We start from the raw sequence: 263,499 nt of genomic DNA, 5'->3' as shown, positions 1-263,499 counted from the left end.
AACAACTAGCAATTAAACTCGCCTTGGAGGACTGGAAGCACTGGTTGGAGGGCACAGCTCAACCTTCATTGTCTGGACGGCCCATAAAAACCTAGCATATCCGAAATCACCTAAGAGACGCAACACCCGGCAAACAAGGTGGGCCCTGTTTTTAACCTGTTTCCACTTTTCTATTACTTACAGACTGTGGTCTCACAACATCAAGCCCATCGCCCTCACCCGAGAGTTCTTTGCCTCAAAGGACAAGGCGGACCACGCACCTATTATCCCAGCTGCCTGCACCGTGGGCGTTATTTCCTGGGAGATCGAGAAAGCCACCCGGGAGGCTCGGAGGACGAAGCCAGATGCAGGAGATGGACCAGCCCACCGGCTGTTTGTACCCCAGTCTGTCTGATCTCAGATTCTGCACTGGGCACAAACAACCTCCACTTCAAGGACAGAAACTTAAATCTGTTCCAGTGAAACTTTTTCTCATATCACTTGTCACCCTGGAATGCACTGAACCATTAAGTTTTTGCAGCGCTACTTCTGGTGGCCCTCTCTGACCCGGGATGCCCAGGAGTGCGCCCGAAATAAGCCTTCGAATCAGCCGCCTGCAGGACAACTCCATTCTTTACCCACTCCCTCCAGACAATGGTCCCACATTGCTTTGGACTTTGTGATTGGGTTACCCCCTCCAGCAGGTAACACTGTAATACTTACCATAATAGACTGGTTTTCTGCTCACTTTGTGGCTCTGCCTAAACTCACTTGGCCACTTCCCATGGCTCTGGAGACCGCACGGCTGCTCATTAACCACGTCTTTCGCCTGCACAGAATTCTGGAGGACATAATGTCAGACCGTGGGCCTTAATTCACATCCTGCATATGGAAGGAGTTCTGCACCTCTTTAGGGTCCAAGGTTAGTCTATCCTCAGGTTATCATCCTAAGAGCGACGGCCAATCGGAACGAGCTAACCAGGAGTTGGAGGCCGCTCTGCGATGTGTCACCTCCTCCAACCAAGCCATCTGGAGCAAGGAACTGCCATGTATAGAATATGCCCACAACAGCCTAACTCCCTCTGCCATCGGTCGGTCCCCTTTTAAGGCCTCCCTGGGGTTTCAGCCACCTCCATTTCCCTCCGTCGAAGGAGAGCACTCGATTCCATCGGTCCAGGCCCATCTGCGTAGGTGCCATTGGGTGTGTAGGGCCACCCAGGCAGCCTTGTTACGCACCAAGGAGCACAACAAATGCATCACGGATTGCCACCAGACTCCAACCCCTGAATACTCTGTAGGACAGAAGGTATGGCTCTCCACACGTTTTGTTCCCGTCATGGCGGAGTCCAAGAAGCTCACCCTTAACTTCATCGGCCCGGTAGAGATCTCGGCCCTGGTCAACCCAGTCTCAAGGCTCAAATTACCACGCAATATGAGGATACACAATGTGTCCCAAATTAAACGTTTCCGGTCTAGCCCTCTGTGCCCTCCTTCCAAGGACTCCACCTCGGGCCTCATGGATGGTCTGCCCACCTACTCCATCACTCGTATTATTGATTCCAAGCAGGGGGGGCACAGCTGCCAATATCTAGTGGACTGGGAAGGCTACGGCCTGGAGGAACGGTCCCGTGAGCGGCCATCCTGGATAAATGCATGCTGTGGGATTTCCACTGTCAACACCCTGGTAAGCCTGGTGGGTCACATGGAGGCTCCCGTTGAGGGGGTGGGGGCCATACTGTCATGGGCCCCATGTCTCTCTGGCTGACCCTGCGCGATGTGACATGTTTTTTTGTGTGTGTGTGTGTGTGTGCGCTCTCTCTCTCCTCTCTGCAGGGCGGTTCCCATGCACCTGTCTTCAATCTTCACAATTGCCACTGGTCTTCAGTAATCTGGAGCTCCCTTTGAGATGGTGGCTCTGTACTACTCGTCGCTGGATTGTTGAGTAATCCGCATCAGTCACTCATCGTTAGAAATCTGAACCCGTGCATTGTTTCTTAACCTGTTTCTAATAGAACCTTCTGTGTATATAGATTTTACCTGGACCTGTCCTTGTAATCCTGAGAGTCCTGTGAGTGAGGAGAGCCGTGAGCGTGAGTGGCTGCAAAGGAGAGCAGAATCCCAAGAAGAGAGAAGTGTTTGTGGAACCCTTCCTTTTCCCCACGGACCCTGGAGCCCCACCTGTATGTTGTATATATTATCACTTGGTGTTGTCACTGTAAATAAAATCACTGTCCTTTCCGCAAAGGATCCCTGGTCTGCACCTGAGTCTGTTTAAGAACTCTGACATTGTAAAAACCCCAATTCTTTTATCATCGGACTGAAGGAAGAACAACACTCGGTGTTTTAATGCTCAATCAACAATCTATTTAATCAATACAATTCTCTTATAGTCTCTTCAATGTCATAAATTAATAAAATAAAAAAAATAATAAAATGAAGTAAAACGTTAATTTCATATGTCTTGATACTTTGTTCTATGAATTGGTGATGCTTAAGGTTTTGGAACTAGTTGCAAGTGTGCAAAGTGGAAAGCTCCCACAGTCATTCTTCATTCTGTATGACTAATGTATTCCTGACTGAAATTCAGTTTTAAGATTTAAGACACTCTCTTGCTGGGCTGCTGTCTTGCTGCTTTTTATGATCACATCAACATGGTGTGGACTAACTCAGATCCTGATGCAGATGTTGATGCCCAGGAATCTGAAGCAGCTGACTCTCTCCACCTCTGCTCCTTCGATGTGGATGTAGGTGTGGCCAGCTCTCTCCAGTTTCCTGTAATTCATGATGAGCTCCTTGGTTTTGCTGATGTTAAGCAGCAGGTTGTTGTTGCGGCACCATGATGTCAGGACTCTCACCTCTGCCCTGTATGCTGTCTCATCTTCATCAGATATGCAGCCGATGGTGGTGTCATCTGCAAATTTGATGATGTTGTTGGAGTTGTGTGTTGCTGTACAGTCGTTGGTGAACAGGGTGTACAGCAGGGGGCTGAGCACACATCCCTGGGGGGCACCTGTGCTGAGTGTGAGTGTGGATGAGGTGATATCTATCTGTCAGGAAGTCCAGGATCCAGCTGTACAGGGAGGAGCTGATGTTCAGGTCACAGACAATGCAATATGCTTTCAGGGTTCAAGCTCCAGGCACATTTTTAGCACACAATGTGTATTTATAACAGTTTAAAGTCAATGATGACGTCAATAAAGGGAATTAATCCTGAAAAGGGTGCTTTACGAAATTTAAAAAATTCCCTATCTAATTTTTCTTTTGCTTTTCATTACGAGTCTTGCCTGACACTTTAAGTTGACTTTCATTTTCTTGCTGAATGGAGAGGTCAGATTGTGTGTTTCCTACTTCCTGCCTACCCTGCCAAAAGGTCTGCAAAGCTTGTGGAATTTGTAGGCGTTTGACCAGGCATAACTACTCATGTGACAGGATATCCATCTGTCTGATTAAAAAGGGAAGGCACTGAGTCTCTGTACCACTGTTGCTCCATGTCACACACCTTTGCATACACCAGACCCCTTTGCTCATGACGGGAAATCTCTGCTACAGCCTCGTCCAACAGTAACTGCAAACTACGCAAGGATAATGTTGCCCTGTTTAAATTTTGCTGTGGTCTTCTGTGTCCTTCAAGTCCTCTGCATCACCGCTGATATAGGTATGTAACACAGAAACATTTTTGTTGGTTAATACACTTGTGGCTTCATTTGAAAAACATATGCCATGTGAATGTGTTGCTGAGTTTTCTTTTTGCTCTGCTCCAGACACAAGTAGCTTCCTGATCTTCAATGAAGATCACAACAAGTGCGTAAAGGTGGAGAGTGCCACCTCTATAACAGTGGCTGCTTGTAATCCTCATGCCAAAGATCAACAGTTCCGATGGGTCTCTGAGTCTCGTCTCCTCAGTTTGTCTCTCAAGCTGTGTTTGGGTACTACAGCGATAAAGGACTGGGTGAAGGTGCAGCTCATGGAATGTGATGAGAGCAATGACCTCCAGCATTGGCAGTGTAAGAATGATACCCTCTTTGGCCTAAAAGACCAGGACCTGCACTTAAACTGGGGCAATCACAATGAGAAAAGTGTCATGATCTACAAAGGTTCAGGGATCTGGAGTCGCTGGAGGATATATGGCACTCAGGGGGACCTCTGTTCAAAGGGATATCAAGGTAGGAATGATGGGTACAAGAGCCTACAAAGATAGCTAAACTTGAGTGTCCCTGAACAGTGCATGCTTTAAAGTTGTTGTTTTTAGGAATTTACAAAGTACAATAAAATTGTTCTTACTTCCATTAAAATTATAAATGCAAAATATTATAATCTGTACAAAGTAAATTAGGTTATAAAAGTGCTATGGCTACTGATTAAATTGCATTCTAAACATGTTAAAGTATGTGAAAGGGTTTGTTTTTTTTTTATCTGATCTGAGTACAAAACTTGCTGGTTACAGCATACCTGATGAGAAACTTTCAGTGATCACAGTCAGGTATTGTGTAGTCTGCTGAGACTGCATAATTGTCAGTGCAGCACAAATAATAAGCAGTGCTCATGAAGGCACTCTCTGTGCACAACACTGACAGCAAGTCTCAACTGTATAACTAGAATCCATCGTGGATAGGTTAAAAACCCACCCGTTTTTAAAGCTTGGTAACTCAAACAACCAAAAGCTGTATTAAGTTTTTACATCCACCATCACATTCAGGTCAACCTAAAACTTTAGACTAATTTATCACACCTTATAAGCTATTTGCAAAGTACAAGTATGTGTTTGCACACTTTACTGTACTTCTGGTTTGGAGTGATTTGCAGTGATTCTTACTTACCATTTGCAACTTTTGCAGCACTTCCCAACATTCTGGAGCATTTTGGGAAAAACCCCTTTTCATCATGGGAACATGTCCATTACAAGCACAAGTCCATTTTCTAAATTTAAATGACTGACCTTAACCAGGGCAAGAAACCGAGCAGTACTCCTTCTCGCCTGGCATCAGTAAATAAACTTGAGGGTAAATTGGGTGAAATCAACTGAATGAAGATCGAAAAAGCTTAAGAAAAGAACTCTAAGAAGTTGGGAGGCAAACTGTCCTAATTGTCAATCACATCCTGGTGAAATGACTGCATGTCTCCATTATTTGTGTCTCCGCAGAGATATTCACACTAGGAGGAAATGCTTTTGGAGCCGCTTGTCAGTTCCCTTTTAAGTTCCACGAGAAGTGGTACGCCGAATGCACTAAAGACGGTCGTACGGATGGACAGCTGTGGTGTGCCACAGAGAGAGATTATGATAAACTGGGGAAATGGGGATTTTGTCCAACCAGAGGTAAGGAATGAAAAATCTCTTTAACCTAAAAGATGGTTACAGATGATCCAGTCCACTTTACATCTATAATATGAAGACAGGAAGCCCTCCATGGTTACTTTTATCAAATCATGCACAAAAAATAGATTTTTTTATGAAGAATTCAGTGCTGCAGGCCTGTTTTCTGACCCTTTCTCACCTCTTCCTCTCATGGACTGTCAACACGGCACTGTCCTCTGTTTCCTCTTTTCACAGGCACAAGTTTTCTCTGGCACTGCTCTTAAACTGAGGCAGGAAAGCAACAGCAAAATAAATGGCTCTCACTTTACCAGACTGTTTTATAAAGTCAGAGTTCAGTCCCATCTAATGCTGTAGAGGATGTCTCTTAAATTACATACTTTATACAATTGCTTTCTTTACGTTTTGAAATTCTTATTGATACTTTCTGATCCTGTATTTCAGCTATTCCCAAAGTCAAGACTGCTGTGGCCCACTTAAAAGCCACAGACTCCCATGGGGCCCACCCAATCCTTAATCTTTCTTCTAATCAAAATACAAGAAAAATCAATGAATTTCCTTGAAAATGTTACTCAAAAAGCATAAACAACACAGGCTGTTGGCTAAAATTTGCTAATGCTACCCAGTCATTCTTAAGACCCACCTGCAACACAAAACCTTATTAATAATATATTACAAACTCACCACCTCTTATTACCTGTTTTTACTTTTTATATAAATAAATACATTTATATACATATGTAATTGCATATACTTGTAATTTCAAACTGAATTTCTCTTATTACTGCAGCACCACCTGCAGTACCTTCACTGCCCACCAGGGGCCCCCCAGCTCACACTTGAGGAATCAGTGTTATATATCAACATGTCATCAAAACAGACTTGTTTTAAATTGTGATAGCACCCAGTCTTCAGTCCATATTCAAACCATTCAGGGTAATAAAAGAAACTGAATCCCTCACTGTGTACTGAAGTCAGGGAGCGTTCAATGAATTTAACTTCCTGATGTAAGTAATTTCCAGCTGTGTAATAATTGATAGCGCTTTGTGTCTTTGCCATAATCTAGCATCCTCCAACTGGGTCACTGACCCAGTCACAGGGGTTCAGTATCAATTAAACGCTCAGTCAGTGTTGACTTGGTATCAGGCCAGGAAGAGCTGCCAGCAGCAGGGAGCTGACCTCCTCAGCATCGTAGAGCTGCATGAGCAGTCATACATTTCAGGTACATAATCAACCTTGTATCATCTGTGTTATATTGCTGATGATACATTAATTTCAAATGCATATTTTGACACAGGGTTAGCAAATGATTTGGGCTCATCTCTGTGGATTGGGCTGAACAGCTTGGATTTTGACAGTGGATGGCAGTGGAGCAACGGAAACCCTTTCAGATATTTAAACTGGGCCCCAGGTTAGTATGTCTTGGTATATGTCATGGAATTATTTGAGTTTTTTAAATACCTGGAGTACTTCAAAAGTACACCCTTTTATATTTAGCATTAACTAACCTGTGCTTCCCACAGGTCATCCATCATCAAACCCTGGGTTAAACTGTGCAACCCTAAATGCTGCGAAGGCCTCAAAGTGGGAGAGCAGCGTGTGCAGCAAGAAACTTGGTTACATTTGTCGTAAAGGAAATGCTACCAGTCTGCCCCCACCATCGAGTAAATCTCCATTTATTATGAGTCCGTATCTTTACAAAACAAACCTACAAAGAGTATGTTCTTAGCCCTTCTGGTCTCTATCCACAGCCAAACAGCCTGGCTATTGCCCCAATCACTGGGTTCACTATGCAGGAAACTGCTACTACCTGGTGAGGACTGCAGAGATGTGGAGTAATGCTTTAGCTGCATGCCGCAAAGAAGGAGGAGATCTGGCCAGCATACATAACATAGAGGAGCAGAGCTTCATTATTTCTCAGTCTGGATACAGTAAGTGTGCAAGAAGATAACAACAAATAACAATATCCTGCTAAAGTACTGAAATATCAGATAGTAAGTACTCTATCGTGACATAGAATAGGCCTACCTATTACATACCTACCTATAAATTAAAAGAAATACCTTTACATTTTGAGAAAATATGAAACCTTATTTTAAGCCTTGAGCTAATTTGCTTAGCATAGCATTAGCTAGGTTGTATCGTATGAGCTTTGTAACAAACTATACCTGGCAGCACTTCCAAAACAGACTAAAAAAATAAATTTGTGATGTTCATTAAACAATTCTATTACAAAAACAGCCTGACTGAGTAAGGAGACATATATGACCACTTTCCATCTCTCAATAATTCAAACCTCAGTGCCGACAGATGTGCTCTGGATTGGCTTGAATGACCAAAAGAACCAGATGCTCTTTGAATGGTCCGATCACTCACATGTCACCTTCACCCAGTGGCAGAGTGATGAGCCCTCTCATCTCAACAGCTTCCAAGAGGACTGTGTCCTGATTCAAGGAAAGGTAGCACAAATTCTTGCTAAATGACAATCAATTTTGTTATAAAGCTACTACTCTAAGACCCCTCTGTATTTCTTATACAGGATGGTAAGTGGGCAGATCACATGTGTGAGAAGTTGCATGGATATATGTGCAAGAAGAAGGCCTCAGCTAAACCAATTGGAGGCAGTCTAGCGGAAGTCAACGAAGGATGCAAGCTTGTGAGTTATGTCATTTCCTTTAAATGCAGATGTAAATTAACAGAAAGCCTTTATTCATCAGTTTTTCTCCTTTTTTAGGGATCAATCCGGTTTGGTTCATACTGTTATAACATCGGAGCTGAGAAAAAAACCTTTGAAGAGGCAAAGCAGGCATGCTCAGGGGCTGGTGCGAACCTGGTGGATGTGTCTGATAGGTATATTTCATGTTTAAATGTTTTTGTAATAGTTCAAATACCAAATACCAGTTTTTAAAATATTACAATGAATGACACTGAAAAACTTCTGTTTTTAACACTTTTTTATTACATCAATTTCAATTATTTTGCTTTGTAGTATTATGAACTATTTTGCAGTACTCATTTTTGGAGTATGCGTAGTATTATTGCGTGACTGCTGATGAGCAAATCTTTGCATCACAATAGAATTCTCGTAAACTCTATCTAAAGACCAAAGAAAGACTGTACCAGAACTGTGCTATCAATTGTACCTGAATGACTTGACAGAAAATAACTCTGAGTGGGAAAGATATATTTTTTGTCTGAGAAGCTGACCCTTTTCCTGAAACCTTCATTACTCACTGTGTGTTTTTGTTTTTTTTTTAAATTGGTTAGTTATTTCATTTCTCTTGGTGAGCTGGTGAGATACTTTGACACAGTGTACTGTCCACTTTTGTACAATGTCTGAGTTCACTTCCAGTTAGCAACCAGTGCGTTGTTTTGCTTGGCCTCCATTCATTCATAATACTGCGATTTGTGGCACGTGTTCAAGCCACTGAATTATGCAAGAAACGTCTCCTGGATGCACTGGCACACATCTTTACTGATGTATCCTGGGGTCATCAGGTGTTTCAGGTCTCACAGCATCATACACCCTCGCCCAGGCAACCCAGCCGGGGGTGATCAGGCCCCGACATACATAGCAGTAGCTACCCACGGATCCGCCCTCTCAATCCACAGCCACCTTGTGGCTTAATCTGCCACTTCACTCACAGCCTAGATGGTGGAAGTCTGCCTGCATGATGTTTGCCCAGGTGACCTTGCACTGCAAGGTGTTCTCTCACCTTGTCCATGCTCCCTGCCACCTGAGTCCTACAGCCCTGCTTACTCGCTCCTCCTCCTCACCTGCTTGGACTTCCCCTGGAGTAGCTGGTATCGCTCCATTCCCTGTGCCCTGCTGGGCCTTTGGGAAGTGCCCCAAGCCTGTTCCCCCTTTTGCTAAAACCCCCAACAGTGTCTTCTGCCTTAGGTGTGATTCTGCCACCTCAACTGCCTTCTCGGCCTTCTACTTTCTTCCTGTCGTTACCTCGATACCTGCTGATCCCACCTTGCAGTCTTTGGCATCTCTATACTGTAGGGCTTCTCTTCTGTGTGCCACCTTGAACTCTGTGAGACCAAGGGTAACTGCAAGATGTTGCCTGCCCCATACAAGGCAGCACTGGTGAGGTTGTGGGGAAGACCCAGCCACTTACAAAGAAAGCCACTGATCTTCCTTTCAAGGGATTCCCCAGTAGTTATTGGAACTGTATAGACAAGTACAGTCCACAGGATTCGGGGCAGGATGGAATGCTGGTAGTTCCAGGCTTTAAATCTTCCAGGAAGGCCAGACTTATCCACCTTAGTGAGCCAGGCTCCCAGGTCCTCATTTGCCTTCTGGATGGCAGCAGTCTTTCAGGCTGGAGTAAATGAGTTGCCCCAAGCTCTTGACTGGTTGTTCCATTATGGATGGGATTATGTTTCCTGAGATTGAGAACTTGTCCGTCACCTTCCCCTTCTTTAGTACCATAGATCTTGACTTAGAAGGTTTCAAACTCATCCTTGCCCATGAGATGAGTCTCTCAAGTCCTCGTAAGATCCACCTGCACCCTGGGACTGATGACATCGTGATGGTGAGGTCATCCATATAGGCTCTAATAGGGGGCCCTTTACACTCCACCTCAGCAGCCTTTACTACCATGTTCATTGCAAGGGCAAACAGCATAACTGAGATGGTACAGCCTATTATTATTCCTTTCCCGAGGCGATGTCAGTCTGAACTGGCCCAGAAGTGACCCTGAGCCTGAAATTGTCATAATAGTCTAAGATCAGGTCCGTGATCCTGCTGGGGACATGGTGGAGGTGTAGAGCATGCTCAACCAGTTTGTGTGGGATAGACCTGTAGGCATTGGTCAGGTCCACCACAAGACATCTAGGTCGCCTCTGTTCTCGTGGGCTTCTCTTATAAGGTGTGTAACTACAACAGTGAGGAAGCCAGGAACTCCTGGGTTCCCCATCTTCTGAACTGATGGAGAAACTCGGTCAGTCTCCGGGAGACAATGCTAAAAAACACCTTCCCCTCCATGCTCAATAGCGAGATGCTCTGAAACTGGTTGATGTTTTTCGAGTCCTCCTCTTTGGTAATCCAGACTCGCTCTGCATACCTCCACTGGTCAGCAACTCTCCCTCTCCACCATATCACCTTTGAGGTCTTCCACAGGTGACAAAGTAGCTCTGGCCAGGATGAAAAAGAAAGCACTGGACAAGGGTAGCTTTATTTGATCTCTGATCACTTGATCACGATAGCCTACTTTTTACATAACAATCCTTTAATATTAGAGCCTTTATCAGACTAGTCTGGACAGTACTGAACCATGACAGGAAAATTTGTATGTCTATTTTGAACTTCACAACTATTCCACACTTAATTTTAATGTAGAAATGTCACACATATGCCAAACTTTCTGTTTGTGTATGTTTTCATGCAGATATGAGAATGCATTTCTAGTCAGTTTGGTGGGCTTGAGACCTGAGAAGTACTTCTGGACAGGTTTATCCAACACAGAAGACAGAAACACTTTCAAATGGACGACTGAAAGAGCGGTCACATTCACTCATTTCAATGTGGGAATGCCAGGTACACATTAGTTAGACTCTTTAACCTATCACATTCAGTTTTGGCATCACCGTCCTGCTGGAGTGTGTTTAAACACATCAAGCTGATGATTTGAGGAGAAGTTGTCAAATTTGAAAGAAGTCATCCTTCTTCATTATTCCATCCACTTTTTGTAATGTAGCAGTTCCACTCTCAGCAAAACAGTCCCAGAAAATTATGCTACCACCGCCGTGCTTGGCAGTTGATGCAGTGTTCTTAACTTACTCCTCACCTTTACTCCTTCTATTTCATCTGAGTGGTGGACAGCTTCAAATTTCAGTTGAGCTTGAAGGATTTTTCATCATCATCATCATCATCACCTTTATTTATAAAGCACTTTAAAACAACCACAGGTGACACAAAGTGCTGTACATTGGGACTATAAAATAAAATTACATGATGTATAAATAAAAAACAAGTAAAAGAAAAGTAAAATAATTAATTAAATAGCTAACTCAATTAAAAGAGAAACTAAGTCTCACTGGGGTTAAAAGCCAAAGAATAAATGTGGGTTTTAAGATGTGATTTAAAAGTGGACAGTGAAGGGGCCTCTCTAACGTGCAAGAGCAAATTATTCTATAATTTAGGAGCCACGATAGAAAAGGCCCTGTCCCCTCTGAGCTTCCTCTTGGATCTCGGTACCTCCAGGAGCAGCTGGTCAGCTGACCTGAGAGACCGACAGGGTGTGTGGTGATGAAGAAGCTCGGAGAGGTAAGGTGGGGGAAGACTGTGAAGGCATTTAAAAACAAACATGAGAATTTTAAAATAAACTCTAAAAGACACAGGAAGCCAGTGCAGGGAGGCTAGCACAGGGGTTATATGCTCTCTTTTACGAGTTCCTGTTAGGAGTCGTGCAGCCGCATTTTGAACCAGCTGCAGACGTTTGAGCAACGACTGACTGAACCCCGCATAAAGTGAGTTACAGTAGTCCAGGCGGGGAGAAATAAAAGCATGGGTCACTGTTTTAAGGTGCTGCCTTGAAAGAAAAGATTTTACTCTTGCCAGTCACCTTAAATTATAAAAACTGGACTTCACCACTGCTCTGACTTGGTTGTCCAATTTAAAATCACTGGTTTTTGAAACTGGTTTCACTATGGACAGTCAAGCTGGGATTACAGCAGTTTCCAGTTCATGTCAAGCTTCAGCCTTGGTTGTTCCTAGCTTGTTCCTGAACTAACTAAATTTCCTCTCATCTGAGGGAGAAAGTTAGGGTCTCCTTCCAGATCTTGGCAATGTGGTGACACAGCTGAACAACTAGTAATTAAACTGAATAATTTAAACTGATAATCTCGGAATCTGCAGTTGTTTAGAGACAGACCTTCCCAATCTACAGTTCTCCTTCTTCAGTTCACTTGGTCTTTGCCATTGTTCTGAGCATGCTGTCATGATCATCATTGTCGTGTCAATCATGATCACTAATGAGAAGTTAAACGGCTCTTCTTATACTCAACACAGTTTCTTTCATGTATTTGATTGAATCTAATCCTTATGCCTTTTACCTTACTCTAATAAAAGACAGAAAACAAGGATGTGTTGCTATGACAACTGGAGTTTTTGCTGGACTATGGGATGTTGTCAGCTGCGGTAACAAGGAGAAGTATATTTGCAAGAAACGTGCTGAGGGTGTGCAGACGACAACAGCTCCACCCACCACTCTGGCTGCGACCTGTGCGTCTCAGTGGACCCCACTCAGCAAAGGGAACAAATGTTTAAAAGTAGGAGCACAAACTTAAGAACAATAACAAATTTGCGTCATTTCAGTAATAAAACACTGGCTTACTTTGCTTTTTTTCTCCTTAATAAAGGTGTACAAGAAGAATCAAGAGGAAAAGAAGACTTGGTCTGAAGCACGGGACTTCTGCAGGGCCATTGGCGGGGACCTCATAAGCTTACACAGTCATCAGGAATGGAGACAGCTCAAGTATGTTTACTTGCACTAGCTAACAGCTTGCATATCTCAGAATTCATACTGGGTAAATCAACAATTCAGATGAACAATGTTTGTGTTTTTTACTTTCATGCAGTGTCTACTACAGTGAAAAATTTTGGATAGGCCTCAGCTTACAGGGAACCAATGGAGGTTTTGTCTGGAGTGATGGATCACCGGTACGTAGAAATTCAGAACAATCAGGAAAAGCTTTAATTATTACTGCTCTCATTTCCTGTCTAATTATGTATCTTTCTAAAAACTTTGACCTAGTTTGACTTTGAGAACTGGGGCTATGGAGAACCAAATAACCACAATGACAACGAGCACTGTACAGAGATGGATTCTAACATGAGAATGAGGTGGAATGATCGACACTGTGATGCCTACAATAGCTGGATTTGCCAGTTACGCAAAGGTGAGACAGGCTGATCTTATCTTGGAATTTCAGCTCACACAGAGCCATATTTCCAAACATTTGGCGTTAAATTAAAGCTTGGTAATATTTGTGGGTCTCGTTTATTTATTGTCAGGTGTGACTCCCAACCCCGAGCCTGTGATATCTGTACAAGGTAAGTTTAATTATTGTTCCAGAGAAAAGTCTAGTTGATTCAACAGATCTTTTTATTTCACTGAGAAATACAGTGTAGGTCAGTTGAGTCACTATTTCTGTCTAGATTCAACGATGCCCTCTGCTATTACATTGATTGGTCTGAAATGTAAATGTATACCTCATTAATTTATTTATGGTTCTTGGAGGCTAAACCCTAAGGATTCTCTAATATTTCTGCCTGTTTTCTTTTCATAACTCATCTTAAAGAATCACAAAGCTGCTGGTATGACTGAACTTCCAATGACTGTTTTTGTTCTTTTTGCAGAATACAACACCACAGATGATGGATGGCTTCTATACAACGACAGCCAGTATTACGTGAACATGAACAAACAGAGTATGGAAGCAGCCAGAGCCTACTGCAAAAAAAACTTTGGTGAACTTGTGGTCATCACAGGAGAGAGCGAGAGAAAGTTCCTTTGGAAACAGGCAAGAAATATAGAATTTATTTCCAAACCTGATAACTCAAATCAGCACCTTTGTGCATTTTCTTTAAATTCTAAAATCCACAGAGTCTCTTTTTCCTTTTCCTCCTGATATAAAGTCTCATTTTATGTTTCAACAGATTTCTAGAGGAACAGAAGGACAGTACTACATCGGCCTGATAGTGAATTTAGATAAATCGTTTAGGTAAATCAAAATGCATTATTTACCAAAAACACACTAGCTGTTTACAAACAACCTTTATCAAATGTTTAGGATTCTTGATCACTTGTTAATTCTGTACTTTTCATTTTAAGCTGGCTTGATGGCACCCCTGTAACTTACACCGCATGGGAACACAATGAGCCCAACTTTGCCAACAATGATGAAAACTGTGTGACTATGTACAACGGCATGGGTGAGTCTAATACAGAGAAAATCCATATTGTAATTTATGGTAAATGTTAGCTGAAAATTTAACCCCTAAATCCCTTGAAATGATTTGAAATTTAATTCAATTCATCATTTTCTGTAAATTCTTCACATGTAGGGTACTGGAATGATATTAACTGTGGTATTGAGCTTCCTTCGATATGTAAGAGAAGCAACAGTTTTATCAATACAACAATGGCCCCGACCACAGCTCCCAAAGGAGGATGTGCTCCAGAGTGGCTAGCTTTCCAAGGAAAGGTAAATATATATGTACTACACAGATTATTCCAGGTGAATGTCTTTAATTAAACAAATAAATAAATGAATGAATAAATAAAAACTATAGCAAAATATCCTGGCCAAGTTGATGTCTTCCCATTTGTTATTTTAGTATAAACGCCCTGATTACATTTTATTTACACAGTGCTACAAATTTGTTGTGGGGATTAACAAAAACTGGCACAATGCCAGGACACACTGCATAAACCAGGGAGGAAATCTGCTTTCTATAACCAGTGAGAAAGAGCAAGGTGAGTGACAGGAGTGTTGCAAAGTGCAGTTCATGTTTAAACATATCGGTTGATTTTCATCTGTCACTAAATTACATTGCAATAATTCCTTTCTAGCTTTCCTAACAACACAGATGCTGAACTACAAGGAAGATTTTTGGATTGGTATGAATGATGTCAACTGGGACATGCGCTTTGTGTGGACAGATGGGAAAAGCATTTCATACACCAACTGGGCCTTAGGAGAGCCATCATCAGCACCTCCAGGAAGATATTTTCATGAGGTTATTCACTGATTTTTTCTTAGAATTCTTTCTGCCTGTCCAGACAGCTAATATTAAATAAACAGTTTAGTTTAACAGTATGGTACATGTATGTAACCCAGATGGTCCCAGTCACCTTAGCACAGGATTAGGAAGAAGTCTAATATGATATTCAAAAGATCACTTTTAATCGCTGAAATGGTAGTATTTCTTTGTTATCCCATGCTTCCAAGTCAAGGTTTAATCTAAACAACATATACAATATTTAAAATCTTTGTTTCATAATCAGTAATATCGAAAGAAAAACACAACTGCAGCTATGTTTCCAGTTATCGAGTTCAGGAGCCTATCCCAGCAGTCACAGGGTCAGAGGTGGTGCACACAGTGGCCTTTGCTGGGTGAACAGACACAGAGAGGTGGACAACCGTGCTCACAGCCAATTTAGAGTCATCAGTTAACCTAACCTGCCTGTTTTTACTCCACCAGCCATTCTGCCTCCATCACACAGTGATTACACAGATTATGTATGCATGCCCCAGTGGTAATATTTATGTAAAACAATAAGGCAAATATTTACTTACTCAAACTGTGTGTAAAAAGGAATGTCAGCATACTGTCATCATAATACAACCAATGGAAACAAACCTTTTTTTTCTGCTTGACAGTCCTATGACTGTGTGATCATGATAGGCACCAGTGCCAGAAAAACTGGATTCTGGAAGGTGGATGACTGTCAGTCAGAATATGGCTTCATCTGTAAAAGAAAAATTGGTGAGTAATAAACTAATGAGGCCACACTATCAGTAAAGCATGCTGTTAAATTTAAAGGCGCTCTGTATTATCCTCATTTTTTCTTATATATACTGTTTATACAAATGTATTATGCAGCTTATCTCTATGAGTCACAAGATCAAGCTTCAGACAACTTTTTTAACTCTTGGATCTGTGTGATGTCAGTGACTAACCCTAATATGGTCATGTTGCCTATGGCCACAATAGCCCTATGCCAAGCAGTTCAAGCCTGTTGTTTGTAACAGTCAGCCAATCAGAACAATCGGTTTACAGTTAGCTTAACAATACCCAGCATAATCAAAAATGATTTAGAAATTAAAATTATTTAAAAGTGTGAATTGTCATGAATTGTTGAATGATGGTAAGGCAAGGCAAGTTTATTTATATAGCACAATTCAACAACAAAGTGATTCAAAGTGCTTTACAGAGACATTAAAAACAAAAACAAATAAAAAGCATGATTTAAATTTGATTAAAACAAGCAAGCAAACAAACAAACAAACAAACAAAACAGTATATAAAATCAAATATCAAAACAGTAGATAAAATCAGAACAGTAGATAAAATCAGTAGTTAAAAAGTAGGTTTTGAAATTTAAACTTAAGTGTGGATTTGGTGCTTTATTCAAATGCAGCTGAGAATAGGTGAGTCTTTAACCTGGATTTAAATAAACTGAGTGTTTCAGCTGATCTGAGGCTGGTAGTTGAGAGGACGCTGAATCATGATGTTGAAACAGGCATTACAACAGAAATGTGTCCATTACACTGCAGAGCAGTACAGCGGCATGAAAAACAAAAGAAAAACACATAGACAATGGCCAGGAGCAAAACAGGAAGCACAACCAGAAGCAAAAGCAGGTGATCTGACAAAAGAAAACGGGGTCAAAACAGGACTCTGTATACACAGGGGGCTACTGAGGATGAAAAACAGGTGGAAGAAGGTCAATGCACAGGAGCAAGTAATCAAACAAAAGTGAAAACAATGAGAGAAACAGGAGGGATGAAAAAGCAAAGTGGAAAATAATTACATTTTGTGTAATCGCACTTGAGTTACAGAGCCCTTACGTAGACATTTCTTGTGACTATGATTACCAGCTTATGTGTGTCATTTACTCAGATTCACAAATTGCTGTCAAACCCACCACTGTGTCACCAAAGACCTTCTACAAGCTCGGCAATGACTCCTACAAAGTGGTGACCCAGAAAATGCGCTGGGATGAGGCCAGGAGGCAGTGCCAAGCAGATGATGCAGAGCTGGCTAGCATCCTGAGCCCCGTAGCACACGCATATGCCACTTTGCAGATTCTCAAGCTCAACGAGCCTTTGTGGATTGGTCTCAACAGCAATGTGGTAGGGGTCTACCTGTTACAGCTTATTGCTGGTTCAAGCAGGATTTCAAGTTGAGATTGTGACCTTGTTTCTAGCTCTGTGTCAGTTTTCATCAATTTCATTCTTTCACAGACTGGTTTTCACTTCAAGTGGGTGGATAACTGGGCTCTGTCTTACACCAAATGGGGCAAAAATGAACCTAAACATAACTACGCCTGTGTGTATGTAGACGTGGACAAAACATGGAAGACTGCACCATGTACCAATACCTATTATTCCCTTTGCAAAAGGTCACCAGGTGAGACATTCTCTCTTTTACACTTTGTACACACACACTCTGCATAATTAGCAGGCAGCTCATAAGACTGGCATAAAACCTGCTCCTTCTTTTTCAGTTGTAGCTCCCACTGCTCCCCCGCAGCTTCCTGGAGACTGTCCACAATCAACAAGCAGGAGAACATGGATACCTTTCAGAGGCCATTGTTATTCCTTCTTCAGCTCAGTGACCGACGACTGGCCCCGCGCCTCACTTCATTGTATACAAATGGGTAAGTTACGAAAAATTCAACGTACACAGAGAATTATGTCCATGTTTATGACCTTTAACATTTAACTGTTGTACCATGTTTATCAGGTGCTTCTCTAGTGAGTATTCAGGACCCTATTGAGAGTAAATTCATAGAAGAGATTGTGGAGATTCTCCAGGACAGTGCCAAAACTTTTTGGATTGGAATGTATAAAACCCATGAAGGTGAGGTTAAATTCAATCTAACACATACATGTATAAACACACCGACACATTGGATATGTGTTGATAAATTAACATGTCTCTCTGCTTCAGACAAGTGGAAGTGGATCGATAACAGCCCTTTGGACTATACCAACTGGAAATCAGGAATGGTACAGTCAGAGTCGTGTGTGTACATCAGTTCTGACACTGGTCTGTGGAGTACGACATACTGCAGAAAGTCATTTTCTTACATCTGCAAAACACCAAAAGGTAACTTAAATAAGATTTTTTTTAAATAAATATTCAATTTAGCCTTGTATGTATTTACTGATTTATTTACTGATTTATCATTTTAGTTATTAAACCTACAGAAAAGCCTCCATTTGTTGGTAAGTTGATAAAAATATATAACATATATTTTTTAAGTTTTCAAATCTGAGTAATTTCATTGCTCCAACTCTATGTTTTTGCCTCCTCAGCCCACGTCATCCAGGAAACTACACACGGGTCCGCTGGCATCATTGTGGCTATAGTATTAATTGTAATCGCCATAGTTGGACTTGGTGCCTTCCTCCTGTTCCGTAAAAGGATACCTAGGATACCTGCCCCCAACCTGAGAGAATCCACCTTTGACAACAAGTTATACTTCAACAATCCAAACCGAGCAGCGGTGGACACCAAAGGGCTGGTCGCGAACATCGAGCAGAATGAGCAAGCATAGAAAGGCAGGAGAGGATTGGCAATCAACCCCATGAAAATTAGATTTCTGTTTTCATTTTCTGTTTATATTTTGGATCACTTCTCTGGAAACTGGAACTGTTTGGTGTTTTGTTTTTTTTGGTTTGTTTGTTTTGGGTGGGGGTTTGAGGAAACTGTACGATTTGTATGAAAAATAGTGATTACAAATTATTGCTTTTGTTTTTGTTTTTCATGATAATGTAAAATGTGAAATGTGTACAAATGTTTTTGTTTTGTTTTACTTTTATAATCAAAATAGAGAATGATGAGAATGACAAAAAGTGAATTTTAGTGCTATTTGACAAATCTTTTTATGGCATTTAAATCAAAGCCTGATTAAAAAAATATGAAACATGAAAAAAAAATTCAATTTTTTTTGCTTTTAAGTGAATGAATTGAAGCATAGTATTTATTTACAGCTGTGATATACATGAAGACTGATTCAACTAAGTTATGGCAAACATCAACAGTTGAATCCAATAGCGCTGCAGGTAACATGCTTAGTTTTCACTGTGATGTTTATGTAACCATGTGTAGAAAGGAAAGAAAGAGAGGTCCTTCTCCATCAGGTGGAGAGCAGCTAATCACCCGATGGCAGGGAGGTGATAAGTAAAGGAGGACAAAAAAACCCATTTTATTTATAAAACCACACCAGGGTGTTCAGGACAACAAAAACCTAAAAGCGCACAAAGCAAACTAGCAGTCCACAGTATATTAAGCCTACAGTCACCATGGTTTTAAACTAAGTGCTCAATAAACCACTGGAACAAAAAGCATTTCATCAGTTGTGCCTCAATATGAATCACCTGTTGCTGGGTCCAACTGCATGGCCATTCCTGGCAAAGACTCAATGCTGGATTTTTTCTGGCACTATAGATGCTCACACTGACAGGATTAAGAGCATGAATTTAAGCTGTTATGGATTTTTGCTGGCCCTGCGACAGACTGGCGACCTGTCCAGGGTGTACCCCGCCTCTCGCCCTATGACAGCTGGGATAGGCTCCAGCGCCCCCCGCGACCCTGAAAAGGATAAGCGGAAGCGAATGGATGGATGGATGGATGGATGGATTTTTGCTTGTAGGGATGTGATATGTATTGATAGAAAAAGAAAATATATGATGTAGAGAGACAGAAAAAATACAGAAAGAGAGAGAAACACGGCAAAGCAGTCTATTTATGCATAAACCTTTTTTCCTAAGGGAGCTTTTTAAGTATTACTCCATCAGGCTTCAGCCATTCAGTCACCCCTGCTAGAGGCCAGCCCCCCACCATCACCTTATTGTTGAAAATGAGGCAGCACTCTCCATGGTAACTACAGTCCTCCCAGGCTGTCGCAGCTAATCCTCAGGAGCTTACTCACTTCTCATAAGAGGGTTTTACCGGCAGCACCAATGCCCAAAAATTCTCCCCAAACAAGCACTGGATCTTTGGTGTGCCCTACCAGGAAAACCTTCACCCTAGGAGGAAAACAGACCTCATCACAGCAGCTGATTGGAGCAGAGTGAAGAACGGCATAGGCCTGGTTCATCGGGTAAGCTTTTTCATCTGTTCTCTCTCAGTTGTTATTGTAGCTTACAGGAATTTTTAAACAATAAACTATGTCCTCTTGTTGCTGGGTCGAATCGACCTGCAGGGTTTCCAGTGTAGGAGGATGCTGGGAAGCTTGGCATGTTTTGCAGTGCATGGTTGATCCTTGATGACTCAGAGATCATGCATGATATGAAAACCTTAGATATGAGCGTCGCTGGTGCTTTAACATGGAGTGCTTATGATCATCACACCACATGCACTCACTCACATCACCTTCTCCCTTTCTCTTTTACAACTGAAGCTGCTAAATTAGGAAAACGATTCAATCCATGGACTGCTTTAAAAACTGAGATATAAATCAAAAAGGTAACAGTGTCCGCCTCTGTGCCGCGTACCCACCACTTAAGAGGAGATATCTCAGATGTGGCTCTGTTTGAGCTATTTCTTTACATTTCTAACAGCTTCTCCCCAGTCCCTATTTTTCCTCAGTACTAATTATGTTGTCTACAGTCTCCCCCTCATGCCCCCTTCTCCCTGCCCCTGTGCTCTCTTTCACTTGCCTGCACTAATCCTTTTGTTATGGACTGAGGGGCCCAGGCTTTTACTGACCATTCGGCACTGTAAGGACTGGTTCACCTCCAAACCGTCCTGTTCACCGTCAGATCAGTTGTGCCTATTATTAGCACCTCCCTTGTCTAGAAAACATCACTGCCTTTCTTAGTAGCCTTCTGCCGTCATTCACCTTGATACTGTTTTCTCTCTCTCAGTTTCCTTGTTTTCCGTGTATCACTTCCTTTTCATCTCAAACCCCTAGCCAGTCCTGGGAGTGTGAGGGAGTTTGACGACCTTGGTAGGAACATGCACTTCATGAGCAGTACTCTGTGTTTGCTGCTGCTACTGCTGTATCTTTGTCCTCTTGGGAGAATGCTGGAAGTGAAAGGGCAGGAGCAGGGGTACCTGCAGGAGGCTCTCAGGGCCTTGAATTTGCCCGTGGGGCCGGACAACAAGGCTCAACTCCAGAAGAACAGAACCAGTGTACTGATCACCACACTTCTCCGGGCAGTGCGCTGCACAGAGCGGACGGGCAGCTGTCAGGACATGTGTGAGAAGGTAATGCTTACACCTGTCTTAAAATGTTTTATCACTAAAATGTCACTAAATGCTAAACTGAGCAAGGGCGATAATGTTTTTCCTGAGCACACGGCAGGAAAAATGTTTGTTATGGCTGGAATGTGAGTGGATGTGGAGGCTTAAGTCCTTGACCTGCACAGAGCATTCATGGCTTTAAACATCCCTCAGTTTGACATAATAAACTTTACTGAGTGGATTTAGAGGTACTACACATGCATGTGCAGCTGGGCTGACAGTGTGATTATCAGAATCAGAATCAGAAAGACTTTATTTATCCCCAAGGGGCAATTAAGATACAACAGAGCAGCATGACGTAGAAGATAAGGATGTCTGCGTCAAACTTTTAAATTAAGATTTAGTAATTAAGAGAGTAGCTTTTTGTCTCTCTTCAATGAATATCCAGCTCTTTCCCAGAAGAAACAATGCTTCACTCACTCTCTCAACCTTTTGCAACCTGCATGTGGGGTTAATTGGTCTCAACCGCTTCTTTTCCAAGAACAGAACAGAACATTGTGTGCAGAGAAAAAGTAGTGCTGTTATCAACACAACATCTTTCAAAAGTCAGCATGACCTAGATTTTTTTCAACTTCCTTTAAATAAAAAGTATTTAAAAAAACTTTTAATTATTTTCTTTTTATAATTATTATTTTTAATCGGTCATGTCCTTGTTACAGTGCCTGACACCAGACATAGCCCTGTCCGTGCTGAAGGATGATGGGAAGGATGTCCTCACTGAGGAGGACTACCAGCAGATCTCAACTGTCCTGCTGTACTATATAATTAATTTGCAAGACCTGTGTGTGTCAAATGCTGCCCCCCCTCCTTCTTCCTTTTCCTCCTCATCTGGGAACTTTCAGTTCTATCTTCTGGCCCTCACTAACTTACATCCAGCTGAAGACAGCAGCTTCCTTTCATCCAATGAAACAGAAAGTATCCTGCAGGTCATCAACCAGCACTATGAGCCATCCAGCCAACATATACCCTCAAGTTCCCAAGTGAGAGAGCATTTTCTGACAGATATATCCTTTTTTACCATGTGTACACCTGCATATAAATAATTCAGTTTTTCCATACCACAGTGCATCGATGCAGCTCATCTCTTGGAAGATGCTGATGTTAAGGGAAATCCAGGTGCTGGTACATCTGCCGTTCCCAGAGTGGCCGCAGCCATCATTAGCCATATTCTCCAAGGCCATTGTTTCAGAAAGAGAAACCTGCCACCCCCCGCTTTCTTTATAGACTATATCTTTCATTCTCTTAACTGCACAAGTAACCTGCAGATTATGGGTGAGTTCAAAAGAGCATGTTTGTATATCCTCCTTCCAGACCACAGCCACACACCATTACCTATAGAAACATCATATGCAAAGCAACATTAGCTTTATACAACACATGCTCTCTTTTTAGCTCCATTTTCAGTCTGAGAAAAGGACACCTTAGATTTTAAATATGGTTTTGTTCACCAGCTGGTTTACCCACTATGTGAATATAACCACTGCCTGATTGTAAGGCACAGGTGGGACAATTCCAGCACTTTCTACTAGCAACAGCCAGTGGATCCATTGTTCATATTGAAGACTCTATATAAAATATGGTCATAGCCACGATTACCTTACCCATTGGTACATGAAGTTCCACTGTGAAGCCATTACAGCTTTAAAGCCACGAATCACGATACGGGGTTGGCTCTGACTTAGACACTGGGAAATATTGCACCCCCCTAAGGGAGTGACGAGTCAGTCACAGAGGATGCCTGTCCTAAAATGCATCCTTCTTCTTTTTTACTCTAAAGGAGACCATCACATACATCATACTATTTTAAATAAGTCATCAGGAAAGTGTTCACTAAGTTGATAGAGTAAGCACCATACTACTTTTCAACCAGATGAGTCGCCCCCTGCTGGCTATTAGAAAGAATGCAGGAAGCTGTGTCCATCATTCTTATACAGTTAATGATCATTACAAGATTACTGAACAATAATAGAGGCTTTAGCTGTTCTTTGTTTTTTGTAAGTCCTCTTAACAGACATGATCCAAGAGGGAACTGATTATCTTGAGACTAGATGCTCAAATACTGCATCAAAGGCAGTACTATAAAACTATACTTACACATATGAAAATTGTTAAAATTATTTCATGACAGTAAAAAATGCAGGTTAATTTGAGGTTCAGTCACACCAAGAAATGACTGATGTACTGGATTTCAAAACAGTTTGTCCCCATCTTTTTATTTGTGTTTTACTAAACCATGAATAAACAAATGCTGGTTTAAAGCACTGACCCCTGATATATTGTGTTGCTTGTATCTGTTTAGACCTGGAGGAGTTGCTTCGTCAGCTGGGAGTAGGACGGGAAGGAGGGATGCACTCTCGCAACAGGAAGAGACGAGGCATCAGAGTAGGTTCAAAGAAGGTGGCTAGGCATTTGCAAGACAGCTGCAACCCCGAAATTGAGGGAATAAACAGTGACTGGGCACAGGTATGGTGAGATAAATATTTGATTGGGTTATGACAAACAAAAAGTACTGAAAATCATAAAACACTGAATGAAAAACTTCACTCAGGCACAGTGAGACTTGATTTGAAATACCTCCTACTCACCTCCAAATTTGCCTTTTCTTTTTATTCCAATCAGGTATGTTTTTCAGCCAATCAGCTGGTGGATATTTTTGCTCTGGATCCTCATTTGCCAATTTCCAAGGAACACTTCAGACAAATTTGCCCAGCCATCATTCAGCAGTTGCTAGGCAATGCCTGTGAGCCTGAAGAGCAACAAACAAGAGGATCTCTGCCCACAGCTCTTGAGAGTAAGACGGTTTACCTGATTGTTTCTCTTCACAAACCAACGTCATAATAAATACAATATGCTATAGTTTCAGCTAATTAAAACACACCAATAGTAGCAAGTCTTACCAGCAATGAACAGGACATTGACTAAGTTAGAAATAGCATAAATAGCAGTGTACGGATGAGCCGAGGTTAAGGCGGGTTGCAAAGTGGTTTGCAGAAGTAGAATCAGCTGAACTTGCCTCTGAGGCCAGACATAATAAATCACTTGTTCTTTACTACATTTTTGGTTTGGTGTTTTATGCAAAGCTGTCTCCTTCCTGCAGAGTATGGCTACAGCACAGCTGCTGTCTTTCTCATCACGGTGGGCTCCATGTTTGGTATCTGTCTGATCTTCTTCAACTCCTGCCAAGAAACCTACTCACTAATCCTGCAGCTGTTTGTTGGTCTGGCAGTGGGAACCCTCTCAGGAGACGCTCTCTTGCACCTCATACCACAGGTACAAGGTCACAGCACCGTCCACTATAACCCACCCCACACATAGCTTGAGTGTGGAGTAAATTGTTTCCTCTCTGCCTACATTGCAGATCCTTGGCCTCCATCACAGCACACACAATCATGGTGATGAGGACTATGATGAAGAAAAACAGTATTTGTGGAAGATCTTGGGAGTGATTGCTGGGATTTACAGCTTTTTCCTCATTGAAAAACTATTCTCCTTTTTAGTCCCTTCTCATAGTCATGTAAGGCTTTTGTTTTGTAGCCTTTATCAATTTAATGACAAAAAAAGATGAATCTGAGAAAGTTACTGAGAAGCAGTGCATCACAGGCTGATCTTAAACATTTAAGGGTCTTGCAAAAGCAGAAACACATTTCTATGACTGTGCATGTTGAGCAACTGATCTCATGAATTTCTTTTGTGTGCAGGGTCATGGCGGTGACCTTTCCTTGAACTGCAATGGTCACTCACAGAGAGGCAAGTCTATCTCCACAATACAGCTGGTGAGTCCAGTCACGAGTCACACTGAACAGTTTTTTGCTTTTTTTTAAAAAAAAAAGACTGTTCTTGGCAGGTAAATTTTCATTCATGTCACCATCCATGTTATTTATTTAGTGATAAAACACACAGCTGTGACTATAGTAAGGCAATTCTGCTCATGTCAACACATTGATGAAATGTGTACGCTAACACTGTAACACAGGAGACCTATTTAAGTGAAAATAATTTCATTCACCCCAGTCATGCTTCACTCCCCCATTACGCCTCCAAAAAAGCAGCAAATGTTGTGCTAGAGAATGGTATTCACCACACAAGTTGAGGGGCGGTACAAAGATTTGGCACAATCCTGATCCCATCTTTCATCACACTTTATTTAGTATTAATTCCCCAAAATTCTTGATCAAAAATTGACTGAAATTCACCAAAATTTCCACACTGCTCTTATATAACAAAATGATTAGTGGTGTAGGAGGGAGTAAAGAAACAGAACATGTAGGATGCTGGAGAATGAGAAGTATTAAATCATTCAGCAATCACTTCATGCTGTTGAATTGTGCAAAGACAGTTTAATACCTCAGGACCTGATCCTTTTAAATACACAAACAGGTCTCAGAGAGCAGATCCCTCACATGGAAAGCCTAACTAATATGGATTTAAAAACCATTTACCTAGATTTGTAATTTGTCATTATATAATGGTTTATTCCCTGAAAAGATACCAGTTGAAAGGATGTGCCAATATGTAAACCTGGAGATAAACATCTCCTCATAAACTATAGGCCCATCTCTCTACTTCCAGAGTACTATAAGATACAGTATGGATTTAGACCCAAAAGAACCACAACACACACTTTAATTGGCTTCATAGATACAGTAACAACTGCTATTGAAAACAAAGAATATGTTGTGGAAGTATTTTTAGTTAAAAAAATTGATACAGTTGATCACAACCTTTAACTTAACAAACTATGCATATATTGGGTTAGAGGTTTGGCATTATCTTTGATAGGAACAGTTATCTTGAAAAGTGGAATCAGTTTACCAGGCAAATGCTAAAAAATCAAAACTGAAATCTGTTGTGTGGGGTTCCCCAAGATTCTGTCTCGGGGCCACTGGTTTTCATATTGTACATTAATGATTTGCAAGACATTGAAAGTAATATTGTTTGCAAATGGCAAACTTATTGTGTTGTGGAAATAACTTGGAACAACTTCTGAATAACTTCTTGATATTAACGCTAAAGGCAGCATAACTACTACTAAAGTTAAAGTCTGTCACTGTAGACCTTTTTCCTGTTTTGGATGGTAAGTCTCTTGTATCTTCTTTAATTTGACAACTATTCTACAATTCTCTCTTGAATCAAAGGCTAAAAATGTTCAAGAATCTCTGGTGTTAACAGGTATGTCTATCTTGCAGGGACCCGTGGATGACTTGGAGTGTACAGAAATGTCTCCTGAGCATGCAAACACAAGGCGTCCTTCACATCCTAGTAAGCTAAACTTCTTTTTTCTTGTTTTTTAAATGAGCTGCGCCATCACATGCAGATGAATGAGTTGTGCTTTGTAATTAGTTGCCTGGTACGACAGAGGAATTGTTACAGTTTGAGGATGAGTTTGTTGACACAGGCCCTCTTTGTGTTCCCAGGACAAGGGGTTTCTCTGCTGGCTGTGATGGTAATTGTGGGAGACAGTCTTCATAACTTTGCTGATGGCCTGGTTATCGGGGCAGCTTTCTCCTCTTCATCTGAGACTGGAATGGCGACCACTGTGGCCATCCTGTGTCACGAGATTCCACATGAGATGGGTGAGAGGTCACTGTGTTCCATTTGGATGACTTTGTTATCTTTTGGAAAATATTCTCCTTGACTGGCTGACTTATCTTAGCTTTTTGTCTCCAAGGGGACTTTGCAGTGCTGCTCAGCTCTGGACTCTCAGTGAAGACTGCTGTGCTAATGAACTTTCTCAGCGCTCTGACGGCCTTCATGGGGCTCTACATCGGACTCTTTGTTTCTTCAGAGACAGAAGTGCAGCAGTGGATCTTTTCTGTCACTGCGGGGATTTTTCTCTATTTGTCATTGGTGGAAATGGTAAGCCAGGTTTTGTGAAGGACATGGCTTGTGATATTCTTTATTAGCCATTCCATGTTGAGGTCAGAACCTACGGTGTAATCCATTTGTCTCTATCATAAAACTTTATTGTAAAGAAAAGTAAAGAAAAAATCCCAAATGTGAATGACCCAAACAGATACACTGGGTGACATAATTTACTTTCAGTGATCCCCTGTCCTGGTGCAGTAATAAATAGTGTCCCAATGTATCAATAGTCCCACTTGAAAATAGTCCCCCTTAAATGCACTTTTGAACTCCAGTTTGAGTAACACTCTAGAATATACTAAACTGATCCAATGATCTCAAGTAGAAACTTTGGAGGCTGGCTCTAAAAATCCAGCTAGGACAGTGATAAAAAAAATGCAGTTCCTTCAAGATGATGGCTCTGAATTCCCGTAGACCATCCATCCCACAGACTCCCAAACATTTAACTTCAATTAATAGATAACAGTGTTGTTGTTTTTGTACAAAAAACTCTGTCACGTCTGTGTTGCTCTTTATAAATATGAATTTTGATTTAATAATGTGAATAAGATTGTTTGTGTTACAGTTTTAGTGAGTGATAGTCTTTTCCTTATTTGCTATTAGCATTAGCATGTGTGCTGAGGCTAAAACTGTAGCATTGCACCCCTATCGCTTATGGTTTCAGTCTTGCTAGTGTTAGCTAATAACTTCAATCTAATCTAAATATAGTCCAAAAACAGTCAAAATACTAAACAAATGGGTGATATTACTTTGGTTAAATTCTTAATTTATATTAAGCCTGTGAATGGTCCAAAGTACCTCGTTTTATACCAGTCATACTATTTTAGCCTTAATGTTTCAGTAGGCTAACAAGTGTATTCACATACTATTTATAGTGGGCCTGTTGTAATCATCCAGCTCCTAAAGTATTAGTGCATTTTAACCAGCAGGAGTCTTTAAAGGGTCATGAAATGTGTTCTAATACCACTACTAAATTCAAAGTTCAAATATTGTTTTAGCAGAAACTAAACCAAAGGAAAACTGGCCAAACAGCTGAGAATTACAGCTGTAGCAGGTCATGAAAAATTACACATAAAATTATACCAAGCTCCAAGAGACCATCGGGAACGAAAAATTGAGCTCTCCCCCCTTTTTTAGGGGTGTGTGTATCAACCTGTTTTCATGCTATGTGTCTCTCAGTATTGATTGTCATCAATTTGCAGGCATTTGTACGTGACCAAATGCCTGCAAAAATAGCGACACTCCCATCAACCAGAGCTGTGCACTTTGTATTATTTTACTAACACACTAATTTGTGTGATTAACAAAGGTTTTACCTGTTAAACTAGTAGTAAGCTGACCTCAGCATCAAGAAGCTCAAAGTCCAGCTGTGCTTCAGAACAGCGTCGTGGAGTGCTTAGCGTGCTTGTAAATTCTGGTTTAACATTTAAACCTTAAGTAGTACAGTTAGAAAGTACTGAACGATGGGAAAATGCATCGCTGACTGTTATTTTCACGAGGTTATGTGGAAGTACAAAAACTAGAGAAAAATGCCAGCCCTACCCTGTATTTCTGCCAAACTGCTGAAGGTTTTGCTCTTACTCTTATTTTCTCTCTTCCATCAGCTTCCAGAGATGAATCGAGTAAAGACCGACAGACCGTGCCTCATGTTTTTCCTCCAGAACCTCGGTCTCCTGTTGGGTTGGGCCTGCCTTTTGTTGCTTGCGCTCTTTGAACATGAACTCAAATTTTAAATGCAGTATGCATCTTCCTCACAGGGTTGAGCCAAAACAAACGCCGAGTCGTACTAGAGTTTTAAAATTCCATTAACTGGTTTGTTATCATCTCTTAGCATGTGCAACCAGTAGATTTGAATAATTATTGCTGATGATGTTGTAGTCTCAACAATGGATCAGATATATGTACTGTGGTACGAAGCCTGTCTTTTTTTTATACTTGATGATTTATTTTTGTATGTTAGGTACAGTGTGTGTGCCTGTATATGGACTGTAAATGTCTAGTTTTATTGCCTTTTTGGTAGCAGCATCTGTTGTTCATGTTGCCTCAGACAATCAAACTTAATGATCAAGAATATATTATAAAGCTCCCTTTTTATTAACTTTTTTATTTATTTTTGTCCATTGCCTTTAAACTGATGGAAATTTTAATTGGATAATTAATAGATTAATTTGGGTGTTGTTGATATAATGATGCAGATGATTTGAGGGACATTTTACTTGATGAGCTTGTAATAGCCACATCCCACTTCCAAATCATATGGGAAAACACAGATGGTTTTAAATTTGTACACTTAATTCCAATTAAAAGTAGCACTAAAGTTTTTCAGTATTGCTCTTCAACAATATTGTCACGTTGAAAGATAATCCCTTTGAGTCTCCATTCAATGTATTTCTAATTAATTCCTTTATTTATTTTTTTGCATGATATAAACGAAATTATAAAGAGTTGTGCTTTTCAGGAATTCCGCATAATTTCCTGTGTGTTTGGGCAACTGCTAAATATACACAAACTAATTGGCTTGATGAGAAACTAATATTAGGAACAAAGAAAAGGATTTAAGCCTCTTTGTCAGGCACAAGCTGGTATCATTTACAGTTATTTTTGAAGCCCTATTTTGAAAAACGTTGCTCCTCTTCTGCTTCTCATCTCAGAGGCATTGTTCTTTGTTTTTTGAGGCCTCTCTGTGATCCAATATGAGGGCACTTCCACCCACCTGAGCTACTTGTTCTCTTCATCCACCAACCTGGATGACTAACGCTCATCGCTGTGCAAGACAGAAACTCCGCAGCGATCCGACCCACACAGAGCACACGCTCTTTACCGGTCAGAGTGGGCTCGCAGAAGGAGGTGGAGGAAGATGGGAATGTGATGAATACATAAGCACAATGAAATAAATGAAACATGGCAAATCAACTTATTTGTACATAAAATTGGATTTGTGATACTGAAAGAGCGAGTGGGCTTAAAAATGGATTTTTTCTTTCCTTTAATCAGCTTGCTGTGATTAAATTCTGGTGCTCTCAGCATCAACATATTTCTGTAAAATTTGAGCAAACAGCTGTCGAGCATTTACTTTATTCGTGCGAGGGATTAGTTTCTCGTATGCTGATTATGTTAATTTGCCATTCTGGGCTTATTATCTAACTGCAAAGTCAATTCCATAAACAGTGTCATGAGATTATTTGGCTATCATGGCAGAAAGAGCTGACACTATTTACTGTGACTTCCCGAGAAATGTTCAGACAATAGGAGGAAGCCCATTGAATTTTCTCTTATTCTAGCAATTTTGCTGTTATTTTAAAAATCTCAGCCTCTTCAGCACTTCCAGGAAAGCTCCAGGCCTACTCGTTTGTGTGTAAATCTGCTCTTTTGCACCACAGAGGCATTTTTTTTGGCATGCTCATGTTTTCAAGGTAACTGTTGCCAGGATGGAGGAAGGAAGTGCTTTTATCTGGGCCATGCTGGTTTGAACACTGAGTATTCTCACTTGCTCAGCAGAGACCTCTCAGAAGAAGAGTTCAGCTGCGGGGGGTCATCAGGGCAGGAGAACACACAAACAATGGGAAAAAGCTACTAGAGAGACAGAGAACAGGAAACATAAAAATATTTTTCCCTTTGATTGAAATGGATCTGATTGAAAACAATTCTTCGCACCTGTTATTGTTGTGACACAAAAACACGCCAGCATATAGTTGCCACACAGTGAGGGAAATACTTTAGTTTTTATACATATTAGCACCTTAAAAACTGGCTTTAACTCACATATACTCATTCCACCAATCTTTTTTCTTTTTTGTTAGGTACAAATTTGTTTTTACAAATTTTGCTTAAAAAAACAACCCTCAAAATATCACAACAGGGCAGTTTAATGCCTTATGTTGTTAAATACACAAAGACAAAAGAAACATAATAATAACCAGACAAACCTGCACTGTTACCACTGTTTAGATGTACATTTTTCACTTAATGTTTTTTTTGGAAATCATTGCTAAAATGAACCTTTACCTCAAAAATAAGATACTAATGAACTGATAATTGGTCCAAATACTGTTGAACATCACCTCCTGTGGACCTCATTGTGTCCTGATATAACAGTATACATAACTGGTCTAAAATATGAATCTGTAGTTTTCAGCAAGATAATTTTTTTGTTTCAGAAAGTCTTGGTACACGTGAGACACTCAGAGTGCATCCACCACCATGGCCATCTCCTTTTTTTGCATCAGTGTTTATAGAAATTGCTCCCACATAACTTCCCCTTTAAAATGCAAATGCACATGACACCACTAGAGGGCAATAATGAATAACAACTTCAGAGCTCTCTGAAGTCTTTTGAGAATAGCATTCTTCAGCAGCAGCATGGTTTTACTGGAGACACTATACCATGAGTGCGAGATTGCAAAGTTCATACCGAAGGATATTATGTAGATGCAGTTCCTTTCTTTCACTTTACCTGGTACAAACTACCTTGTTTTACTAAATGACTCATTTATACAGGTGAAATGATAAGAAAAGTTAGCTTTCTACAATTCAACAAACAATAAAAAGTAGAAATTATGAATTAATCTTTACATCTGTCACTAAAAATATCCTGACGTTGCATCTGTTATAATGCAAGGTTTTTGGGGGTTGGATTTATCGGCTACACATCCATGATGCAAATCTCCCCTTTCACTGCATCTTAAAAGTGTTCCACTGAACTGAGATTTGGTGACCATGCAGGACAATAGAGTGCAGAGAACTAATAATCAAGTTCAATAAACCAGTTTTAGATGATCTGAGATTTGTGACATGGCACATCATTTTGACTCATCAGTAAGGCAATTATTTCTATTCTTCTGTTGTCCAGTTTTGCTGAGGCCATGTGAATTGTGGCATGTTCTTAGCCGGTGTGTTCTTTTGTTGCTTCACCCCATTTCCTTCAAGGTTCTTCAGAGATGTCATTCAGAGATCCTCCTCTGCATACCTTGCTTGATTGATTTAATGTCGCCTTACTATCAGCTCACAGCAGTCTGGCCATTCTCCTGTGACCTCTGACATCAACAAGGCCTTTTCACCCAGAGAACTCCAGCTCACTGGATATTTTCACTTTGTTAGATCACTATTTGTAATCCCTAGAGGTGGTTGTGTGGGAATATCCCAGTAAATCAGCATTTCTGAAATACTCAGACCAGCCTGTCTAGCACCAACAACCATACCACATTCAAAGTAACGTAAGTCTGAAAGGTGTACCTTTCAAAGTGTCCAGTGTGTGTTGTTAGTGTAAGTCAGTATTACCTTACTTACTAGGATTCTATTAATTTTCCTCTTTTTTGTGGTCATTTGATAAATAAAAGTTCATTTCAAGCCTGAAAACAGACGAAAGATACATTTAATACAAACCTGGTGATTTTCCTTTGGTATGCATGAAATTTTGTAATCTGAAAGTTTGTTGCTTTCTTTTCTCAAAATAAACTTAGCCCAAAAAGTATGGAATTCTTTGTTTGGTCAGTTATTTCCTTATTGTAACAATGCTTCTTGGTAATAAATCTCATAGTGTTTGAAAGCCTGTTTATTTCCCCTTAAATGATGCCGCATTTGTAAGGAGAATTCATTTGTGGGTTGCGCCCATGAAAAACTTGCCAAATCTTCTCTACAAATGCCAAAAACCTTCTTGTGTGATTGCTATCTGCTATATCTTATTCTGAGCTTCTTGTACCCCATGTGCTGCCAATCATGACTGACTGGTGTCTGATTAGCAGCACCTTTGAGGATGGACCCTGCTACAGTGGTCGATTGGTGTCTGCTCCAAGCATGCCACGGTTGACTAATGTGGATAGGGCCTGTGCCACAGGGCAACTTCAAGCTGGTGTTCTGCAAAACCAAGTTGCAGCATTTTTTTTGAATGCGCTCAGTACCATCTCCAAATAGAAGAGCATATTCCACATAAGAGGGGATTTGTGAGACAGGCCACTACATGGGTGTCCCAAGAAGACAACACCACCCTGTCAGGATTTAGGAACTGTAAATAGTCTTCTACAGCTTTGAAATCAAAGTTTCCAGTACAATATGGCTGACGGCTCTCTACCCAGAAAATCTGGAACATACCATAAAATGGAATCCCATATCTCCACAGTCTGGGACTGAACTCTATCCTCCAAGATGACACTCACCCCCACAGAGCAGGATTTATCAGAGACTATCACCAAAATTTGGGAATGGAGAGGAAGGAACGGCCTGCCTGCAGTCCTGACCTCAACCCCACTGAAGAATCAGACGCCATCCCATACCGGTGTGCGACCAAGCCGATGACCAGCATGAGGAGGAGGTGCCAAGCTGTTGTGGCTGTGTATGGTTCTTTCACATTGCACTGTCCCTGTTTGTTAACTGGATGAACTGTTAAATGGCCAATATGTCTCGTTCCTTCAGACTTTAATCATCCAATCCAATAAACAACACCAAACAAGACTCAATATTAGAATAAGCTTCTTTTTTTTTCATGGTGCAACCTCCATACTCAACCCAGCTGCTCAACCCACAAATGCATTTTTCTTACAAATGTGGCATCGTGGAAGGGGAAATAAACAGGCTTTCCAACAGTATAAGATTTATTGCCAGGAAGCATTGTTACAACAAAGAAATAATCGACCAAACAAAGATTTTCTTACTGCCAAGTGCCAAGTTTATTTTAGAAACAATATATTCGCATTTTAGACTACTGGCTGAACAAGTATGTCATCAAATATGAAACTGAGAGGTATTTTTTAATTTAATTAATTAATTTATTGTATTTACAATGACATATTTATAAAAAAGAGCTCATTCAATAATGAAATAGTCAACAGGTGCAGCACCTTTTTTTTTTTTTTCATCCGCCAGCTATGCTGCCTGTACTTAACTGCCAATACGAATTATTCAGCTGTCAGCTTTTGGCTCACTGCTCCAATTTTCAGGTTTCCTGCACCAAATGATAACATGATGATATATATATGTTTTTAGGATATCCCAGTTTAACTGGATAACTCCATTTCTTTATTACATGAGAAGCAAATATGGAAAAAAAAATTTCAGAGAAGTATATTTAACATTTTCTTGGTGCAGGGGTATGTCCAGTATCCATCTGGATACTGAGTTAAGCATGTGGCAGCTTTGACTGCCTCCTATAAATGAGAGTCAGCTGGACTATGCTGTGTTGTTGGAGCCTCTTAATGTAATTATTTGACAAACAGGCCTGTTGTAGCAACAATTGTCCAACTAGTTTATTATTAGCATTAATTAGCATGTGTGTGCATTTAAACCAAACCAGTCAGTCTATGAACTGCTAATCAAGATTCTAAGTAACTAGTACTCCACCCTCTTGTCCACATATGACATCATTTTTGCTGCATCCATTTTTTTATATACAGCCTATGTGGTGGCACCATACTCCTTTCACCCAGTGCTATTAGCATAGAAAGAAAAAATGAATACAGCTTTTTGGTCAGAAAAAATGAAGCCAACGCAAAGTGCCTTAAACCTGCATTCTATGTGAAGGCCACCAGATGGCGATAGTTGTGGTTGCAAAAAGACATTCAGTCCTTTAGTATAAGTCTGTGGGAAAACGGCTCTTGACCTGTGAAACACTTTCCTCATGAGTTTATGGTCTCAGTCACTCATTTTGGATCATATTGAATTGAAAAAAAAAAAAAGTAAAATCTTGGTTGTACTTCAAAATGGAAGACTGTGGTATGAAGCCACAGGCTCACTGGCTAACGACTACTTAATCTCAGCTTGGTAGCCCATGAGCCCTCTGTTTCAGTCACATTTGCCTCTCCTCATTACATCTGGTGCTATGCTTATTATTTAGATAAAGGGAACTAGCTCTAAAAAAGTAATTTAATCTAACTACAGCTGCAACAATCAAGTAATGCACATAATAACGAATCAGTCTTTGTGATCCAATTTTTTTACTCTTCTTTGAATTAACCTCATTTTTATTTTCTTTGTTTTGTTTTTTTATCACTGTTAAAATTTCTGTTAAAACTTCGCACTCTCACAGTATTAGACCCTCACTATGCACCTGTGGCACTTTTACTTTAACAATGTGGTTTATTTCTTTTAGACTGTACTATTTTTACTCTTTATCGTGCTGCTGCAATACAATAATTTAAATTGAATAAATTAATATCTTTAATAATCATAATCTTTAATAAATTAAGGATGATTGAAGTATCTATCATGTATATGATTCTGAAGTGAGCCATTAGAAATGAATAATTTTTACTTTAAATACTTGTACTGAGACATTAATCATATTTTACTATATGTATTTGGGCTGCATGTATGGGTTTTTTTGTTTGTTTTTGTATTCATTTCTGATAAAATAGTCTTATTTCCTCTGTTTTCCCTCTCTTTGTCCTCCCCACCACCACCACCACCACCACCCTGTGGCACCTCTACTTTGGTGCCAATACCTGTGAGCGGCCACATCAGGTTTATATTACAATAAAAACATCATTTTGTTGATTTAAACACCTCCCAGTAGCTATGACCTGATTTCTCTCACTTGTTCAGTTCTGATCATCAAAGTTACTCTGAATTGACGCTTTTCAGTCGTGTTCATGCCGACTTTGTGTTTGGATGCCTCCGTTTGGATGCTGCTATTCATTTCCATCCCTTTGCGCTGTGAGGAGGCAGAGAGGTGTTGGCGTTGGTTGAGGGCTCACGGAGCAGGAGAGCTCTCTCAGCTAGTGTAGGAAGGAGCGAACTGATGAGGGGGCTTTGTGATGCTGAAGGCTATAATATCCGACGACTCACATCATCACTATCATCTTGAACTCGCGAAAAACTACAGCCATTTTTCGCACAAGCTCCTCCTTTAACTCGACTCAAACTTGAAGAGCAGCATTAAACTCTTCAACACTACTGTGTAAAAATGCGCTTTTGTCTCGGGCAGAGTTGGAGCATCTGTACAACCCGAGAGGTTTTACCGAATATCCGCGTTTCTCAAATGGTGTGATGGTCGTCAACATTAGCCCAACCAACAGAGCAGGAACACCTCCGGACAAACACATGGACGCTCTGGAACATCCCATGTTACAAGTGAGTTAATTCATTTTAATTAAAGCTGACAGTTCCTGTTAAACTGCCACTTTAAACCTTGGCACTGCACGCTGAGAGACGTCAAACAGCTCACCTCCGCTCAACCTGTCCGCTTCCTTTGCGCGTGCTGGTGAGCGCAGGTGGCCTCATTAAAGTTTTGATTGAGGTTCGTAAGTCGCGAGGGCGAATCTTTATTTTTTATTAACTTGTTTTTTGTTTGTTTAGTTTTTTTTTTTTTTAACTTATTTGTGGGTCAGGTTTGATATTTGGATATTCACTTTCAAGGACTGAAAATAGTTTGACATGTCTTATTAGTTTAATATCACGACGTTTTGAAGTAAGCTAGCCTGGATGCTCGTCAAATTAACTCGTACTTCAATTGTAAAGCCAGTGGTAGTAATTACATATTCACGAGTGTAATGCAAAAAGTACTCTGTTCGAAGTACTACTGTAAAAGCGAAAGTAACTAAGTACTAGGTGCTTTAGCATGTATGGGTGTTTTGGCTGTTTTAGTGGCAGGTAAGCGGCATTTAAGTTTAAAGCTAGTGTAAAGTCTCAAAGAAAAACATAGTACCTTCAGTATCAACAACATTCTAATGTCTAAAACGTCTTATAAAGGCTTTTGTCTATTCCTGCAGGTAAAATAATGAAAACTGGATAATGTATTGTATTGCTCTGTGGAGTACAGTGCATTTATTCAACACCTATAGTGATATTTCTGTTTGGTCCTAGGGTATTTGTCCGAGGGTATCGACTGAGGGGGACAAAAAAAGGCAGATTTGAAATTATTTTCTTGCATTTCGTGCATTACTTTTCCAGGATGTCACTTTTGAAAAATAAGCCGTCTACCTCTGTGATTACCTTCATCTCCTGAAACATGTCATAACATTACACCTTAAGTGAAAACACTCAATCTGTAATAAGTAAGAAACAGTGGAAATTAGTGCTTGGCTGATACTGGCTATAATACTGGCTAAATGCCATTGGTTTGAAGTCTTATTGCAGAATATTAGGACCTTATATTTGAGTTAGTCTTTTTGGTATAAAAAATTATTTTATGTTGGAAATGACTCACCAACTCCACTCAACTAGGCAGTGAAATTCATCAGTGAAGACGGAGGCTGTAATGTTGGAAGCAGAACTGGTCACTCAGATAACTTTAAATTGCTCTATTTGCTTTCATAATCACTGATAATCTTTGTCAGACACAACCTTTTTGAGATACCACCCTGTACTTGGAGAGGCAAATGCTTTATCTGACATTTCATAGAGAAAACATATTGATAATGAAATTGATCTAACCACAGTTGTTGCATTTGTTGCTAAACATTAATGACTTATTATGAGTCTCATATTATTTTCTGCTGAATGCATTTTTGCACATGAACTTAAATCTGTTACAGGGAAAATGTATTAGTTTGCATGCTCTTGTGTATATTGTTTTAAGATTTAAGATTTTAAGATTCCTCATAAACAGTTTTGTCCTGTCTTTTTTTTGGCTCTGAAGTCTCAAAGCAAAGGAGCTCGGAGAAAAGGTCGTTTTAAAGGCTCAGATGGAAGCACCTCGTCCGACACCACAACCAACAGCCTTGTTCGCCAGGTAAGGGTGGTGATTTGAATTTTTGTTGATCTCGCCTATCGGTGTCTTATTTTTGTCATCTCTAAACTATCTGTTGGTGCCTAAAGCCCTAGACCAAAATAGGTACAACAAAGATGTATCTGACCACGATAAAAGAGTACCATGAAGTATAATTCAAGTTTCTGGCTGCAGTTACTTCCCGTTGGAATCTAACACTTGTGTGTTTGTATAAATGCCTGACAGTAAATGCAAACTGGTGTAAGAGCTCAGGCTCAGTCATCATCATCCATCAGCAATAAGATGTGCATTGCGATGAAAGCCCTCTGTAAACACTGCTGGGTACAGTATGTTAAATGGAAGCCTCTCATCTGACATGCATCTTCTGTGCACTGAGTGCAGAGCGACACTGTGGCCTGTTATAAAGCAGACCCTGTGAGGTACACACTCAGCGAGTCTGGTCTTTGTTGAGCAGACCTGCAAAGGGACAGAATGGGCTGAGTTAAGGATGAACACTCCTGCTTAAATGTTTCTGCCTTTTTTGGAGGAGGCACAGATCGCCTCGTCTTTGGCACGGCAGCAGCAGAGCGACGGGAAGCTGGAGGAGGTCAGATCAAAATTGCACCTCCTAGGCTGCTGTCTACTTCATCTCACAGCCACAGAGAAGTTCTCAATGAGGCGCTGCAGCTCAACCGAAGCTGCTCAGGGAGAAATTCCCTGATTTTTTTTTTTCCCACCACCCTTGGGAGCTAATGTCCATTCCCACAGTCTTCTCCCCAAATGAGGAGTTCCCCTTCAGTCAGAGTCATCAGTTGGCTGTGCTGCGAATGACTGTCAGTCTGCATCATCATGTTAGGGAAATGAGAGGGCATTTGAGTGAGAGACAGAAAAGAGATGGTGCGGAGCAAAGGAATGATGTTTTTTGGGAGTCAGAGAGTCTCTTTCATGCAGAGCAAAAATATCTTCTTTGAGATATTTGCTGCAAGAGGCCCCCAGAAATAGCAGACCTTCCAGTAACTTCACCTCTGTTTAGATAACAGTGTAAATACTGTTATTCAGTTATGTTTTCATGACAGCATTTTGTTCTGACCTTATTTCTCTTTGCCTCATGCTCAGTCATACTTACAGATATATGAGAGTGTACTCTCTAAGTAGCTAAACTCACACCACCACTCACACTCATGATCTCAGTGCCTTTTAATCAGCCTGTCATTTGATGTTGTCTTCACTGTTATTATTTAAACATACACAACTGGATTTAGGATTTGGAAACCATCTCTCGGCGGGGAACATAACAACCCAGTGCCCGTCTGAGGTGCTGAACCATCCTATATTTAAAATAAAATTACTCTGTCCTTTACTGAATAAGCCTCAGACATGATTTGCCCGCACATTTTAGAGCACAGAACTAAGAGTATGAAGATCTCCCTTAACTGGTTTACAGGATAATTTAGTTGTCAGTTCTATTAAAAAAACATAGCATATTGAATCATTTTTATTATATCAGGTTTTTGAGGTGGAACTTGTAGAGTAACCGTTGCTGTAATGAATGTATAAAAGCATGTAAGGGTGTCAAATAAGTGACTGTCTCCTCAATAAATTACATGATCTCTTGTATATTTTCTGCCTCTCACCCTCCTGTTTAACCTGTTGTTTTTGTGCTTCATAATCCCTTTATACACGTGGGCGTCTTAAGAACATCTCACCAGGGTCACGGTGTGATCAAGCCAACGCAGCTCGGAGCATCAATACAGTCTCGCAGTAACTCCATGCAAACAACTCCTAAATGACAGAATTACTCATGCTCTTACAGATAGAGAGGGCAGAGGGCAGACGGGGAGTAGTTTGAGTAGAGAAAGGATGAGAGACATTCTCTGCGGTCGTGGTCTGATGCTTGGGAGGGGGAAGTGTGGAGGAGGCTAGGATGGATTGAGGCTCAGGCAAGACCAGACCGCTCAGCCGTGGGAGTAGCGAGGTCGGTGTTTGTGGAGCTCAGCTCTCCATTGAGAAGGAAGAAGGGCAGAACTGTCATAGATTTGTTAGCAAACTTTACCACCATCAGGTAGACGGTTTATTTTTATTCATGTGAAGGTGGGCTGCTGTGTAAGCAAACGTGTGTCACTAAGTGCAGATTGTGGTGTTTGCTTTGTCCCATCTTTTTCTGCACATGTCGAGGGGTCAAAACTTCGAATAAATAGTGTTGAGATCAGGATCATACAGTGTGCTCGGTATTGCGCTTGGGCGCCCTGCATAGAGTTCCTTTAACTGCCCAGACATTTACGTCAACCCGAGGTAGAAAAACAGATGGTTCAGCATCAAGTTGATGAAAGCTGATACATGTTTGTCCACCTCAGAGTTATTTTAGGGATCAGCTCCTTATTTTTAGAAAATATATGTGGTGAGACTCAAAGAAGAAAGATGTAACTGAATGGAAATAGTAGCTGGTAAACTTAGATTAGCAAAAGTATAAATAACAACGCAACGTGTAAAATCTGTAAAAAAAAAATTTTTACAGAAAGGTCGTGTGTATGACTATTTTTTTCTCTCTGAGAAGTTGTCAGACAACTAGCCAAGACTTCACCGGCACTGGAGTCTGGGAGTTTTACATGGATGAATATGAATCCAGGGACTTCTGGGCTTATGTGCTAAGCTGACTGATTGTGTGTTTGTGAATGACTAAGCAGGTATAATAAACAGCCAGCTTTGACATCATGAATTTGCGAGCCTCTTGACAATAGAGAATTGAATGTAGTCATTTCTAAACTTACAACTGGCGTAAGTGTCCACTGTGAGTGATCGTCCATTTGTAAACTGGCACTGTGTTTAGAGTGTCTGCTTTTGCTTAATGTATCCTGGGAAATCAGCCAGTCCTCAGTGACCCTGAATAATAATAAACTTTCTTTATATAGCACTTCTCTAAAAACAGAGTTAACAAAGTACTTTAGAGAGGGTGAGAAACAAAATGCAGAACAAACAACAGGATTAAATACTAGCAGAGGGATGGCTTAAAAGTGAGTCTATAAAAGCTTGGCCCAGTTAGTGAATAAAACAAAAAGACACAGACCTTGCGAGGATACTTCTCGCAGGTTATTTCAGGTTTTAAAAAACATCACTCTTTTTCAAACAAGCCAGGAAAACTGTCAAAGGAGTTTCAACTCAGGGTGTCAGTCTGCCCTTTGCCTCTTGGGTAAAGATATTAAATATTAAATGATATTTAATGATTATAGATATAGGTTTCTTTGAATTCCTTTGAATTTATTGACTGAGTTGACCGGAGTGTAATCAGATGACAAATCTGCCTTACGTCATGCTGATGGGCACATCGTTTTCGGGAATACAGTCATAAATGTAGAACTTGTCATGGTCCTGGGTCATGCGACCCAGTGTTTTGAGTTTTAGTTTATTTGGATGTTTATTGTTTGTTTAGGTTCATTAAGTTATTCCAGCTCATTTGTAATTATATTACCCTTGTGTTTAGTCTCTCTTGCCCTTCATGTGTGTTATGTCTGCGTGTCTTATGTTGTCAAGTTCTTGTAGTTATTTCTGCCATCTTCCCCTGTACTCAGTCTCCCTGGTTCTGCGTCTACGTTTCATGTCTATGCAGTTATGTTAAGTTCATGCCATGTTTCATTTCCATGTCTATGTCTGCGTGTTTCCTGTTTTATTTTGGAAGAGTCTGGTGTTCTTTGTTCATTGTAGTTAGTGTTACTCTCCCCTGTATTGTCATTATGTTCCATTCTAGTCAGCTGTGTTCTCATGTGTCTCCACTCCCCCTGATCGCCTCATGTGTGTATTTAGTCCTCAGTCTTGCTGTGTTCAGTGTCGCGTCGTCTGTGTTCCTACCCTCCATGTTCTCGCAGCCAGTCTGTACAATCGTCACCATGGTTTTCTGAGTCTCCTTAGTTTATCAGTATCTGTTTCCCAGTGTAGTTTAGGTTCAGTTTAGTCACGCTGTTTCTGCTTTGTTGTGAGACCTGTCATCAGCCACAATAAAGGCTCGCTTTCAGTTTAAGTTTGCTCCAGTCTGCTCACTTGTGTTCGCACCTGGGTCCACCACACACACCACCGCACGGTCTGTCCCCTCAGATCGTGACAGAACTTTTAAGGCAATGAGGTCTGAACTGCCAACCCACCTGTGTCCATCATAATGAAGAACAAACCTGCAAGTGCAACACACAAAGCTTTCTTGCCGCTGTCTGAGCTACATAATTTTTATAGGCTGAGACCACAAATTTACACCAAGGTAGCACAGAAATTTACATTGAATTAATTTTCCTTTCAGTATGGTAAATCACTGAAGGTCGAATACTTACCCATATGGAAAAGAAATAGTAAAAACTTATAAAAGACTTGCATAAGATGTCTCCTACTTCATATAGTGAATCATATAAGGCTTATATGATTTACTCATGAAAGTGGCCACTTTCTCATTACTTTCATATATTGTTTTAGTAAGTATCCAAAACATACAAGTTTCATTTATATAATTTTTCAAGGGATCTTATATCTGTTTTCACTCTTGTATGCTTTTCATACAAGTTTCACACAAGACAGATACAAACTTTATAAGATTTATATATATCTTTTCCATATGGGTACCCTGCCATCTATCTAGCAGTACAACACAAGGACTATTAAAAAATGTTTTAATTGTTGATAAAGTTCATAGGATATTTACACTTTAATCTACACTGTGACATCACCCACTGGTTTGCAAGGACCCATTTTGAAGTGTGTTCACCATCGTCATTGTGGCGATATCGTATTCTCCTTGGCTATCAGTTGATCAAACTCAAGCTGCTAGCTCATGAGTATATCCTGGATTTCGCTCCATTTTTAAAATGTACAAAATAGACTTAATTTTTATTCAGCCTGGCCCAAAACAAGTGACTGATCACATAAACTAGTCAGCAAAGAGTTAAGAGGTCAAATCTCAGAGCCATTTTCCCATATGCTTATAGGAGAGGAAATGTTTTTACAGAGCTGTTGCCCCCTGTTGGCCTTTAAAGAGAATGCAGGTATAAGGCGCTTCTCTGCTGGCTTGTTAAGTCCTCTCTGTTTGGCTAATTTATGTTTTACTACTGTTTAAAAGCACTGCTGCCATGTTGGATTGTGAAGTTGGGGATGGTGGGGCTAATACTGACTGGGTAAATCTGACATGAGCAGCTGAAAATTTCAACTCTGGATTTCTGACTTCCTGCTTCAAATGTGAGTGCGGTAGAAAAATGGTTACTGGATATTTACTCTTGGCTCCACTCTTGTTAGTTGCCAATTAAAATAAGATATTCAGTCTTTATGTCATTTGTTTGCAATAGAAATTCAATATTGAGAAAGCAGACAGTTAAAAATTGAAGAATAGATTCAATATAAGGAGCACCTGCTCAGGGGAGGATAATTTGCATGCACCGGGTGAGGTGCTGAAATAATATACAGTGAAAAATGGGATTCAGTATTCAGTAGTTGAGACTGTGATTTGCATAACTCACAAAGCATTATGTCATAATTAACCTACTGCAGCTTCCCACACTTGTTATGTTTATGTAAATGGTTGCACCAAGCTTCCCACTTCCCCTCTGTGTTGTCCGCCTCCTTCTGGCTCTTTCACCTCTCCATGATGTCTCCCACTCCCGTAACTTTCCACAGTATATTGGTACAGTTTGACCTGCTCTGTCTGTAGAGATGGATTTGCAGATGAAGGTCTGTCTGAATGCATGCGGTGAACACATAAAAACCCATTCACTCAGTGATTGCAACCATTTTCCTTCTCATCGTTCCCTTTATTATTATTTCAGTCAGTGGAGAAAAGGAATGACGCAAAGAGCTCGTTATGGTTCTGATACTTATCAAATCTGACAGCCCGTCTGTTTTCATGCCATGGATATGTTACATATGCACTTTGGTGGTATGGAGTGACTGCCATTGGAAATCTCAAAGGTCAATTGTGGCATTAACCCTGCAGACCTTTTCTGAACTTTAAGCAACAAATGTCAAGATTTTTCCAGTAGTAAATATTTCTGGAGAACAGTATGTAATGTCTGGCTTCAGACTGCAGTAATGATGGCCAGAGTAAAATACTGTACTTGAGTGAAAATCTGGAAACAAAAAAGGCAACCGTAAAGTACTACTGCTGCTCAGTCGGCTGTCGCAGCAGTGCCAGACTGCCATCTAGTGGACAAACACTGTTATTGGGGTTATTTAACTTTGAGTGGAAGTACATGGATAGCCAAATATGGTTGCAAAACCTGTAAGTGATGTAACAGTATGATTTTTATCTAATAATACTGACGTTGAAGCCACAAATGTGGAATTTATTGTTCAGTTTTTGTTTTTCAGTAATTTTCAAGCAAAGAAAAAAAGAGAAAGGTACACACTGTTATCAATACATTAGAGCATGCTCTGCTTTCACAGTTGAGCTGAATCCTCCATGTATCCTCCGTACTCCTCAGTCCTGCTGTGGTGCAATGAAGGATAAATTAATTTGGCAGTGAGTTGATCCATTAACCACCTAGTGGCCAAGGTCACAGCCCAGTTATTACGAGTGATCCTCATCCTCAACTCAAATAATATCTATCTAAATAGCAGGTACTGTATTAGATGAATCACGGATGAGAGAGAGAAAGATAAAAAGTTTTGCTGATCATGCAAATTCAAAGACTGTCATCATGTTTCAACGACTGGAGACTGCAGGCCATGACTGAAATTCATGAGAGTGCACATTTTTATACATTTGCATTAGCCTGTAAGTGTTTACTATTTTCATTATCTATCTTTCGGCCAGATTAAAGCTGTAATTGGCTGATCTTTGAAAAATAAAAGGCCTATAATTGAAGGTAGCATCTTTTAGGTGTGTTTTTCAGATGAATTAAAAAAAACAAAACAATAGTCATATCATTATCACAAAAAACCCATCCTTACAGTTGTGACGTAAAACACAAGTGTCCATTCTCTTTTTTTGTGCTTTAATCATAAGATGGATTCATTTAATTAGCTCCTTCTTATGCCTTGAAAGCTTGCTCTTACTGCCCCTATGATTGATTGAGACTGTCTTCTGCGTAGTGATGCAGATCCGGGGGGAAGAATAGACACATCTCTCACTGTTACATTACTTTCATGATCACAGTGAGTTCCTAGTACCTCACAGTGTGTGCATGTTAACTCATGTAAAAGCAGAAACTGGTGCAGCTTCTTGTGTAAAGTACCTCAGGTAGGACTGCGAAGATGCATCCAGAGAGGCTGTAATGAACCCAAATTAAACTGGGAGTACTTCAATGTGGAGACCTGTTTCCCTGCAGTATTATCCATGACATCAGCAGCTGAGTGATGATTACCATCGAAGGGTGACAGCCTCTGACAGGTCAACTGATAGACATGATTCCCCTCTCACTGTAAGGTGCACAGCTCTGTGTTTATAATTGTGCCTTTCCATCACCGCAGACACATGTCAGCCTGTGAAATATTGGCAGTAAACTAAAAAGGCTTCAACGATGATAAAAGATCACAGCAGGTTTATGTTGGGCTGCGTGCTTGTCAGACTTGAGGAGATGAATAGATACGTGTATATTATCACTGATGAGCACAAAGTTTCACAACAGGCCACACAGCATCAGTCCAAGGTTCAGTGTTATTGTGTAGAGAAATACTGTTTCTAATAATGTTTTAATATAACACCAATAGACATAGATTATGGCACAAATACACAAAGGTCCTCAAGGTGCTTTATATTGTAGGGTAAAATCCCCACCTCAGATAACACCCTGTGAGCAAGCACTTTGTGACTGTGGGAAAGAAAAACTCACTTTTAACAGGAAGCAAACCTCGGGCAGAGCTAGGCTCAGAGAGGGCCAGACATCGGCTCTGTCTAGTTGGGGTTTGAGGGGAAAGAGAAAATAAGAAAGAGAGGATATTCATGAAAACAGATTACAAAACAGTTTAGAAAAAGCTCCTGTTGAATGAATGCTCACTGATTATATTATAATGTGTTTTGTTTGTTCACACTGCACAAAATTGGCTGAATTAAAAAACAGAGTGAGGCAAGCTAATTAAAGTCTTACTAAGCATGCAGATCTGAGAGTACTGACATTTTCATTTAATTCTCCATGCTTGTGAGCGTATTACAGAAGACGTTGAAGCGATTATTTCATCTAAAAACTACCTCACATTAACTTTCCTGCACTTTCTTTAGGATCAGAAACTCTCCCTCAAATATCCCAAAAATAAAAACTTGTTATGTTGACTTGCATTTGCTTTTTTACATTTCTCATCAATAAAATTTCAGCAAAAAAAAATTGACCTGGCTCTCATTTTAGCCCTGAAATGGCTGCAAAATACCCCATCTGTCTTTAAGTAAATCTTTTAAAACCTCAGTTAAAGCCAGTATGTTGGAGAATAAAATATGATACTTGACCTAATGCTTGATATTTTATTTTCGTAAGTAGTAGGTGCCTGGAAAATCACTTGTGATTCATGGAGACAGAAAACTGGGTTTGTTTTTATCTTGACGCAGCACTTTCTGACAGCAGAAATCATGTTGTTATTCTACTGATAAACTGCAGTCTGTCCCACCTCAGCCTGAGAGTGAGTGATGATGTCTTCAACATCAGAATCAGCTCTGCACAATATAAGAGTGGAGCAAACTAAAAAAGTTGAAGGTAGGTGACAATGGGGGAGGGATGCTTAAGCTCAGGTTATACATGTGTCTTTTGACACAATGCTCAGTGCTGTCTTTTATTATTAGCATGAAAGAAAGGCTCAGTTGTTTTAGAGTCTGTTTGGCTCCTCACTTTTTAATAATCTGCTGATGCAAAAGCAAAGGCTTCCCGTTTAAAATAAAATGAAATTATGTATTTTGGTTGAAATTAGTGTTGTTTTTATTGGCTTTATTAGCTCTGTTGTAAATCTGTATTTTCAGGGAATCTTTGCTGTCAGTGCTCATAAAACTATATTTGCCACACCATTTTCAAAATACATTACTTTGATGATTTAACTGAAATCACTGCTGGAAAGGTTCAGGGTTAAAATCTACGTATCCAGCTGGCTTTGTTGCAAGTAGAGATCCAAAAGCACATCCACAGTCAAGCTGTATAACTGAATATTACCCGTGACCCACCCTTCTCTACCACACTTGTCCTGTGACATGAAGCGAGTATGTGCATTTTTGGCTGACACAGCATTTGCAATGGAGTAGTGAGGCCGGATGTCCTTCTGGACTCAATCACCTGAACACAGTGGGAAAGGATAATAGTGGAGAGGAGGTGTGAGATGAGACGGGAGGGGAAAGAAACAAACACGCCAGCTCTGCGGTCACACAAAGCACTCCAGCATGACTGAACTGTGCGAGTGACTTCCCCCTGCACCACAGGCAACGTTGTGCTGTTCCTCCGCTCGCAGCACGAGACACACACTGTTTCTGTTACATTAAAAGCACAGTGCAGTCTCGTCAGCAACCAGTAGCTGCCTCAGTGCCTGTCCTCACACAGAGAAAGTAAGAAGGGTAATCCAGTGCAAATGAGGACTGAGTCATGGCACAAGAAGAAATAAAGAAAAGGAGTGGAGCATAAAAAGTCAAGATAGCCAGAGTGTGTGTGTCAAGCTTTTAAAAGCCGACTGAACCCTGGATGAATGAAGGAGGGGCAGGGAATATAGAGGATGTGTCGTCCATTAGGAAGCAAGGGACAGCGGTCAGTAAAGGACACTCAGAACTCCACCTCCTCCCTGTGCCGAGAAGGAACTTGCGCGTGGTAATGAGTGGGTCTAAATCCACTAGCAGCTGAACCAGTGTGCCAGCCTGCAACTGTACGTCTCTGCCACAGCACAGCAGCGCTGCAGAGGATTTGGCAGCACAGAGGATCTGCCAGAGCGTGCACAGATTTTGGGGTGGGGTAAACTCAGATGGACACTCTGCTGCAACAGTCTGGAGATGGGTAGAAGAGGAGGAAGAAGAGCAAGGAGTATTTGAATCTGACTTTTTGAATCTCCAGAGTTTCTGAGTAAGGGGGCAGATAAGGTGCACACGTGGGGAGGGGTGGACAGAAGTAGGGGGCAGGTGTGGATACGACAGCCCTCTGCTCACTCTTTCATCAAGGATCCCTGCTGTCCTCGTTATCTGCTCTGCACCTTTTGGTGGTCCACAACCCTGTGGGCCAAGTCTGCAGGCATGGACCGAGGCTGAGTAGATGCTGCTGCCTGACAGGGAGTCTGTGAGACGGCCGTCAGTTCCTCCACTCCCTGGTCCCCTTCATGCCGTGCTGTGGTCTGGGCCATCGCCGGAGAGCAGAGCTTCCATATGTGAGTTTGTGGCTTTGATGCTGATTTATCACACAGGATAGACTGTATGTGATAGTGAGAGAATAAGAGGTGATCAAGCCTACAGTTGCCAGCATATGTTCAAAGACTAATTGTTTCAGGATGAATAATTCAGAGGTTATTTGGCAGGTGTTTCCATGCATGCACAACTTTACTGAAAATGTCAGCGCTGCTTGAAAGCACCAGTCTGAAGAGTCAGTGGATGCCTGCCAGCTTTTTCCCTCGATGTTGATCGCTGTTCACTGCTGCTGTAGATCTCTATCAAGAAACAATCCTGAGTGCTGCAGGATTTAACTGAAATATTTCAGTTGCCTGAACTGACCTGACAGTTTTCTGCAGAGCTCTGTTTTCACTCTGCATGCTGCCAGACATGATAAATGTTTTATTCCATATTTATTCCAGGGTTTGGAGAGAGAGCTGTGAGGTAGTAATGTTTTTGAATGCTGTGGGTTCACACTGCAGGCACATGCTCTGTTGACAGTTTGACTTTATTGGGTTTTGCTTGTTTATTTCTTGCGTCTTTTATGTGCTAGTGTCTGCAATAAGAAGCTCATTACAACGAGTCTACTGTGGCTGTTTAGCTTAATGAAATGCAGTGAGAGGAAAATGTGGGTGTTTTTCTTCTAATAGCTATGACTCCGAGATGGAAAATTTGATGACACATGCATTTATTTCTCTACTGTCCTGTGCATTCTTAATTCTGTCAGTCAGCCTCAGTGGGTTTTTGTGCACTCCTTTATGTACAGCACAAAGAAAGGGAATATTTTCTGCTTTTTGCAGCCTCCACTGTTCGTCAATAGAGCAATGTAAAAATTAATCATGTTTTCCCTCTTCCACAATTCCCCAGTACTGCAGAAAAAGACAAGCATTGTATTTTGCCACTAGATGGCCACATTTCACTTTTGAGTCTTCCACTCAAACACATACTGTACATGCAGATCTATTTTTTAGGCACAGAGAGAAAATGCCTCACCGCCATTAAAGCCCAAAGATAAACTTTTCATGAGGTAGACTTTTTTATATAATTATCTAAAATGAGTTATGAAGTCATCCACAGATCTGAGATGGTAGCTTGTTCGCCTCTGGGACAAAATGTCCTGAGCACAAAAAACGTCAGAATGACGAAAACTGTGACATCTAAGCACATAAAAGTCTTAACGGCAGTGTGAAGTCATCCTTGATTTTTTTACAAGAGTAAATATTCAATCTTCAGACAACAACAGTCAACTATACCCATGTTTTAATCAAAAATGGCATTTTTGAAGATTTGCTTCTTTGTGTCATGTGAAAGTAAACTTCACATGTGTGTTTCCAAATGTTGGGCAGGCAAGGTTTACACTTTTTAGACAATGAGTAATGCATTTATTGGGGAAAAAAAAATTATACACAATTACATAATTGTTTGTTTTATCCCAATTTAGCATGAAAGTAAACCTTAAGTTTCATGTGAATATGAGCTGCCAGAGCAGCTGTAAGATTGTGGCGGTGAAATATATAATAACAGCCTGTACACTAAATGTTACAGACTAAACTTAAACTGAGACAACAAAAACATGTTTCAGTAGAATATTTAAAAATATTTTTTAAATCAACTATACATTTTTGCCTAATTTAAAATGTCCAAAAGAAAAGAGAAACCAGTATCAGTTTTTTCCTTAACTGAGATCTAGTGATGCTCTAAAGGAACTCTTCATGATCACATAAATAAATTAGTATCACCCAGTTGTTCCAAAAAAGAACTCATGGGTTCATAATTCATTATGTGATACTTTGAGCAGCAAGTAATACACAGGTTGTGTCCGCTAAATTCAGCCAGAAGCAGCCTGCTCTCATTCAGAGAGCCCTTTGAAAAGGGTCCAAGACATTTGGTCCCATTATGACATTGTCTGTCTTGAAATGCTTCTGAACTGGAACAACAACGTTATCCCAGATATTATAGAGAAGGAAAAAATGCCAGTGTGATCCTGTGCACATTGCTCTAGTTTGGTTACGCAGTCTGGTTTTGTGTGACATGCGCTGCAGTAGGCTGGATCAACATTTACTGTACAACTGAGTAAGCTTTAATTTAACTGATGAGTGGATTAGTGTAGGACCAGCTGTGGAAACGCCACACCGGAGCATCTAAGCCCCATGTGTGAGGTGTTTGCATGAAAACAAACCATTCGCTGTGGTGGAGTATCACTGGCAGCATGTGTTTGTGTTTAATGACTGTGCACAAAGTAAGCATGGGGAAATTAATATAATGAGTAGAGTTTTTGGCAGAGGGCAGTGCAGCGCTGAACTTTAGTGGACCCTAGCTGCCGTGACACGCCACTCTTTCTATGACACTCCTCTCACATGTTTCCAATATGGAGCACCAAACCGCCGTTTTACGTCTGAAATGGGGCGGAACACAATTCTGCTCTCGATGGAATGTGGAGCACGGAGACCTGGCCGGATGGGACTCCGTCTGACAGAGCGAATAGCCAGCCTCAGACACTCCTCACGGAAACTCAGTTAATTGAAGACAGCAGGGCCTGCTCCATTCCACCTTTTGTTTTCTAGGCCTTCTTGCTTGCATGATGCAGCACCAGTAGCTAGTGACATCCGAGGAAACCAACCTGAGCTCTGTTCTTGCAGTATAAATGCTGATAAACTCTTTAAAGGTACATGTGAAACAATGTAGCACAGTTTCTTTTCTATAGTCAATGTATCGTGAGGCGCATCCAGGTGTGTTTCGGGATTTGGTGGGAATATTAATGCATTATTCAACTGCCGAAAAAAGTTATCAATGAATTTGCTGTATCTTAGTTTGTATCTACTCCCTCCCCAGCCATCAGGATAACAAAGAGAAAACAGATCACTTTTCATGTAGAGAAAAAAACAAAACTGCCTACTGTATCTGGACAGATAATCTGACAGTATAACAGATTACATAAAAGATGGGCGTAGCCTTTGTGAAGTTCCATTATGAAGCCAATTTCACTATGACCGCCTCTGTGTTTTGACGCCAGATGCGACAACCAAGTGCTTGATCTGAAACTGCATACTCACTGGCTAATGATTTGTGATTAACAAGTTATTAGCCGGTTAGCATGTCTTGAATTATCCTTCTTTGTGAAATCTTAAAATTACCATAATTTACAAAAAGGACTTTGTGTTCTATTTGACAAGACTCAAAACTAGCGACTGAGCACATAAGGTCATCAGAAAAGTCTTTGCTGAGGTAACGGAGAGAGGAAGAGAGGAAGCCGTCAAGTCGCCCCCTGGTATACTTTATAAAGAATGCAGGTTTAAGACATTTGTGCGTTTTTCGACCTGGATGCAACGTCCATCTGCAAGACCATTTGATGGATTATGTGAATGTATAAGGAGGCAAGGTATGCTAGCAGAGGGTGATACATTGCATTAAAAAAAATCCAGGTGTCATGCTGTGTAAGTAGATACAACTCACAACTAAACTGTTTAAACGTGCCTTTGTCTGATGATATAGTAAGAAGTGACCACATGTCAGATGACATAGAGGCTGTTTTGTGCCTGGACACAAAATATACACAGTGGACACTGACCTAATTGTTATTGACAGCTCTCTGAGGCTATGCAGCAGTGCTGTGAGCTACCTGCTAACTTTAGCATTGTACCAAGTTAACAGAAACACTGCTAATATGGTGTGTTTTTTGATGCTTAATGACTTAAATGGCCATATTAATACCATCATGTTATTATTTGATTTTGGCACAAAGCATAAAAGGCTGACGTGGTTGTCATGTGATAAATTATACTGTCATAAGACAGATGTTTGGACGTAAATAACAAAATGGTGATGAAAATTCATCCTGCTGGGACATGTCTGCCGTTCATAAAATAATCCTTGAGAGATTTAAAAGAAAACAGAAACATGGACCTCATGGTGGGAAAAGAGGAAACATCAGGGATCATAAATTTCAGGAGTAGCCATGCTTTTAACATTTTGTCCTGGCGTATTCAGGGAGATGTAGCAATGTAGCAGGTAAGTAAAAACTTTGAGCTGTTAGGTGGACTAAAGAAACCAGACAGAGAATGAGAAAATACTGGAATATTCTTAGACAAAGATAATTTTTTTCCCAGAAACAATTGAGTTTGTGTGTTCTTGTGGTGAGTGAGCTGAGCTCCCATGACAAAAGGGTGACCTGGAATTCCCAGTTTTCCAGGCATCGGGATGGACGCCCAGATAACAGTGCCGAGCCAGCGCAGACTAAACTGGAGCAGGGTTTCCTTGGCAGCAGTTATGCGTTTTTTCACTTATCCGGAGAATATGGAAATGTCCGGGAACTGAGCCGCTAATTGGCCACAGAGGCTCTGAAGAATGCCTTGGATTTAGGTGGATTTTTTTTACTGTGTTTACGTCACAGCTGGACTGGAAAGTGTGAATCTATACAGTATCTGTGGAAGCCTATGAAGAGTATAGCTTCAGCCCGGAAACACTGATGTCAGTGACACGGTGCACATTGACCCCGTTCAAGTTACGGCTGGCAGTCTGAGTTTTAAAACTCTCAGTGGTCTGGAAATAGTGAGGTCATGGGTAAGGAGATGCTTCTCCCACCCTACAAAATGTACTGTACTTATTCTTCATCAATCTTCCTAATATGTCTACAATAAATCATCACTGTCACAACCTGGCTCAAAAGTATGTGACGAGAGGGAGGCCAACTAGGGTCTTAAATGACGCCAAATGTGTAATTAGAGAAATTAAGAAACAATACAATAGGGTGTATCTGTCAGCAGGTCAGTACCTTCGCAGTGTCAGTGATGAATGAGTGTGATAATAAAAGATCAAAGAATAAACAAGAAACTGTCAGTCAGCCAACCAGGTTAAGGTCTGCTTTATATTCTCCTGAGCTCAGCCCATTCAGGTGTGTTGCATCAGGAAACTAGAGCTGCATTTAAACAAACAATAAAACATAGTAAAATGTTTTTTTAAATGCACCACCTACAGCAGCTCATTCACTGTGTGTAGGGCGTCGATCAACTAGGGTGTAGCAAAATGCTGCACACTGTTTTCAGGTTTGATTCCTCTGTTCAGCTCCACGGATCAGTTTCCTGGAAGAACTGAGAGACAGAACCAACAAGGAAAGGACAACAAAGCATGCATCCAGCATGAGGCCATCAAACTGCAAGCTGGGCTTGTTTGTCTGCTTGCCTTATTCAAGTAACTGTGATATTTTAAGAACTTGAGACAAATACTGCATGACTATAAGATCTGTGGTTCTGGCTTGTAAAAAGGCCACATAAAAAAGCTGTGGGGAAAATCCTGAGGAAAGCATGAAGACCTGTACCAAATTTCTTGCCGATACCTCCAGTAAGAGCCTGGCAATCAGTGCGTATAAAACTTAACCTCATTATGATAAAGTGTCGAAATTATACTGGGAAAGTTTTGAAAAATGGTTTCTGAGAGTCTCAGAAACACAACTTCTTTGCCTGTTTGCTGCTTTCTAACCAACTGAGATGAATGCATATGAAATAATTTGGTGTTTATTGCCAAACTTAAAAGGGACTTGTAAGTGTGAGGACTTTGCAGGCACTACAATATATTTAAGTGCATAGTGTGTTACCAGTGGTGTTCTTGGTGAGTGTAGTCCCAGTTGACTTTAGATAATCAACAAGCTCCTCTGTCTATAATTCAGTCCTCGACGTCCTCTGACAGCTCTTTGGTCTCGCTAATGGTGGTGAAGAAGTTGAAATGGAAGAAACTTATTCTGTGGACAGGTGGGCCTTAGACACTTAACGAGTTGAGGTCAGGAGTCTGTAACTGATTGGCTGTCAATAGGTGGGAGCCAAATTTCTGGCTAGGCTGTAAGGGATCAAATCCTTATTTCAATCAATGCCAAGAAAAATGACTTTTACTCCTTATGTAATGTGTTTTTCTGGATATTCTTTCTTTCTGCATTAAAATAAAACTACCATAAAAATGAGTGACTGTTCATTTCTTTGGAAGTGAGCAATTTTACAAATTCAGCAGGGGATCAGATATATTTCCCCCACTGCCTTCACTTAATATCTTATCTTTACTTTTCAGTTTGCTTCTAACATACCTTGTGATGACTGTACTTTATGTAATTTTCTTCTACTAACAGCCCACAGATATTATGAAATCATGCACATCGTGCTGACATAAGAGCGCTAGCAGAGTCGTTTGCTCAGCTCACACCCATTAAATTGGCACCTCTGATAGAAAGGGCACCCAGGCCAAACTGAGCATCACTTAAAACAGGAGCAGATGTTCTTTGAGGCCAATTAACAGCAGAGAGATGCAGACAACCTTGTGCACCAGAGGAGGGCTGCTGGCCCATATGGATACTAGAGACAGTTAATTAGAGTGGCAGATGTTAAAAATGGACCAGGAGCCGAGTAAAGCAAGAGTTTTCACTATATGTTTGTAATTTTGTGGTTGGCATTGATTATTTTAATGAGCTGGTCTCACCGGTAGCCAAGATTTTCCACACTAAAGTAATAAGATAGTAGAAGTACAAATTTAAAAAGATGGCCTCAGATATTACGTGAAGTGTTCGTGTATAGAGCTGCTGTGATTAGTCAACTAATTTCTCTGTCAATCAAAGGAAGGTTAACCAACGTCTTTGTTTGCCAAACATCCTTCAACTACAACCTCTCACAGGTAACAGGTTTTTGGGGTTTTTTTAGCCAGAAATGATCGTGGCAGAGAAATCAAGTAAAAAAAAAATAAATAAAAGCTTCCATCAAGCTATAACTGAAGAAAGAGCACATCTCAGATAAATTTTGAAGACTATTAAGAAAAGACTCACAGAACACCCTTTCCTTATAAAAGCTTCAAGCTGTTTTGGCACCTTTTTAAATTCCTTTTCAAACACTAGTTGTTCTGCTTGTTTATGTGCGGTCTGTAGACTTTTCTGCCACTGCTGATCCAGAGATCCGCCGCTGCTCTGTGGCTCAATTTCACCCAAATGCAGCCACTCAAATCAGCATTTACAGCCTCAGAACTCTCCACTGATCTTTTATGAGTAGTCCGGATCAACTTGAACAAACAGACTGCGAGAAGTGTGGAGAGGAGATGTTGGAGAGATTTTGCAGAGGAAGCTACAAAAGTCAGCATAGCATTTAGAGGCTTGATCAGAGAGCAGTGGAGCCACTTACTTAAGAGATTAAATGGAGAGTCACCGAGCATTTTCTTACTGTCTGTCATGCTATTTATCTCTTAGCAAAGTGGTACCATGACAACAGGTGCCAGCTGGGTGAGAAGATGTACTCCAGAGATTGAGGGAGAGATGGAGGATGCTAGAGAGCAAGGAAGGAGACTGGCTCTAGGTAGGTGGCAAAGAGCAGGGATGAAACAAATAAAACAAAGGACGATAATAAAAGGAGAGGTACCTACAGCAGATGAAGATGAGGTCAGTCACTTTAAGTTTTGCTCCGGTGCTCCTGCTTATTTACTGCCTGATATCTGTACATGCCAGTGACCTGCCAGTCAGGGCTCTCCTCCAAAGACTCAGTATGTTCATCCTAATACTTCTATAAGCTCACCCTGGGGAGCTGGCCACAAAGATCTGATTGGGCGCGTGCTGTGGCTCAGCAGGGCGGGGTTAAACCTGCTGGGATGTTTCATATTCATACTCGGCTCGAATACATAATCAGTCCATCAGGTCACTGTGTGCTGTGAGGAGGAAAACACTTTTGAGTTTTGCTGGATATTTCTGGACTTTTCTAGTTTTGTAACGTAGCCTGAAAAAAAAAAAACTTGAAAACTCTGCGCGTGGCGTGCTCTGATCCCCTGACAGATGCTGGATTCAGTCAGAGCAAGCGTTTCGGGCTCGCGGGTTTGCAGGGCACATGATGACCAATGGCTGAGCGCGACGTGCCCCCGGCCATCACCCCTGATCCCGCACAGACCTCCCCACGCAACAGGCTGCAGGGCTAAAATCTGCTGAGGAGGGGGCTCCTCTCGCCACGTTACTGGCCTTCCTCTCGTTGCCATGATCAAACAAACCAAGAATAAAAATGTCTCGTGGGTAAGTGAGGTGTGCTCCTGTAGAGTGAGTACGCTCCTCTTCTCTTGAAGTGCTCTGTCATGTGTGTTTTTACTATGTATTCTGTGGCATTTGCAAAACAGCTGAAAGCAATGTAACATTTTGCATCACTATTGATATGATTTCATGGTTTAACAGATTATACAGAGGCTATTACAGTGTGTTTTCATTGATTTTTTTTATGCTGCTGTACTCAGTGGCTATTCCAAAGTGAGGCTTAGAGATTTAGGTATTATATAACTACAAGCTACTACATACCCACTTTATGAAATCTGGTTATCAGTCTGCCAACTCTGCCTCTGCCAGGAAGTACGCCAGATGTTGATGGGTCGAATTTCTAGTTGATGGCAGTTCAAGTTAAACTCTCCATGAATAGTGCATTCTTCTTGTTTTTGTTTTTTATATATATATCTATATAAACAGCAGATAAACTGGCACCTTTTGTTAAGATGTCATAGTTTGTTTGTTTTTTCTAATGTGTGTGAGTTTGATATCTGATTCTTTGCCAGTGCAGACGGATCAGGGCAGATTAGAATGAGAGTGGCTTTGCGAGGATGAAATCAGCTACTTGGGAAAACACGGGTGGGGCAGGGAGGAGAGAGATGGGGATGGAGGTATGTTTACTATCAAATCTACTTTCTTTCTGTCTGTGGACATTTTTCTCTTTCTCATTCTGCAGACATACGACCTGCCAGAAACTCACACAGCCTCCTTTTACACTTTTTATGATCCCTCTTGCTGCTGAAGTTCTTGTAAGTCAGGTGCAAGTGACACCCTAATAGTGCAAGGAGCCCAGGGCTTATTTCTCCTTCTTATACACCATATGTTGAGCTGTCCTAAAGAAGCGTTCATGTTTTACTCTGTGAATGTTTTGCATTTCTGTCCAGTATATCGTACATGTGCACATGTGCATGATTCGAGATGTGCTTATGTGTTTTCCTCCGGAGGGAAACGCTGCTCTACTTTCCCTCAACCTACCCATATGGCAAATATGTCATGCTGCTGCTTTCTACAGCCCAGCTCTCTGTCCTCACTCTGACTGAGCCTGACTTTTTCTACACAAACAAAGCTGGAAAGTTGATTACTTTAAAACACTTTAAAGTCTGCTGAACTAGTAAAGAGGCTAGTAAGGAGAAAAGACATGCACTTAAGCATTGTCTTTGTTTAGTTTGTGTTTTTATGGCTGATGATATCAAAGGGATAGTTCACCCTAAAATCCAGTTTACATACTTTTTCACTTGGCAGTAGTGCTGTTAGCTGTTTCTATCTACATGATTTTAGTATAAATCGTCCAGTTTTGAAAATATCTGCTCTTAAATTGGTTACCTCTCTTACATAGAATTGAATTGCAATGTTTTTAAAAAAAATCAAGACACAGTTAGTTTTTTAAAAAAAAACGACAACAAAAAAACATGGCCAGTAGGAACTATTTTTGTTCTACAGAGCTTCCCACCATCCATATCTGTAATAAGAGGCTCATGTTGGTGGAAGTTTGACAGGCTATAAACATTAATTGTGTCCTACCTCAGGTGAGCTAGCTGTGGGTTTGTGTGTGTGTGTGTGTGTGTGTGTGTGTGTGTGTGTGTGTGTGTGTGTGTGTGTGTGTGTGTGTGTGTGTGTGTAGACAACAGAAAAAATATGTGATTTCTGTATTTCTGTATTGGGCTTGTAGTTAGCAAAGAAAAACTTATGCAAATGAAAAGTGCTTTATGTTTTGACAATTAATTAATTCACCACATTTCATGGAAGTCGGACTACAAGAATTTAAGAGTTCCTGCATTTAAGTGCATAGTTTAATCTGATAGTGGTACAAAAGATGACGTCAAAACCAGACAATCATAGAAATATTAAATGGAGTTTCACCCATTTGTTTTCATGTTAGGTTACATTTTTATGCAATGCCGACATCAGAAAAAATATCAGCAATCCGAGATCATGACAAGAAATTGAAGATAAGATGTTTTCTGTGTAGAAGGAAAAATGTTTAAAGTTACAACATTAATTAAGACTATTACAAACACACCAAAGTATAAGGTCTGCCTCCTTTGTGTTATTAGCTAAGTTGTCACAGAAACAGCAGTATATTACTGTGATCCAAGTCAGGGCTGTTGGCTTTTTTTCATTATAGTGGAAATTGTAATATGAGTAAACATAAACTGGTTAAAAAATGATTTACAGCCCAAATCTAGCCACCAGCTGTTGCCCAAGTGCTGGATCAACAGACAGAACGATGGCCCTGCAGCCAGAAGGACAACAGCTTTGCCACATGAACTAAAAGCTGGCTTTGCCTTTTTTCCCTCTCCACACTCATAATTCAACTGACAATATAGCAAAACTGCTTACACATACATCAATTTGGTATTAATTTTATTCAAAAACTCTTGACCTCCCTGATGCAGCACCTCTGCAGTGCACTGATCCCAAGTATCTCCTTGTCTATCCAATAAGCCTAATGACTTTGAGGGCCACATTCATAATCACAGGGGTGGGCAGTGTCAGGCGGATTAGGACTCCAGATGGTGCTGTTACTGCCTGACTGTCTGTCTGGCAACGAATGTACAGCTGCAGGAGGTCACATGTTTTTACTACAGCGGTCAGCTCTGCCTCTGCAGCCGAGACGCGCAGCATCACAGACTCCTCAGTGGCACTAAGGCTGACTGTCACCTCTAACAGCTGATACAGTGTTTCTGGGGTTTTAAGGTATGCTTATGTGTGCAGTGGGTGTGTTTTCAGTCGGCCTTTTATAGCACTGCAAAGTTTAGTGGACCATGCAACAGATGTCATGCTATCAAATTAAAGCTTAATGCCCGGTCTGGGAAAGAAAAACACTTCAGAGCTAACCATGACACCGCAGAGGTTAAACACTCCACTGTGTGTGTCCGTCCACTCATGCCAGGGTCACTGTGTGGGTGTGATCTGCCTTAGAGAAACTCTCCAGCTAGCTTCACTCCACATGAGGCATAACACTTGCTGTTGGAAGAGCTCTCAAGTATACTCATCTCATTTCCTCTCCTAGATATCACCTCAGCAGTGACACCGGTTGCATTTAAGAGCAACTCCCCAGGAAGCACAGCAGTCACTGTTATCCCTTTTGACTGAAGCAGAGAGGTTGGCTTTTTTTTATGCCAGGCGTCAGCTGCTTGCACCCCTGGGTCATGGTACTCTGAACAAAAACCAGGGGATTTGCATAATTCATTACAGTCGCTGTGGAGCGGAGAGGCGACACAGGTGTCCCGGGCATTGTGGGAGAACGAGCATGTCTAAGAAGCCAAAGGTAAAAAGGAAAAAAAAAGAAAAATTACACACAACCTGTTCTTGTTTCTGTGTAATCAGCAGCTTACTTACTCTTCAGAGCTTGTACTATTAGTTGTAGCACTGGATTGTTTTTCTCAATGCTTTTTTTAATTGCTAGTGTTTTTTCTGTTTGTAGTGTCTGCTGCTTCCAGGTTTGTTTGTGATGACGTCGACAGTCTGCCGTACTGTATATCCTGTCTGTGAGGGCTGTTTTCATGGGCCTATGCTGCTGGAATTGCATGCAATATACATTAAGTGAAGCTTAGTTTTTAATCATGGGTTGTTGTGGGACTGTGTCTTGTATAAAGCCACTGATGCGCAGAAGGCTTTGCTGCAGGTGAAAGGCAAGCTGCAGGGTCATCTTTCTCTTCACATGTGAAGATAACTCCAGCTGGTCTGGTGAAAGAGTCAAACAGCTAAATACTTTGTGGCAGACTCTTTCTTTTATAGTGCAGGATCATTTACCCTGTGTTATTTTATATATATGACAGTGTCGCTAAAGCTTTTGTCTTGTGAGTCCTCGTAATTTCTTGTCTGCTTGTAGCAGATTTTGTTTGTTTTGCTTGCTTTAGTTCATGAATTTTTAGAAGCAGTAAAGGAAGTTGTGTTCTGCTATTAGATTATATGAATTTTTTTATATCATTGTAAAATGACTAAAAAGTGAATGTCTTTGTGAATCTTTAAAGTTTAAACTAAACTAGATGAAAATGCTAAGAGCATTTTTTTTACATTTATTGGAATTTTTCTGTCAGGTGAGAAATGATGAGACAAGGCAGCACAAATGAATATTGCAAAGGTCATGCACTTAAACGTTCACGAGTGGGAAATCACTCGTAAAACCTTTGCCCCAGATCATGTGTCGTGTGCTGTAAAACATCAGATAGTAATGTAGTAAAATAAACAATTTTTATTAACAAGAAAACAACAAAAAATAAAAAATCTGCACACACATAATATATTCTTAAATGTTTAGATTGTAGTTTAGTCCACAATCTACCACAAAGTTAGGTAAATTTGCAATGCTATATGATAAATTAACAAAAATATTATAAAATAGACCAGTACAGATTTTATTTTAGCAATTTGGATTGCAAGAAACAAAACATAGAGGGAGTAGGATAATGACTCCTGTAGGCTGGAGGATTCCTCTTTCCACATTGACTTCAAGCGACCAGATCTTCACAGTTTCTAACCATGTTTCATGTCAGTCATTTCTTCTGCTCTAAATCCTGGATTGTTTGAATGGCCAAAGCAGATTTAAATCTCCTTACTGAGAGAAGCAATCATTACAAAGTGAGTCAGGGGATCAAGTGGACATAAGCAATAACCCCCTGTGGGTGTTATTGTGTGGAAGGTGGATTGTCATCCCTCCAGAATAAGGATGCACTCTAGATAGAGAAAGACTGAATGGTGCGAGGGACGATTGCCGTACAGCAAGACGCAGGTCTGCACAAAAGTGGATGAGTTGTATACGTGTGCTGTGACAGGAAACTAAACTCATCGTGGTGTGTTCAGAGGCATGGGTCTGAAAAGGGACCAATAACAAACCCAAATACAGTTTTTATAATCACAACCACTCAACACTTCCCCCCAGCTCTGTGGAGCTTTTTAGTCCCTTTGTGCTCTTTTTTTTTTAATTCACTCTCGCTGCTTTCATAGTGTGAGATTATTCCCAGTTGTTCTTCTCAGGGGGGAAAAAAGGAACAAACAACTAATGGCAGACAGTGTTAGTGATTAGATATTTTCCAGCCAACTAATATACTAGTTGTATGAAATATACTAGTTGTAAAAAGGTCAACTAGTCTAAAGGATAGAAAACACTTAACATTCAAACTTTAAACATTGGCCAAACAAATATTTTGTTTGTATGAAATCATTAAAACATCCCTCGTTAATCAAATTAAGTTTCAAATGTTGCTGAAATGTGCAGCACATGACGACAGGTGTAACATTGCAAAGATTAGTTTGCAGAATTTAGCTAATCTTAGCAGTGCTGGCAGCAGTAGCCCTGGTTTCTTCCAGGCTAATTTCCACACCACGGTGCAGAATGTGGTTACACCTGGCTTCATTTGTTTGGTTATTCCAGTTTATTCAGTCAGAGCCCACATGGCGCAGCTGTCTGCCAGGGCTGCAGCGCCGATTAGTGGCAGGTGGCACTGTAACATCTTTTGAACTGGTAATTGTCATTGTAGATGAATAAAAGAAGAATATTGCTGTTAGTGTTTTTGGTGCCAAATAGCAAGGGCAGGAATGTTTAAACGTCTAATCGCACACATTCCTCTTAGTGACTAGCTGATGTGCTCAGTGGAGTCTTTCTCTCAGGAGCTGGTAGACAAAAACTGAACTACAAAACAAAGCTGTCTTATTAAAAACATGGCACAGAAAAAAAACAAATGAATGATTCTTTTGCTCCTTATCTGGTAAATATATATTTAACGACAGCTCCATGTCAGGACTGTTTCAATTATCTCTCTACGGCCAAAAGTTTAATGTAAGTCAAGAAATCAATATAAGTCAGTGTCTTAAGTGAGCTTGTATGTGAACTGAATTACCAGCTGTCAGGCCATACATTTAACTGATTAAAAATGACTGGGCCCAGGCTCTGTGCCAGAACCGTTTGGAGTGATGAAAGTGTTTCTCTGTCTTTGTCCATCTTGTGCCATCAGTGGATCATACAACTACTGCATTTGATACTTATGAAAATGTGTTTGCACACACAGTGTGAGTGCATCAGCCTCTTCTTGTGTGTTCCTGACCTACACGTGACTCTATTGGTCAGAGCAGTACCGATTTGATGGCTGAAGAGTTTTTCCTATGAGTCCATGTGGAACAGCCGATGCGTTGATGTGTTCAGCGAGCGTGAAGTGAGTCAGTTTAGCACCACACACCGCACTGCACCCGCCAGAAGTTGTACATTGTTGTTGAGTACAGTAATAAATGCCAGCGCTTCGGACTTCATCAAGTGTTTGCTTCCCTTAGCTGTTCACAAACTCTGAGCTCATGATCTTCATTCCCTTTGGGGTGCTTGACAAGCTTCCTTTGTCTCCACGGACTAAACACATCTTGGGACGGGTAAGATGGAGTCAACTTTTCAGTAAAGGCGTTGCGATTTCTTTGCTTTCTTTCTTTGGAAATTTCCCGTTCTGTTTTATGATTATTTTATTTTAAGAACAGATGAGAAGTGTAAGTGGTGTGGGCGCAGGTTCAATGCTATTCTTAGGTTTGGTACACATGCTAGCGGGATGCCCTTTGGTGATGTGGGGGAAGCAGCAGTCGAACTGTCGAGATGCTCCGAGAGGCAACAGGAAGCAGAACAGCTGTGGCTTCTGTCTCTCTTTCTCATCCGTCTCTTTTTCTTTCTCCATTATTTTTCTCTGTGTATCTCTCTCTCGTTTCCCCTCCTCTTCGTTCTCTCACCATCTGTAATTAGAGATGGTCCCTGGGCTCAAGTGGCCCTGCATGTACTGTAGCTAGGTAACCTCAGTCAGATGTTGGCTGCAGGCCCTGTGGGTTTTATTAGATGCGAATCACAGTCACGGGATGGATTCTCCAGCTTGATCTGGAAATTTTTCATGAGGATGCTATTCCACCTTTAATCCTTTATACTCATTTTGTTCTGGTATAAACTAAGTTTTGTTATTAAACCGATTCAGTACTTTATATTTTCTCAAAAACCTGTCTTTCAGTTTAATAAAAATAAGCCAAAACCTTCAAATCTGTGCTTTATTACAATAGATTTGTAAATGTCTTCATCCATGTTATTTATAAATGTAAAGCTATAGCAAGCAGAAATTATCTATGCCAGTTTACGCCCAAAGATAACAAAAAAGCATTTTTATTAAGATGTCATAGCTTGTTTACAGAAACCAAACTGACAATACTGTAATTTCTTGATAAGGATTCATTTGTAGGTATTCTATGAAACATTAGGAGGTTACCACTTGCATGTATTAAATTAAAGAAATGAACCAAAAAAAGGATATGTCTTAATTAGTGAATTTTAGGAGTACTGGGGGGTAGACAGCAACTAGTTGTTCCCTCTTTTTAAGATTATGTGTTTAAACTAAGACGACAGGTTGTCTGTAGTTTGCTTGAAAGACACCAACTTGTCTGGAAACACTTGCAAACTGCTCTCAGAGCGGTAGATAAATTGTGAAAAGTGTGACACAAAGAAGAAGCAAAGGTTTGCCTTCAAAGTCAAAGTTTCAGATTTTGAAATGTGTTGTCTGCAATGATGAAGCACAAGTTTTACTAGCCCTAGGATACTATTGTAACGAGTGTTTGCAGACAAGTCAAGTTTATTTCTGTAGCACATTAAAGAACAACAGCTTTGACCAAAGAGCTGCACATCTAATATAATCAAATAACATAAAAACTAGGACAAAATGACGGTTTACGAAAAGAATCATAAAATGAGAAAGTCAAAGTATTCACATCTCATTCTGATTGGAGTTTTCAAACAGTCTAAAGCGTCTAATGTTGCAGAGGTCCTGATGAAGAAACAGGTTGTTCCAGAGTTTTGGAGCAGCACAGATATCTTCTGTGCTTTAAACTAGATTTAAAGATCATTTGCTCAGCAGACCTCAATGATCTAGGGGGGAATGTGCAAACTTAAAAGATCAGAGGTGTAAAATTGTGCCGACCTCTGGAATGCATTCAAGGTATTAAATAAACTCAATTCAAGAACTGATTGGCAGCCAGTGTAGGGATGCCATAATAGGTGATATGTAGTCTTGCTTGCATATGCCAGTTAAGAAGTGTGCCGCAGCATTTAGGACCAGCTCTGGTTGGCTAAGCAGCTGAACCTGAATAACAACTATTACAGTAGTAAAGTTAAGGCCTAAGTTGACCCGATTCTGGCTCCAGCTTTATATTTATTATACAGACAAAGGACTGATATCAAGCTTTTCATCTAACTTGGGACAAAAAAAATTATGAACACATTGATTTTATTTCTGTGTAACATATAAGCTAAAAAACAATAAATGTAAAACTTAAAGTAAATAAACACATTTTTATTATGTGAAAATATCTAATCAAAGATTTGGCAAAATAGTGAGTTTTTTACTTATAGGTACATTGCTGTAGCTCCACACGAGTACTGAATTTGGATCCAAAACCTTTAAAATTAAAGCATTTGACTACATGTGAATTTATGCAATAACCGCTGATTGTCTCAAGACGTTGCAGGATCATCTACAGTAAATATGTTCTTGTGAAAGTAGGGTAAGAAAATCAAATTAAATTAATTGGTAGATTTGTACGGGGATTTTTTTGTACAGGGATTTTTTTTTTTTTAGACAAAAAGATTCATTTAGCAGTTCTTGAAAGCCTCTTGGAGAGTTTCATTTATATAATAGCATTCTTGGCAGGGCAGTCGCCTTTAGGAGGGGCCTGTCTGACATTTCCTCAGTGATCTAATTGTAGTGTATTTTAGCCCATTAGTGGTCTATTTAAGTTTGCTAAACATCATTTGTATGCCTTGTTATGATCGCACTTTTGACAGAAAACAAAACACTGTTCATGTTGTTAGTGATTGTCTCCATCTCTGGCGATACGCCTCGGTCAAAATCAATCAATTATCGTCAGTATCTGCTATTGCTTTGTCTCTTGTTTATGATGTCTTCAGTGTTATGATGTTGTATTGATATAAGGCGGATTAACTCATGAACCTGAGTGCTTCATCACTCGCAAGTGCGTGCGGCAGTGCTGAGAGGTTGTGTTTTGGGCTATTTACTTTGAGAGTGGTAGCGAGTGTGAAGTCACACTAGCATGAAAACTGTCCACTCCTGGTTTGGTGGTCCGGTGCCTCGAGAGACTATCCTGTTACTGAGTGTACACAGGTGTGATCCGTTCGCTTAACCCGATACATCGAACTGCTCTCATCTGACTTGCTTGAATTGCAAAACTGAACCTTCGTCTCTTCTCTTCCTCTGAAGATGCTTGGAGCAGAGGGAGGCTGATCTAAAAATAGTGAGATGTAAAGACCACGCTTAGTAATGAATTATGCATAATCACTAAGCTGCAGTAAATTTTCTAATAGCGTCCTAGAAATCTTTTCAAGTGGTTACATCCCATCATCTTCAATGTAGTTCTTAAATCACAAAGTCTGTTAGCACCCAAACGATACTGTAGATATGATAGATGAGGGACAAGCTAAAGAAGCAGGGTCACTTTAGGGTTTGAGGAGTATTACAGGTTGACAGGTGTGGAGATTTTGGAGTGATGTTATATAGCACTCTCACCAACATGATGAATACTCAAAATAACATTTTTGATAATGGCAATCGCCATTTTTAGAAACTTGAAGAAGAGGCACTAAGCCTCCACTGGTGAACAAATGGTGTCCCAGTATGTAAAATGGTTTCTCCTCTTCATTACCAATCTGGATATATAGTATAATTGGCCTTCTACCATATTTAAAGCTTGGAACGCTTTTAATGTCTTGGTTTCAGGTAGTAGAGCTTGTTGTCCATTAATCAAAAGGTTGATGGTTCAATCTCCATCACCTTCACGTGCTAAAGAGTCCTGGCAACTATTTCCATCTTTGTGTGCTGAAATGGAAGCACCAAACTGACGTCTTATATATTTTGCAGTCAGTCAAGTGCACAATTTTGCTTAATTAGGCTTTTATGAAGCATAGCCTTTTTTATTTTTTAAAAAGGCTTTAATCTGAAGCTTGAAAGCAAAAGCACCTCGCCAAATTAAATAATTAGACACATAACCCCCATTGAAACCACTTTTTGTTTGTACATTTCTGCAACAGTGTCAGTCTAAATATCCAGCTGGGCACATTGGAAGGAAATTCCCATGAGATGCTGAATGTTAAAGGAAACGTGTTCAAATTAAATATTCTTCATTAACCTCCAGACTCAATGTTAAATCACCACCTCTGCAAAAGAGCAGCACAAGGTCAAATAAAACAGATGGTTTTGCATATTAATATACGTGACAGATCGGTCATAGATTTCTTGTGTACTCTGCTAGTTAAGTGCCTTAAACTCAAAATGTTAAAGCAGGCAGCTTCATCAAATCAGGTCAGCCTCCACAAGGTGACTCTTTTTTTAACTATGAAAGGAAACAGCTGTTGGTATTGTCTTTTTTTTTTTTTCAAAAGTAATGAAATTGGGATGTTATATTGAGTCCTCTCCCATGGTCCAATTACTGTATGCTGGTTTTGTAAGCTATCCTTTTTGGCCTTTATGTACTTGTCAGTGTGAGGGCCTGCTGACGTCATTGTGTGCATGTATACTGATCAATAAGCCAAAGGCAATGCCCGCACTCATTTCTGTGGCAGAAGCAGAAGACATTGATCTGTCAAACCCCAAGCTGATAATCATAGTGATGCCTGCTGGCAGTGAAGAATGCTATTATGTTGTGCTATATTTACTTTATAGCAAAATAAAGCAACTAATCTGAACTGTAACTTTATTAATTTGACATCGATTACACATTTAAATAAACTTCACTGGCCTAAGCATAAAATCTTGGCAGGGTTGGCTGGAGCCTCATTGCTCGATAAACATGCTGTCATTTTTATGCATTACTTTAATTTAGTAGGATCTTAAAAATCTCTTTTTATTTTGAGTTTGTAGAATATGCCCTGATTATTGTGAATTTTTGGCAGTGTGTAGCAGATTTTACACGCAGAAGTCACTTTCGTTACACGGGATCACACTTTCTGATCAAATGTCATCACACTCAGCATGTTAAGGTTTTTGCCTCTAGCATTTAGCTTAATTAGTCTGCCTTTCACCTTCTCACCTTGACCTCATGTTGCCATCACAGGGTTTGGGTTAGATCTGAAAATATTAATGTGCAAAGGTTTGAGATACTCTAGATTCATATCTGTCATGCTGTACCACCAGGAAGGCTTCTGCTCTGCTCCTAATTCATCATGCATGACAGTAACTCCAAACATACAGCCACACAGAAACATTAGGGAAGAACAGGAAGTCCTGCAACTGTGTAAAATGTGGGCCAAAAGCCTTTAAGATCTTACAGATTGTACACAAGTGAAGCAAAAAGAACTGGTGCTACTTTGAAGGCAAAAAAGGATCAGAGATCAAAGAAAATATCGAAACCGAGCATCAAAATTTGAGCTCATGCTGCCAGTTGAATGAAGCCTGTCTGTACATAGAGACGTCATCCTGTCCTTGATTAGGACATGTTGTTCACACTGAATGAAGGACTAGGAGCTTAAAAACAAGGTGACTGGACTGGACTAACAGAGAGTGCACATTTCCACACAATCAGAAAAAAACCCCCATAGAATAAATGTTTTATTTTACATATAACCTTTTTTCCCTGAAGGATACATTTTAATGTAACCCCCCTCTAATCAGAAACATTTAAATTTGTAACTAGTTTTCCATGAAACTGTAACAATTAGTTATTTTTGAATTGTGTTACTCTAATTTTGGAAAATATTTGAAAAACACTGGTTAAGAGTATTCGAAAACGTACTTTGTAACATACTTTTATTACCTAAAGGACAAAAATCTTTTTTCTTTGTCAAGTGGCCAGAAAAACGTAAAAACATCTGTTCAGTAAGGCGACACAGAGTCATTGCAAAAACAGTATAAAAACCAATCATACTTATATGCTTAGTAACCCTCCCATGATACACATACTGATTCATGAAGAATGACACAAATGAAAGAGTCAAGACACAATTTTTAAATGATTTCATATTACACAACAGTGGAGTTCAGCTCCAAATAAAAGAACCAGAGCGTAAAACCACTGTTGCAGTGACATGAGGATGACTATACCACGGTGTGTCACGTGCCGAGCAAACGCCCTGAATGATAATCCTCAGAAAGGGGTTAACTCTGATCAAACACAATATACACAATATAATCTAGGATTTAGGCTGGGCTGCCCAAAAAAACATTTTCTCCCCACCAGAAAGGAAAAAAAATACAAATCTGGGTTTACCAGAATGTCATATGAAGCTCAGAGCTTGTATAATCATCCAGGTTGGACATTAAATGGCACAACTGCTTACTCACTTCTCATCTGTGCTTTTCAGTTTGTATTTTTCCACTGACTGTGCTGCATTCCCCTGTTGTTGCTCCCCATTTTATAACCAGAAAATTAAGATTAGTTAAAGGTTTATTTTGCAAACTTATGACTAAGCATTTAAGTCACGTGTTGACTCATGTTTTACCACTATTAGATTACTGAACATCTCAGCCTGTGTGCGATCTGACGTAACAGCAATGTGATGAAAAAGCACACATCACAGCTTCGTCACTGGCTCTGATCATAAAGAGATGGATCTGAGTTTCTTTAGAGTAACCGCTGCAGTTTTAAATGCCAGTTTACATGGCTATAATGTCAGACATGTAAGAGTTGGGATTTTTTATTATTTTTTTTGCCTTACTTTTGTGTCATTAAAAGACCAAACGGAAAAATTTCAATGGCTTTTTTCCCACTGATGATGAAAGCAAATATAGCATTCTGTCGATGTCGCGAAGGTAATCACTTCCTGACGTTTTCTAAGCAACATGTGTTTAGACTAGAGTTCAAGTCCTTTAAGCCTTTGTCTCTACCAAGTGTAACCTCTTGAAGGCGAAGTGGAACACATGTAAACTTCCCAGATCACACGCTCACACAGAGACATAAAAAGCTTCTGCAGCTGCTTTTGGTGCTTTCTGGAATTTTCAGGCCGGCCCTTTCAGTCGGAGATCTTACTTCCTAACTAGCTGTATGTGTGTGTGTGTGTGTGCGTTTGAGACAGAGAGTGTGTGTGTGGGAGGGGAGAGGGGCACGGGGGCTTGTTTTTGGGGCTGGAGGACGGCCGCAGTGCTCCAAAGGAGTGCTCTCGCAGCGTGGGAACGACGCTTGTCTTTTCTCTGCCTCTCAGGGACTAAAGTAGGCCAAAGAAGGGCTGAGAGGAGCCAACTTTCTCCTCCAGATCCAACTTTCGCTGCTCGGGCTACAGAAGCAAAGCTCTGGAGCCGAGACTAGGGGATTTGTAGGAGTGAAGCAGTCAGGCTGGTAGGAGTTCCTGTACTCCGTGAGAAGATGGGCAGCAGCTGAGGAGATTTTCTCCCAGCCCGGCTGAACAGCAATAGGAGTCAACTGGGCAGAAATGTATCACTCTGGCAGTGAGGAGTCAGATCTGGTAAGTTTGTATAAACATGCTTTCTGCCGTGTCCTTTTCTGAGCCTAGCTCCTCTTTACTTTAGACAAAGAGGGAGGTTCTTGTTGGAGAATGGAAGATATCAATGTGATATTTAAAGGGGTATCATCACACATAACTGATATTTTACTCCACTGGTGTTTCAACAGAAAGCTAGTGAGGCTCTTTCTAAAGTTGCACATGCTAACTCTCATGCTGCATGCTCTTTTAAGACAAAGAGACTCATGTGAGCAACCAGTATGAATTTGTGAGCACCGCTGCACGACCACTGCTAGCCTGTAGTGAGGAAATGAGATGGTGTTTAACAAATGGGGAGAGGGAAAGAAAGTCAACAGCCAGGAAGAGGTAGGTTTTTATATACAGAGACCGGTAGAGAGCACATAGCTAGGCTCAGTCTAAAAGTTTTGTTTCAAAAAGAGTCTCTTAAAGAATTTAAGCACCGTGAGTATAAATGAGTGAATGTCATGTCCAAGAGACTTTCTAGTTAGTATCTCAAATATTTACTGTTCTGGTTGTGTGTGCTTCGTGTCTTCGTACGGGTGAATGAAATGATTACAAAAACCTTTAAAGTCTGCCTTTTGGCAGTGATTGTCATAAATAAAATACCAGTTTGATAACACGCATCCTAACAAGCATGGTTTAGACCCCAGGAGCTTCATTTCAGATACTGGTGAAGAAGCCAAACACCTCAACAGTACAAAATTTATCAGGTTGAATTTAAAGACACTGAAAATATTTCCATTTGATGAAACGCTTCAAGTATAAAAAAATTAGATGTAAAGTTTGAAAATTACACACAACAGTAAACATCATTCTGTTTTAAAGAAGTTGGAACAAAATCATATAGATTACATTTTGCATGAATGATGCAGAAAACCAAAGGGATTTTTAGAGACTTTTTTTTTAGTGTACCAAACCAGGCTAATTAAAGCAAATAAATCATAGCTGCAACATTTAAATCACCTTCTTCATACTGAGCTGTTAAATCAGATCTAGTCTGATAAACACAGGACCTGTGGAGGTCACTGGCACTAGGACATCTAGTAGGGGCTCCTTTGGGGACTACATGGCTCTGGCTTGTTCTAGCACATTTGTGGATGCTCACTCAGCTTGGGATCTCAAGGGTTTTGACTGGACTGTCATCATGTTGAGTTTTTGTCATCTTCCTTGAGCAGTTTTTGTGCTGTGGTGTGCTGGAGGGAAAATGCTCCCATCCACATGGATTCCAGGACTAACACTTTCCCAGCAGCAACGTTAAGCAACGCTCTGCTGGGAAAGTGTGTGTTTATTATTCATTCTTACTCTGTGCATATGTTCGTTGGGTGCATGTTCTGACTTTGTGGATGATTTGTAGCTATATGATAAACTACCTGATTAACAAGTTGGTTGTCTTCACACACCCACAGAGAAGCATTTGCTTGATTACACAAGGTGCGTGTTCACAGGTTGTGGTGTGAACCTAGCCCTTTTGACTGACTGAACCCACTCTCTACGACTGCCTCCACTCGACTGGGCTTGTCAAGCAGCACTTTCTCTATCTTTTCCAAGTGTGTAAGTGTTAGTGTGTAAATTTCTGTGTGCCACTGAGAGCTGTGGATATGTGAGTTTACAGGCCTGATTATGAAGAGCTGCTTGGAAAATAATAGAAGGTCAGAACATGAATTTGAAGCAAAGGACAAAGTGCAATACTGTGTTTATCATATACAGGTAAATATTGTAGAATAACGATCAGCCAGTTGTTCCACTGCACACCAACTAAAGGTAAATTGCACCATTTATAAAGTTGAATGCATATTCAGGGGTTATTTTTAATAAATTTGAGCTTTTCACTAATCCTGTGTGTATGTAGGGTTGGGGGCTCTGTATATATAGCAGGCTATAGTAGGGAGGTTTGAAGGGAGGTGTTTTGTTTTCTTTAACACAGAAGTGGTTGGGAAATCCCAATTTGTTCCCAACAGGTCAGTTTTTCGGAAATTGGTCCAGAGTATATCATTTGTCGGTAAAATAAATGAGGCTGAAATATTATACTTGTGCATGGTCCCAGTTGTAGTATGGTTTGTTTTACACCACTGAAGATGGTTAGCAGCTCGCGCTGCTCTCTGAGCCAGATCACATCAATCACGCGTCTGCTTTGTACACCAGGAAACTGTCAGAATATTGATGATGCAAGTACAAAATAGCAGCACAGAGCAGCCCTCGGTCCTTTTTACCGTATCCCCTTTATCAGATTTTTCATACAGTGATGCTGTTTCTTCACAAAGGAACCAGAGTGTGAAGGGGGAGGAATAAACTAGATCTTGCTGTGAGGGGATTCACTGCTAATGAGACCAATATCTCTCAAAGGACATTTGCTGCTGGTTGTAGGTAAAAATTTGCTGGAGGAAAGGGATTAGCACATAATCTGCAGTTGTAGGGGACCCGTTACTCTGCATTTGTCTTGCTGTAGTGTTATAGAAACCGTGCAGCAGAATTGGAGCAAACATCCCAACAGTACATGTTCATTTGTAAGTCATGTAGTCATAACAGCTGAGCACAGAACAGTGCCTAATAAGGATAAATGAGTATGGGTTTATGGGGAGCTGTTGGCCTGTTATCAGACAGAAATGTCAAGTCGTTATATTTCACTTCCATCTCGAGTCTGACACTGTCTACTCTGACTCGGTGGGTATCTGGTTTTCTACAGCTAGTCTCTAGAGACCCCTGAAACTAACATCAGCCTTGCCAGGTAGTCCTTTAGGTAAATGTAAATTCTCTGTAAGTTGTACTGAAATTTGTTTGAAGTCAACAGAATCTACTCTGACTTTGATTTATTTGTAGTGTGTGATTGTTTTATTTGTGTGACTGATTATAACTACAACAGCTCTTTCATTTCACTGAGAACTTTTACCCAGTTTCTATAAATTGTATTAAAAATGCTGACGTACAGAGTTTGCTGGGTTTGGCCAGCAAGTAAAAACCTGCCAAAACAAGCTAACACTGGCTGTTTAAAATGTCTGTTTTATGTTGTGTAGCTTGAACTGTTTGATGACGGTGTTAATCTCACCCATGGTGCTGATTGGCTCGTCCTTCTTTTGGTGCTTATTGGACCAGTGGGTTGTTTTTTTTTGGGGGGGGGGTATTTTTAAATCCAAAAATATTTGTTTAATATCTCAATGAGGACAAAGCAGTCAACTTGGTGGAGTGTAGATTAAAGAAGTCTGTAGCAAAGAAAGACAACTGCTCTGACTTGCATAATAAAGTTTAAATTACAGGTTTTAGCTGTCAGTTGTTTGATGGAGACTGAATTATTAGATTTAATAAAATATCCGTACATGGTTCTCAGGGGAGTTTTTAACTTTTCATTTAGCAACAATGTGTGAGGTTGTTATGCAGAAAAAATATTGTTACACATTAGTCATTACTTTTTTTTTTACCAGTTAACAATATAAACCTGAGGCTACACTCCCACACACCAACACAATGAGCTTCCTTTTAGTGTTTACGTATGTATACAAACCCGACTACGCAAAGCAAAGTCAAAAAGCGACTTCAAAGCGATCTTTAAAGTGATTCTACTTTAGAAAGATGAACAGGTAGAAAAGTCTTTAAGCCTGACTGCTCATCTTTGTTACCTGTTGAAGTTCATGCTCTGGCTGCTGGCCTTAGGTCAGCATGCATCTCAGCTTCCTGGGTTCTTGGCGAGCTTTATGTTAGCATGATGTGTTTGCAGAGGCTTGCAAAGAGCCATAATTGTGTTAGCAGTATAATGCAATAAAAATGCAAGTCATCTCCAGATCTCCTGTAGATCGCACTACCATTTTCCTCCTCTGCCACATGAAATGTAATCAGCTGATTGCAGCGCGAGTGAATGTTTGATTTTTTTTTTTCTTTCTATCTGCCCAGCATGCAGATACCTAAAGAAACCTTTTAAAACAAGTCACGGCATAGTTGTAACTGCAATATAGTTACTTAATTTAGTGCAGTAACACATTATCCATGTTCTTTCTATCTAACATTCACACTCCGATGAATGCATCAGAGACCAACTCAGGATTCAGTATCTTATTGAAGGATGCTTGGAGCAGCCAGGGATCGAACGACCAAACTTCCGATTAGTAGATGACCTTGTGTACCCACTGAGCTACGGCCGCCCCAACCTGTTATGTTGTTCTTCTTCTTATCTTGTTTTCAAGTAACCAATCATTAAAAATAATCAGGGATCATTGCCAGTGTACTCATTCATGCCGATTCCTCCCTGCTTTAGTTAGTTATCTTATTCAGTAGTGATGTCTGATATTAGTTACAGTTGAATAGTTCAAAAGTTTCCCTTTTATATGTTTTCCTTTCATTATTCTAAAGTTTGTCAATGTTTTGGTCTTACTTTATGTGACCGGTGATCAAAGGCCAGTAAATAAATGCATGTTTGAAATGCATACCTCCTCTCAAAGCGACCTGCCACGAGGCTTCTTACCAAGTTTCTAACTAGCCTTTAATCATGGTGCACTCTGGGATCCTGTCATGTAATCGACAGCCAGTGGGTCCATCACCTCGATGGGATGGTGCACTTATCTAATGCACTGGCACATGGAATGCTGGGTAAACACTTTCTCAGAGGCCTGTCAGTGTCACCTTGACGTCCATGCAGCCAATCCCTCTTTTGCCACGCCAGAGAGATCATTAGTCCTCCCCCATTTCTGTCTCTCTCCTTATTTCTTTCATGCACACTTTCGTTTTCTGTTACAAATGTAGCAGGAGTCTGTTTTTGTTTAACTTTCCTGCTCACTTTGTATTCATTCCTGTGTTCTGTGTTAAATATTAGTAACCATTCCTTGTAGCGGTCACACATCGCTCACACTTGGCTGTCATGTCTGCTCCCATTGTCTTCGTTTGATGAAGGAGACGCTGTTTGTGGAACGATGATTTAATTGACTTTGTGTAGTGGCTTTGAGTGAAGTGGCAGTGATGGACAGATGGCTGGGAAAAGAAGCTTTGGTTCCAGCCAAGAATGAGTCATGCCAAGCTCGAAACTGCAAGCACACTCGCTCAGCCCATTGTCAGCCCACTGTAGTCAACTACAGTCTGTCTGCCTGAGCTGTAGATGGCTTGGCATGAGCAGTAATCTTCCTTCTTCAGCAGGATATGAGTTACAGTACGGTATACTGACCACAGTATCTCAGTTTTACAGTGATTGTATGCTGCATCTTAGAATTTATGTTGTGGTTACTTGTTCGTAAAGTTAGCAGACTGCACAATAAACTGCTGATTTTTGATTCCTTCTTTAAATAACTTTTATCTTGGCTTTGCTTTTTAGGATCAGCAGTGTGCTTTCTCTTAATTCCTAAGGAACCATACATGTCTACAGTATTTTATAAGTTAGCTGTGGGCCACCTAGTTCCCACTGTTTCTACTATATATGATGTAAAGTTTACCAGGTTTGGGCCTTTGAAAATCATCAGCTACTCTCAGTGGGCAGTGCCCCCTTGCCCTCCACCTTTTAAGTGTTTATTACTCATTTCTGATTGGATATATTTGCAACTATATCTTACACAATTGCCACATTATCCCATCAGCAAAATATGCAATTAGTGCTAGGTTTCAAAAAAAGCCTGAATAAATGAGCCTGGGTAGATGTACCTTTAGCTGCAACAAGCATTTCATCACAAAATGCTGTCGGTCTCACCCAGCTGATATTTAAACTGGCATAATGAGTTGTCTCACGGTCGTTATCTCACTAATCTGCATATATAAAATTAAATTGCCATCAGTGGAAGTACTAAAAGATAGAAATAACTCATATGGCAAGAAACAAACACATTAATAATCCAGAACTGTGACAAAGTGGTTGTAAAGTGGGAAGAAGGGCCCAAAATAAACAAAACAAATACCAGCACAATGCTTTGCCAGCTGTTGATGAGTCACTGAAGGCACATGACAATTCTCTTCATCCTTCAGCAGCAGAGTCAAGGAAACCCAAGCCGCTGAAAATCTCGAGAGAGAGAGAGAGAGAGAGAGAGATGAGAAGCAGAGTAAGAGGTCAGGATGGAATCAGAATGAATGGGAAAAGGTGAAATGAAGTGCAAACAGGAAAAAGGAATGTGAGAGGATATTTAGGAAACCACAAGGACAAGGGACATGAGTGCAGACATGAGTGAGAGTGCAGCGCTGAGCTTGAGTTAGGTCACAGAGAAAGAATCAAGAGTAAAACTGACTAAAAAAAGGACAGTGAGAGCACTTTATAGCCTGCTTAAATAGACTCTGTGTTCTGCATGACTAAAGCTCTCTTTTTTCCATAGTGGACATGTACTGTATAGAGTAGTAGCAGCAGACTCTAAAAATGAAAATAGAAACTCCTGGATCATGAAGAGATTCCCTGGTGTAATGGCTTCACCCACCGTAAGTGATTCTGTCAGATATAAGAGGCAGCAACAACTGACTCAGCTTCCTCTTTCACTGTGGATATTTCCACTGTGATTTGTATGTTCTAATGTAATGATCTCCATCCTGTCGCTCCATGTAGAGGTCAGTGGCAGTCTTGCAGCAAATACCTCGGTCTAAATAAATCAATAAGGGTGATGTAGATATTTAAGGACCTCTCAATTCCCCACCTCCATTTTTACCATCCCTGTGTGCTGCTTTTAAACAGCCACCCCTAAAACAAAACCTGTTCTCTGTCCTGTATTCAGTGATATTAAGAGTCTAAAGCCATCTAAGCAGCTCTAAATCTCTGTATTAAATTTTGTGGCACAAGTTGACCAAAAGCTGATGATTTCATTTCAGTAAGCATTTTGAATTTCAGTCTCATTTTGGCACTTGATATGATGTCAGGACCTAACTGGATACATCTTGTGGGAAACACAGATCTCGGTAGCAATTTTTGAAAACCATTCTAGTCTGTGTTGTGACATCTCGCAGCATAAATGAAAATACTTGACCTCTTAGGGATACTCTGAGCACAGTACTAGCATTTAAATTCCTCAAGCAATGCTATTTAGTACTCAAGTGTCTCGTATCATATTTGGTGACAAATGTGATGTGATATGTGGCTTTTTGCAGAGCATCAAACTGCTGCGCTCGCTCAGATGTTTGTTAGCGGTACACCAAATTTTCTGCTGGGTGAGCCCAGATAGAAAGAGAGTACTTCTCCTTATGGATCAGAGCGACACCATACTGCTGTTAGATTATTATTAGTGTCCTGTGTGTGGCGACACAGGGCTGTCAGTATCAGAGGTCAGGCATGTCGGGCAGCCGGAGGCTTGTTCTGTCGCTGGAAGTTTCCATCAGAGCGCAGCCTTCACAACTCCACCAGCCTCCTCCCCGGGCTCCACAGCTCCACGTTCAGAGCATCTGTGCCCTGCCCTTAGAGCTCTGCGGGCCAGTGTCAAGCCACCAGAACAAAACATATGTGACCCTCGCATGATTTCATAGTGCTGTGGACTAGTCTACTGAACTGCTGCATTTGAGGATATGTCATGTTACGAAGGTTCTCATGACACCTTTTCTTTTAACTCTGACTATGCACTGGCTTTTGTTTTGTCCACTCTTTCTGTTCATTTGGTTTTAAACTATAATTAGCCTGGTTAGGATCATTGGCCTTAACAATGTAAAATTGCATTATTCATCATTCAGGGTTTTCCTTTGTGTACAGAGTGTCATGAAGTGCCTGTATTGGAAAGACCTTAAGTAAATGGATTCCTGTCATTTGTTGCTTTTGATAAACACCAATGATTAGCATGCCATCCAGAGATCTACAGTTAGTGCTCCTCAGGGAGTCACTTCACTGGCCAGTTTAAATCGCTCGTCCCACAATTTGACCCCTGACTCAAATGAGCACAGCCCCCTGACAGGTCACACTGACACACATCATGTGTCAGCAGAGCAAAAAAAATCATTCTGAATAATCCTTCTGCAGGGTTTAACTTCTGCTAGTCCTATATGAGGATGGGAAATTTTTAATTAACGTTGTAATTATTCTCATCTGTCCTTTGTGGCTTTGCAATGCTCTGCTCACATGTAATGAATCAGCACTGATCTGACAGGAGAGGATTTAGAGCAGCTTTCACCTCACAATCCCTGCTGCTGAGAGCAGAGTGAAGAAGACATAATTAAAAAAGATACAGTATATTAAACTTACTTCAGTATAATGCATACAGTGCAATGCTAATTATTCTTATTTTTTTTTCTATAAAAGGTGGGCATTTGCAACGCAGTTTATAGTCCACAGATATTGATCTTTAGAAAGTGTGTACAAAAACACCTCAGACAAGAAGTTATATAGAGAAAACACGCTGCACTTGGGTTTCATTAATGTTGAAAACACTGGGTTTTTTTACTCTTTTTTTTTTGTTTTATTTTTTAGACTCACAGGAAATATGAAAATCGACATGTTCAACATGATTATCTACAAGCCTGCTCTTTAATTCCTCTAATTCCTTAAATAAAAAGCCAAGTGGTTCAAAGGCAAAGCTTCTTTTAGGGACTCCCTGAGCAGCTGACCTTGAAGTAACAATGATGCAGAAAATACCCGCAATTAAAAAGCTGATAACAACAAATTTCTAACATTTTTGCTTTGAAATGAAAATGATGAATTGACTGCCAGAGTAGTTTATTTTCTGTCAGTTGATTATATGATAACTTCCAGCTCTACCAACAGTTTTGTTTAGCTTTTTTTGCTTTGCTCGTGTTGAAACTCCCGAGTGTTTGTTCTGATGTGTTGCACTGATGTGTTGAAGCGATAACTGGCTGGTTTCTTCCATGCAAAAATGTGCCTGTTTTCTCTTTTCATTACATCATTGTGAAATATCCATGTTGGGTTTTAGGACTGCATTGTTTTTGTTGTTGTTTTGTTTTGTTTGGGGGGTTGTTGATAAAACCAGCAGCATTTTGCTTATCCAGAGGAGGGAGTACAAAGAAAAGTTTGAGAGATAATGCAAGAATAGATATGAAAGTAATTAAAGATGCAGTTTTAATGATGCATTTGCATTCTGACTTGTATTTTGGATCCTTCCTGAAAAAATGATGAGGTGACATCAGTTTCAGCAGCTATAAACAGCTCATATCACAGTATGATTGTAGTGTGTTTGCACGTAGAAGACAGCACGGTGCACGGTTGGCACATAAACAGTGCCCATATAGCGCATGCACTGCCCAGCACTGTTCACTGCAGAGACACAAGGAGCAGATGGACTGACTGTGAGGGGTAGCTGAAGGAAAAAAATAAGAGAGGAGTGACAGAGGAGGAGGAGGAGGAAGAGGAGGAGAAGGGGTGGGTAGAGACAGAGATAGAGAGGCAGAATCACTGAAGTAGTACAGGAGGGCTTGTGAAGGGGAGTGAGCAAGACAAATACTGACAGGCTGAGACAGAGAATGAGAAAGGGAGAGCTTCCAGCACCTTAAAGGCAGCAGCAGCAGCTTCATTAGCATCAGGAGGAGAGTCGGTCACATGCAGCCACACCGGGACTCATGTAGATAAACCGCTTTTACCCATCGCTTATGGAGCAGCAGCACAGGGAGTCTACAGTGGAGGAGGACAACAAGGCTGGAGCCAGAGCTTTAAGAAGAGGATGAGAAGCATCACTGCAACCTGACTCACACCGGGAGTCAGCCTCAGCACCTGCAGCGGCAGACTGAGCACTCCGGCTATCAAGGAGACTGGGGCAGACGGGGAGAGAGCTGCTGAGATTATGCGCGGGGCAGAGAGCTCCTGTGGATTCCCCATCTTTGGCAACAGCAGCAGCAGCAGAGGGGGCAGGAGCTGTGGCTCTACAGACAGCAGCCGAGCTAGCTGGAGCTGCAGAAAAACAGGAAGCTCTAAAGCAATTCATTTATCCAGAGATGAAGGTAGCACTTACAGCCAAGGTGTAACAGGAACCAGCTGTCGATGTAGCCACAGTGTTGAATGTACCTGTAGCCAGAGCAGTGACGGTAGCTGCAAGGTGACCACAGCAGTGCAGTCAGGTGTAATTGTAGTAGTAGCAGGGGGGCAGTGGCTCAGGACCCTGAATGACCAGTGTGGCTGATGAAGGCCACCTGGATCCGCTTGCTGAAACGAGCCAAAGGAGGTCGTGTCAAGAGCTCCGATGCCTGTGTAAGAGAACTTTTGAGTGTGCTTACATCATGAAAATCAGTGTGTTCTGTGTGCGTGCACTTATGTTTTGTGCATCTGTGCTTCCGTCATGCATCCATCTATCAGTCAGCAGTGGGGTCACTGTGGGATTGTTATGTATTGCCTGGTGATGATGAGAAGTTGGGTGCTGTTATCAGTTATGGCTGTCAGATTCTGGGCAGAGCTCCATATCACCTCCCTCTGACCTACTGGGACGTTGTTCTCGATCACGCTTCATCTTTAATCATGACCTGAGTAATGATAGCAGTCCAGGTATGCTCACCTGCACTTTTCAAGTGAAAAAAAAAGGTTTATGTGCATTAAATAATAATTATAGGACATAAGGAGCAGCATTTTCCAAAGAAGTAATTCATACTGTACGTAAAAATGTTTTGAAAACCACAGGTGGATTGAAAGCCAAAGAAGCCAATACAGCCAATACAATCTAGCTAATTAACTTAGTTTAAAATGAGCTGTTTTTTTCAGGTACCAAGTGAGAGGGATGAGAAACAGAGAGGTGATTGATGAGAAGCAGGGCTTTGTCGTAGATGGAGGAGATAAATTTGAATAACCTTGTTTTATCGACAGCAACAAAACTCGTCTCGTTTCTATAGCGTAAGTGGAAAGGAGGCACGATCATCCTTCGTATGTATGTGATGGCTGGATAATTCTAATCAGGCACAGAGTGAGGGAGGCTATTTTTAGCTCAGACAGAAACAGAGTGTAATGGTGCAGTGAGATGAATGAAAGACCTTGTGTGGGTGTCAGAGAAGCGTGCAGGTAAGACTCATGCTGTCTTCACTTAGTTAAGAAAAAACCTGTTTTGTCATATATCCTGATAATTACCTGAAACTGAAACAGATTTGATGTTTATCTGCAAGCGCGATATTTTTATTTTAACTCTCACAAATAAGATAACAAAACTTTTTATCTCATATTTGCGTTTTTCATCTGTACGTCAGGATTTATGCAGGCATAAATGTGGCTACTAATTTCATGTTTAGTATATATCAAAATCAAATCCAAATTAACACATTTTATGAATGCATTATTTAATAAATTATGGAATGAAAGAGTATCATTTCAAAGAAAAATAAATATATATATAGCAGCTTATTCTGCTTCTCACTGGTTGATGTGTTTTTTTTATACTTTAACTGATTTTGACAACAAATGTCGACGACAATTTACATGTGTGTATCAGAAACTATATATTCCAGCTTGTTGTGGTTTTCACGATCAGTCTGTTGCTATGCAGCTGTGTTTGATGTGCTGTGAAGTGATTTGTGTTGCACTGCTTCAACGAAGGGTGCTTTAAAACAACTAAAAAACTGCTATAATATAAAAATCAGGGCTATATTTGTTCTAAATATTAATTTGGGGGAATAAGGCTCCATTGTGGATTGTTTCGCAAGCTCCTCCCATGAAACTGCGATCTCCCTCTCATGATTTGGTGTGGCTAATCTACTTTTGAATGACACATGTTCCAAAATAATAGGTTCTATTCATATAAAGGTAATTTTTAACAAATGGTTGACCTAAAAAAACATGTCATGTGTTTTTTTTCTTCCTCTCATGCTTCTAATAACTTTCCCAAATGTCAGAAACGAGTTTTTTCATGGTTGTATCTGTGAACATTTTTTAAGTGTAGAAAAAAAAGCGTGCCCATCTGTTAGATACTTTACTCAGTAAGCCTGAAAACTTTGCTTTTTCTTTTCCTTCACCAGAGTGTTCTAGCTATGTGTTAAAGCATGCAAGCATTGCTTTATCTTCAGTAATTATTTATCGTATGCGTGCGTTTTCATTCAGCATCTAACAACTTGCTGTATATAACTTCTGGTGTAATGGTATGCGCTCAATGCGCTGTGCCCAGGAGTGTATGCTAGGTAGTCTTGTGTGCACTGGTATGTGTGAGTCTGCATGTTTATGAGTAGATTTGTGGCAACCACATATCACACAGACATACCGGGATCTGGTGTTCCTCAACATTTCCCCCAGTGTTTGACACAGAAAGATGACAACAAATCTGCAGGCAAGCAGCTAAGAGAGAGCTAAGTATAGACAAAGAGCTGCTATGATGTGATCGTAAGAAAGACAGTTTGTGTCCTTTGGCACTTTGTCTCAGAAAAAGAAGAAGTGTCAATGATTTTCTGTAGATTAGACCAGCACAGCCTTCCTTTGTGCTCAAGATCTGATGAAATCAACTGAGAATCCTTTGAGTTTAACACGTCAGTCTGTGTGGGGGTGTTCGCACATTTCTAAGTTGCACAATCTCCAAAGTTTAACGTTTCATCAAAGAGCGAGGGCAGCGAAAAGCAAATAGTTTTCCTCGGTGTCCTCAAGATGCTAAGAATCTCAGCACGTCTTGGCTGATAACACCGGTCGTTTTTAAAGTGTGAAACCAAATGGACAAGCTCGTGTTTCCGTGCTATTGTGTCACTGAGTTTTTACTGCTTGTGTCTTCTGCAGGGTTCGGCCGACTCCTACACCAGCCGTCCATCAGACTCCGATGTGTCCCTGGAGGAAGATAAGGAGGCAGTGCGCAGAGAGGCAGAGCGACAGGCTCAGGCACAGCTTGACAAGGCCAAGGTTGGTATTCTAAACCCTGAGGTCACTCTTTGTCCAGTGACTACCTACTAGCCTCTACAGCCAGTAACAGCAGTTTGTCACCAGCATTTTATAAGTTGCACCAAGTGGGATTTCCAAATGTGAGGAGCGCAACCAACACGAGTTTGTGCTTCTCCACGATGTCTGTGTTTGAGTTGGAGGCACCAGGACTGCTTTAGGTGCTGGTGAAGGTACCTCTCACGAGAAAGACTTCTTCTCTTCTAAAAGATGATGGGAATCCAAGTTTTTTTTATCTTCTCATGGGATTGTCACGATGGATAGGACAGGATTGAGTCATTGTGAGTTTTAAGGTCAGATGGGTTGACATGGGAATGGTGGTTCAATTGCCTGGGATGGGATCTCAGGGATGTAGAATAGATTAGTAATAGTTGGTCATTCCAGTTGGTCATACATGGCCTCCTTTATGTGTTTATACACCACTCCATATTTAATCCTTAGGTATTATTAATCTCTGCCTGTCTTGTACAGTGTGTCTTTTGTTCTGTCTCCCTTTTCTAACTCCCAGCTGGTCGTGTCAGATGGCTGCTCCTCCCTGAGCTTGGTTCTGCCTGAGGTTTCTTCCTGTTAGAAGGGAGTTTTTCCTTCCTGCTGTTGCCAAGTGTGATAGCGGGAGGGAAACACTGCTGCTACATAAATACAATTGAACTGACATTTCACCTCTTTGCCCAAAATGTGAAAATATTTGCCCTAAAAAGAGTTTCCCCTCTCCTGTAAGTGCAAATACACAGCTGAGTCCTGTCCTGAAGAGGTGGATCTCCAGTGTTTTGCAATACACCTGTGAAGTTGTTTGGTTTCTCCTTCGTATTAGTCCAAGGACTCCTCACAGCATTGCTCCGCTTGTTTCTAGGTTTTGGGATGAACCAGTTTTTGTCTGAGGGTGTTGTTGGGTCTGAAGGTCACCAGCATGTTATGCTTGGACAAACGATTATTCTGTGTTTCTCAGTCAAAGTCAGAATTTTCCCGGTAATCTTGTGAATAACTTGAGAACAAGGTGGCGCAGTATTTTGATATCAGTACCATAGGTGTATCTACTAGGAAACTGAGGGGTAGGGCTGGCGGCTGCCACTATTTATTTCCATGTCTCTTGGCTGACTTGATGAAGGCCCAGTTTGGATAGCCACATGTTTTAAGTGCTCTTTTGATGTGTGTTTGTTCCTTTTCTTTTCTCTCTGCCTTAAAGGGAACATTCTCTGCTTGGTGGTGTTTGTGTTCCAGTGGGTGGTGGGATTCAAAGAGCAGGTACTGGTTTGTGTGTGTGGGTTACCAGTAACCGTCAATGTCGAGGCTTCTGTCCTTCTCAATGAGCACGGCACAGTCCATGAATGGTAACCTGTTTTCTTTGGTATCTGCTGTGGTGAACTTGTTTGTGTCTGCTGAGTTGATATGTTCAGTAAAAGATTTTTACTGGGGTGTTTTTTTTTTAAACTAGTGGCTATTTGTAGTTTCTCTGAAAGAGCTCAAAATTCTGCTTTCCACTTCCTTCAGGTACAGTTTGGTTGCAGTTGTTTCCCCATGAGCTTCATGCTTTGAGAGTAAAAACTCATATGAAGAAATAGGGGCTCCTTGGCGCGTCCACTGGGCTGTTTAAGTTAATAAGGATCTTGTGTTGGTGTTGACTTCCAGTAATGCCCATTTCACATTCTAGCCAATGGCTTTACTCACTGACTGATAGAAGTAGAAGTGAAGAAGCTAGCAAATATCCACAGATGTAGTAAATGTTTTAAAATTAAACAGGCAATTAAAAATGCTCATAGAGCTGTTTACAATAAAACTGCATCTTCAGGAATAAGGTTTGACTGTGTTTTCAATTTATTTTAGGGTTTGACATAAACATGCGATGGTTAGGATTAGGAGTAAGACACTGCAGTCTCGGGAAATATGGAAATACAAATGTGTGTTGTAGAGAGAAAAATTGGTTTATTATGCTTGAATGAATGATGGCAGGCATCGCACAGATTGTAACATAAACTTTACACTGCTCTGTTTGTTGCTGAAAAGCTGAGTCCGCTTCCTTTTTGGCTTCTTTTCTTAGTTTCCCTTTTTTTTTTTCACATTAACAAGCAAGCAGCTACCATTTTTTAAGTGATAGGGGGCCACAAGTCAGGATACAGTGGAGGGCAGGTGAAGGAAATAGTTTGAAAGTTTTAGCACTTCAGGAATATTGTGGTCAAAGTTTCTGTGTGAAGTTGGTGTAACTTGACTTGCCTTCCTTAGATCACTGACTGAGACCTTCACTAATCATTTAAAGTGCTCATTTTAAAATATATCATGTTCTACTAATCCTAAGATAAATCAGTAGACAGTCTTCCTGGACTGACTCAGAGAGAAGCAGGAAATTAGAGCTGATTTTAGCTGGTTTCTCACATGAAGAAAAGGGCTGTCAGGGACCGGTGATGTGAGAGGTTAGGGGCCTTGGAGGGCTCAGCTTCACTGTTTATCAGAGCTTCGCCTGCTCTGTTCTGCTCTGGGCCACAATTAGCAGCATATAAACAAACACAAACACACACACACACACACACACAGGGCAGAGCAGGCTCTCTCTCTGCGACAGGAATTGCAATCAGAGCTCTCTTCCACTGAATGACTTAAATCACTAGCACTGTTAAGATTCATGCCTTTGATCTGTGAAATAATTCTCCTATCTTCAATGCACATTGTGTTCCCTTCCTGCTCGGCAACTCGCTAGATAGCTCATGGTGCTCTATTTTTACATATTAATTCAAGCAAATGTCTGAAAAATGAGTTTATTGTCTTTCATTGGGTGTTTAGTGTCTGTAACAGCTAGTTTGCTCATTAGCTGTAAGCCTCAAGCTTTTGGCTATCCATCCATTTGAGCAGAGATTTTCCTTGTGCTGTCTCTCGGTCGGGGTAGCTCATGCTGTAGCTGGCAAAGACAGATCATTCCAGTAGATCTATGTTGTTATTTTCCAGAGTCACCCTCTCCGGCTCACTAATTAAAAAGATAAGTTGGCTTTACAGATAACCTGGCATAGATTACCCCCGCTGGCATTTTACATGACAGATGACTAGTAAAAAATAGCTTCTCAGTGGTCTGGCCACCAGAGCAAGAGCAGGCTGGGGTCAGAGGAAGTGCAGACTCTCCGGCTGTGAGCCTTTATGGGCAGTAATTCATAATCACTTCCCCTACATGCCACTGATATTTGTAAGTGAGATAGCGTTGATGCCCGTAATGCTGATTTTTCATCGACTTGAAATATTATTTCAAATGCATTCACAGATTCACGCACACTATCACCGTCTGTCTGTTTCTAATTAGCCTTAAATGGGCACATCAAAGTCAAACCAATCACTGAGAGTAGTTAGCTTGTAAAAAGGGTGGTTTAATATCTCTAGAAGCAGATGAGAAAATAGTCAAATGATGACTCAAATACAAGAAGCAGGACTTTTGGAGCATGAACTGTAGTAGAAACTGGGATGTTTTCTGCTGTTTTGATTTTCATGTTATTGTATTTATTTTTGTTTTTTTAGAAGCCATTTCTATAGTTATTTTTTGATTGTGAGCTACAGTGCTGTGCAAAAATCTCAAACTGGATTTGCTGTTATTTTTAAAGTGGTCTTAAGGAATATTTCCTTCGGGCTTTCTGAAGGCCTTTGCTAAAGATGTTTTTTGGACATTGGCTGCTTTTTCACTCATTTTCAGCCTGACCGTTTTCAGAGGAATGTTGTTTGCTTGTCTTTTTGTGTATTTGTGTGTTAAGCATCGTTCAAGCATAAAAAATGCACCTTACTCAAAGCATGAACTAGTGTTGGACAGTTTAGCAAAAACCCATTTGCTAAACCCATCAAACAAGTTGATTCACACCAAAGCTAAAAACTTGTCATATCAATGCATGGTCTGCAAGTAGAGGACAAAAGAAGAATTGGCAGGCCTTTAAAAAAAACTAACAAACTGCAGCCAATGAACAGAAACTAAAAGTCATGTCTTTAAGAAAAACAAAAAAAATCTGACAGGACCTGAAAGATCGAGCTTTGAGCTCTTCAGTCGATCCACTGTTGATTACCATTCACTAAAGCCTTGTCAGAAATGGTCTCAGTGAAAACATGGCTGTCAAGAAGAGAAACAGGGAGAAAAAGCTGAGGTTACACAAAAACTGGACTGAAAATCAGTGGCAACAGGTCTGATGAAGTGATGAATCCAAATTTAAAGCTTTTACTCTGAATCATTGCAAGTATGTCTGGAGGAGGTCAGGAGAGAGGTACAACAGTGAGTGCTTACAGCCATCTGTAAAACATGGTGGAGGCTCTGTCATAGTTTGAGGGCTGGAATTCAACCAGCGGTGTTGGGGATCCTGTTAAAAGTAATGGAGTTATGAATGCAGAAAAGTACTGTCAGATTTTGATCCACAATGCAAAACCATCTGGAAAACATCGTCATTTTTTAGCGTGACACTGAAACACACTGCTGATGCAGAAAAAACATACCTGGATACAAAACACACAGTGGAGCTCCATCAGAGTCCAGACATTATTGAAGCAGTCTGGCATCATTTCTACAAAGAAAATTACATAAAGAAATAGGGCTGGCAGCACTGTGCAAACATATCAGCCTATCAGCAACATTTTTGAATGTCAGTGAGTGATGCTTATCCGTCAGAAAGGATTTATTGGCTGAATGTTCAAATACGATATAAGAAAGACTTCAAAGAATTCAAAACAGTTCAGTTTTATTCCAAGACAAAGACTTATATGTACAAACTTTTGCCTTGTATTGAATTTCTGCATCAAAATATAAATAAGTAATGGGCGACTCAAGACTTTTGCACAGTACTGTAAAAGAAGAGTGACAGTTTGCCATATATCTTTTATTGACAGCCAAAGACTGCTGCATGGTTTACGGTCATTTTATCGTGTTGTCTTTGTGTTGTATTTTCTAAATCTTCATGGCTGCAGTAGCGTACTTGAAGTACTGGAGATTTCTTTTGCTGTTGATGAAGCCAGTTTTCCCTCACTCTTGTTAAGTGTCACTCAAGAAGCTTTAACGTAACAACCGTGGATGCAAAAAGCAATTTGAATATGTGGATGAAGGCTTGATTTATGAAAACAAAGCATAATCTCACTCCAACTATAAACTCCAGGCATAATAGGACTGGCAGCTGCAGTGGTCAAGTCAATATACAAGTATATACCAAAGGAGCCTTTGATAATTATAGAAACATCTTCCCACACGCTAGATTAATGATAGTTATGGTTTCCTTCATGTCATATAATAATAAATTTTACCAGTTCTCTGTACAGCCTAAGGCCGGCACGCGGAGCAGAGGGGAATTTATTTCAAATCGATCCACGAGATTCAAGGTGAAACAATGTGGGAATCTTAATTTATAGCGCGAGATCCTTGGCATGTTGCTAAAGGAAAGGTTGGAGCATGCTAGAAGGCAAATCAGCTACATCAAGGGCAGGTTGGTATAAGCAGAAAGAGGACTGGGAGGTATTACCTGATGAAATATGTATGGGGTGACGTGATATTGTGACTAGCTTCACAGTTGTTAATTGGTTGCGCCTCATAGGGTTCCCAGTTACAGACAGGGCTTCTCTTCTGCTGTTAATCTACTTTCTTATTCCCAGTCCTTTCTCTTTCATCTCCTTTTTTTAACACTAAATCTTCCTATTCTGTGTCCTCTATTTTGCCCGCCTCCTCTCTTCTTTTTCTTACCCTGTCCCTAACCCTCCGCCTCTGTCCTTCTCCCTTACTCACTGCAGTATGGCATCCATAATGAAGGCCTGTGTTACATAAGAAGCAACAGAGCCATATGGGCTCAGTCAGGAGGTGAGGAGATACTGTTGAGCAGTGTAAAAGTGTCATTCTGAATAGACGCCACAGTCACCTGTAAGACAGAGTGGCACATCAAGAGATGTATGTGTGCATATTTGCCACGGTCTGTAAAATGCCATTAAGACTATAGAAAGAAAATGATGGATAAAATGAAGGAGAGCAGCTGGAAGGGAGGAAAAAGGCAGCAGTCCAGGAGACTACTGAGAGAGCACACATATGTATACTAATGGACCTCATACCTTCATTCAGGCATGTGACTCACTGCATGCAAACGCCAAGGACTCTGTGTCCTCAAAGGGTCTTGGCAGTGCACATGCTGGATTGGACGATTTCCTCAATGGAGACGTCACACACACATACATACACACACACACACACACACACCAGCTTACAGCCATAGAATATTTACATTGCTGCCTGCATGTGGGAAAATGATCTCAGGAGGATTTGACTAATGTATTATTTACACAATCATTCATAGTTTATTGTGATTTCACACTAGTTGTGTTTCTCTGAGGCGTTTATCTGATAGACTTGAAACTTGCAATAAATGTTTTGACCACTGGTTATGAACACAGTAATGACGCGCCAATATTGTCACCACAAATAAAGTCACATTATCATTCATTTGGAGTCATGTAAGTGCTCTTGGTCATTTGTTTGTGTTCCCTGCAGAAGCTCACTGTATTTTTTTCTGAGAAGGTAGCTTTTTAACTGAGAAAATAGCTGCCTACCTAACAGAAAAGTTCACTGCAAGTACAGTGGGACTGAATTAAAACAATGAAGCTGAAAGCCTGAAAAGCAAATAGCAGCAAAAAACAGTCAGTTATGAAGTAGCCAATGAACAAAGTGGAGCATTTATTAGCTGTCTAGTCGGGAGTGGTGGCAAAAACAGTCTCTGTCTCCTGTACTAAAGAGTGTTTGTTGGGTTCATCTTCTCCCACGACTATAAAATCAGATATTAGAGCTTTTAAAATATATAGCATGAGCTCCACTTCTGTCTATTATAAATCAGTCTTGGTTTCACTTTATGCTAAACCCAGTGGTAATAAAGATAAATGTGTTTTTTCTTATACTTTCTGTCCACCTTTTAATGCAGAAATCAAAATGGAAATTACCTCAATGTGATGGTGCGCTTTATTTTTGGGTTGCTAAGAGTAAATCAGATTGGGAGGAAACCGGCTACAGCAGGCCAGACTTTTTGTGCCCCTTGAAGGCATTTTTTTAGGAATCTGTAGAAAGTCCAACTCCATTATAGCATCCGTCTCTCTGATCTAGTGATCTCGGTTAGACTTCCAGCTAAATATTGCACATCCACTCTCTCATCTTGCTCCCTTTCACCTGCAGGTAAATGTTTAGCGTGCAAGTCTGGGCTGGGAGATTACTCTAAGCTAGATCCCTGTGCATTTATTTTGGCTTTTCAGTTGACTTCTGTCATGCTTGTCACTCTGTCAAAGGCAGAGCAAATGTAATCTGGTTGAGGGCATGACCGTGTTGCCAACTGTTGAGGCTACTGCCGCCAGACTGGCTCCAAGATTATGTCCGAAAGCATTTTATGTAATTCTTAAAGGGATATGTGTCTTAAGTGGATATTCTGGGCTTGCAAAAACAAACCCAGAAACTAGTTTAGTGTTTGTATGTGAGCATATGATGTGATCCTTAATCTTTTGTAGCAGGGTAACATGTCACTGTGGGCAGGGGAGGTTTTATTGAATGGTGCAGAAACATCAGTGCTGTTTCATGCAGTTTGTGGACAGTCAGCAGTGTTAGTTTGTTATTTCCCTGCCTGGAAACATTTTATTAGCTTTATGCGTTATCTCAATGACTTTTTGTCTTGAAGTAGAAGGTTTACAGTGATTGTATAAGGAGGTCAGTATTGATTCTGTCTTTGTAAAGAATGCTGGATTGATTTATGATTTACCATTTACGCAAGTGCTGATTTTGCTTGAGCGTACTTTTAGTACTGGTGCTGCGGTTGGTAACATGTTGCATCATTTGAACTTGTAGCATGTGAGTGCTGTAGCATGTAGCAGAGAGACAGAAAAGCAGGCAGATCATTTGTGGAGAGAAGACTAGACGAAGTCTGGATGAGTCAGAGGCTGCTGATATCTCTCACCCGGGGTTATTTTTACACCTCACACAAAGACGAGGATCACAGCTTGGCAGCAGTGCTCGAAAAAGATTAAAATAAAAACTTTTAGCAACTGTCTCCCCACTCGTGTTAGAATCTGTGCTTGATTTCCTCCAGTTTGAAAGCAATTTATCGCTTGTAAAATCTGACATTTTCTTTTATTTCCCTCCTTTGTTCCTTCTGCTAGACCAAACCAGTTGCATTTGCCGTCCGCACAAATGTCAGCTACAGCCCGAGTCACGACGATGATGTCCCTGTGCCAGGCATGGCCGTCTCCTTTGAGGCTAAAGACTTCCTCCATGTCAAAGAGGTGAGCTAGAGGTGTTATTCAGTACGGTAGTATGTCGATGCCATATGGAAAGAAAGATGACGGCAGCAATAAAAAGGAGGATGTTTGAGATGACTTTCTTGAATTTTGTGTATGTGTAGAAGTACAACAATGACTGGTGGATAGGACGCCTGGTGAAAGAAGGCTGTGAAATCGGTTTCATCCCCAGTCCAGTGAAGCTTGAAAACACTCGTATCCTCCAGGAGCAGAGAGCCAAGCAGGGCAAGTTCCACTCCAGGTAAACAGACTCGTGCACACTAAAGTCCTTTGCTTTAGCTTTGAGATCATTTATTATGAATATGCATATCATTAGATATTCAATTTTGTTGGCCTAATGTTAAAAATCGTATTTATCGTTTCAGTAAATTGGGAGCAAACTCATCATCTAGTTTAGGTGAAGTTGTTCCTAACTCACGGAAATCTACTCCTCCTTCATCTGGTAAGCAGCTTCAGGGGTAAAAGTCCAATTTTGTATTGAATAGATTTGTTAGTATTTTGAATCAACATTTAGTCACTGAAATCCAGCTGTAGGTAAGATGTACAGTTAAGCCCATAATTATTCATACCCCTGCCAAATTTTGACTTAAAGTTACTTTTGTTCAACAAGCTAGTTCTTTTTTGAGCAGAAATGACACAGGTGTCTCCCCAAAGATAATAAGACGATGTACAAGAGGCATCATTGTGGAAAAAAAAAATATTTCTCAGGTTTTATTTATATTTTAGCAAAAGTATCATGTCCAGAATTATTCATACCCTTCTCAATAATCAATAGAAAAGCCTTTATTGGCTATTACAGCAATCAAACGCTTCCTATAATTGCAGACCAGCTTTTGCATGTCTCCACAGGCATTTTGCCCATTCATCTTTAGCAATGAGCTCCAAATCTTTCAGGTTGGAGGGTCTTCTTGCCATCACCCTGATCTTCAGCTCCCTCCACAGATTCTCAATTGGATTCAAGTCAGGACTCTGGCTAGGCCACTGCAAAACGTTAATGTTGTTGTCTGCTAACCATTTCTTCACCACGTTTGCTGTATGTTTTGGGTCATTGTTGTGCTAAAATGTCCACTGGTTCCCAAGGCCAAGTTTTTCTGCAGACTGCCTGATGTTGTTGTTGAGAATCTTCATGTATTGCTCTTTTTCATGGTGCTGTTTACTGTGATTAGGTTCCATGGTCCATTGGCTAAAAACACCCCCAAAGCATTAGGTTCTCACCACCATGTTTGACAGTGGGGATGGTGTTCTTTGGGTTGAAGGCTTCTCCATTTTATGCCAAATGAAGGCAACATCATCGTGACCAAATAATTCAATTTTTGTTTCATCTGACCATAACACTGAAGACCAGAAACCTTCTTCTTTGTCCAGATGAGCATTCGCAAAGGCCAAATGAACTTTTGCATGCCTTAGAAGTGCCTGGAGAAGTGGCGTTTTCCTTGGTCTGCATCCGTGGAACTCCAACAGTGTCCGTTGGACTGTCTGCCTTGAGACATTGCCACCAGCAGAGCCCAGATTCACCAGAATGGCCTTGGTGGTGATCCTTGGATTCTTTTCACCTCTCTCACTATTCTCCTGGCCAGCACAGGTTTCACTTTTGGCTTCCGACCACGTCCTCTGAGATTTTCCACTGTGCGGAACATCTTGTATTTTTTAATAATACTTTGCACTGTAGCCACTGGAACTTGAAAACATTTGGATATGGCCTTGTAGCCCATTCCTCACTTGTGAGCAGCCACAATGCACAGCTGCAGGTCCTCACTGAGTTCCTTTGTCTTAGCCATGAATGTCCACAGACCACCTGCAGAGAGCTGCTGTTTTTCACCTGTTGAGTTGATTAAAACAGCTATTTCCAATTAATCAGCGTAATTACGATGCTTTAGAACAGCTTTGACTATTTGGAATGGTATGGAACTTTGGATTTTCCCAGAGACTGTGACAGTTTGTAAAGGGTATGAATAATTCTGGACATGATACTTTTTGCTCAAATGTAAATAAAAGCTGAGAAATATTTTTTTCCACAATGATGCGTCTTGTACATCATCTTATTATCTTTTGTGAGACGCCTGTGTCATTTCCAGTCAAAAAATAACTTGCTAGTTGAATAAAAGTAACTTTAAGCCAGGGGTATGAATAATTATGGGCTTAACTGTACGTGTTGCTAACCTCAATAAAACAGACATTATTTCTGCCATAACTGTACTTTCACATGTTTCATGTACTTTCTGTGTAGTACCTACATTCTGTGCTACTGTCAATGTGAATCATACCCTGTTACCTGTGACCTCCTGTCTTCACCTCCATGTGATGATGCTCTTGTCTGTCTGTGTGGGTAGCCATTGACATAGACGCCACAGGCTTAGACCCCGAGGACAATGAGCTTCCAGTCAACCTGCGCTCCCCTAAAGCCAGTCCAAACACTGTCATGTCACCCCTAGCAAAAGAGAAACGAATGCCCTTCTTTAAGAAGGTAAACTCTACCTGAGCTACCCGACCCTCCCTTCTTCTCTATCCGTCCGCACGGCTCTGACTAAAATGCCTATGGCTGCTCAGCTACACTCAGCGCCCCTCCTGTTTGTCTACACCATCGTCCTTGTCCCTCGGCGTGCACGCCACACTTAGCATGCATGCCTTTTCCTAACCTCTCTCTTTTTCCTCTTCCGTCTCGCCACAGCTAAACAGAAGCAGAAGTCGGTAAGTCTTTGTGTGCACCGCACCAGCACAGCAGGGTGTGGGGATAACCTCCATAGTCTGAGCTGTGAAAAACTCTCAATGCATTTCCTAAGCATAGACTCACCTATGTACTCACACTACTCACCGTTCCTGCCAGCCTGTGCGTTGTGATTGTTTTGTGTGTAAATTTGGGATCTCAGTGTGAACAGCTTGTTTCCTGGTGAGAGCTACAGTTGATGAGAAAAGTAATGCCATGATCTTTTATTAATATCAAGCTAGAGTACAAAGGCAGAGAGAATAAAAACAGAAAACATGAAAAGCCAAGAAAAGATGATTGACAAATTAAAGGAGAGCTTGAATCCTAACCTCTAGAGTGAGGAGATATGGTGGTTCTGTCAACATCATAAAAGACTACCCAGATGAGAGCAATCTTTTCCACAATGATGGTGCCTTCGTCCTCAGGACATGAAGGGGTCACTGAATCATTTTATGAGCAAAAAATGGTTCAAATCATATACTGCAGCTGAACACCTATGAGAGGTTTTGGATCACCGTCATCACAGTCCAAGTAAACAAATGTACTACAGCCTCCTCAGGGTGGTTCTGCTGACACATTTGATAAGTGACAAAGATTAAAACTAAAGAAACTCCTCTTACATTTCATTTATGTAAGTAAAACATATAATTTAGTTAGATCTTGGTTTTATTTTTAATTAATTAAAGTGTTATTTCAACTTAGTTTTGGTTTAGTTCACTATAATATATTCTGGTCCATCCCTCCAGCAGACTAACAGAAACATGGAGACTGCCAAAGCACACTGAAACCTGTTTTTTTATTTGTAACATATCTGTAGGTCAACATAAAGACCTCATAAAGCAGCAGCTTGTTCATTCATGCACTTTATATGGATTAAACAAAGAATATTGAATTTGTAAGCATTTGTGGTGCTGATGGGCAGCTTTAGTAGAGAGATAGACAAGAAGAGTTGTATCTTTCTTCCCATGAAACTCTCAGTGGGACATGTCTTTACCCATTCTTATGCTAAACTACTCATATTTTTCATTAGTGACAGCTGAAATAAATAAATGCTGTTTACTGTAGGACTTAAGGATATAGTGGAGCTTGTTTCCCATGATTACAGTGACCATGTAATCTAGAAGTTAAATATGCTACTGAAAGTATTTAAGCTGAGCTACAGTGTTCGTTAATGGCATGTTAGTCAGCAGTAGTGTGCATCAGTTCCCACAGCATCTCTGGGGAAGCTCACTGACGACAGCAAATGCTAGAAAGAAAATGTTTAGAGCTGAAGGGATGAGCAAGAGGGAGCAACAGACTGCAACAAGAAAGTCTAAATAAATCATCTGAAACACTTATCGTAAAGATAACACAGATCGAAAGAACCGCCCGGACATGAGGACAAATAAGGGATGACTGAGAAAATAATGTCAGCAGTCCTTTTAAGTAGCCAGAGAAAGCAGAAGTAAACCTTCTCTCTGTTTCTCGGCTCAAACACAGAGGTATGAGGGTCATTGGCTCGCTGTCACAGACCATAATGCATTTCCTCTCTGAAACCACATGCTAATATTTGCAAGGGTTAAAAAGACAGTCTTAAAAAATTATACACAAATTGAATTTATAATGCTAATTTCCACTAAAAAAAATAACCAGAAGCAGCAAGTTCACTAAAAACACAAATGCAAGAATGTATCAGGAGTTTCAGTAGTTTATAAATCCGTTAAAAAATATTTCGAATAGGGTTGCAAATAAAAAATTGTCATCTCTATGAATCAACTATTTTTTCTTTATTAAACTACGCATGTTTACAGTAAATTGTAAAAATTCAAAAACATTTGTGATTATGTCAGTCTATGAATATCACACATAAACATAAACATATCACATGACATTCTGCACCGGAGAGCCTCACAGTCAAACACCCAGTGTTCAGCCTTAAATTAACTGCATTTGTAATAATCAAAATCATTTTTATGTTTCTGTAATGATTAATTAACAGAATGCACCAGTTCAATGTAAATCATATTTTCAATGCATGTTATTCATGAATGTTCAAACTTACTGTTTTACAAAAAAGCAACAAAAAAGCCCCCATTGTAAAACACATAATTAGTATTGTTGCTGGTTTTGTTGTTGTTATTATTATTATTATTATTATTATTATTATTATTATTATTATCATTATTATTATGCAGCTATTTATTTGCATTCCCAAAAAGAAAATAGTAGTTTTAGTGGTTAAATGTTATGCTTGATTCATTCTTATCTTCTTAGCGGATTACAGTGTGCTGGATCAAATTTGGGTATAAAAACATGAATTCAGTTCATTTGCATCATCAATAACAAAATATAATTTTTTACATTTCTAAAATATTATATAATAATAGGTGGTCTAATAAATATGCTAAGTGCTGCATGTGCATACTTGCAAGTATTTTTTAAGTGTAATTAAAGACGTCTTAAAAGGCATCACATAAAAGCATTTTTACATTTAGAAAAATAACTGTTTATAGTATGTGGAAAAGTCACATCGTGGACCGCGTTGACCTCATGATAAGGTCAGTCTAAGTGTTGATTAAAAACAGGCTGTTCCACAAACTGAGCTCCGTTTTTGTCCGTACAGCAGTGAGCGAGTTTTTCTAACTGTGTGCTAATTTTGTGTTTTCAGTCAAAGCTTCTGTTGGTCTACTCGGGCTTCTTTCCCACTCCCTGACTAACCTTTCCTGTAATATATAAAACTATGTGTAACTGGCTCTCCCTTTTATTCAGCGGAATCAGAACCATGACACGAGAGACTCGATCTGACATACATAAATATTTTTCGTTTATGGTAACCTCCTTTGAAGTGTCATCATTAAAGTTTCTGAAGCAAACTGCCAAATCGGTTATAAATCAAAGCTTGTTTGTTTTCTTCGAACCAGCTCGGACGTCCCGTTTCATGGTTCATAATGTTTCAGTGCTTTTAAAATGTCTACTTCATTGTTTTTCCACCCCCTTAAGTGATTTGTGATGGTGAGTGTTTACTTTGTCTCCATAAATGTGTAACTGTTTTTCTTCTTCTCTCCTTCTGAAGACGGAGCACATTCCTCCGTACGACGTTGTGCCTTCCATGCGGCCCGTGGTTCTGGTTGGACCATCACTGAAGGGCTACGAGGTGCGTCAAAGCTTCGACTTTTCAAACACAACACTGAATTTTCTTTAGTATTTTCTTTAGTAGTGTAGAAAACCGGACTCATTGGCTCTTGTTCTCCCTCCTGTATCTCTTATCTGCAGGTGACAGACATGATGCAAAAAGCGCTGTTTGACTTTTTGAAACACAGATTTGAGGGAAGGTAAGCTTCCTGTGACCTTTTTAAAAACACAAGCTCCCATCCCGCTTCCTTCCTCACTCTTCCTCACTAAGTCTATAGGCTGGTATTTATCTCTCCCTCGAGGTTAGCTGAGGGAGTGTGTAACAAGTTTGTTTGGCCTGGAGATGTGTGCCGCTGCTTTAAATAGGCCCTCTCCATGTCCTTAATAGGCCATAATGGGCCCTAGAGCAGAGCAGGATTCTCCTTACTCAATGCTGAGTCCATCCTCCCACCCGGAGCAGAGAGGTTCTTTAGTTTAGAAGTTGCACAACACTAAGATCCACTCAGACCATCAGCAGCTGCGGAGAATACCGTTTGATCTGCTGATTTGTTTTAAACAAATTTACACCTGTAAGTAATTCCCTGCTGCTGCTCTCTGACATTTGTCTTTGATTTGGTGTTAGTTTTTCTTAGTTGGTTTGGCACAGTTTTCCCATGGCAGTCGAGATTCCTACGCCGTGTGCGAGTCTCAAATGCACGGCGCATTTTTATGTGCGCTCTCTTGTTGCTTTGGTACAGAATCCTCAGTTATGGGCTGCAAATACATGTTTTTTCATAAGCATACACATGTTATAAATCCTCAAAAAAATGTATAAAAATAAATGTTTAATTTATTAAACTTTAATTTATCTCGTGTAAAGTTCGTGTTACTAAAGTTAGTAACATGCCCAAACTCAAATATAAACACATACTGGTCATAGCACCGTTTCTTAGAAGTTATACTTCTAAGTTTTACATGTTTGATTTCTATTCAGTGCAGTTTCATTTAGTTTCCAGAGTCGATGTGCTCATTTCACTTCAGTTTTTTTGTTTTTCGCTAGCTTTAGTGTTAGTTTTTGTTATTGACATGGGTGGTTTTGCCAGAGTTTCAGAGCAAGACGTGACACAGTACAACAAAGCAAACAACTACAGACAACCACAGTCACACAGACATCTCAGTCCCAGTAAACATATGCACCAAAGCCTCGTCAGCCTGACAGCGTTGACACGTTTGACCAAGCTGACAAAGATTAAAACTGAAAACATTTCTCGTATTTTTTTTATTTAGTTTTGTAGGGACAAATATTATTTTAGTTAGTTTTATTTCAGTTAGTGTTTTTCCACACTTAGCTTTTAGTTTAGTTTCAGTTGCCTATAATAACCTTGGTGAAGAAGGAGCAAATACAGATCAGACATTAACAACATCCACACGGTTTTTATGTGGGATACTTTTCCTTTATTTATATAACACAGCAGATAGACAGAGGAAAGAGAGCGGAGGAATGACATGCAGCAGAGCTCCGGCTCCCCGGGTGTTCAACCACTGACTGAGCTGCTAAGGCTCTTTAGCTCATGTGCGTTGTATCTACAAAATCTGGAAAAGTTAGTGAAATCATGCACAGCACTCCCCAAACCACCTCCTAATGTCTGCAGGGAAGGGTGAGCAGCTGTGATATAGTATCAGTATTGACAAACTGTTTGCATTCGATGAACACGATCAATGAAAAACAATACAATACGACTTCATTGTCCGCTTAGGGAAATTTGTCAGGGACTGAAGTGCTGTCACAGAAGCTGCCTTTGCAATGAGTCAATAAGCATTAAAAGAAAAGAGAAATAAATAAATAGATGAAGAACATTAGTCTAAAGTATATTTTCTTGGCATTTACCCGTGACAAAAAGTTTGTGCTCGTGTTAAGATGTAATCATTAATGGTGTCCCAGTTGGTTGAGCTGTAATGGTAACAAGCCACATTCTTCTTTTAGTACAACAGGGGTGGTGGATTTTTTTGTTTGACTAACTAGGTCATGGTTTCTCAAAAGAATTACGGCTGAGCTCTTCAGATGTATTTTTGGAAGCGTTGAGCATCGCAAAGTAAGTGCTGTTCAGCTGCAGTATATTTAATAGAGAAGCAAACATTTCTACAACCAGTATCTCTAATTCTGGGAAACCAAACATCAACAACAACAAGCAGCACTGCACAGCAGAGGTTAAACGTGTAGAGTTTAATTTAGAGCGAGCCATCCCTTTACCCTGGAGTTTCTGTGTGTAGGAGACCACCTTTATGACACGAGAGTCTTTACTTAAAGCAACAATGAAGGGAAGTCTCATTTTAGTCACATATACGCCGATCTGGTATTACATTTTGACCACTGACAGGTGAGGTGAATAACACTGATTATTATCATCATGGCACCTGTTAGTGGGTGTGTGGGATACATTAGGGTAACATTTTATCCTCAAAGTTGATGTGTTAGAAGGGCAAGAGTAAGGCTCTGAGCGAGTTTGATGCAGGTCAGATTGTGATGCCTAGATGACTGAGTCAGAGCAACTCCAAAACTGCAGCTCTTGTGGGCTGTTCCTGGTCTGCAGTGGTCACTATCTAGTGATCCGCTTTCCGATCCAACAGACAAGCTACGGTAGCTCAAATTCCTGAAGAAGTTAATGTTGGTTCTGGTAGGAAGGTGTCAGAATACACAATGCATTGCAGTTTTTTAGCTGTTTAGCAAAGCGGGGACCAACACACTATTAGCCAGGTGGCCATAATGTCATGCCTGATCGCTGTAGCCTAAATGTTTATAGTGAGCATGCTGCGGGGCTTTAAATGATGTGATGATTGCTCTTAATGCTGTGAGAACTGCAGCAGTGTTTCAGGAAATGTGCTTAAGCAGTGGATAAAAACTGCTGCCCTCAGCAACATCTCGTTTTAAGCCCAGATCTACTGATTACTTCTCCCATTTCTCATGACAGAATATCAATCACTCGCGTCACGGCGGACATCTCTCTTGCCAAACGCTCAGTCCTGAACAATCCCAGCAAGCACGCCATCATCGAACGCTCCAACACACGCTCAAACTTGGGTAAGTTTCTTAGAAAACTCTACGCCTGGGAACATCTGGTGTTCTGATTCATAATGTTTTCAAGGAGACCAGCTTACGTAGCAAAAAGGAAGGAAACGATTAAAGAAACTCTTGACAATGGTAACGATAACTCTAGACGGCCCTGAATGGCCTTGGCTGGCTTCTTTTGTTTGGGATGAAAGATGGAGCGCAAACATGCAATAATAAGTTCAAGAGCCGCTCTGATTTGACTGAGGTTGATTGAGGTTTAGATGTGATTAGAATGAAACAGATTCCGGAGTCAAACAGAGGTGACAAGGCTAATCTCTGCTATGTATCACCAGAAGCATCAGTCAGCAGCCACAGCAGAGGAAGAAGGCAGGAAAAAGCATAAAAAAGAAGCAAATCGTGTGTTAAAAGTACAGTTTTTTAATGATTACAGAGAGCCGCCACACTATAACTTTGACCTTGTTCTTCTTCAGAAAACAAAGTCTTTGTCAAACCTACTTTTTCATTTAATATACTAAACATAAAGCTTTTAAAGCTAAGGGCCACTCGGGGTGTGTTTTGTCATTCTTTTGTTCTTTTTTTGTCTCTTAAAGCTTTTGTTTTCCTGCCAAAAGAGCAAAGAGTTATGCATTTGCTTTCAATGTAATTCCAGGCTTTTTAAGAGAATTTTATCATCAAAAGTGACATTGGCTTGAAGCTGTGCTCCTTTAAGATGGATGAAATGATTTCAGGAAAAGTTGGAAACATGTGAAACTTGAGACCCTCTGTGGCATTTTTAAGTTGGAAAATGAGATTTTGAATGAGCTGTTAGGCTGGAATGTTTTCATGTTATCTTCAGACTGTCGGGACTGGAAGTCATGAAGCTTGGCCGTGATTTCTCTCCGGGCTGGGACTCGTGCCTTCCTGAGTTATTTGTAGGATTGTTTTTGCAGTCACGTCGTCATCTGCTGGAGTGGGAGTTGTGTGATGTAAGAGTCGGTATCTGTTAGAGGTAACATAATGTGGCTCCTCACTCACTCAGAGCTATTAGTCTCCAAGCCGTGTCCCTGAAGTCATGATGTCTTTTGAATATTTAAGTCTCTGTGAGGGAGAAATAGCTGTGCGCTAAATCACTGATGCACGCTCAGATTTTTAAAAGGCGTACTATATGACTGATGGACTCTGAGCAGTCATAAAAATTAATCTTTAATAATAACTAATAATCATTTTTTAGCCACGCTTTCAGTGTGGCTCTAGAGAGCCACATTAAAATGGGATGTCTCAACAACTAATGGATGGATTGTTGCAAAAGTTTGTACAGATATTCAAAATAAATTGAAATTACGCTTGGGATCCTTTTTAATCTAGTGCCATCGTCAGGTATAAATCTGTCAAATATATATTTGTACAGTGGTGGATGGTCACATTAAACATGCCCCTAGTTTCCAGTAATGAGGCCAGCAAAAGTAAGGCAAGTAATCCCTATGAGCCAAAAGACCTTCAGATTACTTTAAACACAATGATTTTTACACTCATGGATCTGTATGACATCACAGAGAGCTGATGCCTTCACCTGCTGTTTAGCCTTGTGTTTACGAGAGGCAGCCAATTACAGGAGAGTCAGCTTAAAGAGAGAGGGGGTGGAGCTAAAACAACTTCTTTCAGACAGTAGATGAACTTAAGGCATGCATCATTGTTCGGTTTAAGATAAATAAGGAGTATTTTTAACTTTAAATCATACACAGCTACTCTAGGACAGTCCATAATAAAATATGGAGTTAGGAGTATCTTTAATCTTGTGAATATTTTGTAATAAATTAAGCATAAATATTAAATGGGACCTATTATGTTCATTTGCTGTCCTAGCAGAGAGCTGATCTGCGATAACGAACTCAGCTGTTAAAAGACGAGATCATTTTTGTTTTTATTCTTTTTTTTATTAGTAATCATGAAATATATTTGTACAGGCACACTGAAACAACTTGTGAGGTGTTTTTAGATGACACTACAAGATTTGTGATGTCTTTGAAAGTCAGCAACAGAGGATATATTGGTGTTAATCGGGGGTTTCGGAAGTGAACTTAATCATTAAGGGGATCTGGTAAGAATGCATGAAAGAAATCAGCTATTAAGTTATGATCCGGTGCATGAAAGTTTATTTATCCAACTTTAAATTAATTGCAGTTGTGAGTATGAATGGAGAAACAACACCAGTGGACTGCTCAGTGTGGAAAATAAACAAAGACCAGATTAGACTTAAGCCTCTTGGTCATAAACTTCCATAAACGTAAATATAGTTATTGGTTATGCTAACAAAGAAATGGCTAAGTTAAACTTGATTAGCAGGACTGTCGCCCAATGAGAAGGTGAAAAAGAGAGTGCAGACTTTTAGTAAGGGGTGAAAATAAGGGGATTTCAATCAAGTGGCAAAGAAAGAAAAGAGGAAGTGTGCCACTGATAAACAAAGTGCAAAACAAACCACTGTTTACACAAACTACTATCATGATAAATCCCCCTGAGGACTGATAAGAAATCATTTCCTCCTCTGAAAAGAATAAACCCGGACCTCTGTGTCTCCCTTCAGCTGAAGTCCAGAGTGAGATCGAGCGGATTTTTGAATTGGCGCGGACGTTACAGCTGGTGGTTCTGGACGCCGATACCATCAACCACCCGTCACAGCTGGGGAAGACTTCCCTCGCCCCCATCATTGTCTACGTCAAGATCACCTCACCCAAGGTAAGAGAAATGATGTCTGAAGGAACAGAGAGGAACAGATGCACTTGCCAGTGTACATGTGCTATGATGGAAAATAAGGACAGTGAGACAGAAGAAAACGGCTCAGCAGATGTTCCCTGTACTTTCATAAAAGTGTTAGTCAGCTCTGCTGGTTTATGTGTGTCTGTCTCCATGTCGTCCTGTCTTGTCACCGCTTGTATTGTCTCTCTGCAACTGCTCCCTGGCTTTAAATCCAGCATGTCAGACGTGACTGCTACTTTGAGAGCAAGAAAATGCGTGAGAGGACTGATTCATCACTTCGACCTTCAACAAGTGTACAAAAGGCTCATGAGTCAGTCATCAATAAAAAGCACATCTCGGAAAATGAGAGAAAGCAATAGCTGATGAACAGACACGAGATGCCAGCTTTAAATCACAGTGGCGCAGATTAAATCACACTCGAAGTGGGGTAAATTAAATTGCTCTTTATCACCTGGCCTCTTAATTACACCCTACTGCTGCTTCTTATACACTAAGAGTAACTTTTAATATGCTGTATTTGTATAAAGAGCAGTTAAATGAGTTGAATTACTCAACTTCATTAGCAACTGCACAAATGAATGTAAAGACGTCATGCGAGCTAAATATTCTGCAAGTATCAAAAGTAAAAATAACCACAGATATTCATTCGTATGTGAATAACTTTTACCTGTCTTAAATCTTAGAAGTCAAGTGCTGGATTTTAGGTAGTAAAAAATTACTGCATTAAATTATTTCAGGCAACACTACTGTTTAATTTTCATGCCTCATGGTCTTGGATGTGGCAGCATTTATTTGGGAGGGTTATACTTATTTATGAGGTACACAAAGTCTATGTAATGACAGAAGTTTAACATTAGCTATCAAATATCACCACGTGGCACGAACCTGGTAGTTTGTGGAAAATATTGAATGTTTATTCTACAGTAGTAGCACATTGCAGCCTGCCGCACACATAAAACAAAAGAAAATAAGGAAAATGTATATTTCAATACAAAAAGTAGTTTTCATATCATATTTATATATACTGTATATGCACAGTTGTACAGAGATGCAGGGGGTACCACTGTTGCCTCTCAGCAAGAAGGTCATGTGTCCGAAGGTGGCCTGTGGAGTGGAGCTTCTTCCCACAGTCCAGAGACATGCATGTTATGTTAACTAGTGATTTTAAATTGACCATAGGCATGGTTGTGACTGGTGACCTGTCTCTGGTATGCCCCGCCATTCACCCTGTGACAGCTGGGATACCTCCATGATAAATGGATAGTTGGATGGATATCCAGTATAACCACAAATAAATACAGTGTGCTGGTGTTAAAATGAGCAGGGTTATTGTTTATTATCTATTTCACAAACTAGTTAGCAACTTACTGATAGGAGGGAAAAGAGTTATGCTTTTTCTGCATTGTTTTCTGTAAACTAACAAAAATCCCACATGCTGCCTGGACAACATACCCGATGATACTCTATATTTCAAGAACAGATTATAATCACCAAGAGGAATATATTGGTCAGGCTCTAGATATCATATATAAGTGCTAATGACAGATTTAATTGACCAGTTGACACTTAAGATTTGAGGTTTGTCTTAAATTTACCTGACTTTGACAGATTCTGTGGCTAACCAATGAAAGGAGAGCTGGTTATACACTTGAATGTCTGCATACAAATGTAGCAACCCACATTTATGGGGTCTCATCTAAAAATGGGTTTTAAATGGGATCTGAAAATAATGAAAATTCATTACTATCTATCTGTAGTGGTGTAAAATGAATCCTTCTAAGATGACATTAATTGTCCACCTCCAAAAGAAGCTCCTGTTTAAAGCTGAGAAACTTGTGTGCTGCACGCACAAAGCTTTAATTTAAGTTTGTCAAAAACAGCCGTGACCTTGTTGCCTTTCGTCCTCATTTGCCTTCAGGTGTTACAGCGGCTCATCAAGTCCAGAGGCAAGTCTCAGGCCAAACACCTCAATGTCCAGATGGTGGCCGCCGACAAGCTGGCTCAGTGCCCTCCTGTAAGTCTCCACAGCGGACCTAAATGACTGCCAATTTTAATCCAGTGTGTGAAATAACTTGGAGTTTTGTTCTTTTTGGCTCTGGGTTTTAATTTGTGCATATCTGAAGTCAGGTTTTGTTTATTCCTTTATAATTTCTGCCAGTTCTATTTCCGTTCCTCTCTAATCTGCTTACTTATTATTTTAGAAAATGAGGCAAACCCTCCAGTATTGTGAAAGCGGAGGTTTAATTTCATTTAAATAGCAGTCAGTATCTTTAGGGATTTACAGTTTAAGATTTTCTGCAAAATGAATACTTAATGTTATCTAGTGTCTAATCCTGTAAGTTGTTTCTAACTTGCCCTGATGTTTTTTTTTTTATCGGTTTTTGTTTCCTTAAAGATCATTTTAAGTCTTTTAATGTGAAATTCCACATCAGCACTGGCTGGTTTTCTTGACCCTGTCATGTCTCCGTTCCATTTCCTTCAACTCTGACTGCGCCCGTCTCGCCTTTTGCAGGAAATGTTTGACATCATTCTTGATGAGAACCAGCTGGAGGACGCATGTGAGCATATGGCCGATTACCTGGAGGCCTACTGGAAAAGCACTCACCCCACCAGCTGCAGCCCCCCTGACCCAGTGCTAGCAAAGCTACCCACAGCCAGCCTGCCCTCCAGCACGGCCCCGGTCTCTGGCGTGCAGGTACAAGTGCTGAGCATACTCTGGGCCAATGGAGGCCATGAAAAAGGAGGGGATCCAGAAGTGTGGGAGGCAGGATTAGAAAGGAAGAGATGAAAGAAATCAGAGCTTTGAAGAATTACAAAATGTTGTAGTTTGCATCTACGATATCTGCTAAAAGTCTTTACTTTTCTTACATTATGTTATTCTTTAACATATGCCCTACAGGTAATGTGTAAATTAAGAATAATCTACTTTATCTGGAATAGGTACACGGGTATGAAATACTAAGGAAGAAGCTGAATTTAAAATGCTCTACAAGAACCTTCTGATGCATAAAGAGGAACTAGATCAGAGAAAACATCAAATATAAAAGGACGAACAGGAGCTGACAGCAAGAAAAGAGTTAGCAGAGACAAAACACGCTTCAAGAGATAGGAACAAAATTCATATTAACAGGTCAAAACAAAGCTGTTATCATGTTCGTGTGATTAATCATGGCTGATGCTGATGATACAGGAGACCCCTGAAGTTTAACTACCAAAAAACGTGTAAAACTCAATAGAATAAAAGCAGTTTAGAGACAGTTTGGACGTAGACGGAGAGCTGGACTTCAGTATTTAACATGAAATCATTTATTTCACTTTTAATTGTAGTTCCCTTTCAGCTCAGCTCTAAACCATTGTTTTTGTTTAATATATTTTATAACAACCCTCACCCTTATGGGCAATTTCAGTCATCTGTAAGTGCTGCATAATGCCCTTATCTCTGCCCTTTCTCCATCCACTGCCATCACAATGTAAGACTGAGAGCGAAGAAAACGCTGATATTGATGAGGAGCAGGAGTGAGCTTGTATTTGCTAGTGTGGTAAGTGCGGCGAGGTCGAGTGATGAAAGCTGAAGCCGAGGAGCACGCCTTGTTTTTTTGAGTTCTTACTCCCGGGTCAGAGTCGCCCATGAATGGATTTGATGAGAAAGCGTGTGTGTTCAAGTGTGACATCTTCTTTGTAGTTCTGTGTGAATTTAGGTGAAACAACTGGGGTGATGTGATTTTTAGTTTGCGTGTGCTTGGTGTGATGCTTTCTGGCTTTGTATGTGCCATCATACTGACTGATGTGTGTCGCTAATCTCAGGGAAACAGTACAGAGCAGAAGGGAGATAAAGTGGAGAGGAAAGGCTCCAAAGAGGATTACCAGCACCACCATCACCGTCACCACCATCATCACCACCACCAGAGCCTGGACCAGGGCGACGCTGACGAAGAGGGGGAGGGGGAGGGGGAGGGGGAGGGCAATGAGGAGGAGAGGCCTCTTAGGACAGAGTCATCCAGGAGATCCCAGCACGTCCACCACCGGTCATCTTCTACCAGGACTGAGCACCACAACCACCATCACCACCACCATCACAGCAGTAAAGCCAGGGGCCTCTCCCGGCAAGAGACTTTGGACTCTGAGACCCCCGAGAGCAGGGAGAGCCGAGAAAGCCGAGAGAGCAAGGACTCGGCTTGTACTGAGCCGCACACTCAGCGTCTCCAGCAGGAAGAGGAGGACGATGAGGATCAAGGGGAGGGGCATCCCCAGCTGCAACAGCGTTACGAGCCACTGCCCCACCGGGACCACAACCACCATCACCACCACCACCATCACCGCAGCGGGGCGGAGGAGGCCGGTCACAGCACGGGACAGCAGCGCTCCAAAGAGCGCGAACAGGACCACAACGAGCGGAACAAGCAGCGCTCTCACCACCACCACCGGCCGGCACGCGACCACCACCATCACTACTACGACCGGGACAGGGAGAGGGACAGAGAAGGGGAGGTAGCTCCAAAAAAGAGGGGTGAGGCAGGGGAATGGGCCAGAGACTCGTACATCCACCAGTGACAGACCAGAACCCCTCCCACGGCCCTCCTGGACTCTGTTCTGTCCTCCCATCGTGCTGCTATACCCTAAAAAACCACAGCATCCTATTTATGTACACTTCTTTGTAAATGCTGTTGCATCTTTTTCAATGGCAGGATTTTGATTACATAGATACAAATATAAATATATGAATATATGTATGTGTGTATCTATGCATAGACGTTGTTTATGTGTGGATATGCATGAATATTCTCAAATATGCATATTTTAAACCTGTGTTTGATAAAGCATGACACAAAAGCAGAATTTTTTCTGTACTGAGCTGTGCTTTCTGTGATTAGCATTATAATTTTTATTGTTTCTAATATTATTATTATTATTGTTATTAAGTTTTATTGCTTGCTACCACTTGAATCATTTGTTCCTTCAGACTACTGCGAGGGTTGACCAGCCATCATACTTTGATGTTGTAGTTGCAGAATAGTTTGACACTTTGGGAAATAACACTTGTTATTTGCTTGTCCAGACTTACATAGTTGCCAGTTTATTAGGTACACCTAATGAGCATGGCATTAAATAATCTGGGTGGAGGTGATAGTGTTCAGTTTTTGTTGAACCTTTTTATTCACTGAATGTGTTCATTCGATTTTCAGAGAGTATAGTTGAAGTCTATTGATTTTATTTGATGTACCTATTGTTTTGGTCACAGTACTGATGAGATACCATCAAAGGGTTCCATAACACTTCCTTTAATTACATTGAAAACTGTTGAAACTACTCATTTTCTAAGTAGTCTGCTTGTACACCTCTGGACCGCTTTCAGAGCTGCTCCTGTTTTTAGGTCACTTGAGATCTTGCATGTTTCTGCTGATTTAACCACAAACCTCAAAAGAGCTTCTGTTTTAAACAGATTAGCTCTAAGGTTTATCATGATTGTAACTCATCATGATAATTAGCTTTCAGGCTACAACCAAGCAACCAAACAGCAGTTTTCAGTGGAAGAGTCCAAACCCAGTGGCAGTGCTTTAGGTCAGGACCATGCTCGTTTTTCTCTTTGTATTTTCAAGATTCACATAGTTGTCAGTTTATCCACCAGGACCAGACTGTTTTACGAATCTTCTGAGGCATGCATTTGTGGGGAGAGAACCTGAATGGTGGCCTGTACCATCTATATCTGTATATCTATAAATGTCCTACTACAAATAGTCAGAAATAGACTTAAAATAGCAGCAGTTCTTGAAGTGATCAAGGGGTCCACAAGGACTGGACAAAACGGCAGACACAAATCCCTTTCGGGGTTGTGTCAAGAAGAAAATCCAGTATAAAAACTCTACCAAACCTACCCAATTTGAATAAGGGATCAGCCAAGCGTAGCGTCTCTAAGAAGCAGAACAGCTTTCAGTCCTTTAGTAAGCATAAATCACAGATTTGAGAATAATCATAAAGTTGAATCAATGACTGTTTTAATTCAAAAATAACTGAATACTATACTCTTCATAAATGCAGCACTGTTATATCAGACTGCATTGATTTTTAGCAGGTGAAAAGCTTGATACCACTCTGATATCTGTAGGAGTGTAGAGCCAACAGCAGGTTAGCTTAGCACAAATAAACAGGAGGAAAGAGCTCATGTGAACAGTTTCTCTGAAGGTAAAAACCACCCACCAGCACCTCTAAAAGCTCAACAATTACCATTTTGTGTTGGTGAAATCTGTACAAACCCTACAAATAACAGGTTGTGGCATTACTGGGGGAGGGGGATTCATATATGAGAGTGGTATCGCTCTAACTCTGACAGCGTATTTCCCAAAGTGTCAAACTACTCGTTTTAATTGTATGTTCATCACTTACTGCTTAGTTTCTTTTTTTGATTCCACGGGTTTTAGATGTTACGTTTTAACATATTCATGCCTTCTTGCAGGCGCACCTTAGTCTTGCCTTACAAGACAGACAAAGAGTTCTCCAGTAACTTCCTCTCAACACATGCAGTACTGTTCTTTGTATGGGTCCAGAAACATTTTATAACATTGGAACAGGCTTTTTCACATTGGTTTCAAGTGAAAGGGATTTGATATAACATTCCCACCAAATCGTAGGTCCTGATGATTCATCTTGGATTAATTCTGACCCCTTTTCTAATGAATTCCATTTAAGTCCTACTTTGATTTCTTAGTACAAACAATGCTAATTTTAGGATATGTTGTTCAGTGTGGGTATTTCTGAAATTCCAAAGAAACAAAAATAATTCCAAGTGTTTACCAGATAAATATTGCCTTTAAGTTTTTGCCATCTTTTCACTCTTCTGACTAAAATACAGGATCTAGTTAGTGGATTTGGGGATATTTTACCTGCTCTGTATGCCTGAGTCAACGACATCATCAAAACCTGAATAGACTTTAGTTGATCTTTGAGTCCGTGCACTCTGGCCCTCTGTTTACACACCATCTCCTCACCTTTTTTTTTTTAAATGTTTTTTTTTGCCTGATAATTGTAATTATAAAAACTCGTCCATTTCTATGCTACATTGGTAGCACTACAGATTTTATAACAGTGTACATGTGTACATATTGCATAAATATGAAGAATAAAGTTGGAAACAAACGACTGACGCAGTGGGAGACCGTTTTGATGTTTGTGTCAGCAGAAGACCCAGACAGAGGAGGGAAACGGTGCGTCTATAAATAGTCATCTGAAACTCCACTGAAAAATTGAGGTAGACTCACCGGCCTGCCTCCTGAGTCGTCATGACAACCCCGACATGAATGACAATGCTGAGGGGATGCATCTAAAATAGGAAGCTGCCTCCACACACACTCACAGCTGCCTTCATAACAGACAAACTCAGATATGCGGCATATTTGATCTTGAATTTTAATGTGAAACCGGGGAAAAACAAATCTTCAATGGTGCAGCGAGTCTGCACTCACATGCAGTTTAGATGCAGGGAGGTGTAGTGCAGCGCAGACAGATGTGTGCGTGGACTGATAAGAGTCTGATGTTATTCCCAGGAAAGGGGATTGAGCTGAGGTCATAGTGAAGGTCCTCAAAATGCTGCGTGTCAGAGGAACGGGCCAGATGTCTGTGCACTGCTGGCACGGATCTATAAATTGCACACAGGCTGCGGATTTATTGGACAGCCATTTTAAATTTGCACTGAATAAATTAGTTCCTATATTTGGCATCCATAAGCACGTATGAACATGTAGCAATATGTAACACACTATAATGTGTGTGAGCAGATATGAAGTGGAAGTGGAGAATCAATTATTTTACCAAGCCTTTGATTATGGGAACATCAGAAAGCTTTGAAAAATTGAAGATCATAACATCCCACAGAGAAATAAGATGCCATTAAATGTCGATTTTCATCGCACCAAGTATCTACACCCCAAATATTCTAATGAATATGAAAAAGTGCCAGACGTTTCTGTAATATTTTAAAGGAGATTACCAAACTTTTTCTGTCTAACAAACCATTTTAATGAGTAATTTAAGTGCAAAAGCCACCTAACTGAAGAGAAGAGCCAGTGTTGTACAACATACAACAGAGAAAAGAAGCAACTAAATTGTATATTTAGGCGAAACAATCGATGGCTGTCAAGAAGCCATTGATTAGGAAAGCAAACAGGGAGAACATTTAATTTGAGGTATGCCGAATAACACAAGAACTTAGCTTAAAATCAGTGGTAACAGGTCTGATGGAGCGATGCATCCAAATTATTACCAATGCAATAAAAACATACCTGGATAAAAGACACAGTGGAACACTATCAGTCATGGCCCAGCCCTCAACATCAATGAAGTAGTGTGGGATGATCTTAACAGAGAATGAAACACAAGCAGCAAAAAGCAAAGAAGAGCTTTGAAGGTCCTTTGAGAAGCCCAGAAAATTATTCCTGAAGACTACTTGAGGAAATTACAGGAAAGCTTGCCTAAGAAAACTCAGACTGTGTTGAAGAATGGTCCTACCAAACATTGACTGTCAAGCTCTTTAGCAGTTTTTGGTCCTGTATAGTAATGTTCTCTGCGCCGGTTTCCAATTTTTCTAGCAAAATTAAAGAAATGAGTGCGTGACGTTTATCTAGGATGTGTTGACTAAGTGTTCAAATATAAGAAACACCTGAAAGCCTTTAAAACAGATCAATTTTATTCTACAACTAAGACGATTTTTGTTTTGCTTGCATAAAAAGGAATAAATAACAAAAGAGAAAAAGGAAAAAAAAAATAGCTAAAATTCTTTTTAACCTCTGCTAAAAACAATTAGTTAAAAGGAATTTAGACAACAATTGACAAATGGTTTGAGATCATATGCAAAGGTCTTCTAGGAGTAAACCCTACCATCATGAAAAAACCTCTGGACTATTTTGGCATTTTGTTTTTAAGGAATTATTTAAATTAACTGTTATTCTATTGGTAAAAAAATAAGGTCTAAATATCCTGGAAGTCATAATTTTACTAACATCTTTTTTCCTCTCACATCTTTACTCTTAACCACTTCCAAAAACAGAAACAGCCTCCCTTTAAATGTGCTCTTATTCTGAAAAACTGAGCAACATTTCCCTCTGATGAATGCAGAGACTGAGCCAAACACAAGCGTCTCCTCTTTCCTGCAGGCTCCAGAAGTCCTAATTAAACGTCCCAGTCGTCTCCAGCGCTGCAAAGACACTAAATTGTTAATTCCTCTCATGGCCTCTTTCTACACCTACTTCCTGATCCATTCTCCAGCAAATCCGTCACCATGGCAGCTGTGTCGTCACTGTTGTTATAGCAACCGCAGCGCTGCTGCTGCTGCATTTGCCGTTACTCATCCGGACTCCGTCGCCACGTGCCCCCCCGCCACCACCACCCTCTTCCATCCCACCCCTCCCCTGGTGTTTATAAAGCTTATCCCTATATGGCCCACGGTTTTAGAGAGCAGCTGTTAAGAGGCAGATGCTGTAAACAGCGCAGGGAGCTCTTTGTCAACACTGGCCCGTCAAAGCACACAGAGTGTCGTAATATAAACACTATTGTTCCCGTTTTGCTGTCTCATATGAGCCCCGTGCGAGAGCGCGAGCCCTCGGGTTAGTTTTTCAGGAACTTAGCAATAAAGAAGCCGATAGTGTCGCTGTCGGCTCTGCAGGGGAGCGGGGCTGTAGCTTCCGTCTGCTCCCAGCTCAGCTCGGGACTGAACCTCTGGAGGAGGCGCAGCTGCTCAGGTGGAAGGCCGGCTCCAGACATGCCTTCAGCACCGATGTGGGGCTCCTGAAAAAAACAACAAAAAAAAGGTTTAAATCTGTGATTTTTACATTTGTAGTCATGTCCATGTGGTTCAAGTGCTTTACCTGTGGCTGAAGTGAGAGGCAGGGGAAGGTGTCAAGGGCCCAAGCTACCTGCTCCTCGTTCTCTGCTAGAGTCACTGTGCAGGTGCTGTACACCAAAACACCACCTTTCTTCAGCAGCCGCACCGCCTGCAGAGACACAGACAGGTACGTATTCACATACTGGCTTTATAGTCGGTGTAATTGGTGGTTTTATTAACATTTTATTGAGTTTTAGAAGCACTGGACCAAAACTATTTGGTTTCAGTTCATTTTTTGCTGCTCTTTTTTAGCGGTAACCTCCAGGGCTGAAAAGTAAGTGCCAAATAAATTACAGATCCTCCTGTGGCTACTTGAGGCTAGCGCCAAAACTGAGGAAATTCCCACAGACTGTCATGTTTAAAAGGCCCAAATTTAAAGTATTAAAGATCATCTTCACAGCCTAGAACAACACAAATGGTTTTGGCATCTTTGGATTGTTTTCCCCCTGTCAGGTGTCCTTATGCTGGTAGCTGGTCACCTCTGCCTTAAAAACACACATGCTGATGGTCAAAATGCAAATGAATGGCTTCAAAATGGCAATTATCAAAAAAAGTCGTGGGAGTAAATGAGTGATGCTTTTTAACTGAAACGGGGTTAACCAGGTGCATATTTCCCAAAGGAACCAGTAAAGCTCTGTTTTGAACTGCATTCTTTTGTAAAATTGGAAACATTTTAAAATGTGTCGCTTTTTAACATTTGCTTCCAAAAGTATTGCCTGTTATGATCACTGAAGGGAAAACACACAGGAGCTATTATCTCTAATTCTCATCATTTATGACATTCTGGCTGTGTGAACTCCTCTGGGGGGCAGTAATGAGCCAGTATGTTTTTATCATAAACCTGTGGACTGTGTTTGTGTCTGAAATCATTCACTAAAAGTGAGATATTTTACCACGTCATGAAAAATATTCACATCCATTTGGAAGTGGATGGCAGCAGGACTGGGTATAAGAAGAGCATCAACTGATTCTGAATCTGGAGGAATCTTTAGTTGAAGGAGCACCTTCAGGAAGGAGCACCTGCTTTTGGATTAAAAGCAGAAAAGATTTTGTGATGGAAATCAATGCACAAACTTAGGAACACTTCCAGAAATCCCTCTGTGAACGCAGTCCACCGAGGGACCCGCAAATGTAGGTTAAAGCTCTATCACGCAAAGTAGGAGCCATAAGTGACCGTGATCCACCAACGCCACTGTCTTCTCTGGGCGAGGCTCAGTTCAAAAGAATGCCTTTCTTGGTGTAGTGTAGTGTACACAAAATATGACAACGAAGATCCATGACTGTTGAGCAGCTAGAATCCTATATCAGACGAGAATGGGGCAACATTCTTTTCCCAAAATTCCAGCAGCTGCTCTCCTCACTCCCCAGATGTCTATAGGCTGCTGCTACAAGAAGAGGGGATGCCACACAGTGGTAAACACGGCCTCCTCCAACTTTATCGAGACACGCTGCTGCCATCAAATTCAAAGTGACCTCATATTTTTCTTCAAATGCTTCATTTTCATTTTCTAAATCTTTGATGTGGTTTCTATTTTCTAATTGTGAATAAAATATAAGTTTTATTTTACAAAGTGCAGTCTGCTTAGAGAACTTTGCCATATAAAAGATGGTGACAAGTCACAGATCAGTGAAATATCCCCAAGTGGACAAAACTGTGTGTTGACATGCGTTGTATGCAAACACGTGCACATATGTTTCTTTAGCCTGCAGGCTGGTTAGCCCCGAGGAAACACTGATGAAGCTCTACCGAAGGATGTCCTCTGTGCTGGTTTCCATGTAAGTGATTGTTGGGGTTTTCTCTGTGTTCTCTGTATCAGTGTTGGGTCTTTACCTCACAATATAAAGCACCTTGAGACAACTGTTATTGTGATTTGGCGCTACATAAATAAAACTGAATTCAATTGAATTTTTGTAATCTAAATCACAGAAAATGATCAGGTCTCAAAAGGTTATTCGCAGAAATTTGAAATGACAGTTTGCTTTGTCTTCGCACTTTTGAACAGACTTGTAAAACTGCACATAACCCTGAGAAGTGAGGTTCAAACCTCACAGTGACGTTAAACAAGTAAATCTGAGCTGTGATCATCCTGCAGTGGAATTTCTATCCAATGCCGCCACCTACAGGTTAAAGAACGCTAGTAGTGCTGTGATGTTAAGATGATAAAACGTGGTTTATGTGTGTGAAGTAAAACCTACAGCATGAAATAACTTGCGCTGCAGTGGCTGGTAGGAGCAGATCTCTTTGAGGCTCCAGGTGCTGCCCATGTTGGGTCTCTGTCCGAGGCCGCTGCAGGGCGCATCGAGCAGAACCCGGTCAAAACTCTCTGGAGGGAACGGAGGTCCTGGGAAACACAGACACTGAGTTGCTACCTATTTATTATGAACCCCGGATATTTACATGATAGATAAACTCTGGACTGTACCTTCAGTTTCCTGTGCTGGGTCACTGCTCACAGCCTGAGTGCTGTTAAAGCAGTGCGCCTTCACGCTTTGCAAATGTAACATTTGTGCATTTTGACGAATGCGGTCGATCTTATTCCGGATCCTGTCCAAGGCTACGACCTCTCCCTGTGTCGGAGAAAAAGAAAAATATTAGAAACAACTTAAAAAGGAAGGAAATTTCACACATTACAATCCTAGACTGCTTGTTTTTATCTCAGGAGACTTTTTAGTTAAATCAAGTAAATGCTAACAAGGAGACAATCTAATCACTAATGTTATTACACAAAGATGAACGTGTTGTTGTCTGCCCTCTCCTCCAGGTTGGACACAGATCAGGCCCCCCAGTGGGGTGGTGGTGGGCCCCTTTGGTGGGGCACAGATACACTGTAATATATCTATATGTGTTTTTCAATGAGAAATGAACAAATAAACATTTACTGACATTATCATGCTGACCTTAAATGTACCTAAATTCCACTTGGATCATTTTCTATGTTAACAGTTAATGTAAAGTGTTGTTTGAGAACTAAATCAGGGGTGTCAAATTCATTCTAGTTCATGGGCAACATACCATCCACATGGACCAGTCAAATAACTGCATTAAAAAAACAAAAATACCCCAAACATTTCTCCAATTGTTACATTTTTTAAGTTTATAGAAGTATATCCTGGTGATTTTCACATGGGCCATAACCATGTGGTGTTTTGGATTAACTGGAGTCTTTTAACAGTAACAATGAATGACAATAGTCCAGCCAAGAAGTAATGACTGCATGAATTAGTTTTCTAACATCACTCTGAGACAGGATGTTTCTAATTCCAGAGATATTGTGCAAATGCAAGAAAGCAGTCCTACATATTTGTTTGTTACGTGTGTCCTGGTCAAAAACAATCCAAGGTTCCTCAAAGTGTTACTGAATCCAAAGGTAATGCCATCCAGAGTAAGTATCTGGTTAGACACCATGTTGCTAAGTTTCAAATATAATAACCTCAGTTTGTCTGAATCTAGGAGAAAATTACAGGCAAGTCTTAAAGACATAAAAGTCCGGAGGTCTTTTAGTTTAACTGACTGATTTCTGTCATTTGGAGCCATAAAAACTCTAAATAAAAAAAGCTGCGTCTCTTTATTCTTGTCTTTATTTTCATTTGCTCACAAAATTACTGGCTTCCATTGTTTATCAACTTTTAAATAAACTATGAACAATAACTACTTTAGTGCCGTGTGTGACATATCTGTTATTTTCTTCTGCACGTGCGGGTTTCCACTGTGAGCAAAGCCTCAGACATGAATGCTGTTGAAAACACCGTGTAAATGTAACTCTGAATATTAATTATGATCGCATCTGGACACAAGAAGCCGTACCTGATCTCCCATGAGCGCAGCAATGTGGCAGGTCTTCCCTCCAGGCGCAGCGCACATATCCAGGATGCGCTCTCCAGGACGAGGCCCGAGCACGTGTCCCACAACCACAGACGGGAGGTTCTGCGCAACATGGATTCAGCTCAGTTTGGGCAGTGATGTGGACACAACATGTATACAATACAGTTCCTGGTTTATTCAGACTGAAACCTCACTGCTGCTCTTTTTAAAGTGGACCTAATACGCTAGTCCACATTTTCTGTCATTCTGTAGGAATGTTTTAGGCAGTTTTTTAAATTCTTGGATCAGTATGATGTCATAAAGAGCGGATATCCTATGAGACTCCTGATCCACCTGCTGCTCAAACCATCTGTTTGCAAGGTGCAGCTGTTCCAGAACGATACAGGACAGTTTATCTGAACCACAGAATAAACTGAGGGGCTACAACAAAGCCAGTTATAACAAAAAATACGGATTATTTTGGAAATCAGAATTATAGGTCCACTTTAATAAAGGTCCAATGCGGTTCTAGTTTATTACACCGACTTTAGCTCATTGCGGCTCTAATAAAAAATACCTGCAGGAACACTAGGCTAGGTAAAACACCATCAAAGGATGGACTTCTGTAAAGCGGCTCCACCATTCGGATACCGATACCTCTGAAAGAAAAAAAGACAACAACTAATCAACTTCACGTTTCTAAGATAAAGAGTAAATTTAAAGCTTCTGTCCACATTGTCCAAGGTGCTTTTATAGAAGAGCAAGGCATTTTAAACATAGCATTTCTAAACATACCAGTTTTCTTTAGAAACCATAAATTATTTCTATTTCCACAAAATAATTAAATAATTACCAAAATTACCATTTGTCCCCTGAAAACCTGGCCTGTTTATTGCTCCATAGCATAAACCATGGCTGTGCAATGATGTGCTTTAACTTTGTAATGCTCAAAGCTTTTTAAAAAAAAAAAAAAAAAATGCAGTTTTAGCTACCTTACAGAGTCATGCATGTATTTAAAAAAGACAGTGTTTACTTACCTGGCAGGCTCATCTGTGCAGAAGATAGTGGAGCGATCCATTTCGGCTACTCCATTACCCACAAATACCTTCTTCCCCTGGAAGCTGGTGGCTCCTCGGGTGCACCTGCCCTCCAGGTCAGAGAAGACGGACACCAAATCCCCCGCCTTCATGTCTAACAAGGAAAAATAAAAACAGCACACGGTTCGGTTTAAGGAAGATAATCAACACTTGGAACAAACGAAGATACTTTGGCAAAAAGTAAAACATGCTTCCTAATCACAGAGCAGGTGAAGAAAACAAACACACCACTGCTCTAAGTATTCACAGCCTCACTTCACTTTTACTGTTTTCAAGTCTTACATTTGGGGCTGCCGAGGATCCCCGGGGCGAAGACGTGAGCGCCTCTCAGCACGGCGCTGCCACACTGAGCGCCCACCACCACCTCTGAGCTGAGCTGCTTCACAGGTCTGAGAGTACAGGACAAAGAACGAACACATGGTTACAGAGGATGCAAGCACAAAAATGCCATTCTTCTCTTTGACTGACAGTTTGTTGGCAGCTATCTGAGGGTGTGTTTGTTGTTCCTTTGTTATCAGAAATATTTCCTGTGTTGTTGCTGTTCCACTTGGATGTTGGAGACAGAACCTCAGAGGCCCACATGGTGCTGAGTGTGACCTCTACAGAGCAGATTAAGAGTTATCTGAAGCATTCCTCGCATACCTCGGACCTTCAACAGGAAGGATCAGCACATCTGCAATTCGTGGGTGTGGCAGAATCTGCACAGAGACTTCCTCTGCTGACGAGCTGCACATCTGCTGCTAGAAAAATGACAACAAACTAAATAAGCGTGACTCCAACACACTGCAACCAAATACCAAAGCCCATTGTGTGGGTTTTCTTACACCCTCTTCATTCTGTTACCAGACAAAGACTCACCTTCCTCAGCTCTTCTGCCAGCCGCTGCCTGATCTCCTCAAGGGGGGCGAGATGGGTGCTGGCTCGTACGCAGGTGTATGAAGGTGGGTGAGACAGACATGAGAGCAGCTTGTGGAAACGATGCTCTGCCTCCTGATGACCCACCGCCGTTAAAACCTAATAAAATAGAAGGGTTAGGTAATAAAAAGCATACATTGTGCCTTTATGTTGATGAAGTAACACAAAAGAACTGTTTGTAGATGGTAAACAGACTGGTACTTATAAAGTGCTTTTCTACTCTGAGCACCTAAAGCACTCCTTACTACAATTCTCACTCACCTTTTTCTATATTTAAGCACCTTGTCTAACATTCGCACACTGCATAATGATCAAAACCAGTACAAAAGAAATGAAAAAAAAATATGTTAAAAAAATCTCTGGACGTACCTAATAACTATTTTTTTCATAATGTTTTTGCTGCTTTGAATGGTTGCAGTAATTAGATTTTCAGTCAGTTCCTCAGTGAAGTGTGAAGTGAATGTGACTTACTCTCAAAATGTGTTTCAAAATGACTTCTCATTACGGTCTCCGCATCTTTGTTATGTTTTTTTAATGTTTTAAATGTTTTAAATTTTAGAAAATAGGATTTCATAACAATAAAAACATCAATTCAATTCTGTTTTTTTAATATAAATGTGATATGTAAAAGTGCTTTAGGCTTTAAGGTAAAGAAACAACAGTAACATTAAAAACTGAGTGACCCATTTAAGCAAGCACTTTGAAAGGGTAGGAAGCAAAAACTCCCTTTTAATAGAACCAGGCTGAACCATCTGCTGTGACCCGCTGGGGGTGAGGAGAAAGAGAAGAGAAGACAAAATACAGACTAAGAGCAGAGACAAAAATCTAATGACAGGGTCACCTGATCCAGCCCTAACTACCTCTATACTTTAACTATATTAAAAGTACAGAGGGTGTCTATTCCCTGGACCCAAACTGGAAGATGGTTCCACAGGAGGGGGGCCTGATGGCTGAAGTTTCTGCCTCCCATTCTACTTTTAAAAACTCTAGAAACCCCATGTAAGCCGGCAGTCTGAGAATGAAGAGCTCCGTTAGGATAATAAGTTACTATGAGGTCTTTAAGAGATGACGGTGCCTGATTATTAAAGGCTTTGTATGTGAGGAAAAGGATTTTAAATTCATTTTCTGGATTTAACAGGGAGCCAATGAAGAGATGCCAACATAGGAGAAATATGATGCTTCTTTGTTGTGCCTGGAGGCTTTTCAGGGAGCTTTCGGATCAACCCAATAACAATGAATTACAATAGTCCAGCCTAGAAATAATGAATACATTAACTACTTTTTCAGAATCAGTATCCAGAATGTTTTCTGAGCTCTTTCAATGCCTGACTGCATACAACAGAAATGTAATATGAGTAATCCGTAAAAACAAATGAATGAGAAAACCCATCAGTGTTTAAGGGAGCAGGACTTCTGTTAAAGATTACTTAATATTTCTTGTTAGAAAGTCACATGTGACTGTTTTATGGTTCTCAAAGGGTTTTCGTGACTGTTATGCGGAGAGAGATTTGCAGAAAATATACTGTAACAGCTAAATGAAACCACACGCCGATAAATGACGACTTGTAGCATCCTAACTACTCCCTCAGTGAGTTATCTTTTCATTTGAAAGGGAAGACAGCGATTCCAAGAAGTGCATGTGAAGTCTTCTTACCTCATTGTTTAAGAATACACTCTTAAGATATTCAGTCACTTCAGGCTTCAGGGAAATTCGTGGGAAAATCGACATTCCCTCTGTTTAACAAGGCTTCAGACTGTGAAAAGGAAAGCAGGAAAGCAACACGTGTCAGATGGACATCTTAATTATCACCGCCACTGGATTAATGTGGAAACCTAAAGAGGCCAACAATTCAGCGATACCTGTTGTACAGACCAAAATGTTATTGCTAGACCAGCCAATTTCTCCAAGTGTATGAAAGATCGTATTACTTAAACGACTCTGTAACATTCAACACGTCCGCTTCTTAAAATTAATTTAATACATTGACTGTTAAATTCTCTTTCCGCTCCAGGTCTGATTTCATTGTAAATGTGCTTTTAATTGTATTTTGTTACTCACTTCTGAGCAGCGTGGAGTCCACCGGATTGTTTTGGCATGCTTCTTGCAAGTACTTCCGCATACATCATAGGCCACGTGACACAAATCGTCTTTCTTTTTAAAAAAATTTATTGATTTTTCTCTTTAATTAAACAGAATAGATATATGAAAAATTCTAGATAAATTCTAAATTCTAAATAAAAAGAAACAGAAAATTGTGAGAAGAATATGCTCATGAATAAATGCACCAAAAAGAAAACAGCATTTTCAAATAAATAAACAATTATAAATAATAAAAAATAAAAATAAAGTTTATTTGCATGTTTTGCATGTGTGTGTGTGTGTGTGCATAAATCTTTGTCTTTTTTGTTGTGTTTAAACAGTAAAGCAAGTTATAAAATAATATATCCATCAAAGTTGCATAAAAATTAATTTATAAAAACATAACAAGTTAAAACTTTATCAAAATAGTAAAACATTTAAAATTATAACATTTAAACATTATAAAAACCTTTTGTTTTAAATGTTGGCTAAACTCCTTTTCCTTAGGAATTTTATAGTTATAAGCAATATAATTTAGAAACAAATAAAGGTGGAACTGAAGTGTTGGCTTCACTGATAAGAAATATTCCTTTAAAAAAAAGAAAAAAAGAAAAGAAACTGGAGATTTAAAAGACAGACATGCCACGATGCGTAAACGTCATCACGCAACCGGTACGGAGCAGTCGGGATTGCTTTTTTTCCACCGGACAACTGGCAGCTAACGGGCAGAAGAAGAGAGGAGTAGATACTCACGGAGACTACACAGGGCTGCTCTGTACACCCAGGGATTATTTGTACTTCTTGTGGGGGCTTTAGGCTTTACTTACAACTACACAATAATAACTCATCACGGTATTGTTTTAGATCTGGTTTTAGCTTCATGGCTTAGATGTTTTAGATGGAGTTCGCATTGAAAAGGTCGCTGAGGTGTTTTGTAGACCAGAGCTCTTTGAGCTAGTGTTAGCTAGAAGCAGCCAGCCGCGGACTGCACAGTGCGGACCACAGAGTGGAGAAAGTCGCTCTATCCACAGAGGGACGGACATCGGCATTTATCTTTAACAATGGGCCTCATACTCGCCAAACTGTGGAGCTTCTTTTGTAACCAAGGTGGGTGTCGGTTTTTACAGCTCATTTATCTCCCGCCGGCTTCTCAACCGGGGAAAAGGCGAACTGTTAGCCCGTTAGCATGAAGAGGGCAGCCGAGGTGCCACAATAACAGATGGCAGAATTGTCTCCCCACACATATATTTTATTTATTTTTATTGTTTTACTGCCATCTGAGCTGTCTTTGTTTGACTTGTAAACCAGGGTACTACTCTCCATCGGCATGACGCCACCCACCATCGTAACTGTTAATCTGTTTATCAACCGATATAATTACCTTAAGAGCCTACCGGAGTATGCTCAGAGTTGTCAATCAGCTTTGGCTCACTGTCCAGGACACGTCGCCCTTACATAACTTTTCCTTGACTTTCTGGAAAGATGTTTACTGTAAATATAATTATTCAGTTGTGGCTCCAAGTGTCCACTTAAAACAATGGAACTAGTCTAACTAGTATTTTGCTCCTGTTTATGATAGGTTACAAAGCTGGGTAACCAACATTATCATGTAATTTCGAGTTTTAAAATATGGAGGACTGAAATTGCGAGAAAATACAATTCAACCAAAAAAATTAAACAGACAAAAGGTTTACACCTTTCCCCATCACTTGCGTCTTGGAACAGTAAAGAAATATATATATGTCGAAAGAAGTACCAAAATAAGCTCTTGGGGAAATAAGAATATCTAAACAAATTTCAAATTATTGATTTTAGGTTGTTTTGGTCGTCTATAATAAAGTATTCAATGTGGGTTTGCCAAATGTCCTCCAATGCAATGTCAAGTATTCATTAACTGTACAGCTACAACTTTCTGCTTTTTCCCCTTACTGTAAGTGAGTGTTATTTTTTTTTGATAATGAGGAATGGGAAGTGAAAATCATTAATGAAGGATGTGGTTATATTTATAGATAGTTTTTATTTTCTGTTTGATTCCAGTTATCATTTGATGGGGAATTAATTGTTGTGATCTTTAGCATGTGTTATATTGCTTACTTACTGCCTGGCCCTAAGAATGGCAAATATCTACTTTCATTGTTACCTAATTCTGGATTAAACTATTCCCAGTGTCAAGTTTTACTTACTTAAGGAGATTGCTGCGTGGTCTGGGTGAAATTGTTGGGACTCAGATTAGGACTTGAATCTATGTCATCATCACCATGTAATTGTATTACTAGAGATGTGGCTGTAGACACAAGAAGTGCTTCTTCTTGGTGTATGAATCCTTTTGTTATTTTTGCCAAATTTTATAACTGTGAAAAAATGTAATTCTTTAGTGCATTCTAGGAACAAATGTTACCTTTCTCTGTACATCATAAGCATATTTTTCCCTGTGTGGTGACATCTATTTGGATTTTTGTTGATGATTATTTGATAGTTAAACTTTTTCCTGCCCCAAAATGGGCCTTTGGGACGTGGCTACGCATTGCAACATGAGTTTGTGTTAACAGATGAGTATTTTCCCGTCTTGTTTTTTGGCTATTTGATAAACACAAAATGGTCTAAGATGACGTAAATTAAAATGGTTTTAAAAAGAAAAAAGGGTGGGGGGTTTTAAAAAAAAAAAAAAAGTCACAGTTCTTGTGGAGTTTTGTTGTGGGTTGTTTTTTTTTTTTTTTTTTTTTTTTTTTTTGGTTTTTTTTTCCCTCTTTGGTTGAAGGCCAAAACCTCTTTGGTGGGTGCCAACATTTTTTTATTTTTTTTATTTTTTTATTATTTTTTTTTTTTCATATATATATATATGCAGGAAAAACCGTGTAATTGTACTGTCAGGACTGTCACCATGTTTCTTCTTGTAAAGGAAGCAATATACATGTAAAACGTTCAGAAAGCCAATGTAGTTCATCAAAACCCTCAGAGCTGCGATGCCCTTTGGCCAGACATCCTTCCTTCCTCTCAGCCGGAGGCCTCGGAAGGGCAAGAAGTTAAAACACTGGCCTGAAATATTTTAGTATCTACATGTCGCACCAATTCTGCATTTAGCCCGTCATGTTTGCCTGTCTCCCACCAGCCTCAAAACCCTCACTGCTGTTCTATGTTCTAGCTCGTTATATGAATGAGCAGAGTTTACTGTAGGTCTAGTTTGTTTGTTTATTTGGGAAAAGTAGGTCAGGAAGACATGAGGTAGGAAGTAAGTTTTTGAGTTCTTATTTAATGGTGTGATTGCTTTTTGTGAGCTGGATCCAGTTTTTGTTTCAAACTGTATACTTTCAAATTAATTTCTGAGTTTTTTCATTTTTGTTTTTCAGAGCACAAGGTGATCATTGTGGGACTAGATAATGCAGGGAAAACCACTATCCTCTACCAATTGTAAGTACTTTTTTTCCAGTTTGAACCTTCTTAGACATCCTTCCTGTATGCTTCTAAAGTTGGAAAAACACAAACCCACTTTGCATTTCTGTTTTATTCAGTCTAATGAATGAGGTGGTCCATACTTCTCCCACCATTGGAAGCAATGTGGAAGAAATAGTGGTGAAGAACACCCACTTTTTAATGTGGGACATAGGTGGGCAGGAGTCTCTCAGATCATCTTGGAACACCTACTACTCCAACACAGAGGTGAGAAACACCTTTCAGAGTCTTTCACACTCGACAGTAGCCATGTATTGTCGAGCACAGTTTTCTCCCTGAGCACAGCAGCTGGTGTTTGCTCGGAGCACAGACGGCAGCAGAGGCCGCCCAAGTCAAAGGTCACCCTATTCACAAAGGGGCCGGTCTGAGAAACAAAGGGGTCAGCTGCCACAGTAAAAAGAAAAACAGCGGAGGCAGATGTGTATGAGAACTTAAAGACCGCTCTTTACAATATTTAGTAAAGGTTTATATTCATTTTGGCTGCTTTATGATTTAAATACAGAGCTCAATTCCTCACTGTTCCCTATGATGCTTTGTCCATACTATAATTACTTGTAAATTTAAAGACTGAACAATTGTGAAAATGTTCTGGCTTTCTGTGGGAGCATTCCATTATCCTAAAATGTCTCCTCGCGTATTCACTTGGATCTCTTTCTCTCTCTCTCTCTCTCTCTCTCTCTCTCCCTCTCTCACACGTCCTCCTTGTGACGTGTTAGAGATCCAAAAAAAGACGTGTGAGCGTGGAGGAGGTAAAGCTGTCAAAGCTTCAGCTCCTCCCCTGATGGCAAACTTTGTTCTTTGTGTGGAGGTGCAGCATTGATACATCATGTCGCCTGATATAAGACATGATTATACACCTGGGTGTCCTTGCTCTAAGCTGCTCCACAAGCCAACTTTTCCCTCACTCCTCGAGGTGGATTAAGGTGATGATGATGGCTGATTGGGAGCAGATCCTAGCTTGTGGGAGAAGCAAGAGTTGGCATAATGTAAACCTTATAATTCTGGGAATTATAAGAGGCAGTATTCAGCATTTTTATCGATTGCTTTTATTCTGAATATATTGATGGTCAGTTATTGATATTTTTTAAAGCTCTGACAGCTAGTAAACTAATTGATCAGGAAGATTTAAATCGGCAGGTGTTAATGATTGGTTGTATTTGTTAGTAAACTCAGTATATTTTTATGAAAAACATTTTCAAGTCTAAGAACCTGCTTTTCACTTTCACATTAATATAAAGTGAATATTGATAGGTTTAAAAAAGCAATTGAAGTATGTGATGATATGGGATGCAAAAAGGAAAACCTATTAGATTAATTATGTGACTGATTATTATGGAAAGGTGTAACATTCAGGTGTGTTTATATCTAACAGTGGCTAAACTGATGCAGTAGACTTTACTGTAGCTCTACAGTTACTGGAGTAGCTTGTATTTATATTTTGATTGTAAAGTCAAATGGTCACGTAACAGTTTGTGCTATGAGTCACTTTCATGTTGAATAACGTGTTGGTCTGTGTCATCTTCTGGGGGTCGTTGCCTTGGTTTTGATGGTGTGTCTCACATCTCTTCCAAATTTACATGCCTTTGACCTTTTTGTCAGAGACACTATTTCTTATTCAAGAAGGGATATTTGCATAGCATTCAGCACTTCCCATTGTGAGGTTTTCAGCCTCGGAAATGCCCACCCGCTGTGTTGCATTTCGTTGCTGTGCCTTTTGAAGAGGTCACTTAGCATGGACTTTTTTCCCCCCCAGTTCATCATTCTGGTGGTGGACAGCACAGACCGAGAGAGGCTGGCTATCTCTAAAGAGGAGCTCTACAGGATGCTGGCCCATGAGGTAAACACTCAACTCTTCCTAGTATGACCATATATGACGATAACGCAGGATGACGGCCAGCCTTTTCCTACACCAGCATTGTTTAGAGTTTGTGGTTCAAAAAGTGTCAGAGACTAAGGTTGTGCTTTTATTGTTCTCTGTGCTCTCCCTCAGGACCTGCGGAAAGCAGCTGTGTTGATATTCGCCAATAAGCAGGATATGAAGGACTGTATGTCTGCAGCAGAGATCTCTAAATACCTCACCCTGAGCTCCATCAAAGACCACCCCTGGCACATACAGTCCTGCTGTGCACTTACAGGAGAGGGGTAAGAGAGATCTGCTCATTCTTCACAAGCAGGAAATACAGAGTGACAGGATGTGCAGACTTTTAATTAATGCAGGGATTAGATGATGAAATCCCACCCTCATCCAGCTGCAAACCAGATCTCAATTAATACACAGATGTTTCTAACTGATCTTATTAGTTTTTTAGAAATGAAAGCGGTAAGTAATAAAAGAAAACGGGGAATGCAGATGTTTTTTGTCTCTGTTCTATCTGTAATTGTTTTCTGAAAGACGGATGTGGCCCAAACAAGTAGAAACTGCAGATCTCCATACAAGCCTAAGATGAAGTATTTTTATCTTTGTTTTCACCGATTCATTTTAACATTCAAAGATTTGGTTGTTGACATTGACTCTCCTTTAACAGATTTAACACGGAACCTAAAAACTACTGCTCCAGTTGTTTTTGTTGTTTTAAAATTATTTTATTTATTGCTGTTTAATTTGTTCTGCTTGTGGTTTTTCTGTTTGCTTGTTTGTTTGTTTTTTGTTTATTGAAACAAACTGAAACTATATATTATGTTCAGACAACTTTTCAACAAGCTTTGGTGCTCCAGTATAGTGACACCAACACCACACACTTAAGAGGACAACATTTACCTAGTAAAATTAGTGTTAAATTGTCCTGCAGGGCTGTGAGGCTCGTGAGCCACCAGATGTCACTGCATCTGCTTACTTTAAGCCCTGATGCCTCAGGAGGCTTTGTGCAGCCATCAGTGGCAGAGTTCTGCTTTAAAAATAAATATGACCCACTGCTGTTTGTGTATAAGGGTAAAAACAGACACACATTAAGTGGCGTAAGACAATAGGGGAAGTTAGTGAGAACATAAATATCCAACACAAAAACAACACAGGGTGTTTACAGCTGTGTGAAAGTGTCTGACGTGAACTATTTTCTGCTTTGTGAAACATGTGAGGAAGGACAACTCTGCGATGCATCCAGTTTGGCTTCTCTTAAAGTTACCTGAAGTTGCCTAAAGCTGTGAAAACAGATGGGTATGTTTAACTACTTCAAATTAGGAGTGCTGTACAGGAGTACACAGTATAAAAGAGGGATGCAGCTTTGAGGTCTGAAAGTGAAACCAGTGCTGAAGAATTTTAAACCTGCACGTCACATTCACTTTCAAAAACGGTCACAACAGCTAAAACTCTCAACTCAAAGTTTCATAACAGCTGCACAAACCAGAGGGTGACATCATGGCAGCTACACCCATCTTTTATTCAGTCTGTGGCTTTGGGCCACATGGTCCATCCTGGGTTCTCATTAAACTTGAAGGCCTTGGAAAAAGTCCTGCCGATCCTCATCTTTGATTTCCTTTTTCTCAGGTTATGTCAAGGCCTTGAATGGATGACCTCCAGAGCCGGACTCAGATAGCCCCTTCCTTTGCCATTAATGGCCTGACTACCTTCAGCACCGCTGGGATGGAACAGCATTATTTTTGTTTTTTTTGTTGTTGTTTTTTTAAATTTTAAGACAAATTTGGAGAGGAGCATTGGCACGCTGTCACAATGGAGCCATTCCTTCTCCTGAACAGTGACCAGGAATAACAGAGACCAGCTTAAGGAGCAAGTATTTTGGAGTACGGCACCAGACTATCATCATTGACATAACGTACTTCTCATCATATCATGTTACATTATATCGTATCATAAACCCCACGAGGATGTCCATACATGGTGCAGCTGTCCTTTTTTTTTTTGCCGTACAAGTTCGTCTATGTTCGGACACAAAGGGATTACAAGCAGTGTTGTTAAAGGAATGGTTCCAAGTTGTTACTGTACAATAATGTTCTCATGCTCAACTTTTTTTTTTTTTTTTTTTGGTATCTGTTATGTATAATTTCAGTTTCATAAGCTACACTGTTGGTATTTCTCACACTACAACCTGATGGTGCCGTATTAAAATGTGGTAAAGTATGAAATCCTATTTTTTAACGACCTTGAGCCTGTACTTGTATATTGCTGAGCCAAATGGTGTCGACGCACTATAAATTTTCCCTTCTCTAGCCTCTGGAGAATGAACCCTGCAGCATTATTTCAGTACACAGCTCAGTTTTAATAACAGTATTTCAAACTGCAACGTTTTTTCCTAAATGATGCATTATGATCTTTGTTTAAATTTTGCTTATAGACCTGTTTTGTATTAACACACGGTCACTGATGTTGCAAACCCCGCCCCCTGCCAATAAGCTTTTTATTTTTTAACAGCCTTTCTGGCATCTCAGTCCTCTTAAATAAACCTTCAGAGGTGCCACATGTTTATAGGAAGTCATTACTCATGAACCACTTGGCTATGAGGAGTTGGGGGAGGAATAGCAGAAATTTAGTCCCAATATAATTTTGGCTGTTTAGGTAAAACTTGATCCTCCGCCTTAACCAACCTGTTCTGGGCATCTTGGAGGACCGTGCGTTTCAATCTGACAGTCTCCCTGTGATTTTGACCTTCTTTAATTCCTTGAACTTGCTAACGGATCTATGCACGTGTCACTTTTAAACCTTGTATTCCTTTTACAAGTTCTGCAAGTGGCCAAAAAAAAAAAAAAAGGTGATGGAGGTGCTTGAATCTTGACTGCAAACCATCCTGGTCTGAGAGTGCCTCTGAGATATGTTCTGGTGCAAGGTCTTTTTACACAAACAGGAAGTGGATGAAGTGTGCAGCCGCCAGACACTGCAGCACCAAGGTTTACAGCTTTTACCTTAAACGCAAAGCAAGGGAACTGATCATATACTGTGTGGTGATGTCTGTACTGTATCAGTTTTATTTCCAATAAAGGTTTGTTTTAAACTTTCAATTATTTCAGAGTCAAAATAATAACTTTCATTAGGTCTGCTTTTCAAAGACAAACACCAGTTTATTCACATCTTTAATATATTGGCTGATCAAACGAAGCACAGGGCAGTCGATAAAAGACGCACAACTCCTAAGTACTTTTCAGGAACACGAAGAGCTTCTCATCTAAAAATTTTCTGCGGCATGTTTTTTCTACTATACATTCACTTTTCAATGAAGCATTTGCACTGAGGTAATGAGCAAAGAAAAACACTGTCAACACACATTCAGGAATGAACAGGGATTAATTGGAGACAATTTAAAAAAAAAAAAAAAAATTAGACAACACAGTGAAACTATCTGATAAAAGCTGATATGTTTTCTAAGCTGCAACTCAGACGCCAGGAGTATAATTCTCCTTGGCCATGGAGATTTAAAGAACACAATTCAGTAATAAATGCAACATTTTTAGATTTCAAAAGAGTTCTCACAGTAACGTCACTGTCACACGGAAAAAGCAACAACAGATGAGGAAACAGAGCTCTCAGCTTATCAGTCAGTCAGGCAGCCTCGGCTGGATTTGTGTGTGTGTCCTCTCTTAGATGGACCCAGCTCTGTTTTTGTCCTCGTCAGTTTTCAATGATGCTGGTGTTTCTGGACTCCTCTCTGTGACATCATCTGCAAGAAGCTAAACTTGCTTTCAGTCTTTTTGAGCCACTTGTCCACAACAAGACCTCCTCTTTGTTCAGTGTCCGTGAAGTGGTCTCTTTGGAAATGTGGCAGGAGTGGAGAAGTCCATATGTGGCTGTATGGGCTCAGAGCTCAGGATCCCGGAAAACAAACAACAACAAAATACTGGAAAATGAAATGAAAGAGTTTTATGCTGACACAGGAGTATTAAACAAAAAACAAATACAAATAAAACCCTGCCACCTCACAACACAAAGTTTACCGCCGCAAGAGAAGGCAACAAACATGCATTAGTCTGAAGGTGGAAAACGGCTTTGGACGAGGCAGCAAATAGATGGCGGGGGGGGATGAGGAAAAGCCTGGACACTCTTTGGCTGAGGCGGTTACACACACAGAGCTCTGGGGCAGCTGGGAGAATAAAAGAAGAATTTAAGTGACAAATTTATTTATAGAAAAGACACGTACTGCACAGCACATATTACAGTAAAGGAAACCCGGCGTTCAATAAGCAGTCTCACCTGTCCTCAGTGAAGCCATCCATTTCCTCTTCATCGTCCAGCTCCATGTCCAGCTCATTGTCGAGGCTGCCGCGGCCATAACCGCTCAGGACGCTGCAGAAAGATTATCACGATCAGACCCCCTTGTGTCCCTATTTGTGCATTCAAGCTGGGATATTTTAACTGGAACAGGTGGGGGGATTTGACTGTTTGACTAATAATGAATTTGACTTGGTCTGGCTGTACGAGGGCTTGGCAAACCATTTTTGCATTTTACTTTTATTTCCTCTTTTCTGCTCGATTGATCGATGAGACCAAAAGTCAGATGTACTGTGACTCTACAGTTTTGTGCTGCAGAGTGGAAACAGCCATCCTGTTGCTCTGTAGATCTGATGTGTGTGTGCTCCAACCAGAACGTGAAGCAGGTGGAAACCTGGTTCATTGGTGCAACACTAAGCTCAAGAAGGCCACCTGTCGGCAGCTGCAGCACGAGACGGTGTAGCTTGAGAACGTCCAAGGAACGGAGAGGTTTGAAACTTACTAATGTCGTCATTTCATAATGGATTTGGCTGCATACACACACACACACACACACACACACACACACACAAATCTGTGGGAAACACAGATGTGCAAGTTGTTAAGAGTCTGTAGAGGTGAGCAGTAAGCTTGTAGCTGCTGACCTGACGGAGCGACATGTGAAGAATACAATCCTCTTCAGTTTCTTGTTGTAGAAGAAGTAGTTGAAGGACCAGAGACTCCCCTCTTCACCAAAAGGGTCCGAGTCCAGATCCGGGTTGTAGCTAGAAAAAGATATTCAGGCTTAAAACAGATTTATTCCACACCACATGGATCGCTCTGCAGCATTAATTGATCTCAGCACCTACCTGTAAATGTCACAGCCCTGCAGGTTGATCTCCTGGTCGATAGCGTTCCACAGCTCGGGTCCCAGAGAGTTAAACTCTTCTCCCACTGCTGAGAACAGACTGCTGTTCACTGCGTTAGCCACCTGGACAGAAAAAGAAAAGCAATCTTTGAAGCAAATTGTTTTTTCTCATTCCAGACAACAAGTTTTGCTTTGGAACGGCATCCTGACCCAGTTGAGGCTGGGCTCTCGGCTGAACTCGTGAGCTCGCGCGGCGCTGAAGTCATAGTCCGGCCTGAAGGACTCGTTGAGCGTGGTGATGAGATAGAAAAGAGTCTTCCTGCAACACTTGTCGCTCAGAGGGTTTTCTCCATCCTCGCTGCTTTTCCCCAGCCTGCACAGAAATGAACATCATGGGGTTTTTTGGGGGTTTTCTTTTTTAAACCGAAGTATTTAATTTCCTCATCTTCCAAACCTCCTGAACCTGGCCTGCAGTACTCACTGTGAAGGGCTGGTGGCACTGGTGGACTGAGGAGGGGAGAGGGCCTCCAGGACATGCGGCTCCCCCTCCTGGCAGAACTGCTTGAACATGTGTTTATCGTCTCCTGCCATCTTGCAGGAGTAGCTCTCGATCCTGCGGGGCAGACAGCGGCGAAAAACATTCAGGAGCTGTTACGAGGTAAACATGACGATGGGAGGGTGCGGCCGAATCACTGGAAACTATTTTAATATCCCAGCAGGATTAAACACATGATTGCATAACAGATGGGCCACTCCAGGACATTTTGATTAAATTCATTTTAAACCCCCCCCCCCTCTGAAATTAAATTAATGAACACAAACAAATATTGTTCCAAGAAACCTTTGATAAAGACTTTTTCTTTACATAGAGAAATTACTGGCACCCACCCAAAAAGGGTTTAACCAGAGCCAAATCAAAATCACTAGTGTAATGACAGAAAGCTTTATTGATCAGTTTCATTTATCTGTGTGTAATATGTTCTGTATCTGTTTATCAAAAAGCCAAAACAACCTGAAAACTCTGATTTCTATCAAATGTGTTCTCCATGATCACCGCCTTTAATGCCAAATACACAAACACCTTTTCTGAAATGGGAAGGACTCCATTTTTTGTTGTTGTTGTTGTTGTTTTTTCATTAAACTGCAATGTAGATACATTTGTTTTAGGATAGTTGGGAATTAATAACTATCAACACATAACTTAACTCTAGACATCTACAAGCTATTACACGTTCAACAAGACAGCCCGTTCCTTTCACCGGAGCCATATCTGCAGTACTGCCTGACAAGTCGCGGCTAACGTTTCCTGCGTGCTCTTTCATGTTTCTAGGTCACATGCTGCTGAGATATATGAGAGCAGAGCAGCAGACTGCTGTGCAGTTGTTTATTTTGCACCCTCTCACCAAGAGGTTATACAAGACCAAAGGTTGTGCAACTTGGAGGATACACTTGAGTGCTAAGACCCTCGCCAAGGCTGACAAGCTAATTATAGGGACATCAGAGGACATCATGGTGAAAATAACTGCCCTGGTGTTCCACACACACCAACCACAGCTGAGCTGCCAACATAACAAATAACTTAACAACTAAACTTAAAACTAGGCATAAAGAAACATTTCAGTTCACTGAAATAAAAACCAACCCAAAGCAAATAAGCACACTTTGAAAACTTAGCTGAATCTCACCTGAATTCAAGTAAAAACTCATGAAAAACACAAACCCATTATTACTCCGGTAGAGACCAGAGGTATAACAGTTATAGAGATCATCCCAATGCGTTGATCTTTGTGCGAATGTTATCTAACCTCAGATAGAAAGCGCTTGAAGTTAGCGTTTTCTATTAATGTGCGTGTAAATAGGTGAATTACACATCTTGTATAGAGCACTTTGAGTGCTCAGAGTAGAAAAGAGTAAAGACATTTGTATTTTCATTATTACTGTATTACCAATTCAGGCGTCCTTATTTACTGCCTTACTTTCCTGTTTTCAGTAGTAAACACACAACCTTCCCACAGAACACCAGCTGCCTTCTTTCAGGTAATTTATGCACCCTCGGAATAAATGACTACGGTTTTATTTTATTTTTCTTGCCTGCATGAAAATACCATAATCCCCGCTGTTCAGTTAATTCTCAGCTAAAGTCTGCTATGATGAGCTGTCTCCAAATCCACTAAGCAGCCTTTGCAGCTGCTTCACCAGCACTGTCCCCATACTATGTAGTGTATGTTTGCATGTATACATTGCTAAAAAACACTTCACAACAGTCTCAGAAATAACCACAGCGCGCTGTGAGAGGACACCGTGATCTGCGTCACTCGAGGTCACAACCACCGCCCACACACCCCAGAAAGACAGAACAGCAGACCGAGCTGCATAACTCCACACACAGCCCACTGCTCTTTATGTAACCACGCTGTCACCGTATCCTCAGGCCCCGCTGGAGGCTTTGCATAATTGACAACACGCCGATATATCTTACAGTTTCCCAAGCTGACAGCAAGAGCTGTCAGTTATAAATTAACCTTCACTGCAGGCTCTGAGTTTAGGCCGTCAGAGGTAAAGCGTTATCGTGATGTTGCATAACACGCAGGTGGCTGCTTGCTCTACTACCCCGCTTATGAGGAGTGTACATGAACTGTGAGCCAGCCGCACCTCTGGCACCATCTACCACTCCTTTTCATGACATCAGTGGTAGATCTTTCCTGTATGAGGAAAACTTTTGCTTACACTTGCAAACCTTCAAAGTTTAGTGGTTACACTTTAGACGTGCAAGCTCGTAAAACCTGCACTTCTGGAACAGAAGAATTTGTTACTCATCTTGTGAAATAAACTCTGCATGCATCACAATCAGGTGGGCTAATGTACCACGTCTTAAATATGCAAAAACTGCAAGCACTGCAGCTGAAGTTTGTGTGGCATTCAAGTGCAGCAGAAAGACCTAAAAAAAAAATAAATTCAGTTAATACCCAAAACGTTCTCAGGGGACCAGTCACCTGTCTGAAATGTTGCCTACATGTCCACAAACAAACAGACCCTGTGCCATTTTTTTTTTTTTTTTAACCCGTGAGTCACCAGCACACCTAACCCAAATCATGTGAAACGCACTTACACCTCCTGGTGCATTTTTAATACTGAGGACTTTATAAATAGTTTATGCATTCTTCATACCGTCTAAATTCCTCCATTCTTTGGCCGCATCTACTCACTTCACTGATCATTCAAAATGGAAAAAAAAGTAGAAATGGAAGTCTTACCTGCCAAGGATGCGGGACTCCCCTGTTTCAACACACAGCCGGGAGCTGAGAGCTTCAAAGCTGGAGTTTTCCAACAGCTTCATTGTAGTCTGCAAGAACCATAAAGATAAACATACACATGCTGTTTAGCTTGCATTCACAACAGGTTTCCACTGCAGGTCTCTTCAGGAAGCAATAACTTGGAGTTTTAACATGCCTGCGCAGTGCCAGCCTTATAAAGTCATTACACAGCAAGTTAAAAATCAGCGACGAGCAGATAAACAATGGTGTTATTTAGCGGAGAGGGGGCTGCAGCGCCCCTCGAGGACAACTTGCAGATCAAAACAGAAGCCGCTGCCCCTCCCCCACTCTGCTCTACATTTAGTTGACAAGCTGTCTTCCTGGTTCCCATATAAATCACTTACCAGGCAGTATTTTCGACACTGGCCGAAAACAGACGGTCCAAAACTCGAGCAGTGGGCTGTCTCGGTAGATACTCGCCCCTCTGTGACCAGCAGGGTGCTGAAGATAACCGAACCAGGCTCTGTGGGGCGACCAGCTAACGGTAGCTAAATTAGCTTACTGACAATTGCGCTCCTGTCTTCACTTCACAGAACAGCCTTTAGTTCGCACTCGAGCTTAAGCATCTTACACAAACACTCGGTCGAGAATGAGTTATTCTGAGGCTTTTTAAGTTTATAGAAAAGCTGCTCTTGCCGATTAAGTGCGATGAGATTACATCCAAAGACTCTTGGCGTCCGTCGGAGTCTGTCTGCAGCGGCATCCCTTCCGACCTAATTTACAAAGCGACCTTTATTAGCGAGATCAAGCCGCCTTTTTCAGAGCGACTCGATCAGAAAAGCAGCAACGAGCTACCTAACGTCGTAAAAAATATATATATTCTGGTTACGGTTGCTACAAATCGTCGACTATCGCAAAGACATCTATTCTCATCAAAACAGCGGAATCTACTGTACTGGTAAAACCCAGCCCCTTTTCTTTTATACGCCTTGCTAAAAGAGCCCGCCCACGCTTGTTTGTGGTCCCTTGTCATTGGCTGAAATAATCCATCAATATAAATATGACTAATATGATTGGTCAGTGCTATAACGGCGGGTGGGGTCCCCAGGCTAGAACTGTGTATTAAGAAACTAAGCGTGTTTTGTTTGTGTTGTTTTGTTTTATAGGCCTTTCTTCTCTTCCGTTAATCGAAGCAGTCAGTTAACACATTAAAATACTCAAGTATTATACATATATCAAATATAAATAATTATTCATCCATATGTTACTCTAAACATCGCACAGAAAAAGTAACTTTTAATTTGTACTACTTTCATTCTGCATACTCCAGAGTTTCTATAGTGTATTTATGGTTTCATCAACTGTTAAAAAAGGATGAGTACTTTCGTTTAGCACTAAGCAGTGAACATCATCTCAGTCCTGCTATCTCGCGTACTCAGGCTACCTGTTTATAATTACATTTAGGATTTTAAAGCACACCTGAGTCTACCCACCCCCAACCCCCGTGCTACCAAGCAAAAAAAAGCTGATTATATATGTGCCAGTCAAATAAGACATTTGAGGCCCCTTAGCTCTGGAAAAACCTGGCTTTGGTGATAAGGTAGTAACCACCTCTTTTAAAGCCTTTTAGACTTGGTTTTATGTATTTTATGCTGTCTATTACGTGTGTTGTTTAATTTGCTGTATCTATATTTAATGGGATTTTAAAACAAAATATATATCATAGATTTCATAGTACTGTTTTAAAAGTGATGAGTGGTGATGAATGTTTAGCAAACTGGCCCAGTGGCCTAATGGACAAGGCATCAGCCTCCGGAGCTGGGGATTGTGGGTTCAAGTCCCACCTGGGTCGCTTGTAAGGTGGCTGCAGTTAAAGTGTGAAAACTGTGCTTGTGTTGTCTACAAAAGTTCTGGATCAGTTTAAGTTAATCACCAGCTAAATCTATGGCGCTGCTACTTCTTACATCATTTAAAGCATTTCCATTCCCACAAAAACAGTTGAAGTTGTATACTGTGACAAAGGCTCATTTACATGAATGGATTAAACTTGTAAGATAAGATAAGATAAGCTTTATTAGTCCCACACGTGGGAAATTTGTTTTGTTACAGCAGAAAGTGGACAGTGCAAAGTTACATAGAAAAATTAGGGAAAAAAAACACTGGAATAAGATACTGTCTCCCAGTTCTTAATAATTCAAATAAATAATGAAGGCAATCATCACAAGCCTAAATTTCACTGAAGATAAAACCACTGTGAGACTTTGGGAACTGGGAAAACAAGTTCTGTTTCTGTTTGATAGTTCTTACATACAACTTCAGGGGCTCATAGCCTGCTAGAGTCCCACAAACTGAATGCTGAGCAAAGAGAACGTCTAGGTGGAAAACCCTACTAACGAAGAGTGAGAGTCTGGATTTTTGACTTAAAAAATAAAGACACAAGAAAATTGAGACCTGTGTTTTCCAGTGATTGTGTGAAGGACACTTTTCCATCTTTCTCTTTAGTCTCTAAAATATTTGAGATGTGGACAGGAGGGTTAAAAGCCGTACGATCTTGCATATGTAACGCACACTCAGGAAACTTAGCTGCTTGTTCTTGTTTTGACTTGAGCTTCTTAGAACACAGTGCTGAATTTGTGTGCCTTAAAAATACAGCATTGTTTTAAAAGTGATGAATCTAGTTGACAAAAGGGCCCAGTGGCCTAATGGATAAGGCATCAGCCTCCGGAGCTGGGGATTGTGGGTTCAAGTCCCACCTGGGTCATGTTTACTTCCATTTACCACAACATCATTAGAGAGCTGGTGTACTTGATTAACTGCACAGCTCCATAATGTTCTTGGGGAGCTTTGCTCTCTTTTCAGCTTGAAAGTGAAACCCAAAGCAACATTTATAAAATGGCAATTTATTTGCATAAATACAAACTTCACACAGTGTCTGGATTTGATCTGACTGGTCAGTTCTGTGTGATATAGTCAGAAATATCATTCAGGACTGTGCACTCATTGTCCAGATACTCCAGAATCACATTTCCCCCATTATACAGAGGAGTTTCTGGGTGAGCCAACAGAGAGAGCAGGGTGTCATCCATCTGAAAAGCCTCGCCTGTCTGAGGATGACATAACCGCAGCTTCTGCAATTAAAGAGAAGAGGATACTGTTAAGAGATGTGCACGATGCTACACAGTTTTGTCTAGATATAAAACTGTAACTGTGGTGGGTACAATGTGCAACAACTCAATGCATTTAGATACGCAGACCTGTTGAATCTATAACATGAAGAATTAAAGCAGTTCTGAAAGCAAAAACGGGTGAGTGTGTAAGAGAAAAAACAAACAGGGATAGGTTTAGCAAATAAGGCAAGACGGGAATGCTGCAGAAAATCGTTAATCAGAATTAGGCAGTATATTTATTTTCCCCACTCAGCGTGCTCTCATGTTGCTGTCTATTCCTAACAGTCTAATGAAGGGGACTGTGAAATCAATTTATCAAAGTGACATTAATTTCAGTGATTTAATATTTTGAGTAATAAACGACTTACAAACAGATCAATCAATTTTCTAATGTGGCTTCTATTACACACAATTCCAGGACAAACATTTATTTGCTCTGAATTCCTGTGATGGTATGAAAAATAGATTGCCTGTCACCACGCAGCACATTTTGAGCTACTGTAGCTTTACTGCAGGGCTTACTGAAGTAGTGTTACTAAGGTATAGTCGAATGGGTTTCATAATATATTCATTCAGCAGACATTTTATACCTCACTTAGAGAATAGTAAAAAAGTTATGCTCTAATGTGTGTATACACAAACAGCACTTGCCTATACACACCTTACAGTATTAATGCAACTAATACCAAAGCATTCGTTGCTACAGTAAAGACAGCCACCATTGTTCACTGAGTGGTGCTAGTTTCAGTCATTGTGCAAAGGTACTGTTTATAAGTTTGGGGAAGTCTGCAGTCAGCTGAGACTGAATGAGTCACTTGGATGAGTGTCGAAATGTTTCTCCCACTGAAACGCTACGTCCAGAACCAACCTTTTGGGATGTTGTGGCACAGACAACGCCGACTTTAAGCTCAGCACACCTCACTAGCCCATCGATATTGCTATTTGTAGTACACTCCTCTATTCTCTTACCTTAGCCGTCAGCACGTTATTGTTGTTCTTGAGGCCAGCCAAAGAGGCTGCATAATCCACCACTTTCCCCACGCTCCATTTGGAACAGAAGAACATGGGCTTGCTGGAGTCTTTAAATTCTTTAGGAAGATAGACCTGAAAGTAGGTTCTCTCTGTCTAGAAAGTAAAAATAAAAGAAATTGAATAATGGCAGGTGGATGACAAGTGATGTTTAACATGCAGTAATGTATACACAAGAAACTGAGCAGACAGTAAAGTGTAAAGTAAAGTATCAACAGCTGGGATTTTACCTGCGGCAGCCCCTTGTCTCCTGCAGCATGCAACTTCAGCTTCATCAGTGCCACCTTTGCTGCGGTTGCACTGTTCTTTGCTCCTCTGCGCCCTTTACTTTTGGATCCATCTTTTGACTCTGAGTGGCCGCCAGACACAAAGGAAAACAAAATGCAGGTTAGCAGGTCAAAGGGAACAGGCACACAAGAGTGAAGGCAGTTGTTTAATACTGATCCCATGTGGACGAAAGGGGAATGACAGAAGAAACTCCGAACTACATTAACTAACCTACAATCTTCTGCACCAGCTCTTTGGTGGCTTGCATTCGAGGCTTTTGGACTTCCAGCTTCTCACACTTGTGATCATCTTGATGACGGTGGCTATGAAGACAAAACAGTCAGTTCATTAGTTCTAGTTAGTTCTGAATTAATAAAAATTATGCAATCAGAGGTTTAAACTTTTTCTGCCATGAACAGGATCAGAAAACGGTAGAGAGCCACCGCCTTATTAAAAAGTTCATTAAAGTTGGTAACCTACGCCAAACAGAAATGCTTTTCACACTGCGGACATATAACTGGTAACAATTCTTTTCCCTTGCAGTCTTCAAATGAGCACGGATAACTTGTAGTTCCACCCGCTGTCCCGGATTCCCTTTTTACTGACTCCTAAAAAGAAAAGAAAGATAGTTACAGTGAAGAAAGGCTTCAGTCATAAAGAGAAATGTATTTGTTGTCCTGATAATATTAGAGAAAGACATTAAGCTAATTTATTTAACAGCTCAGGATACCTTTGAACATGAGTGTCCATCTCTGCTTCTGTGCTCGAGACTGAAAGGAACAAAAATGTGTTTATCTGAGGTTAAAATGAACAATTCACAGCTGAATTATCTTAACCAGATAACTTCAGATATAAGCCTGAGTTTCCCGTACTACGAAGCTGGTTATGTTTTTACCAGAGTTACTGTCATGGTAACCTATGTTAAGAACCTAATGTGCTCTGTAGCAGGTTATATTCCTGATAAGAGAACAACAGGTATGACCTTTCCCTGAAAAACAGCGTCACCAATCTTGGAAAATCCCTCTGACATCAGTGCGCAGACAGTAGGAGGGTCTAAAGTTTTTCAATAGCGTCTAATATCTTTTTGTTTCTTTGTAATAGTAATAGATTCTTAGTGCCAACTTTATTCCTTGTTTTTTTTTCTCCTTTTGGCTGCAAACAATTTTACAACAGTTTTATTGGTCTATAAAAATTAATATATGATCTTAAAACAGGACACCTTTTTGTACTCCTGGACCTTTTATTGAGTTTGTAACTAGACTAAGCTGACCTTTGAATTCTAATTTTATATTTAATCTTTACTCTCAGCCCATCAAACACTACCAAGGCTGCAACTAAGAGAATAAAAACTAAAATTGTCCTTTAAGCATTAACTTAATGAAATAGCCTATTATAATCCACCTGATTCTCCCGTGTCTTAATGGAAGAGTTGTTATATTGAGTCTGGTCACACAGCACTTTAACCAAGTTTACTTTCCAGGATTTAAATACGCAAAACTGTATTAAAATGGTATCTCTTCTCCAGTCTTACTGACCAAACTGCACATTTTAAATACTGTACTCAACAGTGATTTTCCTCTCACATGGACTGTAGGTGTTTTCATATTTTCCCATGTATATAGAGTCAACTTCCTTTATAAAATCAGGTGTTCTACTGAGCATATTTGCAATTGTAAAGATCATCTGACCAGTCACATTTCAGGGGAAACCCTGGGTTACCAGAGCAAATGATAACCAGCTTTGTGTGACCTCTTAACCTGACTATCAATGTTAAGGTGAGTGAATCCAGATATTGCTAAGATACCCTGGGTATTTCGACCTCACTCAGAGGCCCCTGAGGTGCTTTTATAAGTATTTCTTATTTATGTAACTTTATAGACAGAAGGCTATTTCAGTTTGGTCCACTTCAATACAAAAGAAACAGTGACCAGAACACAAAAAGGGATTTAACACTTAGTGTGGGGTCAGTTAACGACATTAAAACGACAATATATACACATATATATATATATATGTATTACAGTATTCGTAACAACACGCTAACAGATGCACATAAGAAAAAAGACAAAAAACCTGACTTGAAGTCTTACCAGAAAACACCACCGCAGGAATCACAAACAAATGGCAGAAAGTCTGTCAGAAGAACACGGAGAACGTATTAAATATGTTGTGAACAAGGACCACAAGTACACTTGTCCAGTTCAAATGCTTTAACAAGATCTGAGATCTAACAATTTACACCAAAGTAGCTCATTACACTAGTCTGCCACTTTCAATCAGCTTCATTCATGTTACTTATATTTACATAACATTAAGAGTACAACTGTCGCAACTCATTTAAAGACCGAGCTGAATTTCCTTGTGGGAGTTTGTGGTTTTAGAGAAGAAAGCTTGATAATAAATGGAGTTTTATCCGAGGGAACCAACGCTAACAAGCGTTAGCGCACAGGCTAAGCATGCTAAAAAAAGACGACTGGCGTCTTCATAATAATTAAAACAACAGAATAAAGTCGCACCCCAACATCTTTATTTACTGTGCTTCACACAAAAATACAACGGACCTTTCAGATTGCAGGAATCAACCTGGCAATGCTTCCCGATGTCTAATTCAGCCATTAGCTAACCGAGAGTAAAGCGTCTGCTGAGATCACCGACACGAACTTTGACCCCAAATGTGTCGTCACGTGAGTGAGACGGTTTTTTTTTTTAAATATAAAACTTTTTAAATGTTTATATTTTTTATTATATGTTTGTAACAGGGTTCACTTGACTCTGTAAAGTAAAGTAAAATAACAATTTCATTTATCCACAATATTTTTTTTTCACAGTAAATTTTGTTTTTTTTGTGATTTTATCAGCTTCATCAACACATCTGTTTGTACAACTAAATTAAAACGTTAAAACGAGATTAAGGAGCTTGGAAAGAAAAGCGTCTGGACTTCTTGAGTTGCTTCAAGACGTTTCACCTCTCATCCGAGAAGCTTCTTCAGTTCTAAGGATCAGTGGTGGAGAGTCCCAGATTTAACCTAGTGGGAGTTTCCCCCCCAAAGGGGGACAAAGGACCCCCTGGTGATCCTCTAATCACATGAGCCAAGGTGTGAAAGCGGGTGTGGGTCCTAATCAGCCAGAATTTCGGGTGAGCTCACTGTGAAAGCTGGCCCCACCCTATCATGTGATTTCCTGAGGTCAGATGGCCCAGGATGTGAGTGGGCGTTAAGGCGTCTGGGAAGAGATCTCAAAACTGGATTATAGATGGCAGACAGTTGGTGTCGTTGGGGGGGAAACTCCCACTAGGTTAAATCTGGGACTCTCCACCACTGATCCTTAGAACTGAAGAAGCTTCTCGGATGAGAGGTGAAACGTCTTTAAGCAACTCAAGAAGTCCAGACGCTTTTCTTTCCAAGCTCCTTAGTCTACGATGACCTGGATGACTGAGAACCTTCACAGACGTTAAAACGAGATATGATGCACTGTTGTATTATCCCGTTTGGAGAGAAAACACGGAAAAGACGCAAAATTTAAGCCCTGGTGGAAACAGGAGGTAAGGCGTCAGGTATCCAGACGTCACGCAGGTATCGGCGAAAGGTGTGGCGAGAGTTGTGTTCACTGGCTTGTTTGAAAGCACACAAAGCCGTCGAGCTGGAATATCTGCCCGCAACACACCCGCCTTTAGAGAAAAGAAGCTTGGACGATCGTTCAGGCTGTTTTGTTTTTTAGTTACCAACAAAGTTTACCCCTCAAAAAACAGCCAAAATGAGCAAAATCTCCAGTTTGTTCAAGGGGGGCTCGAAACACAAGTCGAAGGGAGGCCCTTCGGCCCAGGAGGCCATCCACAAACTCCGGGAAACAGAAGAAATGCTGACAAAGAAGCAGGACTACCTGGAAAAGAGGATAGAGCAAGAACTTGCAATAGCCAAGAAGCACGGCACGAAGAACAAGAGGGGTATTTATATTTGTTTTTATGATGGTCTGAAAAAATGTGTGCACCTGTTCTTTCACCGAGGCTAGGCCAGGACACACTACACCTCCAGGAAGTCTTATCTTGTACTTCTATATTTTAATCTTTTGTCCGGGCAAATATCAAACACACAAACCCACACATGTGCAATAAGACTGCTATATGTGCAATTCTTGTGCAATTCTTCTTCTGACGAAGTTGTATTTTTGTATTTTCCTACTCGTATTTGTATTTCTATTTTATTCTATTGTATATAGTATTTTATTTTATTGTATTGTATTTTATTGCATTCCAGTGTTTTCTAATTTCTGCTACATATCTTTGCACTTTTGCTGTAACAAAACAAATTTCCCACCTGTGGGACTAATAAGGTCATCTTATCTTATCTTAAAACTCCTTACAGGTATTCAAGGAGGTGGTTTATGGGCCTTTTATATGTCATTTTACATTCCTATTATTCTTGCTTAATAACTTGATGTGTGGTGGCAGCAGCTCACGGGTTAAACTGAAGACACTTCTATATAGAGTTTATAAAACGGGACTCTTATTTCTAACAAGTCTTTTTTGTTGTTGTTTTACAGTGAAAATCCCATAAAACCTTTCAAATGTACATTTTTGGACTCTTGTGGCTACAAATATACCAGCTTTCATAAATCCTAGTTCACAAACAACTCTTAAATGTACAGTGAGGCAACTGTGAATACTTCCCTCGCAGTGATTGTCTTCAGTGTGTCACTGACAATGCCAGAAAATACAACAGGTTTCTAACAAGTAAAACAACAAAAGCTTTTTATTGAACCTGAAAGGTCCCTTCCCTCAGAGCTGCACCTACAGCACTGGGTGGTGTGGACTGTTGTCTCAGCTGCGTTGGTTGTTGACTAAAAATAAACGTCACCCTGTGAAAGGGAGGAACCCTGTCTTATTTTTTTGTTTTTTTGAGGACACATAACACTTTTGGAAATTTAACTGCACACAAGTGACTTCTGTGTCCTCTCTGTGTCAGCTGCCCTGCAGGCCTTGAAGAGGAAAAAGCGTTTGGAGCAGCAGCTCACCCAGATTGATGGCACGCTCTCCACCATCGAATTTCAGAGGGAAGCTCTGGAGAACTCGCACACCAACACGGAGGTCCTGAAGAACATGGGCTATGCTGCCAAGGCCATGAAGAAGATCCATGAGAACACGTAAGAAGCTGCTCACACAAGGCAGAAACCCCCCTGAGCTTTTGTCTTACTTTCCCTCGGTAGTCCTGGCTTGGTTGTGTTTATATGCAGAGATGGTTTCCTTTTGAACAAGGAAACGTGTGATGTAAATTAATTTATGAGCCATATTTCAGAAGGAAAGCTGCAACACACAATCAAAAATGTGTATTTAGTCAAAACGATTAATAAATCCTAATACTTTGGTGCAGCTTCAACACTACTGAATGTTGTGTGTGATAATTGAACACAGAGAATCTCAAAGAGAATTTAATTAAGAAAGCAAGTGGGTTGTTTTAAGTGAGTGAAAACCCTTTTACCTTCTTGCACTCTTACTGTCATTTTCAGGGATTTGGGGAAGATTGATGATCTGATGGCAGATATCACCGAGCAGCAGGACGTGGCCCAGGAAATCAGTGATGCTATCTCCAGACCTTTTGGGGAAACATTTGATGAGGTGGAGACTGTCTTAGTGTTTATAAAGACTTTTTTTTGGCACAGATATTAAAATATGCTTGGTATTTTGCTGTGTGGCACGTGCTCACCTTTCTTCTTTTGTTAGGATGAACTGTTGGCTGAGCTGGAGGAGCTAGAGCAGGAGGACCTTGATGAAAGTATGATGAGTATGGGCGGACTGCCCAGCGTTCCCAGCTCCAAACTGCCTTCATCAAGATCCAATGAGCGCGCAAGTAAGTTTCTAACAACTGACTGATATTACATATTATGGCCACTTTCACACGCTTGCCTGCAAACTGTAATACCTCCCCAGCTTTCAGAAAAAACACAATATTTTAAAAAATGTATCTATTAAATTATACATTTTAAGCATATTTCTGCTAATTTGATCTTTACTGTATTTATTTGAATAATATAAAATCCAGTTATAATCGCGAAAATGTAAAAATGGATGCTGATTGTTTTTTCTCCATTGTGAAAATATGCTGCAGTACATGCACACAACAGATTTTAAGGCTTATTATAAATCCATTAAAGGAGAAGATTATTTTTTGCCATCAGTAAAATAAAAAATTGGTTGCTGGTAAATTTTCCATATTTAGTCCACAGCATTGATTGTTAATTGTTTCCTCCTTTTTCACAGCAACCAGGAGAAAGGTTGAAGAGGAAGACGACATGCGGATGCTGGCATCGTGGGGAACTTAAGTACACTGAGGCAGCCTGTTTCCTGAAGAAAGCACACACAGAACTATATAAGGATCTCTTTCTCCCAGTCTTTTTATTATTATTATTGAAAGCCAGCAACATATTATGTTTAAGTAAACTTTCAGCTACATGACTAGTAATATTTATCAAGAAGTAAAGGAATAGGATTTTGTTCCCATGTGTGAGGGCTTTTTGTTGTTGTTGTTGTTGTTGTTGTTGTTGTTGTTTTTTCTTTTAATGGAAATCTATGGAAGGTCGTTTCTGCCACTACAATAAAAAAGATTTGCCATATACAATTCAAAATTTTGTGTTAATATCTCACAATTTTGGGTTTGTGTATCTTAAATGTCTGAGAAACTAACTTGAACTTGAAAAATTACAAATTTTGACATCTGGATGGAAATTGTTTGCCTTCTGTGTCAGAAACAAACTTCCATAGAAACCACACTAATCTATGACAGAAAATTTCTAAAGGGTCAATGAAATTGTAGCTAGGACTCGACAAATGCTTTTATAACTTAGGGCAAAACTGTACTTCATTCAGCTGTAAATAACTTCTGCATTAATGTTGTAAATATAGGCTATTGCTTTATCCCTGTTCCGCAATAAAAGTCTTATGCATATCTCAAAATGTTTGTCCTCTTTTTCTAAAAATAATTATTATTAAAATTTGTTATGTAGCTATGTATTCTTGTGGTTATGTTCTTTCCGAGTCTTAAGTAATAATTTTAAAGGTTTTCAGTTGTGTACGTTTTATGCATCCGGTTTTTAACGACGTGCCTTTATTTTGAAATCAGGGACCGGAAGTAGTGCATTTGCATTCAGGTTATCCGGTAACTTCTGTCATCAAGTATTCCAGCGAACTAGCCGCCCAAAGACAAACTAAGACCACAATTCGGACTTTAACGGAATATGGAAGCGAATAAACCACTTCAGACCTCAGGTAATTTTTGATTTTATCGCCACTCAAACAACTTAAGTTTGTGTAAGTTATCAAATAAAGACAGGGCGTTTCCGGGACTGTCAAAATTAGCATCAACTTAGCAGTTTCGAAGCTAAATGTCCGAACCGGATTTTGACACGTTTCACTATAACTGCAAAACACAACTGAAACGTATTTAAGGTTTATAAGAAATTCTTTTAAAACACAAAGGCTGTCAGTCATAAAACTTTTAACTACATGTTATCGATAACTGGAAACTGAGTTTCCGCCTTAGTTTAATATTTGAAACATTTCCTTTTCACAGTAAATGTATTCAGCACACCAGCAAAGGTTTTAGTACATCAAAAGTTTTTAAAGTAGAGCTTAAGGTTAATTTAGATGACTCAACTAAGAATGCGTGGGAAAACACATTTTAGGTAACTAAAGTATATGTCAAAAAAGATGAAGTAACTTAAAAATGTGGACCGGGAAGGAAATAAAGTAACCATATACCGTAAATGTATACGTTTATTTTATTTGGAAGAAAATCTGCGGTAATTTGGTCGATTTTGCTCAACGCAACCGGCCCCAGCAGGCATTGCTGCATAATTTGGGAGGTCTACGTGACTGTGAGTCAGTTGCCTTCACGACATGTTGTAAAGGCAACCGACTTCTCTAAAACCTCTTGCATTTTCCCTCTAAGAGATACCCCTCGTTAGTTTTAACAAGTAGTGTTTTGCTATTTGAATTTTTTTTTATAAACTATTAAAAACTGAATAAAAAAACGAATGCTTTTAAACCATCAAAGATACCACGGAACAATTAAATGTTACTCCGGCACACTGACTTATTTACCGCTAATGTATTTCGGTCCGACTGAGAACAATTGGGTAGACGTATTCACACGTTTACCACGAGTTTCAGGAGGTAGAGCAGTTCATCCATAAGTGGAAGGCCGATGTTTTGATACCTGGTTGCTTCAGTCTGCATGCCCAAGTCTGCATCCTGAACCCCAGGTTGCTTTTCGATGCATCTGTGGGAGTATCTGTGTGTGTTGTGGCTGGGGCAGCCAAGAAGAGGGCTATGAGCGAAGTGGCAGAGAAAGCCACAAGGAGGCTGTGGATTAAGAGGGCTGATCCGTGGGTAGCTCCTGGTACGCAAGTCGGGGCCTGATCGTCTGGACAAGGATGTATGATCTTGCGAGACCCAAAACACCTGATGACCCCAGGATACATCACTGAAGATGCGTGCCAGTCCATCCAGGAGATGTTTCTTGCATAGTGTGTGAATGTTAGAAAAAAAGTGCTTGTATGGATGAGTGTGAATGAGGCATGTTGCGTAAAGCGCACTGAGATGCTATGTAAGAACTAATCCGTTTACCAATCATAGCATACTGGGTGTATACCATTAATCAAGTCATAATACCAAGAAACATAAGTTTAGTTACAGTCATTGTGACATCCACACAACCTTTAAGCTTTTTCTTTTCGTACAAATTATATCTCAAAATACATTAATTATATATACCCAAGTCAAAAGATATAATCATTAAGGTGTATAGCAATTATAATACATTTCATTTTGACATTTTTTTTCACAATTTTATACACAGTTTGGTCCATGTTGACATGATCGCATCAAGCACTAGCTGGAGATGCCAACTGCAGATCCCAAAGGTGCACGAATTGAGAACTGCTGCTTACTGGATATTTTCTCTTTTTCGGACCATTTTCTGTAAACCCTAGAGATGTGCTTGTGTGTGGAAAATCCCAGTAGATCAGCAGTTTCTGAAATAGTCAGACCAGCCCATCTGGCACTGACAACAACTTTTAAAGTCACTTGACTCACCTTTCATCCTCACTCTCATGCTCTGTTTGAACTTCAGCAGGTCATCTCGACCGTGTCTGCAGGTCTAAATGAATTAAATTGCTGCCAAACGATTGGCTAATTAGATATTTGCATTATAAGTTGAACATGCTTTGAATGAAACCCAAAGTTAGGTATTTTTATTTGTTTAAATGTAGCGCTATCCAGTGGTGGCTTAACAGGATTCAGAGCTAATAAGCAATTTTTTGCATAATAAATAAAATAAAATTCATTTGAATATTTTTTTAAAATTTAAAATAAATGCAAAAATTTTTTAGCAAGCAATAATATTACTAATCATGAGTATAATGACGATAATAATTATTAACACAATTATTTATACTGACACTGACTTTTTTATGATTTTTACGAACCATAGCTGGACAAACCTCTGGACCAGACGAGGTGGCCAGAAAGGCAGGAGCTGAAGCCAAGGAGGCCAACCGCCTGGATGAAGTTCGTCTGGTGGTGTTGGGATGGAGGTGGCCGGGGAAGAGCTTGACAGGCAACACCATCTTAGGCAGAGAGGAGTTTCACTTAGAGCGAGCTGCTGAGTTCTGTGTTACGAGGCAGACGGAGGTGCAGGGACGACAGGTGACAGTGGTGGACACGCCAGGATGGTTCTCTTCCCAGGATACTCCGCCTTCCTATAAACAGGAGTTAGTCAGGGGAGCCTCTCTTTGCCCTCCAGGTCCACACGCCTTCTTGCTCGTCATCCCTGTTGGCATGTTCACCGAGGTGGACCGTGCTCGCGTTGAGGAACACGTGAGCCTCTTTGGGGAGGATGTGTGGAGGCATACAATTGTGGTGTTCACCTGGGCGGAGGTGTTGAAGAAGATCTCCATCGAAAGGTACATTCGTAGGGAGGGTAAAGATCTGCAGTGGGTGCTGGAGAAATGCAAGCGGAGGTACTTTGTTATTAACAACTGCGAATTTGGGGAGAATCCCCAAGTGGGACACTTAATAGAGAAGGTGGAGAAGATGGTGGCAAAAGAGGGTGGGCACTACAATCCAGAAGTGGCGAAGGAGAAGAAACCTGTAGATGAGAACCGGAATTCGTCCAAGGAGGCAGAGGAGCTGGGAGCCCAGCCCAAACAAAACTCTGAAGTGGGTTTGTCAAAAGCCAGAGAGGTGGAGGCGCTTTCAAGTGAGTGATGAGCTCATGTCACAATGGAGGACATTTCTATGTATTAAATATCACATGAAGTTCATTTGAGATGTTAAATCAGCATCTATAAATATTTTTAATCATTTAATCATATTTAAGCGATTGTATGTAAAAAGGAATGAACCCACACAAAACTATCACCTGACTATACAGTTTGCTTCAACTCCACGGAGCATTAAAGTTTTTAATGGTTGACTTTTTTTAGTAGTAAGCATTTATTGTCATCTGCATTGTTTTTGGTCACAGCACGTGGCCCTTTAAGCAAAAAGCTCTAAAAAACAGCCACTTTATCTGCTAATCATAGGTCTCAGTGATGTTTACTGCCAACAGTCTTTTCTGCAAAGAAGATGACAACAAATGCTGGACGGCAGTGGCTGATTTTTGTACTGACAAACTGAAGAGTTAATAATTGTAACCATTTTTTGTTTCCCAGCTACAAAAGGTAAGCAGACAGTTAGTTAGGGCATGTAATTAGCTTTTATTGGAGTGGTCCTCTACACCAATCCCAGTTTTTCATATTGCCCGCCCCTGTATTAGAGACTGTCTCTGGTAGCTAAAGTGTTATACCTTTCCTTCAGAAGTTGAAAGAGTCCAACTTGTGCTATAGTGCTAACTCCAGTATTGAAACTAAAAATGGCTGCCTGTTATCACAGGGATCAGTATGGGCTATGAGACTACTCGTGTAAGTACGGTTGGTCCATGTAATTAAGGGAGAGGTAACAGAAATCAGTCCATTTTCTCATTATTCATATTGACAAAAAAAAAGTACTTGTAAATGTACATTTATGTACAAAAAAAATCTTCTTTTGACAAGCTTTGAGCTACAAGATTAAACCTAAACAACAGAGATGCAGGCTGTAAAACCAAAGTTGGAGCTGAATGTAAGGTAGAGTTGGGTAATACTTGTCTGTGGGTTCATCACTATGAAGAGCTTAGAGTTTTATTTATTTGTTATAGATGATCACTGCTTTAAGGAACACATTACTCCACACAAGGACTTTTAAAGTAGTCTTGTTAAGCTTGTTTCATCTTATCGCTGCTTTGTGGTGTGTGTGGTTTAGATTTCAGATTAAATTATAATCCTTCCTCTAGGTTTCCTGTAACTGAAGAAGAGCAAACCTAGGAATATCCTTTTGTTTTTAACATCCTTGTCGTAACAGTGATGTCGTGACTGTGCATGAAAATTAAGCTTGTAAACTGGAGTCTTGTTATAAATTATTAACAGACTGTGTGTTTGGTTCTAGATTAACGAGACATTCATGGCTGACGGAGCCTCTAACTCACAACTAACGAAGCCTCTTCCTTACTGATCTGACGGAAAAGCTGCTGGTGTGTTGAGAGGAAAAAATGGTAAAAAATACCAAAACAACTGAAATGTTACTGAATGTAAAAATCAATGTGATGTATTTATTTCATTTTTTAAATCAGTCGTGGACATTTTTAAGGAGCTCACTGTGATATAGGAGTGCTTTAAGCCCTTTAGTTCATGTTGTCCAGAGACTTACTGTCCCGCTTTTACCCGGAATTAAATCTAGTTAATCTTACTAGGTTTGCGTTACTGTCTTGTGGGGGGTGGTGTGATGAAATCTCGAACAAAAACACAAGTTGTTACATAGATATTGCCAAATGTAGTGTGTACACTCCTTACCGGATACCAATGGCAGAACTGCACTACTAAATTTTCCCTGTAATATCCTGTTGATGACTGGTGAGGGGAATTGCTTTGCAAATAATTCCCATTTGTTGTGACCAAACTGTAAATGCGTTTCTAATGTTGTGTTATTACACACACGTGTGCATATTTAAGGCACTTGAGCAGTTACTGTTTTTTTTTTTTTGTCTTTTTTTGATTTGTTTTTTTGTGGTTGTCTTGATGTGTTGCCTTAAAGCAGTGATGTCTGTTTTAAATCGATCTTTTAGATGATTATCATGTTGCAGAAGGATAATTTAAAGGGATGAGCAACTATTACTCAATATACAGGAAACTTAGGTTTTGGTTTAAATCATTTTCCAGCAAAATATGAATTTATGGTTAATTATCTCATAGCAAATTCAGTGTCTTTGTGTTTGGGGAAAAAGATTCAATTTCAAGGTGTTTCCTTTGTTTCTTATAGATTTGAGATTATGTTTCCAATAATCTGAGAGTACAGAAAAAGTAGGTCAAGCCGGCTACCAAAACTCGGGTTGAACAACTTGAGGTTGTCTTGAGGAGTTTCTGGTTTCGCCAGAAGTTAAGACATAGATGTCCACAGATGTCTAAATCAAGCCTAATGCTATAGTTAGTCTAGGAATGACAGTGGTTCGAGACTGCAGTATGACCATAATTATTCTGAGCGTTGCAATGAAGTTGTGATTTTGTTGCCTTTGAGATGATGGTTTCAAAGACAGGGACCAGGTCTGCAACCGCTCACAGTTAGTTGCCGTCCTCAAAGCATCTTCCTTACATTTTCCTAACTGCTTATCCAGTTCAGGGTTTCGGGGGAGGCTGGGGCTTATCCCAGCTGCTACGTACAGTTTGGAAAATAATTATTTAATCCACTGCGAATTTGTAAGTTTGCTGAGTGGCTTGAGGTCTGCAGACTGGCTAAGCCACTCCATGGACCTTAAAGTGCTTCTTCTTTAGCTACTTCTTTGTTGCCTTGATTTTGGGTCATTGTCATCCAAGACCCATCTTCAGTGCTCTGGCTGAGGGAAGGAGGTTTTCGTCCAATATTTTATCTTACATGGGCCCATCAATGCAGTGAAATCATCCTATATGCATAGCAGAAGAACAGCCCCAAAGCATAATGTTTCCCCCTCTGTGCTTTACTGTGGAAATCATGTTCTTTGGGCCATACTTGGCATTTCTCTTCCTCCAAACACGGCAGGTCGAGTTGATGCCAAAGAGCTCCATTTTGGTTTCATCTGACCACAGCACCTTCTTCCAAGCCTTCTCTGAATCATTTAATTGTTAACTGGCAAGTTTTAGACGGGCCTGTACCCTGCAGGTGCTGCAAAATTTCAATCCATTATGGTGTAGTGTGTTACCAACAGGCTTACAGATTCATCAGGGGATCAAATAATCATTTCCTCTCAGTACATTTGACTTTGGGATGAAACTCATGCAGACACAGGGAGCACATGCAAACTCATGCAAAGAACAGTCCCAGCCAAATGGGACACCATGCTGCTTACTGAAAGAAAATGCTGACTTGTTTCCTCAGATTTTGTGATTTGGAAGTTCAGACTGTAAACATAACTTTTGTTTGTTTACAGGAAAATGCCTCCGGGCACAGTTGTTTTTTTTTGTTTGCAGAAAAACACAGCCTGGTTCCAGCAGGGTGTACAAGCATGATGTAAGATTCCCACCTCTTTGTTTTCTAGGTAGTACTACATTGATTCATAGATTGTAGTACTGTAGGCAGGCCACTTTGGTCTTTTGAGACTCATTTAGTACCTTTTCAAGGTGATCTTAAAATGATAGAGTCAGCTGTTCCATACAGACATTTAAATCTTCTTTGAGTAGACGTATAACACCTTTTATAGTCCACAAACTTTACCCGAGTCCTCCCTGGGTTTAGGCCTTGAAGCTGCCAGCGTGCCTGTATTTACTGGGACTTGAGAGGACGGGCACAAACTTGTGCACACAGCACAGCTATTGGCCTTAAATATGTCCATTCTCTATTTTTTTTTTCTTTGGATTAACCTTCATGCTGTTGGGTATTACCAGAGAAAGTGTTAGTTTCAAAGTTGGCCTTCAATCTTTAATTTTCTTTAAATGTCACGGGTCAGTCTTCACTTCTGGCTATAGATGAGGAGCTTGAGCTAGATAGAAGACCACAATATTAACCAACTGAAATAAAGCCATTTATGTGTATATAGTTCAAGTCCTTTGTATTTATTTATAGTAATGAATGAGTACAATAAAAATAACCACACACTCTCAGATATACACTATACCTGTTTAATCCAGTTTGGGACAATACTGACGTGTTGGTTGAAGTTTAATGCTGAAACCTGAGATGTACAACAGATCTGCTGGCAACCAATCATAAACAAGCACCTGAGGAGTAGAGATTCCTGATAGGTCATGCTAGCTCAGTCAGATACAGGTACTGCTACATATGTGTGTCACTCTTGATTTACTATCTCTTGTAAACACCAATGAGTGTATGATTTAAAAAAAAAAAAGTTTAAAAAAACCCCGACTTAGTACAAATACATGCTTGTATGTATGTATGTATGCATACACAGGCTGCTGTAAGAATCTCCCGAGGCATGAAATCCATCTTTGTAGCAGTTCTTCTGGATGCTTTGATCCTGTTTGATCTCAGATGCATTTCTCAGTTAAGCATGTGAATCCAGTTACTCCTAAGTAATTCATGGACGAAGAGTCATCTCTCTCTATACTTTGCACTCCCGTTACACTATATGGAATCAGCTGTAATTAAACTGGCGTTACTTCAATGGGAGCTACCATGTCTGTTTTTTCTGTCAAATAAATGTATATATTGCAATCTCTGCTGTCTGTAGCCTGTTTCTTGAATGTGTGACAAATTAATTAATTTTTATAACAGTCTTTAGTAATTTGTTAAATTAGGTATTGTGGCCAAAGTTTCAGAGATTGTTAGGTGAGGACCCGAATGCAGACTTGCTGTCCAAGGAGATGGGGAAAAAAATCAACAAAAAATAAATCTTTATTTAGGCCCTGAACTCAAAATAAGCCACCAACTCGTACTTAAGTCCATTAAATAAACTACCAAATTCAATCCAAGCATAAGCAAGGAAGCAAACACGGCAAGATGCCAAAGTATATACAAAAAAGGGCAGTTAAGGGAAGTAAGAACAGCTGAAACTAATCAAAAAAACAAGACAAAGGAAGTAAAACTAAAACAAGGACGACTTGAGCAAAAGTTTGCCAAAATAAAACAAGAAGTAAAAAACTGGGAACAGATGAAAACTTAACAAAAAAACTAAATAATACTGGGCAGCCTATTTCTAAATGAAACACTAAGTAAATACCAACATCCCTTCCAAACAGGCCATACTTGGTCAGTCTTTTTCCTGAACAGGTATGGCCTGTTTTCTAATTATATTGTCTGGAATTTTAACATTTAACCTGCAGACCTGCAAGAACCCTCTGCTTTTATTTAATGTGCTCTCACTTGCTGATGATCAGTTAATCAAGTGCATTTGATTAGCAACAGCCAGCTGGATAAGTGCACTACCATGCTGAGATATGGTAGTGCACTTATTTTTTTATACACTGCTTCTGCATTTGATCTTAATCATTGTTAAATAAATAATTGAACGTTGCAATCTGTCATGTGTTGTTCATCTGAGGTTGTGTTTTAATAATCTTAGGACCTGTGGATTCAGAGGATTTTTTTATTACTTCCTAGTATGTCAAACTTTAGAAAAAGAGCGTACTTACTTTTAGACAGTAGCTGTCTGATTTATTTTCCTTCATGGGCAGTAGTTTTGTTCTCTGTTTTGCCCACTAGATGGGAGTAAATCACCACAGAGGTGACCAGCAGCAGGATGATTCACAGCTGTGGTGTGACCTTGGCCACAATAGAGCGATTAACTTGATTTGATGAATGTAATTGCTGGCTGTCTAGCTATTAACACCCGCTGATTACTGTTTATAGGTACAACATGCCGGGCTTGTGTTTGTGTAGCACACTCCATTGGTTCCTCAGGCCCTCTTAGAGGCACACACAGCACTACTTGTATTAGATAATTTGAATTCTGTTATTGTCCTTTGCAGCACTGAATCAGTCTCTGTAACAAACAGCTGAAATCTAACACCTCTGCCTTGCTCCTTCGGTAATGTTTCCCCCCTTACTCAAACCTTTTTCATGCTTTTTTTTTTTTTTTTGCTTCTAGCTTGCTCAGCTTGTCTCTATCTCCCCTCTGCTGTCTTGTTTGCTCAGCTTTCTCTCTGTACTGCTGTAGAGCTCCATCTCCTCAATCTGCAGTGAGGCATTTCCAAAATCTACCTGATCCAAGGGTTTCTCATAAACCGAGCGTGCAGCATTTTTCACTGTCATGCTCTCTTTCAGGGACGGGAGATCATTTAAACACAGGTGTCAGAAAACTTCATGGCCAAACAAGATATTCAATTTTTGGAATGCCTTTCATTTGTAAGTCTGAATAATGCTCACCCCCTCCCAGGATTCAGTATTTCAGGGAAATACTAAATCCCTGCTGTCAGTCCATGAAAAATTAATCAGTGCCTCCCAGCTGCCCCCCTTCAGAAGCAGCAAGACCCTCTGTGATCCAGGCCCTTCTGTGCCCTCACATCGGAAGGATTTTGAAAATCTTCTTCAGGTTCCAAATTTGTTTGATCAGTGTTACATGTCCAAACTATTATAAAGAACTTCCATACCATAAGCTATATTTCCAAGTGTTAGAAAATTTGGACTCAGAAGGAAAAGTTGGCTAGAAGATGAGCCTAATGTCAAAATGTATGTAGGAGAAATGAAGACCTTTCATTTGCTATAACTTCTTTTCATCAGCCACCTATCACACATGAAGTCAGTGAAGCTCACTTCTGACAGATGAAGGCAATACTGTGGTGAGTTGTTCAGGATATCCTTATCTTTTTTGGCAGTGCTGCTAGTGTTAGCATCTGTTAGCAGCTACTAGCCAGAGTTATCCTCAGCTTTTGTTAGGTGGTGTTAGTGAAAGTCTCTTAAGTGGATATAACATTGTTACACAGGTAGTGAATAAACTCTGATATGATGTGAGAATGTAATCAAACTGGTTACAAAGGGGAATGTGTTATTTTTAGGATACTGGAGCCTGAGATTAGCTGGCATAATGTTAGCTTATAACCAGCTGTTTAACATTCCAGAGACGGGAGTGTTGTATGTCTAAACTGCTGATAATAAGCAGCTGTGATAATATCTGGAATAAATAAGTATGTTTATGCATGTTTTCATGTGTTAGAGCCCCGACTTCACTTCGAGAGATGAGGCAAGAGGTTGCCATTGTGTTCAAGATGGTGGGTCAACATGGCAACTTCCACAAACCAGTTTATGAGACTCCATTAGCTTCTTGGAAGACATAATTACACACTAATCAATGTATATTTATGAGTAAAATATTATTTTTTTTCTATTACATAAACTAAAAAAGAAATAACTGACTACACCTTTAAATGTGTTTTTAAGTCTTGTACTTAAATTAAGGGCTCACAAATGTTGGAAAAATTAATGCAAATCCAAAAAGTACTAAATGAATCTACTACTACTAAATCTACTAAATTGAATCTATGTTCTGCGAGGGTCTGTAACTATAAAATTTCTGCACAACTTCATTAAATATACTAAAGATATGGTAGTATATTTATACCAGTATAGTAGAATCAAAAAGAAGTTGGACATGCATGCTTAAACAAAAGAAACATATAATTTGGTGGACCATGCAAAGAAACAGACATGTGACTGTTTTTACCAACATTTTTTTATTATTTCAAATGTAATCAAAACGACAGTAGTTACAGAAATTACAGACAGCTATGATACTTTATGATTTCGAGTCTTATTGTTTGCTATGAAAGTGTCATGATAAGATAAAACCAACGTCACAGCTGGAAGAAAACTCCAATTCTTGAATCTTTATGTTGAGCTCCTGGAACATTTGCTGAATCTGTGACTCAGTATCATTTAATCCAACTCATAAGAGAGCAAAGAAAACAGCAGTACCCAATCCCAATGACACAACTGTGCTGCTTTTGTTAAAAGTGGCAGTGAAAGCCATTAGTCAGGTCCAGTGAAGCAAGTGAAGACTTTGCTGCTAGAAAACCCAGTTTCCACTATCAGAGCATTGCCAGAGTTTGAAAACTATTGTACTTGTGTGGCAAATGTCCCATAATATTTCACAATCTCATTATTTTACAACACATAGTACTTGAAATAAGTTGAGGCTGCCTCATTTTAGGACAATGGACTACAGCTTACACCTGTGCCTGCGCACATCTTCTCACATGACATCTTTTCTGCCAATCTGACTTGTGTACAATACTGCTCCTCAAAATATAATAACTGTAATCTTCTAGGATAATATTTTTTCCATCTGGCAATGCTGCGTGACTGAAATGTTTTCAGCTTTTGTAAATGTGTTCAGTGCAAACAAATGTGACCTCCGGTCACGTTCTCGGACTGCATTTTCACAGCAGTCGTAAAAACACTTGCAGTTTCAGGTGGCACTGTACGATAAGTGGATGATTTGATCACTTTCAAAGAGCATTTCTCCACAGGGATTGATCTACCGGTACTAAAAAAAAAAAAAAATGGACCTGGAGGTGTGGAGAAGCCATCGGCTCACAATTGTTAGAGAAATACTGTTGCGATGCATGTCACGAACCACGACCCAGCCGCATAGCTCCACTGACTGAATGACTAGTGTATAGAGTGACACAGGCTAACATGACTCAGAGCCATAGAAAATATAAAAGGCAGACATAGCTTCCAGCTGTGAAAAGTGAAGCCAACTGTACCATGAAAGAAGTTTATGGGGAAACTACACTCACCTCCCTTGCTTTGTGACCTCAGTATACACTTTACTTTCAGCTGCTCCCTTATTTAATGGCCATGTTTAAAGCTCTACACTAAGTAAATTAATTACTTTATTTGCTCAGTTGCTAGTTTCAGGTAATAGGACATAAATTCCATATTGTAAATTATGATCATTTTAAACACAACAAGGAAGGATTATTTAGGATGTCCTCATTGGCTAACAACATAAGGACGTTCCCAGCTGTGAAACTTTTAAGCTTTTGTGTGTCCCGAATAAGGAGTTTGATAACAAGTGGCTAAATTTAGTAATCATAAAGTTAAAGTCATGTGACCACGATGTAGTTCATGTAGTTAAGATTTTACGCCATGTGTGACTCTTCGAAAATCATAAATATCTTTCTGAACACACTAAAGTATTAAAAAAGTGTTACTTCCCACAAAACCCCAAGGACAAATCTGGGTGATGCTAATTTGGCAGTTTAAACTTTTCTTTGCTTGATAGTGAAAATGACTTTTAAAGTCTTTTAAGCTGAACCTCATCATTGGGCTTGAATTTGCTTCGCCTGATTTTAACAGTTGGAGTCTATTAATCAGAGCTGACGTTCACCTGAAATCACTTAACATGGACAGTAGAGTCGTCTTATTTTTTTTTTACTTAAATGGGGCCAGAATAACGCTGCATGATTTCTGCTCATGTGGCTTCGCATCAGCTTGATGAATTAGTCCATTGATTGTCTTGTCCAAACTCCTTGGAGAAAAGATTTGCCTCCATGTGAGTGTGTGACTTGAACTGCCCACTCTGTACATGTGCTTGAAACTTGCTTGTAACTAAGACCTTAACTAAACGGAATAATTTTAAAAGATTTTTTAGGAAGTGATTCTGTTCACTTTGCTCACCTAGTGGGACTTTACTGCACTTGAACAATGTGTTTTTTCCAAGGACACAGGACAAAGTGGTGGCAACTTCACCACCTGAGATTTTAGTATTGTTTAAAAAACCCCAATACAACCCATTTCAGAATGACAGGAAAAATCAGACTTTTGTAGGCCAAAATCTAAACTGTTGCTAAACTTTGCTAATATAAGTTCACTGAATTAAAATATTCCCAGCACACGTTATAAAATGTAAGAGAATGTATTGATTCGAAACAGGCCCCTATGCTTTCCGTGTAGATTAACATGTATTTTAACCAAACAGGCAAAGTAGTGGTTCCTCTAAAATGAACAAAGCAACTAAAACACAAAGGTTGGTTGCTTAAGTACGCTTACTACTGTTGTAATTGTATGTTTAGTTGTGTACCTGCTTACACGTTGTGACTACGCTGGTACTAGCAGACTGCCACATTTGTTTGATTGAACTTTGTTAAAAGCCTTACTAACCTTTTGGAGAAAGGGAGTGAATGTATAACACAGGTATCACTGTGCTGACTGGGGTTGTTGATATATCATATTGATATCAAGCCTAAACTCTTCTTCCAGGGCTCGTTTGTTAGCTGATGATGCAAACTTAAAATTAGTAGGTTAGTTAGATAGATAGGCATACTGTTAATTTCTAATGACTGACATTTTACCTCTTGTAATTTGGGTTATTCAGCGAAAGGCTACTAAGAGACACTGGCAGTAGAACTCTTTAAATGTATTGATAATCCAAAGCTTAAGCTTTACTGTGCCTGGAATTGTAAAAAGTTACTGGACAGTTGCTAATCAGGGATGTCTAATTTTTATGACATCAAAAATACTTGCACAGCATCACTTTAATCCATAGACTGTACACAAAGGATGGATGTAGCTTCCTGGTTTGAAAAGTGACATCAGTTTGGAGCGAAAACCTGCAATTTCTTTTCATGTCCAGCAGAGGTCGACTCCTCTGCTTGGAAAACAAAACAAAACCTTCGTGTGTAGAGGTCTACGGGAAACTGCCCTTGGGCGTCGTTGATCTCTTACCTCAAACCATTTTCATGGCCTTAGCTGATAGTTTCAAATCTTATTGAATATAACATAATGAAGGTACTACTGCTGCTCCCTCATTTCCAAGGTAGATCCGCATATTTGATTTGGCTGGATGCTTTTCCTGATGAAACCTTCTCACTTATCCAGGTTTGGGGCCAACGGAAGGAATACAGTAGCTTGTAAAGCCTGGAGGTGGATTTAATGGCTCCTCCCCTCTTGAACTGGTTAGTTATTCATATATAAGGCTTGTTTAATTGCTACACCATTGAGCCACCTGAATAAAGAATGACATAATATTTTTTTTAAATTGAGGGTTGAGGCATATGATCAGGAATTTGCTAACCACTGAGTGATGTCACAGTGGCTACTTCCATCTTTTGTGTACAGTCCGTGCTTTAACCAACTAAACCTGCATATCCTGCCTAATGAGAGGTATGGAGTCTGTGGGGGGAGGTTGAGGTAAATACATGTGACTGAAATTCTGATTAGTCTTTGGTCTCAATGTCAACAAAGTGTAAATAAAAAGAATTCAGATGATTGGAGTTCTTATGCGTTTTCACCATAGAAATTAACAGATGTAATATTGCACATTTTATTATTCAGTAAAACTCCAGGATTTTGAGCTCTAGTTTGTATAAATGAGTCTACAATCATTGGTGTAAAACATGATTTTCTCTTGAAATGAGTGAATTGTTGTGACAGCAATGACTAGAACAATATTCACATTTAAGTAAAAAAGTAGAGAAAAAAAGGCCACTCATAAAAAATAAGAAAAGAAGAGTCTCATCACTGCTATACTGCAAATGTTTGCCATGAGTTACCTGAATCTGCAAATGTTTTGGCCTTGGTATATACATTACTACGGTGACATGACAGCTATTAAATGTGGACACAGAACTGGTTACGCTTGGCAACAACTGGAAAATAAACCGACACTGTAAAAGTGAATCAAATCTCCAATCAGACCAGTGTGTTTTCTGGCTCAAGCACTGTATCCAGATACTTCTAAGTAAAATCAATAAGAGCCAGCTCAAATATATGCAGCCATATAGCAGGTGGATATCCAATCACTACTGTATACTGTCTTCTGTATTCACACACGAGAATCACTTACACTCCAGAAAATATATTCACACTCACAAGCGCCTGTCTTGTAATTTTGCATTAGTACCACATGTCGAATGAGAAAAAAAAAAAAGAAGAAGTGCAAACTCTACTCAGGGACGAAATGGCACGGCAGTAAAGAAATCAATGCAAAAGGGAAGGATAGTGTCCATCACCCATTAAAAAAAACAACAACAAAAACCCCCCACCTTATACTTCATTTTCACAAAATGAAACCAGCCCCCAAAAATCACAAACTAATTCAACACCCATGCCGAATGTTCAGAGCTTTACTCCCAGCTGTGATCGATCGAGTTCAGCTTGCGTCATATCACGCAGCCACAGCCTCTCTGTGCAGAGTGGACTGTGGAAAAGTCAATTAAGCCTGCTATGGTATTGAAAAGCAATACCGACGGTCTGTACAGATAAATGCGCCAACCCCTGTGAAAACATAGAGAAAGGAAAAGGAAAAGAAGGAAAAACCTGATGGATATGCAAAGGCCTATAATGTGTAACCCCCATGGACAATAAAGTGGACATCTTTGTTCACACACTCTGTATTGATTCTGAAAATATATATTGTATAATTCACCCTGCTCCCCAACCCAACCAGACACACGGCTATCAGTCAAGCTGTACAGTCCCACCATGGCAACGCGATAGCAGTCGTAAAAACGCTTAACGAATGCAGAGTCGATGACGTCTGCGCTGTTCCCTCCCTCTGCCCCCCGGCAGCTCAGCTCCTTGCTAACGGGAGCTGAACAGTGGGTATGTCTGGGGATAGTCTTCAGGGGTGTCTCGCTTTCTCATGTCACCGGTTACTGTATCCAGTCTCATCTAGCGCTCAATGGGCCGATTGTACAGTCTTAACGAGTCATTGTGTACACTGAGCTCCTCCACCGATAAGTGCATCCTGGAGGTTCCAGGTCAGAAGTCCCCGTGGAGCAGGAGAGAGGAGGGCTAGCACAGGAGGGAGGCTGCGGAGGGGAGGTAGGGATGTGGATGCCTCCTCCTCCCTCAGCACTGCTCGGACTCGATGAAGCCCTCCTTCTCCTGGCCCACTGGCTCCACCTCCGCGTAGGCTGGGTGACCCGACCCCCGGCGAAACTTCATGGCAGGCCACCTGCTCGGACGTCTCTACAGGAGAGAAGTTAAAGATTGAAGGTCAGAGGCAACAAATATGGTCAGGGTTAAAGGTTAGGGTTGCTGTGTAGTGCATTCACCTAAAGCCCTTTTATTTCAGTGTCTAACTTGACATCTATACAGCGTATGGTGCCCCGCACCTAAGACCCCATTGGTCACTAGCATATTTCCATGGTTACCTGTAGTTTGCATGAAAGATGGTGACTTACTTGTCACCTAACAGTGGAGAGGCAGTAAAAATTGAAAGAGTGCAACACAAACCAGAAATGGATATTGTTTGCTTTCAAAGTAAAATCAACTTTAACTTTGAAAGAAAGTGTTTCTGGTTTGCTTACTGTTTGCAGCCATTAGGTGTCATACAAACCATGGCCAACAATGGTCATCTGCTTTGATCCGGTGCACCACTATATACGTCTTTGTGACTAATTTCACCCTTGTGAGTCCCACTAGCCTCCAGAAACCACTCACCAACCAGTCACTGAATGCACACTAGCAAAACATATATTATACTTCACTTTCAAATGATGGCTGTCTGCATTTTTCGGAAATTAGATATATTCAGCTTATTGAGAACACCTATGAATGTTAGCCGGTTTCATTCTCAGAACCAGAATTAATAAACCTCTCCATAGCAAAAAAACAATAACACAGGAAAATATAATAAGTAATTTATGTCAAGGTGTAAGACTGACAATCAGCCCTCTGATGTCAGAAACACTACGCCGAGATCAAGGATGAACTTTCTTTCCCGCTGGTGCCGCTGCTCACCTCGATAAGGAAGAGGCTGGCTGCAGAGGTCGGGTGATGGTAGATGTAGACTGTGATCAGCACGCCTGCAATCATGATAAGCATCACCAGCAAGATGCCCAGGATCAAACCAGTGTGAAGAGGATGAGTGCCTTTCACCCTGTCTACAGCACTGTCAGCTGGCATCACTGGAAAACAAAACAAGAAGCCATTATGTTGTCACACACGCATTCTGTTTGCTATTTCAGATTGTTAAGCACCGCTGGTTTAATTATCACTTTGTGCCACATGCTTAAAGCAAGTGTTATATTTTCTCTGGTTTCGTTGCAGTTTTGTTGTCGACCAGCAGGGGACACTCATTATTCATCAATACGCTCCTTTCCTGCTTGTGCCGATATGCCTTAAAGTTCAGCTTTCGCTCCGTGTCACCACACTAGGAAAAAGGCATTTCATTTTAAAACCTAACAAATGCACCGCTCTCATTCAGCCATGCACGTCTGATTCATTTTCAGTGACTCTAAAAGTATTTGTTGAATGGTTAAAGGACATTTCTTTCACTTGGAGAACAAATTCAAGGTTCACTGTACAACTGGGTCTTTAGTAGTCTCTGGCACGATTGTTCTGAAGGCTTTTTAGGCATTCAAGAGCAGTTCTCTTCTCCCATAAGTGCGAGTAAGAGTTAATCCCGCACCAAGGTTAGCAGTGTCTGGTCCTGATGGGAGGAAGAGGAAGGTCTATAGCTGCTGATAAAGTCCTATTATAGCCTTAAGTCGTGGCACTGCAAACCGAAGAGGCTGTAAGTAGCGACGGGCCTTCAGCTGGTCTTGGAAGTCAGCGCTAGTCTGTAAAGCACTTTATCAGATTTATATTTGAACCTCAAAGTCGACCCAGCAGGTGTTTTGAGGGTTCTTTTGAAGATGATCACAGCAGCCTGTAAACCTACTGGGAAATCTCAGTTTTCATCTTTGGGGGCACAATTTCACAAAACACACACACAGACAAAAATACAAAAACTAAGAGAACTTCCTCTGCAATTTGTCAGAGGGAAGAATACACAGAATAATGTCAGAAAATACAAACAGTGTCCCAGCAGAGAACATAACCCAGCAAGGATTCTGCCTTCATGTTGTACCTCATCTCACACAGATTTATAGCAGGTTCAGGCCACGTGTACTCACAAAGCTTTTTTTTTCTCCTTCTGTGCCACCCTGGCAACCTCTCCAGGGCTCCTCCCCGGCTTTAATTAGCAGCAATACCCACCACTCGGCCTGTCAGCCAAGCAGCCTCTCCCCTGGCTCTCTGCCTCATTGATTTCCGGCGTACTCGGGTTGTAATCAAATCTGTGCAATGTGTGTGGGAATTCACTGTTAATGTGTTTGTCTGTGTAGACATTATGTGCCCACCATAACTGGGAATGAAAAATAAAAACAACAAATGGATAATTTGCTGTGCTGAAACAAAACAACTGATGGTCGGCAATGCTGACAACCCAACTGTGTCCATCGTTCGTCCATCAGCTATGAAGGCAGTGAGTCGGGATTCTTGCTTGACATCCTTGCTTTTGCGCTTAATGTAGTAAACACACGATCTGAGCATGCTCTGTTTTTCTCAGAGACAAGACACTTTCCCATGTGTTTGTCTGCTGGAGCTGCACAGAGCCATCTCCTGCTTCAGCTGGAAGCCCAAACGATGCGACAAGCTGTTAGTTGGGGGTGTTGGAAGGTTAGCGGGGGGCATGTGGCTAAGCGGAGATGTAGGCACAATGAGAAATCAAAAGCCTAGCAGCTAAAAACCAGCAGAATGCAAGCAGAGAGTGTCCGACCCCTGGAGGAGCCCAGCGCTCTGGCACAGAGAGTTTCATCTGGACTCTTCTGAGTCTAAGCCAATAAGACAGCAGCGAAGGCCTCAAAATATCACATACACTGGGTGATAGTGGTCTGGTGAAACAAGCAAAATTTTCTGTGTGAATTCCAGGCTCATTGCAGCCATGTGTCCAATAACAGATGTATTATGTGAAAAGTGGAGCTAGACAAGACTTTAAAGACTGTGGAAAAACTGTGGAAACATGCAAAAAAAAACCCACATTTATATGTTTTACTGAGGCAAAAACTGTAGTCATACTTAAACACCTTAATAGTGCACAACTGACATAATCAAAGCACCTAAAGCATTGCCTTGATGCATGCTCAATCATCCAGGTAAGTAAATCCCAAAAGGTTGATTCTGTTCATCTGGACATCCAGATGCGTCTAGATTTCAATGAAATGTTTCTCCCATTGAAAACCTTACGTCCAGAAGAACAAATCAACCATTTGGGGCACATAAAGTATTTTTTCATCGCTGTTTTCAGAATCATACACATTAAAATGAATTTACTGGACCATAAACTGTTGATGATTTTAATTACCTCTATAATGCCAGACAGCTTGATCTATACCATACTTTGAAACTGTTTGCTCAAAATATGCATATATAGATGAAACTTTTGGCTAACCTACTAATAAACAGCTGAAGTAGCTAGCTAAAACTGAGAATAAAAACTTGGAAATCACTGGCTAGCTGTTAAAATAATTATCTGGCAGTCTGGGAAACAGTTTCTATTGATCAATAATACATGGAGAGTATTATGAAGTAGGAACTAAAAGAGGACAAATTACTGAAAGCCATAACTGATAATGATAAGCTGAAAATCGACCTTATCCAGGCTCAAATGAACATCTTTAAAGATGAGAGGTGGTGCTGGCGGAGGAGTTTTTGAGCCTGTCTGACTGGATACTTTGGTGGGAGTATGAAATGACGGCTGGGAACCAGTGTTGTCTACAAAACAACCACAAAATATCAAGTTTGCAAAAAAAAAAGAATTCTTGAATGCTCTTATTTTTATCACAGAAAGAGCTTACATTGATGTAACTTCGGTTATAGAAATACTTCAGTTTACTGACACCAGAGCCAGCATGGCTTAAAATACATAAGTATTTTATATAATATGAAAATATAGTATATGAATACTGTAATGGTGGGAGTATTTAACACTGCAGCACAATACAGTTGGATAGTGACAAAGTGGTAGGTGTACAGCACACAAATTCATTCCTCATTAGCTTTGTCCTTATGACTGCTAGGACCTGAGCACTAATGGACGACAGAGCTCTTAGACAGCAATAAAATACATTAGAGATTTTGAGAGAGGACAAATGAGACCAGAGGAAACCGAGCCAATCTGTTCATTTTCAGCTCCACATTAGTGCCACGGTTGGCACATGGGAGTACAACTGTTCTCTCACTTGGCTAATGGGTTTCAGGAAACCAACAACACAAACTGAGCAGACCTATAATTCAGCCTTTTTGTACATAGGAGTTGGGGAGCAGTAGCGCTGAGAAGCAGCTCCCGAAAAAAGGGCGGCTCGCTCCTGTTGTTTCTTATCTTGGCTCTTATTGGAGCTGTAATCACCTCAGCATTTCCTGTCACCGTCAAGGTCAGACCAAACCAGGCTGAGTTAAACATGCTGGATCACCCAGACAAACTGACAGGAAGCAGGCTGATTAAATACAACCGAGTCGTTATAATAGCAATACAATCACTACAGAGGAAAAGCCAATATAATTTCTCGCTTTTTATGTTTCAGTCCTTTCCTCACAATTTAACTTCACCTTGAATAACACCACTGCCAGGTATGCAACGATAAAGGGTAGATGCATGAAAAAATATGCAAAGAGATATCATCGCAGCACCAGGCGCCAGCACAAGAGTGCTCAAGTGATGGGAAACATGCAGCGTTTGTGTAATGAAAGTGTGATAGAAGCCGTGGATTTCCAATTCCTTTCGAGCAGGAAATGAAACATTTGAGAGGCTATCTCCGAAAACTGATGGAGTTCAAAGTCATTTCAGGAGTTTGGATGTTTTTTTTCCTCCCCCCCCACACACATAATACCAACTAAAACACATTGAAAGAAAAAACTGCTGTTTTCCTGACAACAGTGTCAAATTAGATCTGACATTTTAGGGTAATCACTGTGAAAAACGCCACAACCTCAATCTAACATTATAGTATCTTTAACGTTAGCTGATTCCTCTGAATCCCCAAAAGTCTAATTTGAATGTTTTGAGTTTGCTTGTACAACTATAAATGTTCATGGTTTATGTACATTTTATGCTGAGGGCATTGTTCTCATGTTTTTATCTCATATCATTAGAACATTTTACACAGGATCAGAAAATTCTGCTTTAGCAGTCAGTAGACGTCACTGTTTGCAAAAAGCAGCTGGACTTATAATACTGTGGCTCTAAGACAATAATGATGGTGAATTAACTTTAACATCGTAGCTCCTCACTTGATAAAACAGCAGCTGCAAGTTATGAATAATCCCATTTCTTAGTATTTATGAGACAATATGAGCAAATGAATAGCCAAACAGGAGTCACTTGTGTTGTTGCACTGATGCATGTGGGTTTTTTGCAGTTTCTTGACGTTGGGGTAAATCTGCTGGGACGTCCACTCGTGGGAAGATTGGCAGCTGCCTTGAAGGTTTTCCACTTGTGAATAATCTTCTTTGGAAATTGCCACAGATTAACAGGCAGCAGCAATTGCCTCGTTAAGATCATTTCTGACGTCTTTCCTCCTTGGCACTGTGTTAACACACACCTGAATGCTCCAGACCAGCAAACTGACAAAGCAATACGAGTTAAGCAAAGCAATTTTTCACACATTTCTCCTGCATTTTGGCCTAAATTATGTTAAATAAATAATGACAGTGTAATGTTTTGAATCTCCCCTTAAAATTAATAGTGGCTCAACTTTCTTTTTCACATGATGCTAAATAAATCCAACTGGGCCTAAGGGCTTACTGCCTCTATCTCTGTTGCTTTTACTCGCATTGGTCCAGACACCATAATTGATCGCTGGGACCCACAGAGGACAGTAAAGCATTACAGTCAGCTGCTGGATAAAGTTTATCAACTGACTGAGCCACATGTCCCCCAAAAGATAAAAAAGCAATCAGGGACAGATGCCTCAGCGGTAAAGTCAAACCAGGAGACAGAGAAACAAACAATAATAAAAACAACAGGAAGCAGCAGCGGCTTAGCCTCAACAGTTATCGGATGGCACAGAAGTGAAAATCGGGGACCTACCCTGGTTGTCTCTGAGATGCAGAGCGATCTTGGTGTCATCTGTGAGGAGGCAAAGACAGAAAGAACCACGAGCGTCAGACACAATGATCAATATTTCTCTTTGTTGTTTGTTTCTGACAACATAAACAACTCGCTGATGGTCCCAAATGAGCCGAAGCTTCTTTCATTAGCGATCCATCTTCTTTTACTATATTTAACGTCCTATTAAAAATGAATGCTGTGAATATAATGGTTCAGCATTCGTAATTCGGCACATAAAAGCAATCTGGGGTTAACTATACATGCGAAATATGGAAATGTAGCATGACCCAGTTCTCCTCGAAGGGTAGCAGCCATTTACACACACCATAGGATTCACATTATGCAAATTTGACCCACACATCACACAGATGCATTTCACCGGATGATTTAATTCGAAAGGATTTCAGTTTTTAAAAAGAGCAATGCAAGTGCATTTTAGTGACTGAAATGAATCATTAAAAGATATTGTTCTCTAAGTGGCTGCACGTCGCACAGCAGAGTTAGGGTTGTGAATTTGATATTACCGTTTCAGTGCGAGGAAGCCAACAAAGCAATTACCTGCTCTTCCTTCACAGAAATGTCTATTTAGGTGAAGGCGTATAGACTATAAATGACCCGGAACCACTTAAAATGCGCTGTTTTTTGTAATCTATACATGCTGCACATTTGCCCAGAGAAAATCATTTAATTGGTCCTAATTTCCCCTTGTTCTCACTCCACAGTGTATTTTGGTAGCTAGATTTTAGTTTTACTTCCTGTATTTGTCCTTTCGCTTTCCTTGCCCGGATTACTTTCACCTGTGTTGGAAATCATTTTGATAAAACATTAAAGTCTATGGGAAAAAGGAGAGAGCTAGCAGACACATATTTTTATAGAATAGGGGACAAACTGATTTAATGTTAAATAAGTATGAGGTGTTTAAGGCTTAAAAAGGTGGAGGAAAACATCAACAAATAACCTGACCTGGTAAGACATAAGGCCTTTTTTTCATTACTTTAATACTACTGGAGGTTGTACATGCAGTGGAAGGTGGGAAATAAATTGCTTTTACAACTATCCCCAGTGCCGTGTAGCTATCATGGCTTAAAATACATATTACTGCAAAAATTCCATTCACTTTATAAGTGACTAGTTCCTTAGAGGGAGCCATATTAAGTACGTGAGCAGAGTGAGAGACGAGACGTTTCCATCCCTTACACCCAAACAAGCCTCCACCCACGCAGACACATTCATCCTCTCCAGTCTGTTTTTTCCCTCCTTCGCTCTTATGTCCACCTGCAGCTTTTGCATGAGCCACCCAGCCTGTAATCTAAGCTGACCTTTGACCCCTGCAGCTGACAAGTGAGGGGATAGCCGGCGAAACTGATCCGCTGTCAGACCGTGGGTGATAACAAATGTAAACACCGCAGCACGACCTCCTGAACTCACGGATACCAACACATACACACGCCGTGCATTTTACTCCTCATGCTGTCTGCCAGGCCTCTCACCACGCCCCGGTTTGATCTGTGGGACGACTCGTTGTGTTTTGCCTCACAGCGAGGCGTTTTTCCCATTCCCTTCGTGAACTCACCGCATCTATCCTCATCACAGCAGCGCGTCGAGCACCCCGACCGAGATGGCCCGGACGTTTAAACTCAGCCCCCACGAGATGATTAATGGGTGTGCGATGGAAAAGGTCAGCCACTGCCGGAGTTAGCCATGAAAAAAATGCTTCTTTTTTGGGGGGGAACACAAAATAAAAGATAACCCAGACTTGAATGTAGAAAGTTCAATAAAAAATTAAAAATGGACGACAAATGAGATCGAAACACTGCAGACATGCACTGGAAAGTCTTTTTAGACTAACTACACTTTTGGGGACCATTTTTAAGATTTAGTTGTTGGAAAATAAAAATTTAAAGCTCAGTTAAAGCTCGTCCAGAAGCACAAAATAAAAGAGATAAACAGAATGAGAACAGCACAGACAAAAGCAAATCAACAAGAATTTGCTACAGGAAGCTGGAGACTTTCAAGACACTTCGAGGGTTTCACTGTAAAGGAGCAATAACCCACAAGAACATGATTAGCTTTAATCTTAGACTTTAAAGTCAGAACATCTGAGGTCAAACAAAGCACTGACCTCACATGAGCCAAAAGAAGAGACTGGGAAAGATTGTTTTGCTGTGTTTCCTGAGCCACACCATTAACTAAAAAACTTCCAGAGAGCCCTAATTACACCTTTTTTCCATCGAGTCCCCACAGGCGAGGCAGATCATTTAAACTCCGTCCTGTTCATATCATATTCCTATGTGTTTCCTTTCTAAAAGCTATGGAAAAATAACACAAATGAACAAAGACACTCTAGTTTATCATGAGTCTATGAACTACACACCATCCTGATGACTTAAATTCCTCCAAATAGCCACAAAAATGCGTTTTGCACAACACACTGAGTAGTGTTTACTAAAGCCTACGATTCCCAGCTATTTCAGGAAATTGCTGAGCCACTTGAAGAAGTAAACATCAAATTTTTGGCCTGGTCTTTTAAGTACAGACAAATGGGGTTGAGTACTGGCATGTTGTTAGTTTTTACTCCAGCATGTTTATAATTTTTTTACCCACATTAATTAATTAATGAGTACAAGGTACGATTTTTAATTCAATAAAGATAGAGCTTCCAAAAATATCACATGGAAGCAAGACAACTGAAAAAACCACCACACAATGTACCAGCTGTGTGATTTTAGTGTTGATTATAAATGAGACCTCGTGTCTCAATGAGATTTACCGGTATAAAGAAATAAAATGAACACAGTGTTTTTATATGGTGACATACATAGAGACAAGGGTAGGTGGGTGGGCCTTTCCTATCACTTCGATTCACTTACGATTGACATCTGGAGCTGATTAAGATAAATTGGCTGTTTACTGAAATAAAATGTTTAAAGGCCATATACAAAGGGAAACGAACCGAAAATTGGCACGATAAATCCAACCAACTCGTCGTAACCCTGGCATCTCTGGAGGCAAAGAAATGGGAGTAAACAAACTCCAGAGGACACCTTGGCCGTTTTCCTATCATCAGCAAAAGACTGCTGTCTGCTGCCTCCACAGAGATTTGCATTAGATAACTCGGAGATTATGCGGTCTGGATTCATCTCCCGCTGGGGTGCAGTGAATCATGTGCTCAATACTTTGCGGTGCAATATTAAAGGAACGTGACTTTCTTGACCTTTGCACAACTTGAGGAAATGCGTGTGATGCAATGATTCATATCGGCCGTTTGTTCATACCGCCTGACACGACCAATGTAAGTGTGGTTTCACGAAAGGAGGCACAACACACCTGTGTTTTGATCAAAGGTGTGTGCTACGAAGCAACACTCACAGGTTAGTAATCTTTAAGTCAGAGTTTTAGTATCACGAAGGCGGCTCTCTTTTTAACCTGGTTAAATCATCGTGGTAAACAGATCTGGAACTGGTTATCTTCTGGTATGTTCTGAAAAGGTCTGGTAGCCAAAATGTCCTCTATGTATAAAAGACATTTTTGGTTAATTCAGAGAAAATGCTCTATATTTTTTATATTTAATTTCTCTTGTGTCACACCAGCCCTCTGCATGTCCTCCTTTACGACATCCATGAATCTTCTCTGTGGTCTTCCTCTTCCTCAGACCTGGCAGCTCTATCTTTAACATCCTTTGTCCGGTATATCCACTATCTCTCCTCTGCACATGTCCAAACCATCTCAGCCTGAGCTGTCCCTCTGATATACTCATGTTAAGCCTTCAAAAAGGAAAATGAGTCTTTAGAGTCAAATAGCAAAAGGCCTCATAAATAACCTGAAAAATGACTGAAAAGAACAACAGAGGGATGAGAATATTTTTAAGTGTCTGTCACACTCTTAGGCATGAAAGACCGAGACTGAGCTAGCAGAGTGAGATGATCCCAGGTCTGTGTGGGTGCTTCCATTTTCGACTGGTGGGATTTGTCCTAATTCAATCTGCTTCTTTAAAAGTTGGTACAAGCACAGCTGTCGCACCGCGCTCTGCTGCTTGTCATCTGGAACATTTTTTTTGTTTAAGTAGAGAGCTGCAGCACATATTCATGTATTCTTTAAACAAAATGTGTGTCTTGTGCATGTTGCAAAACAGGAAATGCATCAAAAACAATAAAGAGCAGCTCCAGAGCATGCACTTCATTTAACATCTCGCCAGAATGGAGCATCGATCACAGCACAGTATGCTCTGTGGCCGTGATCCAACGCTTCTTTTCTACTTTACCTTCAGTGGGGACGCTGGTGGGAGGGTGGGAGGTGGAGGGTGTTTCCCTGCCTGCAGTGGCCTCCTTCCCCTTGGGTGTTGTTTTGGCAGCAACCGTGGTGGTGAAAGGGTAAAGGTACGTAGTGTCTGCGATGTCGCACATCTTGTCCTTGGTCTGAAAGATGAGACATTTTGTTATGTTTCTGATACAGACTTAGATGTTTCACCATCCTGAACTGTCGAAATCACTATCAGGTATGATGATGTAATGGCTGCTTATTGTGACACTCACCTCATCTGGGCAGCTACTGTCCATCCAGTCCTGGTGATGGCGGTCAAAGCCAGTGGAACATCTGAGAGCAGAGGAAACAGCACAAATGTCAGTCTAATAAAGGTGGAAGTGGAGTGGGATTATAGTGTATGTATATAGTGTAACCAGAGTTGAGCATTTTCAGAACACACTAACATAAACCATTTTTCAAACAAAACATAAAGCAGAAAAGATTTAGAGTCATTGTCAGGATGTAGCTAATCCAGCAGAGGGGCTCAATCCTAACTGTTTATAATAACTAACAGTGTTTGGAGCACAACTGCTGTAGGGTACCCATCACAGCCAAGCAGGATACATTACTCTTAAAACCAGAAGGTCAGAATCTAGGATTTTTCCTCTTTATAAGCAAGGTTGAATGTCAAGAGCTTCGATGTTGCCTGGAAGTCTGCTTTAAATCAAAACCCAGAGTATACATGGCCAGGCATTAGTTGGTCTACAAACCGGTGGTCAGTACTGTGTGATAACTCCAACAAAGGTGCAAGGACAGAATGAAAAGAGATTATACAGTATGTTGTGCTATGTATGAACAAAACTTTTTTTGTCATATCAAATTTTGCAGAGTAAGTTCTAGCTACAAATGAACAAACAAAAACATTTTTTTTAAATGGTGATGTCAAGGGAGAAGGGTGTTGGAGTGTCTCTGCTTAGACTGTTGCCCTCCAAAGACCCAGGGCTGGATCAGCAGTAAAAAATGGAGGAGTAGATGATGAAATAACCAGCAGTGGGTCACACTGCCATTTGTACAGCCATGCCACTGTCATGTCTCTTCTTAGTCAAAAATAAAGCAGCGGAGGCCAGACTTTTTGTCATGGTCCTGGGTCTTTGACCCAGTTTCTGAGTTTTTTATAGACTCGTTATTCTTTCTTTTAGAGTTTAGATATGATTTATGTTCAAGTCTGTTTTGGGTATGATATCATATTTGTGCTTCTGAGTTTATCTTTGCTTCTAGTTCTTGGTTCCTCATGACATTAATTGTAGTACTGTCAGCGTTAATCTCGTTAAAATGACGTTAACACCGCATTAACGCGGCAAATCTCCGTTAGCGAGTTAAAGCGGATAGCCCTGTGCGTGGGGCTGCACGGCGTCGCTGCGTTAGCATGGTTAGCTCGTTAACGTGTTAGCGCCGTGAGGCCCGCGTTAACGTGCTAACGGAGATTTGCAGCGTTAATGCGGTTATGGCGTTAACGTCATTTTAACAAGATTAACGCTGACAGCACTAATTCATTGCTTTCTATGTCCAGTCTCCCCAACTGTGTCCCTGGTTTGTTATGTCTCCATGTTTGTTTAACCCCAGTCTCACTTTGAAGTTCACTTGTCTTAGTCTCAGTGTGTGTTACTTCCTGTTTTATTTTGACAGTCTCCTGTCTTGTGTGTGTGATGTTCAGTTTTGCTTCCACTGTCTCCACAGTCAGATTCTGTTCAGCTGTGTTCCACAAATGTATCCAATCTACTCCTGTGTATATATTATCTGTGTGAGCCTGTCCTTGTTTTTCCTTCAAAAGAATTGGATTTTGGATTTCTAGTTACGGACATGTGTTAAGATTGTTTTGTTGCAAGGCCTCACCAATAAAGCTGATTGGAGTTTTATGCATTGTTTACCAAGTCGTGCCTTTGGGTCATTCCCTTCCTGCCACACAGCTGAACCTGAAGCTTTTACTGTCTAACATTGGGCTGATCTAATATCTCTGTTTGGTTGTACTCTCTTTTCCTCTCTCTTTATACTTAACTTTTAATGCTGATTTACGTTTTCTAAAACACTAGCTGGATGGAAAACAAAGTGGAAAAGGAAAAGGGAGACTAAAATGAAACAGAAGTTCTCACTGTAATCAAACTCAGGATGCTGCTATCCCAAACAGGCCAACAGTCTATCCCCAAATTTCACATTTCAAGCCTAAAAAGAGGCTTTGTGGCTCTTGTCAAGCTTTCTAAAGAGCGTTGCACAATTATTTTCCGAGCTGAGTCATATTCCTCATGGTTGTAAGTACAATGAAGCTGAGTGCTCCCTCTAAACATTCATAGTGTAATTTAAGCTAAGCTCAATAATACTTTCAGGTTTGTCTACTTTGAAGCAAGCTGGGAAGAAAATATCTACACCTCCCACTCCCTGCCACCCTCTGAGCTTTGGATTCAAGGAGCTTAAAGGGGAAAAGTACGAAGGTCTGTGAGTGGGAAGTTCAAGGGGTCATGAGGCCTTGGGATAAGGGTCCTGCTGAGTCAACTATGCGTAACCATACGATTTGAAAAGACAGACAGCAATCGAGGCAGCAGCTACTAATCTTGCCTGCTGTAAAGGATAAAAATTATAACTCGCTTGCTGGTGAGCTTGCCATCATCCTGTCTGTCTACGCCCTCAAAGGGTTTTCTGTGTGGAAGAAAAAGTTAGCATGCAAAGCAGGAAACCCACTCGCTCTGACATGAACACGGATAAAAACAACCTATGACCAGCTCGCAAGGCAGAAACACGGCAGTTCAAAGCACGATAGCAGTGGTATCTCTGCTTTGTGCTGCAAGGACACTATGAGCCCAAAATGCATCCCCAGCAGGTCCCATTTCTCTAGAGAACATATTGTTATGGTAATGACTTTATCAGAAGAAGTCCATTGTCATCTTTCTACCTCTCTAATCATCCCATTTCTTTTACCCCCATCCCAAAAAAAATCACTCCATCTGTTCAATCAGGTGAGACAGATTCCTCTGCTTAATCCCCCATTTCCCCCCGGCTGCTTTTCCCCCCTGAGAGGGCAGCGGAGCAGCCAGAATGAGGCGCGATATTACTGAACAGGGCTGGTCTAACCTGTCTCTAAAAGGAGCTCGTGGCTTTGTTTCTTCTCAATGGCATCCATCTCAGCCGGTTGCCATCTAAGACAGCGAGCCCACAGAGCTTTAATTAGAAATGGGCTGAGGTGCTTCATTTAAATATAAATAAACCCATGAGGTGAATATTTCTGCTCAGGTTTTCAACAATCACAGCAGGATGGATGGATCGTGATATTAGGTTTCAGTCTGACTCATTCTTAGAGGGAGTCATTCCTTGCATGACAGAAATGATTATAAAACAGTTTTAACCCTTTAAATTTTCATATAATCAAATCATTTTGATGCAATTTTTTCAGTACATGTCTGTCAGGATAACTGTCTCTCTCTCTCGCTGATTATCCCACTGTGGAAGGTCCTAAAAGAAAACTACAAGCTGTCTGCCAACAGCTTGTAGTTTTCTCTCAGCGTAGGCTGTTTACCCCTGAGAGCAGTATTACTTTAACATTATGAGGGGAACATTAGATGATAGTGACAGTTCATTCTGCTCTGAGTGATTTACTTTTAGAGAGAAATGTATTCATAGGAAGTTTATCAGGTACACCTTGCTAGTACCAGGTTGGACCCCCTTTTAGCTTCAGAACTGCCTTTATTCTTCATATTCAACAAGGTCCAAAACCATGATTTTAAAACAGTTTTAACTCTTGGACCGGTCTCGCTGGACCATATTGTCATGATAGCATCACACAGCTGCTGCAGATTTGTTGGCTGAACACATGCATGATGTGAATCTTCCATTTTACCACATCCCAAGGGTGCTCTGTTGGATTGAGATCTGGTGACTGTGGAGGCCATTTGAGTACAGAGAACTCAAGGAACCCGTATGAGATAATTGTGCTTGATGCAGTCATCATAAGATGGGTACACTGTGGTCATAAAGGGATGGACATGGACAACAATACTAAGTGTGGGATTTAAAAAAACTCAGTTGGTGCTAAGGGTCCCAAAGTGTAAATCCATCTTGTCAACTTGAATGTGTCAATATTTGACCCTACCATTTGAATGCTGCAGCATAAATCAAGACTCATCAAATCAGATGTGTTTTTCTAATCTTTTATCGTCCAATCTTGGCGAGCCTGTAAAAACTGTAACCTCAGCTTCCTGTTCTTAGCTGACAGGAGTGGAACCCAGTGTGGCGGCCCATCTGCCTCAAGGTTTTATGTGTTGTGTGTTCAGAGATGCTCTTCTGCACCTTGGTTGCTGTTGCCTTCCTGTCAGCTCAAAGCAGTGGACACTATCCTCTGGCGTCTACATGCCTACATGCAGTGAGTTCCTGCCATGTGATTGGCTGATTAGATATTTGGGTTAATGAGCAGTTGAAGAGGTGCAAATAAAAACGTGACAGATGAGTGTATGCTACTCTTAGATTAATGAAAACACACCTGTAGTTTATTACTTTTTAGTTTTGCTTCATTAGTAAACTTTGCTTAGAATTTACTTTTAAGTAAGGCAGGACTTTTGAGATCTAAAATCTCAGACTGGTGAGCCTGTGTGCTGTTTCACATAAAAACTATAGAGGAACAATTTGGTGTGAGGCTACCACAAATTGAAATTCAACATTCGTCTCCTTAACACCCATTTGTGATGCACACCAGCTGTGTTTTTTTAGGTAAACAAATCCCTGCACCTCTAAGCACATCAGCATTCAGAGGCTCTGGCACGTACGGCCCACTGTGAGTCCACGGCAATGTCTGTCATGCTTTATTAACCCGCTTTAGTCCACATCAGCCACAGCAAACTGATTCACCTTGTAACTTAGCATGAAAGAGGCGCCAGGCTCTCACCTTCACAGCACTCCACTGTGCGATCAGTCTGTTAGGGACGTTCTCTTTAAATTTCAGCTCCTTTCATTAACCCCCAGAGCCAGCGAGGCTGCCATAGTTTTTAATTAGTGCGTGTTTAAAGCATGTTTACCTTTTTCAAAGGAAATGGCTGAAGGATACAAAGGGCAGAGTGATGCTGAACAGTTAGATATTAACACAGTAGGAAAGCTAATTAAAATGCAGTTTAATGAGATCCCTGCTACAGGCGTACAGTATCTCTCCACCGCATCCACAAACTGCTGAACAGAAAAGCAGTTTTTCATATCATTGAACTGTAAATTAGATTGTCTTTGTCAAAGGGGAGAGCATTCAAAATGCAAAACAGAGGGGAAGCCACCTCCCAATACCCCTTCGAAGTCCAAAATAACAATTCCCAGCGGACAGAGCAGAAGAGCTGCACATTTCTCCAGTCAAATTAAGCACTCTAAATAAATAATTAGTCCAAAGGAAAAGATTGGCAGACGAACGCTCATTAATCAAGGAGTTTAAAATGCAGCAGCGCAGGAAAAGAAGGGACTGTAGCTCGAAAGGTCAAACGGCAAAACCCCCCGAAACATTGACGACAATCTCCGAAAATATTTTCAACAAAATAAAAATGCAGGACAGCAGACACCCATTGATAGTCAGGTCCAAGCTTCCTTAACTTACAGGGAAGATAAACTCCTCCACCATCTATCCTCGGTGTCTGTTTAACTCAGACTTTTCTATTTGACAAAATAAAACCCACCACAGCTCACATTTCAGCTGTCAGGAAATTCTGCAGAGGAACGCCAACACTTCTTTAGCAGCTCAAATATTTACTTTTCTTTGAAGTGTGGGGAGAAGGGAAGATTAAGATAAAAAGTAGAGCAAAGGTTGGCAGAACAGGTGTGAACTGAATGAATGTCAGAGTGAGTCGCTTTCTCTTCCAAAGACTACAACCACTGCTGCGTAGGATAAATGTGAAGCTGCCTGATTAAATTAAAACCTAACGCACAACTTTTTCAGAATAATCAGATTATATTACTATATGTAAATCTGTGATCCAAATATATATGTTTGGATGAAATTTTACCAGCAAGTCCTTCTAGACCCACTTGAAGTGTACACGTGGGGGATTCTGCAGTAGTCAGTGGATATGTGGAATGATAAATTCACATTTAAGTGGAAAAATTAACAGTTCATTAACTGTAATGGATAAACAGACCGCTAAAAGTATTGTATAAATTAAAAATATTAAAAGAGAAAAGGTCAAAGAAAGCTAAAAAAAGGCTGAAATAAAAAGTACAATTAGACTCACGGCTATATTTGATAATAGTGCCGATAAATTAAATAACTTCCATCGTCTGTCCTTCCATCCATTTCTTGCTTTTCACTAAGGCTTCAGTCCTGGGGGGCAGCACTCTAAGCAGACACCCAGACTTCCCTCTCCCTGGCCCCATGCCTGATGAGGCATTGATGGATGTCTACAAGACTGCGAATCTCTGTCTGTGTTTCTACTTACCTAAAGCTAAAGAAAATTTAAAAAATAATTAAAAAAATATAATAAAATATAATAATGCTGCCTGACAAAACCCTCCCAGCGATTTGTGTATCCTGATGGTCTAGAACCAGAAAGCTTTTGCAAATTTGTTGAGACAGTGAGCTAAAAAGTTGGAAACTGTTCTTTAACAGCACAGATGATTGGGATTCACTATCTTGACCAAGGCTTTTTGGCAAGCAGACTAAAGCAGCTGGGAATCTAACAATCAATCTTCCAATTACTAGATGACCGGCTCTGATATAACTGAATGTAAACCAATCGAGTAACTTTCACTTGATCAGATTTCTATAAATATAGTCTTCTTCACTGTACTTACGTAATACAATTAAACAGAAAATTTACATGTAATCAAATGAGTTAAACTCAGCAATTTACTGTATGGAACTGTGGTCCCCCCAAAAAAGTAAGATTAAAACCTTTTCTTTCTGGAAATCTTCAGCACGTTCAAAAAGGTGTTGAACAACAGACGGTGTCGTATATACAGTGTACAGCTCCATTTTTAGCTTTTGCATACCAGTTTCAGTTGTAGTAAAATACCTTTTTGTGAGTATAAGGGATGTCACAGCACCAGCAGCCACTTTATGGCATCAACCATTTGGATTTCAGGCATGTAGTGAGGAGCAGAAGACAATTTAAAGTGGGTACCTGACAGCACTCGCCTTCAACAACCACAACTAGCTGCTTCTTATACGGGCATGTGGGGTTCTGCTGTGCTTTAAATATGCTTCTAATGTCTAGTTATTGTTTGGATATGGGTATCATTCCTAACTGACCAATCATCATGTAATGATCATAGCGTTTGTATGTTCACCATCTCCTCCTAGACAAATGGGCCATTCTTGAGGAAACTTCGTATAAACCTTGCCTATGGCACTGTGAGTGCCAACAATTACACAGCAGGCACAAATATTTTATACAAATTCTACATATTTGTTAGTATTAGTATTTAGTATTGAGGTTTTCTCTGTTTTCTGTGTATCATTGTAGGGTTACAATACAAAGCCAGCTGTTGTGATTTGGCGCTATATAAATAAATTATATTGAAAATTTAATTGTATTTTAGGGCTAGGCTGCTTTATGATAAATGATGATGTAAAAAGAGTAATAGGATGTAATAAATGGAGAAAAAAAATTACAAATACAATGAAAACTCCTCAAAAGCAAGTCTTAAAAGATGAATGGGTCTGCTGCTTTTTAAAGGCATCCAGTGTCCACAGGTTTTTAGTTTAACAGGAGACAGCTTCAGTTTAGGAGCCAACAAAGGCACAGCTAAAGGCACATCCTGCCTTTAGTTTGAGTCTGGAGGGAGGGACAATCTCATAAATTTGCAGTACATTTTTAATGCCCCCATGTGCTCGACCATGTGGAGCCCTAAAAATGATCCCGTGTAGCTTAAAACTGCTGAAGCCAACATAAAGAGATGAAGAGTGGCGATATCACGAGACCCCTTTGAAGGCCTAGTCAAAAGATTAGCTGCTGCATTCTCGCTTATTTACACAGGCAAAAAGTATGTGCACTTTGCCTATGTGCTAGGCAAGTTTTAATGGTTCAGTTCAATTTAATTTAGTGCTAATTCACAAACAAAACAAAATACAATAATTGCCTGTGAGAACATACTCGATGGAAATGTGAAAAGGACAATAAAAGATGTCTTTTGTAAGAGTAAAAATGCTCTTATATCCAACCTGTTGAGCCGATGGCACCAGCTACAGTTGAAGCTGATCTGTGAGGAGATGCAGGAGCTACAGCTGGTGAACTGCAAGCAGGCTGCAGAGGAGAAAGGTCAAAAAAGATGAAACAGTTTATGCAGTTAATAGCCAATTAGACACATGGCCAAGGAAAAGGTCTACAGCCTATACAAAAATAAGGAATTTACTCAGGAGTCTATATCAAACCAAAAACTGTTACTATTAATTCTTCTTACTGGGTAAAGGCATCATTTCCACAGCTGTAGAGTTGGTGATCTTTGTCTTAGTCAGCTCTACACGGTGGTACTCATAGATCGTCCTCCGCCTCACATCTAGATTTTGAAGGAAAAAAAACTGAGTGAGAAAGCAGCAAAGCCACCATCGCAAATCCTCCAAACCCCAAGATAAAAACTGGGACAAGTTCTCCCTACAGAAAGAGGAAAGAGAGTGGGAGGCAGAATCGGGTCATATGGGATGCTACCACAGCACTTTATTTCTCCCCTCTCGTTGTGCCCAAAGTGTCAGACCACAACTTGGCAATGGACGGTAGCAATTTCCCCCGGGAGCTGATATCAATCAGACCCTGTTGAAAGAATGCCTTCCCAGTCATCTGTAACAGCGAGCCATCAGCCGGGGCATGATGGAGCAATTGATTAGATACATCATTGACTCTCATTGCATTCTGGCCCTTATAACTCATATCGGCTAGAGTACAATGGGCTGTCTGGGCCATGCGTCTTTGCTACCATAAGCGGAAAAAAGACCAGAGCAGTAGCTTAACAAATGTAATGATTGCGCCTTCCTGCTGTTAATGCATGGATTATTTCAAACTCTAATTAGATTTTTATATGACTTTTCTGTGCAGGCGCCCCAGGAGTAAAGCAGTAAATCTGTACTGGATCGCACTGAGGTGCACTGCAGTGTGTACAGAGACAATGCACAAGGCATGACATTCTTTATCGCACTTGTATTTGCTTGGGCGATGAGCTACAAAAATGAAATTCAATACATAAAACTGTGGCTGTGGAATATATATAGCAAGTAAATCCCTTAAAGTCTAATATATTTCCAACTGGTAAAACTGTGTTAAAGTTAAAGCTATTCAGCTTAAGCTTATTAAGTTATTAAGGTGTGAAGATTGATGCTACTCTCGTGTCTGCCTATTAAACATGGACAGAGTCCAGATAGTTTGCTTAGCCTAGCTCAGTTTAACTTAGCAAGAACACTGAAAGCAGTTAGCCCAACTCTGTGTGAAGCTACCAAAACCTGCTGCCCACCAGCACCTCTAGAGCTCACTTAATAACATGATTGTTTAATCCCCACCAAAAAATTATGGTTTTAATGTGCTGGGCTTTTGCTAAGCTAAACTAAGCTAAGCTAGGCTAAGCTAACTAATTAGATACATTTTACATTGCTGGTTCTGCCCAGCTTATTAGTTATATTCAAAACACAGCCATTGTTAACACACAGTACATTAGAAAGAAGAGGGGAGAGGAAAAGCAACTTAATTAAAAAGTAAATAATTTATGTCACATTTTGATTACTCGTATGGCAAAGATTGTCACATTATTTCCTGTTATCACTGTGTATGATAAATCCTATTTTGTAATCCAAAGAAATTTAATCCAACCCTCGTTGCTTCTTCAGATTAAGTCAGTTACATAGCACCACAAAACTCCTTTAACTTTTACAACACCCTTGGCATTTGACACATTTGAATAACTTCTCTGCACTAGGTTCCTTTTTTTCCACTTGACTGAGAGACTCTTGGTGTGGAAACTGTGGACAGGACAGAGTTGTTCCCCTCATGTGGTACGACACTGTTTCCTTGCAGACTGCTTAATTTGATTACAGACAGGACGGCTGATCAAAGCAGCAAAATGTGAGCCAGCTCAGCCCAACCTGAGAATACAACCGCCCTTCCTTTCCCCTCCTCTGCTCCCCTGGTGATTGACTTCCTTTTGCCTACAGCTAAAGGATTATCAGGTGCCTAATGGCGTGGTGTGGGCCAGAGAGAGGTCATTTCCACAGCCTGACGCTGGTGATGTCTGGGCAGACTGTATAGCTTCTCCGGTCTGTGGTTTAAGGTGATAAGAAGCTACAAATTAAATCATTTATAGCCTGGTCTCAACAACAACATAAATAATACTTAATGAGAATTTAGTTACCTTCAGTGATACTATCAGACAAAGCCCAGTTTGCATAAACGTGTCATCAATTATGTAAAAAAAAGCTTAGCTAAATCATCTTCAAACATCCTGAAAAGACAGTAAAAAGTGTTGCTAACCTGGACTGTAATTCTTTTTTAAATTGCACATGTTGGAAACCTAATTTAATAATTAGAAGATTTTTTATTGAGCATTAATGAATGTAAGCAGAATACCACAGAGTTCTCTAGTTTACACAGATTAAATAATCCAGGTACAGAAACAAAGATCTGAAAATGGTGGAGGTGGTTTTGGCTTCATTTTAAGAGTGACTAATGATAAAGTCCAACCTAACATTAAAAGCATATTACAGCCTGTGTTATAATAAGTGCTTGTATCTGACCCGTTAATTACACAAGGGCACCACAGGACACCCACAAATATATTCACTCATCGCTTCCTTTACTGGATGGGCTGTGGCTTGGTCTGCCCATGGGTAAAAATTCATTGAGCTTTTAAGCTAAACTAAAGCAAAAGTAGCTTAAAAAATGCAATAATGTTGTATAATCTAACTGGCTGCAGGAAAACTTGAAGCAGCTGACACGCTTCTTTGTAGTTTTGGTTTTTTTTGCATTTTCCCCCTTATTATTATGACTTAATGCGCTTTATGGAGCATCCATTAGAAAACATTTATTTATTTGGCATGACAAGGTTGTGAAAATATGTCAAAATGTATTACCAGGACGTTTAGCTTGATTGGGAATAGCATGCTATGACTTCTGGTAGCAATTCATTGTATGTTTTTTTTAGGAATTTCTCCAAATTTTCTTGTCCTTTCCTTTTAAGGGAAGGGACAAGCAAGAGCCCATCTCTTCATAAGGCTTTAAGTTGTAAGATTACAGGGTTTAACTGCCACTAGATCACTCCACATAGTTGCTATTAGGTGCTGTTGTTAGCTGTTGTTCCCTCCTGATAGCTGGTGATGGGTTCAAATGGCAACATCAGCTAAAAATAGTCACCGCAGAATATTAAATGTTGGCACATGGCTCATGTTGTGCAATCTGGAGTACAGATTGATTATAAGTCTAATGTTTTTCTTCTTCTTTTTTCGGATTTCACTTTAAAAACTGCTCTATCAGCAGTATATTTTGCAGCCTGCACTTTTATTGTATATGCAAGAACAAAGGGAGACTTGATGTGACATATAAACTATTCCCATACATCATCCTAATTTTTTCATGACTACTGCTGATTTGTTCTTTTTCTAAAGGTTAGTCCCTTTTCCCTATTAAAGGTCATTTCCAATAGTTTTCTTTATTATTATGAAAAACCTCTGATTGTACAGGCAATATCGTTCAATTTCTCCACAGGGTCTTGCTGTGCAGTTTATAAAGCACATCAGGCCCTTTGGACTGACAGGTGCAGGATGCAAATACTGCCCTTTTCCTTCAAACATGGACATGAGTCAGTGCACTCTGCAAATACCATCCGTGAGAAAACAAAGCCTTGTTTGTTTCAGCTAATGCAAGAGTTTGATTTTCTTTACAGTGACTGCAGACGGGTGATATTCACGAAAGCCCTCCTATGGCTATTGTATAGTCATGGACTAAAACTAAAGAGGTTCATAATTTGTCAGACAAAGATGCAGTTTTTGTAGTTTTACCTTTGTACACAACCACAGTGGATTTTAAATCAAACAATAAAAATATGATTTAAGTCTTGACTTTCAGTTTTAATTCAAGGAGTTTTTACAAAAATTTTGCATGAACATTTTAGAAATTATAGCCATTTTTATTCACAATCCTAATTTTGCAATGTCAATGACAATGTGCATGACTGTGTTTACCTGTGCTGCCTTCAGTTGCTGCTTGTGGGTCTCTCTGCATCTGTTTTGTATTTAATAACTGAAACGCATGCTCCATTGGCCACTGAAGAATGTCCCATTTCTTTGCCTACAGAAATTCTGGATGCTTCTGCAGTGTGCTCTGGGTTAATATCCATGTTTACTGTGAAGTTTGCTATCTTAAAATGGACGACTCTATAAAAATATTCATAAAGAGTTAATGCAAAATCTGCATTTTAACCATCACGACTGTTTGACTTAAAATCCACTGTGGTGAATTTATCAAAATTTAAGCTGTGTCTTTATGAATCTAACAATATTTCTTTTTTGTTTTGGTCAAAATCTAAAGTACAGCAGCAGAAATGTGTGCTTGTCTGCTTTCCACTAGGACATTTTTTTAAAAATGTTTTTTATTTACAACCCATTTGCAGGGTTTAGGTTTCAAAATAACATTATAAAGTGAGGAATGAATTTAATGATAGATGATAAAATCTGTCAGGGATAGCTGTGGTTTAGTTTATTGCTTGAAATAGGATTTGGTTCTGTCTTTGTCCTTTTATGTTTGGAAACTCGAGACGAATTTCAAGTAGTAGAGCTACATATGATCCGTGCAACGACAGCTTTGTGTGATTTAAATATGGGCAAGAAAAACATACGTCTGTATCGAAAAGAAGTACAGTTTCCTCATTTTGATGCCACCCTCGAAACTGTTTTAGCATTCTGGTTTTCCTGATAGAAACGAAGTATCTGCCATAAAGACAAGAACACACTCTCCTCGGAGACATCAGTTATGTTCGACACAACACCTCAGTCTCAATATGCTTCCATTCAAGATTTCATCACTCCACAGCCCAGCAGTTGCACACATTGGTTTCATCATGCTGTGTCAGAGGCATCAAAGACAGTTTGGTTTATAAAGTCTAGGAGGACTGTGCTAACTGGTTTGATATTCAAATCTCTCAGTGCCAACCGCAGCCTTCTGGAAAGAGATCCTCTATGAAAGACCCAGGGACACGCCAGAAAACAAAGTTGGAAACTCTTAGCATGCCAAGGGGATGTGTTTTTTTGTGAGATTTATTTTACTCAAACTAAACTTACAAAACAACCACTCTCACTACATACTGCAGAGAACATAAAGCTGCCACTGAAAGGATGAAAAAAGCCCCGAGATATTAACTTTGACAAATAAACGCTATCCAAGTTTCACAGATGTAATCACAACACCATTTAAATTACTGAATAAATCACCTTTGACAACTCATTATTGCAGCAGACTTTGAATCGGAGACGGTGAGAGCGAGAGAGTCTGACTCTGAATAAAAAGGTTTGAAGTGTTTCTCCTGCATTTGCTTTAAATGTAATGGGCTTAAATTACAGTAACTGGAAATAAAAAGAAAGAAAGAAACAGGCAGATCTGGAGCTGTGCCCACTGAGGCTGAAGAGCAGTGGGGAGAAAAGGTGGTGACAAGCTGGAGCTAAAGCCAAACGGACGAGGCTGAACTGAGAGCTGTGACACAAAGTTTAAACGGAGAAGAAAATAAACTCTTATTACACTAACTGAAATGTAACCTTTGGCTAAGCTCCTGTTTTTATTTGCAGTTGTATTTATGCTTTGCAGTTTGTTTTTCTCACTTTCCCTCATGAAAGACTTTGAGTACTAAGAAAAAGAGGCTTTAAAAGAAATAAAGAGCTATAATGAGCTGCTACAGAAACCCTGAAATCTGATATAATAGCATTTCGCTTGCCACAAATGCTACACAGACATCGATCCAGTCCTGAATAGTTTTTTATACCTCTACGTAGCTCATGAGCTCGTCAGAATCCCATTTTTCAGAGCCTAAACTAAAGACTCCACTCTACAATGTGAACTCCAAACATGGCGCAAAGACAGCATGTGGATTTATCCAGATATTTTAATATGCACAAGAAATTTTAGGGCATTGAGTAGATTTTGAGACTCACTGGGTATCTGCTGGATCTTGTGGACCAACACAAAGGCGTCAGACAGGCCAACTTTCACCGGGTGATTGACAGAGCTGATCTGTGACACCTCAACGGGGATCTGAAATAGAAAAAGGGAAATCATTACCATGACCGCGAAGATCAGTCTGAGACAGGCTGAGAAATGCAAACAGGCCACAGCAGCCTAGAAGTGCTGACAATCTCCTTTAGGAATCTGCTGAGGCAACATGCTACTTCAATAAGCATATGGCTATCTTTGGAGCATAGAATAAACATTTCAGGCACAGATGGGACAGAAATGAGCAACAGCTTTGTGAAGACTTACAAATAGAAAAACAGAAGTCTATATAAGGTAAAATGTAGTATTTTGATTGTACACACTAATTCAGAAAAGCAGCTAAACGCAACAAGTAATGTTTGTACGGAGGAGGAATTTAAAGTGACATAAAGTACACAGTAGCTCAGCTGTACTCAACATTAACTCGTAATCATCCAGGTTATGTGCACACAGATCATGTCTAATAGTCACACTGCTCTTTTCAGACCCATAATAATGGCAGCCTAATGTGAAACAACAGGAGAAAAAAGTTCAGCAGCCTTCAGATCAGATCCTCTAATAGGTAAAAATAACAAATTACATAAGCAACCTCAAACATAAAAGAAGCAGCACGGCTGTTATAATCACTGCAATTATCTTATCATGACTTAGGAAATTTCACACTCCAACAGCGGGCTCTTCACGTTTTTCATGACCTTTCTTTTCTCTCTCTTCAATTTGGTTGTTTTTCAAGACATTTTTGAAATGTGGATATTAACAGACACGTTTAGGGCGTGCAGTGACCCAGAGTTTGTAACATTAGTGGAGATTATGCCAAAACCTAATCAAGCATATGGAAAAGGCTGGTAAGGCGTTAACTGATTTTTTTCTCGAGAAGCTGCCATTAAACTTGGTCAGTCACTTTGGCATCGCTCCTTTAGTCAAAACACATCAACACTGGGCATTTTTTCACTGAACTAAAACAACAGGGCAGGGCCAAATGTTAGAAATGAGTAATACTGTTAAAAGAAACAGCAGGGAAACAGATTGTGTGTGTTTACAGTTTAAAGGAGACCTTTTGTGGCCACTATCAGATCATTAGTTTTATTCTTAGACTCTACTACAGGCTTTGTACGATTTACACTTCAAAATAATCTATATGAATCTTATACTGGGCCTCGGTGCAGAGCTTGAGTTCATCCTCTGTCCGAAACATTTAAGCTTCTCCTTTAAGCAAACTGTCTTCTGATTGGCTGCCCCTCATAAGCAGGAGGTTTGAATTTCAGTCGCTGGGCCCATGTCCTCGTTTGAGGTTTGACAGTGTTTTAGTAGGTAAAGGTGAATGCTTGGACATGAATTAAGCTGCGGTTTGGGGAAGGCCTCGAAGAGGACTGGCGGCAGCTCCTGGGCCTAGCAGATCCCCATGTACTAAATAGAAGTTAAGAAGTTAAAAAATTAAAAAGGGGAGGCAGGGTGGGGCATGTAAATGAGAACGAACAGCTTGTAGAACTGGGGGAACATATATAGATGAGAAAAGGAAGGCGTGTGTTTGGAGGCGTGGTCCTGCTCCTCAAATTAAGATACTGCATGAAGGATTAACACCTTACTGGAAAATTTGGTAATCTTGTATAAGATGTATGATGAGCTTCTGCCGATTGAACATCTATAAATAGATTCATCTAGAAATATATGTATGACAGAAAATAGGAAGAAATGCATTAGGGCCACTTTAATGTAAGTAATATGATCTTTTTCTTGATGATTGTGTGTCAGTTTTTCAGAAAATAGCTACTTGAAATTATCTGGTACATAAAAATTGGTGTGCAATTTTGAAAAATTAAAATTTACTGCCTGGATCAGACAATTTTGTCAAGACCTTTAGCTGAAACCAAACCCCCAAAAAGTATAAAAACCATTAGCAGAATGGGAAGAAATAACCGGTGTGATGCTATGTGTTGGAGAGAGATACATTAAGTGGAAAAGAGAACCTAAATTCAGGGACTGGTCCAAGTAGGGGGTGTATGAAAACTGAATGCTATTTTTTTAATGTTTAGTTCTGACTCTAGAAACAGTGAGGTAAACCATTATCTGGCGATGCTGTCAGAAACAGAAACAGAAAAGAGCGCGGTAAGAAGCCGAGCCTTTGTGAGATCTCGCTGTCCCCACCTCTTTGTAGGCGAAGACGATCCTACCAGTCTTGTGCAATGTGGCCTGGAAGGTGAAACTTCCCAGGCTGTAGTTGTCCTGCAGATGGACGTGGTCCCACTGCACAACCAGAGCAGTTCCTTAAAGGAGAAAGAAGAGAGAAAAGAAAGAGTGAAAACATTTTCACAGCCTTTACTAAACAGCATCGGCTAGATTAAAGTAGAACACAGTACCAGTGAATGTAACTGTCTGCATATAGCATGCACTTGTGTTACTCTGTTGCTTTCTCAGATCTAGCGTGAAATAAACTGCTGACTGAGCAAAGGCTGAGAATAGAAAAGACATCATTGCAACATCGGTTTGTGTAAAGAGATATGAGTTTGAGGCATTTTTTCCTGGAATCATTTCCCCCCGAGGTTTCTGTGAGGTGACTGACACTGAAGCAGTGATGTGGAAAAGCTTCGCTGGAGAAAAAAGAAACGGCAACGATACTGAAGCTTTTGACAAAACCAAATGAAGGCGTGCCCGTTACTGTGACAGACAGTGTGAGTTGGGCAGTTTTCACCAGAATGAGAGTTTTTCATAAATGACTCTTTCCTAAAGTTACAGAGTGAAAGCTGCCAACTGAAAAGGCTCAGAGCAATCGCCAACGTGTAGCAGTACTGAAAAATGAGATGGAAGCAGTGAAGTAGCAACGACAAGACTACTGAACTGATCCAGGTGCAGTTTATAATGTATAAACACTGGTGAACATCATTGACGCCTCTACCAGGTAAACAGAATGCATAGCGTATGAATAAATGCATAAATAAGGAAACATATATTACACTATAACTCAATTCTGTAACTTCAAATCTTGCAAAAGCTGCCAGACAGGACAAGCTTCTTTCCTTCCCACTGTCGACAAAGTGCTTGTTCATAGGGGGTCACCTGACTGGTGGGGTTTTCTCTGTATCAGTGTAGGGTCTTTACCTTACAGTATAAAGCGCCTTGAGACAATTGAATTGAACTGAATTGAAGTTCATTACCAGGAGCCACCACCATGATGCATCGGTTTCATTTGGGGAAGTACTAAATTAGCACCAGACTCACAGCTCTGCCCTCCAGAAAGCCAGCCTCGCATTACTTTTAACACTATTTTAATTTACTGTGGACTTTGGAGAACCCACTGATGTGGAAGCCATTCGTCCCCTCAGAATTAGTCATTTGGCTTGATGCCAGGGCAATAACAGTTCGTTAACGCAACCAATCAATTCTTCCGTCACACAGACAGAGCACGTCCTTTCAAAGTAAAGGCGAGCTTTAGCTTCCCTGCTGGCAGTTTGGAGAGCAGCGGTGACTGGTCGGAAAGGAAACCCCATCATATTTTACATGTGGTTTACTGCAGGGCCTCTGGCACTGGACATGGATGCGTCTTGTGTTAAAGGAAGGGGGGGTAGACAACAACATGTGAGTAATATTTCAACAACCTCGAGGAGAAAGGCATTGAGTATACAGTAAGCAGCCAGCACACTAAATTGCTATTAACTTTTGGCACAGCGGGATTACTCAGTCAGCACGAGTTAAGCTTAATATAAGTCTGCTTAAAATGCATTGAGTTCAGGAGGGGAGGCTGCCGTGCTATCTGGGGCTGCCTGTCTAAAAATATAGAGTGGGTGACGAGGTGTGGAGGGAGTACACACTGGCCTTGTTTCCATTTTCAGTTACAAGTTTAACCTGCTGTATGAACAAAAAAGCAAAAAAAGAAACAAATCCAGCCTGTAACACCAGAACGATTAGGTCAGTTTCTGGCTTAGGGAAAAAAATGAATACATCTGAGGAGTGATGGACAGATGTTCAATAGATGTTGCCAGGAGTGCAATAGCAGATTAACAAGACAGTCAAGATGACAGAATTACTGAAGGTAAACATGTGAAGAAGCAATTTCCAGATTCTACTATCCAGTTAAAAACATTTTATATGCACTTTTGTTTACATAAAGCAACGTCAACTGGCCAAATCACAAATTTGATGCAATCCGCCTTAGTTTGCTACAGGTACGAGTAACCCTGACTCCTGCTCAGATGGAAGCCATGCTGCAGAGAAGCTTCTTGGTATCTGATAAAACCAGAAAACCTTGATGAAGATCTCCACTTAAGCAGTTTATCTAGCCTGTAATACACTCTTTAGCTTATCCAGTGAGATAATATCAATAAAGACTTCTCCAGGCGATGTCACTCAGGGCCACTTCATTATCCATATGTTGATGCTCTCTCAGCTGCAGCTCACCGAGTGTTTGCCTCATCTGTCTGTCAGCGTATTGATGAGAAAACCCACGCGGACTCTTCTGTAACAGCGAGTGTAGTCTGACGTGCTTCCCGGAGCGTTACAGCATTGCAACACTCACATTTGCTGGATTTAGGATGTTTTGAATGGACAAAGACGTTAATCTGATCAATAAGAGGAAATGCTACGGGACTGCAGTAATTGTGAGTGACAGATGTGTGTATTCTTGGACATGTTGCTGTTCTAGATATACTTTTGGTTGGTATTATTGTTCCTTTTTTTTAATATAATAAAAATTTAAATAATTGAACAGCAGCTGACGGTGCTGTGAAGCTTAAAGTTAATCACTGAACGGTGGATTAATACGTGCTCGTCTGTTGCATCAATCAGCCTTATTTTTACCACAGTGATGTCACTGCGGTCCCGCCGGACACAAGAGTCAGCTGAGGTGCAGAAACATTAAACTCATCTGTAAATAAACTTCAGCTCTTCAGTTTCAGAGTCCAATCACATGCGTTCTTTATTTAGCAGATTTCAATTAACAACATCAAGTGAAAGTTGTTTTTGTGAAACTTGAACATTTGACAGCAAAGTTTTCACACACCCTCCACAGTCTAGTTTGTGTGGAACAAACAATATCGCCTCATCAAGCAGCTTCGAAACTTGTTTTTATCATTTTTTATCGGAGGCACTGCCTCCTCCACAGCACGGCAGACCGTGCAGTTCTTATGTTGTATTGGCAGGACATTGACTGATGGACGCAGCGCTGAGAAGCAGGCGGGCTGAGAATCGATTGGCTGCCAGTTTGGTTAAAGTCTGATGAGCTCCACTGCAGAAGGTCACACAGTTGGTCAGTCACACTGCTGCACACGGATCACAGAGCAGTGACAGACAGGACGGATAACAACCATCACAGATAGCAAAGAAGAGATACGGAGAGCGAGGAAGGGCGACGGTTTAGTTTTAAGGCAGTAAGCAGAATTTAAGGAGGTCTTAAGAAGATCTTGGAGGATTCTGTGAAACACAGTGTTAGCCATAAAATCTATTCTTTATCTTTAAGATTACCTGGCTTCATATAATAAATACTTTTTTGGAACTTATTCTGGCAGACATAATTACATAATGAAGTAAGTATTTTGTATTTTGCACACACATATATATATATAATGAAATAAAATTTCTGGAGGGATAAAACAACAGAAATATATTTCTGGGCCATTTTCAGCAAATGAAAGCTTTGATAAATCAAGGTACTTTTTACATATGAGCAAAACTCTTGCACAGGCTTACAGGCTATAGAGAAACTATAAAGTATCGTGTTAAAATGCCCAACTTTATAGTAGAAATAACCATGTTTACAGTATAATATATAGTTTTAGTGTCTGAAGCTAATTCTGTGTTCATAATATCTCCATTGGGATGAATTTCAAAATAGCTCATGCCTTTAGTTGACTTTTCTGCATGTATGCTTTACGTCTGTTGTTTACTCCTTAAAATTAGGATGCTAATAAATATCACAATGAATTATGGTCGCCACTTGCTAACCAAGCTAGCTAGCCAGTGCTAGCTTACGCTGATAACTCATTAGTTATACTTTCTTGTCCAGATGTGGTGATGCTTTTAAAAAGCAAACAAACAAACAAAAATAAAAACAAAAGACAAGAAATAAAAAATGAGATGAGGCCACTTTAAAAAAGTAGACCATGAGTTTTGTTTAGTTGGATGTCAATTAAATATTCGTTTACAATATTAACCCTGATATTGTAAGGTAAAGACCCACCATATTAGAAGGAGAACCTTAGCAACAACACCACCCTCTGTGAACAAGCACGTGACGACATTGGTAACCAGCTGAATCGAGCCAAAACAGACAAAGGCACAACATGTCTGTGTTGGAGACAAGTTGTGCTCACTCGCTCAAAATGACTCTGATTAATTGCAATGTGTTGGCAATTCATAAACTGGTTTGCAGTTATTTACAAATTTTCACAAATCTCTCTGAGAGTGATTGCAGTCAGTCTAAATTGGACTTCAGCTGTTTGTTGACAGGTTGCCTCCCACTCTGTGATCTGTGTACCTGTGCACCTTGCCATCAAAAGTGGTCATCAAGATGTAGAAGATGTTGCAAACTCAACGTCAGGGTGACCTCAGGGTGACCAGATGTGAAAAACTTCAATGCAACAACAGATTTTTACTTCCTTTTTCTCAGCAGCAAAATGAACCACAGATTTGGCTGCAGGAAACTTAAAGCAAACCCGCTATTTCTTCACAAATTAGCTCACTGAAATGCTTTTTTGTGCCTCATTTATTTTGTAGTGCACGGGAAGGAGTAGACAACTGTTACACAATCGTGCAGAACTAAGATGCTAGTGCTGTTACCGTTGTCAGAGTAGATGACGGTAGAGTTTCTGGAGAGACTTGGGTCAAAGTTAGCCATTAGCGGAGCAATGTACTGTGTAGCTGTTAGCATCCGGTGGACCACGTCACCAGTGTAGATGAACCCTGAAGGAGAAAAAGGACAGAAGACCACACATTACTCTTTGCTGAACTCTAAATTCAAATTTTGACTTCTAATTTAACACTTAAATTATGACTATGTAAAGTGTCACTTATAATGCAGATATCCTTCTTGTCTCCCCCATTTCTACCTTTCCTCCCTTAATGAAAGCTGTAATCTGATACACTATCTACCTGGGAGACAACATCGCTGCCCTTCAGTCCACAGTTAACAGCTTCTCATTAACAGACAACCATCTCTTGTCTCAGTCTATGGGCTTGCGCTCTAGGTACCTTCACCAAGGAATAGCGATTAATTAGCACTAATATCTTTTATCAAAAAACATAAGGGCAAATCAGAATGACTTTAAGGGAGGATGTGCTCCTGCTCCTCTACTGCTGCACTTTCTCCTCTCTTGTCATCATCAATCATGAATGCTAATGAAGAGTCGATGACAACGAAAAAGGGGTTTTGTTAACTTTTCCTCAACAAGGCACGAATAGATTGCTCTATAGAGGGAAAGACGGGGAGACAGAGACGTGCCCAGGCAACACAAACTAGAGCTGGATCATTTAACAGCCCATAAACATGGTTATTAATGGACTCCAGGAAAAGGGGGAAAACGCCCACTATTCATCACAAGGGAGCAGTCTTTGCATAAAGAATTTGCACTTATGACAACAGAATCAAACATCATCTTAATTTCCCTGCTGACAAAAATGTTTAGCAAAGTCAGCTTCTATTTCAAGATTTATTCAAGGTAAAAGCTTTTGTTCTCACTCTGACTTTGCCTGGATTGCAAAAATATAAAAAATAAAGAAATAAAAAGGATCCCACGCACGGCCTTAGATATCATCTTTTACTCATTACAAAAGGAAAACCTGGCATTTGGGTGAAACTGTGTTACATATCCAAAGTAGTTCACCTTTGAAGAACAGTTTGAAGAATGAATAATAAACTTACAGTGACAGTATCTTCAGATAACTACATGCTTTAAGCAGCTTCTTGTCAAATGCTTCTTCTTCTTCTCTTTAAGGTATTTATGTTTTTAAAACCTCACCACTTTTGCCCTGTTAAAGACTGAGAAACTAAATTTTCTTTTGTTCTACTGGAGGCTTATTCATCTGTTTACTGGGACCAAGTTACTTTAGGTTAAGATGCTCCAGACATCCCTCTAACAAGCAATATTTACAAAGTCCTCCAAAGGGACCCTGACGTCTAACTGAGTAAAGTGAAATATTTACTCAGCAGCTGGAGCAGCTCTTTATTAGTACTGTAACACCATATTAATGCCAATTATGACCTCCTTTTCCTCTCAGAACTTCAGTTCTTCCCAATTCCCCAAGATGTTGGAAATAAGATTTGAGATTATGATTTATGCTGGCATCGTTGTGTTTCATAATTGCTGCTGATTTGTTAGCTCCACATTCATGCTGTGTATCTCCCATTCAGTAACATCCCAAGGGTGTTGAGTTGGATGCAGATCTGAGGAGGCAGAGCCAGTCTGACAGTCTGTGGCATTCATTTGATGATTTTACACACACACCCACACACGCATTTCATTAGGTACACCCTTTAAACCACAAATTTCTAATCACACAATCATGTTTTAACAACTCTATGCATTTAAGTATGCAGACACGACGACATGCATAATTTCAAACCGAGTAGCAGATTGGGGAATACTTTGAACGTGGCATGGTTGTTGGTGCTAAGCATTTCAGAAACTGCTAACCTGTTGGGATTTTCCAAATTGTCTGAAAAGACAGAAAATATCCAGCGAGCAGCAGTTCTTTAGGTGAAAATGCCTTGTTTATGTCAGCGGTCAGGGGAGAATGGCCAGACTGCAGAAGAGCATCTCTAAACAAGGGCCACAGCAGAGGACCACACCAGGTGCCACTTCGGTCAGCTAAGACCAGAATATAGAGGCTACAATTTGCAAGGGCTCACCAAAAGTAGAAAAAGGTTTTCTGGTCTGGTGAGTCTCTATTTCTGCTGCAAAATTCAGACGCTACGATCAGAATTGGTGTAAACAGTATGAAAATGTGGCTCCATCCAGCCTTGTGCCAGTGTTTCAGGCTACTAGGGGTGTAATGGTGGGGGCGTATTTTCTTGGCACATTTAGGTCCCTTAATGCCAACCAGTGTAGTTTAAACACCACAGCCTACTTCAGTACTGTTGCTGCTGACCACGTCAACCACTTTATGACTGCAGTGTACCAGCAGGATAGCGTGCCATGTCACAAACCTCAAATGATCTCAAACTGGGTTTTTGAACATGACAATGAATTCGAAGTACTCAAATGGCCTCCACTGTCACCAGATCTCCATCTATCCGAGCACCTTTGGGGTGTGGTGGAATTGAAGAGTCACGTCATGAATGTACAGTCAACAAATCTGCAGCAAATTGTTGAATGTGTCCCAAGAACAATATGTAAAAGTATGAAGCCAGCATGTTACTAACTTTGCACAAACACTGGAAACAGGCAGTCTGTACAAATTATTTAAAAGCAGCTGAAAGCAGCGAAGAGAAGCAATGCCTCAAGACGTGGTATAATACTGTGATAGGCCAACAGGTTTTATGTGTGTCCTGATTGTACATATAAATAAGTCTACTGTAGATGAAGATGGAAGTGTTAAACAGTCAAAACTAGACATTTACTTTTACATACAGCCATGTCTATCTTTAAAAAAAATCTAAATCTAAATCAGAAACCCTAACATAACCCTAACACCTTAAAGCACATGCTGTACATGAAAACATCTGGTCCTCACTTGATTTTAGGACAGCCGGTCTTTCAGTTATGTGGTGCTTCACAGTAAAATCACTCAACAGGTCAGAATAAGAATTTATTCTCTTTCTTTTTGTCTCAGGTTCAAGAGATATACTGTATATAAAGTGGCCGCCTAAGGCATGTAGGCATAAAAAACTCTGCTGAGAAACAATTTTTGGGAAAAATGTCATTGAGGCCAGGGTATAAAACCTCATTTCATGTCACCATATGTCTGATACGGTGGGCGCGCTATAAAAACACATCTATCACTGTGGAAATCACAGGCAGAGCATACCATGAGGGGAATCAATCTTTCCCCAAAGATCTCCATGCTCAGAATTTCCTCCATATAAAGTGCTGTCAGCACTGAAAGCAGGAGACAAGAAATATGGATCTGACTATATTTCTTGTGTAAAGTCTTGAATGCAGAGTGAACTAAGAGTGAATAAAGCAGTCCTTTTGGCTCACTGAAGGATTGCTTATATGTGTATATATAAATTCCCCTCTCACCCCTGCGGGCGGTCTTTATCCTTCAAGCTCTACCAGAGGCCTGGGAGCTTGAGGGTCCTGCACAGTCTTTTTGCAATTCCTAGAGCTACGCTCTTCTGGACAGAGATCTTGGATGTTGTTCCTGGGATCTGCTGGAGCTGCTCGCCTAGCTGGGGAGTCACTGCAACTAGCGCTCCGATTACCACTGGGACCACTGTTACCTTCACCCTCCACATCTTCTCAAGTTCTTCTCTGAGCCCTTGGTAATTCTCCAGCTTCTCCTTCTTCCTGATGTTACTCTCATTTGGTATCGTTATCTTCCTCTGCTTGTCCAGTTGGTTAGCCATCACCAGTTTGTCTGTCTGTATCTGGAAGTCCAAAAGGATCTTAGCTTGGTCTTTCTCGACTACGCTAGGGACCATGTCCCATCTTGACCTCGGGACTTCAAGGCCACACTTGACTTACATGTTCCTGTACACTATGCCGGCCACTCGGTTATGGTGTTCAATGTTTCCCCAGCCTGCAAGCATCTTGCAACCTGCGGTTATGTGCTGGATTGCACCTTTACACAGCCTGCACCTGGGATCTTGCCTTGTGTGGTAGATCCTGGCCTCTATAGATCTTGTCCTTAGAGCTTGTTTCTGTGCTGCCATGATTAGTGCCTCTGCGCTTTCTTTCAGTCCAGTTTTCTCCAGCCACTGGTAGGATTTCTAGACAAGGTGCTTCCTTGTCTTGATGTCAGTGGCTTCTATCTCCTTCTTTGGCCAGCTTATTATCCCAGCATGGTATCTGATCACTGGCAGGGCGCAGGTGTTGATTACCCTGATCTTGGTTTTTCCATTCAGCTGACTCCTCAGGACTTGCCTTACCCTCTGCAGGTATTTGGTGGTTGCGGCTTTCCTGGTGGCCTCTTTGTGGTTCCCATTTGCCTGTGGGATTCCCAAGGTACTTGTGCCCCACTCATGTATTGAGCCTTATGCCTGTTCATCCTAGCTGCTATGATGCCTGACAGGTGGGTACTTCAGAGGGTATTTCCTTGAAGTTTGATACCAGGGACAGTTTTAAAGAAGTATTTCATTAGGATAAGAAAGGATACAAGTTGTGCTTGAGAAAAGAAGTAGTATGAAAAACAACTAGCTGAATATTTCAAGCAATTCAGGTTAATTGGTATCACGTTTGGGTACTAAAAATTGCACATGAGTCCTCTAGAAGTAGAAATGGCATGGGGTTTGTTACTGTATCACATGGTGTAGCCAAATAATCATTAGACTTAATAATTTAACTCAATAATTTGAATCTTTTAATGTAAAACTATAGAAGGGGCAAGGGCATAAGCCACATATGCAACACATGCGAGGGCACCATTATTGCTAAGGAAGTCAGACAAAGGAACAGAACAGAGAGTCTGCAAAATTTTCAAAATAAAAGTCACTGCAGATTTAATGGTCTTTTTCCAAAGCATGGAAAGTGAACAAATCTGCATTACAGAAACAAACCTGACACCCATCATTCTGCCTAAGCCAGTGCTTGTAGCTCACCTTCTGCCTCTAGGCTTCACTTTCAACCCTTAAAAAGCTAAAGAAATAAAGAAATAAAAAATACCCAACCAAACACACACTTCTCTGAAAACATAAAGCCCAGGGTTGAAATGTTTCATTTCTGGCGCTGCCTTTGCTTTCTACCACCAGCAATACATAATCCCACTTATTTGACAGGCTAAAGAAAATCAGACAGCCTCTCAATACACTAAAGTGGTGAGAGCTGCGGGGCGCCCCGCTCAATAGAGAGGCAATTCATTCATTATGGCCGTCACTTACAGCAGTAGGAGACTGGACAGAACAGGAGGCATACACGAGGGAGGAACAGAGAAACAGAGAGAAGTAATGGAAAGAGGGAGCGTTCAGAAAGGAGGAACAGCGGAAGACACTTCTTTATTTCAGGAGCTGTGTCTGTGTATGCTGCTGTCCAAAAACTCTGGACTGTATATGTCCAAGAAAAACATGAGCAGGAATTAGCAGGTCAAAGCTTCACTTTATTGGATGTTGTGTTTAGACAGTCTTTGTTCCTTTGTACTGAGCTGTCTTTAATTTACAGGATTTTTCTCTTCATCACAGCTCAGTTCTGAGCCAAGAAGAGGATTCACACAGATATTTTATGAGGTTTTTTTTTAGTGCATAGTTTTCTTATCTATGTAAATTTAATGTCTGCTCTGTGTTTTTATTTTTCTTTTGATACAAGAAGCACGTTTCAGCTGCTCCTTTATTCACAAACCTATAACTGCTCCATTATCACAGAACACGAAGCATTTTATATTTCACAAATGTGTTGCGCCAAAATAAAAGGTGATCCTTGGTGACCCTACTTCTGCTCATGGAAACATTCACAGGCAAAACTGACTAGTAATTTAGGTACGTAAGCTGCTGCATGTTATGGTATTACCCCAGAAGATAAGTATTGTAGGTACTGATACCTTCCATGTTGTGAAAAGGTTAATTTAGTGCAACCATCAAGACGAATATGTGGACGTACCACGACTACACGGGGGCTGTAAATTTGATGAGAAAAAAATGAGGGAGGGAGTGGGTGTCACAGGACAGCTGTGTGGCAGGAAGGCTATGGATCGAAGGAGACAGTGTAAACTCAAATTTATAAAATAAACAAAGCTCCAAAACACACACGCAAACAAGACCAGGAAAACTACCTACTGGTAACCACAGAGCCAGGGAACACACAGCACTGGTGAACAACACGACAGAAGGCAAGAAGCGACTCAGACAATTTCTAAACAAGGTACTAAGGCTAGAGGAAACAGGTGGGAGACACTAACACAAAGACGAGACTGAAGGAACAGTATAACATTGCTCTCATATTGTACATTTTTACATAGCGTGGCAGTCTGATGCACAGAGTGATTTTCTTAAAACAACACAAAACACAGCAGTGCTGTTAGTCCAGATCGAGGGGCGACTCTTTCTAATGAAAATCCTGCCGTTTGTTGTCTTCCTCATGTCTGCTTCTAATAACATTTCATATGAGCTTTTGTTCCCAAGAGTTTAAGTACCTCATACCTCACGAATGTTATGCATTTGGTACCTTAAACATTAACGACTGCAAAACATAAAAAAACAAGCTGATTCATGCAGTTGTCCTGTGTTTCCTGTAAGCTGATGCATGCATTCTTCCTCTAACAAGTGACAGCTCAACCACTGAAATCAGTGCACAGCTGGATAACCGTCCACACAGCTGGCAGTGGTCAGATCATATGTCATCACTTATATTCACACTCAGCCTCTCTACTCTGGCTCTCAGCTGACTGCAGTATGTTGTAAGCAGAATTATTCAAATTTGCATGCATCACTATTTTCTTTTAGTTTACTTTGAAGGAAAGTAGAAAAGTCTTTATTCTATTACTAATATTTGTATTCATTATTTTTATTCATTGTTAAAGACATTCCTTGAACCCGTTTCCAGTATAAATTGATGTCCTTGTGTATTAGTATCTACAGTAATCTGCCTTATTTCAGATTACTAAAGCTAAAACATCAATGGGAACCTACTCTGTTAATTTCTCACTCTGTACTTTAATGTTGGCTCTCTGTAGTTTAGAATAATCTTTATTCATATTATACTGGGCCTTCGTCCAGTGCCTCAGTTCACCAGAACTGTCTCTGTTGACGCCAACCTCCCTTTAAACTGCCTTTCTTTTGATTGGATGCCCCTCGCTAACAGAATGTGCATGAAGCTTCTGTGCTCACAGCCTGAGCTGTTCAACTGATGTGAACATAATAGGGATATCTGCTCTCACTGACATCATATAGAGCCAATATTACAACAAAAAAGTCTAAAACAGGGTGTTTTTACTTGAAGCCTCATGCTCCTGGCTTACTGGGATATGCTAACCTCATTACTTGAAACTTTGGCCATGTTTAACATGAGAGTCCATCAGTGTAGCAGTTTAAAGAGGAAATGCATATTAGGTCCACCTTAAGTTCTTAGAATGAGGCCTTTTTGATGTTTAAATCTACAGTCACTGTATCAAAAAAGTTGAAAAGTACACTTGGACCTTCGATGTGTATTCAGGATACATGCCAACCCAGTCTTAGTGCCTGGATCATTAATGTGTTTGAGGATTGGCTGCTTTACTGTTTGGAAAGTAATGAAATCCGAATGCAAGTCCGCTGCCGTTTTGTCACCCTCTGTTAAGAAATTATCTTTTCCAGCAGAGTTTTTCCGCGTAGGAAGCAAGAAAGAAAAATATCTGCTGAAGTAAAAAGTGTGACCTGCTGACAGAAATGAAGGCAGGCAGCAAAGATGGTACAGTGGTGAGAGGAGGGCGAGCTGACTGATAGGTCCTGAAATGGAGGGATATGAGGAGGGCGTCTCGGAGACAAAGTCCCCGAGGCCTGTGAGAGGCAGATAGCTGCCTCCTCCTCCTCTGCTTCCCCTCTTCTTCGCGGCCTTGTCCCTCCATCTCTGTCTGGAGAAATGCAAATTCCTGTTATCTCTTCCGGGCTAGTAGCGCCTCTGCCCATCCATTCCTCCTCACCATCATCCAGAACGTCTCTAAAGCCCACTGAACTTTCCCCAGCGATCGAGGATCAAGTGGGGACACGAGACAGTGATGAGAATAAAGATAAGAGACACAACAGATTATTTCTTTATTATTCCCCCGACAGTTAAACGCTGCACAACATCTCTGAAATAGCTGAGTAAGTGCAGGGCTTTAGTCTTTGATGTGATAATAGCCGGTTGGGGTGTTGCGGTTTCGCCATCAAGACTCAAGTGGAAAATTGCTTTGCACACTCTGGCGAACACGTCTGCCGCGTCATGTGTCTCGCCCCCAGATACACATCCTCTGATACCCCAACCTCTTTATCCACGTCTATCAGGGTGCGCTGGGCCACTAGGCAGAACGACTCCTGTCTCCAGTCCAAACCCACTGGTCTGGTTTCTCCTCCAGTTAAGTCTGGTGTGCAGAATCTTGGGAGTGGTTTGTTGTTTTATCCCCTGCTCTAGCAGACTATCCCACAGAGGTAAGAGCTGTAAATGTCTTGTATCAGGCTGCCTGCTTGGCTGGAAGATTGTTGGTGGTGGTTTTGTACTGTGGTTTGTGCCAGACAAGGTTTTTAAACCCTGAATCTCCCTGATTTAGTTTCCAAGAAGCATCTTTTGCAGAAATAACTCATTGTTTGGTCCTTTTTTCTGTATTTAGGGGGGAGATCTCTTTGTACAGTAGCCACACCACACCCACAGGTTCACCAAGTACTAGAAACACATTCAGACATGCACACATGTATGCACACAGACTGTGGTTTTCTTCCCCATTTCATAAATGCCTCTGTACTCCAGACTCATTTCATAAATCTCACCACATTCCCTGCTAAACCCCACAGCAAGAAAAATCTGTCTGTGTACAGTATAATATACCAAGCACATGCAGTATATCCAATAATAACACTAATAACTACGACTGAGAACAGAGGGCAAAAGCAGTGTTCACTTACCACCGGTCGCCACTGTGATTTCACGCAGGTAATGTCCGTAAAAAGGAAAATCGAAGGACAGATTAACTCTCTGTGAAAAAACAAAAACAAAAAACAGACAGATGACCTCAGTCGGGATGATAAGCTAAGACAGGATCCAAGAAAAAGCTGTTTTGATCTTAAAAAAACAAATAGAGGATTTAGATCAGAAGGAAAATGTGAAAAACAAATACCAAAGTGCCCGGTGTGTTACATCTGCTCTACTTTACAGGGTAATCTTTATGAGAAGAAAGAAGTCCTACAAACTAAAAAAGACAAACACTGAACTCACAGTTTTGCTGAAACAAAATAAAATGTTTATGTCACAGCTGAAATATACAATGTGAAGCAATGACAGTACTTTATTAAACACTCATGGAGTATTTATTTCTGCATGTAACTATTCAGTGGCAGTCGTTTTTTACCTAGGAAAACAAGAAGAAATCTTGAGCCACCCCTTAGTTCATTATATTTTGCTTTCAAAGAGCCAGATCTTCTTCTGAATTTCTAAAGTACCACGAGCAAAGGTTGTTTCACTAAAATACAAATGCTTCCCACTTCTTTAGTTGAATCTGTCAAAAAATGCCAAATATAATATACAGTTTGGCCCCTTGTGAATAAGGCAGTGGACAAAAGTAGGGTTTACTGTTCTTCCATGTATGTTTGTACATGCTTCAATAAATCAGTGCAACTATTTCCCATTTTCCTAGCAAAATATAGAGAGATGAGGATATGGCTCAGGACTTACAAGTCAGCACTGTGACACCCAAAGTCAGAAATATGAAATGTGTCTTTACATAGTTTCACCTATGACCTGGGTCCTGGAGATGAAGGCCCTAGCATGAGTAGTGGTCACAAGAAAGTATAAAAGGTATACTGGGGTCAAATCGAACCAATTCTGCTATACCAGGTGCGCAGGGAAAAATGATCAATATGCTTTTCGTGACATTTTTGTTTGGTGATGTGCCGTGTGATCTTCTAATGTGAAATATGTGCCGTGGCTCCTAAAGGTTGGGAAACACTGCTCTAGCATACTAGTAGGAATAATTGCATGACTAATGTGTGCACGTCACCTCTCAGTGAGGTGCAATTTGGAACCCTGAAAATCTGGACAACGGCACACCTATGTGCCGCTGCACAGTGGTTAGGAAAGACTGTGCTAGAGGTTTAGTAACAGTTAGCAGAAATAGTCTATCCTGTCACTTCCTAGCGGAGCAAAGTTATGCTTGAAGTTTAACAGCTAACAATAGCTTTCCTGTGTGCTTCATCCAGACTAATTAGCTATTTCTTTTCACGCTAACTCACCATACTAAGATCTTCTAAATGGCAAAATTTTACCAGCTAAACATCATCAACATCACTGTTACCAATGTATGTTTAATGCTAATGTTAGCATTTAGCTCAAAGCATTATCCAGCGTACCCTCATAGAGCTGCTAGCATGGCTGTGGATTCTTGAGGTCTACCATTTCTCACGGGAAATATTTAAACAACAATCTTTTACACAGAGATGGGCTCATATTCTATTTATAAATATTTTCAAATGAACGGACACATAATAAAATTATCTTTAAGAGACTACAGGGTAGCCAAAAATGTATCCTATAAATTATTGTTTACATTCATTGTTTTATCCCTCGGGTTCAAATTATTCCAGACACTGCCAGTAAGTGTTATGGAGATGGACAGTCCACAGTGAACATGCTGATATTATCCATGGTGCTAGAGATTGTTCCAGAGGGAGTAATCCTGTGGCAAACCACGACGAATCTTGCAGACCATAGAGACAATCCAGAGCTTAACTTTTCTGCACTCCGGTGATGAAGCTAACCTCTGTGACTGCATTTTGTTTTACAACTTTATTAGCCAATTTCTTTGAGTAAGAGCTGGCAGCCGGCATAGTTTGGAAGGAAGATCTCTGAGTATATGCAGGACTTTAACTGTCTTCATTATAAAGTCTATTTGTTTAAAACGTTAGTCTGCTGAGGTTGTGCCGCAGATCAGTTCAGCACAGATGGTTTTCACTGCTTCTTTCACTCCAATATGAAATCAAATTATTCAGCTGAGAATTCCAGCGTCTCCTTTTGACTCCAGATTCCTCAGTTGACCGCTGAATTAGGAATTCACTTAGTAAAACAAAGTCAGAGAACCTTTCCTCGATGCTGTTTACAAGAACGCCTCACTTCTTAGCCAGGACGTTCAGTGGCTAAAATGAATAGCTTGCCTCAGAGTGGATAGCTCAATCCATCACCACCCGGCTGAAGGTAAAGGAGCAGAATTCACAATGTGGGCCTCTATTTTGTATCCTTGCCAGCTATTGTTCACCCTGGGCACTTTTTCTTTCTCCCTCTCTCTCTTTTACTGCCATTCTGCTTTGTTTCTCAGTCAGTCTGCTGCTGCCTTGTGTGACTCCATCAGTATGCAGCTTGCATGCATCACCTGCTTGTGCTGAGGTGGAGGGAGGGGAGCTTTCTAATTTTTTCACTGCAGGGATACTTTTAATGGTAAAAAATGCACGAAGAATTACTTTCTGTTTTTAGCCTTAAGAACAACCGTAGTGCTTCCAGTAATGTGTGTGTAGTGATAAGAAAATAACTGTTTTCAGAGGGGTTATTGTCACTATCCTCCTCATTTACAGTGACAAATTGTACACTTTAAATCAGCTTCATATGTTATGTCTGCTTCATTGGACGTCACTGGACATGAACAGTGGCCAAATCTACAATCTGGTTCATTCTTAAAAAGGGTCAACTAAAGTGCATGGTGAATTATTTCTACTTCGTAACATCTAAGCAAGTATCCCCTTCGTGAATGGAAATACAGAGGGTTTATGACAAGGTTACAGTCAAGAACAGGAAGGACAGATTAGACTTTGGCAGAAAACATTTAAAAGAGTCTGCACTGTTTTGGAAAAACTTATTTTGACAGATGAATCCAAGATTAGCTTGAACCACAATGATAGGAAGAGAAAAGGATGAAGGAGAGAAACAGCTCAAAGGATGAATTATGGCATGGGCATGTATGGCTGCCAGTGGAACTGGGCCACTAGTGTTTATTGATGATGTGCCTGCTGATAGAAGTAGCAGGATGAATTGTGAAGTGTACAGGGCTATGCTCTCTGCTCAGACTCAGCCAAATGCTGCAAAGCTGACCAGACAGAGGTTTACAATGCAAATGGATAATGACCCAAAGCATACCGCAAACGCAACCCAAGAGTTTCCAAAGCAAAGAAATGGGGCATTTTTCAATGGCCAAGTCAGTCACCTGATCTCAATCTAATAAAACATGCTTTTCAGTCATTAAATATAAAAATATACATAAAAAGAGCCACAAACTTGTGTTGTACAGTGACAAAAATACAAAACTTGTGCCTTTGTCCAACTAAACTCCGAAAAACTGTTAGTCTTATTATGTCCTAGCGACCTTTACTGTGGACAAAGTACCAACAAAAATCAGTGCAAGGAAGTCAAATATAAAATGTCTTAAAATGGGATGATAATTGTTGTTCCACAGTAACAAAGATATTGTAGTGAGCAGCAGTTGTAGATGGAGCAACAGGTCCATTTCTGGAAAAAACACCAACATCTGTGAACCGAGCTAAAGCAGATCAAAGCACCTGTACACAGAATTCAACATGAGTAAGGTTCAGATGTAAACATATTTCTTTACAAACGCTCAGATTCATTTTCAGGATAACAAAATTATAGTTCATAATAACCATTTATCCAAGTTAAATACACAAATCTGATGGATAATTTTTGGTTTTAAATGTCTTTAAATATGCCAACATCAAGTAAATCTCCTCTCATGATGTGTGTTACTTACTGCAGCTTGTCTGTGTGTGTTGGACAGAATGCCGTGGATCTTCACTTTGTCCTTGTCCATCTGGTCGATATTTACCCACAAGTCCTTGCTCATCGGATCTGAAGGGCCGTACGTTTTTGATGTGTAGTAGTTGTGATCTGTATCCTCCTGAAGAATGAAAAAGAAAATAAGATAATACATCGGGTGAGTCTGAAAGATTGTGAAGAGGAATGTAAATAAAGCTCAAAGGAAAGAGTCGCTCTCCTTGAGACGATCTGTGAAGTTTGTGCCCTTATTATACTGTACAAAGTGTAGAGAATATAAACACATTTAAAAATAGAGATTGTGCAGCTCATTGCAGTCTAATACACAGTTACCACTAAATAAAAATAAAACACATGCATATGGAAATTCACTGACATCCAGTATTTTTAATTTTGCAGCTAACCAAATTACCCACTAAATTAGATTATAACAGTCCCCGTCCTTTCCTTCAACCTCTTTCCTTTAAAGCACTCAGCACATGTACTGCTTTTAATGTTTCCTAATAAAATTAAACAACAAAAAAATGCAATCAGCTCCTTTTTCTCTTAAAAAGCCTGCAAAGTCAGGGCTGCCTTTAATAACAGAGACATCCATGAACTTTTATAAGCCATATGAGACGGGCTTGTCTGCTTTTACTGTTTCCTGAGTAGAATTAAGAAGAATGCTTGTGTTGTCTGTTTCCCGCAGGGTCTAATGAGATACCTTGCAGCTGTGTCTTTTTATTTGAAACACTGTTAAAGTTAATGTTTTGCTGGATGTACACTACGTGTGACTGTGATCTGACTAATAGGAGCTCACAGAGCTCTGCAGATGCTTTGATATATGGGCGGTAATATTCAGAGCTACTGCTGCTTTGGTTGTCAAAGGCCATGAGACAAACATTAATTAAAGCACAATCCTTCCCTGTTCAGTTCGTTTTGCTTCAAGGATTCATATTTCCCCTCAGAGAGTTATAATCTAATACCGCTATTCAATATTCAGCCTGCTATATAAGACGAGGGGAGATAATGTTTCAGGCCTGGCAAAGCCAGGACTGATAAATATCTGAATCCCAAATGGAGTTCAGTCATGTAGGTGGTGCTACATCTGATTAATGTGTACATTTAAACAAACACTGCCACAAGCCTTTCATCACAGATTAACGTGCAGACAGACCATGTCAGGGAAAAAGGCCCCTCCAGGCAGCCTTATTCAGCACATTACTCCCAGAATAGAAAACAAGTCTGCTTGTAAAACACACAAATGCAGGGCTGTAAAGTTTCCTGCTAATCAGCACAGGATGATTTTTGGTCTCACGCAGAGAGAGCGAGGGAGATGCAGGCTCCTCAGAGGTGAGAGGGGCCAGCTGGAGAGTTCTTCAAGTAAAGGGGACGGTGGGCAGGGCGCCATCGTGCAGCTGGGTGTAGGTGGATGTGAAGCTGTGGGGGCTTCTCAAGAGAATAACAAACACAGTACAAGGAGCATTAAAAAAATACAGAGTCACACACAAATAGTTTTGGTGGGAGGTTGAAAGAGGAAGGTCCCGTTTCTTAAAAACATCCACAAAAATGTCCAGCAAGTAAAGTGCAGTACTCAAAATCAGTGTGGGAAAATACAAACATGGTGAGAAATCTGCTCCCACTCTGGTCTCGGTTTTGGATGGCTTTTATGGGAAACTCGAACAGGTAGGCGCCAAGACAAAGAACAGACAATAACTCTACTCAATTAAATTTCAGTCCAAAAGTTGGTCGAGAAACCCAGATTCAGTTAGGATTCTTTGAGTTTAGCCTTCATCTGTCTTCAAAACAGTAGACAGTGCTTATGGCTAAAGTTACACTGTGTAAAAGAATATTGCAGCTTTTCTTTTCTCCCAGTTCAAGTGTATAAACATAACTAAGGGTGGCTGCGATAGGACAAACATGTTTTAGTCAACTAAGAGAGATCAAAAACATTGAGTTTAGACTGTACCCAATAAATGCTGTGGCTGGCTAGCGTGTTTCTACTAATGTCTGAGCTAGATCCAGATCAGCCCCAGTTTTTCCCTATCTGTGGAAGGCTGTCAGCCCAGCTATCAATGCTTATTTATTCTGGAAGAAGCTGTAAAACTTTGTGAAATGAGTCTAATACAGGTCAGTGAGTCAGAGATGCTCACTTTTGACCAATACCAGCGATACTGAAGTGGATTGTTTAGGATATCCAGAACTGTTGGTACGCACTGCTGTTTTTGCTGTTGTTAGCTACTGTTAGCCTCATTTAGCTGCTGTTAGCGGGTGTTAGTGAAACAGTCTTTGAAATGAACATCTGATGGACTCTCCGTGAGTCCATCAGATGTGAAAATATGATGTGAAAATGTAATCAAACTGTTTATCAGAGGGAAAGGAAAGATTTTTAGCATACTCGAGCCTAACATTAGCTGGCATAATGTTAGCTTAAAACTAGCTAATGTTGTTGTTTAGCCGGCTCTTGTCAGCTGTTTGGAGGGTTGCAGGACAATAAGTTATTGTGACAATATTGGGAATAAATGACCCTGTGGCATTGTCTTTTTCCTTTGCGTTTTTGTTTTTTTGGTTAAGGGGACCACTTCCTGCTGCACCTTTAAAGTTTAAAGGGATCTAAAATCAGAAGTAGCTAAATCTCTTCTTACTGCCAGTGCCTTTCCCTTTAAGAAAACTTTAAGAAACTTGTGTGTGATAGTAGCTCCTTTGTTGTGGAAAGTTTGCACTGAGCGGGTGGGAGAAGTAGCTTCAGCCACAGTGAAGCACATGCCGACAGCCAGGATTAAGTGACTGTAATCAACCATATAGTGCCTGGATATGTCTCAGCATAACAGCTATCCAACCGTTCTTTATCGTCTTCCTCTTCCTGTCCTCGTCATGCAGAATTCATCTCCAGAGTAAAGGTTGTCAGTGAGCCAAGTCAGAGTAAAGATAACACCAAAAGTTAAATTCAAACTCTGAGCAAGAATTAGCATCTCATTCAACATTCTGACATGACAAGCTACTCCATTTGAAGCCTGTAAGTGATATAGAGATGAGGCTTCGTTTCATGGTCTCATTTGTGTATGCATATGCACTTACATGTTTAAAAATAGGGCTAAAATGCAGCTTTTTCTTGACTCGACTTGAACAGAAATGCGTGTGTATTGTCGAGCCATTAGATGATGAGGGCTGGCACTGAGATTGGCAGACCTGCTGGGATTGAGGCTGAGCGTGACTTCATCGCCCACCGGATCTCACGCTATGCTTGATTTCAAGGGAAAAAAGCACTTTAAATCCATCCTAAACGCTTTGCCCTTTGGTCTACCCAACTATACAAACAGCCATATTCATAGAAATGTTACACTATCATTCACATATATAACAAAATAAAAAACATCATCATGAAAGCTGCCTGTGTGGCATTAAGTCATGGGTGACATTTTGACAAGTCTAAACCTAGAGAAATCCCTTTAAGGTAAAGTAACTGCAGAGTCACCTTCATATGCACGCTTGCATTTTGAAACGCACACCAGGACATAAAGACAGCTGACGTTTTTCATAAAGCAAAACCCACAGAGGTTGTTAGACGTTCCACTCACCAGAAAGAGAAAACAGTTGAAAAATTACTGGTGACAGTATAAATCTAAAAATGTGGAGCAGAATATTTTTAATATATTATTAGAAGCTACATGGAAGAGATACCCATCTCTGTTTTCAGCTTAAACTGCGGCGTCCCTGAGCTGACCTCTGTAGTCCAGCTTATTGCACAGTTGAACTCGTGAACACCTAGTGCATCATATTTGATAGAGTTTTTTTAGTAATAGTATGAGGAATACCTCGTCTCCTTGATATCATAGAGAGACAAATACAGATAGAAACTGGGTGATAGAGCAGTCTGATCTATAAGCTTTTGGCTCTCAGGGGTGTGATTAAACTTTCCCCATGTTTAACATGATCATTCACTATAGGTACCTGGTAAACTATTCATTAATAGAACTATCCAATGAGCCAATCACATAACAGCAACTCATTGCATTTATGCATGTAGACATGGTTAAGATGACCTGCTTAAGTTCAAACCGAGCATCGGAATGGGAAAAAAGAGGATTTCAGTAACTTTGAACATGGAATGGTTGTTGGTGCCAGATGGGCTCATCTGAGTATTTTCCCACAAAACCTTGTAAGAGGAGAATTACCAGCTTGCAAAGGAAAGCAGAAGAGCATATCTGAATGTATCAAACCTTGAAGCAGATGGGCTACAGCAGCAGAAGACCACACCAGGTGCCACTCATGTTAGCTAAGAACCGGTGGCTGGTGGTATGGTAGGTGACTTCTTGGCACTCTTTCAGCCTCTTAGCACCACAGCTAGTTCCCTTAGCTGTGGAAACACCACAGCCTACCCGAGTATTGTTGCTAACCATGTTCTTTCTTTTATGACCACAGTCTACCCATCCTCTGATGACTACTTTGAAGATATCGTTCAAATGATCTTAACTGGTTTCTTGAACATGAAAATAAGTTTAGGTTACTCAAATGGCCTCCACAATCATCAGATGTCAATCCCATAGAGAACCTTTGGGATGTGGTGGAATAGGAGGTTCAGTAGTCATCTGTGTACTATTAGTGTAAAGTCAAATGTCAGTTGCATGTTCATGCACATGCAAACAGATCTCAATAGGGACAAGTTCAAACTGACCCTTACAGAGTTACAGATGTGGATAAGCTGCCGTGAAAAGCTCAAGCAGGAGGAGGTGAACGTGAAAGCTGAAAACATATCTCTTAGATCCAGTATTTTATCTCTTCTTCATAAAGTGAAAAACTACAAATAGATGGAGATGGAGGAATACTGTAACTGCTGTTGATAATGGACCACTTTGTGGCTCTCGTGTACAAAAACACTGCTGTAAAGATTCATTCAGAATACAAAACCCATCCCTGATTCACTCCCATCTCTGTCTGAGGCATTTACTCAGGCTGCCCATTGCATCAATATTGCATTATACCGAGACCTGAATATCTGGGCCAACATAGTTTCAATGCTGAATGACTCTATAATATAAAGTAGAACCAAATAAAGTAATTTAGCACGTTGAGATTATTCTGGGTCCATTACTGAAATAAAATAAGTTTTTTAAATTGTTATTCAAAACTCTCTCTAAGTAGATAGCTGCTGCTGTGATTCGATGGGGTTTTTCAGAGGATAAGAGGAGAGTACACTAAAAACTGTAATCCCCTCAACTGTGATCATGTCTCTGCTGTAGCAGGACTCGAGCTTTGAATAAATGATTCAATATGTTGGGATTAAGATGCACATCTGCCAGCTTTCTTTTTCCCCAAGACAACACTATCGTGCACAGTTACACTGAAGCGTGTTTGAAAAAGCATTTAAAGGACGCCATCGCTCATGTGTGCGGCTCTTCTTCAGCAGATAATAGTTGCCATCCATTATTTTTTGCCACACTTCTTCTAGTTTCAGCAGCTTGCTGGTGTTGGTCGGGAAACATCAACATGGCTGTGCCAGAGTATTTCAGACCTGCTGTAACAGCAGAATGGAAACTGAACTAAAGGTTTATGATGAATGCAAAATGTTGGACCGGGCCTTTTCCCAGAATGCTCAGGCATGACCCAAAATAAACCAAAGGATAACAAAACTGGATCCAATGATAATCAAGAGAATAGCATCGTCATTATCATTAATCTCTATAATTTTGTATTAATATTTTTTTATTTTCTATTTCTATTCCATTTTGAAAACAGATATCTACACAGTCACATGCAGAATTTATAATCTTATCCAAATAATATTCCTTAATCATGACACACCTGAGTAGGATTTATCTGCATGCACACAAACAGCTCATTTGGAAAAGGAAAGAGGAACACACTGGCTGATATCAGATTTTGTCTGAGGATGATTCACCTTCAGTTTATCTGAATCTATGGTCAGAATGTAAAGAATTACCAGTGTAAGAAGCAGGAAGTTGTTAACCATCATCCCTACAGACAGGTCACAGCCAACGGGTTCGCAGACTGATCTACAACTAATGATCAAATAATCGATCAATTACACATTTGATAGGCTGGAAAGAACAAATGTGCATTATAATTACTAAGCATAACGTTAGTTCAGATCAAGCTCATCCAGAATACAGATCAGCAGATGGGTCAGTTGACAATCCTCTACTCATCCTACTGGCAGATCTCACATACTTGCACTAGTAGTTTGACCACAGCTCTTTCATATGTGGAAATCTGAAGGTAGGAAAAGCAGCAGCAAGACGTCCTCGTGTGTCGTTCTAGTGGACAATCAAAGTCATCCCTTTAAATTCACGTGGTTACCTGATATCTCAGAGCACAGTGGCAGTATTTAATCCAATCACTATCATTTGGACTGGGCCCAAACTATAGCCTTAACTCAGGCTGCACAGAACCACATTGACTGATAAAGACTAAATACAACTCAGGACAAGTGATCATGTGTTTCAAAGAGCAGTGAAACAAATGGAGAATACATTCAGCGAGCAGACTGAAGTGAATCCAGGCATCTAATGTATAATTCAATGTTTACTCTCATCTGTGGTTTTACAGTAGAATTTAATTTGCAAACTGTCTGATGGGGCTGCTCTTTAAAGCGATTTCCATGGACTCAGAAATACACAGAGTGGACTACACACACTACCGGCTCTCTTTGTTCATCTGAAGAAGTGACTACAAACCAACGAGCTGCCTGACCCACTGAGAAAAGTCTACACCCGTATTGCTGCAAGGTAGAAACTCAAAACTGAATTTAAACAAGCGCGGGTTCATCGGAAGCGCATCCGTGAGCTGCAGCAGCTGCCTGAGATGGTATGGCATTACACAGTCTAAACGGTGAGCAGCGTAAAGGCGGTAAACATCTCTTTCCAAACACGTTATCCCCTGGGAATCTTTTAACCGACTCGACAAACCGAAGCACAAAAGAAACAAATTAGGGCAGGTTCTGAAACTGCAGCGCAGGCGAGGGCACTGAGAATCAAGTGAAGTAATGAAAATTAGCAAACCGAATGGCTTGCTGGCTCGCCGTGTGAATTCACTCCCTTAAGAAACACAAATAAATAGTGAATGTAGTGAAGCATGTAACCCCCCAAGTGCGTCCTGAGCAGTAAAGTCTCAGGCATCCAATAACATGTCTCCACCATAAACCACACCTCTATTACTACACATCAAAGGAAGCTACACAAACACACAAATATAAGTGGGATGGATAAACCCCCGAAAAACTGATATATTTTTGCTGGCAATCTGACACGCCTGACTCTGGTTAAATATCAGCTCAGTGTAGATCTGAACATCCAGATGTGAACATAAGTGTATATTTTCATCTCAGAGAGACCACAAGCAGTTTTATGTCTCTCTTGGCTTCTGTCTGTGTTGTTGCAACATGATAAGGGATTTGAAAAAGGAGCAGTCTGCACAATTTATCATCCGAGCGGCTGCTGCATGCCCTCCGCCGCTGACGGTTTTATTCCTCATAAAGATAAGATTTGAAATGTTGCCTCTGACAGCAGGAAACCCGAGTAAAATAAAGCAAAGTAGAGCTTTTTAAAATGTAAGTCGTCTTATGTTTACTTGTTGTAATTTTGTCTCCTTGATTGTCTATTCTGTGAATCTGTTCCTTTTCAGTAAACACGCCATCCATCCACGGCGTTTCTGTCTAATCCTCAGCTGTGCTCCCTGAGGAGGTTTCTTCCATTTCTCTCACTGAAGGGTGTTTCCAATCTCACTTCAAACTCTAATGCTGTGCAGAGTGTAAAGCCCCATTGACGCAGATTTGTAATATTAAGTTGTATAAATAAAAATGGCTTCACTTGAGGTCAGGGCTACAAATTCCTTGTGCTTGATATGCGAACGGGACCTCGAGGTGATTTCTCGGACTGAGTGGTTGTTGTAGTGGAGTGGAAGTAGAGGTGGTGAAAAGGTGCAATGCTTTTTATCTCCTGTCTCGGTGAACAATGACTGCAAACGCTGTGTGTTGCAGGGTAATGAAGCAGGAATGCGGTGTTATGTATTTAAAAAAGGAAATGGGCTGCGCTCTTCTTCTGCATGTTTCTGTCACAAATCAATGTCTGCCCTTTCTCAATGTTAACAGAGTGCTAGCATCTCATTTAAAGGAAGTTTGCACTTGAAGAACAGTGTTTACCAAACTTCTTTTTTTAAAGATGTGCTCTTGCTGACAAAGTGTGACCAGCTTCATGCTGCTGTGGAAGTGTTTCTAAAGTTAATGTGTTAATATTATTCACGGGCTTGTGCATATTTCACTGGATTCTTCTCTCAACTTTGACTCGCTGTACGTCGCTGTAAGTGTTGAGCATCACGCACCTACCAAAATCTTTTTGTGTTTACACGGGGTGGGTGGGGGTGTTTATCAGATCGCTGATGTGTGAAGTTATTTTGAAGACACTGTATAACAATCATTTTTCCCTAATCACTGTTCATAATTGGGAGAAATCAGAATGCCCACCTGCCACCGAGCATAAATGGAGAGGAGGTGGAGAGAGTCTGTAGTTTCAGAAGACACACATTGTCTCAACAAAAAAAAAAGAAAAAACCCCACAAAGATTGTATTTCCCGAGATCCCTGAGGAAAATGAATCTGTCTCCAAAACCTTCTGTTGTCTTTCTACCACTACACCGTTGAAAGTGTCCTCACCCAGGGCGCTCTGACACATACGGTAACAGCTCTGCAGAGACTCATAAAAGCTGCACCAAAGATCGCCACACACAGCTGCCTGCTCTTAGAAACATATGCACGTCATGCAGCTTTCAGAAAGTATTATAAAGAACCTATCTCACATCTGCTGTTTGAATGTCTGCTCTCAGGTAAATGTCATAAGTCCAGCAAAGCACGCACCACAGGACTAAGAAACTTTTTATCCCAGATTCATCATCACACTGAACTCTGCTTTCAAATCAAACATTCTATAAATCAATTAGACATCAAATCTATTAACACCAGTGACAATATCATTTACTTTTTATACACACTTTTCTTATAGAAACACAATATTTTTATAGAACTGCTGCGGCCACCTTTACTCTCTTAAGCATCCATACACATCTGGAACTAAGCTAAAATAGCTAATGACAGCTAAGAAGCCAGCTAAATCATTCTTTGAATCTGGTTGTGCGTTATGTACATGGATTTTTTTGATAGGCGATCTGGCAACTTGGGTAACATAAGATGACACACAATCCATGCATTATGATTAGTGATTAGTGCTGTCAGCGTTAATCTCGTTAAAATGACGTCAACGGCATAACCGCATTAACGCGGCAAATCTCCTTTAGCGAACTCGCTAACGGAACCCCGTGCACAGGGCTGCACAGCGCTAACGCGTTGATGCCGTGCAGCCCCGTGCACAACACTAAATATGATTGATCAAAAGAAAATCTGAGGGTCACACAAATTTTGTGAATTTCCCAGGAGAAGCAGCAAAATGCAGGTGTTTTTTGGCTTTATATGAGTTTCCATTGAAGATTAACTGTAACCTCTTTAATGGCAGCACGAACATCCCATTAGCCTCTGTGGTTAATTGGGGTTCTTATGTAGCCAGTGGAAATCCAGGGAACAGATTGAAAATCTTTGAATGTAGATAAACTTTAGAAAAAGAAAAGCAAATTAATAAAAAGCTTAATGCTGATGGTTTTGAGATTGAATTTCAGCCAGCATGTTAGGCTTTTGCTATCCAAAAAGACTAAAAATCCCCCAAAAACATGTTAATACTAGTCAGACTACAAACAGAAAGCTTCCAGCACTGACATGGTTGTTTCTTCCTTCCAGATGTATGTAGATATCAGTGATAGATTGCTGCACCCACATGCTTAGGTCTGTCGTCTGCTCGCTGATTTTGTTTTCATGGGCTCCAGGGATAAGAGCGTCAGATCAGACACAAGCGTAGATTTTTGTAGAGATGGTAGAGAGGCTTCCCTCTCAATATTTAGAACAAGTGCATCATCACTCGAAGGTAAAAGCACAAAAGCATAAACTTTTTAATTATGTTACTCAGAGAAGAAATAAAGCCTCACACTTGGACAGGTCATCTTCCCTTCTCAGTTTATCTTTTTCACTTTGAAAATATTAACTTTAATTATGAGCAGGAATTAAACACTGAGCCTTTGTAGCAAGTGAGAGCCTGACCGCCTTATATTTCATAAGTGCATTTTTCCTGTGCGACTGTTACTGTAATTATATACCGGTTCTCAGATTGAGTCAAAGAATACTCAGCATTGTCCATGCTTTTTATGGACACCATGGAAAATGGTGGATATTCACTAAAGGGTCTATAATTTTAACACTTTAACACGTTCTTTAAACCTTCTTGGTGCTTTTTCTCAAGATGTGAACCTTGGTTTTTGTCGCCTCCTTCTTAAAAAAAAGCTGTTTGTCGTATATCTCATTTAGTTGTATTTCCATTCTTTGCTCTGTTTCTCACCTATTTTGTGCCACACGTGTCCCCTTGAGTATAAATGCCTCCAGCCTTGCTATCCTCACTGCCACCTTGTCTTTGTTCAACTCTGATATAAAGTTTTCACAGCATAGAATTGTCTTTTCCTCCTGTTTCCTGTTTTATTCTGTTGTATTAATGTTGGATTTTCTTGTGTATTGACTTGTTTTACCTTTTACCTGCCCTTGCCTAGGCTGTTTACCTTTGCTACATAGATTAAAGGTAGAGCTCTTTCCTTCGTCTTGCGCCGCTGAAAATGTGTTTTTTTACCTGGTTAAATAACGGTCACATGAACTCTGTGTATGACCTTGTGGTAGAAAGCAGTATTACATGAAAACACAGTCACTGCCTTAATTCAATTTTATTTGATATCTCTTCAGCACAGTACAAAGATGTATATACATAGCAGCTGTTCCCTCACGATCTATTGATACTGTGCTATCACTAGTACTGTGCATTAAAAAATAATGGCATTAGTTACCATTAGGTTGTGATTTATGGGATAAAAATTCAGAGATATTTTTATAGTTTCCTTCATGTTCTTCAAAACAGAAAAAAATAAAACTATGTTGTACATGAAGTGCCTGCAGCCACAATTGCATAACATGTTGAAAGGTAGCCATTAGATAACAAACATCAAAAATACAACAGTGAACCACCACAAGCTGCGAGCATGTCGGGGTGTGCAGAGACCTCAGTGCGCTCAGCTGCTGGTGAGACTTGGCTTATATTCAGACACCCTGACTCGTTCCTACAGTTTGATCCTGCCTTTCTTATTCCATCGTACAGTGACCTGAGGACACCTTCAGCAGAGAAGCTGTTTAATCTGGGTTAATGATCCGGAGAGCTGGTGCAGTGAGTAACAGTCGTTCAGGCGTCAGACAGTCTGCTGTCTAAGCCGCTGTGGTTAAAACCTTCATGTAGAGGTGAGAGGGAAGCTGCTATTGGCTATTGTTGGAGACTTGTGTGTTAACCAAAGCACAGAATGACCTCAAAGGAAGGAGAAAGAAAAAGATCAGATTTTTTCACCTGCACTGATACGGATGAGTTCAACTGGGAAGCATTCAGTCCATCCTCGGATAACACACGCACAGAAACGTAACATTTTCATGTGTGAGTCTCTGTGCGGTTGTATAGTTGTGTTTTTCTTATTCAAACAAACAAACTGACTTTAAATGGTTACACAAAAATGACTTATTTTTAGCACAAAATCTACATTTTTATTATTTGCATTGTACAATAAGCAAAAAAGTGGAAGTGGACACCAAGTAGTATTTATTGTTTTGGGTTTTCTCTGTACTCTGTCCTCGGATTCATAAATTCAGAGCTGGTTAAGCATTTAATTTTTTTCTGTTTTAGCATATTTACTAAACACAACACAATGTAATATATCCACATGAATATAAGTAATAAAAATAATTGTGCTCAAAAGTATTTTAAGCATAATTTCAGCAGAGAAAATAACAAAAGCCTCCTTTTTGCACCCCAAACTGTAAATACTATAAACATAAGGTCCAGTGGCCACAATCAGCCCAGCAAAACTCCAAACTGGCCCACTGGACAGCTTTGGAAAATGTGAAGGTGGGTATAGAGTTTATATTAACAAGAAATAAAAAAATAACTAAAATTAAACAAAAACTTTCTGCCTTATAATTACAAGACAGTGTGGGCAATAAGCTACCAGAACCTTTTCTGTAATATTCACATTTATTTATTACAATTTAAGCCCAAAGAGTTGCAGCAGCAGCATTTCATTATCATGTAGAAAAACCGAGACATATGGTTGAAATTGCACTTCTTCTTATATTGAGATATTTCAGGGATAAAATATGTATTTAATGCTCTTTACACTGACAGAAAGAGGAGTTTCACTGGTCCACTGAAGACCAAAGTGGGCTCCATGTGGCCCACGGTGTAAAATGAGCTCGACTACCCTGCCTTAGAACGACTGCTGCTTGCTCCACCTCTAACTTTAACCTTAAAACCAAACAGGACCTGATAGGGTGTGAAATTCTTTTACATTTCATTGCTCATATGGTCTGAAACCCCAACAGGTTTTCACACAGATAGCTGGGGATTTTTTTTACATTTAATTTCTTTTTTTTTTTGTCTTTTAGTTTGGAAGAGCATCAAACTTGCTGTCATTAAACAAAATGATGCAAAGCGTCAGTAAGTCTTTGTTACTCACTTTTACAAAATCATTATATAACTGCATCTCTTAAGACCCACTATTGCACATCAACAAACAACAATAACACAGCGAGAAATTGATGGGATGACAGGCAGTAATTTCAACAGACTGGAGTGTAATGCAGCTATACGACCTTTTTCAGCGCAGGCTTAGATTCACATTTGTGTTGACAGGTAATTTTGGTTGTAAATCACTATTTGAAGAGACGAAAGCAGCTTGATGGCAAGGACTTGCGCAACAAAATAAATTAGGGTACAAAATAACTCCTGGGATGTGTTTACCATCACTGAGTGGTGATATATACCTTTGCTAAAGTGTCAAAGAGTAGAATTCGCCACCCAAAGGACGCAGCTAAAGCTGTTTGAGCGTGGAGGGGACGGTCTTTAAACCCATTCAGCTCACTGCCGCGTGGAAGCCTTGAGCTCAGTGTTTACTGTTTCTGCCCTCTGAATATGAAGGCTCTGCTGGTGGCAGGAAAGTGCTGGTGGCAGGTGAGGGAGTGCGTGTGCTGAGTAATGGCAGGGAGGACTGACGGGGTGTTTGTGCTGTCGACTGTTTTTTTCCATTCTGCAACAACAAATGAGGCTCGGAGAGACAAAAAACAACGAGAGAGGACATGCCTGAGTGGCGGCGAGCACTTATGTAAGCATAAATGTGCGTGCTGTAGTCCGTGCATGTTTACAGTTGTGTGAAATTTAAAGTGGTCTGTGTATGCTTACACACGAGTGTGAGCGTGAATGATTACAGCTGACGATCAAAGCTTCTCAGCCCTTGTCACTGAGAGAGACAGGGCTGTGAACCTGAGATGATTAGAGGCCACGGGAAAACTTAACGAGCTGTCTACAGCCCGGCTGAACGCCCCCATGCTGCGTGCCATCCAAGGCGCCACAACAAGGTATGCGGGTGATGCCTCTCATTTACACAGATACAAACACAGATTGAGAGCAGCTATTAATCTCCAGCAGGTCCTCCAGACCATTCACATTGTAGGGGGCTGGGTTAATTTCCTGTTCTGGTCTTTTCGAGGTCAAATTTAAAAGGATCCAGTCCCACATAGAAGGTAAATGAACACCTGAGGGCTGGGCTTAATTTGATATAAAATATTAATCCTTAAAGGCCCCTCCTCATCTTCTTTTTTCATTACTAAACATCCACTCTTGTAAGGAGATTTATAATTGCTCCAGGGAAGCGACCTAAGAGTATTTTTGGGTCTGGCTCAACAGAGGACTTTATTGATTCATTCATTTCATACTAGTTGGATTTTTTTTTATGGGACAGGAGGATTTACTGTGCGAGCTCGGTCAAACACAAGAAATGAATTAAGGCTGCTGAGTGAAAATGCAGAAACTGTGAACTGCAGGAGAACTTTTAACATCTTTCATTAACATATTATTTAATATAAAATGTTTTAATTCTGTTCTGTTTGGTTATAAAAGACAACTGTAGCAAAGTAGAAACGGTTATCCAACATGCAAAAAAGACAAAAAAACTCAACTCATTAGACAACAAATCGAGAATCTGTAAACAAGAAATGGAAATCTGAATAATTTAAACTACTGATGTCAAACTCATTCTACATTGTGGGCCACTTACAGCCCACTTTGATGTTTGGGCAAGCTTTTGGCAATGGTGGGAAGGAAAAACTCCAGCAGAACAAGGTTAGGGAGGGGCAGCCATCTGCCACCACCGGTTGGAGTCAGAGGAGGATTGATAAATGATAAATAATATGTAAAGTTACAGAAAAGGTTTGTGGTAGTTCATTTCTCAGACTCACTTGTAATTACTTGTATAAATTTCAAATGCAAAGTTGTCATTAATCGGTAGAAAATCTTCTTGTACTTTAGTGTATTATGGATGTAAGTGGGGGGTTGTGGTATTTAATAATCAGAAAAGCTGTAAAACTCATGAAAATACAGTTAAAAGGTCAAAATCTACGCACTCCTTCACATTTGCCAGGCTGATTCTGGCCCCAGGTGTTTTGTTTGACACCCCTGATTTAACCATTAGGGTTAAGTTATGTCGTTATGAGAGAAGCACCTGGTTATGAAATCAAATTCCATTGAGATGTAACAGAAAACTGGCTGTTTCTTATGTTTCCATCGATCTATTTTCATCTCCTTTTCTATATCTGGGTTGCAGGGGAGCGTATGACAGCTGCCATGGGACACAGGTGGGATACAGCCCGGGCAAGTAACCAATCTATGATGGGGCTAACACAGAAAGACAGGCAGCTGCTCAAGCTCACATTCACACCTCCAACCAATTTAGAATTGCCAATTAATCTAACCTGAACCCACTGACCGGATTCGAATCCAGGACCTTCTTGTCATGAGAAGACATTAATACTGTAACTTTCCAGCACACTTGTTTTTTGCATCTTCCACAGCAAAAATACATGCTCACTTCCCCCATTTAACTTCCCCCATAATTACGACTCTTAGATAACCTGCTAAGGATGCCAGCATCTGACAGGAAAGCCTCTGTAAGGACGGTAGCAGTAATGCTACAAGGCGAGGAAGTGCCTAAATAACAGTGACATACCAGTGCAATTACTGGGCATCTCCAAGACTGAAACAATGGCATCTTCAGGCACTTACTGGCCGTTAAACACCAGTGAAGCATGCCAGACGTTGCTTCTAACCTAAAGCAATTGAAAGCATGGTTCACTTACCTGCTGTTTTCTTTTATTGCCTAATCTGTGCATATGCAGTAAAACAGGCTTTACTTTTAAAGCCTTGATGCTTGGCTTTTGACTTATTGTGCTAGCCTTCTAAAGCAAAAAAAGAAAAAGAAGCTGTGATAAAAATAAGATGTGGTCCTTGGATCGTTGCTCACCTCTATCTGGGAGCTGTTGTCTGCTTCCTCTGCTGAAACCAGGCCTGGGAAGCCTTCAGGCTCCTCCTGTTCACGCTCCTGGTCCTGCTCCTGACTGGCTCTGTTACTGTCCATGTTACGAGACTTTGGGGGGAGCCATCTCCTCCACCGGTGACTGTAGAGCTTCACGTCAACAGCTGTATCCTCATCTCTCGCCTGCTCCTGCACGTATGAGTATGGGACCCCTAAGGAGACAGAACAGGAAAGTGTGAGTAATAAACAACACTGGTAGATAGATGTATGATAACCCACCAGAAATAAGCTTTGATTGATATGCTAGTGAACCTAAACCATTAAACCCTCTCACAGTCAAATTAAAAGGTAAAATCTGTTGCTGTGTAATAAAAACTGTCAGTTTTCAGGGCTAGGATAATCACATACCACCAAAATATTTTTACTTTCAATAAGCCGACAGTCAAATTACAGACGTGGGGACTGTTCAAGCCATTAATCTAATAAGTAACGGTGTCAGTTGACTTTTCTCATTTCTCCATCTGCCTGAAACACATGCACATGAGGAATGATTCAGCAGCCTTCACACAGACCAGTGGGCCACAGTCACAGCTAATCATCCCGGTTCCTTCGGTCTGAAACGAGACGCCGGTGACAGGTGAGAAATGGCACCGAGTTACTGTAAACACCGACTTGATTATCTGAGCCAGAGACAGATGGATTGGAGATACAATCTGCTGCGTCACTATAAGAAATCTACTTTCCCTTATTCCATCCTTCTTCTTTTAGAGAGACATAATGAAGCGCTTTGCTGATTTGAATCGCTGCCTTAATTCAACAGGAGCTAACTGTGCAGTTTGTATTTTATATAGATAAACAACTACTTCTCATTTAGATGGAAAAGCCTCAGTGTGGTGTGAACAGATGTCTGCAAAGATGCATTTTAAAAAATTGGTTATAGTTTAAAGGTTCACTGTGGAGTTTTTAACCTCTATTAGAGGTGCAGAGGTGCCTTTATGGACAAGGTCCTGTATGTCTCGAGGATGTACCTACAATCTCAGCATGACACTTACTGACAGGTAACACTAACATGCAAAGATGTGCAAAAATGGGTAACAGAGAGAGAAGTAGAAGAAGACCACCTGACAGTAGAGGATGTTGTGTATAAATCTATAAATCAGACAGACATAAATATTTTTGTGTTTTTCACATTCAGACACTGCAATGCGCAGATTCACACTACTCTGCTTTTACACGTATTTCTGCTCACACCAGTTAATCCATGCTCCTTACACTCAGGTTGTTCTGACTGATTGCAAAACTTCTTCTCCTGAATTTCTGCTCTTGCTTTTTTTTTTTCAAGTGAAAGTTAGCAACTCATAGTGTGGATACAGCACGCAAATGCAATGTTAAGTCCCGAGTTTGAGTCTTGGCTGGACAAAACATATTTTTCCCCACGTTTCTGTCTAAAATGCGGAGACTGCAAACCTCCACCTTGGAATTCTTTGAAAACAGAAAATATTAATTAAAATCTTTTTGTCTGACACTTTGCAATTCACTTCTTCTTTTTGGAGCATCCCTCAACGACAGGTACTCAAACTGTAATTGACTTCATCCACTCTGCACTATGCTTGAGGACTCTTAATATTTTGTCCCTGCATGGCTTTTAGAGTAAAAAAAACCTGTTATTAAAAATGTAAGTGGACTGGTTCTTATATAGCACTTTTCTGCCTCATTTATTCACATTCATACAGGTACTGTCTTCTATTTTAATAGAATTATATTTTAAACTAACATTGTTCTACAATCATAGAACAACGGGGTTCACTATCTTGCCCAAAGAGACTTTGGCACACAGGCTGGCACAGCAACCACCTCCTATTTTGGTCTTCTTTCCTTTGTAACTGTATCCTTTGTAACCCCACCCAGTATTTGATTTTCCCCACCTATGTCTCATTTCCAATAAGCCATCAGTGTGTTTATGTAGTCCGGTTTCCCCCCTCACAGTTAGTCATTTTGTTGTCTGTCAGTCCACTGTTGGTGCCTCTCTCTGTGGGGTCTTGTTTTGTTTTATTCCTCGGATGGGGTCCTTAAAGGTCTGTCGTTTTTTTGTCTTCGTGTGCTGCACAGGGGTCATCTCAGAAGCAATTGAAAGGACATTACTAAGTACTATCAGGGATATGCAAAAAAAATCCTGCATTTGTATTTTACTTAATAATCCTGACTATGCATTGCAAGACACGCAGGTTTTAACGGACAACTGAATTTCAGGGACAATGATAACAGGCAGAACATTAGATGCAGAGTTTTGAGTAAGAGAAGAGTGAAAACGTGCACGTAGACAGAGAATATTAGAGAGTGAAGCATCATAATAGGTTAACATAATATTCTCTCAGTTTGAAAAACGGTAATATACTCCAATTATATTCTAATAGGCTTGTTGTTGTGCCTTTAGGTACAATGTTCAAACTGTTTCTTTCAGGTTGGTATAAAACTAGAATACCTTGAGCACTTTTATAAGGTCAGCAGCTGCTTCTGAGTTCCAAGCTTTTATGAGCGTATGGTTTTATAAACATACTGTAACATTATGGCTTGCCTATACCTATTTTTTCCCTTACTTTCCATAGTAGAGCAGTAGACGTGAGTAACAGTAAAACCTGACAAAGAATGCTTGTTCTCCACTTGTTTACAAGTGTTTCTCTGCTTCAGATGCATCACAGAAGGCAGAGGACGTCTGTTCATCTGTTGGTCCTGTTATAACTTAAGGCTTGTTTGCCTTCAGACTTATAAGCTCCTGCCCCTCCCCCTGGTGACCTGACTAGGATTGGGCTATTAATATAAATTTGTAACAAACTTAATTTTCGTAGCACTCATCCAGACACAAAGTTTATAAAATGTTTGCATGCTGTTGGAGCTCATGGCAGATTTTTTTGGTTTTGGAACAAGGGGAACTGCTGATTCCTCTACTCTTAGTCTATGTTGCTTCTCTTTAATGAGACAGAGGTCACTGGGTTTAACTAGTAAGGGGCATTTTTCACTTTTTCCCCTCCGTCTCTTCTCTAACGCTCGCATTTCATTCTCGCTGCCGTCCCTCCTCCCTGCTCCTCCCTCGGGGCCCCCCGACCAGTGTCTCTCCGGAGGGGAGAAGAGAGGCAGCGAGAGCAAGTGGAGAAGCTTAAGATGCTAATTCGCTCAAAGAGGAGGCTGACAGATTCACTTTATAATGAACGTTGGCAAAGGCAAAAAGCAAAGAGACCAATCTGCTCTTATGGGGGTGGGGTGTGGATGCACATGGGAAGAATTTATTGTGGCCAGAGGAAGAGTATGAAATGGGTCTGGGATGACTGCCTCACAATTTGCACATAACTGTTTTAGGAGAATAATAAAAAGTCACCTTCAGTCTCTGAAGTTAAAGACCACAAACCGAGCCAGGAATCCTGGTGTATGATCCGGGACCCAGACATAAATTTTTACTTCCATATTAAGAAAAATAACAACTTTGGGATTTGGAAAACATTTATAAGATGCTTTTATCACTGAGCTGTGATATAACTGTGACTTTCAATGTCATATAATTGCATAAAATCCGTTCATATAATTCCAGATATAAAGTAGGAGCCCTAATGGCAGTAAGCCAAAACTCCCAAAACTATCTTCCAGTGTGGATAATCTCACTCTTGTTTGGTCTCCGTGGCCACCTATTCACTCCCTGTCTCGTTCTCTGCATACCTCTAATACTTCCTGACACTCATCCTATCCCTAATAGTCATTAATCAGATCAAATCCATGTGGACAAAGCAGCCCAGGCTACATCCCGTCAACAGCAGTTAAATACGCTAATCCAAGAGGCACCTACGCATACCGTTCCACTGATGCATAAACATCTATTTCCCTTTAAAGGATCCTTAATATACGATGGAAAACTGGCAAAGAGTGGATGGCTTAAAGTACACATGAACACAGGGCCCTTGATAAATGGTTGCTCTTTTCCCAGCATGTCCCTCTGTGAGCCATGATGAGTCACCCATGCACCTGCATTTCCTCTTGTGAACACAGAAGTACTGTGATGCAGGGATGGCAGTATATCTGATTGTCCAGGGTCTTTTGTCAAGGATTTGGGAGGGCACTGAGGACAGACCACCGAGGGACACCTAAAATAAACCTCCCCAGGAGGACGGGGGCTTCTCCTTCTAACGAGGCTATTCCTCGGCTTTTGTAAGAAAGAAAATCTTACCCCTCTGCATTTCTTTCACTGCCTCTCAAAGCCACTGCATACCTTCACCCTGACTCTGTCGAGCACCCTTGTTGGCCCGGCTCACGCCTGTCAACATCCCTGATTCACAAACTGCTTTTGGTTACACCTAAAATCTTTCAAAGACACTGAGGCAGTAAAATCGCAGCATGAAGATTCTGTCTGCACCCTTTCTTTCATTCAGTTTCTGCTTGTTTTACTGTTTTCTTGTTTTCTCTTGGTTCCCACCTGACGCCGGGGTGCCCAAAGGAGACTTACAAACTTGACAAGTAGACGATTTGGAATGCTTCACTGCGTTTGTGCATAATTTCAGCGAGAAAGGTAGAAAAAGTCACATCCACAAACGATTCCTTAGGCTTTATATCTCTTGGTGTCAGAGTGCTTAATTTAGTGCCCACTGAAAGCTGCTTTATCAGTGTACCCGCAGACCCTGCCAAGCACTTTGGAAGACCTTCAGTATTTTGTGCTGGAACTGTGCTGACTCACATCAGCTCGCCAGGGTCCACATGGATTAAGTTGATGTAACTATTGCAGAAGCTTCCAACTTTCTGCAACTATAACTATCTTTGAAATAGAAAAAAAGTAAGGATCTGCTGTTGACACAGCAAAAAACTAATTCTCACAAAGAACAGACAATGCGATCAAAATTTTTCTGCACTGGGAAGCAAAACAATGCAATTTTTCCTCCATTCACTTTCACTTTGTTTCGTCATTAGCAACAGCTGATTAGGGACATCTGTCAGAAGAAGTACTTTTACCCACGTATGCAAAAATCTTATCATGCAAGCAAATACCGATCTAGTCCATCAAAATGCAGAAGAAGAAGAAACACAGTGGAAAAAGCTTTTGGAGGTCAGTTTACAATATGTTACTTTTCTGCTTACACCTCAGAACAATAGAAGGATTTGACGTAACTGACTTTCAAGAACTTTCATGACTGTTTATTAACCTCCTGAAAATAATTAAACACTGTCTGAGTCACTGTGACAAGGTCAGAGAGTGAAGAAGCTAGTGAGCATGAGCACTGTCATATTTCATATTTCATAAAAAAAAAGACATCAAATTGCTTGGTTTGTATAATAAATGGCCCAAACTCCAAAGAAATTTAATTCAAATTGATATGAAGCAGAGAAAGCCTTTAAATGCAAACACGGTGCACTACACTATTATGCTGAAGCAGTGTGTGAAAAACTAAGTACACCCCTACTGCTTCCAAAGGAATTAAGAGGGTGAGCAGTAGCCAGGTGTTGCTAATCAAGCACACTTGATTACCTGATTGATTGATCATCAGCAAATGTGAGCACCTCTATAAAAGTTGAGGTTTTGTCAGTTTGCTGGTCAGGAGCATTCAGGTGTGATCTTAATGTAGCAATTGTTGCTTTCCATCAATCTGGGAAAAGTTGTAACGCCATTTCCGAACAATTTGACGTCCATCATTCTACAGTGAGAAGATTATTCAAGTGGAAAACAATCAAGGAAGATCTCATTATTCCCAGAAGTGGATGTCAGAGTGTTAACTGCTCAGAGAAACTGTAAAAAACCCAAGACTTACATCGGGCCTCAGTTAACATAATACAAGATAAAGCTTATAACAATACAATTAGTAAAAGACTTAATAAGTATGTCTTTTTTTGGAAGGGCCAGGAGAAAGCCTCTTCTCTCTAACTAAAAAAGGCAGCACTTGTGTGTTTAAGCTGAGCTACGTCCACACAGGAAGTGATTCACTCGTCGTGCATCACTTTGAAGCTGATAGCTGGTTGCTTGCAGAGATTCCAGGCTCCAGTTGCCTAGGTAACCCTCTGATGCATTTACTACTGGTCATTTGTCAATCGACAGTATCCTGTGTTCTCACTGTTAGTCGCTTCAATTGCTTGAAGTTGAGAAATGTTTATCTTGGGTCACGTCCACTTTGAATATCCAGCGAAGTGGTGATGCAAAATGGACGTAGTCACTTAGTCCTCATATATCAGTCACTTTCTATGGTCTCCACGGTCACCATATCTCATCCAGTGTAGTTGCAGCTTTTAGGCTGAAGTTTGCAAAGTTGCATCTGAACAAATCACAAGACGTCTGGAACAATGTGCTTTGGACAGATGAGCCCAAACCCAACATATCAGGACAAACACCTCATACCAGGCCATCTACATGACGGTACAGCTTGGATGTACATAGTTTTTCACACAATGCACCTGTATTTCAGCTTAGTTTTTGCTGAATAAATAATGACACAGCGTAATATGGCACATGTTGTTGTTCATCTGAAGTTGTATTTACCCAATTTTAACACCTACTAAGGACCAGATTGATTTTTTTTATTCTATCATGACAGGAAAAACCTTAGAGGGTATAATTTCTTTTTACTATCACTGCACACTGCTGCGCATAAATTCCAGGCATACAACTCTCAGTAATTATTATGCAGAGCAAAGTGTGCTTTGTTGACCTGTGGTGTCTCAGATTTTACGCATCCCCTCTTAAAAACGCAACCTGTCATTAAGCAAACACATAAAGTCGTAAAGCTGACGGCAAGAGAAAGTTAAACGGCAGGTAGAGGGAGAGGCAGCACCAGAAAAACAGATCCAGTTTCACAGAGCTCCTAGAACGCAATCCGAATATCGTACGCCGAAATCTGAGATAATCGGAGCGTGAGACAAGTCAGGACATGAATTAAAATAGTGCAGCAGATGAACAAAAGAACAAAATCGGTTTCTTCTTACGGAAAAGCCTCTAAAATAAATTCATAAGCCAGTTTTCTAAAAGGATTTCTGATGTCTTTCCCCCTGGAGAGGAATATCAAGTTGGCGTCCTGCCTGTCATGAACGCTTCGTTTCACCGCAGATTTGTTTGGCCGACAATTAGTCACATCTTTCCAAGTCAGGGCACTGCAGCACAAACATCCCCCGAGGTTCAGATTAGGTCCGCCGATAAAAAACGATTGTTTTTCTTGAAACATAATAACCAGCTTGTTGAAGATATCACATTGTAACTATTACACTGAAATTTTGATGTCTCACTTCAGCAATTAGTTAGAGCCCGTGACCCCTTTTAAAGAGAAAGAGTGCAAAGATACGCTTCAGAATTTGAATCAAAATGCTAAAGGACACACTCACATCATATAAACTTGTTCTGACTTTTGCTGATATGCTTGTTGTGCAGGACAAAATGAACTTTATCAGAATGGCTCCCGGCATCACCGGCACCAGGAAACGAGCATGTTGTGAGCGAGCCCTCCTTTATGCCGCCCAAAATGAGAAAGCAGGCAGGGGGGCTATAAATAAAAGCCCATTTTTGAACTCTGAACGTGTTAATTACAATCTGCAGAGAAAGGAGGTGGAGGGAATGAATTAGAAGGTGACTAATATTGCATTCACACTGCCTGGGGAAACACAGCGTCCGTGAAGAGGACAGGTGTCAGGACTGCGTGTTAGAAGAAGGAATGAAGCCAAAGGGAAAGAAAATGAGGCGGAATTAGGAGGCAGTTCTGCTTCGGGTCCAGTGATTTTTAATCAAGGCTTTAACCTTGAGGAACATAACAGGTTTTTGTTGTTTTTTTACTATGGCTTTGTGGTGAGCTGCTAATTTTCTTTCTGAGTAAAAACAGTGGACACAAAATCCCAAGCAGGCTAAACCACAAAGCACCCAGAAACATGCCTGAGCACACTGTGTCAAACCCCAAAACACAGGGTTTAAAGTGCTGGAGTCAACCATCATGGAGTCTGCTCTCACTGCCGCGGCTTTCTTTATGTAATTGTTGGTTGTCTTGGCTCTGGCATTGGTCAGTGTACACAAAAATGCTTTGGCAAAGAGACAGACAGGCAGGCATGGCAGGCAGGCAGCACGATCACACAGACCGGAGCGCTTCCTGAGTGATACAAGCGTTAAGGAATTCAGGATTCCAGTCAGGCACAGTTTCTGTCTCATATTCCAGGAGATTGAGTGATAGACTGCAGGACGATGAAGCGCTGCTGTTGGCCCTCATTCCACTTTGCGAATGAGTAGTACTGCTCAGGAGCCTCGAGGCCTTCATTCACTCCACCATGAGAGAAGCTGGGGCTGGCGGGCGATGCATCACTGGACACTGGACGTCCCGCAACAGATTATTTCTGCTCCCTCCAGCGCGAGCTATTACCTGTGGTAATACAACTGTATCCTTACAGGTCAACCGGCTCAAATCCCCACCGAGAGAAAAAACCTGACCATCTCTCACTCTGCCTAAATCTCTGCATGAAAATGCTAAAGAAGTCCTTTCACTCTTCCCACAGTCCTCGAGTACCTGCCTAACATAGCCTAAAATTGGAAATGCTCACATCAGTACTGGTGAATAGGCAGAACCAAACGCTTTCATTCACAAACAATGGGACTCACACGCTCTTCAGCTGCGTTTCTAAGGGACACGAACACGTCAACAAATCTAACATCTGGGACGAACTCAACACTATAATCACTCATTTTGTCCACTTATCCTCAGACCACTCGGCCTCCCCAATCTTCTTCCGAGAGCTGATCTCTCAGGCGCTTTAGCCTCAGAGAGGGTTTCAGGTCACGAACTCGCTGACTCATTCCTGTCTTGTATATTTTAGGCCAGCTACACATCTGCTAACAGAGTGCGGAAAAATGAGTTCAACATTTCTCACAGAGAGCATACAGTTTGGGTTCAACTGTCTGCTCTCTGTCACTGCAGTTTCAATAAAGTTTAACAACTCAATCAAATACTGCCACAAAGTGAGGTCCTTTACAATTTTCACAGCAAACTCTATGACATGTTACAGCAGCAAGAGCGTTGGACCTTTAGGGTATAACTACGAGCCAGAAGTTCAGGTTTCAGTCTAAATAGAGAAGATGCATGCTGTTCAGACCTTTTGCTTGTGAAGACCAGCCAATGAGAAGAAAGTTGGCTTAAAGGTACAAAGGTAAAGAATAAAAACAAGCACAATAATTCTCCTTTAACACCAATTTTGAAGATGCTCTATCACTTTATTGCTGTACGCTGTTATTAGTTTCCTATTAACAATGACTGAAACCAGCACCGTATAACAGAAACAGCTAAACTGATTTCAGTCAATCTTATTAAGTTGACCTGCACCTCTCCTGATTAGATCACTGAGTGTAATCAGCTGCTGAAGTGCTTCAGTTAGACACTAAAAATAAATCTAATTTACATAAATCAATAATCGGAATAATCATTGATTTTTATTGGCTGACTAACAGCTGATCAGTAGAGTCAGTTTGACACTGGATGACAGAAGGTCAGAGATGCTCAGATTCAATTGGGAGTCATTTCTGCAAAATGGGAGGTGGCCAGCGAGCAGTTAATAAGCAACTAGAGTTACTGTATATGTTTGATGGTGGCAAAAGCCACAGGAAACAGAGACCAAATAATCTCCACAGTGTGAACATTTTTCAATAATTAGAGACATTTTTCTCTGTTCCAAACTCATCCCAGCCTTTGCGTATGTTTTTATAGGTTAATCTTTCACTTTTTCCCCTCCAAAAGCCAGCCTTATTGTCATACAGTAAAATGTTTTCTGCCAAAGGAGAAGCTTTAGATCTAAATTGGATAAGCTTGCTTTCCAAAAGGTCGCAGAGCAGCTGTTTGCAGAAATGGTCTGAAAAGCATATACTTTGTTATATTAAAGATAACTGCATTCATAGACCAAATGATTGCGTGATTGAGGAATTAATCGGCATAATCATTGGCTGCAGTCCTGTGCACCTGGAGGTGTGATTCATTTATAAATGCAGACAGCCGTTCGTGGAAAACAGAACATACTGTACAAGTTGTCATAGCAGTGAAGCTAAGGCAAAATGATTGTCTGCTATTCTTATCTCATCGCAGCATTTTTGTCAGGAGTTTACAAGCTGTCCACAATGCTCTGCTCTTTTTCTTTATATTACCTGGAAGAAAACAAGCTCCTGTAACAAAAACAGGCTCTTCTTTTGTCCATCTTATGATCCGGACTGTTATCTGATTCACTTAAATCGCTCAGTGCCAAATCTGTTTTCATCTTCCTGTATAGCACCGCCACACTAATATTGAGGGCTGCCTTGGCAGTGTTGTGAGTTATGATCATTTTAACCATATTGATTAACACAGGCACTTCAGGCTAATTGAGCACTGTAAACTCTGAAAGCCATTGATCTGAAAGGTCACCCAGAGACAATGTGCACGTGCTGGAAATATCAGGCCCGGTGGTGGGTGGCACCCTTTTAACTGAAGATTGATTCTCTTTAGCGTGGAAAAGGTTCTGAGAGTGTTTAGATGTGTATGTGTTGATGTGTCTGTCTGCAGGTGGAGACTGATTTAGTGCCAGTATGGGTGTATTAACTGTGCTTTTTTCCTCCCACTTTCTCTCTGAGCTGGAGACTTCAGGCAAGCCCAGACAGGGGCCCTAGGGCCTGTCCTCATCCTTCCTGCTAATCCATCAGCATCACCAAGCCTCTCACCCGTCCACCCTGCCAAACCTCTCCACACTCCAATGTTCTCTGGGCTGAGTGCTGTGTAAACACATGCAGAGGGGTCCAACTCTCCCAGCGGACCTGTTATTTCCCACAGTTAAAAAAGCCCAGCTGTCTAAGGAGGAGTGTGAGGGGAGGGCAAGAATATCATATTTTAAAATACCAGACAGGCTGATATTCACCAACTGTAACGTAACAGATATATTTGCAAAAAGAAAATCTTCTGCATGACAGAAAGTCACTGGCACAAAATAGTGTGGACCTGTTTTAACCCTCTGAATTCATCATATGTCACTAATCCTACAGTAACATACACTCTGGGAGTGTAGCACCAACCATTGCTAACAAATGCTTTGCAGTATCAAACTAAAAAAAATACCTGAATCCCAAATATCTACTGAGATGATCTAAAGTCACTAAATGTGTTTAAGAGCATTTTTTCTTTTGATTGTATTATTTTAGATGGTTTAATAGCATCGTTACCACATCATAAAATATCTAAAAAGCTTCTGTGTTACTTAAAGTAAGATGTGTCCACAACCCACACAACATAAACACAGTTTTTTCTTTAACTTTAATCTATTTTAGTGGTGTAGAACTTGCATAAAAGTGTCAATAAAATCCAGATAACTGCGCTGTAACGATTTAAAACTGGTATATAATTTGAACTTTTGACACAAGTCGAAAGGGAGACTCACCAAAAACCTTCTTTTGATTACGTTGCCTGCAGTTTGCATGGAAGAAGGAGACCTGTCTACAAACACTGGCTAACTGCTAAACACAGTCCAGTAAAACCAGAATCTGAGAATGTTCACCTTCAAAGTAAAAGTTGTACCTCACAGCTGAAGCCAACACGTTTTAAAAGGTAAACGGTCTCCTCTGTTTCACAATTTAATTTCACTGCCACTCAGAGAGCAGTTGGCAAGTGTTTGCAGACAAATTGGTATCTTCCATGCAAACATCCTGCTTGTGACTGAAGTAATCAAAAGCACCACAAAGCTCTATGCAACCGATTTCACCTAGTGACCGACAGCAGCCGTTCACCAACCAGGAATATAAACGTTTCCCTATCGAGTGGCAAATGTTCTTTAATCAGCCCTCCTAGTTCTGTGTGACTAAACCAGATTTCCAACACAGGTGTCACTGTTAAATTTAGGTCGATCTAAACAGGGGCATAATTTCCAGGAGGGTTAGGGGGGTTATGACCCCCCACAAAAATCAGATCCAACCAATATATCCCCTCCCCCAATAAAATTATGAATTATCTTGCATAAATAGGCTTTTGATTTTCTGTACTCATTTCAGGTTTAACCATCTGGGAATTTACCCAGATTTATTTATATATTTAGACAGAGATCTTGACCCCCCCAGCGTTCAGCACAAAGTTACGCAGATGATCAAAAAAACATTTAAATTGTGAGTATTTTTGCTCTAATGAACACCTGGACATGAATTAATTTTGTAAAAAAAAACAGTTTCCTTTTTTTTAATAGTTTAATATTTTCTTTTCTATGTTTATTAGCAGCATTTTTCATCAGTGTGCTTTGTTGTTGACTAAAGTGTCCCACATTTTATGTAAAAAACGGTTAAAATATATATATGTACACATCGACATTTACGGCTAGAAACGAAAAAGGGCTAAAAAAATCTTAAAAAATATTGAAGTTATGTGATTTACAGTACTCTCTGAGTACAGTGTCTAATCCTTCATGAAGACAAATTCAACCAACAACACGTACTGTGGTTGTCACAGCCAGTTTTCCGGCCCTGGAAGCAGCCCTCATAGCCACTTCTGAAACTCCTTATAATCAAGCCAATTTGCTGAAGCCATAAATACTCAAAATGTGAGTAACAGAAAACCAATTAAACAAAAACATGCATTACACATGTTTTTCTCTGAGATAATTTCCCTGTGAGCCATTGTAAACATATACCCAAGATTTTTTTTTTTATGTTCTACAAAAATATGTGGAAAAACATATAACAAACTTCTTTATAACTTGCCAAATCCCATAATATCCTCCCACCAACGGCCTCCAGGCACCCACACCCACAAGCTAGCAAACAACAAAAAGAATGAATACACCGAAAATCCACAGCATCCCGCAGAAGCACACCAGGAAACATATATTTTCAGGCTCTTTTCTCCCGCAGTACATACTGAGCAGAGACAAAAAGAAACAGAGGACCTCCAGTCTTATCGCTGCCAAACCCATCCCGGCATACATTTCATACATCTGTTGACAAACTGGGAGCCACATCCAAGTCGCAGACTGTAATTGCCTCTGCCTCTTGCCATTCAGGAGTGGCAACTTCAGCCACTCACAGGAAATCAATATTAAATATTGTTTACAACACAACATCCTCGCAGAAAATGAGACCTACGCAGCGGCATGTCGCAGAGCAGATGGCTGATTCCCTCCAAAAATCCCATCATAAGTGAGGATTTAGTGGATGTGGCATGTGACTTCCAATCAATCAGAGCTCAACAATGGCAAATATTTGCAATGCATTTGCATTATACTGCTTTCTTTTTTTTTTACCTAATGTGTAAATTTTTAATTATGCAGATTTAGCTGAGGAAATATTGAATCTGAGCTCTGCGTCATTTCTTTTCTGACAGGACAATGAAGGCTCAAAGGTTTCTCTCCTTTTCAAACCATGCAAGCTTAATTAAACTCATTAATTCTGTAATTCATTAGTTTTCCCATTTATTTCACTTCATTCTTTCTGGTGATTGTATGTCACTGAAATGACAAGTGCAAAAAAAATTATCAGCTGTCTCGAACAATCGAATAAGGCCTGCAAATGTTTAATTTCTCTGGGCAAGACGTCAGAGATGATTTCCTGAGGAAATGTGCTCTTCACTTGGATTTTAATTGGTTTCCTGGTGAAAAACTGTCAAGCTGTCTCATTTTGTTCTGCAGCTTTTCGGGAATATTAGCAAAGACAAGGTCTTGGGTTATCACTCCCAGATGCAAACCCCAGACAGCTGTGTGTGCAGCTGCAGGTTGTTAACATGTATGAGTGTTTGGGTCAGCAGTGCTTTCCACAAGAAAGTGCCAGCTAGGGTGGAAGAAGAAGCCAAATTTTGGCCCCATATTTGGTGGCCTATAGCACACGCCGATGCCTGTACTGTGCACACTGATCCCAGTTATGTAATTTTTAGCCTGCATGATGTCTGGCTCCAAAAGTACTAACTGTTTGGCAATTAGCACAGTATTACTACACTCTTGTCCCAGAATGCTTTGCAAAAGTAGTGCACAACCAATTATGATTCAGCTGATGGGCTTTCGCTGTGCCACTCCCAGCGAAACGAGTCCTGGGTGACACAGGGCTTCGTGCTCCTGCTTGCCTCCTGCTCCTCGTTCTCACGGGACAGACGCTCATTATGTTCACCTCAGCAGCCTTGATGCTGTCCTGTCATACTGCTGCACGTTCTGACATGCATGTTTGTGGTAAAAAGTCCAACTGGTGTTAATGGAGGATGAAATTAGCCGACTAAGATGCTGCTGCCTGTGTCTGGGGTTTGCCCCATCGATCCTTCAAACATGCCTATCGATCCAATCCAAACATATCTGTGACCCCTGCAGAGGACACATGACTAATTGTTCACTTCAGGTTCTGTTGGTGCCGTTTTTGCTCGTACAGCTCAGCGTGGCTGCACAGGGTCTTTAATAGAAACAGACAGTTCAGTGGCCTTTGACAAAAAAGAGCCTGGAAGTGTCTGGGTTTGAATACAAATTGGATGCACTTGTTCTCGAATATCTTCCAGCTTTCTCTCTTGTTTGTCCCTTGTAGTCTTACACAGCGAGCGAGGATGACGGTTAGTTCGCTGCCTCTGAGGTGATGATGAAGAGGGGAGGAGGCGTAAGAACGGCTGTGTTACTTGGGTAAAGAGATGGATGTACCTTGGCAATCTCAACCCACACTTGCACACCCTCACAATTTCCCCCAGGAGAACAACGAACGATGCCTTTGTTTTGGCTCACAGTCAGCGAGAGAGGCTCCTAATCAGTCAGTGAGAGATTCATATTCACACCTATTTGGGCCCCGGGCTCTCTCGATTTAGAGATGAAAGCTATGCACTGTTGGCTTATTTGTAAGAGTAGAGTGTGATTCTCGAGTCCAGGGAAGGAAAAACAATGTTGTTTAGCAGATGCTTCTATTTTTCCACAAAGTTTAAACCAATATGTGAGATAAATCTATATTCCTAAAAGAAAACAATGCATAACTTGTAAAATGTTCATTTTGGTCCTGTGGGTTTGACCGGTATGACTTCAGCTGTGCAGGACGTTTGTAAAAATATATATATAATATATATAGTGTTTGTAGTAACTGCACTGTAAGAGAGTTGTATTTTGGTTGCTGTAGCTTGACATTTTATGGGAAAGCTAAACCCTGAATCCACTCTGGCTGAAAATCTCCCCACTTTGGGACTTTGAAGTGCGACAAGTATGCTTCACCCCCCCACACTTAGTATGCTATGCCTCTGGGCACACTGCCATCAGCAGTGGGGCCCAAGCCTCTCCTGGCTTCACTGATCAAACTTCAGGACCCCCCCGGCACTGACAGAGCCTTGGATAGCTTCTCCATCTTTGGAGAAAAAAGCATTCACACCCTTTCAGTGTAAAAGTACCAAAATAGTAATGTGGAAATCCTTAATTGGAACTAAAAACCTTGCACTTCATTTGCAAGAGAATTAAAAACCAAATTGTCTCATATGAATGAGCTAGAGTCATAGCAGCTGTTTTCTAGTCCTCCTTCCTGCTTTTCCTCTCTCACACGCTCACACCGTACCTGTCTGCAGCAGCTGCGTTGCTTTCATCTGTATTTTATGTGTCTAACCTTTTCATATTTCTCCCGTACAGGTTTATTTTCCTTTGTAAAGTCATCCACTCTGCTGCCAATACGCTGTATCGGTACAGATGAGACACTGAATATGAAACATTAATGTGGACACTGGAAGTTGGAGGAGGGTCGTTTTTTAAGTAAACTTGAGCGTTTTTTGGACGCTTTCAATAACTCCAGTGTTATTGACTTTGTCACTGTGGCCTGATGATGAGGACAGTGAGTATATTTCAAAACTAGAAGCCCAGGTTGTTTAGTTTGGCCTCACAGTTATGGAGCTGGTTCTCTAAACAGAGTACTCAAGTAAATGTACTCTCCACGGGTGCTTTTCCCAAAACTTGTGCTGCTGCACCAAGGCCATATTCAGAGGCAAATGCTTATAGAGAAACAACAAGAAGGGGTACAACATGAATAAAACATGAAAATCTCCCTGCAGTGGTAACCTGAAAGCTTTCAGCTTTTTCCAAACACATCAGATGGAATATGGACAGCTTTGCTCTGACACAGGTGAGAAACCCAAATTCTGCTTTCTGCTTTTAAGGATTTCATGTCAAGAAATGGTGGAAAAGCAGATCCTGAAGACAAACAATGTCAAAAGGGGTTCTTAAAAGTGGCCGAAGTTCAATGGGATGATGCGAGGTTATGATGAAGGCGGGGAAACAGCGGGAGTGGAGCTGTCAGAGCCACAGTGCAGCAGGGGGAAAGGCCCTGAGGGGGCTGGAAGGTGGGCTGAGTCACTCTGTTACACAGAAGCAGACACCATCCTGCAACTTCACACCACCTGTCTCGGAGGATTCAGCCACAGGAGCGAGACTGCCGGAGGCTTTACAGGCAGAAAACACAGGCTCCATTACTCAGAGACACATGGGGAGCCTGTGCAGCGTTCTTCCTGGCAGAGAGAGACAGACTCCTGATGCTGCCGTTCACGTTTTCTTAAAAAATTTGAGAGGCCAAATTTGTCAAGAGGAGGCGATTATTATAATGTTATGATGGCCATTTGAGCAGCGACTTTTAGCAATCCATCTATTTTTAAGACAGCCAAAGTATAGTTCTGCCCTTGCGTGCAAAGACAAAGTTTGTTGTTTGACAGGGAAAATAATTGCAGCATTAGCATATCATTACTGGCTGGCAGGAAGACAATGGATCAACAAGACTTCTCTTTGGTCCTGCTCCAAATGTACCCATAATACTTGGCAGATACCGAGATTATAACCCTTCGTCTAATTGATTTCTCATCATTCTTTCGCCGGGTTTCAGAGCCCAGTATTAAAAATAATTTAAAAAATATTGATCAAAGTGGAAAGATACCATTTGACTTCACAGGGAGGATTGGGTATGAATGCAGCTTCGAACTGTTACATCAGATTTCATCAAATTCAGAGGCAAAGAAAATCTAATAAAACCCACAGCGGGAGTGTAGCCACGCAGAAGCTAGATCTGGTGATTTGTCTCGGATGAGAACTCCTCTACTTGATATCCTGTAAAGAAGTGAGGCCAGGTAGGTTTTGTATAGACCTGTCCCACAGGACTAGCACTGTGTAAAACTGAGTAACGGACACTCCTGACTCATTTACAGACTATAAAGACAGCAGAGTGGTGTGTGGGCTGTGGTGAATCTACAGTTTATGAGCCTGTCACCTGGGAACTGGGTGACCGCCCAGAGACAGACCTGCAGAAACATGCCAGACACAGATGCCTCTCTTGATCTTGCAAAATGACCTTGACAAACAAGTTTGTCCTTGTTGCAAAATGTATTTGGAAAACCTGCACTTGGGCTCCTGTCAGCTGTTTCACGACTGACATTGAAACAAAGCAGCTATTTAATGCAAATGGGACGTCATTCAGACTCAAATGTAAGGTCGGGAAATGGCAAAATAGCAGGAAATCCCATGTTAAACTACTTTGTTAAAAGGCGCCATTTTTTAATAGTTAAGTTTTAATCTAGCTATTTAAGTGCCTTGAGCCAACTGTTGTTGTGATTTGGTGCTATATAAATAAAATTGAATTCAACTGAAGTTTATTAATTTTAAAAAATTTGGGAATCAATTGCGATTTCTCTGGAATTGGTGCAATAAATTTGTTAAGTTTAGAGCAAGTTGTCACAAAAAAATGACACAAAAGGAAAAGATTTAATTCTCCCACCTCACAGGAAAGAATTCAGCATTTTGCTCAAAGGTGCTTAGAAAAATAACTATGTGAGAGCACCTTATCTTTAATAAAACACCTACGCCGTGTGTGCTATTCAGTAAAAAAAATACATGTATTCCTGGCCAGAGAGCTGAAACTATCCAGAACTCAGGAAAAGGATGTTCAGAGACTAACAAAAACTTTGACATCTGCAGGAGAGAGCGAGAGAAGGGGAGTGGTGAAGAAACAAGGCTGGGAAAAAACAAGACATCTGCACAAAATGTAGCTTTAAAAAAAGTAAAGGAAGCAAGAATAAATAGACTCCTGAATTTCACATGACAACAGCTGAGGCTGTGGACCGCGGACTATTTTCACCTACAACCATGTGAATCTGAGTGTCAACTGAAACGGTTTATTCTGTTTATACAAGCAACACCAAAATGCAGGGAGCAGAGAGAGAGACTGCTGACACAAAATAATAGAGATTTTCATTCTAAGGGTGAACTTTGACCTTTAAGACAGCACCATGAACTCCACAATTCCTGTAATGCAACATTTAGAGTCCGGGCTTTCTTTGGATGACCTTTGGAAAGCTACAGCCATAAAAGATTAGTCTCACATTGGAGTGTTGCAGCTGAATTCAGAATATTGCTGAACGGAAGCTTGTGTGACTCCAGCAGTTTGGATGAGCTCACACCGTGTTAAAGTTTCTCCACAGCTCACACTCTAAACTATATCTGTAAACCATCCACTTCCTTTTTTCTTTGTGTGTCTTCTATAAAGCCCCAAACTTCCTTTTTAAGACAGGTGTGAGCCTCCTTTTTTCTTTTGTGCCTCTGAATGCCAAAAGTTTCACAGATGACAGCTAATATAAGGAACCTCTTAAACTGAAAACATGCTGTTGAATTGATTTATTACAATATCTGACCAGATTATCTCAAAGCTAGTGGATGAAAAAGAGATGGACATCCCCCCCAAGTTCAAGAATCAGACCGCCGTAAACACGGACCCCTGACAGATTAAGTGCACCCACTCTCTGAGTAGATAACCTGTGACCACCGAGACAATCGGGTCCTCATAGTGATGCTACTCCATAAAGAAAGTCGCTCTGACAGACGGGGTCAAATTATCACCGTCAATCACTCCGCAATCCACTTCAGCACGCCACCGAGCGGGACTGCCGGGGTGTCATGGAGACGGGGCCTTTCATTACCTCGCTGTCAACGTGATTGTAGCTTCATATCAAGCCGGATGTGCTGCCTGTCATGTCTCGGCAGGGGCCTGTCACTGCAAATCTACCACAGAACACAAGCACCTCGGGCTGAAACACTAAAAATCCCCCGTTGTCACCCAGACCAGAGAAGGTGATTTATATGCCACAATCTATGTTACGGTGACGTGACCTGAGGGTCTGCAGGCATGCACAGGTAACAGCGAAATGCGTACTACTTTCAAACTGATCTCAAGCAACAAAAATAAAAAAAATAACTGCATTATGCTGCTAACACAACTTCAGCTTTTTGTGAGCATCTGCATGGAGAGCATGCTAGTGATGAATCCACAGACAATTATCACCTGAACCTGCAGCTTGTCTTGTCAGTACTGTTAGCGATGCACTAATCGACTGGTTCAGCACATCAGCCTCCCATATGTTGATCATGCAAGCACAACTCGTGCAGAGCGGTGCGGGCGAATACTCCCACACAAAGTCACAGGCACACGCTAACATGTTGTTAGCATGGAAGCTCCTCACTATGAGTGAAGACACAAAATATGCCAAAGCATACCACAGAGGGACCACCATGAAAACATCCCCAGCTGAAAACAGATAATTTAAAGATAACAAAGACTTTGTGGCTAAAGCTAAAGCTAGCCAAAGCTCGGAGCAGCCTCCGTATGAGCAAAGGATGAAAGCAGTTATGAGGAAAATGGAGATGAGATTGGAGATGAGGGAAAAAAGGGAAATGTTGATGTTTTGCTATTTGGTGAAGTTAGAAACATGATGGAAAATTATGTAAGGGCCTCTCATTTATTTTTAGTTTGTTTTTTATAATAGCTACATCTGCCTTTGTTTGCTAAGGTAAAATATGCCAGATAAAGGTGGGTGTGCAGCAGCTTATTTTCAGTTAATGACCTGTATGTCTTCCAGTAGCAGAGCACTTTATTTTTAGTTGCTGAGGCGAGAGCAGATCCTGTAACTTACTGCAGTTTGGGAAAAATGTAAAGCTTAAAAATTTCTTTTGTTATTAAAACAATATGTTGCATTAAAGAAAAGTTGACTTTTGTTTGTATAAGCTGTCAGTTATAGTTCTTACAAATGAACAATGTGAATTAACAAAAATCTGGTATCGGCAGGTCAACAAAACGAACACAGAAATGGAGGTTGGCCAAGAAAATTGCGATCACTGCATCTTTAGTTTTAGCATCGAGGTTGCTGTTTTTAGATTTTCAGATGCAACAGAAGAAGAAAAGCTAATATTATTCTATAATTTTTGGCACAACTGACACTGAAAGCTTCAGGTCCACATTTGTATGTAAACATTTAACCAGGCGACTGCTGAGAAGTCTGTGGTGTCAACTTTAACTGACTAAAGATTGCAAAATGTAAATGGTAAATGGACTGGTTCTTATAGAGCACTTTCCTACTCTAACTGAGCACTTGAAGCGATTTACAACACATTCACACTCTGATGGGTGTAAATGTGATGCTTTGGACAGTTTTTGATCCCTGGCTGCTCCAGTCTGCATGCCAATGTCCTGATTAGTAGATGACCTGCTCTACATGAGCTACAGCCACCCACAATTTATTGGCTAGAATGACAGAATCAACATTTGGACTGTTTCCTCGTAAACCTTACTTTCACTGCCGATTGTTTTCTAGCATCTCCAGAAAAAAATCTCCAGGGAAAATGAAGGGACGGGGCTTTTGTTTCCTCAGTAGCTACTGATAGCTTCCTCCTGGTATCTGAGAAAGTGGAGAGTTGAACGAGTCAAGTAACTGTAAAAAAAAAAGATCCTCTTTTATCAAAAGAGGCAAAGATTTAAAAGGGAAAAAAGAAAGTAACAAGAGAGTGGACCTTTAAGGGCATTCACTTGATGAAGTGAGGACTGTGATTTGAGAAGGTTCAAAAGTGGTTGATGAAATTTCTATCAGATCAGTGACACAAGCAGCCTCCATATTGACCTAATACAAGTGGGTGTTTCATCACAGGAAGCAAACCAGCCTTTGTAACGGCAGGGTGTTTACAGTGGCTGAAACAGAGGCTTAAATTCTAACTTGAGACTCAAATGATCGTTTTTTGCATTTAAAAGTCATATTAAAGTTCAGTTTTTGTTGTTACAGAATTCACATAAAGTCTTTGGTTCTTGCTTCACTGCCGGCGTGCTTGCTTCACTGCAAACACGCCGGGGTATTTGTCGGCTTTCTGCAGAAGATGGAGAGTCACAAAGGCGTATCACAAAGACTTTGCACAACAGGAGCACATCAAGACTGCACACCAGTAACAAAGCTGAAAATTCTCTCTACACCATGCATGAAATGAAACCCTTCAAAAGGATACCTGGATCCTTACTAGTTGGTGATATTTTTTTGAAAACACATAAATAATATTAAATTTTAACCTATTGTAATGGTTATAAAAACAGCGTCTAAATACTCAGGCCCAGATGTGGATCAACTCTAAAAGCTGATGAGGTGGGCTGAGCTACATTTTCGCTAAAATGTAACAAGTTAAGGAAAAATCTGCCTGAAATCCAGCCAACAAATTAAAAGAAATAAATAAAACAAGCCGACATGACCAAGCACAACATTTGGAAGGTAACGATGGACAAAAGTAGCATTAAAATTGACTGAGTTTAACATTTGCAGCATTAGCTGCTGTGACTATGAGCAGAAAAATCATAACAAGGAATTTTAAGCATTAAACTTAGAAGGTGATGTGACTAGAGTGCCGTACCTTTCTTACACATGTAACCTTATCTTAGAGTTACCTTAATGAGGGCACAGGTGAAAGCATTCACTTATCATATCGAACTGACTTCTTCTGAGAAAATGTGACAGATTAGCAACATTTTCGAGGTTAATGATTCCAAACAAACATGCATAGCGTGTTTTTTGTCTAAAGAAAACGAAAACCACAAACTTAGTGAGACTTCCCCGACCTTACAATCATGAAAGCCCCGCCCAAAGCATTTCCCTGACAACAGTTTTGTGCTGTAAACAGAGACTTGTTTCTGAATGCTCAGAATTTGTTCCCTGCAGATGAAGACAAAAAAACTGCTACACAATAAGTTAAACTGCTGCCAGTTTTATGGTATTTCTTTCAGCACTCATCAGAAGAACACATGCAGCACAAATGTTAATCATTTCCCTGTTTTTTTATGAGAAACCTCAAATATATTGACGCTTTAAAGCTGTCCCATTAAATTTGCAGGCAATCTAATTACACAGGACACATTTACAGGATTAAAATGCTTCAATTCTAAAAAGCCTCCTACAAATCGGTTTTCTCGTCAAAGGAATTAGACTCCAGCCCTCCTAGCGCTCACTGAAAGCCTTTACTCAAGCTGTAAAAAGATCGAGGGTTATCGGCCCATGCGCTCACGTATTTGCTAATCGATTAGAAACCTTTCTGAGAGTCTACTCTCTCATATTTGTCTAGAAGTAGCATGTTTGTCCAAGCTCTGCTGGTGGTACCACAGTGTTAATGTGTTTGCCTCCCTCTCACCCAGACACGGATGGATTTAGCCAGCGGGCTGCTGAGTCAGGCTATTGCTGAGAGATAAAGGTCAAGGGTCAAGTTGAGGCACATACTGGCTGTCTCTGTCTGGTTTGTCATCTGACTCATCTATATTTAACCAGTGTTTTGCTTCTAAGCAGTCACAACATGCTTGAACCGAACTTGTCCTCTGGCTATTTAATACTGTATGTAGGCATGTAGGGCTACAGTCAACCAAATAAACTCTTGGTTGACTGAAACTGTACCAACCTTTCAACTAATTAGCTGATCACAGGTAGGTTGGAGAGGGGGAAACACCTGCTGGTCGTTTTAGCCCAAACCAGTAGAATAAGCTAATATTATAAGCACGTATGCTTTTACCTTTAAGCTAGCGTGCTACCAACAGACTGAAGAATCTTTCTGTTTAAAGGAGAGATGAGGCTTCACATGCAGCTTGGTCTAGGGTCTACTGGCATGAAGTCTGAATGTGTGTGTACTTGCAGAGCTATTGGTAGACTAAACATAATTAAATATATCAGTTCTGATATGTTTGCACTCAAAGTATAAACTATTAAACAAGAATGTTGGCAGACACCCTTGCTGAAAGATGGGCTGCGATATGTAAACTGCTGCCAAAGTTACACCCGACTCCATCCGTTTTAACCAAATGCAGCGGCAGTGCCGACTCCTTCATTCCTCGCGTCAGAGATTCAGTGGTGGAAACATTCCTCCGGGACTTTGGTCCATATTGACGGCATCACACAGTTGCCGCGGATTTGTCAGTTGCACATCCATGATGTGAATTTCTTCATCCATCATATCCAAAAGATGCTCTATTTGATTGAGATCAACAGTACAGTGTACAGTGAACCCATTGTCACGTTCAAGAAACCAGTTTAAGATCATTTGAGCTTTGTGACACGGTGCATTATCCTATCGGATGATGGGTACACTGGTCATAAAATGGGATGGACAATACTCTGTGGTGTTTTATACTAAGGGGCCTAAAGTGTGCCAAGAAAATGCCCCACACCATTACACCTCCACCGGCCTGAACTGATACAAGGTAGGATGGCTCCATGCTTTCATGTTGTTCATGTCTAATTCTTACCCTGCGACCTGAATGAGTCATCAGCACTACGTGTGGTCTTCTGCTTCTGTAGCTGATATGCTTTAAAGCAGCGGTCCCCAACCCCCGGGCATCGGACCGGTACCGGTCCGTGAGTCGTTTGGTACCGGGCCGCGAGAGTTGAGGCTCAGGTGTGAAATGTATGGTTTTCAGGGGTTTTATCGGTTTTCAGCGTTATTTTGTTATCGTTTTTATCGTTAACTCGGTTTTCCTGGGTCTTTTCACGTGTGTTATGAATAAATCTTCTGTTTTTCGGTACCGGCACAAGTTTTATTTTGTTGTATTTATCCGCGACACCTTATTGCCGGTCCGTGAAAATATCGTCGGGCATAAACCGGTCCGTGGCGCAAAAAGGGTTGGGGACCGCTGCTTTAAAGTTCAACCTGTAGTTCATTCAGAGATGCTTGTCTGCATACCTCGGTTGTAATTAGAGGTTATTTCAGTAACTGTCTTCCTATTAACACAAACCAGTCTGGCCATTCTCCTCTGACCTCTGATATCAACAAAGCCTTTTCTCTCACAGAACTGCCGCCCACTGGATACTTTTCCTGTAAACACTGATGGTTGTGTGGTCGTCTTGACCTTGTCCACATGTCTAAATGCATTGAGTTGCTGCCTGTTCTAACCTGTTGTAACTTGTTTCTACAATTATTTGTGTAAATAGTTGTAGAACAAGTTAACCTAATAAACTGGCAAGTGAATGTGGTTTGCTGCTCATGCAAAATAAAAAAAAGAACCATTAAATAAGTTGGCAGTGAAAATATAGTGATGTTTTTCTGCGGATGATAAATGAATCCATCCTGGACAGCTCTGAATATGACATTTTTGTCCTGAAAGTAACACACAGTCCGGACACAGCTCTGTTTTCAATCCCAACCATCACAGCTGGGATAAACTAGACCACAGCTGGGCAGGATTTAAACTGCATCCAAAGGCGTTTCCAAAAGAACAAAAAAACAACAAAGCGTCAGCTCAGGCAGGGCACAAAGTCAAGCTTCGCCATAATCCCAGCAGATTGCATGATGCCAGTTCAGCCCACATCAGCTGACGGCTCAGCTAATAACTTTTATGAATCATTAAGTTACTTTTATCTGCCCACAGTTATGTGCAAGACATTATGCATCACAAATCCACCCCAGGTTCTCCAAGGATAAATGTCTGCTGTCATTGGGTCTTGCGGCTACTTTCCCAGCTCTATGTATGCGCTTATAAAGAGTAGAGCGGACATTTAATGGGGAGGTCATACAACAGACTCATTCCAACAAATATAAATGACTTCAGATGAAAATAACAATTTCCTTTGACTACAGTCTTCACGACTGAAGTAAAGTGACTCAACTCATGGAGATTTCAAACTGCATATTCACATTCACTTCACGACTTAATATTTGTGAGCGCTAAAACTGAAACAGCTAAATGTGTCTATAAATGCTTCTGATTTCCAGGGAGCTGATCTTACGAGCGCGTTCTAAGAGATCATAATCAGCAGCTCAGCCTCCTGCATTTCAGCTCCCAACAAAGGATAAAAGATGGATTGCAGCCACGATATCTTCTGAGATTTAAAATCATGTGTTGGAGCACTTTAACGCTGATGTGGGGGTATTTCTGTGTAATAAAGCTATGCAGTTAGTTAAATTTCATGCACTTTAAATATGTTTTTTACTGTTGTTAAGCTGCTGTTGGTCCTCGCATCAGAGCCAGAACATAAATTCAACAGATCCCTGCAACTTTTATCAACTCAGGGCCGTAGAGAAAGTTAAAGTCATCTTCCTGGACTCCCAGCATCCTTGACAGAATGAGTTTGCGTCCTTCAGGAGAGCTGTCAGATATAAAGAATGAGGTCATTTATTCACTTTTTTGGCTTTTTAGAGAAAATTAAATTTGGCTTCTTTCTTGATGGATATGGGAAAGGAAGCTCTTCAAGCTTTGGGCTTCCTCTCGTTGCTGTTTCTTGATGATTTTTAAAAATTTATTGTCTTTGTGTACACTTTGTATTTATCATTACTGATTGCTTTCTGTCTTTGTCAAAGTTCCAAAAACCTTGTAGAAAGTTTTCTACAGACAAGAGACGACACTGAAACATAATGATTCATGTGACTTTTTACCCCCTCTGTTCAGTTCAGACTGGATTTTTTGTTGCTGTTACTACTTTGCTGTAATTTCAGTATCAGTTCATATCACTTTTTTCTTTAGAGCGCTATTATTGTTTTATTGATTTCCACACTCTTCATCAGCTCAGGCCAGCAGCAGGTGAAGGACAGGCTTTAGAACCAAACCTGGATGACGCAGCTGAAAAACACTAAGCCAGCTACTCAACTCACACGTATGGAAAAGTAGGGCAGTAAGAGAAATGAGAATAATGGTGGGAGGGGAAATGAGAGACGGGGAGATTGTGGAAAACAGATTATAGGGCAGAACATGAGATAAGGCATTGAGGATGTGTGAATGCCTGCAGCTGTACTTTGTTCTCCACGATCGTGTGCACCAGGAAGAGATGCGACAAGAGGCAAGGTGGCCTCTGTTCTCGGCAGCAGGTTACAGCGACCTCCAGCTTATTAAAAACACATCGCTCAGGGTCATTTTGGGGCGACTCATAGGAGCACGGACAAGCTATCAATAAAACTAATCACATGTGGCACATTAACTTTAATAAGAAGGCAGCAGCAGGAGCCACAGAGCCCCTTTGAGGTAGAAAGAGACTAAAAGAGGCATCAGACAGGTCTGTTTGTATCACATCAATCTATGAATTAAGATTTTGCTCTTGAGGTTCTTTCCAGCTGGTGTGGGATGTGTCTATGCAGTTTAGGACAAATGTCACCTTCCATGGTTTACTGATAATTAAAGCAATGCCTAGGCTCCTCTGAAGTCAGTCCCCATTGACTTTCGTTAAATGTCCGCTTTTGGAGAGTGAAATTTATCTAATATATAAGGCAAGCAGTGAAATTGTGAAAATATTATTTCAGTGACCAAAAGCATGAGATTTCAGATACAAGCAGCGGAAATGAGCTTCCTCTGAAGCATGTCTGGGCTCTCCCTGAGAGGCAGGGTGAGGAGCTCGGTCATTCAGTAGAGCACATCGAAAGGAGGCAGTTGAAGTGATTCTAGGATACCTCCTTGGTGCAGTGATTATGACTCTCGGCTGGCTTGGGAACACTTTGGTGTCCCTCGGATGAGGTGGAGGAGGTTGTCGAGGAAGGGAAGGTCTGGGCTTATCTGCTTAGACTGCTGCTCTGTAACCCAGACCCGCATAAGGAACAGAAAATGGATGGATGGATATGGGTGGAGAGGTATAAAGGGGTATCAAATTGCACATAAAGGTATTCTTTGCATGTCTTATTTTGACATTTGAGGAAATATTTTTCCACCATTTTCACTTCAAATTATGCCCTCAAAGATTTTATAAGTGATCATTCACAAGGTTCAAATCTCCATTAATTGCTCACTTTAGTTTAAACTGCCGTCTTTTTCTTGGGCAAAGAACATGAGGGTTATTTTTAAGCTTTTAAGTTAGCACACACTGAACTGGCTACTCGCTGTTAGTCAGCGAAACTTTCTGGCCTTTAAAATATTCAAGATCTCGGAGGATGCACCAGACGTGAATTAAAGTTTCTGTTCCACTGGGAGGCTGGCAAGCTAAGCTAAAAAGATAACTCAAAAATTGGAAGACAGTCAGCTAAACTTGCTAATGACGATAATGTCAGCAGATCCTGCAGACTGTGTTTTTAGGAGCTACGAGACAAAAGGGGATCGAGGCCAACCCGACTCGTGTGCTTGATTTTCTGTTGCCTTAGCATTTTACGTTACACTGGGATCCAAATCAGGTTCACTGATTTTAGGCTCGCCCACACGTGTCCACTTACAGTGATCTGATGAACTGTTACACCCCAAAGGTGATTTTTTTTGTATTAAAAAGAGGATCTTACCTTTTGCAAAGGACAGTCCCAATAACTCAGCAAACACTTCATACACTTTGACAGCTGCAACTGGCTCAACAGCTTTGAACACAAGCTGGACTCAGATACACTGTGCACAGACACACAGCAGGCACATCAAGCTGGTTCTGACCTTTCAATAAATTTCCAATTCCCATTCAGTCCTAATGATGATGTGCAAACACAGAATTACCCTCAGCGTATGATCCGATGGACCGATCACCATCTCTGATCTGATTCTCTGTAACCCCTGAGGAAAACACTCCCACAAACTCCCAGCATGTGGCTCCACATCCGTTTAGACAAAAGAAGCCTTGAAGCCTTGTTTTTTTTGTTTTTACACACCATATAAACATGAACTTCTCTGCTGGCTCATTCTTTCCATATCAGCTTTTTAGTCTTTGCATAATAGTGAAAAAAAATAGAAAAATTGTAGCAAGTGGCATTTTATGATATTTTTAAAATTATATAAAGCTTCAAATGACAGTCAAACTTTGACAGTAGAGAAATGAGAGATTATTGAAGGGCTGAGAAACGGGCGTTCAAAAGAAAACCAGCACACCTGCCAACCATGCGGGGCAGGCTTGTGGCAAAAAGGGCATCAAATAACTCATTTATATTCATATCGTCTCCCTTCATTTTCAATTTTGGCTCCTCGTCGATGGATGGTATTTTCCGGGCATATATCAGTGGTTTGGCAGCTCCTTGGATAGAGGGGATTTCATATTTGACCCCCATTCAGTATGTGCTGGGAGGCAGGTCTTTCATTTCATCAAGTCAAAGACAAAAAATAAAGAAATATTTATTGCATCACAGATGTCAAATTAGATCCTCACAGTTTATGACTTAAATAAATGGTTTTAGATGAAGTTGGGTTGGCAGCGAGCAGGTTTCCGTTGCGATGATGGACAGTGAGTTGGCATCTTGACCACGTCAAGCGTCTGCGATAGCAGAGGCCTTCAGGTGCACGGGGAACCAGCCAGACATTTAATCAATAACTGGACCTCCTGAAGCCGAGTCACGTAACATTTTTAGGTTTCTGACACCAGTTCAACGATAAACCCCTCCGCACTGCCTCTGTCTCAGACAGTAACAAGAAAAAGAGACTGGGTATTGAAAAACACACTGCTTTTGTCTATTTTAACTTTAATAAGGTGGCCCTGAGGTCCAAAACTCTTCAAAAATACAATAAAAACAACAGACACATTTGCAAAATGTCTCGATTTTGTCCCTGTGATTTCATTTTCCTAAAAAAGAAGCTGTTCTTTTATTTTTAATTTAATTTCCTAAAATGTGTTCGGAATTTCTTTTTTTATTTCATAAAATTATGTGATGCATTTTGTATTTAGTGTCTAAAATGCTGCTCCTTGTTGTAACTGCTGTGTCAAATGTGTGTAATGTAAAATCTCCCTTTACTGATCTTTAATCTTTCTGTGTATTCTGTTTAACTGCAGTGATTTCTTAAGTGCTGCACTGTCTGTGTTTTCTAAAATGATGTTTGAGTTGTTTTGCACTCCCTGAGCTGCAGTTTCCTAATTATGTTTATTGCATTCTGTACAGTCTTTTTGTGTTTTGCACCCCAGAGCTCCTGCACGTGTATGCCCCTGTAGTTAAGTGGAAATCTTTTATTGTCACTCATGCTGCCTCCACAGTGTCACTGCCACCCAGCCCGTTTGGGACAAGGGCATGTGTATTATCTTCGTACATTGGTATGAATAACATATTCATAATTAAACTGCTCGCGCTAATTTCTTTGCCATTTAATTAGTCAATTCTGGGGCACGGGCGACAAAGGCCTGTAAATGGGAGTCAATTACCTCTTTATGATGCAGTTAGAGCGCCTCTCTAAGAATCCCCCCATAATAGCGGTTGTTTATCACATTCTTTGGACAAGGCTTTAGCTGCCTACAATTAATAGTTTATAGGATCAAAATGCACATGTTGCTGCTGAAAAGTGGTAATACGTTTCAAACGTGAAGCAGCTCGGCAGTCCTCGAGAGGTGACAGAGTACTTCAGCGGGATTGTCACAGATCTGAAGAGCATTCATTCTCAGTGACATTTAGTGAGAAAATACTTTGTGTTTAGCGACAGGACTAAAGACCCATCAGCCTAAAGGAAGAAATTACTGAGTCACCCCTTCACTCTCTCATCTTCTGTCTTTTTTGTCATGGGAAAAAAGGACAGCAAAGAGAATGACTAAATATTCTCAGATATATTCACACCCATGTATACAAATACCTGTATTTAATAGAGCAGTCAGACTGAGGCTTGCAGACCAGCCAACTTGGTTCTCACAAAGCCAAACCACAGACTTTGAGCAATTGTTGTTGTTATAATGACGTGCTGTTGCATTCTTGATCATAACTTGTACATTTCACCACACCCAGACCTACACTGATACCAGCATGCTTTCTCATGCTGGAAGCTACGGGAAAAAAACCCAAAAACCAAAAAACTCCCAGAGTTAGTGCAGGACAGACCTCTGGATTAAGACCTGAGAGTTTCTAGTTACTGGGGAAAAGCATGAGAACTGATACGAGCCTCTCCCTCTTTCTCCCATTTACAGTGCACACACACACACACACACACACACACACAGGTAGCTTGAACACCTTGCAATTTATCACCACAAAGACTCAAAGAAAGCCTTTGTTCCTGGCTCTGTGCAGAGCACTGCCAGTAAATCTCTGCTAGTCCACACTGGCGAGGGGACAGAAACCTGAACACCTGGCACAAACTAAACCATTTACCAGAACCACTTGTTGACGTGTTTCCTTTTTTTTATGTTCCATTTTTGTTTAGTCACACTGGTATCTTTGGACATGTTGGATCAGGTCAGAGGAAGAAAGAGAAGGGGTCACTTCATCACATTTTCTCTGATATTTAGATGTTTAAATTGGTTCCCTGCAATAGAGGTATGTTTGGTATTGTAGGCTTTAAAAGAGGTACTGGACACTATCTGGCATGTTTCCCTAGGAAAATATGGGCATGGCGCCATTGTTTGCAAGAACTGTGAGAAGAGTTTCCTATTTTTTTATGCACTAGTCAAATAGATATGTCCCAAGAACTTCTTTTTAAAAAAGGGCACAGATGGAAATGTGTCGTAGCTCCCACTAAGAAGACCAGCCTCCTGTTTACAGCTTCAGTATGAGCTCAGTCCAAAGTTAGGAAGCCAGACAGCTGGGACACTCTGGAACACATTTGTCCAAACAAAAAAAAAATCACCCTGACCTCCAGAAACCTCTACTGGCCTGTGAGAACAATCCCTTCTCCTGCTAATTCCTGGCAACCCCGATTCTTGGAGGGTCGAGTGATGAACAACATGGCCAGAAGAAAGCCATACACACGAGTTACAAAAGTTTAGTCTTCATGACTCACTCGACGGGGGAAAAGCAAAACAAACTGTAGAACAATGCTGACTGCTCTGTTTCAAGCACGGCGGCAGATGATGATGTCCAATTTGAATTCCCGGAGACTATAAAGATCCAGCATCTGAGTCAGTTTGAATTTCTTTGGTGCTTACTGTAAGGCATCAAAAAATGGCACTGAACCCACAAAGACATGCCTCAAAGCATGCAGAACAATGACGCGTTCACTAGAGAAACACAGCAAGCCAGATCCTAAAGATTTGTTCAGTCCATAGAGATAAATGCAAGGTGGAAAACAAAAAAACATTGATGCCATCATCAAAGTCGCCATCTATTTTCAGAACTAAAGTGGTGGCTGTAAACCTTTTCATTCCTCTCCAAAATGCGAAGACCTGTCAGAGTCTTGCAGTCTGTGTTGTCCTGTGAAAAGCACTTGCTGCGGGGCATACTTGTTCTTTGTCAGAATGAGTTTGGTGGGGAAAGAGGAACTTCTGGATCGGGGAGGCTGAGACACTTTCCGGGCAGACTAACAAAGGCAGGGCTGTTGGATCTACAGCAAGGAAAAGACTAAATGAGTGTCTGCAAGTATTCACTTGGAGCAGTTCAAAAAGGTTGATTGAACACATTTAAGCGTGTGCAGCATTAGCAGGATAATAACTGCAAAAGATACATGTTACACCAGACAGCTGTAAATTAGATGAGGGAGAAAACAGCGGCACGAATGAACCTGCAATTGATGGCGTTTGGTGCGAGTGTGCTAGCTTAACAAACAGATCAACAAACAGAACAGTAACAGCATGTTTAATGTGACTGCGATCACTAAATAAATGTGGCCTTTTGGCTTTTTCTGACAAAATTTTTTAGCAAGGGCAGGAAGTATGGCACATTACAGCCAGACTTTCAGCTAACTGTTAGCTTAACATAGCATATGTTTAGCTGATATTTTTCAGACGATAATATTAACACTAACCCTTCAAATGGAGACTCAGAACGGGGATTCACACGTGGCATGGTTTTTGGTACCAGATGGGCTTGTCTGAGCATTTCAGAAACTGCTGATCTGCTGGGAGTTTCCCACATAACCATCTCTAGGGTTTACAGAATAGTCAGAAAAAGAGAAAATATCCAGTAAGGTGTTAAAGAGAATCGTAAGACTGCTTCATACTGATGGGAAGGCAACAGTAACTCACGTTCCAACCAACATATCTCTGAACGCACAATACATCGAACCTTAAAGCAGATAGCTACAGCACAACCACGCAAGCTCTTTCTTTTAATGTTTAGGTATGACCACAAATATGGGAGTAAAGCTTAAAACCATCCCAAACCGCACTTCACAGAAAAATGTGGCCACAGCTTTTCTAGCAATCGATTAATAACTTTAGTGTGATTACTGAATTTAGTGCAGTGGTCAGTTATAAGAGTGCATTCCTGAAGAATCTGCTGTTACTAAAGTAAAGCACTGCACACATGACTGATCATTATTACCATGGTACCACTTGGTTGCTACTCTAAGTAGTAAACTGGTGATAATATATATGCTAACAAGGGCACGTTTTTTTGGACTTTTGCTTTTAAAGATTGTTATCCCTGCAACCGACTGGCGACCTTTCCAGGGTGCACCTCGCCTCTCGCCCTATGCCGGCTCAATGGATGTTTTCATAAATATGAAGAACGACACCTTCCTCCAAACCCTCTGATTACCATTTCAATTCAAGGGTGGATCTAATTGAAGAACATGACGTTACTAGATGATTTTTAGTGAGAGGTTAATTTGAAGATTCAAAAACACTGGTGCCACTGAACCCAACTGAAGCTAGTTTTTATTTTAACAAAATACTGGAAAGTTTCCACCAGTCCTTGAAACCTAAGTTTACAAGATTAAATCAGTAATCCAAGCTAACCAAGTGCAGGTTTTTGTGTCTGTGTGTGTGTGTGTGTCAGGTTTTGCTTTTTGCAAATTAAAGAAAGCAACAAAACAACAGTGAAAACTGCTGCTTAAGGACTAACAGACACATGAACACTGTGCGAGGCGAAGGCATGTAGCAGCATGCCATGAACCCCGTGAGTGACACTTGCTTGAGTGGGACAAAGCTAAACCACCGCTCCTGCTGGGTGGAGGATATGAAGCCTGCTGCAGGGTGGTGCGACAGGCTGCTTGGCTGGGTCGACACCTTATCTTCTTTCAGCATGCCTGGACCGCCTGAAACATCACACTCTCTTCTCTCCTTCATGATAGCAATGCATGCAATGCTTTGTTCCCCTTTGGAGAGCTGCTGCGTTCAACCTTCCTTATTGAGTGCATCATATCTTTGGATTCTGTTCATCATATCAGTGCTGTTGTATGAAAAAACAACAGGATGCATACACAGTTTCTTATTTGACACAGCTAGGTTATACTATGAGCACTGGTAGGGGTTTTTTATGTATTGGGGAAAAAAGGCCCAGAGGGAGGTCACGATGCTACAGTGTACAAATAGTAAATATATAAGCTGATTTTTTTTTTGAAGGGAAAATTAGATTTCATGATTCTGTAACACCTGCAATTAATTTCTGCTATTACTCCCATTAGACACAAATAAAAAGACATATTGCCATAAAGTGTCAAGCATGAAATCACTCCATCTGTGTTTCCCATCATTACATCTTCAGGATGTTATATGAGGTTTTAGTTAACAGGACTCCTGTTACAGACCCCACAGCTGACTGACAACCAGCCGGCCATTTTATGTTATGCTACACATAAAATTCAGCACTCAAAACTGGACTTTAAATACCAGCGACTTGCTGGCCTGTATCAGGCCAAACCCCTCAAAGACCTCAAACGAAGTAAAGAAAAAACATTGATGAAACAATAACCCATTGATCCAGTAAACCTTTGCAAAAATGCAAAACTAAAAACAAAGGGGCAACACTGTGCATGTGACTTGTATTAACATGCGAGTGATTTACTTCAAAGGAAACATGCACGTTTGCAAAGGGGCGTCAACATAAAATATGCTGCATTGGATGTTTTGTGGAATTCATTCATAACTATATTTGTTTTGTACATTGATATTTTCTGCCACGATCTATTTCATATGAAGAAACTGAGTCTACAGTAAAGAGGAGAAAAGAGTTTTGGAGTCAGTCCATCTCATCTAATTAAGCAGAATTATCAGTGTAGTTTCAATAGGTGGGTCGTGTGGCGGTATGCCAGGTGTACGCAGTCCTGGGAGACAACAGCGGCTCGTGTGCATGAATCAAGAGCACTTCCTCCAGGATAGAAAAACATTCAGCTTTTCAAGAGGCAGTATGGGACTCATTTTATTTTTCAAGGTTCATCGAGACCACACATTACTTTTAGTTGACAAAACACAAGAAGATTGAATTTTTGCAGTTTGACAGTCCACTCATACATAATTTACAGGGACGTAAACCAGAAGGCGATCGAGGAAAGGCTTTGAGCAGCCTCCAAAAACAGTCAGCCAGCTGTTTTCCAGGATAACACAAACATACAAAAACATTACAAAACTTTTATACCTTCGGTGGCTGTTCTTGTTTTGTGGTTGGAATAAAAGGGATAGTACAGTCCCAACAGTCCTACTCCAGTTCACAACCTATGTGATCCATCCATCCATCTTCTGCTGCATATTCAGGCTCAGGTCAAGGGAGCAGCAATTTAGCCCTCCCACACCCCGCCACCTCCTCTGTCTCGATCGAGGCATTCCCAAGCCAGCCGAGAGACATAATCTCTCAAGCATATCCCGGGTCTGCTCTGGGGTCTTTTCCCAGTGTGACATACTCAAAAAACCACAACTACAAGGTGCCTAGGAGTCATCCAGGTCAGATGCCAGAACAACCGCATCTGGCCAATTTCAGTGTGAGGAGTGGGAACTCTACTCTTCCTGGACAACTTCCACTCGCTTTTAATCTCATTGTTTCGGTCACTACCCCCCGCTTGTGGCTGTAGGTGAGGGTAGAAGCATAGATCAACCAGTAAATCGAAAGCTTAACTATCATGCTCATCTCTCTCATTTTCTCACTCATGAACAAGACTCCGAAATACTTAAAGTCAGTTGGGGTTGGGGTGGCAACTCATTCCCAACCCAGAGTGGATGCCAGCTGAGAACCATGGCCTCAGAACAGGAGGGTCTTATTCTGATCCCAGACTCTTCACACTCAACTGAAAACCGCCCCAGTGCAAGCTAGAGGTCATAATTGGTTTAAACCAACAGAACTACAACTGCATTTTGTCAGCAATGCAAACCAAGGTCACACTATATATTGGTAATAGATAGCCCAAAACAACAGGTCCAATACTCTGTACCTGAAGCCCTCACTGGGGGAAGTGGTCTTTTCCAAGGTTTTCTCCAAGTCCACAAAACACATGTAGACAGGCTGGACTATATATCAGTTTAGATATCAGTGTAGTTGCTTTGTGAACCAAAGTAGAACCAAACACATGATGTTGTTACTTCTAAGTTCCAATACTGATGCGATCCAATATTAGCAAGTTAGCCGTCAGCAGTAACAAACAGGCAGATTTCATCATCTCTAAAATATTGCTGGGATAGTTTTTAATACTTCAGACTGAAAGTGGAAAACATGTTGTCATTCTGTTTGTCTTTCACCTGCTGGTGTGTGGAAAGAACGCGGCGCTCACTTCCTATTTAAAAGTACCCTAAAGCTTGGGACATGTTAATAAAACAGTTGTTGAAACATAAAAAAGCTGCAGATATTTTCAAACCTTAGTCACAGACGCTCAGGAAGGCACACACACTTACAACAGACACTAAAGCAAACAGCAAATCTTCCACGAACTCCAATTCTCACATGGTCTAGTACCAAAATAAACATGGACTGAAACTGACAGCTTAAGTACTGTTTATAAGCCAGGCATTTTGTCCTGGAAAGGGCAAAAACAGTCTGGCTGAGATCCTGGATGGAGTGGTGTGCGGGGCTGTACAGAGGACAGTCAACTGTTGCTAATGCTACACCTTCACGCCTCGGTCAAAAGGTGACATCATTGGTTGTTATAATGTCAGCAATGAATATAAAACCCTTCAAATAAATTCTATAACAATGACAGAAGATTGGAGTTTTTATATCCACCCACTAAATGTATAATAATCTGTAGACTGTCAATACAAACTCTGTCCAGTTAAGGTATGTTTGATCCCTTGTCAAGGCTACATCCAAATTACTGGAAAATCTGCAAAGCAACTTTGAATTGATACACATTTCCTTCCACTATCATTACACAAACATCAGGAGTCATTGCTGGGGTTAATTTTCCAATCTGCAGTCAATTAACTGCAGCAGAACAGCCGACTGAAACCGGCACCAGTGAAGCTTTTATGAGGACGAATGAAATCAGTGTAAAACAAAAGATGTTTTTACTTTAATGATTTTCTCTAGCAGTATTGCTAAAACACCAGGTATGGAGTACACTTAGCAATATACATATATATATGTATATATAGAGAATTCACCCCACCACCACACATCTTGATTTGGATGCAGAAACACAACAAGACCTCTGGGAAATATCACACGTATGCTTCTTTGCATGCCACCAAATTACATCTCTTGCATGATCCTCAGCTGGAAGAAGAGTGGCTTAAGTCACAGGTTTCTGAGCCAGAAGGTTGGTCCATGTCTCACTGGGTGCTTTGCTCTTAGTTTTCTCTTTCCCTAGCAGCTTATTTAGGTTTAAATACAGAAAACGTCTGGCTTAAGGCCCGATAAGAGTTGAGTTTGCGATGACTCTAGATGTACTGTATAAATATACAACACTCATCCAGCCAGTCCCAGGTGCATTTAAATGTGACCAATTTAACAAAACGTCAATATTTTATGCCTTATGAATAAGAAAAGACTTTTTTGCCACAACTTTTTATATCTAAAGTTTCCAATCATGCCGTGATTTATTCTGTTCCTGTTGCACTTTGTCTTTTATCAATATCCAAACTTCTTCCCCTCAGAAACTTGGTGCATGGACTGCAGCATGTTTAGATTTTTGGGAAAATAAACTGATCCAGAAGCAAATGAGGCATGCAAACACTTAGTCACTTGTAAATGATTGTTGGACGTCTGAGCAGAACATTAGTTTGACAATATGTAACTGCAGAAGAGTGCCCAGGGGAAGTGTTTTCCTTTATTGCTACCCTTTATTTTTCCTTTCTATAATCTCAGCTGTTAATCATCACTCACTACACTTTAGAGTCCCATATTTTGATATTGTTCTGCTGTTATTGTCTCTTCTTTCACCATGACGGTCAGAAAAGATGGGCAAGTGCCTGGTTTCTAGGCCTCCGCCCTTTCTCGGTTATCCTCTCAAATGTTTCCCAACGCAAAACAAAACTCCTCCCACCCAAAATCAAAACTATTGTGCTTGTTCCACTCCTCAGCTTATGATCTATTTCTTACATGGTGGAGTCCCTCAGCTGAGTCTAAGGGAGGAGCAGATAACAGCCCGACTGTGGTCTACTGGCTGCAATCATCTGTGGAGAGGGGATGTTTCTCATGAATGGAAAATGCTTGTCATCTTTCACTGACATCCAAATTTGCATAGCTTCAACCATCACAAGTCTCCTGGTCCTCCATCTGACCATTTCAAGCTTACTCTACAGACATGATTCTTGCCTAGGAGTAATCATTCAAACTATGTGATAGCTCAGGCAGCGTGTTTTAACAACTGGATGTAAAGGAACTTTTGAACCAATAAGAAAAAAGCTTAAAGAGTAGCTTAACTGCACTGGGCTTCATTAACTAGTGGCCTCTTTGCTTTTTGTTTCCGAGCCTATTGAACTCCGTGTGGCTCTCCAGCCCTCTAAAGCCATCAGCGTGAGCTTCTCCTCGGACTAAAAGGGGCGGAGGGCTGAGCGACAAGGGTCAGGCGTGACTAATGCAAGAACCTGGTGCTGCTGTTGGATGCTACTAAGCGGGGGTGGGTGGGACGATATGCCATGGCCCGCTGTTGCCACATAGAGGGCAGCACAATAAACCCAGCCGCGGTTGCCGCCCCTCCCTGTCTGTCACCCCCTCAGACCACCCCCACCCCCTTCATCCATTCATGGCAGCTTCTTTCAGCAGGTCATTCAGTGGGGCCGGTAAGGAAGCTAGCTCATTCTGTCCGTTCTGAAATGTGCAATGTCAGAAAAAGGGAGAAATGGTGGGGGTGAGATTCCGAGGAGGCTTAAAGAAGGAGAACAACTAAAGAAGACCGAGCTGGAATCTTCTGCTTTGAATCAGCGGGCAGTTTGTGTTGGGAATCACCTCCGAAGCATGACGAAGAGAAGAGGGAAATGTAGCAGCACTGCAAATGCAAAGGAATTTGAATTTCAAGTGTTGTAAGACTCAACATAGTAGTGGCCACAGGCATCAAATAATGACAATCTGTCACAAGATTGTGGCCACAGCAACACCGCTTTTACACACTGTTTTCATTTTAGCTCAGTCTTTGTTTCCAGTTTAATTAGCATCTGGTTTAGGGACGAAAAACTTCTTGATTAGGCTCAGAAAACGATTTGGGCGATGAAATAAATTAAATAAATTCAAAATATGAATGTTCATCCTTCTCAACATTAAACCTGCTTTGAATCTTTGTACCAAATTGGACTTGGGCTGTGGTGAATCTTTGCAGAGCCTACGATGTACCCTACCCAGCATTCATGCTTGTGCGTGCTGTTAATTACCTTGTGGTCATGTCCTAGTGTTTCATGCGGTGCCAGTCACAACAGAAATAAAGAAAATCCTTTGGTTTTTTTTCTGTTTGTTTGTTTTTCCCTCCTGGGCCCTTCATTTTTGTTTTAGTCAATTTTCTTTTTTTTTCAGAGTCCTTCAATTTTTCACTTCTTTGTATTTTCCCCCATATTCAGTTCAGCTTAACTCAATTCAGTTTTATTTACATGGCGCCAAATCACAACAACAGTCGCCTCAAGGCAGTTATATTCCAATAGTTTCGGCAATCTCCCTCCAGCAATCTGCTGATATATGTGAGTCCTCATATCGAGGCGATGTTATTTTCTTACTGGTAAATTCAAAACCTGTGGCAAAAAAGAAGTTGGGTGTGCACGGGAGGAACTGACAGCACTGACCAGGCCAATCACCTACAGTACATTTCCACTGTGGTGTGCATCGTGGCATAGCTCACATCGTAAGGTTTAAAGGGGTCTGTGTTTATGACATAGCCTACAGCGCAGATTTAACACAGTAGTATAAATCCTCTGTTACGGGATTAAAAAGCATCCATATATAACACGTTGGAGGGGAAACCTGCCCTGACCCACAGTGTAATGTTTTGTGCATATACCTCTGATAACTTTGACTAAATTCCAATACTGGAATAAATAAGAGAATGCTCATCTGTCGTCATTTCATCTCCAAAGTTTCAGCTTTCAGGCATGAAACTCTTTGATGGCCAGCATGCATTTTTCTTCACAGCTCTCATTTTAATGTGCCTCTGAGTGTGCGCTTGTAGGTCTGCAGAGGCAGCTGCTGGCAGCGTGATGGATGAAGAGCGGCATGTTGGAGCTGGAGACGTCCACAGTCGCTGCACCCTGTAAGCTTTTTAACCCTCTATCAGCCTCTTCCAGCCCGTGAAGAAACCTCACTCCCAGCATCCACAACGAAATGAAATTCCACACACAACCGCAATCTTAGCACATTAACAGCCTTCAGCAAAGGCTTTTAAATCAGACCACATCATTACATGAGTCAAGACTCTCTCTCACGCTCTCCTTCTTATTCCCCTATCGCACATGCAGACACTCTCCAGGCTCCGGTGGAACATCTCTTTTTCCACTCGGAGAAAAGCAGCAGAGTGAAAATTAACCCCAAAATCAGCGTCAATTTTGTGAGAGTGCCCCTGCTGAGTGTATCTCTGGGTGAACATCCAACATACAGAGCCACAGACTGAAAGAAAAAAATAACAAACCCTAATGCACTCACAGGATGTTGTGTAATTTCGCCCAGATGTGTTCCACAACTCATCTAACTAATAAAGAAGAAGGGAATGTTTCCACCATTGCTCTGATCTCAGCTTCTAGTGGAGTTGCTGAGCCACTTTCAGAGGGCCTGCGAGCTTTCCTACAAGTGAATGGTGCATTATATCATCCCAGAGGACCTACAGAGAGTGGAAGAGTCCACCTGCACTCTGTTAATACAGGCCTATCTAAAGAAGGGCAGGGGCTGCTCCTTCCAGCAGATTTGAGGTCAGCCTACGGCAAGGGAAGCACCTCACCCAGATATCTAAAAATACTGTCCCACATACAGTTTTGCTGCATCCAGCTCAAGCAGAAGATGGACTGATGAAGGACTCCGAGTGTAGTGCTGGTTTCGTGGGCATTCTTGTAATCTGTCTACCTCTAAAACAAGCTTTAATACCAGGCGAAGGAAATGAGCCGTCAATTTAATCAAAGCTCTGAGCCTGGAGCGTGGCAGGATTCGTAAATGAGACTGTGTGAGAGTGTAAAAAACACGAGCAGCACGTGCATGCCCCTGTGCACAACATCACACACGCAGCTGATAGCATCGCGCGCTCTCTCTCCCAAACAGGGCCATACATTCCTGTAGCCCTGTGGTCTGCACTCACACACACATGCGAGTTGAATTTACAGTCACTGTCAGCAGTTGAACATTTCTCTAACCACTATCTGATACGTGATGAAGATCTGCTGCCAGCAATAAAAAAGCCCTGGGAAACACGAGCTGGCCAGCGCGAACAGAACCGATGCTGGCACGAACTTCTTCCACTGAGGGCAAACTGATGCGGGATGGGCTGAGATTACAGATTTGTGTGTGTGTGTGTGTGTGTGTTTGTTGGGGGGGGATTCAGGTGGACTACAGTAGGGATATTGTTTGCACAGGAATCCTGATTCTCCATTATGGACTTTGTCTTACAATCAGGGGCATCAACAGGATGAACATCTAGGTATCCAACCTGAACCTTAAATAAAAGTAAGAACTGTGAAAAATTGCACATGGTTGACACTTCCACCTTACATGTCAGAGTGGGAACAACAAGAAAGAGGAAGCTTGTTGTGCTTCTGCACAAGCTGAATTAGTGCGAAAACACGAAAAATCAGCCGAGCTCGGAGGCAGTGCATAAGAACATGCAGGAAAAGCAAAGCAATTAAGTGAACCTTGTAGTAGTTGTGAAATTATTATAATTAGTATCAAATCAAGTCTTTGATCTACTCGAAAGGGAGTAAGTTAGTAGGTCATGACAGCCTTCTTTAGGCTAATGAATTCTTAAAATAAAAAGGAGACAGGCTGTCTGTCCACTCTTTTTTTTAGAACACACAAGTGGATCTCTGCAGCAGCAAACAATGAATTCTGCGCGTAAAACAAAGTCGATCTCATGCAGAGGATAACCAGCTGTCCACCTGTGTCTGCATCATTTTCTCCTGCACGCTTTGCAGACGAGACTTATGCACGAACTTGACTCTTTAAGGCACAGATCTCAACTCGGTCCTAACAGGTTAATGCCTGATGGCTAACGCGGTCTCCTTACCGTTACTGGCTGTGATCTCGGCTTGCACATTCCACACACACTGCAAAACTAAAACAACTCCAACAAAAAGGTCGAACGTCTTCACAGGCGCCATATCCAAGTTCCCGCTGCCGATTTCTGCTCAGTATCCCGATTTTTTTCTTCTTCTTCGTCTTCTTTTAGAGTCCGTCTCTGTCATGCACAGACACCGCTCCCCCGAGAAGACTCCGTAACTCTCCTGCCTGTCCTGCTGCTTTTAAAAGGGAAACCTGCCTGCGCTGCACTGAGCTGTTTTTTTTTGTTCCAGCGTGTGCCACGCCGCGCGCTCCTGGACAGTAAACGCGCTCTCCGCCTCCAAAATTAAACAAAAATAAATATCAGCAAACAAAGTGGCCGCATAAATGCGAATCTCAGTCCTTGCACTGTAATGTCATCCCACAGGACGGAGATGCAGAGCGTTAGTCAGACAAATAAAGGCTAAATATGCGCTCCTGGAGAAGAGTGCGCTCTCGCCGTCATCAACTCAGAGCCAATGGCCCTTCTTCTTCTGTTTGATGCTCCGCGTGTGCAGGAGAAGCTGAGGAGGCAAACCCAGCGAGCTGTCGCGGACACAGGCAGGTATTTGAGTGATGTGGGAAAATATTGCGAGCAGAAATACTTTGGAGGTTCAGGATGACGCATTTGTCGACTGAAGGCTCCCGGTGGACAAAAGGGACTTTCACTCAGAGGGGCTTGTTTTTATGAAAGATGCAGCAATAGACACAGCAGACTTTGGCTGTACAGAAGTACAGACTGGCTCTATTTTTAGTGTCCGTCTTACTTCTTTTCCTCCTCGTGCATTTCTTTCAATTAAGAAAGATCTGTAGACCTCTTCTGTCCCATCGCTCACCTTTCCCCTAGACTCAGGTGATTGAACTGCGAGAGCGCCCTCTTCAGATACATAACATTAACACTTTTGTTCTTTGGAAATAGCTTACTTCTTCACTGATGGTGAAAATAAATGAAATAGAAACCTGACTTTTTCTGTTTAAATGCACATTATCGTGTCCTGTGACTAAATATGTGGAAAACTTTTAAAATCATAACTGATAAATAAAATGAGCTATGCATTAGCTCCGAAGTGATGTTACTTAATTACACTTAATTAACCTTAGGCATCAGTTAGATCTTAGCTCTAGAGGTAAAATTCCATATTAAATCTCCAGTAAACAAAGTTGCAAAATACTACAAACAAAAATCAAAATGCACTGATTTTAATTTTTAGTAAAGTAGAATGAGGAGCTTGGTTGTAGGATCATTAGCCCACCCATTTGGGAGGAGCTGATAGTAGAGCCATTAATTCTCCAGGTAATAAAGAACTGGATAAGGTGGTTTGAGCATCTGACTAGGTTGCCTCTTGGACACCTTGGCATTTCCTGCTAGGAGGAGGCCCAGGACACGCTAAAGAAGTCATATCTGTATACTGACTTCGGCAGAGTACCCCAGCCCCTCAGCTTTGGCTGGGGAGAGGGAGGTTGGAACGTCATTGGTCTGGTGTCTCTGATGAGACTGCTGCATTCGGGATCTGGATCCATATAAATACCCAAATGGATGGATGGATGCACTGATTTGCTGTGTAAAAAGTAAACAGGAATAAAATCACAAATCCAGAATATTTGGAAAATCAGATTTTACAGCCTCACAGTCTCAGCAACAGAATAGCAGTACCAATTTTTAGGGAGGTAATGTTCTGATTTTCATGTTTAGAACTACATGATAACACCAGAATGTTTTTCTTCATTATATTCAGAATTTTCCCCACACACAGATATATCAGCTGATAATATCTTCCACCAGTCAGGCTCTATAATTTTCTATCTACATGTCAACAAGCAGTTCT

General features: G+C 40.6%; 10 protein-coding genes, 1 long non-coding RNA gene and 2 other non-coding genes across 22 annotated transcripts; 9 read left to right on the top strand and 4 right to left on the bottom strand.

Annotated features, from left to right (window-relative positions):
* Window positions 1-3,471: 3,471 nt before the first annotated feature.
* Window positions 3,472-19,381, top strand: LOC116327404 (macrophage mannose receptor 1-like). The gene is made up of 30 exons (XM_039617213.1): window positions 3,472-3,634; window positions 3,741-4,142; window positions 5,120-5,293; window positions 6,357-6,512; window positions 6,588-6,701; window positions 6,814-6,954; window positions 7,042-7,221; window positions 7,592-7,749; window positions 7,830-7,946; window positions 8,025-8,140; window positions 10,687-10,835; window positions 12,369-12,568; window positions 12,659-12,774; window positions 12,878-12,959; window positions 13,054-13,198; window positions 13,314-13,352; window positions 13,659-13,822; window positions 13,959-14,023; window positions 14,134-14,234; window positions 14,367-14,506; window positions 14,673-14,778; window positions 14,875-15,041; window positions 15,686-15,791; window positions 16,929-17,161; window positions 17,273-17,438; window positions 17,536-17,688; window positions 17,775-17,891; window positions 17,982-18,140; window positions 18,227-18,259; window positions 18,350-19,381. The coding sequence occupies exons 1-30, from the start codon at window positions 3,565-3,567 to the stop codon at window positions 18,589-18,591; spliced, it is 4,311 nt and encodes a 1,436-aa protein (XP_039473147.1). The 5' UTR covers window positions 3,472-3,564; the 3' UTR covers window positions 18,592-19,381.
* A 565-nt stretch (window positions 19,382-19,946) lies between these two features.
* On the top strand, window positions 19,947-30,075 carry LOC116327395 (zinc transporter ZIP12-like). Of its 3 annotated transcripts, none has more exons than XM_039617122.1 (13): window positions 19,947-20,139; window positions 20,957-21,248; window positions 21,944-22,264; window positions 22,349-22,556; window positions 23,584-23,747; window positions 23,904-24,075; window positions 24,382-24,554; window positions 24,643-24,798; window positions 24,983-25,057; window positions 26,471-26,543; window positions 26,699-26,857; window positions 26,953-27,140; window positions 28,751-30,075. In XM_039617122.1, exons 2-13 carry the CDS (start codon window positions 20,997-20,999, stop codon window positions 28,877-28,879), a joined length of 2,070 nt encoding a protein of 689 aa, XP_039473056.1. In that variant the 5' UTR covers window positions 19,947-20,139; window positions 20,957-20,996; the 3' UTR covers window positions 28,880-30,075. The 3 variants fall into 3 exon arrangements, with proteins under 3 accessions (XP_039473056.1, XP_039473055.1, XP_039473054.1); XM_039617121.1 differs by having other exon boundaries at window positions 20,953-21,248; XM_039617120.1 differs by having other exon boundaries at window positions 19,947-21,248.
* Window positions 30,076-35,878: 5,803 nt separating this feature from the next.
* On the top strand, window positions 35,879-109,237 carry cacnb2a (calcium channel, voltage-dependent, beta 2a). Of its 6 annotated transcripts, none has more exons than XM_039617530.1 (14): window positions 35,879-36,206; window positions 37,714-37,806; window positions 82,097-82,216; window positions 90,368-90,490; window positions 90,610-90,746; window positions 90,871-90,947; window positions 93,174-93,193; window positions 96,262-96,342; window positions 96,462-96,520; window positions 99,269-99,378; window positions 101,930-102,081; window positions 104,021-104,116; window positions 104,615-104,797; window positions 105,907-109,237. In XM_039617530.1, the coding sequence occupies exons 1-14, from the start codon at window positions 36,123-36,125 to the stop codon at window positions 106,651-106,653; spliced, it is 2,082 nt and encodes a 693-aa protein (XP_039473464.1). In that variant the 5' UTR covers window positions 35,879-36,122; the 3' UTR covers window positions 106,654-109,237. The 6 variants fall into 6 exon arrangements, with proteins under 6 accessions (XP_039473464.1, XP_039473462.1, XP_039473466.1 ...); XM_039617528.1 differs by lacking the exon at window positions 93,174-93,193 and adding an exon at window positions 92,836-92,969; XM_039617532.1 differs by lacking the exons at window positions 35,879-36,206; window positions 93,174-93,193 and adding exons at window positions 36,624-36,725; window positions 92,836-92,969.
* A 1,520-nt stretch (window positions 109,238-110,757) lies between these two features.
* On the bottom strand, window positions 110,758-119,914 carry nsun6 (NOP2/Sun RNA methyltransferase 6). 2 transcript variants are annotated; one of them, XM_039617046.1, is made up of 12 exons: window positions 119,847-119,914; window positions 119,442-119,541; window positions 117,731-117,886; window positions 117,515-117,612; window positions 117,155-117,261; window positions 116,813-116,966; window positions 116,353-116,434; window positions 115,779-115,898; window positions 114,397-114,541; window positions 114,170-114,315; window positions 111,957-112,082; window positions 110,758-111,876 (listed from the first exon to the last, which is right to left on the bottom strand). In XM_039617046.1, the coding sequence occupies exons 2-12, from the start codon at window positions 119,514-119,516 to the stop codon at window positions 111,697-111,699; spliced, it is 1,389 nt and encodes a 462-aa protein (XP_039472980.1). In that variant the 5' UTR covers window positions 119,517-119,541; window positions 119,847-119,914; the 3' UTR covers window positions 110,758-111,696. The 2 variants fall into 2 exon arrangements, with proteins under 2 accessions (XP_039472980.1, XP_039472981.1); XM_039617047.1 differs by having other exon boundaries at window positions 117,515-117,609.
* Window positions 119,915-120,543: 629 nt separating this feature from the next.
* On the top strand, window positions 120,544-128,565 carry arl8 (ADP-ribosylation factor-like 8). Its single transcript, XM_031732550.2, has 6 exons — window positions 120,544-120,974; window positions 123,215-123,275; window positions 123,377-123,524; window positions 125,071-125,154; window positions 125,308-125,459; window positions 126,802-128,565. Exons 1-6 carry the CDS (start codon window positions 120,929-120,931, stop codon window positions 126,848-126,850), a joined length of 540 nt encoding a protein of 179 aa, XP_031588410.1. The 5' UTR covers window positions 120,544-120,928; the 3' UTR covers window positions 126,851-128,565.
* On the bottom strand, window positions 128,307-134,534 carry maf1b (MAF1 homolog, negative regulator of RNA polymerase III b). Its single transcript, XM_031732549.2, has 8 exons — window positions 133,977-134,534; window positions 133,573-133,661; window positions 130,800-130,931; window positions 130,529-130,691; window positions 130,320-130,441; window positions 130,116-130,235; window positions 129,454-129,546; window positions 128,307-129,343 (listed from the first exon to the last, which is right to left on the bottom strand). Exons 2-8 carry the CDS (start codon window positions 133,653-133,655, stop codon window positions 129,319-129,321), a joined length of 738 nt encoding a protein of 245 aa, XP_031588409.1. The 5' UTR covers window positions 133,656-133,661; window positions 133,977-134,534; the 3' UTR covers window positions 128,307-129,318.
* An 817-nt stretch (window positions 134,535-135,351) lies between these two features.
* Window positions 135,352-135,424, top strand: trnar-ccg. Its single transcript has one exon. It is a non-coding gene; the product is annotated as a tRNA-Arg (tRNA).
* An 836-nt stretch (window positions 135,425-136,260) lies between these two features.
* On the top strand, window positions 136,261-136,333 carry trnar-ccg. Its single transcript has one exon. It is a non-coding gene; the product is annotated as a tRNA-Arg (tRNA).
* A 123-nt stretch (window positions 136,334-136,456) lies between these two features.
* On the bottom strand, window positions 136,457-140,709 carry zfand1 (zinc finger, AN1-type domain 1). Its single transcript, XM_031732566.2, has 8 exons — window positions 140,597-140,709; window positions 140,126-140,168; window positions 138,766-138,805; window positions 138,516-138,643; window positions 138,267-138,358; window positions 137,999-138,117; window positions 137,709-137,864; window positions 136,457-136,700 (listed from the first exon to the last, which is right to left on the bottom strand). Exons 1-8 carry the CDS (start codon window positions 140,649-140,651, stop codon window positions 136,524-136,526), a joined length of 810 nt encoding a protein of 269 aa, XP_031588426.2. The 5' UTR covers window positions 140,652-140,709; the 3' UTR covers window positions 136,457-136,523.
* Window positions 140,710-141,363: 654 nt separating this feature from the next.
* Window positions 141,364-144,981, top strand: chmp4c (charged multivesicular body protein 4C). The gene is made up of 5 exons (XM_031732548.2): window positions 141,364-141,978; window positions 142,997-143,174; window positions 143,538-143,646; window positions 143,752-143,878; window positions 144,289-144,981. The coding sequence occupies exons 1-5, from the start codon at window positions 141,789-141,791 to the stop codon at window positions 144,348-144,350; spliced, it is 666 nt and encodes a 221-aa protein (XP_031588408.2). The 5' UTR covers window positions 141,364-141,788; the 3' UTR covers window positions 144,351-144,981.
* A 150-nt stretch (window positions 144,982-145,131) lies between these two features.
* LOC116314521 (GTPase IMAP family member 9) lies at window positions 145,132-152,806 on the top strand. Of its 2 annotated transcripts, XM_031732575.2 has the most exons (3): window positions 145,140-145,293; window positions 147,518-148,285; window positions 149,551-152,806. In XM_031732575.2, the coding sequence occupies exons 1-3, from the start codon at window positions 145,263-145,265 to the stop codon at window positions 149,553-149,555; spliced, it is 804 nt and encodes a 267-aa protein (XP_031588435.2). In that variant the 5' UTR covers window positions 145,140-145,262; the 3' UTR covers window positions 149,556-152,806. The 2 variants fall into 2 exon arrangements, with proteins under 2 accessions (XP_039473289.1, XP_031588435.2); XM_039617355.1 differs by lacking the exon at window positions 149,551-152,806 and having other exon boundaries at window positions 145,132-145,293; window positions 147,518-148,293.
* A 1,738-nt stretch (window positions 152,807-154,544) lies between these two features.
* LOC120441854 lies at window positions 154,545-155,411 on the top strand. The gene is made up of 3 exons (XR_005614317.1): window positions 154,545-154,618; window positions 154,807-154,865; window positions 155,240-155,411. It is a non-coding gene; the product is annotated as an uncharacterized LOC120441854 (long non-coding RNA).
* A 3,927-nt stretch (window positions 155,412-159,338) lies between these two features.
* plxdc2 (plexin domain containing 2) lies at window positions 159,339-262,474 on the bottom strand. Its single transcript, XM_039617464.1, has 14 exons — window positions 261,642-262,474; window positions 220,319-220,542; window positions 204,829-204,975; window positions 200,987-201,056; window positions 192,103-192,225; window positions 187,480-187,598; window positions 185,277-185,376; window positions 179,561-179,656; window positions 179,322-179,403; window positions 171,439-171,499; window positions 171,168-171,321; window positions 166,886-166,924; window positions 161,776-161,942; window positions 159,339-161,001 (listed from the first exon to the last, which is right to left on the bottom strand). The coding sequence occupies exons 1-14, from the start codon at window positions 261,733-261,735 to the stop codon at window positions 160,882-160,884; spliced, it is 1,596 nt and encodes a 531-aa protein (XP_039473398.1). The 5' UTR covers window positions 261,736-262,474; the 3' UTR covers window positions 159,339-160,881.
* Between the last annotated feature and the right edge of the window lie 1,025 nt (window positions 262,475-263,499).

The sequence above is a fragment of the Oreochromis aureus genome, linkage group 9, assembly GCF_013358895.1.
Source record: "Oreochromis aureus strain Israel breed Guangdong linkage group 9, ZZ_aureus, whole genome shotgun sequence".
In the NCBI taxonomy this organism is placed as follows: domain Eukaryota; kingdom Metazoa; phylum Chordata; class Actinopteri; order Cichliformes; family Cichlidae; genus Oreochromis; species Oreochromis aureus.
Note: the sequence above shows the minus strand (reverse complement) of the source record. Positions and strands in the feature narration are given on the sequence as shown.

What these genes read in the sequence shown, in the direction of transcription:
- nsun6 (XM_039617046.1), bottom strand. Translation starts at nt 119,516, where the DNA reads ATGTCGATTTTCCCACGAATTTCCCTGAAGCCTGAAGTGACTGAATAT. An exon ending in CTTCCTGTTGAAGGTCCGAG is followed by an intron (nt 117,262 to 117,514) that starts GTATGCGAGGAA and finishes CTGTACTCTCAG; the next exon opens with ACCTGTGAAGCAGCTCAGCT. An exon ending in CCCAGCACAGGAAACTGAAG is followed by an intron (nt 114,316 to 114,396) that starts GTACAGTCCAGA and finishes TGTGTTTCCCAG; the next exon opens with GACCTCCGTTCCCTCCAGAG.
- LOC116314521 (XM_039617355.1), top strand. Translation starts at nt 145,263, where the DNA reads ATGGAAGCGAATAAACCACTTCAGACCTCAG. An exon ending in TAAACCACTTCAGACCTCAG is followed by an intron (nt 145,294 to 147,517) that starts GTAATTTTTGAT and finishes TACGAACCATAG; the next exon opens with CTGGACAAACCTCTGGACCA.
- zfand1 (XM_031732566.2), bottom strand. Translation starts at nt 140,651, where the DNA reads ATGGCTGAATTAGACATCGGGAAGCATTGCCAGGTTGATTCCTGCAAT. An exon ending in TGATTCCTGCAATCTGAAAG is followed by an intron (nt 140,169 to 140,596) that starts GTCCGTTGTATT and finishes TTCTTCTGACAG; the next exon opens with ACTTTCTGCCATTTGTTTGT. An exon ending in TCCTGCGGTGGTGTTTTCTG is followed by an intron (nt 138,806 to 140,125) that starts GTAAGACTTCAA and finishes TGTTCCTTTCAG; the next exon opens with TCTCGAGCACAGAAGCAGAG.
- plxdc2 (XM_039617464.1), bottom strand. Translation starts at nt 261,735, where the DNA reads ATGGCGCCTGTGAAGACGTTCGACCTTTTTGTTGGAGTTGTTTTAGTT. An exon ending in CGAGATCACAGCCAGTAACG is followed by an intron (nt 220,543 to 261,641) that starts GTAAGGAGACCG and finishes CTGTCTCCTTAG; the next exon opens with GGGTCCCATACTCATACGTG. An exon ending in AATCACAGTGGCGACCGGTG is followed by an intron (nt 192,226 to 200,986) that starts GTAAGTGAACAC and finishes TTTCTCCTTCAG; the next exon opens with GGTTCATCTACACTGGTGAC.
- arl8 (XM_031732550.2), top strand. Translation starts at nt 120,929, where the DNA reads ATGGGCCTCATACTCGCCAAACTGTGGAGCTTCTTTTGTAACCAAG. An exon ending in ACCACTATCCTCTACCAATT is followed by an intron (nt 123,276 to 123,376) that starts GTAAGTACTTTT and finishes TGTTTTATTCAG; the next exon opens with TCTAATGAATGAGGTGGTCC. An exon ending in TGTGCACTTACAGGAGAGGG is followed by an intron (nt 125,460 to 126,801) that starts GTAAGAGAGATC and finishes CCTTTTTCTCAG; the next exon opens with GTTATGTCAAGGCCTTGAAT.
- LOC116327404 (XM_039617213.1), top strand. Translation starts at nt 3,565, where the DNA reads ATGTTGCCCTGTTTAAATTTTGCTGTGGTCTTCTGTGTCCTTCAAGTC. An exon ending in CTGGTGGATGTGTCTGATAG is followed by an intron (nt 8,141 to 10,686) that starts GTATATTTCATG and finishes GTTTTCATGCAG; the next exon opens with ATATGAGAATGCATTTCTAG. An exon ending in CATCTGCAAAACACCAAAAG is followed by an intron (nt 18,141 to 18,226) that starts GTAACTTAAATA and finishes TTATCATTTTAG; the next exon opens with TTATTAAACCTACAGAAAAG.
- chmp4c (XM_031732548.2), top strand. Translation starts at nt 141,789, where the DNA reads ATGAGCAAAATCTCCAGTTTGTTCAAGGGGGGCTCGAAACACAAGTCG. An exon ending in CGGCACGAAGAACAAGAGGG is followed by an intron (nt 141,979 to 142,996) that starts GTATTTATATTT and finishes TCTCTGTGTCAG; the next exon opens with CTGCCCTGCAGGCCTTGAAG. An exon ending in AAGAAGATCCATGAGAACAC is followed by an intron (nt 143,175 to 143,537) that starts GTAAGAAGCTGC and finishes TGTCATTTTCAG; the next exon opens with GGATTTGGGGAAGATTGATG.
- maf1b (XM_031732549.2), bottom strand. Translation starts at nt 133,655, where the DNA reads ATGAAGCTGTTGGAAAACTCCAGCTTTGAAGCTCTCAGCTCCCGGCTG. An exon ending in GAGAGCCCAGCCTCAACTGG is followed by an intron (nt 130,442 to 130,528) that starts GTCAGGATGCCG and finishes TTTTCTGTCCAG; the next exon opens with GTGGCTAACGCAGTGAACAG. An exon ending in TTCACATGTCGCTCCGTCAG is followed by an intron (nt 129,547 to 130,115) that starts GTCAGCAGCTAC and finishes ATCTTTCTGCAG; the next exon opens with CGTCCTGAGCGGTTATGGCC.
- cacnb2a (XM_039617528.1), top strand. Translation starts at nt 36,123, where the DNA reads ATGGTCGTCAACATTAGCCCAACCAACAGAGCAGGAACACCTCCGGAC. An exon ending in TGGAACATCCCATGTTACAA is followed by an intron (nt 36,207 to 37,713) that starts GTGAGTTAATTC and finishes TTGGCTCTGAAG; the next exon opens with TCTCAAAGCAAAGGAGCTCG. An exon ending in CCAACAGCCTTGTTCGCCAG is followed by an intron (nt 37,807 to 82,096) that starts GTAAGGGTGGTG and finishes TGTCTTCTGCAG; the next exon opens with GGTTCGGCCGACTCCTACAC.
- LOC116327395 (XM_039617122.1), top strand. Translation starts at nt 20,997, where the DNA reads ATGCACTTCATGAGCAGTACTCTGTGTTTGCTGCTGCTACTGCTGTAT. An exon ending in TCTGCCCACAGCTCTTGAGA is followed by an intron (nt 24,076 to 24,381) that starts GTAAGACGGTTT and finishes TCCTTCCTGCAG; the next exon opens with AGTATGGCTACAGCACAGCT. An exon ending in CGAGATTCCACATGAGATGG is followed by an intron (nt 26,858 to 26,952) that starts GTGAGAGGTCAC and finishes TTTGTCTCCAAG; the next exon opens with GGGACTTTGCAGTGCTGCTC.